General features: G+C 36.5%; 14 protein-coding genes, 2 long non-coding RNA genes and 2 pseudogenes across 40 annotated transcripts; 11 read left to right on the forward strand and 7 right to left on the reverse strand.

Moving 5' to 3' along the window:
- Positions 1-5165: 5165 nt before the first annotated feature.
- LOC137252474 (uncharacterized protein C16orf52 homolog A) lies at positions 5166-6402 on the forward strand. The gene is made up of 2 exons (XM_067788232.1): positions 5166-5389; positions 5459-6402. The coding sequence occupies exons 1-2, from the start codon at positions 5287-5289 to the stop codon at positions 5857-5859; spliced, it is 504 nt and encodes a 167-aa protein (XP_067644333.1). The 5' UTR covers positions 5166-5286; the 3' UTR covers positions 5860-6402.
- A 4463-nt stretch (positions 6403-10865) lies between these two features.
- Positions 10866-89962, reverse strand: Ac76E (adenylate cyclase type 2 Ac76E). Of its 5 annotated transcripts, XM_067788228.1 has the most exons (23): positions 89782-89962; positions 89558-89643; positions 77526-77783; positions 59474-59607; positions 57339-57536; positions 55430-55552; positions 51285-51479; positions 47022-47249; positions 43909-44036; positions 41335-41493; positions 38699-38831; positions 37828-38443; positions 37664-37762; positions 37296-37414; positions 24567-24793; positions 20776-20983; positions 20378-20712; positions 20148-20310; positions 18561-18773; positions 17425-17529; positions 17119-17136; positions 12590-12832; positions 10866-12408 (listed from the first exon to the last, which is right to left on the reverse strand). In XM_067788228.1, the coding sequence occupies exons 3-23, from the start codon at positions 77704-77706 to the stop codon at positions 12277-12279; spliced, it is 3957 nt and encodes a 1318-aa protein (XP_067644329.1). In that variant the 5' UTR covers positions 77707-77783; positions 89558-89643; positions 89782-89962; the 3' UTR covers positions 10866-12276. The 5 variants fall into 5 exon arrangements, with proteins under 5 accessions (XP_067644329.1, XP_067644328.1, XP_067644330.1 ...); XM_067788227.1 differs by having other exon boundaries at positions 89558-89962; XM_067788229.1 differs by lacking the exons at positions 89558-89643; positions 89782-89962 and adding an exon at positions 87290-87450.
- On the forward strand, positions 15419-41654 carry LOC137252476 (uncharacterized). The gene is made up of 3 exons (XR_010953568.1): positions 15419-15492; positions 39083-39222; positions 41339-41654. It is a non-coding gene; the product is annotated as an uncharacterized lncRNA (long non-coding RNA).
- Positions 89963-93188: 3226 nt separating the features above from the next.
- On the reverse strand, positions 93189-97529 carry RhoGDI (rho GDP-dissociation inhibitor). Of its 3 annotated transcripts, none has more exons than XM_067757070.1 (5): positions 97332-97529; positions 96050-96279; positions 95872-95981; positions 94964-95078; positions 93189-94560 (listed from the first exon to the last, which is right to left on the reverse strand). In XM_067757070.1, the coding sequence occupies exons 2-5, from the start codon at positions 96228-96230 to the stop codon at positions 94364-94366; spliced, it is 603 nt and encodes a 200-aa protein (XP_067613171.1). In that variant the 5' UTR covers positions 96231-96279; positions 97332-97529; the 3' UTR covers positions 93189-94363. The 3 variants fall into 3 exon arrangements, with proteins under 3 accessions (XP_067613171.1, XP_067613170.1, XP_067613173.1); XM_067757069.1 differs by having other exon boundaries at positions 97342-97528; XM_067757072.1 differs by lacking the exon at positions 97332-97529 and having other exon boundaries at positions 96050-96292.
- Positions 97530-100569: 3040 nt separating this feature from the next.
- Positions 100570-104810, forward strand: Liprin-beta (liprin-beta). The gene is made up of 4 exons (XM_067787251.1): positions 100570-101202; positions 101269-102305; positions 102371-103024; positions 103101-104810. The coding sequence occupies exons 1-4, from the start codon at positions 100918-100920 to the stop codon at positions 103441-103443; spliced, it is 2319 nt and encodes a 772-aa protein (XP_067643352.1). The 5' UTR covers positions 100570-100917; the 3' UTR covers positions 103444-104810.
- On the reverse strand, positions 104042-142649 carry LOC137252060 (uncharacterized). Of its 6 annotated transcripts, none has more exons than XM_067787244.1 (3): positions 138653-139256; positions 108247-108595; positions 104042-108135 (listed from the first exon to the last, which is right to left on the reverse strand). In XM_067787244.1, exons 2-3 carry the CDS (start codon positions 108254-108256, stop codon positions 104996-104998), a joined length of 3150 nt encoding a protein of 1049 aa, XP_067643345.1. In that variant the 5' UTR covers positions 108257-108595; positions 138653-139256; the 3' UTR covers positions 104042-104995. The 6 variants fall into 6 exon arrangements, with proteins under 6 accessions (XP_067643345.1, XP_067643342.1, XP_067643344.1 ...); XM_067787241.1 differs by lacking the exons at positions 108247-108595; positions 138653-139256 and adding exons at positions 111864-112353; positions 112519-112696; XM_067787243.1 differs by lacking the exon at positions 138653-139256 and adding an exon at positions 112563-112695.
- A 795-nt stretch (positions 142650-143444) lies between these two features.
- EMC4 (ER membrane protein complex subunit 4) lies at positions 143445-145499 on the forward strand. The gene is made up of 3 exons (XM_067756664.1): positions 143445-143600; positions 143651-143780; positions 143838-145499. The coding sequence occupies exons 1-3, from the start codon at positions 143545-143547 to the stop codon at positions 144150-144152; spliced, it is 501 nt and encodes a 166-aa protein (XP_067612765.1). The 5' UTR covers positions 143445-143544; the 3' UTR covers positions 144153-145499.
- A 60-nt stretch (positions 145500-145559) lies between these two features.
- LOC137233570 (uncharacterized) lies at positions 145560-147841 on the reverse strand. Of its 2 annotated transcripts, none has more exons than XM_067756666.1 (4): positions 147803-147841; positions 147414-147519; positions 145901-145954; positions 145560-145838 (listed from the first exon to the last, which is right to left on the reverse strand). In XM_067756666.1, the coding sequence occupies exons 2-4, from the start codon at positions 147426-147428 to the stop codon at positions 145764-145766; spliced, it is 144 nt and encodes a 47-aa protein (XP_067612767.1). In that variant the 5' UTR covers positions 147429-147519; positions 147803-147841; the 3' UTR covers positions 145560-145763. The 2 variants fall into 2 exon arrangements, 1 of the variants encoding a protein (XP_067612767.1); XR_010947511.1 differs by lacking the exon at positions 147803-147841 and adding an exon at positions 147597-147611 and having other exon boundaries at positions 145756-145838; positions 147414-147538.
- Positions 147842-149639: 1798 nt separating this feature from the next.
- On the forward strand, positions 149640-165679 carry LOC137252066 (uncharacterized). Its single transcript, XM_067787260.1, has 3 exons — positions 149640-149701; positions 164015-165136; positions 165350-165679. Exons 2-3 carry the CDS (start codon positions 164015-164017, stop codon positions 165443-165445), a joined length of 1218 nt encoding a protein of 405 aa, XP_067643361.1. The 5' UTR covers positions 149640-149701; the 3' UTR covers positions 165446-165679.
- LOC137252075 (uncharacterized) lies at positions 149725-150164 on the reverse strand. Its single transcript, XR_010953442.1, has 2 exons — positions 150033-150164; positions 149725-149972 (listed from the first exon to the last, which is right to left on the reverse strand). It is a non-coding gene; the product is annotated as an uncharacterized lncRNA (long non-coding RNA).
- Positions 164043-182967, reverse strand: LOC137252067 (protein O-mannosyltransferase 1-like). 2 transcript variants are annotated; one of them, XM_067787262.1, is made up of 4 exons: positions 182944-182967; positions 167286-167472; positions 166165-166361; positions 164043-166059 (listed from the first exon to the last, which is right to left on the reverse strand). In XM_067787262.1, the coding sequence occupies exons 1-4, from the start codon at positions 182959-182961 to the stop codon at positions 166015-166017; spliced, it is 447 nt and encodes a 148-aa protein (XP_067643363.1). In that variant the 5' UTR covers positions 182962-182967; the 3' UTR covers positions 164043-166014. The 2 variants fall into 2 exon arrangements, with proteins under 2 accessions (XP_067643363.1, XP_067643362.1); XM_067787261.1 differs by having other exon boundaries at positions 164043-166361.
- On the forward strand, positions 176479-179764 carry LOC137233760 (uncharacterized; annotated as a pseudogene).
- A 2198-nt stretch (positions 182968-185165) lies between the features above and the next one.
- On the forward strand, positions 185166-194308 carry LOC137252065 (uncharacterized). Of its 4 annotated transcripts, none has more exons than XM_067787258.1 (4): positions 185210-185298; positions 190585-190667; positions 192359-193480; positions 193685-193877. In XM_067787258.1, exons 2-4 carry the CDS (start codon positions 190665-190667, stop codon positions 193778-193780), a joined length of 1221 nt encoding a protein of 406 aa, XP_067643359.1. In that variant the 5' UTR covers positions 185210-185298; positions 190585-190664; the 3' UTR covers positions 193781-193877. The 4 variants fall into 4 exon arrangements, with proteins under 4 accessions (XP_067643360.1, XP_067643359.1, XP_067643358.1 ...); XM_067787257.1 differs by having other exon boundaries at positions 185215-185298; positions 190001-190667; positions 193707-194308; XM_067787256.1 differs by having other exon boundaries at positions 185280-185298; positions 190001-190667; positions 193685-194308.
- Positions 193705-203084, reverse strand: rt (Protein O-mannosyltransferase rt). Of its 3 annotated transcripts, none has more exons than XM_067787248.1 (6): positions 203058-203084; positions 201412-202619; positions 199884-200449; positions 199226-199815; positions 195754-195940; positions 193705-194718 (listed from the first exon to the last, which is right to left on the reverse strand). In XM_067787248.1, the coding sequence occupies exons 2-6, from the start codon at positions 202299-202301 to the stop codon at positions 193973-193975; spliced, it is 2979 nt and encodes a 992-aa protein (XP_067643349.1). In that variant the 5' UTR covers positions 202302-202619; positions 203058-203084; the 3' UTR covers positions 193705-193972. The 3 variants fall into 3 exon arrangements, with proteins under 3 accessions (XP_067643349.1, XP_067643351.1, XP_067643348.1); XM_067787250.1 differs by having other exon boundaries at positions 193705-194298; positions 194536-194718; positions 201412-203078; XM_067787247.1 differs by having other exon boundaries at positions 201412-203078.
- An 11202-nt stretch (positions 203085-214286) lies between these two features.
- On the forward strand, positions 214287-217331 carry LOC137252188 (uncharacterized). Its single transcript, XM_067787561.1, has 2 exons — positions 214287-214504; positions 214973-217331. Exon 2 carries the CDS (start codon positions 215302-215304, stop codon positions 216619-216621), a length of 1320 nt encoding a protein of 439 aa, XP_067643662.1. The 5' UTR covers positions 214287-214504; positions 214973-215301; the 3' UTR covers positions 216622-217331.
- Positions 217332-229948: 12617 nt separating this feature from the next.
- LOC137252064 (uncharacterized) lies at positions 229949-267139 on the forward strand. 4 transcript variants are annotated; one of them, XM_067787253.1, is made up of 4 exons: positions 229949-229965; positions 260827-261630; positions 263795-263943; positions 264057-267139. In XM_067787253.1, the coding sequence occupies exons 2-4, from the start codon at positions 260955-260957 to the stop codon at positions 265038-265040; spliced, it is 1809 nt and encodes a 602-aa protein (XP_067643354.1). In that variant the 5' UTR covers positions 229949-229965; positions 260827-260954; the 3' UTR covers positions 265041-267139. The 4 variants fall into 4 exon arrangements, with proteins under 4 accessions (XP_067643354.1, XP_067643355.1, XP_067643356.1 ...); XM_067787254.1 differs by lacking the exon at positions 229949-229965 and adding an exon at positions 256179-257328 and having other exon boundaries at positions 264066-267139; XM_067787255.1 differs by lacking the exon at positions 229949-229965 and adding an exon at positions 256180-257328 and having other exon boundaries at positions 260827-261612.
- A 4019-nt stretch (positions 267140-271158) lies between these two features.
- Positions 271159-277974, forward strand: Duba (Deubiquitinating enzyme A). 4 transcript variants are annotated; one of them, XM_067791406.1, is made up of 10 exons: positions 271159-271592; positions 271683-271737; positions 271987-272399; positions 274111-274175; positions 274238-274802; positions 274859-275015; positions 275082-275284; positions 275385-275980; positions 276053-276360; positions 276433-277974. In XM_067791406.1, the coding sequence occupies exons 3-10, from the start codon at positions 272214-272216 to the stop codon at positions 276534-276536; spliced, it is 2184 nt and encodes a 727-aa protein (XP_067647507.1). In that variant the 5' UTR covers positions 271159-271592; positions 271683-271737; positions 271987-272213; the 3' UTR covers positions 276537-277974. The 4 variants fall into 4 exon arrangements, with proteins under 4 accessions (XP_067647507.1, XP_067647505.1, XP_067647508.1 ...); XM_067791404.1 differs by lacking the exon at positions 271683-271737; XM_067791407.1 differs by lacking the exon at positions 271683-271737 and having other exon boundaries at positions 271998-272399.
- Positions 277975-283278: 5304 nt separating this feature from the next.
- LOC137253295 (uncharacterized) lies at positions 283279-285210 on the forward strand (annotated as a pseudogene).
- The last annotated feature ends 3148 nt before the right edge of the window (positions 285211-288358 follow it).

Below are 288358 nucleotides of genomic sequence, written 5' to 3' on the forward strand. Positions count from 1 at the left end.
CTAAAAAATATATGTAACTATTTATGTTAGCGCAGCGGCGATATACGCCTATGGATATACACACATATATACCAGTCTCTAAAACAAAGTTATTTGCATGTGAAAATAGAAGTATCTAGCAAAAAGGAAAAAATAATAATTTAACTATTATTTTTCAAGCAAATACAAATTTCATAAGCGTTATTTGCAGTCCCTGGTTAAAGGCAACATATCAGTTGCGATACGCTCAATGAATTTTTTTATGTGTACATTGTACATATATTAGTCTGCAATAAAACAAAAAAGTAATTCGGAAATGGACTCGCTTACTATGAATAGAGTTTTCTCGTCATGGGCCGCATTCAAACTCAAATATATACATACATACGTACTACTATGAAAGGACACGTCAGTTAAATGCCACCTAATTTTTACAACCACGCAAAGGTAGGTGGAAGCAACATATGTACATGGGGTATTCCATCCCATTTCGACCAATTTTGAACCCGACCCCTTTAGAATTGGCTGAAAGTTTTTCTTGTTGTTGTTGTTGTTGTAGCGATTAGGTTACTCCCCGAAGGCTTTGGGGAGTGTTATCGATGTGATGGTCCTTTGTCGGATACAGATCCGATACGCTCCGGTAACACAGCACCATTAAGGTGCTGGCCCGACCATCTCGGGAACGATTTATATGGCCACATTGAACCTTCAGGCCATCCCTCCCTCCCCACCCCCAAGTTCCATGAGGAGCTTGGGGTCGCCAGAGCCTCGTCTGTTAGTGAAACGGGATTCGCCGCTCGAAGGTGAGGTTGACAATTGGGTTGGAGAAGCTATATATTGCGCTACACAACCCCTTGAATCCCGAAAGTTTTTCTTCTTTTTCTAGCTTACGAAAGACGTTTTTCAGAATTTTTTCAAATTTTTTCATCCAACTCAAAAAAAGTTATGAATTTAAAAAAAACACCGTTTTTGTTTTCAAAATGCTATATCTTTTCAAAAAAAAGAAAACCGTTTTGGATCTTTTTTTTTTTTAATTTGTTTTTAAATGTACTTTTCGGAAAAAAAAAACAAAAAATTTTTAAAGTTTTTTTTTGTAATACTATTGGATTTTTTGCGACCTGTGTTCTTGCAACTATTTGGCGATTCTGCTGGCTCAAGGTCTCTTTAAATAAAACACATAGGTTTTTTTTCTTTCCGATATATTTCGGTTACACTACGGTAACCGTCCTTAGGGAACTACAAACGTACAAAAATTTTTTTATTAATAAATAAAACCAAAAACTTTACACTCACTGTGCAGCTAGCGGCCATATACCGAGCTTCGAGAGCGCGAGCATTCTACAACAAGAGCAACACTACAATAAGCGATTTACATTGGAAATGCTACATATCGTAAACACTCCAGAACACATTAGACTGAACTATAAAACTGACATTGACCATTCCGCTCACAACTATAAATATTTACTAACAAACAAACGACCAGTACCAAACTCCACGTCACGGCGGAAGGACGTGTAAAATAATGTATGTGATATTTTTAATCAATTTTAGTGTAAAGTTTTTGGTTTTATTTATTAATAAAAAATTTTTTGTACGTTTGTAGTTCCCTGAGGACGGTTACCGTAGTGTAACCGAAATATATCGGAAAGAAAAAAACCTATGTGTTTTATTTAAAGAGACCTTGAGCCAGCAGAATCGCCAAATAGTTTTTTTTTGTAATTTTTCAGTTTATCGAGATTTTTCGAATTTCGCATTTTTTTTTTTTTTCATAAAAAACTTCAATCAATTCTGCAATCATCCCACTAATCCCGGAGTGGGCCGATTATTATTATTATTTTTTTTTTATTTAATTGAAAAAAAAAACTTTAAAATTTTTTTGTATTTTTTCCGAAAAGTACATTTAAAAACAAATTTAAAAAAAAATAAAAGATCCCAAACGGTCAATTTTTGAAAAAGTTATAGCATTTTGAAAAAAACATCGTTTTTTTTTTTAAATTCATAACCTTTTTTGAGTTGGACACCGTTTTTGTTTTCAAAATGCTATAACTTTTTCAAAAATTGACCGTTTGGGATTTTTTTTTTTAATTTGTTTTTAAATGTACTTTTTGGAAAAAACAAAAAAATTTTTAAAGTTTTTTTTTCAATTAAATAAAAAAGAAAAAAATAATAATCGGCCCACTCCGGGATTAGTGGGGATGATTGCAGAATTGATTGAAGTTTTTTATGAGAAAAAAAAAAAAAATGGCGAAATTCGAAAAATCTGGAAAAACTGAAAAATTACAAAAAAAAAAACTTTAAATATTTTTTTGTATTTTTCCGAAAAGTACATTTAAAAACAAATTAAAAAAAAAAGATCCAAAACGGTAAATTTTTGAAAAAGTTATAGCATTTTTAAAACAAAAACGGTGTTTTTTTTTAAATTCATAACTTTTTTTGAGTTGGATGAAAAAATTTTAAAAAATTCTGAAAAACGTCTTTCGTAAACTAGAAAAAGAAGAAAAACTTTCAGCCAATTCTAAAGGGGTTGGGTTCAAAATTGGTCGAAATGGGATGGAACACCCCACATACATACGTTTATTGACATATGTATATGTATACGATTTTTAACACAGGTTACTAAAATTAGAAATCAAATCGGAAAATGTTTGCTTTCATAATTTGTATTTACACATTAATTTACAAAGAGTGCGTAATAAATACATACATACATAACTGTGCCTATAGTCCCAAATCCGACCAGGCAACGACCTTCACCCACCTTTTATGCATTGCAATTCGGGATATAAATAAATAAGTCAGGCAACTCAACGTTTTCATATTCCATAGGCTTTATGCTTTCAATTGATGCGAAATTTAAATAAGATTGACTTTTAAAAACTTAATTAGATAATAACCCTGCTTGGATATTTCCAGACATATACAGAATTTCATATTTTCATTTTATGTTTTACAAAAAAATTATTAATAGAAAAAGGCCGCCCTTTGGTGGTGGTAGCGTGCTCTGCATACCACACCGAAGGTCCTGGGCCCAAGTTCCAGGCAAAGTAACATAAACAATTTATTTCGAGTCGAAAATAACTGATTCGTCTTGTTTTATTGATTTTCAATAACACCAATGCACTAGCCCTACTATCGAGGAAACGACTTGATATGACTATGTTGAACCTTTTAAGTCATCCAACTCCCTCATTCCGTGAGCAACTTGAGGCCGCCAAAACTTTACCTGCTAAATAATTAGGATTCCCCACGGGTAGATGAGGTTGACTATTTGGTTGGCGAAGCTATAAATTGCGCTTGAAAGGGTGGCGCTACAACAACCGCTGAATTCCTTGGGAAGTTGATCGTAGACACTTATTCCAATATACATCACAGATAACTGTTAAATACCTCAAACGATTTGAAATAGTTGTCAGTTCAAACATAACGAACTCATCTCCTTCGTTCTTAACTCCTAATCGGTAATTAAATAACTAGATTTCCCAAATGAATTTTCCCTAATTTAATTTTTTAGATTACGACTTGTTTTCATAGACCTAGATCTGTTGCATGCTTTTCTGTGCACTTGATACTGGTTTAGATATTTAACCTAAAAATCGTGAAATTTTCATAAAAAAGGAGAAAAAAATTACAAACATTGTAGGGTTATATTTATATTCAACTTTAAATGTACCTACTTTAAATAAATTGAATTTTTTTTTTCTTGTTAATTTTTATTTTTCAATTGTAAAATATTGTCTTTCAAAAATTTTCATTCGGTTGAAATATTTAAAAACGTTTTGTAACATACTTTTAGGAGCGGTTAAATAAAAATATTTTATAAAAATAAATAGTGCTTATTATTAAATAGTGATTTATATATTAAATACCACATTGGGGAGTATTGTAGGGTTATATTTATATTCAACTTTAAATGTACCTACTTTAAATAAATTGAATTTTTTTGTTTTTGTTAATTTTTTTTTCAATTGTAAAATATTGTCTTTCAAAAATTTTCATTCGGTTGAAATATTTAAAAACGTTTTGTAACATACTTTTAGGAGAGGTTAAATAAAAATATTTTATAAAAATAAATAGTGCTTGTTATTAAGTAGTGATTTATATATTAAATACCACAAACATATACCACAAAAAATTAGTCTCTTAGTCAAAACGTCAAAACGTCAAAAAATTACAAACATATACCACAAAAAATAAGTCTTTTAGTCAAAACGTATCAAAACAATAAAATCTAGAAAAAGCTATTAATTCTTCAACTCAAATATATTTAGGTTATGGATATGGCGAAAAAACAAAAACCAGTTTTAGTTTAATGACAACAAACAATGTCTAAATTCCTATTTTAGCTTCAATGTTTAAATATCAATGTAAGTGAATGGTTTTAAATTTATTGGTGTATGAAATAAATATAATGTTTTTCTCGTGATTATTTTAAATCATTACTGTTGTTTGGTATGTTTTATTGTTAAAAATATAGATCCGCCCCTGAAGATGCCAAGGAAAGTTGGCGAAACGTTGGGCCGTAAGGTGAAATAACTCGTTTTATTTGCACTCAACCCATTTAGATCGAACTAGCTTAAAAATACAAAAAAAAAAAACCAAATGGTTGGCTATGGTATGGTTATGGCTAGGACGTTATATTATGGCACCATTGACCAATTACATTGACTTCCATAAAGTTGTTTGGGCCAGCTGTTTTATATGGATATGGATACGGCAAGTCTAAAGGGCTAATTAAACTTCCTTAACGCCATAGTCATAACCATACCCATATACATAACCATCTCCAATGTGTTCGATTAATGGTACCTTAACTTAAAAATCGTGAAAATTTCATAAAAATGGAGATAACGCAATAAATTACATATTCCAAAAAAAATAAGTCTCTTATGAATAAAATTTACAAAAAGTTTTTAAATTCACCCACTCATATATTTTTGGGTTATGGATATGGCGAGAAACCAAAAACCAATTTGTTGGCTATGGTATGGTTATGGCGTTAGCGTTATGGTATGGCAGCATTAATCGATTACATTGATTTCCATAAGGTAGTTTCTATCAGCTGTTTTATCTGGTTATGGTTATAAGTCCCCATTAATTGGCCTTTAAACTGCCCTTAAGTCAGAGCTAGTTATGCTTTTTGGTGGGGAGAATGTATCGATTAAAAATCGTCTTATATGTGAAAAGTATCGATGGCGGAAGGAAATGCGTATATCTACGCTCATTTATAAATAAACAAAATTAAGGTAGAAAGTTGTATCGTACAATACGATAATAACACATTTGTGCCCCAAAAGTATGTAGATAATGGACAAATTAACAACAATAAGCGCAACGTTGTTTCTTGCTGCTGATGTATTTGCCATAGTCAGTTTAGCAATGCCTGATTGGATTGTAACAGAGGAAGCTGGTAAGTGAGCTGTGGAATTAGGTACAAATATTAGCAACACAACAATTAAAATTGTTTGTTTACCTGTAGGCGATATTCGTCTTGGTTTAATGTGGACTTGCATGACATTATATAATCGTTCCCAAGTGTGCTACACACCCGAGCTGCAGCCGGAGTGGTTGGTAGCACTTGTATGCATATTTATTGGGTGTATTTGCATTACTACGACTGTTATACTTTTGGCTTCGAGCAGTTGGGACCGAAATGTGATTCCTTATGCCCGTTGGGTAGGTTTTACAGCAATGGTTTTATTCTGTTTAGCTGCAGTGGTTCTACCTCTGGGCTTCCACATTGAAGAGATTGGAGGACAAGCGTACCAGCTGCCAAATACATATAAAATTGGCATTTCATACATAATGTTTGTTTTAGCTCTGTGGATAACCGTGGTATCAGAGTTGTTTGCTGGAAAGGTCTGTTTGCCACATTTTTAGTCCAAAACTGAAGGCACTTATTTTGTCGTAGTGTTGTATATTATTTTTGTGATATTTTGGTTTTAACTTTATAAGGACATACGAACAAAAATTTATATCATTCCTAAAGTTTTCAATAACTCTCTTCTCGATTTCAAAAGTATAAAATAAATTGGGTACAACTCCAATTCAATGAAACTCAAATCATATATCATGTAATAATAAGCCTTTTTTAATGAAATCTTGAAAATTCTTATGTTTTTTTACTACATACCTTTATTTCGTGTAAAGTTTGATCAAATGTTACAAACTAGATTTAAAATTGGTTTAAAAATATGCAGTAGACAGATGCAAAAGAGTTTACTAAAATAACAGATAAAGTTTTAACTTACATACATAAATTGATAATTGTGTTGACGATGTGAGAATGGACAAGATTCCGAGCGCCATATTAAAAGTTTGGTGATAGGTTCCACATGATCAGCTCTCAATATTCAGGTAATACCTTATTACTAAATGTTATAATCGTTTGTACATTATTGAATATGTACATATATTATTAAATATGTTTTCCGAATAGATATTGTTCCCAGTAACATTCAATTACACTTACACTCTTTTTCTTTTTATTATTTTTGTACCGATAATATGAGTCCCTGAAGGTTTTAGAGAGTTTTACCGATGTTGATGGTCCCTTCCTGGATATTAATCCGGTACGTTGCGGTTCATAGCATAATTACCCGGGCGATCTTCAGAACAATTTCATTTGAACATGTTCAACCTTCTAAATTATAGAAACCCTTCTACTGTAAGGAACTTGGGTCGCTAGATCCTCGCCTGCTAAATAAGCGGAATTCGCCAAGGGTTGGAGAAATTGTAAATTGCGATCACAACGGCTTACACCCAGCGGGTTAGGGGGCTTAGAATATACCCGCAGCAAACGACTAAAATACCGAATGGATTCAAGGGGTTGTGTAGCGCAACCCTTTCAAGGGATTGACAGCGCAATATATAGCTTCTCCAACCCATTTGTCAATCTCACCTACCCGTGGCGAATTCTTTCTTTAACACCCGAGGTTCTGGCGACCCCAAGTTCCTCATGGATCTAGGGTGTGGGTGGGCCCTGGAAGGTTTCATGTGGTCATACCAAATCGTTCCCGAGATGGTCGGGCTAGTACCTTAATGGTACTTGTTACCGGAACGTACCGGATCTGCATCCGGCAAGGGACCTTCACACATTGATAACACTAACCAGGGACATCGGAGTGTCCTTATCGCTACAACAACAACAACACGACAACGGCTTGAGGGGGGTTGGTGTCATGTGGGGACACATTACAAGCAGGATATACATTTTGTATATCGGGGTTGATTCTGGATAGGTAGGAGTTTAACCTGTTACAGTACCCAGATCGAAGTTGAGCTATAGTGATAGGCGTCTCCCTAGGGAGAGTGCGTTCCTCCTCTGCTGGTTCCGGGTATTTTTCTTTGAGTACAGGATTTGCTGGGCAATTCCTGGCATAGAGGTCCGACGCCTGTTTGTGAATATCACTGAGGACCTGCTTGTGCTTTTTTGCTTTATACGGCTGTGTTCTCAGGTGCCGTATTTCCTCATAATGCTTACGGAGATGACCCCTTAAGCCCCTGGGCGGTGTATTATTAACCCCATTTAATATTATCCTCCTGTTGTTGTTGTAGCGATAAGGTTGCTCCGCGAAGGCTTTGGGGAGTGTTATCGACGTGATGGTCCTTTGCCGGATACAAATCCGGTACGCTCCGGTACCATAGCACCATTAAGGTGCTAGCCCGACCATCTCGGGAACGATTTATGTGGCCACATTAAACCTTCAGGCCATTCCCCCCTCTCCACCCCCAAGTTCCATGAGGAGCTTGTGGTCGCCAGAGCCTCGTCTGTTAGTGAAACAGGATTCGCCGCGGATAGGTGAGGTTGACAATTGGGTTCGGAGAAGCTATATATTGCGCTGGAAACCTGAAGGGTTGCGTTACACAACCCCTTGAATCTGGTATTTTAGTCGCCTCTTACGACAGGCAGGTTGTTGTTGTTGTAGCAATGCTCGCCCCACCTAATAGCCGCGACCGATCACAAATTGTCATCAATATCCTCTAACGGGAGTCCAAGGAAACTTGCCGTTTCAGCAGGGGTGGACCATAAGGAAAGGGGTGTTAGAGGCGTTGGTTCCACATTACAATTGAAGAGATGGTTGGTGTCATGTGGGAACACATTGCAAGCGGGGCATGCATTTTGTATGTCGGGGTTGATTCTGGATAGGTAAGAGTTTAACCTGTTACAGTATCCAGAACGAAGTTGAGCAAGAGTGACACGCGTTTCCCTGGGGAGTATGCGTTCCTCTTCCGCAAGTTTTGGATAATTTTCGTTAAGTACTGGATTCACCGGGCAATTCCCGGCATAAAGGTCCGACGCCTGTTTATGGAGTTCACCAAGGACCTGCTTGTGTTTTTTCACTTCATACGGCTGGGTTCTCAGGTGCCGTATTTCCTCAAAATGCTTACAGAGATGACTCCTTAAGCCCCTAGGCGGTGCTGGTTCATCAATCAGATGTCTGTTGGGATGCCCAGGTTTCTTGGTATTTAACAGGAACTGTTTGGTCAGCATCTCATTTCTCTCCCTGATGGGGAGTATTCTCGCCTCATTATGCAGATGGTGTTCTGGGGACATAAGAAGACAGCCCGTGGCGATTCTGAGAGCAGTATTTTGGCAGGCCTGTAGTTTCTTCCAGTGGGTGATTTTTAGGCGACCATATGGGTGACGCGTAGCACGTAATCGGCTGGCTAATTGCTTTGTATGTAGTCATGAGCGTTTCTTTATATTTCCCCAAGTACCGCCAGCGAGGGATTTGAGGATTTTGTTACGACTCTGAATTCTCGGAACAATTGCGGCTGCGTGCTCACCAAAATGTAGATCTGATCAAACGTCACACCCAAGATTTTGGGGTGTAGGACAGTCGGTAGCGTAGTGCCATCGACGTGGATGTTCAAAATGGTCGACATTTGGGGCGTCCATGTTGTAAATAAGGTCGCGGAAGATTTAGTCGGTGATAATGCCAGGTTTCGCGAGGCGAAAAAACTGGAGAGATCAGGGAGGTAGCCGTTTATTTTATTGCATAACGCATCGATCTTTGGGCCTGGGCCTGTGGCCATTATTGTGCAGTCATCGGCGTAGGAAACGATTGTGACTCCTTCCGGTGGTGAAGGTAGCTTAGATATGTAGAAATTAAACAAAAGTGGGGATAGGACACCACCCTGTGGCACCCCTTGTTTAATTCTCCTTGGTTTTGATGTTTCGTTTCTAAATTGCACCGATGCCTGCCGAACACCCAGATAATTTGCGGTCCACCTTTTAAGACATGGGGGAAGGGTGGACCCTTCCAGGTCCTGCAGTAACGAGTGAGTATTGATTTAAACCGCAATTTATCTGGGTGCTAATGGCATTTAGCGCGGTGGTAGTGCTATGGAGTTTTCTGAAGCCATGCTGATAAGGGGCTAGCTGCAAATTTGCTTGGAAATAAGGGAGCAAAATGGCTTCAAGCGTCTTTGCCACTGGCGATAGGAGAGATATCGGACGATACGACTCACCTATGTTAGCTGGTTTCCCAGGCTTTAGTAGCGGGACCACCTTGGCCATTTTCCATTTCTCAGGTATGACAAAGGTGGAAAGAGACAGATTGAAGACATGCGCTAAATATTTGAAACCCTCTTTCCCTAGGCTTTTAAGCATCGGCATGGCTATGCCGTCTGGGCCCACTGCTTTGGATGGTTTAGCACGACCAATGGCGTCCTCAACCTCTTTAGTGGTGATGGTGATTGGTGACGCGCTGAATTTGTGTTTATGTGCGTGTCTATTGGCTCTCCGTCTATCTTTGTCGACCGTAGGATGCATTATATATTGTCGGCAGAAAGCGCTCGCGCATTTTTTCGCGTCCGACAGCACTTTGTCGCCGAAGGCGATGGAAACTTTGTCTTTGTGCTTAGTCGGATTCGATAGGGACTACGGTGGACCAAAGTTTACCCACACCGGTAGAGAGGTTACAACCTCTTAGGTGCTCCTCCCATTTCCCCGCTTTTGTTCATCCACAAGCAATCTGATGCGTTGGTTTATATCCCTTATTTGGGGGTCGCCTGGATCAAGCTGTCTTATAAGGTCACGTTCTCTCGCTAAGTTTGCGGCCTCCGCCGGGAAGTGGGCCGGATTTCGGGAATTCTCCCGGCGGGAATGAAATGTGCCGAGGCGGATTTAATGACCTTACGGAAGGCACGCTCCCCTTGGCGGGCATCAGTCGGGATAGGGAGGGCAGCAAAGCGGCTGTCTGTAAAGGATTTATATTCTTCCCACTTTCCTTTTTTGAAGTTTATGAAAGTGCGTTTTTCAGTGACGATGAAGTCGGCGGTACGCTCAAGCGAAATAAGTATGGGCAGGTGGTCGGATGCCAATGTTACCATCGGCTGCCAGTTGACGCAGTTTATGAGTTCTGCGCTCACGAATGAGATATCTGGCGAGCTGTGACAGCTTCCTACCATACGTGTGGGGGCGTCTCCGTTTATTGTGCAGAACGTCGTTTCTTCTATTTGATCCGCCAACATCTCACCCCTACTGTCCTAACCATCCTCTTAGAGGCTAGTCTTAAAGTTTAAACCGTCTGCAAATAAACCACAGCTGGGGCTTTTATTTAACTCCAAGATACGAGATATGCGCTTTCGCATTTCCGTCACCACAGAACTTCTATGAGAGCCCCAACTTTCTAGCAAGAAAAAGTCAGCTTTCCCGCTTTTCAAGGAGTAGATGGGTTCTCATACGAGGGAGTCGTGTAAGGAACTTGACGGCACATGGGTCGAAAAAGAAATAGCTATCTTCACATATATTACAATCAATCAAGCGGCTATAAAGGCTCTGTTGCCTGCAATTGTGCAGGCAAGGTTGGCAGTCGAACTAAACGCGCAATTCCAAGATGTGAATATCTTTGTTTTTTATACCTCGACAGTAAAACTAATTTTGGTATATAATATTAAACAAAAATCTCAAGATTTATTAATGATTTATAATTATTTCATAAAAATTAGATTAATTAAATTAATTAGCTTAATTAATTAATTACATAAAAAGCTATTGAAATACATATGTTATGAGACAAATAAAATAAAAAAAAACTTTCAGAATTTTTATAAAAACATTTTACGCATACAATATTTATACAATGGTTACTGCGCATATGTGTATGTATTAGAGCGGGTCAAATTGTAGGGAAAAAAACTTCACGTGCGCATCCAGTTACTGAATCTATGGGTTATACTGAGTAACATTGTCCACGGGGCCATAGGTCTGAAATGAATTTCGAGCCTCCCTAATCAAGTGAGAAAATTTTGATATAAAATAACAAAATTAGGGAGGCTCGAAATTCATTTCAGACCTATGGTCCCATGGGCAATATTACTTAGTATGACCCATAGATTCAGAAACTGGATGTACCTTTTCAACAATAAATTTAACCCACCCTAGTATGTATGTATATATGCGCAAATATTTCCAGCCTAGCAATATGTCCCTAGTTGATCATGGTTTCCAATTTTTTCACCTTTAGATATAATAATATCTTGTATGGTGGGTATAAAAATGTTAAGCATTTTACAAACAAGTACGTAAAATATATACATAAATATACCCTTTCAGTTCAGTAAAAAAAAACTTAAGCTAAAATAACTAATTGAATATTTTCTAAAGCTTAATGAAAGAATTCGATTACAAGCGAACACATTACATTTCTACTTCAATATAAATAGCAATTGAATCGAACCTTAGTTATTGTTATACATATCGACAGAGCATAAGCAATGCCCTATAACTGCAAATTCCTAAAATTTGTTTAAACAACGTCCTATATTAGAACTTTCTCGAATTTTTTTCCTAATTCAATACATTTTCAGTTATGATAGGGCGTTTGAAATGAGTTCTGAGATAGGAGGTTTTTGGGAAAATTTTTGAGATGCGACGCTTTTTTTAAGTATTCTGAAATAGGACATTTAATACAGCCGAGATAGTACGATTTTTTCCACTCAGCCGTCCGTATATCTGATCCTATGTATGTATGTATGTACGTCTAATATCAAAACGGTAAGATAGTGTATGGATTACATACTAATGGATGTGTATGTAAGTATGTACGTACAGTTAAGTAAAACAGTTAAATTAAAACTGTATGCAATAAATAAACATGTAAATGTATGAATATATGCACTTATTGCCCTTTTTTCTGATCGAATTGAATTGTATAAGTGGATCAATATCTGATATGTAGGTATATACAAACAAATAGTTTTTGTTAAATTTACAACTTATATATGTTAAAGTATTTGCGACTATTGCATCCTCGATTACTTGGTAGCATTGGTTTTTGGCTTCGCTGTTCATAATTTTCCATCGTATTGTGTCTTTACAAAATATGTGACTAGATTGCCTTTGCCTTTGACAAAGGTGAGACCACGACATTCGCATTCATAACCGGCAGCCATTAATATTTTTGCCGTATTTTCTGTCGTCTTTAAGTCAGATAGAAAAAAAAGAACCCAAGTTATTAACCATTTCATATATACAATATGTGTGTGTAAGCATTGAAATGTTAGGCAAAAGAACAGAGGATCAAGGTTAAGTCAAACTTCAAAAACAGTATCAAACTGCGCAAAAAAAAAATGGATGTTAGAGTATCAATTAAATACTAACTTGCAGTCTTCCCATGACTCCGCATGAGTCCATACGCGATGCCACATTCACTGTATTGCTCCAAATGTCGTATTGTGGCTTTTGCGCACCAATAACACCCGCAATTACTGGGCCATGATTAAGACCAATGCGCAAGCGAAAGCGTTGAAAAGATTCACGATTAATTGAGTCCAATATTGACATGAGTGCAATGGCGAACTCGACCAAAATTGTTACATTGTGCTCCTCAGTACGTTTCTCATCCTACAAAGAATTTCATTTACTTTGATAATGCCATACAGCATAATCATTTTGGACATTGGACCAAAACAATTTTTTTAAAGAGATTGAGCCATAAGCAAAAACAAATGTATCTCCCCTTTTTTCAAGCTACATGTTTATTTACTTAATTAATACAAGGACCGATAACCTCCCAAGAGATTTTAGGCCGAACTTCTCTTCCAATTTGCGTTGTTCTCCCTTTCAATTTTTCCTCCAAACTGGCAGGACGGGACCTGCATGCAGATGCGTTTTCACTGAGAAGCTTCGCATAGCAGAAATATTTGCTGCCAAATCACTGCCGAAGGGCGACTCCGCTTAGAAAAACTTTCGTGTAATTGAGAAAACTTGTTGCTAAATTTTTAATGTTGGTTTGCCCGGAACCCAGGATCTTCTGCTTGGTAGTCGGACCACGCTATTCCAACACCAGGGCTGCAAGTAGGTAACAATATATCATTAACTGTTAAGCCGCTACGTGGGTCAATTGGTTTATCGAAAACTACTGTGGAACTGTGTAAATCTCTAGAACCAAGCCAAAGAAGCCAAACGATAAAGTTTTTGTTTTTTTGCAATATATGGGTACCCACTTGTAGATTTATCCACATTTTGATACAAAGTTCCATCATTAAACCTTCAAGTCAAACATATATATGACCATGCGCCGTTCCAGTGCGGGGAGGGGGGGTGGAATTGTATTTTGTGTTGAATGTAATGAAATTACAATACTAATCTACTTTTCTTGCTTTTTTACGTTATAACTATATATATTTAAAAAAATGTTTTCTCCCCCTTTTTCAGGTATAGTTTAGACAGTTCATTACATTTGAACTTCAACTGTAATTTTCAAATCTTCAACTGGAATGTCTTAACTTCAATGTCAACTTTCTGAACTACAACTGAAAAACTTAAATTTAAATTTTGGGGTATTTAATAGCGTTTTCCTTTCTGCCAAAAGTGTTATCCTCATGTTGCACACTCAAATTCTAACTTTTGAACTAGTCACCTACCGCTATGCAAAATGTCTCTATTTCTTCTTCACTGAAAATATTTTGTGAAATGAACAAAAAAACTCACGAAGAGCAGGGAAAAACCAACAGGGCGACACTATTTTCAGAAAAGAAAACGCCATAAGTCAGCTCATTATCTACTTATTTATTATCATATTTATATATATTTATACTTTGAAATACAGAAAAACGCTTTTTTGTTTATGGCTCGATCTTTTCAAAGAAGTTATTTTAGTCCAATACCCAGCCCGGTGCTGTAAAGTGTAATTAATCATAACATACTTACGTATGAGCATACTTATTCTATTAGAAACAATATATTGAAACGATATTAGGAAGGTGAATCTGATCGTTTTCAAAAACAATCTTTTACTATTTCAGTAGAAATATCAATAAATTAAGATAACCTGTTCCAGTAAGACTGTCTTAAAGTATTTACGTTCATCCTACGTTAACGATAGGCATTCATTTTTTATGTATATTCCACATTTTGGTTGGTACAGAACCAATCGTACAAATTCCTAAAGAACTAACTTTTAGCAATCAAATCGAGCACCCCCCACCATCGCTAGTGGAACATTTGTATGCTGCATTGCACCTTTGTTTAGGCATTTTGAGAAGGTTTTTTGATTTTAATAGACAGGTTGACAAAGTTCACATTAAATTCAGCACTATACAACAACATTTTTGAAGAGATTGATCCATAATCAAAAACAAGTAAAGGTGTCTAAGTTCGGGTGTAACCGAACATTATATACTCAACGTGAGCTTCAATTGTACATTTCATTTCAGATAAATTACTTTTCTACATAACACGTGGCACCGCCCGTTTAAAAGAAAAATGTCTCCCATTTCCTCTTACAATAAAATTTGATAAGTGAAATATCATTGGTTCAAAACTATTTTTTGCTAAGTTATAGCTTATTATTCTAGTCTACGACCCTTTTAAACTTGTTTTATATCTAAGTTGGCGTGGTCTTTAACCGATTTCGTCCATTTTTTCTAGAACTATTTTTTGCTACAGGGAAAATTTGTGTACCCAATTTTATTAAGATCCGTTAATTTTTCTTCGATTTATGGCTCCCGAAACATAGAAAATTGCTTAGTCATAAACGGGGCGGTGTCACGCCCATTTTTTCTAAATTTGAATTTTTTCCTATTTATTGTTATAAATCCACATAGGAAATGAAATACCATTGATATAAAGCTCTTTTTTGCAAAGATATAGCTTATTTTATTTGTCCACGACCCTTTTAAAAATCTTTTATATAAAAGTGGGCGTGGTCGTTAACCGATTTCGTAAATTTTTCTTCAAAGCATTCCTTATAGTAAAGGCAACCTCTCTGCCGAATTTTATTACGATACGTTCAACGATTTTTGACACATGATTAATAATATTTGTAAAATGGATTTTATCACAAGTGGGCGGTACCACGCCGATTTTAAAAATTTTTTTCAAATTTTTATCAAGATCAATATCAATATTATCAATCCACATGTCAAATTTTAACATTCTAGGTGTATTATTTACTAAATAATCACGTTTTTTGTGTTTTCCAGAATGGTATATATATAAAAAGTGGGCGTGGTTATCATCCGAATTCGCTCGTTTTCAATACCAATCTATTCTGGGTCCAGGTAAGCTCGTGTACCAAATTTGGTGAAGATATCTTTCATATTTACTCAAGTTATCGTGTTAACGAACAGAAGGACGGACGGACATGGCTAAATCAAATTTTTTTTCGATACTGATGATTTTGATATATGGAAGTCTATATCTATCTCGATTCCTTTATACCTATACAACCAACCGTTATCCAATCAAAGTCAATATACTCTGTGTGCAAAGCACGCTGAGTATAAAGAGAGCATCGATATTGGCATTCGAACATCACAATCTAGCTAATTCTAATATATTTTATGCGTAGTCTCTCTTCTTTTCTTATTTGCATTCTCTTTCAAGCTTATTAAGGATTGAGCGCTTATTCGAAAAAATAAGCTGATGTAATGCGACATAAGGAATCCTATGCACCTTGATATCAGAATTGGTCCAGCGATTTTCAGCTCGAACATAACCGTAAAATACACTAAAGCGCCAGTGATTTTTTTCGAGTTTTCAGGATAGGACCGAACCAAGACCCATTTTGTCAGATCCGCAAACCTTTTATTTTTGCGTAGTTGTGTTACTTATCGCTTTTAATTTGTTTCGAAGATCTGCAATCCAAATAGGAAAATAAGGCCAGCATTTCAATTTTTTTAAGTTTTCATACACAATAAATAACCAACAATTATTAGCGTGAAACCACATCTGAACTTCGAGACACATTATCTATTGTAACGAATTTAGTGAAACTCCACTCACTAACGTTCGTATCGCTAAATTGCTGAATAAATAACACCAATATTCAATTATGCAAAATGGTCTTTATTAGACTACTTTCACAATAACACTTCTACTTCTCAACAGATAGCGTGCTTAAATCAAACTGATTACTGCTTACTCAGCTTTAACTCCTTTTATACTCTGTAATGTCTCGTCCGCATACTTCTAGGCGTTTCTGTTTCTAGAATTTACTACTCGTTTACCAGCTATAAATTTCTCAGCTATAACTACAGAAGCTTCTCGCATAGCCCATGCGCGTGTATATGTGAGTGATACTTCCACAGATGATTGCCTAGTTTTGGGAGTATCTCAGATATATACATGTGTTGGTGCGTTGCTCTCCGCTGCTTGTATGGACATATGTATAGACATAATGATTGATTTGTTGATGTGCATACAAGTCACTGCTTAGTATTGGCTTAGAGATGATAGTATCCCTTAGTGTTGCTAATATTCGTCACACTATGTTTTGGGAGCTAACTTCAAAAAACTGGGAAGTTACTTTTTTGCTTATGGATCAATTTATATAAAAACTTGGTCTGGCCCAATACCCAGACGAGTGTAGTACAGTGTGATTAACATTTTTCTCATATCTCAAACACAAGTTCGCAAAACAAACGTTGATAGCGCACTCTACTAAAATGTCAATTTTACTTATGTGATTTCGCGAATTTTCAAAATTGAAATATTTCAAAACCTCAAAGCCATCTAAAGCAGTATCAGAATAAAATGGAATCAAAATGTCCTCTTCAAATGTGTTTCAATTCGTAAAAAATTGAAAATAATTGTTTGAGCAAGCGATATCGCAATTTTTGCGAACTATTTTCAGTTATTTATAAAAAAAAAAGTGTATTTTTTTATGCGCACGACACAGCACTTACCGCAAAGTTACGCAAACGCTGCATTAAAAGCAATAAAAGAGAATAAATTGTGAGTGGTTATTAGGCCTCCAAGTTGTATTAATGATTTTTTTGTTTTTAAGAATTAAAGCAATGAAAGATTTTATTTAATTGAAGATTATTTATTTTGCATAAATTCCCGCCTCGTTTTAAACAACAAAAAATTATTAACGTTGACAAAAATACTTACGCCTCATTAAAATGAACTGCTTCAACTTGTAAACTACTTCAAATTACATTTTCATATTTTTTTTTAAATTTAAAAATGCCATAGTTTTTTTCACTTACCATAGCGCCATCCTCTTTGCCTGGCCGCAGTCCGGATGCACACATGTACGTACTAGCAATGGTTTTAATTTTTTCGATACCACTAAACTTGGGTTTTAAAAGCAACTGAAAATTTGTAAAATAAATTGATACATATATATATACTATATGAATCTTTTAAAGACATCCGTTAAAAGGGGAATAAGTAGGTTTAAGTTTTTTTTTCGTGTATCGCCTTTATATGAATACGTTTGTAGATTTCAGGTTTATTCACGCCTACATATGTATGTAAATATAATTTTTCTGTTTGAGATATTTGTAAATTTCATATATGTAATACACTCCTATATTGCTGCTACCAGCTAGGTACACTCAAAAACATCAGAGTACCGATATGTTGCTATTAAAATGTTTTTGTTTTTGTATTCAATAATTGAATGTACCTAAAAATAAATTTTTTTTGTCACACCTATGCTGCTACAATTACAAACATTTTGTAGGCTCTCTTGTTTTGATTTCGAATTCAAAACTCATTGCAAGCATTTTCTATTAGCAATATAGGAGTATTGTGCCAATTTCACACAGATGCTTAATGAAATAATTATTCAAGTTTTCTACATTAAAGCCCCAATCGAACTCAATCTTCCATACAAAATACAAATTCTTAATTATCTCATTATTGCTTTATTGAATGCCTAATCGAGTGAAAGATCCAGTCGGCTTTGCTTGGTGCTTCGATTTCTATTGTCAATGTAACAAATAACAATCAAAAATAAATTATTTTCAATAATTTACATTTGCTGCAAAAGATAATATGACTTTTTCGAAAATAGGCACATATTTGGTTAGGTGCAAATCTATGGATAGTTCCGCATGCATTTTATTTTGATTGTATTTATAGTTAAGAAGGAAATGGCTGCTTTCCATTTTAGCTATTTTTTGTAAAAACGAAATATTTTTTTTTTGGGCAGCTGACAGATGTTCGCTTAATGAAGCGAAAGGTCCTGTCTAAAAAGGTAAACTTCTTTACTTCATTAAATAGAATTGTAATTCGATTAAGTTTCTGTGTGAAAACCGTATTACATACTATTAAATACTTTTTTATTTTTATGCAGTAATTTTTATAGAAAAATTGATTTTAATAGCCAATCGCTTACCTTATCAAAATCACAAATAATCTCATTTAACAGTCGTAAGCATTCAAGGCCTTGTTTATTGACATCGGTCTCATCATAAAATTCCTTGTAATTTGGTATTGAAGCAAACATCACAGCAACGCACGAATAGCTCTCGTGATACAATTCAGTCGAACGTTCTTGATAAAGAAAATGCGTGGCCACATGAGCTGGCAAAATGTTTTCTAAAAGAATCTAAATTTGTGTATAAAATTAAATATGAACATTCCACGGATGCATCTTAAAGCTGCTTTACACGAGTCGATGCTCTGGATCACCTTTTATTGTTCAGCTATCAAATACCCCGCCATTTGGTCAAGAAATCAAAAACAGCCTTTTTTATTGTTTACTTATTTTTAGGGCCATTATTTCTTAGTCCTGCTTGAAAATACCGTGTGTTAGATTTTCTTTCTTATAAAAAATAAAACTATGCGCCTTTCGCTTGGAAAAAAACCCAAAACTCTCTTCTTGAAAAAAATTGTCAAAAATAAATCACGGTGTGCCTGAACCAACATTAAATTCGAAGCCATAGCACATTAAATTTTTTTTTGTTTATTTGAATCCGAACATTACTTGCAGTAGTGTTTGGTTCTTTTTGTTTTGAATTTCTGTTGAATAAAAGAAAAATATCACATGAAGAGGTCATCAATTCTCTCCATATGAAAACATTTTTATATTATTTAGACTGCCTTATGCCCAGTTTCTACGTCACTCAAACTGCCGTCAAGCAGCCCGAAAATCACCCGAGTTTGGGAACACAACAGCCAAGGTATATCTAGCGAATTTTAGCTTCGTTAACAGAAGCTCTCGACATATACATTACCCGAGTCCGGGTAAGTGCAATGGAAGGAAATGAGATAGATGATAAGTTGTCTGAGGAGCTGGCACGTATGTGATCGGCGGAATCGGTGTGCTACTCTCATCATAGTCTCGCCATTTGGATTTTCATACGGCACTGCCCGCGGTATTCTTCCACTTTTTCTGAGGTTTTTTCACGTTGAAATTTTGAGTTCCCCCATGGCTGCGTCTAGGGGTATGCCTACTTTGACGCTGGCTATGCCCTTCACTCTTCTGCTGCAACCCATGATATCGAACCCCGTTAATGTAAATTTCTATACTTTCTGTTATCGCAGCTAAAAGACGCTTGCATGGCCCTACTAGCTTTGGGCTGGTGTACGACGTAGCTAGCTCTTTTATTGTTGCGTAGCTGCTAGGGAAGATAGATAGACCTTGCCAGTTATGTTCCCAACTTCAGGTGATTTTCAAAAATTGCCAAATCTTGGGGATGCCTGCTTGAAGCACACTACAATGTGAAGAAAGCGGTCAAACTGCATTATTAAAAAAAGTTCTAGAATTTTTTAGAAATTTTTGAAAACGTTTTTGAGATTTCTTTTTGTTAATACTTTTAGTTAAACAATTCATGGAAATCCTTTCATCAATAATCGAAAATAAAAAAAGAATAATTGATGAACTTTTAAATTACCACTGCTATTTTCGTGTTCGCAGCTGTACCTAAGTATGTGTTTGTATTTCTATGCATGTATTGTATATCAAATTTAGTATATTTACCTTATTGATTCCACGCATTGTTTCCACTTCCTCTTGTTCCACTTTTAATTTCGCCTTCCATAAAAAATCTGTACGAGCTACATATTCACCCTGACGATCCAATGTGTGTAACACCGCTACTACCAATAATAACAGCAGGAATCCCTTAAACTCTATTGGAAAACTTAAACAAATATACATGAAAATTCAAAGTGAACATACATACATACATAAATATGCAATTAACTTACTTGCTTTGCTGATATAGATTATAAACTATATAGAGGTCACTAAAGCCCAGCACAATTATTTGACAAACGAGTGCTATAATCATGGCGAGCAGTTTAAGAATGAATCCAGATCGCAGAAAAGCGGAAATTGCTGCCAAACTTATAGCACAGCAGTAGAGATAAATTGGTGCGTTCTCAATTTGATCTAAATTATATAAAGGAACTTGTAAATCAGTAAAAATGACATCGGGCACAAATGACGCATTTGATGTAGATGCGGAGGATGAGTTTGTTAAGTTACTTTCAGATTTTATTGACTCAATTAAATCGATATTCACATCGGTTGCGAAATTTATCTAAGTAAAAAATATTTGGTTAATAATTAATTATTTACTATGTGAATTGAAGAAAAGAATTACCACACTGAAAACGGCACATGCTGATATTAATATATTCACTATAATGAATATAGCAAGTCGAAGATATCGACTACTGGCCACTACCTGTCCGGGTCCATTACGATCTGTGCTTGAAGTATTCATTTCAGGAACTTGTATATTGCTTAGGTATAGAAATAGGCCAAGTGAAATTAAGGTGGCTGCTAGTGAACCAACTAATGCAATATTTCTGAAAATATTGTGACGAATATTAGTGACACTAAGTGATACTCGCATCACTAGTCTGATGCTAAGTAAATGAAGCCACAACAACAATAAAGCAGGCAGTCACTTGCATCTACATAAACGAATCAATCATTATGTCTACACATATGTACGTAAACGCAGCGGAGAAGAGACGCACAAACACATGCATATATCTGAGATACTCCTGAAAGTATGCAATCATTTGTGCAAGTATCACTCACATATACACGCGCATGGGCTTTGCGAGAAGCTATAAAATCTGTAGTTATAGCTGGTGAACGAGTAAATTCTAGAAATAGAAGCGCCTAGAAGTATGGAACGAGGAAATCGAACAGTATAAAAAGCAGCAACAGTTGAGGCACATTAATCAGTTTGATTTAAGCAAGCTATCAGTTGCGAAGTATACGTGTTATTGTGAAGTTTTTTAATAAAGGCCATTTTGCATTATTGAATAGCTGAGTTATTTATTCAACATTTTAGTGATTGCACTAGATTCGTTACAATTGGTGTGAGAAGAGGAATTGTTGAATGAATTCCGAAGATTGCGAATACAACTTGGACGTGGCAAAGTTGAGTGAATTGAGGATCCAGCAACTGAAGAAGGGGTTGGAAAGCCGTGGACTGAATGCAACCGGCAATAAGATCGAACTTCATGGACGGCTACGAGAGGTATTGGAGTTGGAAGGAATTAATGTTGACGAGTATGTCTTTTATCCTGATGTGGAAGAATCAACAACAAAAATTGATGAGAAAATCGAAAAATCGCAGACAGTTACCAGCACAGACTTGAACATGATATTGGCTGCAATATCTGATCAAACATTGACAATGGCATCCCAACTGGAATCCCAAGAGATACGCATAACATCCAAGATGGAAACTCAACTGGAAGAACAAAAGACAAATATAACATCTCAACTGACAGAACAGAAGACAAGTATAGCACCCCAACTGGAATCACAGGAGACACGTATAACATCCAAGATGGAAGCACAAGGAACGTGTATTTCAGAAATGTCGACACAGATTACATCTAAGATTGAAGCACAAGAGGCACGAATATCCGAAATGTCGGCGCAAATTTCAGCACAGATATCATCGCAGATCTCTGCTCAACTGGAAGAGCAAGAAGGACGTATTTCCTCGAAGTTGGAGGCGCTAGATACAAAAATTTTACAACTCGAAGACAAAATTGATACCAAGATTGAAACATTGAGAGGTCGTATACAGGAGTTGCAACTAAATCGTCCAGCAGTTTCAGCGAGTAATCCAAAGGTAAAGACACCATCCTTTGACGGTTCTGTTCCTTTCCAGGTCTTTAAGCTTCAATTTGAGAAAACGTCAGCAGTGAACAACTGGAATGCGGAAGATAAAATTGCTGCACTGTTCATGGCATTGAAAGGGCCTGCAGCTGAGATTTTACAGAGGGCGAACGGTACTGAGCATAGGAGACAGATATACCAAATGCAGTTACTGAACCGCTTCCAGAGGCCTGGTGAAACATTGCAAGAGTTTGCGTCGGATGTTGAAAGCCTGGCACATTTAGAGAATGCGGATGCACCCGTGGAATACACCGAAAGGATAAAAATCCAGAGCTTTATAAATGGCATACGGGACGTGGAAACGAAGCGAGCGACATACGCAAACCCAAAACCTACATTCACAGAAACGGTATCACATGCTCTGATTCAGGAAACAGATCGCTTCTGTGTAAGCCAGCGTTCAGAGCACGCCGTGTGGAGGTAGAAAGGCCAGACTGGGTGAACACAATGTTGGAGGCGCTGAAAGGATCGCAAAAGCGGAGTAAAAGAGTTATCAAATGCGGGAAGCCCGGTCACATTGCACGTAATTGCGACCTTGATCCTAGTGGTTTCAACAGCATGGGTGTCTTAATAACAAAGCTGGAGGGGATGAGCAAGAGCGAGTAACATGTAGAAATCGAGAGCTAGCTCCAGCTATTGAATGCCCTTTGATATCTGTGTCGCAAATTGGAAGAAAATCAAGCAGTCTTTCCTTATCAGTCATTCCTTAATCCGATCTGACTTGTTCAACAGGAGAGTGAAACCGTTACCTGGAGCAAGGTTGCGTACGGTCACTGGCGAGTACAACCAAGTCCAGGGAGAAGTGATATGTGAAGTCTTAATTGGAAAGCTCACAGTTCTACACAACTTCGTTGTGGCGGAGATCGTTGATGAAGTCATATTGGGTGTGGACTTCTTGGTTGACCATGACATCAAGATCGATATGCAGAGAAGGGTGATGCGGTATGAGAACGAGGATGTGCCACTTAACTTCAGTTTGGAAAAAGGGCTCAGCAGTAACCAAGTGCTGGTGAAAGAGATTCGACAAAAACCACAAAAGTCAAAGGCAGCAGATCGGGCAAGGGTTGATGGAACGAATGGGCCAAATAAATCAAAACCGCAGGTACCTGCGAGAAAAATACTGGCATTGACAAACCCTAATGGCCGCACTAAAACGACTGAAAGAATTTTCCAGAAAGAATGCAAGGGTGGTTTCAAGCCAGTGCGCACTACTGTTGTGAAACGTCAAGACGATACTGATGATGCAAAGCCAATCCGTCAAGCGCAAGCTCTATGAAGTAGTTTATTGGCCAAATAACAGAGTGTGAGGGAACGGCCCAGGGTAATGAGTAGATAGATGAAACACAGGTACGACAAGAAAAATAATTCGGAAGGTTTCCGGGACGGAGATTTGGCACTGCTATACAACCCTCACCGGCGGAAAGGTGTTCCATACAAATTTTGGTGCAGTTGGGAAGGCCCGTGCAGAGTTGTGAAGAGGATCAGTGATGTCATCTACCGCATACAAACAATGGGGAAACCACGAAATGGAAGGGTGGTTCATTTGGAGAGGCTAGCAGCGGTTAGATCGAGAGATTTGTCTGATCGGGACGATCAGACTTAGGTGGAGGGCAGTGTGACGAATATTAGTGACACTAAGTGATACTCACATCACTAGTCTGATGCTATGTAAATGAAGCCACAACAACAATAAAACAGGCAGTCACTTGTATCTACATAAACAAATCAATCATTATGTCTACACATATGTACGTACACGCAGCGGAGAAGAGACCCACAAGCACATGCATATATCTGAGATACTCCCGAAATTATGCAATCATTTGTGCAAGTATCACTCACATACACGCGCATGGGCTTTGCGAGAAGCTATAAAATCGTGCATCTGTAGTTATAGCTGGTGAACGAGTAAACTCTAGAAATAGAAGCGCCTAGAAGTATGGAAAAAGGAAATCGAACAGTATAAAAAGCAGCAACAGTTGAGGCAGAATAATCAGTTTGATTTTTAAGCAAGCTATCAGTTGCGAAGTATAAGTGTTATTGTGAAGTACTTTAATAAAGACCATTTTGCATTATTGAATTGTGGAGTTATTTATTCAACAGTTTAGTGATTCGAACGTTAGTAGAAGGTTGCAAATAAGAGGAATTGCACTAAATTCGTTACAATATGTATAAACCATCATACATATTTAGGTACGTCTTTAATGCTGTAAAGAAGTTTTTTTTTTACTGAATCCAACTTACTTTTCAATAACTACTAGTTGAATGATGGCAATGGAAAGGAAAAGCACAAACGCACATATCAAATCGAAACGGAAATGCGTATCTGGTTGGGCGCGGTACATGGTTTCGCGCGGCGTATTGCGATACCACATTGTGAACGGCTTCAACTCTGTGGGTGGTCCCAAGAAATTGAAATTGAAACATTTACGCTCCGGTGGTAGTAGATTGGATTCAATCATAGCGATGCTCTGCAAAATGAAAATGCAATAAAAAAATTATCAAGCAAATGTTGAGATATAAATATGTTTGTACATTAGGGTGGTTACAAGGTATATGGTGCATTTTAATTTTTGTTCTATCTTTCGGGGCACCCTCCTTAAATATGCTAATAGATCAGAAAATGATTATTGCAAAGTTTCAGGCCAATCCGATAATGTTAACACGTGCCTCATTGAGGTCAAAGTTAGGAAAAATAGCGATTTTTCAGAAATAATTTTAGTGTTTAGGGATATCCACTATGACCTGATATGATAAATGCTAAATACTGCTAAAATAACCGTTTTATAAAATATTATTCAGATCAAAATCAATAAAAATAAAATTACCTATCGAATGGTGTACGAGTCAAGTTCCTGGCATAAATGGTTTCACTTTTACTGACGAAATACAACAAATTTTTTCTGAAAAATCGCTGTTTTTCCTAACTTTGACCTCAATGAGGCACATGTTAACATTATCGGATTGGCCTGAAACTTTGCAATAATTATTTTCTGATCTATTAGCATATTTATGGAGGGTGCCCCAGCGGAAAATCTAAAATTGATTTCTTGTGGCCACCCTAGTGTACATATATGTAGGCACATAGGAGAAGAACAGACTATCAGGTCAATTTCGATTGCCATTCCGATAAAAATAACATCGGGATGATGTGGAAGCAAAGAGGATAAATATAATAAGAGTCGTCACTCGTTATTTTTTAGGCATTTACTCGATGTAAACTATGAGGTAGTCGCTACTTTTTTTTTTTTGGCGAGATGTTTATAAATGTCTTCTATACATTTTCATGGGGTATTTGTGTTTATTTTTCCGACTGTATTTAATTAATTATTTAATTCTCTTTCCAAAAAACACGTTTGCATAAAGTGACAACACCACATGGATAAATGGAAGGCAATTCAAAAATGTCCCTCATAAAACAAAAGTAGCGACTACCTCACAGTTTACATCGAGTAAATGCCTAAAAAATAACGAGTAACGGCTCTTATTATATTTATCCTCTTTGGTGGAAGCAGATAAAATATGTTTTCTTGATGACGCTGTCGCACTTTATTAGCTATTTAGGGCCAAACTATGTATAATACGTTTTAAAAAGGTACTTTTTCTCCTTTGAAACAAAGTTCGTATATTATCGGAGTAGTAACTAACTTCAGTGACTCTGGCAGCAGGTTTAACGTTTAGACTCTGCTTTTAAAACCTGTTAATGAACTGGAGCGTTTCCGTAAGAGTTGAGAGTGATGCGAACCGAAAAACACCCACCGGCTGACGGCTAACAAAAATGTTTGTTTTAAAAAATGGCGATAACGCCAACAGTAATAATAAGCAGTCGTTTTCTATTTAATGTATGACGCCATGCCACTTTGCATCGCAGTCACTCGCATTCACAGTCACCACCATATAATACCAAAAAATTCATTAAGGCATTCGTGTTTACAGTCACTCACTGAATTATCTTATATGATATGAATTTTCGTTCACACGAGAAAAAATAACTCGCTGCGTTGTACATAGTTCGCCCCTAAATTTCAAAAGTGTAAAATTTAAAGCAGATAGCTGCACTTAACATTTTGCAGGAAGATGAATTTGAGAATGGTAAGAAAATTGATAAATGTAAATGGGGGGCTGCTGCCGTGGTGGGGTGGCAGCCTGCTCCGCCTACCACAGCGAAGATCCTGGGCTCAAGCCCCGGGCAGAGGAACATCGAAAATTTAAAAAAAAATTGTTTATAAATGGGTGAGCAGTAGTAAAAGAGAGAAGAAAGTTACACGACCACACCTATTTCGGGTACGATACGTCTTTGAAGGCTGGGGTAGACATAGCAGCTATATCTCATGCTATCCGGGGTGTTCTTGTACGGTATACATAGTAACTTTGATTTGAACGATTTTTATACAGTACCATGTACATACATATATGTATATGTATGTGCATCTATATACATGTAAATTGAAGAAGTTGATGTTCGAAGCAAAAAAATACAAACATACTAGCACAAGATTACCCATTGTACATATATGTATGTATGTATGTACATTGGAGTGGCCCTTATTTGAAAGGTGTTCGAAACCTTGGTGGAGAAATATGATAATAGTTCTAACATTGACCTCGAAGCATGCCATTGATACCACCACCGCCGAGATAAATTTTTGTATTTTCTGCAATATTAAACATCTCAAATGAACAATATTGAAAAAAAGAAATTCAACGGCTTCTGATTTACGGCTTGAAAATCATTTTAAGTTTTCTTCTCCTAAATTTTTATTCTTAGTTATGGAGTTAAAAACCCACAAAGTTTCATCTATTTGCCATTGATAAATGACTCCACCTCTCTGCATTTTTTAAATATAGCTAAAGCTAAGAGTAAACACATCGTCAACTCAAAAACATTAAACAGAAATAAAAATCTTTGGGAATTTCTTCACCACTCCTCTCATTTAATTCTAAACAATGTTCGAAAAAGGGAAAACCAGTTAAGGGTGAAAAGTAGGTATTATAAATTTGAATAAAAGCGAGTTTTCACTGCCATTTCCAAGTAATTTTTTCACTTGATAAATTAAAATGTTTACGAAAAAAAAACATTCACTTGTAAAAATGTCTGCTAGAATACATTAACATTCTACCATAATACTCTTTATTTTAAGTCAAACGGTATATAAATAAGCAAAACATAGGTCCCTTAGTAAATTTGATTCAAAACCATCTGTTGTGTTTAATACTTCGTTAAGACTGTTTATTTGATGCTCTGATGATATTATATATACATGTTTTACTTTACAGAGTAACGGAATGTATACTTATGAGTAATTGATAAGGGGAAATAATAGATAACTGAGAATCTCTTATACAAATATGAGAACACAGAGATGTGTGTATGTACATATGCATGAAGAATATGTAAAGAATGTAACAACATATCATCACTCTCTCCCCTCAAAATTTACTGATTCTTGTTCTGCTTTTTTTTTTTTTGTTTGCTATGTATCATTATTTCAGTGCTCTTAAAATTAAATGTGAAACATTATGAAAATGAAGAAAATGAAGAGTTTAATATTTGTGTACATGATGTAAATGAAATGATTTAAGAAATAAATATTTGTATTGTTCTGTTTTTTCATAAACGCTCTGGTTTTTTGCGCTGTCGCTGCGAACGTCGCAACTGAGGGTTTTGCTCTGCGTCAGTGGCTGGTGTCTGCTGAACTTCGGCCACATCTTTATTGGCCGATGTTGTTGCCAATCCTTTCGGCTCCGTGGTTTCTTTAGCATTTGAAATATGAGATGAGTTGTCGCATTGGTGTGCTAATGTTGGTTGGTTTTCGAGTAGTGTATTTTCATTTGACGTTACTGTTTTGCTTGTTATCTGTCTTTCGTCTGAAGTTGTTGCTTGCTCTCTGAGCCCTACTCCCGATTTTCTCACCTGATCTGTATGCCTTGTCCAAACGCGACCATCGTCAAGTCTCACGTTGTAGTGCGCATCGCCTTTGCACGATTCGATTACTCCGAACTGCCACTTGTTTTTTGAGAGGTAATCTCGTACTGCAACTCTATCACCATTCGACATTCTCTTTTGTGTCGACCTCATAACTTTATGGTATTTCTGGGGTTATTATGCGGTAATAGTAAGTCTAATCTCGATTGAATTTGTCTCCCTAGCCTCATCATCGACGGTGATTTGCTCGTTACTGGATGACTGGTACGCCTATAAGCTAGTAATATTTTTGATAATTCCGCCTTGAGTGAATGTGCAGTGCATTTCGCTGCAATGAGCTTGTTTTTGATTGTCTGCACATAACGTTCAGCTTGACCATTTGTAGCTGGGTGGTATGGTGCACCTTGTTTGTGGATAATTCCATTTTCCTTCAAAAAATTTTGGAACTCGTTAGAATTAAATTGCCGCCCGTGGTCACTCACCAGAATTTTCGGAATTCCGAATTGCGAAAATATTTCACGACATTTTTCTATCGTAGTTTCTGTGGTCATATTGGGAGTCACATGTACCTCTGACCACTTGCTGTAGGCGTCGATTAGTACGAATAAATATTTACCCATTATTGGACCGGCATAATCTACATGGACCCGCTCGAATGCTTTAGTAGGCGTTTTCCAACTGTGTGAGTTTGGCTCCTTTTTGGGGTTAGGTCTTGTAATTTGACACGATACACATTTCTGTACTAGCTCCTCGATATCTTTGTCTAATTGGTTCCACCAAACATAAGCTCTGGCTAGACTTTTCATTCGAACTATGCCGAAATGTGCTGTATGCAATTCATCAAGTACCCTTTGTCTAAGGCTCTTAGGAATATAGACACGCATTCCACGTAATAAACATCCATTATGTAGTGTAAATTCGTGCTGGTCGATACCAAAACGATCTTTAGGTTCACAGACTCGGCCATACTTCAAAACTTCTACTAACGATTTAATTGCTTTGTCCAACTTTGTTTCTTGTTGCAGGTCAGTAACTGTTATTGGTAATTCCTGTAACAATTCTTCTTCAACCATATAAACCTCCTCTATGGAATTGCGCTCATCCATAATTGGCAAGCTTGACAGTGCATCCGCGTTACCATTGTCTTTTGAGCGCTTGCACTTAATGACATAATCATACTGTTCGAGAAATAATGCGTAATGTTGCATGCGAGTTGCTGAGTGGATAGGTATCCCTTTACTTGGTGAAAATATTTGAGAGATTGCCCTGTTATCTGTAACGAGAATAAACTTTCTACCGTACAGGTATTGGTAAAACTTACGTATGCCAAATATTATTGCGTAGGCCTCTTTGTCCAGCTGTGAGTAGCGTTGTTGTACCTTGCTTAAAGTCTGTGAAGCAAACTGAATCGGCCTCTCAGAACCATCATCATATACGTGACTTAGTAATGCACCGACTCCAATGGGGCTAGCATCAACTGCTAAGGTTACAGGTAACTTTGAGTCATAGTGTGTTAGTATAACATCCGATTGCATATGTTTCTTTATAGCATTAAACGCTCTTAAGCACTTGCTATCGAAAACGAATTTCACATTGTTTTGCAGTAGCTGGTTAATCGGGTACACTATGTCGCTCAAATTTTTCACAAATCTGCCGTAATAGTTAACGAGGCCCATAAAAGCTCTGACCTCCTCTCGATTCGTAGGCACTTTCATGCTTTGAATCGCCTGAATCTTACTTTTCATTCTCCGAATGCCCTCTTTACTTATTATATATCCACAGTATTCTATGCTCTCCTTGAAGAACTCAGACTTTTCAAGATTAACCCGCATGTTGCAGCGATCCAGTCTACTTAGTACTTCTTCAACGCGCTGTATGTGCGTACCATCATCGGGTGCCGTAATTTTAATATCATCTAAAAATACGGATACACCGGGTATATCGCCTAGTAGTTGTTCCATCAGTCGCTGCCATTTTGCAGGAGCGCTAGCAATTCCGTACATCATTCTCGTTGGTTCATATAACCCCTTGTGCGTGCTCAATGTTAATAGATGCCGATCTTCCGGATGAATTTCCAATTGTAAATATGCTGTGGACAAGTCGATTTTCGAAAACTTTTTGCCTCCAGCCATCTTGCTAAATAGTTCCTCAACTGTCGGTAATGGATGTTCGTCAACGAAGAGTACTGGATTGAGGGTTACCTTATAATCCCCGCATATTCGAATGTTGCCGCCTTTCTTACGTACAACGACAATAGGTGTAGCCCATTCGCTGGTTTCCACTTTCTTCAGCAGCCCTTCGGCGACTTGCTCGTCTAATTGTCGCTCTACTGCTTCGAGTAAAGGAAAAGGTACTCATCGATGTTTAACAAATTTTGGTATAGTATTGAGTTTTACATATAATCGAGCTTGCAAGTCACGTATTTTCCCCGTAGTTTTGGAAAACAAGTTCGGATATCTCTTAATAAAATTATCTATCTTGCACAAGTTCTTGTTGTCTTCAATTTGATTAACACGCGACATGCTGTGTGATTCACTACCCAGAATCTCATTCCAATCGAATTTTATTTCACGGAGCCATTCCCTGCCCAAAAGTGGCTTGCGATTTGATCGCACTATATACAATTTCAGTGTTTTCTCATTCATCTTATTCGCAACACTTACCCAGAGATAACCCAAGCATTCCAATGGTGTGCCACAATAGCTCACCAGCTGTATTTTAGTCTCTTTCACCTGCGATTTTGCGAAATGCCTTTTGGCATCTTCCAAATTGATACTCGAAACTGTGGACCCCGTGTCCACTTCAAATAATATTGGTACATTGTTCACTGACAATTTGCATTCGATTTTTCTTGCTATGCTATGGACTTCACCGTGCATATCTACTTGAAATAGTTCTTCGACCAACTGTACGTTGTCTTCCTCATCAATTTGGTTCACGCGCTTTTTCTGTGATTTCTGTTTTAAGCACATTTTCTTTACGTGACCCTTTTTGTTGCAAAACTGACAGGTGAACTCTTTGTATTTGCATTTGTCTGCGAGATGTGTGGAATTGCTACACCGAAAACATTTTTTATTATCACCCTTCTGTTTCTCTTTCTTTTCTTTCTTCTCTATTTTGTTCTTATAACCTACTTTATTCACACTTTCTCTGTCATTTCCACCTTGCAATTCTACACCCCCTTTTTCTGCCAATTCGTATGCTGTAGCCATAGTGATCGCTTCACTAACGCTTAACGACTTCTTTTTTAGTAAATTACTCTGAATGTTCTTGTCTAGCAAACCAAATACGAATTGATTTCGCAAAGCCTTTTCTAGGTGCAATCCAAAGTTACAGCTTACCGCCAATCGTCGTAGTGACACAGCAAATTCGGAACATGTTTCGCCTGCTTTCTGCTTGCGCATGTTAAACCGAAAATTTTCCAAGATCTCATTTGGAGTGGGGTCGAAGTGCTCGTGCAATGCGGCTGCTATTCGCTCGTATGTCATCTCCTCCGGCCTCAACGGCATGACTTTATTGCACAATAAATTGTATGTAGCTGATCCCATAAAATGAAGGAGCAGTTTTGCATGTTTCTCCGTCTCGCAATCGTATAAATCCAATGCGGTTTTGAAACGTTCAGCCCAACGTGACCATGATGTTTTATTTGCATCGAAAGGCTCGAAATTAAAAGATGGAGCAGCAGCCATTGCCTTTAGTTACGTGAGTCGTTTTAGCTCTCGTCGCCAATATGTTGTGTTTAATACTTCGTTAAGACTGTTTATTTGATGCTCTGATGATATTATATATACATGTTTTACTTTACAGAGTAACGGAATGTATACTTATGAGTAATTGATAAGGGGAAATAATAGATAACTGAGAATCTCTTATACAAATATGAGAACACAGAGATGTGTGTATGTACATATGCATGAAGAATATGTAAAGAATGTAACAACATATCATCACTCTCTCCCCTCAAAATTTACTGATTCTTGTTCTGCTTTTTTTTTTTTTTGTTTGCTATGTATCATTATTTCAGTGCTCTTAAAATTAAATGTGAAACATTATGAAAATGAAGAAAATGAAGAGTTTAATATTTGTGTACATGATGTAAATGAAATGATTTAAGAAATAAATATTTGTATTGTTCTGTTTTTTCATAAACGCTCTGGTTTTTTGCGCTGTCGCTGCGAACGTCGCAACTGAGGGTTTTGCTCTGCGTCAGTGGCTGGTGTCTGCTGAACTTCGGCCACATCTTTATTGGCCGATGTTGTTGCCAATCCTTTCGGCTCCGTGGTTTCTTTAGCATTTGAAATATGAGATGAGTTGTCGCATTGGTGTGCTAATGTTGGTTGGTTTTCGAGTAGTGTATTTTCATTTGACGTTACTGTTTTGCTTGTTATCTGTCTTTCGTCTGAAGTTGTTGCTTGCTCTCTGAGCCCTACTCCCGATTTTCTCACCTGATCTGTATGCCTTGTCCAAACGCGACCATCGTCAAGTCTCACGTTGTAGTGCGCATCGCCTTTGCACGATTCGATTACTCCGAACTGCCACTTGTTTTTTGAGAGGTAATCTCGTACTGCAACTCTATCACCATTCGACATTCTCTTTTGTGTCGACCTCATAACTTTATGGTATTTCTGGGGTTATTATGCGGTAATAGTAAGTCTAATCTCGATTGAATTTGTCTCCCTAGCCTCATCATCGACGGTGATTTGCTCGTTACTGGATGACTGGTACGCCTATAAGCTAGTAATATTTTTGATAATTCCGCCTTGAGTGAATGTGCAGTGCATTTCGCTGCAATGAGCTTGTTTTTGATTGTCTGCACATAACGTTCAGCTTGACCATTTGTAGCTGGGTGGTATGGTGCACCTTGTTTGTGGATAATTCCATTTTCCTTCAAAAAATTTTGGAACTCGTTGGAATTAAATTGCCGCCCGTGGTCACTCACCAGAATTTTCGGAATTCCGAATTGCGAAAATATTTCACGACATTTTTCTATCGTAGTTTCTGTGGTCATATTGGGAGTCACATGTACCTCTGGCCACTTGCTGTAGGCGTCGATTAGTACGAATAAATATTTACCCATTATTGGACCGGCATAATCTACATGGACCCGCTCAAATGCTTTAGTAGGCGTTTTCCAACTGTGTGAGTTTGGCTCCTTTTTGGGGTTAGGTCTTGTAATTTGACACGATACACATTTCTGTACTAGCTCCTCGATATCTTTGTCTAATTGGTTCCACCAAACATAAGCTCTGGCTAGACTTTTCATTCGAACTATGCCGAAATGTGCTGTATGCAATTCATCAAGTACCCTTTGTCTAAGGCTCTTAGGAATATAGACACGCATTCCACGTAATAAACATCCATTATGTAGTGTAAATTCGTGCTGGTCGATACCAAAACGATCTTTAGGTTCACAGACTCGGCCATACTTCAAACCTTCTACTAACGATTTAATTGCTTTGTACAACTTTGTTTCTTGTTGCAGGTCAGTAACTGTTATTGGTAATTCCTGTAACAATTCTTCTTCAACCATATAAACCTCCTCTATGGAATTGCGCTCATCCATAATTGGCAAGCTTGACAGTGCATCCGCGTTACCATTGTCTTTTGAGCGCTTGCACTTAATGACATAATCATACTGTTCGAGAAATAATGCGTAATGTTGCATGCGAGTTGCTGAGTGGATAGGTATCCCTTTACTTGGTGAAAATATTTGAGAGATTGCCCTGTTATCTGTAACGAGAATAAACTTTCTACCGTACAGGAATTGGTAAAACTTACGTATGCCAAATATTATTGCGTAGGCCTCTTTGTCCAGCTGTGAGTAGCGTTGTTGTACCTTGCTTAAAGTCTGTGAAGCAAACTGAATCGGCCTCTCAGAACCATCATCATATACGTGACTTAGTAATGCACCGACTCCAATGGGGCTAGCATCAACTGCTAAGGTTACAGGTAACTTTGAGTCATAGTGTGTTAGTATAACATCCGATTGCATATGTTTCTTTATAGCATTAAACGCTCTTAAGCACTTGCTATCGAAAACGAATTTCACATTGTTTTGCAGTAGCTGGTTAATCGGGTACACTATGTCGCTCAAATTTTTCACAAATCTGCCGTAATAGTTAACGAGGCCCATAAAAGCTCTGACCTCCTCTCGATTCGTAGGCACTTTCATGTTTTGAATCGCCTGAATCTTACTTTTCATTCTCCGAATGCCCTCTTTACTTATTATATATCCACAGTATTCTATGCTCTCCTTGAAGAACTCAGACTTTTCAAGATTAACCCGCATGTTGCAGCGATCCAGTCTACTTAGTACTTCTTCAACGCGCTGTATGTGCGTACCATCATCGGGTGCCGTAATTTTAATATCATCTAAAAATACGGATACACCGGATATATCGCCTAGTAGTTGTTCCATCAGTCGCTGCCATTTTGCAGGAGCGCTAGCAATTCCGTACATCATTCTCGTTGGTTCATATAACCCCTTGTGCGTGCTCAATGTTAATAGATGCCGATCTTCCGGATGAATTTCCAATTGTAAATATGCTGTGGACAAGTCGATTTTCGAAAACTTTTTGCCTCCAGCCATCTTGCTAAATAGTTCCTCAACTGTCGGTAATGGATGTTCGTCAACGAGGAGTACTGGATTGAGGGTTACCTTATAATCCCCGCATATTCGAATGTTGCCGCCTTTCTTACGTACAACGACAATAGGTGTAGCCCATTCGCTGGTTTCCACTTTCTTCAGCAGCCCTTCGGCGACTTGCTCGTCTAATTGTCGCTCTACTGCTTCGAGTAAAGGAAAAGGTACTCATCGATGTTTAACAAATTTTGGTATAGTATTGGGTTTTACATATAATCGAGCTTGCAAGTCACGTATTTTCCCCGTAGTTTTGGCAAACAAGTTCGGATATCTCTTAATAAAATTATCTATCTTGCACAAGTTCTTGTTGTCTTCAATTTGATTAACACGCGACATGCTGTGTGATTCACTACCCAGAATCTCATTCCAATCGAATTTTATTTCACGGAGCCATTCCCTGCCCAAAAGTGGCTTGCGATTTGATCGCACTATATACAATTTCAGTGTTTTCTCATTCATCTTATTCGCAACACTTACCCAGAGATAACCCAAGCATTCCAATGGTGTGCCACAATAGCTCACCAGCTGTATTTTAGTCTCTTTCACCTGCGATTTTGCGAAATGCCTTTTGGCATCTTCCAAATTGATACTCGAAACTGTGGACCCCGTGTCCACTTCAAATAATATTGGTACATTGTTCACTGACAATTTGCATTCGATTTTTCTTGCTATGCTATGGACTTCACCGTGCATATCTACTTGAAATAGTTCTTCGACCAACTGTACGTTGTCTTCCTCATCAATTTGGTTCACGCGCTTTTTCTGTGATTTCTGTTTTAAGCACATTTTCTTTACGTGACCCTTTTTGTTGCAAAAATGACAGGTGAACTCTTTGTATTTGCATTTGTCTGCGAGATGTGTGGAATTGCCACACCGAAAACATTTTTTATTATCACCCTTCTGTTTCTCTTTCTTTTCTTTCTTCTCTATTTTGTTTTTATAACCTACTTTATTCACACTTTCTCTGTCATTTCCACCTTGCAATTCTACACCCCCTTTTTCTGCCAATTCGTATGCTGTAGCCATAGTGATCGCTTCACTAACGCTTAACGACTTCTTTTTTAGTAAATTACTCTGAATGTTCTTGTCTAGCAAACCAAATACGAATTGATTTCGCAAAGCCTTTTCTAGGTGCAATCCAAAGTTACAGCTTACCGCCAATCGTCGTAGTGACACAGCAAATTCGGAACATGTTTCGCCTGCTTTCTGCTTGCGCATGTTAAACCGAAAATTTTCCAAGATCTCATTTGGAGTGGGGTCGAAGTGCTCGTGCAATGCGGCTGCTATTCGCTCGTATGTCATCTCCTCCGGCCTCAACGGCATGACTTTATTGCACAATAAATTGTATGTAGCTGATCCCATAAAATGAAGGAGCAGTTTTGCATGTTTCTCCGTCTCGCAATCGTATAAATCCAATGCGGTTTTGAAACGTTCAGCCCAACGTGACCATGATGTTTTATTTGCATCGAAAGGCTCGAAATTAAAAAATGGAGCAGCAGCCATTGCCTTTAGTTACGTGAGTCGTTTTAGCTCTCGTCGCCAATATGTTGTGTTTAATACTTCGTTAAGACTGTTTATTTGATGCTCTGATGATATTATATATTCATGTTTTACTTTACAGAGTAACGGAATGTATACTTATGAGTAATTGATAAGGGGAAATAATAGATAACTGAGAATCTCTTATACAAATATGAGAACACAGAGATGTGTGTATGTACATATGCATGAAGAATATGTAAAGAATGTAACAACATATCACCATCCAAAAATGGCGAAAAGAAGAAAGCTCAGACAGATTTTGGCGTATGACGAAAGAAGAGTTGTAGGCACTCGAACTGCCGCCAGAAAAATGCTTTGCTGAATAGAAGAAGACACCTCCAGCGGATTTGTGTTATCGCACAGCCATCCTCTTATGCTCCTCTATTGATGTTGCTGTGGCATTTATTTATTACTTAATTTCTCAATTTTAAACAAATTTGTCACAATTATCAAACTTTTAAACTTCTTTTATAAAAATAAAATTGCGTAACAAAATGTTATTTGGCAAAACAGCTGACTTCGAAAATTCGAAATTGCTATTTCTCAACTATTTTTCTCCCTCAAAAGAATTAAGAAGAAAATTCCGAGAGATTATTTAGAATTGAGCTGATTAATTTTGCTCCACACTGCAGAGTGGGACTCTAATGTACAAGAACATTCTGACTTCTTGAGTGACTCCCATGCTGAGCTAGAGTTTGAGTGAAATTCAATTACTTGCCAATTAAAGTTGGAAACTTCACTGCAAGTAAATTTGATTTGTGATAGTGATACTTAATTATATAGTTACATACATATGCACGTATGTATATGTGTATTATTGGCGTGTGTGTAGTTTCAAAAAGTTGACCAAAATACCACTTACCGCCAAACCAATGTTTTTTACCAATTTCGATTCTGCTATGTTCGCAAATGGTTTATCAGCACCCCAGCATTCTACGTATTTTGTCATTTTAGACGATGGACGATTGCGGGTAACATGGCCTGAAATAAAAGTTTTGTAGCAGTGAATGTAAAAGGAAATATTTAAACACACTTTTTTCCAAAACTAAAATGTTCTTGAGTGCTGTGAATTTTATTAAAATTACTATGCTTAAAGTTATATATGAAACTTAATAAACATAAAAACGTTTTCACAGAAGTTGTAAGCTTTTAAAATATATTACTTTAGAAGAGCTTTAGAAAAGCAGACAGATTTTGGTGTATTGTAACATTTTTCGTTCTATTACTCACCAGCATGACTGCGAAAACTCTCACCGCTGTGAATGGACAGTTTGCGAGCGTCCGTGAAGGCTCCAGAGGATCGCCTTCTGTCCGCAAATGAAATAATACCTGTTAAAGCAGACATCATTGTATTGACTTCAAACAAATTCAATTGATAATATAATTTTAGCTACCTTGAACCGAAAGTTTACGTTTTATTTTTTCTGGCCCCTCACTGACAGATAAATTGTTAATTGTTGACGGCATCAATGCCATTGAATTCGTTGACGCTATGCTATTTAAGTTCTCGGCACCAATTGAATTGTTATTGCATCCTGAATTACCAGCAGTGCCACCATTACAAATACTTGCATTCATTACATCCTCATTTGGCAATGGCAACGACTTACGGCGCACTTCCTCGACTGTGTTAGAATCAGCGCTTTCACGATGCTTATTTATTAGTAATAAATTATGCGTTGGTGGTATTTTATCGTCTTCATCCTCTTCCGATAGCTCTTTGATAGAATCAGTTATCACAGGATCTTGACTGTTGTTGGACGATGGTGATAACTTTCCGCGATCAAGTGAGAACACTCCTCCGCTTATACCACTTAAGGCACCAGTAGAGAGGGCATCTTCTTGGTTTGGTGTCTTCTGTCCATTAGTCAATGATGTATTAATGTTTGAGATACTGGTCGGCGTTGGGTTGGGTAAAAGGCGTTCGGTAACATCACAATCGTTTGACGGGGTCTCTGAAGAAGTTGTGGTCTCGATAACTTGTGGCACAGCGTGTGGGTAGGTTGTTTTCTGTCAGACATGGAAAAAGTCAGAAAAGCATAATACAAATATTTGCGATGAACACAAATGATACGATGGTTATTTTATTTCGAAGGTTAAAAGGAACGCGCTATCACTGAATTTTTTCGAAAACGCTCTATTCGTGGAATTCAGTTTAAAATTGGACTTTCTTCGGGCCAATTCCGATCAACCACTCACATAGCGAAGTAGAAGGTGGCGTTTATACCTATACAGTTTATGTTATACATGCTCATGCTTACATACCTTTGGAGGTACAATTAGATATGTTTCGACTTTGTGGTCTGCTAAATAATTGTCTCGGCTGGCACCATCTCCCTCTTCCACTTCAAATTTCTCACCGAGGAATTGCAGAGTTTGCTTAGTGATGTGAACACGACTGTAAGAAATCATATATAACGATTTGCTTTGAATACCTCAATGGAATAAATTTCACATTCAGAAATGCATTTAATTGCAGTTTTAGATTCAAGCATATCACAAACTTAGATTTTCTTGTATGTTTAAAGGCATTAAGCAAAAAAAAAAAACAATAATTTTTACTCTTTTGTGTAATTTTCACCAAATGACTGAAAGATTCGTGGGAATGGTTTTGATGTGGCCTAAATTTTGACTTTCTTGCCGTTTCAGGAGATATCAAGAAAACACGAGTTCTTTATTTGACATACTAATTTTTGAATAGGAACATAGGCGAAACTACAAACTGCCGGAACCACGCCTCCAGTACAAGATTAAGTTTCAGTTCGTCCTAGCTCCAAATTCTGGCTAAGGTAAATGAAATATGATAGTATATATTTTTCCTTTATCAATCTTTTCATGTACAATTGTAAAAAAGTGAGCGGTGTGAATCTGTAAGATAGTGGGAAGAGGAGAGTGTAGGTAGGTAGAGGAAAATAAGAGCAATGGACAGAGAGGCTGCCTGAGGTAGAGGAAGAGAAGAGGAAAAGAATAGGAAGCGTAACGGGGAAATGAAAAGGATGAGTGATGGAGTGAGAGGGAGGAAAGAAAGATGAGTGTGAGAGGAAGGTTACTTTTTCAACTATAAGATATAATTTTCGGACAACGAGTTCTAGGTCTGGCAGTACATATGTATTTATTTATTTATTTATTAGTCTACAATTTAAAAATTTATACAGACTAAAATATTAAATTTACTTAAAATATGTAGTATATACGATATAAATAACATATTTATTCTACAAATTTATAAGAAGGATAGATTGTTGTGCATCAATTCTTATACGTATGCCCACGCAGGCAGCCGTCGTGAGGATCTCTGAAGGACGAGAATTGCTCAGAAAGGAGCTGTGTGCCCATTAGGGAGCCGACGTGAAGCGCTCATAAAGAAGGCAATGCGAAATGCTCATGAGGGAGCTGTTTGCCCAGTAGGGGGCTCTCGTGAGATGTAATGTATGTTGTAGATGTCGCAGTGACCAGTACGGTTTTTGAAATATATTTATTAGGCGTATGATCTTATCACACTTTTATGTGCTTTGATTTGCCTGTGCTTGCATTAGATAAGCATTTTCTAATTTAGGTTAAATAGTATACTTTTCTTTATTAAGAAAGGCGAAATTGATATAGTGCTTGTTGAAATCCAGACACAAAGAACGAAAAGCTTCGTGCATTTCAAAATTAGATCTGCATGTACTCAGGAAGAGTGGTTGAAAATGTCTTGATGGCCTGACATAAGTAAATTCTTCCTTTTCAAATACATCCTATGATATGGATGGATGGAGTATTACGTAAAATGTTGCTCTTACGCTTAGTAGTACCTCTAAATAAAAACATCGAACAATATGAGTATGTATGTATATGAAGATTCGCGCCGTGCTTTAGTACATATAAATACGGATATATGTACATGTGTACAATGCATTTATTAGTTGCAAGTATTCAAAAATAGTCCTGAATATTTTATTCCTAAATACATACATATTTATGAATTGGTGCTTATACATATATATTTACTCGTTAGTCTATATTAAAAAACGTACTTTCGGATATTTTTGCAGTAAAAGAAAACCTAAAACTGTTTAATAAGGCTTCGTGACGCGTGATAGATGCATGTGAATTAGGGCATTCCAGCATTATTCGACTACATCTCTTGCAGGATAGACCAATATGCGCCAGCTTTTGCTCCTGTTGCCACATTCACCATGCATATTCCATGAAGAATGAAAATGGAGTGGGCTTTAATAGGCCACAAGAGGCTGGATGGGAGTGTTGGGGGTGAAGTATTTCGCCACGAGTTCAGCGAAATTTGGGTAAATGGGATGCTATCCGACGCTGAAACTATAAAGAATTTAATACGAACTCAGATAGTCAGGCGGTTATCAAAGCGCTAAGCTCTGCCACTGTAAAGTCGTGGGCTGCGAGAGATTACTTAATTTCACTGGCGGTGGCATTTAACGACTATTTGATAAAAAAAAATATCTGGGTGCCAGGAAATTAGAAAAAGCTTAGGCCTCTTACTCATCTAAAATTAAGACTGCATATGTTTATTTGGGTTATTACCGTCAGCTGCTTAGAAGATATTTGGGGTATGGATATTGATCATAGAAGCTGTAATTGCATACTCGAAACAACGGAAAGGAGCTAAAATATAGCATTATATTGATAAGTCTCGAAGCGTGGCCTAGTGAAAATGTTTGGGCGATAGTAAAACAAAAATTCATAGCAAATAAAATTTGGTGGGTCAACTTGAATTGGTCAAATACTACAATCGTAATATCACAAAATACTTGCATGTTTACGTGCCGTTATCAGCTTACGTTGTTTTTGTTGTATATTTTACATAAAGCCGAATTTCTATAAGCACCCACGTACATACAAACATACATAGAAGTAAGGATATGTATGTTTTTTATTACTTAACTTACCCAGCAACACCGCCGCTTTCCATATGATTTGCCAGTGTAACATCATCACTCCAAACATCAAATTGCCACTTACGTAATCCAAGGACACCACAAAGAACATTGCCCGTATGAATGCCAATACGCATATCAACATTAATTCCAGTTGCCTCACGCACATGCCTGCAATGATTATAAAAGTGCCCGTTAGCCAATGGGATTACCATAGCCGCTTAATTAATTAATGTGTTTGGAGTTATAAATCAAATTTTCATATTAAAAATATGGCTGGTAATACCCATTATCGATAAATATATTTCTATAACTCTTAAAACAAATAAAAATGTGTGTTTTTATAAAAAATATAAACCAAGGAATGTATAAAAAGGAATAGCTAAAAATGGCAATTTGAGGAAGTTACACTACTGACTCTAAAAGCAATCATACATATACATATATGAATGAAAGAAGAAGGCGTTAACTTTATGTCAATGTCGATAATAGCTGTGTTTTTTTTTTACATCCATAAAATATGCCAATAGATTAGAAAATTATACATACAAAGTTTCAGGCCAATCCGATAATGTTAACACGTGCCTCATTGAGGTCAAAGTTAGGAAAACAGCGATTTTTCAGAAAAAAATTTAGTGTTTCGTCAGTAAAAGTGAAACCATTTATGCCCCGAAAGATAGAACAAAAATTAAAATTCACCATATACCTTGTAACCACCCTAATGTGTCTATGTTTCACCCTCTACACTAATTCTATGTATTCTATGCGTGTCCACTATTCATCGTAACTGATTCAGCTATATGTTATACATTACGGCCACCAGAGGTTTGCGTCTCCGATTTTAGGTACACCCTGTTCTGTAGCTAGTTCTTTAACCACTGCCGCTAGAAACGTAAACGTATACCGTGTAAAAAAAACACGGCTAATAATTCAAGAACAAGAAAAAACTATGAACTATAGTTGAGCTTTATACGCCATAATAGATGAAGAGCTGGGGTGGAAAATGTGAAAGATTTTAACAAAGACCCATTTTTTCAGACTGGGTTCTACTATAGTTATGGAAACTATTGTTAGTCACCGCTCTCAGTACCTTGAAAATTAGCTCGATGAAGCCCACGAAGTTGCAAAATTAGTGGCAAAATGAAACTGTTTCAGAAAAGCTGAGCATTGGCACAAGCTGCAGAAATATAACATAAAACAGGAACTTCATGGTCAATAAGTAGCGGGACGAGTACAAGAGGCCATATTAAAAATGTTAAAAAGTTTGTCTGAAAACTCTTTCTTCCACACAAGGCTGAGTTTCAGTAATAGAAGGTACGAGTATGTATGGAGACCGTGGGTACTGCTACAGCTCGCGGTGCAAGAAGAAATATCCTTTTGGACCATAAATAGGTGCTGACCGCGAATGTCCCGCTATTTTACCGTCGGACCATGAAATTCTTTTTTTTATATTATATCTCCTCGGCTTGTGCCAATGCTCATAAATAAAAAATAAATAAAAAACGTCATGCTCCAGTGTATTGTATACTCAGAATTGAGCCAATACTTTTATAAAGGCCGTCGGCATACTTAATCTACATAGGTATGTATATAAACTTGGTTCTGGTTTTCGAGATATTTTTTACCTGAAAGTGCTAAGAACACATTTTCCGCTTTATTCATTACGCTTCGTCAGGAAAACTTCTTTTTATTACAAATCAAATAGAAGGCTACCTTTGCGATTTGAAATATTGTTTTTTAAACTGTATTAAGTTTGTAACATTTTCTTCATACAAAATTTATTTTACAAATTTAAGGTCTGCTTTTAATAACAGCAGATAGGCGGCCTCAGCAAACCTTGCACGTTCGAAATTAAATTATGATAAACTAATAAAACCAAACATTTAATATAAAAGGAAATTTATCGACTATTCCATCTGCTACACAACTCCAAACTCATTATAAAAAAGTGTACCCCCAGCGATCAAGGACGTAAAGTACTTAGGATTTACTCTAGCTCTCTTATTTCTTAAGTATGACCGGAATGGCAAGGGGATCGAAAAGTTGTTTTCAAATTTCTATCTACTTCTATTTAGAAAAAAACAAATTTACAAACATAAGCGAAACTGCAAAAAATGAGAACTAACATTATCCCAAATCCCAAGGAAATTTCTTGTTCTGTTATCCATTGGGTAGGTACTATATGTTTACATACAGCATATGGGCTGAATAGAATATGACATTGAAGAAGCCGCAGCAGCACTAAATTCAATTTTTTTCTTCGAAATTTCCAAACAAATGCACCGTAAATTAAGAAAGTTATGCATAAATAGATATATGTACATATGTATGTGTGTATACATATTTCAATGGGCATAACTTAAAGCGGATATACTCGTACATAGAACGCTTTGCCGAGAGCTCCGACTTTGACAATGTCAAAAATATCTCAAACTTTTTCTTTGGGATATGTTCTGTGTGTCAAGGTCATATTTAAATCATACACTTAAGTCATTTATCAAAGGCAAAGGATTCTTTGTATATTCGGCATTACATTCATTAAGAAAGAAAGATTGATGTATACATGCATTGGAGCTAGGAGCTTACCTAATGGCATCAATCATCTGTAGACCCATATTTACACAATTGGCAGCATGTTGTGGCCTCGAAATGGGCAGTCCTGACACACAATAATAACAGTCACCAAGAATTTTAATGCGCAAACATTGGTTTTCCTGTGAATGGACAAAAAATATAAAATTAGCATTGAAACCCATAATCTAAGTATTAGCAAATGCATATTAGAGCGGACCGCTTTGTAGGGGACCAAAAAAAGGAATACTGCAGTCTTTGGCCGATTTAAACCCAGCGAATACCCAATTTTGTACGGAAAGCTTAAGGAACTACCTGACTTATGAGTGTGATGATACAAAAAGTAATTTAGTTTTTTGAAACTTTTGTTATATTGCGTTTGCTTCCATATTTGTAAATTAATTGCCAAAAAGCTGAAGATTGCAAGCTTTACGCTGTAACTTCATTTATGTAAACATTAAGCTGGGTTGATTTGCATGGACGAAAGTTAACCCATATCGCGCCATCGATTTTTCGATAGGTTTTGGGCTCAGGAAAAAAAGTTCCACTAAGCATACCCAAAAAAATAATTTTCGAGCCTGCAAAATTTGAGTTTTTTGACTTTTTTTCTTTGATTTATAAGGTTTTTTTCATGACCTACTTAAAAAATTTTCATTTGATTTTAAATTTTTCATGTATAGCCTGTCCGACTCAGAAATTGTCCGTTAAAAACTTTGGCAATAACAGTTTTTTGAAAAAAAAAAAAAAAAAAAAATGGGGTTTTGAGGAGTGTTTTGGTGAAAAAATTAATTTTTTCGCCATTTTTTTAAGGGTTTCTTCAGAAACGTGCAAAAGTGTTGCCGATGAAAACGAATTTGTCTCATAGTTCCTATCCCACTTAAAATTATGCGATAAAAACGTTGGCATTAACAGTTTTAAAAACAAATTTTTTTTTGGTTTTTGGGACTTGTTTTGGTCGAAATCAATTTTTTTCATTTTCAAGGCTCCAAATCATTTTTTATGTATATGTTTCCGTTAGACCCACCAATAAGTATACCAAAATGATCAGGGGACGAGCTGAGTTGATTTAGCCATGTCCGTCTGTGCGCCCGTCTGTCCGTTTGTTTGAACGCAAACTAGTCCCTCAATTTTTGAGATATTTTGATGAAAACCAAAAAAAAAAATTTTTTTAAAACTGTTAATGCCAACGTTTTTATCGCATAATTTTATGTGTGATAGGAACTATGAGACAAATTCGTTTTCATCGGCAACACTTTTGCACGTTTCTGAAGAAACCCTTAAAAAAAATGGCGAAAAAATTAATTTTTTCACCAAAACACTCCTCAAAACCTAAAAAATATTTTTTTTTTTTTCAAAAAACTGTTATCGCCAAAGTTTTCAGCGGACAATTTCTGAGTCGGACAGGGTATACATGAAAATTTTAAAATCAAATGAAAATTTTTTAAGTAGGTCATGAAAAAACCTTAAAAATCAAAGAAAAAAGGAAAAAAACTCAAATTTTGCAGGCTCGAAAATTATTTTTTTTGGGGTATGCTTAGTGGAACTTTTTTTCCTGAGCCCAAACCTATCGAAAAATCGATATTTTTTTATTTCTAATTATTTGGAATCCAAATCTATAAATAAAGTTTTAGTTGTAAAGATGGAGCTTCGGGCTATTAGCGAGCTTTGGGGAATTTTGGTCGTAGTGCTTTTGTTTAGCTATATTTTATTAAAATAATTTGCTAAAATAAACGATTGTGAGCACAAAAATAAATCTATTTGTACTATGGCACCATGATACAAAAAAGAAGGTAGTTCCACTCAAAATTTTTTGACGTATTTGGAGATTTTTGAACAATGTTTATTGTTTTACCAGAAGCGTTGCCATACCGTTACTTTTTAAGGCAAAATTGTGGTTTTTCGGGATGGAAATTTCCTTTAGGATGAAAACGCAATGGTCATCTGAGACAATAATAATATGCTTTAGCACGATTTATGTGCATACATATCGTTTGAGAGTACAGTAAAACTTGCAATGTTATTGAAAAATAATGGATAATGACTCATATCTTTATGGCAGTTTGATCCCTACCCAGAAAAAAATACACGAAAAATCCTGTTGTTCCAGCATGACGCTATTATCATGCCCCTACAGTGGATATTTCTCAAGGCATGTTGAGAAAAAGTGTACCTCCGAAGTCTGCACATCTATGTCAATCCTAAAAGGGCACAGAGTGCGTATAGGCGGGGCTGCCCCACGGTGACCCCTGGTAAAACGGGCAAAAACACTCTCATAACTAGTGGCTAGCCTGCAAAGCTGCAGGGTAATGTTCTCCATAAAAAATGGCTTAACAATTCCCACCAAAAGCGCAACGCTTGAATCATACAATAAATAAAAGAAAAAAAATTGCGGTGTCGGTTTATAAGGACCTCCTTTGAGCAAACAATTGACAAATATGCATGTTTTGTCAAAATGTTCTGAGCAAACGTACGGACACTTAAGAGGACTGTATTCCCTTGCATTGCATTCTTCCATCCATGTTTCTTTCACCACAACAATTTTCGGGAGCTCGAAAAACTTATTAAAAACCTTCTTTTCTAGGCTAATATTTCGCAAAGGCTATTTTTTTTTTCTTTTTTATTTAAAATAACTATGAAAGTAATTTAGTCGTATTGTTAATATGAAATCCATCAAAATTAGAAAAATTCTTATAATTTTTCCATATGGTAGCTTGTTTTTGGTGAAATTGTCATTGTCCCCGCAAAAGTCAAGTGGCTAACGTCACACTAAATGGAACTACCTCCATTTTTTGTATCATGCTATGGCACTATTGTGAATATTTGCACTGCAATACCGGCAGTTGCTCTCATACGCCATATGGCACCCTGTAAGTTTTAATTGATTGATAGAACAGCTGATTTATGTTGATATTTGATAAGAGACTTTTAGATTGGTTGCGCAAGATGCGCACGGGTACGGTTCGTGTATATGAAATGACAAGCATGGTGAAGATAATTATTAGTTTGATAACAACTGTTCTTTCAAAAAAGCAGCTCAAGTAGTACTGCCTTGTGTTGAAAAAAAGGAAATGTATGTATGTAAGTTGATTCAGATAAGTTTTTTATTTTATTATAATTATTATACCTACCCCGGCAATTTGATCGAAACGTCCAAAGAGATCATTTAAAGTCTTCACTAAATCACTCGCTGAAAGCTGCTCCGACAGTGGAGTAAAGTTGACAATGTCCGCATATAAAATTGAAACATTATTGTGGCGTTGCACGTGGAGCTCGTGAAAACGTGTGGCTGATGTAGTGGCCTGACCACCGGCTCGTTGACAGGCATCAGCCATTTTTAGCATTATGCTACGCTTCACCTATAGTTAAGGATGATACAATAAAATATTTTCATACATATGTATGTGTAATATACTTAATAGACTGTTTCTTCCATAAAAAACTTTCTCTTAATAAAGCAGATCTGGAAATAGATGTCTTGATAACAAAACCACGGTATTCACAAAAAAAGTTATAAATCTGCCAAAAAGAACTTTTCTCTATGATTTCTGTATCTTATTTTCGATTTTTATACTCAGTTGAGCAGAGCTCACAGAGTATATTAAGTTTGATTGGATAACGGTTGGTTGTACATATATAAAGGAATCGAGATAGATATAGACTTCCATATATCAAAATAATCAGAATCGAAAAAAAATTTGATTGAGCCATGTCCGTCCGTCCGTCCGTCCGTTAACACGATAACTTGAGTAAATTTTGAGGTATCTTGATGAAATTTGGTATGTAGGTTCCTGAGCACTCATCTCAGATCACTATTTAAAATGAACGATATCGGACTATAACCACGACCACTTTTTCGATATCGAAAATTGAGAAAAACCGAAAAAGTGCGATAATTCATTACAAAAGACAGATAAAGCGACGAAACTTGGTAGATGGGTTGAACTTATGACGCAGAGTAGAAAATTAGTAAAATTTTGGACAATGGGCGTGGCACCGCCCACTTTTAAAAGAAGGTTATTTAAAACTTTTTCAAGCAGTAATTTGGCAGTCGTTGAAGATATCATGATGAAATTTGGCAGGAACGTTACTCCTATTACTGTATGTACGCTTAATAAAAATTAGCAAAATCGGAGAAGGACCACGCCCACTTAAAAAAAAAAAATTTTTTAGAGTAAAATTTTAACAAAAAATTTAATATCTTTACAGTATATAAGTAAATTATGTCAACATTCAACTCCAGTAATGACATGGTGCAACAAAATACAAAAATAAAAGAAAATTTCAAAATGGGCGTGGCTCCGCCCTTTTTCATTTAATTTGTCTAGGATACTTTTAACGCCATAAGTCGAACAAAAATTAACAAATCCTTTTGAAATTTGGTGGGTGCATAGATTTTATGACGCTAACTGTTTTCTGTGAAAATGGGCGAAATCGGTTGATGCCACGCCCAGTTTTTATACACAGTCGTTCGTATGTCCTTCCGCATGGCCGTTAAACGATAACTTGAGCAAAAATCGACATATCTTTAATGAACTTAGTTCACGTGCTTACTTGAACTCACTTTATCTTGGTATGAAAAATGAACGAAATCCGACTATGACCACGCCCACTTTTTCGATATCGAAAATTACGAAAAATGAAAAAAATGCCATAATTCTATACCAAATACGAAAAAAGGAATGAAACATGGTAAGGTAATTGGATTGTTTTATATACGCGAAATATAACTTTAGAAAAAACTTTATAAAATGGTTGTAACACCTACCATATTAAGTAGAAGAAAATGAAAAAGTTCTGCAGGGCGAAATAAAAACCCTTAAAATCTTGGCAGATATTAAATATATAAATAAATTAGCGGTATCCAACAGATGATGTTCTGGGTCACCCTGGTCCACATTTTGGTCGATATCTGGAAAACGCCTTCACATATACAACTACCACCACTCCCTTTTAAAACTCTCATTAATACCTTTAATTTGATACCCATATCGTACAAACAAAGTCTAGAGTCACCCCTGGCCCACCTTTATTGCGATACCTCGAAAAGGCGTCCACCTATAGAACTAAGGCCCTCTCCCTTTTAAAATACTCATTAACTCCTTTCGTTTGATACCCATATTGCACAAACAAATTCTAGAGTCACCCCTGGTCCACCTTTATGGCGATATCTCGAAAAGGCGTCCACCTATAGAACTAAGCCCCACGCCCTTTTAAAATACTCATTAACACCTTTCATTTGATACCCATATCGTACAAACATATTCTAAAGTCACCCCTGGTCCAACTTTATGGCGATATCTCGAAAAGGCGAACACCTATAGAACGAAGGCCCACTCCCTTTTAAAAATACTCATTAGCACCTTTCATTTGATACCCATATCGTACAAACAAAGTCTAGAGTCACCCCTGGTCCACCTTTATTGCGATACCTCGAAAAGGCGTCCACCTATAGAACTAAGGATTACTCCCTTTTAAAATACTCATTAACACCTTTCGTTTGATACCCATATTGTACAAACAAATTCTAGGGTCACCCCTGGTCCACCTTTATGGCGATATCTCGAAACGGCGTCCACCTATGGAACTAATGATTACTCCCTTTTAGAATACTTATTAACACCTTTCATTTGAGGCCCATATCGTACAAACACATTCTAGAGTCACCCCTGGTCCACCTTTATGGCGATATTTCGAAACGGCATCCACCTATAGAACTAAGGCCCACTCCCTTTTAAAATACTCATTAACACCATTCGTTTGATGCCCATATTGTACAAACAAATTCTAGGGTCACCCCTGGTCCACCTTTGTGGCAATATCTCGAAACGGCGTCCACCTATGGAACTAAGGATTACTCCCTTTTAAAATACTCATTAACACCTTTCATTTGATACCCATATCGTACAAACGCATTCTAGAGTCAACCCTGATCCACCTTTATGGCTATATCCCTAAATGGCGTCCACCTATAGAACTATGGCCCACTCCCTCATAAAATACTCATTAGTGCCTTTCATTTGATACACATGTCATATAAACACATTCCAGGGTTTCCCTCGGTTCATTTTCCTACATGGTTATTTTCCCTTATGTTGTCACCATTAGCTCTCAACTGAGTATGTAAGGTTCGGTTACACCCGAACTTAACCTTCCTTACTTGTTATGTTTGCAATGTGTAAGGACACCAGAGTGATGTTTGAAACTATTCTTATTCTATTGAAAGGCAGTTTGAATAAAGGTGTCAGCCGCAGAAAAATGCTGATAAAGGCTAAGTTTGGCTAATTCTTCGGACTGAAAGTACTCTAATTAAATATGTTTACAACAAAAAATCATTAATTGCAAGCAAAGTTGGGGATAGTGCACTAAATGTTAATTGTATTAAACTTTCATTAGCATTGGCTTTAAGCAGTAATTTTATTATCTATACGAAGTGATGGCGAAGCGAATGCAGAAGACTCTGAAGTCAAAAAAGTTCTTATTGCTTTCGATTAACTGACATTTTGTTGGACAAGGCGTTGTATGGAAAATAATCAATAAGAAGCAATCAGCTGTTGGGATAGCAACACCTGGTACTGAATTCGCCATGCACTCAGCTCAGTGAAAGTAAATAAAATCATAGGACGTTTTCTATGGTCCACTAAAATGAGTGCAGAAAAATTATTGCGCACTAAGTTCAAGCAAAAAAAAATATTTTTTTTCCTTTTTTTCAATTTTAATGAAACATTTTTCAGCTTCACTAACACAACAGTTGACTGAGGCTGGGCCCGTGTGGTGTTATACGATCACGGTTGAAAAACCAATTTCACTCAAATGATAAATATAAATCCGCCAAACTAACTGTAAAAATTATTGCAAATTATGGATCTAATGAGTATGCGTAGCCACTAGTTTCCAAAGGTCCTTAATACGATTCACCATTTCAGAGCTATTGTGATTTAAAAAACCAAGGCACAATATACAACCTCTGAAGGGAATTTATGTCGAGCTTCTCTTCCAATTAGCTTCGTTATTTCGAATTGCTGGAATGGGATCAACATGTTTTACGCCGACCCCGAACGGCATTTGCAAGGCAGATGAATTTTTACTGTGAAGCACGGCAGAAATACACTCGGTATGTTTGCCACATCACTGCCGAGGGGCGAACCCGCTTAGAAAAACTTGTTTCTAATTGAAAAAAAAAACTTGTTTTTATTTTGTTGATGTTGCTTTGCCCGGGAATTGAACCCAAGACCCCAGCACGCTACCACCACACCACGGTGGTCGCGGTATACAAGTCTTAGGAAAAATTTCAAGACATTTTTTATATCCTCTAAAAAATATGTTTTGAGCATTTCTTTATCGTCTGGATGCCGTGTTTAAGGAGCATTCATATTTACGTTAATTTGACTTACCTCTGCTGCGATGTAGGCTGGAATGACGCTTAACAACAATTGTTCTTGCTGCTCTCGTTCACATTCCAGCTTAACGCGCTGCTCGATGCCTGTACGTGTGCCGTCCACCGTTCGATTGTGTGCCGCATCTGACATGATGCGATAATAAAGCCCCGAAACGGACGCCGAGGCCAACATAATAATTTCGCCAAATAGCTACATATAACAAATAATAGATATAAGTCGAAACCAATACAAAATAGTTAAAATGGGTCAATCTGCATAAATCTGTTTTATTTTAGAAAGTAAATACTTATAAAGCTAAAGTTAAAAAAAAAAAACTATTCGTCCGAATTTTTTTCATCCCGAATAAACAATGAAAACAAAAAAATAAATAGCTAAAATTAATAGTCCGGAATTTACTGTTATATGCTTATACCAATCTCACACCGAGAGTTAATGAAATAATTAGTGAAGATGTACATTAGGCTCTAATTGAACTCAATTCCCTTTACAAAATAAAAATTCTTAGTTATTTCATTATTTCTTTATTTTTCCGGATTTTATTGTCAAAGTTATAATTGACAATCAAAAATAAATTATATTCTATAATTATTGAAAAAAAAGAGAAAAGCACAGAAATGCAAAATAGTATTTCTCCAGAGCTTGCAGCATATGATATTTTTATTTTTTAATATACAAAATTTTTCTTAAAAACGTAATATTTTTTAGGACTGCTGACGGATGTCCGTTAATCAAATAAGTGGCTCTGTGGGAAAATTTTAAATTTATTATTTCATTGAAATAAATAAAGATTCGATGAAGCCTTAAGATTTAAATTTTCCCTAAACATTTCTATAAAGATAATACATTTTTTTAAAAATCTGTTTAAAGCTATCGGTGAAATTCGGTTCTGAAAAAATAGCGTTCGATAAACAGCTTCCATGTTAGGCAGCTGGAATAGGAACTGGTTAATAATACCTTTCAATTGCTATGCAATACCACAACTTTTAATATCTGAGTTTTTGTTGTTGTTGTTTTTTTTGTAGTAAACTTGCAGTGTGCATTACCGAATATCTACAGTACTCAAAAATCATTTTTTAGGTGTTTTTTATGACCAGATTTAGGAACCAATTATTAGGATTTAAAGTAGAATAAAGAAAAAATGCCACCTGCAAATGAAACACCCTATTGTACAGCGTAGTTCATATAAGTAGTAAATATGTATGCATATCGGTAAAAGTATTGTAAAAATTCGAAAAAGGGCAAATGCAGCTGTATTTATTCGGGTGGGTGTAACTTGTGTGAAGTACTTATGGTAAAGTTCAATTGAAATTCACTTTTAGACCACACGTCCACACGTACAGCTTCTGCATGTGCAATGTAAATATGTATATAAAATGTATTATGCATGGCTGTTATTCAGTGCCACGCAACATTGAGCGCTGCTTTTATCCACATGACAGAAGTTCAATGAATGTTTTTTTATTTAAAATTTGAGTCAGTTGTGAATGTTTCATGATGATTGCATCTTCAGTTTTGCCCATTGTTTTGCCACTTAGTGTTGGTGTTCGAATAGTTCTCGTAAATTAATTAAATAAAATCCAATTATAATGAAATGAGCTTGTTTTGTTTAAACAATGCATAGGTGTGTAAGCATTCGGGTGTCAATGATTTCCGAACAGGGTATTTAAACTGATTACTTTGGTACATGTTTTAATTCAAGCCGGAAATCGGTTGAACACTTTTTGGACGTGACGAAAGATTAGGTTTTGACTGGCCGGTCTTTAAAGACCTCACTAGAATTAGTTCGTCCATTGTACTCGCAATACAAGATAAAGATTGAAGATAAAATGAACTTTGGGATACTTGGGATTAAAATTGAATAAATTCGTCCAAAACGGAAAGTATGTTAGAAAAACATTGAAAAAAAGAAGAAATAAAAAATACAAATAATATACCGGAAATTTTCGTTCTGAAATTTCCAGACGCATAGCGACAACCTTAAAACATACCTACATATAATGGGTATATTAGGGTGTGTCGATTTGTATTGACGAAAGTTAACCGATATCGCGCCATCGATTTTTCCGATAGGATTTGGGCTCAGGAAAAAAAGTTCCACTACGTATACCCAAAAAAATTATTTTCGAGCCTGCGAAATTTAATTTTTTTGACTTTTTTTCGACTTTGATTTTTAATGTTTTTTCATGACCTACTAAAAAAATGTTGATATGTTTTTTTTCAAAAAACTGTTATCGCCAACGTTTTTAGCAGACATTTTTGGGTCGGACAGGGTATACATAAAAATTTTACAATGCGTAGTGGAATTTTTTTCCTGGGCACAAATCCTATCGAAAAAGCGATGGCGCGATATCGGTTAATAAATCGACCCAGTCTAATATACATATATAGATAGCTTGTCGTAAAGGTCAATGTGAATGCAGCAGATGTTAACAATCACAGGCGAGTTAGTTTCGTATGTCAGGATATGTTTACTCCAGTATATAGTCCTAAGTTATTTTTTATTTTAATTCCAATTCACACACGTTTTGTTTATCCAGTAAGTAAAGGACAATAAGTCGTTATATAAAAAATAATAAATACCTCAGAAGAGAATTTAGGCCGAGCTTCTTTTTCAATTCGCGGCGTGCCCTTTTTCATTTTCCCTACCTTTTTTACGCAGACTCCGAACGGCAGATGAGAAGCTCTTCATTGCAGAAATACATACATTCAGAAAGTTTGCTAAATCACTGCCGAGGGGCGACCCCGCTTAGAAAAACTTTTTTCTAATTGAAAAAAAAAATTTTTTTTTTTCTAAATTCTTGATGTTGCTATGCCCAGGACATGAACCCAGGATCTTCGATGTGGTAGGCGGAGCACGCTACCACCCCACCACGGCGGCTGTCTATCGTCCTAAATATCGGCATATGTAATAACAATTTCAGGGGAAATCAACATCCAACACTTACGCCAATCGAAAATGGGTCGATTCTTTTTTGTTATTCTCATTTTTATATATAAAAGGCAATTACGTATACGCCATGTATGTGTCACAAATGTCTTCTTTGTTTGGATCTTTGTCTATTTGATTGATTACTATGTAGATATTGACATCTTGAAATACGATTGGTAAACATTAGTTAGTGAAACAGGATTCGCCGCTTATAGGTGAGGTTGACAACTGGGTTTGGAGAAGCTATAAGCTGAAGGGTTGCGCTACACAGCCCCTTGAATCTGGTATTTTAGTCGCCTCTTACGACAGGCATACCTACCGCGGGAATATTCTGACCCCCTAACCCGCTGGGGTTATTTGTGATATTTGTGGTCATCTCAAATATCTTTAGCTTTAGAAATAAAGGTCCATACTTTTCCCCTTGCCTCATCAGATCTTTCTACGATGAAAGTACGCTCCAAATAGAACGCGATGTTACGACTGATAAACGGATTGAACAACGATTTATCGAAAAAGTTATATGAAACTCAAAAAAATGTAACTCATATTTTTGTTTGTCTTGGCTTCAGGAATACGTGAGCACAGTATTTAAATGTAATTTTGGATTACTCTATGCATAGCACATTGGATTCAATTTAAATTCCCCTGAAACACATTTGAGTGAGTGACCAGAAACTAAATATGGAAGTGGCAGTTTTAATAGTCAGTAACACAAAACCAATTCCTTTTGTTTTAGAGACATGTCAACGTTAGTTTCGTGATTACTTTCAGAGTATTTCTCGATAATTTCGGTGATTTTACGCGATTTTTGTTTGTGATTTTTCGATATTACTTACTAAGGTTGAATTGGCCGGACAATAAAGATAGCATATAGACTGACTTTTTTTTTTTTATAGACTGAATATGTCCACAGTGTCATTGTATTTTGTATTACGCATTCCATATGAATTCTAACCCTTCATTTAGATGTTCTTAATCGTTTTGACATAGTTTAGCTATGTATATTTCAACATTCGAATAATCGAATAGCAGTCGTCGACAGCGTGCAATTATTCGAATAATCGACTATGTTCGAATCAAATAATCGAACTTTTAAAATGGAATATTAGAGCATTTGAAAACCCGTTTAATAGAAAATCACAAGCTCTAAAATGTATATATGAACTTAAACAATAAGACTAGAAAAAGGTAAATCATTTAATCTACTTACCAAAGGCAAATTGGGTGTATAATTTTCGCTCGTTGCGACGCGATATATAACATGAACAGCCGTCATAAAAACTGCCAGAACCACAGATACTGGCCAGGATATAGGCAGCATTGTGTGTATGCCCTATACAAAACAAAGTCAACTATTTAAAAAAAATCTATTTTAGAATGCGTCACAGACATTTTTTGTATATTGTGGTTGCCTATGCACAAGTAATTACTTATTAAAACCCTTAATTCTACTGGCAATATTATAACCGCCATATAACGTTACCGAAAATCCCATTGCCATATTTTGTTCAAATACGTAACAGAATAAAATTAAAAATGAATCCTTCGGGAAGACAATTTTAGGGATCTTTTGAACGCGAATATCTGAAAACGCCCACAAGCAATTTATTGTGATTTAATGCCGCCATTACAATGCCAAAAAAAAGGCGTATGCAAGTTTTCAAAGTTAAATTTTAATATGACTGGACTTGGAACATTCACTGAGTTTAATGCACACAAACTTAGGTCCAGTTTTCCAATGCGCGTTAAAACTCCAGTTTAAGTTGAGTACAGTTTGGTCATTTGTCACTTTTCTCGTTTACATACAATTTTATTGCTCTCATCAGTTTAAGCGGCAAAAGTGACAGGGTTAAACTCTAATTAAGTTAAGCTGCAGCTTATTCTTACGTAAACGTAAAAATTATACGAATTTTTTCAAAATGGCAGTGTTTGCAATTTATGAAAACTTATTTGTTTTCAGTCATTTTCGATTAAAATATATATATGTGGATATAAAAAAAAAAGAAATAAAAATATTCAAAAGAGTGCCCCGAGTGTGTACAACAATTAGAAATGCATAGCCAAGTGTAATTGCAGATTGAGCAAGGGAAGTTGTATTCGTGATCCCTATACGGTCCAGTCTATTTTCATAATTGAGGGGATATTTGGAATAATGGTATAAGTCGAGTTACACCGTTTTTGCATAAATCAACTAAATAAAAAGAGCACGATCACATACATATACCATATTAATCTTAGAAAATAATAGTGATATTTAAACAAAGATATTAGCTTCATTTATGGAAAAACGGTATAACTCTCTAATAAAATTTTGCAGTAGTGAAGCATCTAAATGGTATGAAAATATATTCAATGTCGTAGACCAGAAAGAACTGAAAAATAAAAGAATTGAAGTGGTTTCAAAAACGACTAAGCAGACAGAGAATTCCATTGTTAAAATAAAAAAAAGGTTAAAAATGATAAAAGTAATAAAAAAAAGATTGCTAAAAATAACAAAAAGAAATAACAAATAGTTATAAGCATTTCTAAATAATAGAATATAATGTATTTAACAATGGTTATTAATGTATCTACTATTTTGTTTTATAAAGTATCTCAATCAAAATATTTGATATTCGATCTATGGAATAATGGTATAACTAAAAAAAAAAAGAAATCATCCATTTTCTAATAAAATTACGTATATATAAAATTTATTACTTTTTCTTATCAAAGAATTATACGATCTAAAATCTTACCAAGTAGGATTATTATAAATTTATTTTTACCTGTATTGTTAAGTTTTTTCACTTTTCTCAAAAGGTTGATTTTTGAGTTATACCGTTATTCCAGACATCCCCTCAATTGTGAGCGGAGCAGTCACGTCCTATACTATATTATACTAATTGTGTGCATATCAAACTTGGACGAGTATAAAACTGGTATATTTGTGATCAAAAGCTAACATTTTCCATCTTGCCGTACATCCACAACCTGCGAGCACTTACCAGTTGCATTTACTTGATTAGATTCGCTTGCGATTTCTACTGCATGTGAGATTTTTTAGGGCTATTTGTTATGACAGTAGAGAGCATACATAGACACACACACACATATAAGTACACTAGTGTAATACTTACAAGGAAAACAGCAAATAGCGGTAATGGTGCCAATTTTTCACCCGTAATTGCTGCAATCGTTCCCAACGAGAAAGTAGTCACAATAGCAAATGCCAAAGCAGCAGCAGGTGAGCTCAAAACTGCAGGAAACTGAAGCGCCGTCAAAATGCACGCAGATATTATGGCAGCTAGCGCTAATAGACATGTCTGTAGTAAACTCTGTAAAATGACACGATACAATTTGTTAAGTATTGTGAGAGAATGTGTACCTACTCACACACAAATGAGCGAGAAAATTTTTTTAATCAGGGTAAGCAATTTTTAAAATACTTTATACTAAATGGAAAACCTCTCAATTTACTACTGTGTTTTTTAATTTTATTCAGTTTTAATTTACACCTGATTTGAACAATAAGTCTAAAATCTTAAGTTTGTTTAAAACCAAACAAAAGGTTTCAAGTAGAAACTTGTATACACGCAAGGTTTAAAAACGAGCCCCAGGAGATTAATCTTGAAGCCGAAAATTTAAAAATGAAAAATCTTTTGAGAAAAGTGCTGCTAGTAATAGATTCCTATTTATACCATTTCGTTATAGTATATATGGACTGTTATGATATGTTTTAGCCCACACTACTGATATCCGGAGCACGTCGATTCGAATCCATGATCAACTAGAAGACTTCTCTGGTCTAAAATTTATACGCATTTATGCGCACCTATTTTCAGGAAGACTGATATAATCTTAGCTTTCGAGGGTCATAAAAATACATACATATATAGTACAAAAAAGTTTCACATATTGGCTAAAAATTTTAAACGTGTACATGATATTTCTTTTAAATGGTATGTTAAATCATTTAAACATCGACCTATCCTAATAAAAATATCGTAAATTAAAAGTTTTGTTAACAGGACGTATCTCAGACATTCTGTTAATATTCTGTCCGTATCTCAACGAAGTCGTTAATAAAGACGTACTAATACAGTTTTCAAATAAATTGCTTCGCTGCCAAAAATTCGATTAGTCTAGGATAAATTTGGGATGAGTCGTAAAGGAGTATACGACTAATGCCAGTTTTGATTTCTTAGTATGCGTTGAACTGACCTTTTTTGTTTGAGCATGTTCATTTATACCCGAACGAGAACGATAATTGATTCCCTTTGTACCCATATGGGAACACGTAGCCTCTTTTCCTATCAAAAAGTGTTAAATACATCTAAGTAAACAAATTATTAAATCGCCAACTCATTCCGAGAGATATGGGTCGACGAAAATGCAACATATGGTCCAAGTCATTTAGGTTCGGTATAGGGCTCCGCATTTTTTTTAATAATACGAATCAATCACCTATAATCTTTTCTATATTACTCATTTTACATTTTCCGTTTTTTAATAGCTTTTAAAATGGGCTACATAAATAAATAAAAATAAATGTAAGGCGCGATAACCTCCGAAGAGATCTAAGGCCGAGCTTCTCTTCCAATTTGCGTCGTGCTCCTCTTGATTTTTCCCTACAAATTGGCCGGACGGGACCTACATGTTTTATGCCGACTCCGAACGGCATCTGCAAGGCAGATGAGTTTTCACTGAGAGCTTTTCATGGCAGAAATACAATCGGAGCGCTTGCCAGACACTGCCGAGGGGCGACCCCGCTTAGAAAAATTTCTTCTAATTGAAAAATCGTATTTCTAAAATTTTGATGTTGCTTTGCCCGGGAGTTGAACCCAGGGCATACGGTGTGATAGGCGGAGCACGCTACCATCACACCACGGTGGCCGCCAAATGGGCTACATACATTATTGAATAATCGCAACTGTACGCAAAAGGGTGCCCCAATGTAGTAAAAACAGATCAGTCGGAGACTACTCTCTTTAGGGATTAATCTAACGATTTTTTGCAGGGTTAGTTATAGTTACACACATATGTACATACATATATATGTATGCATGAATACACCAATACTAAAAACAGAGTAAAATTCATTTTGCGAAAATCTAATTCAAAAGAAGCGGGTGCCAGCAACTTAATTTTGAACGATGATTGTTGGTAATCCCGACAATAAATCGACAAAGTGTAGTGATTTGCTTTGTATGTACGTATACATGTATGCATTGATAAAAATATGTATGTACATACATACACATGTGAGACTTACTTGGTCGTAAATGACACCAATAATTATAGAGACTATACACGCCACCAATGATATCAGTAGGCCGGATTTAAAAAGAGACTTTCGCAGTCGTTGACGATACCGGGTGTACAAATCGTCCAAATGAATGTTCTCAGCTGCAATGAGATAAGAAAAAAGGACAACTCGTTAGCCTCCATACATTAGTATATAAACTTTTCATATTTACATATGTAAGTAAATATATTTAGTTGTTAGGGTGTATAATAAAATGGAATAAATTAAAGAAAACTTTAGTGGCTTACAGTACCCTTTTTATATAATAGCGCAATAGATTAAGATTTTTCTCTTTCGTTTGCTTTCTGTGGAACAGCTTTATTTGGCTTAAAACTGTAGGCTATGCCAATGCCGTCATGCCAGTGACTGATTAGGGTTGCAAATTTTAAGGTAAGGCCGCTCTAGGACAAAGTCCGGCGAGAATATAAAAATAAATTTGCGCTTCCAAATATACAACATATTTTTTTAATCATCCTCGTATTTACCTTTTGTTTCCTCGTTAATTATTAAATGTACACTAACCTAACAAAATTCGTTTGTACCGAAAATGGAAATTAAATAAAAGGCCCTTGTTTTCTATCGCCTTTAAGATTTTTGCTTGCTTGGATAAAACTTTCAAATTAAAAACAAAAAAAAAAAAAACTAGCGAACAGAAAAAAATTCAAAGCGATAGGAAAAAAAGCATTTTTATTGCATACTTCATTTATTTTTCTTTCTATGTAGTCTTCCTCCTTGTTAATGCCAAGATTTTCTTTTAGAGCATCCCTAATGAAACTTTGAGGAAAATAAATTTGTAGAACATTTTAAGCCTCTAGCTACCTCTTGAATGCTGTTTTATTTCAAGTTTCTAAAAACAGGAGCCAATATTAGCCTATCATGAGAGAGATAACCGGTGAAAATGTTCTACAAAATTATATCTCGTAAAATGTTAGTTTTTATACCACAACTGTGTATTTCGAGCCAATATGCCCATTCGCCGTCTTTCCATTTATTTGAAAACAACTCTGAAAAAATATTGCAAATTTCAGAAAAATAGAACAAAGAAATTCCTCCAATGAAATTTCACCAATTTCATCAGCCGGAAAAGCCGGCATACCTTAATTTTCTAATGAGGAATACAAAGACCTCTTTATGATGAGTTACCGTTACACATTTTTTTTTTTTTCGTATGCAAGATGTATGTTTTGGTTTTATTAAGTAACAAATTTGAGCTTGAACTTTTCTCCAAAATTAAATCCCTTTCAACGGACACTCTAATGCAAATATGAAACCACGCATCGCATGTAAACAATAATGTTTGTTATTGATTTTCATTTTAGTCATTTACTAAAATAAGCATAGGCCTGGTAGGCAGCACGTGCTTAAAGTACATTTCATATACCAACGGTTTTGCAATTTTAATATTTTATTAATATCGATTGTCCGATGTATCGTTAACATTGTTTAAAGGACTTAAAATGCGAATATAAATATGTACATGCATACATATATATCATGTGTTCCTTCTTCAGGGCTGATTTTAATGTGTATTTTACAAAAAAAAGCTTTACGAGCGCCGAATCCAACGAAAATCGATAAAAGGTCATTACTATTTTTTGTTGGGTAAGGTTCTTTTTTATAGGTCATAATTTTCGATTAACTGCCGAAAAAATTTAAAAGAATAAGAGTAGATACATACATGTGAGTATGTGTAATAGAGTTTCATCAATATTTAAAAAAAACGGGTAATGAAAGGAAATGTCGTTTTGTTCTTTATCAAGATTCACACTCATAGTTACGTATACGCCCTGTCATTCATTTATATTCTTACAAGAGTGGTGACTGATATAGAATAAGGCGCGCAGTTCTTGAAATATACAGACTACGGGCCTGAATCCAGAACTATATAAGTAACAGATAGATGCAGAAAGCTTAAGCATAAGGAAGAAGACGAACGAACTAAAAATTGTAGCATACATACAAAATTTGAGGCAACGACATGGCTTTGAACAATAAATATCATAATTGTACGGTTTCATTACAGTATTTGTAATCTTTTGACATTATTGCACACTAAAATAAAAGAATACAAAACAATGTGTGGCTATTCGCAGCATAAAAATTCCCTTTATCTGCAATGTCATTCACAATACTCATCATTTTCACGTTTTACAGCAGCAAATTTTTATTCTTCGGCGCCAGCGTTTTCAAAATTTAATTTGTTATTGTTGTTTTTCTGCAATTATTTTATGTGTGATACTTTTGTTTTTGACATCTGTTGTTAGCTGTAACATTACATCTTTTATTAGTGGCGTGTGAATTCTTTAAAAATGGAAAGAGTTGCGGACATTTTATTTTTCATATTTAGAATTTATATGATTAACATACATACTTATATGATTAACGGAGTATGGACCTATGCAGTAATAATATTGTAGCGAATTTAGGGAAACTGCGCTTATTTTACACCTTCTACTAACGTTCGTATCGCTAAACTGTTGAATAAATAACTCTAATATTCAATAGTACAAAATGGCCTTTATTAAACAACTTCACAATAACATTCATACTTCACAACCAATAGCTTGCTTAAATCATACTGATTGGTCGTGCCTCAGCTGGTGCTGCTTTTATAGTCTTAGGTTTCCTCGTTGGCATATTTCTAGGCGTTTCTGTTTCTAGAATTTACTACCTGTTTATCAGCTATAACTACAGATGTACGATTACAGCTTCTCGCATAGCCATATGCGCGTGTATATGTGAGTGATACTTCCACCGATGATTGCCTACTTTTGGGAGTATCTCAGATATATGCATGTGTTTGTGCGTTTCCGCTGCTTGTATGGATATATGTGTAGACATAATGATTGATTTGTTTATGTGCATGCAAGTCACTGCTTAGTATAGGCTTAGAGATGATGGTATCCCTTAGTGGTGCTAATATTCGTCATAATATATTTATAATTAGAATAACGACTTTTATAAAACTTGTTTATAGCAACTCAACTTTTTACACCTCAGTCCCAAAACGATGGTGGTGTTTCTAAACGATATATAAGAAGTTTTCAATCCGATGTTACGCCCATTTTTGCTCGTTTTATCCCGTTGTTTAAAACACCATACAAATAATTCGCATTTAGTAACAAGCACATTGCTGACTTTTGCCACATAAGGACAAAATCAATCACTTCACTTCCGTGTTAATCTAATAAAATGCTCCATCTTGATCATCCTTTGCCAATTATGTTTATCTTGTCATTCTCGTAAGAAAAATTTAAAACTAAAACATTGTTGTTGAAAACCCGATTATGAAACCTAAATTAGAAGATAATTGAGTTATATGTTCGTGTATATATGTATATATGTTAGTACATCCATATGTACGTATGTATGTATAGTTAAAAGAAGAAACACACTTTTGTTGTAGGTTGCTAAATATAATTGGGTATTGCAGGCATGCTTAACCAACGAAACGATATCATTTCGTTATTAACGTTAAGATCGTCAAATTAACGAAATGATTTCGTTTCGTTTTCTGCCATATCAAAACGAAATCAAATCGTTTATGTTGATTATTAATTTCAAACTATGCTGGCAAAGCTGATTGATGGCGGAGTCATTAAAGGTGAAAGCATTATCCAAGCTGATTGCAACTTTTCTCATGAATTTTGACAGTACGAACATTTCTCAGAGTATTTTTGACATTACCACCAACGAATTACACAAACAAATTACATAGAGTTTGTGTGTGTATGTGCGCTCGTTGTTGCCACCTTACGGCTTCACCATGGCTATAGCATTGCCAGCACAATTCAAACATAAAGTATCACGTTTTCGTTAACGTTTTTAACGTTAACGAAAGCTTTTCGTTTCGGTTAAAAACGAGATACAATTTATCTTGATAATTTCTTTATCGATAATATTTCGAAGTGTTTCAACGGAAACGGTGGAAATTTTTTGATAAACGATTAGCTTAACGTTAAGGTGCATCCCTGTGGTATTGTGTTTAATGGGATGGATCTGGTAGGCCAGCAAAGCTGAAGTTTTTAATTAAAAACTATTTTTGCGAAAATGGATATAAGATCATATCTACATGTGCACACACATACATACATATATACATACACATGCATATGTATGTTTACTTGCATGCACTTAAGCTGAACTCTCGTGGAGACTTCAACATACTTTAGATGTGTCGCATTGAATCTTTAAGTTTTGTTGTTTTTAAGCCCACGGCTGCATTCCAAGTGCTTTCTATTGGCAGTCAAAGCAAAACTGCAGCATACCCCGCAAGAAAAAAAATTAACAATCGCTCAAAATACAAAGTTACAACAAGCTGAAAACCAGTAAAACTGCTTAAAATATAATTATAAATAAAATCTTGAAACTTCTCACCATTCCTGTGCATGGAACTTGCGATTTCCAGCAAAAACGGTATGTTTTATCATAAAAATATATGTATAAACAAAAATTATAGATCATAAGTTTTTTTTTCGACAGATTCGAAATCATTTTAAGGCATTTAAAATTTATTTAAAAAATGTAACGAAAAAATACACACATCGTTCTCTTGGCATAAATAGGTTCAAACATCGTGAATTCATACAAGTGGCGAATGTTTGATAAAAACGTTCACAATAGTAAACAGCCTGTTTAATCCCTGTTCGATTACTTAAAACATTTGCTCAATAGTATTTTTCAAACATTTTTGTAGACGACTGGTTTATTGCATTATTTACATATTTTAAAATGTTTGCTTAACTGGCTGCTCAAATTTAATCTATAAACTAGGTCTTAGAAATGAATATTAATATGTAGTCTGATTTTCTGTATACAAATTTAAAAGAAAAGCTGATTTGAAACACAAATGGGCAATTCAATTTAATAACCGCGAGCAAAAAACGAATCTTTCTTCCATTATCTGGCCATTCGCGACAGCCCTTCTCCCTGTCAGTTATTATTTGACAGGTAGGCATGGCAATGGAGGAATAGAAAGATTTTTCACTTATATGAATTCACAATGGGTTTAAAGAAAAATCAAAAACTGAAAATGGGGTATGGTCATGAATTTTCCATCATACTTTATTTTTGATAAAATGGGGTTAAAACCCCGAAATTATAAGAATTTGAGCATATCTCCACAGTTAAAAGTGCATCTCTACAAATTGATTTCCAGCTTTCTTAGCGGCCAAGATTTGAGCAATGTTTTTCGATATAAAATACTAGCAGAGCACCCGACGTAGTTCGGGTATAAATAAAAGCAGTACTATATAGACTATAATATATTAGACTAATCCCAACCCTCATTTGTATGGGAGATGCCACGTACGTTTTTCGTTATACCCAGTGTTTCTGAAGGGGGTAGGGATTGGTCTTATATAACCACTCACCTATTTTCAGTCGTCTAGCCTTAATACTTTCAGATATATTGACTACGAAAAATTCCAGTTGTATGGGAGGTGCCTATAGTGTTAACTACTTTGTACTCTTTACTTTAATTTTTAAAATAATTTTAATTGAGTTTTCGTGTTAACTTAAAATTTTGAATAACTTCAAAAAAAAGAAAATTCTAATTAGTATTAAAATATCTAAACTCAAAAATAAACAAAAATAAATTTTTAAAAATAAAATAAATATTTGGTTTATTACCAAATATATTGGCGATCCCACCAACGAACTTTATATGTTTATGTGATGTGCAAAAACAATACCAAAAAATTTAAGGATGTATTGCAAAAATCTTAAAAGTTAATGAACGAAAAGGATTTAAGCACACTACAGCAGAGAAATATAAAAGCCTGTAGAATTTTTTCAACACATTTTCATTACAAAAAAAAAAAAAAAAAAAACAGTGGAATTTGCAGTGTTTTCTGTTCCAACGGCAGTGACTATACATGCTTGCCACTAACGGAATACGGAGTAAATTTTAAAATCACTAATGTACTACGAAAAACTGAACATGATTTAAGACATTTACAAGATATTTTAAGTTATTATTTATGTACAATAAACCTAATTAACAACAACATCATAAAAGAAATAAATAAAAATATTAAATCCAAATACAGATTACGACAAATTAATTAATAATAATCCGAAAATGGAACCCAAATTTTACCAGATTTATGAACAAAAATTGAAAATAATCAAAAGCAATTAACTTTTCTACATTCACTTATTCGTATGTGTATGTATACACATTTATTTATTTATGTAATATTCTGTGCGTACGACATTTATTCCACGCACATATCATCGAAACGAAAATTTATAAAAGTTGACCAAGTATTTTCTCTTATAACAAAGAGATTTTTGTGTGAACTTTGTGTATAATAAATTATTTAATTGAGTATACACTACGTCAACTTTTCAGCGAACAAATCATATTGTATGCCATTTTTTGGAATCATTCGTAACCTGTCCTCTTCACTAATTACAAAGCCATTTCATAACAAAGCCATTGCATAACAAAACCATTGCATAAACATCAACAACGATGTATTTAATGATTATCACGTCAAAAAAACGCAATTAATTCGCTTAAAATCTTTACAATCATCAATCAACTATTTATTAATTTTAATATTTTTTTATTAAATTTAATTTTATGTAAGTACAATTTTTATTTTAATATTAAATTAAAAATTTTGCAAATATAATATAAATTAAAATTTTATAATTTTAAACCTTTTAGATTTTCAAATTTATTTTAAGATTATTTTTATATTTTAACAATTTTATATAAATTATTTAAATCTACTTTTTTTTATATAAAAATAAATATTTTATTTAAATTGTTAACTCCCTTTCCAAAAAAATTCTTAAATATTTTCTAATTTTCAAATTTTTCATTTAATTTTTTTTTTTTCATATGGTTCTACGTTCACCAATACGAACCCGTAATTTTACAAATTCGGAAAATCAAAATAACAACCATACAAATAACATCATGACTCACAATACAACTCAAAATTCTAACATTAATACAACACAAAACAACATCTCTAATATAACACAAGATACTTCAACACAAGATAACTTTACAAATTTTCCTTCTACTAAATCTATTAAATTACCACAATTTTGGCAAGATTGTCCTGATGCCTGGTTTTTGCTTGTTGAAGGACAATTTGAAATTAACAATATCAATGATGATAATTTAAAATTTCAAAATGTTCTAATTACTCTTCAACGAGATACTATATCTAAAATTTTAGATGTTATTAACCCTCCTCCTCTTTTTAATAAATATGATACAATCAAAAAAATTCTATGTGAAAGATTTTCTCTTAGCGAAGAAAAACGATTAGAACAATTATTTTCAAAAACTGAACTTGGTGATCGTTCACCATCTGAATTATTCAGATTTATGAAATCACTTATAGGTTCTGACTTCATAGTTAGTCAAGAATTACTCTTTAAATTGTGGATTCGTAAATTACCACAGGAAATACAAATTCATTTGACTTCCAACAATAATCAAAACAGAGATGAAATTATTATTTTAGCTGACAAACTTTTTGATTTAATCAATAAACCTCATTCTTCCAAATCTCCTGTAGTATAAATAACAATATTTTAGAACAATGCGTTAAAAATTTAACTGAATTAACCACGGCTATTTTTCAAAATTTAAATAAAATTTCTAATGATATTAATCAATTACAAATCCGTTCAAGATCTAAAGATAGAAATAGATCTAAATCTCGAAATTTTTCAGGATCAAGAAATTTTTCAAACAATCGTAATTTTACTTCACAAACAAATATTTGTTGGTATCACAAAAAATTTAAGAATAACGCTCTTAAATGTATACCCCCATGCAAGTTTAATCAAAATCACAATTCAAATTCCGAACAAAATTTAAACTGAAACGATCCATTATGACGGTGACGGATAATGGAACTATTATTAAACCTACTCGTCGCCTATTCATATTTGATAAATTCAATAAACTTAATTTTCTTATCGATACAGGTGCAGTTGTATCAGTTATTCCTTTTTCTAAATTTAAAATTTATAAAAGAAATTCGGATCTTACTTTGACTGCAGCAAACGGTTCTTCAATTGAAACTTTCGGTACAAAACTACTTAAAATTGATTTAGGTTTAAGAAGAGATTTTGAATTTCCATTCATTATTGCGAATATTGATACACCAAATTTAGGAGCAAACTTTTTAGAAAAATTCAGAATTATTGTCAATATTAAAAATAAAGAAATAATGGATTCTACTACAAAAATTAAAGTTACTGGATCTTCTGGATTTTCTGATATTTTCTCACTCAAAATTCCTATTGTCGAAAATAAGTTTTCAAAATTACTTAATGAATTTCCATCTATTACCTGTGAACCAGATTATACTAAAAAAGTTAAACACCATACGGTTCACAGGATAGAAACAAAAGGTATTTTACCATTTTCGAAACCCAGACGTCTTGATCCAATCAAACTTAAAATTGCTAAAGCTGAATTTGAATTTTTAGTTAAAACTGGTATATGCAGACCCTCAAATTCTCCTATTGCATCTCCACTTCATCTCGTTCCTAAAAAAGAACCAAATGATTGGAGACCTTGCGGAGACTATCGAAGACTTAATTTTATTACTACACCAGATCGGTATCCTTTACCACATATTCACGATTTAACAATTGATTTAAAAAACAAACAATTTTTTTCCAAAATTGATCTTGTGCGTGCCTACCACCAAATTCCAATGGCAGAAGAAGACATTCATAAAACTGCAATAACTACCCCTTTTGGAATGTTTGAATTCGTAAGAATGCCTTTCGGTTTACGAAACAGTGCTCAAACTTTCCAACGCTTTATTAATGAAGTATTTTCTGATTTCGATTTTGTATTTACATACATTGATGACATTCTTATTGCCAGTGATAATGAAGATCAACATATAAATCATTTAAAATCAGTTTTCAAAAGACTTGAAGAATATAATTTAAATATCAAACCTTCAAAATGTACTCTCGGTGTAAATAAATTAAATTTTTTAAGTTACGAAATTTCAGGCGAAGGTATTAAACCATCTTTAGATAGAATTGAAATCATAACAAATTTTGAAAAACCAATTTCTATAAATAAATTACAAAAATTTTTAGGTATGATAAATTACTATCACAGATATATTAAAATGTTAGCAACAGAACTTAGTCCTCTGCATGAAATGTTAACACATGTAATTAAAAACAAACTCAAACAATTAAATTGGACAAATGAAACCACAACAGCTTTCGAAAATGTTAAAAAACTTTTTGCTAAAAATACTTTACTTACACATTTCGACAAAAATGGTACTTTATCATTAGCAGTAGATGCATCAAATGTTGCTATTGGAGCAGTTCTTCAACAAACTAGCAATAATATACTAGAACCTTTAGCTTATTTTTCAAGAAAATTAACTACAACAGAAACTAAATATTCAACATTTGATCGTGAACTTTTGGCTATTTATAATTCAATTAAACATTTTAAACATTTTCTTGAAGGTAGAACTTTTACTATTTATACTGATCATAAACCTTTAATTCATGTTCTAAATTCTAAAGTAGATAGATCTCCTCGTCAACTACGTCATCTTGAATATATTGCTCAATTTACAAATGATATTCAATATATACGTGGAAAAGACAATATAGTTGCCGACACACTTTCCCGTATTCCAGAAATAAATGCAATTTCAACTCAAGATATAAATTTAGAAACTTTATATAAAGAGCAACAAACTGATACATTTTTACAAAAAACCATTTCTGATCAAAATTCTATAAATAATTTAAAGGAAATTCATATTCCAGTTATTAATTTAAATATATGGTGTGATGTTTCTCTACAACCTTTTCGACCTTATGTTCCACATTCTATGAGAAGAATTATATTTGACAAAATTCACTCATTATCTCATCCAAGTATAAGAACAACTAGAAAATTAATTCAAAATAAATATTATTGGCCTAACATGCGTAAAGAGATTAACGATTGGACTTCATCTTGCATCAATTGTCAAAAATTCACCTCAAAATTTTTTACGGAATTAACTAAACTTTTAGGTTCTTATAAAATTCATACATCTCCTTACCATCCCCAAGCAAATGGCATGATAGAGAGATTTCATCGAACTTTAAAAGCAGCAATTATAGCATCAAACGACTCGGTTCATTGGTCTGACATTTTACCATTCATTCTACTTGGTTTACGAACTTCTATTAAAGAAGATTTAAAATGTTCGTCTGCTGAACTTGTTTATGGCCAAACACTTAGAATACCTGGTGAATTAATTATTTCAAATAGTAATAAAGAACATGATTTTTCTAATGACGCTCTTCATAAAATAAGAGAATATTTTTCGCTTGTTCGTTCTAAAGTTTTTCATCATAACAAAGAAAATGTTTTCGTTCCTAAACAATTAGAAAATTGTGAGTATGTTTTTGTTAAAGTTCTTCGTAAATCTAATTTAGAATCACCTTATGAAGGACCTTTTAAAGTTATCTCTAAGAAAAATAAAACATTTACAATTCAATACAAAAATACTATTAAAAATATTTCAATTGATTTACTTAAACCAGCAAACATACTTATTAACACTAATTTAAATACAAATACATTAAACAACAAAAAACAAAAAAAGGTTACTTTTAATATTAATTAATAATTTGTTTGTTTCAAATTTTCTTGGAGGGGGAGTAAATATAGTGTTAACTACTTTGTACTCTTTACTTTAATTTTTAAAATAATTTTAATTGAGTTTTCGTGTTAACTTAAAATTTTGAATAACTTCAAAAAAAAGAAAATTCTAATTAGTATTAAAATATCTAAACTCAAAAACAAACAAAAATAAATTTTTAAAAATAAAATAAATATTTGGTTTATTACCAAAGTGCCACGCCCCCTTTTTCGTTACACCCAGTTTTTCTGGAGGAGGTAGGGATTGGTCTCATATAACCACTCACCTAATTTCAGTCGTCTAGCCTGAATACTTTCAGATATATTGACTATGAAAAATTCCAGTTGTATGGGAGGTGCCACGCCCCCTTGTCGAAAACTTTTTGTATATAGTCTACCATAGATTGACGCACTAAGGGTATGTCATGGCAAAATTTCGTTCGATTCCATTCTGCGGTTTAGGCTGCAAGTCCAAACATACATACAGACATACTTTCACAAATATATAGTAGATTAATGTAAGATGTCTCTAATACTCTGTATAATATAATTTTCTGAAAATTTGTGTTTTGAGAAGTGCCCAATCTCTCGCATAACAAAAATGCAATGCGCGATATTCTTCCAAAGAGATTTAAGCCTTGCTGCTCTCCCAGCATCGTACTACTTTTTATTTTTTCTTATAAACCTCCTATATATTTTATTCCGCCTTCGCATGGCATCTGCAAGGCATACGTTTTTTCGCTAAAAAGCTTTTCGTTGCAAAAATTCACTTGAAGTGGTTGCTAAGCTTTTACCGAGAGGCGAACGCGCTTTGCTCATTTTTTTTTTTATTAAAAAAAAAAAAAAACAAAAAAAAAATAATGGTTTTTTAAGATTTTGATGTGGATTTTCCCGGGCCTTGAATTCAGGACCCTGTATATGGTAGGCGAGCACTCCACAACCACTCCACGGCTGTAACACTACATTCAACACAATTACACTTAACTGTTAAACTTCCCCTCTGACTTTTTTCCGACATTCTTATGCCTACTGGGTAGACAAAACAAATGCACACATACACACATACATACATGTGCACTCATAGGTCGTAATCAAAAACCCAGGTAAGGTTAAATGAGCGCTGTTGCGTTGGTGTGCATTTTAGTTTAAACATCCGCGCTTCGCCTAGAAAACACCCAACGGTAACTAGTAGACCCATACACAATCGAAATAGTTATAGTCCAATATTTATCAAAATGCTCAGCTTGAAACAAGGCATCACTTAAGCTATGCCCGTTGGTGTACACTCACGACAATTTGAGCAATAGAAATCGGATGTTTACCACGCCTACTCTTTATGCATCTAAAGCTTCAAAAAAAAACACCAAAAAACACGATTTTTCAATATATAATATAATAATATACATATCGGATTTTTGCAGGGTCGTCCCCAAACTTTATTTAATACAAATTTCATTTTTTATTGAACATTAAACAAAGTTTTCAAGCATCCTTTTTCGGGTCCCTTTCTGGTACTAGGATTCGATACCATGTACCAACATGATAGCCATTGTGCCTGTACTTATTCGGCTAGCATGTCTGTGCTGAAGTTTCTGATTTAATCTTAGTGCCCCTCTTTACTATTTCCTTTTATTCACTGGATCTGATGAAGGATCAACGGGTCACGAAAAATGTAATTCACGCATTGCTAGGTTTCAATAAAAGTCTGTAATTCAAAAATCTAATTTGTAATATGCCCTGAAACTAAAGCGTAAAATCGGGTTAGAACCACGCCCTTTTTAACACGCTTATTTGAGCCTCACTTGTATATGTATTTGTAATTATGTGTGTATGTAATGTATGTATGAAACTCTTTTAAAAGCGTTACGTATCACACATATGGTACGGATATGTGAGCGAGTAATGGGATTGGTTTTCAATAAAACAATGTGCCTATTATATTTATAAATAAAACATCTTAAGGCGGCCTGCGAGAAATCCATAATATAAAAATAAGTCGGGTTTTCCTTCCCGACGCTATAACTCCAGAACGCACGAGCCGATTTCCACGGTTTTGCATTCGTTGGAAAGGTCTCGGGCTCCGTGAGGTTTATAACAAATTCAGGATCGACGAACAGGGTCTCGAGATATAGGCCAAAACGTGGATCAGGGTAACACTAGGATGTGTGTATATTATGGATATCAAATGAAAGCTGTTGCTGAGAGCTTTAAAGGAATTCTCATTGTGATATTCGATTTAGTCGCATCAACCTGGCAAAACTGATAAATATGCATGCGAAGCCGAAATAAATACATGAATTAATAATACCCACATACATATTTACATACATCCTATTCGATTTGCCTGAAATTTGGTATATAAATTTGCCTGTATTTACGATGCTTTTTTCCGGGAAGTAGACCAGAGACGGACTGGGACTGGGATTAGGACTAGGACTGGGACTGAGACTGAGACTCGGAGTGGGACTGGGGCTGAGACTCGGAATGGGACTGGAACAAAATACATACCACCCTCTAGGACTGGCAATAAGATATAAAGAAAAATGAGAAAAACTTGAGAGAAGAGAAAAGAAAGGAGAAGTAGATTGACAAAAAGATAGAATGAGACGAAGATGGAGATAGATGAAGCGAAAAAGACGGAGGGTGGAGTGAATAAAAGGATTAGGAAAAAGTGAAGATGGGGGAGGGCAGAGTTAGACGGAGAAAAGTTTATTAAAATGTATGCAGATAGACCAAATATAGGGCAGAACAACGTCTGCTGGGTCTGCTAGTCTTTATGTAAATAGCAATAATATTTTATTTACAAAGTGTCATTGCAAAAGAAGATATATCAAAAAGTGTAAATTCTCTCTTAAGCAACAGCTCATGCAGAATTAAAGATATTGTGACGAATGTTAGCATCACTAAGCCGATACTAAGCAGACACTCGTATGTACGCAAACAAATCAATCATCATTTACACACATACATACAAGGTAGCGGAGAGATACTTACAAACGCATGCCATCATCAGCCGACGTAGTACTCACATATACACACGCATATAGCTACAAAGTGCAAATATACATGTATACGGTTGGTAACCAAGCATGAAGTTCACGAAATTACTACACCTTAGGACAAATGGGTGAACGAGGAAACCGAGAGTATAAAAGCAGCGCGAGCGAAGGCATGCCTAATCAGTTTTGATTTAAGCACGCTATTGGTTGTGAAGTTAAGTGTTATTGTGAAGTACTCTCAAATTAGTCTAATAATATTGGAGTTATTTATTCAACAGTTTAGCGATTCGAACGTTAGCAGAAGGTTTGGAATAAGTGGAATTTCACTAAATTCGTTACAATATGATGCTGTAGCTTTCTCTTAGTGTTGTTCTCTGAAACATAAATTCCAATCCTTTACCGAGATACCGAGCTGGGTATAATAAGTATGTGTATCGGAAAGAAAATTAATGAATTGTGTAATAGAAACTATACAAAACAATCTCAAATACGTTTTCTACAAATTTCACAAGCACAAGAGATCTGCTTGAAAATTGTTTAGGACTTGCAGAACTTTTTCAGGTATGCAGCTTTGTCGTCCATTAAATTTTAGTCCGACAAAGTACAATTTATAAGCCCCTGAAAATTCGCATTGATTTTTGACAACTTTATTTTTCTGACGGGTATTTCAGATTGTTTTGCATGCGAAGGGCGCATTGTTTTATTTTTTATACTTCTCGGATTTTCAAAGTTTTTTCGAAAACGTTTGCAAGATTGGTTTGAATTTATTTTTTAACTGTCCAAAATAAAGAAAAGAAAAGAAAAAATAATTGATAGTTTTGTAACAATTTTGAGGCTACTTTCGTGGATAAAACAACACTCACACGGAGTGTGACTTGGTATTGAGTGCAAAAGATTTTGCAGGATGAAATTAGTGTTTGGGAGAACAGCAAAATAATCTTAATATATATATCTCTTCTGTACATGTGTTTGTGACTGAAATCCTCCTCAACGACTCCACGAAATTTTGTGTGTGTGTTCAAGGGGATTTGAGAATGCTTTAAATTTACAATTTTGTCAGTTTTCTTTCTTATTTTCCGGGAAGTGAATCAGGGGTCAACCTATTTTAAAAAATTGTATGTATGGTGCGATTTGCACGATTTGCCTCCTTATTATTTGAAAAACTTTTATTTTCGGAAAGTGGGCCAAGACCGACCTATCCCACAAAAACTAATTTATAAAGCGATTTGCTTCGCACATACCTCTTTGACCAAGGAAATATGTGAGAAACCTTTCTTCCCGGGAGTTAGAGTCGGAGCGGTAGTTGGAGTGTAAGAGAAAGGGATTGAGACTGTACAGGGAAAGCGAGGCTCAGTTTTGAAATGTAGGCAAGCCAGTTTTCGGGCAGAACAAAGTCTGGTAGGTATATCTAGTATAGTTAATATATAAAATGACGTTATTGGTTAGCAATGAATGAACTTGCTTGCTCATATGCGTTTAACCCACCAAACCAAACCCCGTCTGATCAGCAGTTGAAGTTATCAGTTAAAGCTTTGAGCTGTTCGTGTGCGCTATGTAAGATGTTGTATAAGAGACTGATATTGAGTTGATGTTTATTTAAGATTTTTAGCATCTTGTCTTGAAGCTTTCTTAAGTAACAAAAATTTAAAATTTAATAGTTAGTTAGTTAATCAGCAGCATGACTTTCTGATAAGTTCGGTAATATTTCGGGATAACTTGTGGTTAAAGCATTTAATATTTTTTATCATTTTAGAATTTTGAAACTTTAGATTTAAAAAAAATGCAGTTGTTTATGTGCATATGTATGTAAATGAATTTAACATACAAACGAATAATTAACAGATAACAATACGAAGAATACTTGGGTTAGCAGCCATAAAATGGAGCTGCTTGAAAGGCTAACATCTACTTGTATGTATGTAGATAACATCTAAACATGTGTACGTATGTACATATTTAGATGCAGATGTCATCGACAAGCTCTTTTCATGCAAAAAGGCTTGATAAAGCGTGCATAGAGAAATTGAAAAAACGAATCACAATCAAAATAAATCATATAAAAGCATTGATATGAAATACGCAAGGATCTCATTAAAAGTCCTGCAGCGAAACGCACTAGTTCCGAACTAGCACAGAACTATATAATTAAGAGAAGGTATTACTTCTAATTCTATCCTCTCGAAGTGCTTTCAAATGATACTTTCATTACTGGTTCAGATGTAGGTCGTTCCGAAATAGTCGCTGCCTTTGCGTAATTAATTTCAATACATATAACATGTCGGTACAAGTGTGGCTACCAACTGTACCGCTCTGCATCCGATTAGTACCAGTTCGGAGGTAGCATTTAACCTGTAGTGCGAAACTAGTGCTTTGCGTGTCTGTCTCCCATTTTCACTGCAAGTAGGATGGTGATGGGCTAAACGGAAGTTAGTTTTCTAAATATAAAATTTAATATGTATTCCCATATGTTTTAAGATTTCACACCAAAATATTTTTTGGATAAATTTTAAACGGGGTATTCTCTCTGTCCAGAAACAACAAAATGCGTCTGTGAATGTTTTTCAAGGTTTCTACATTTTGTATACTCAAACCCATACAATTCGAATAGAAAATTTATAAATGTAACAAAAATGTTGAAACTGATTTTCAATTCCAAAGTATATTGAAATTTTGGCGCTAGATGGATAATCAGATGAAAACAATATTACTAGTGCAAGTGGTGCGTTCTCTGATTGATCATATTTGGTCTAGAAAACGTTAAATATTTTCTACTTTAACTATGCTTCTTAGACTGAGAGAATTGCCCTAATATTAAGAGAAGTTTGAAGTTTCACAGTCACTTTGCATGATAGAAAAGCTAAAACCCAAAATAGAGCTGAAAAATTATACATGCAGCGCTGCTAGTTGTGCTGCTTAGAATTTGTTTTTCTAGAAGTAGACGTTTTTAAACTGAATTCGAGATATTTTATCATTAATCTTATCTTGAATTAACGTTAATTTGTTTTGAGCTGCTAAAGACTTTGAATGCCACGAATATGGTTGCTGTTTTGTCATCGTCATCACATATGATAAAATTTATAGATAAGCCTTAAAACTTAATTAAATTGCGTTTATGCAAATGTATCTCTGTATGAAATGAAAATTGTATGCTGGAAGCGCAACCGCCCATTATTGACGACAGTTGTGCTCTCAAAATATTGTTGCCCTTTGGCCTAGTGATTGTGTTGATGTGTTTGCTGTTAAATATTCAGTGACGCCTCCAGCATTGGACCTGTTGATTGTATTTACAGATGAGTTACTTTTTTTCTGGCTTTGTGTTTGTGTAGGTTAATCGTATGCGCATTATTGTATTACAAATACAAGCAAACTTCAAGCGAAATGTGTAGGTATCCGCATTGTCAACCTCAGGAAGGTTAGGTCAGGTGAAAAGGGCGTGCGTGGGGAATTTATCACACTTCCACTAGGACACATTTTTGACCATTGTGAGTGCCCTCAGTGAATCCCAGGTAGCGGCACATTGAATCACCAGATTACTTTAACGAACCACTTGCTTTCTCTGACGGACTTAGTTATGAGTGAAAAATTCACCTTCTCAACCTCTGCCAGACTGTCGGAAACCCGTACGCCGAGAAGTCCTGAAAATCGGCAAGAAAGTAATGAATACATTCCTCTTCCTCCTGATTCTGATAGATTCTGCAGAGGAAGCATGTTGGTATGCGCCACCGTCGGAGCATTGGTTCAATAGCGAAATGACCTGTGATAACACCTGTAAGTACTCTCACGGCAGATTTGGGAAGCTAGTTACTTTCCTATCCAAACATGGCCATAAGGACATTGAGGCCTCGAAATCATCACGGTTGATTCACAGCGAGTTCGTGCCCTATTCCCATATTCGTAAATTTTCTTCAGGATATAACCCAGCTATTTTCCGCCTTGCTTATGCCCATTTCAGAACCTTTCCTGGCCATCTCATATGCAAATTCTTTCCTTTCAATATCGTTGTGCACCGGCACCCAGTAAAGAAGGATATTTAGGTGCCTTATGAAGACCAGGCTGGATTCTAATGTCGTTAAAGCGGCCTGGCTGTAAACAAAGATCGTTATAGGAAAGTAGCAGTATTTTTAGTTACGAACTGAGTATGGCTTATATCAACTTGACCTAAAAAAAATTTCTTGACCAATTTTGAGCGTTTTTTATATGAGATTTTGTTTATCCTTGGGAGGTGAGTTTAGGACGCAGGCGTGAGATGTTTTGGGATTTTTTAAAAGTACAACTGAGTCCGAAACAGAAATCGAAATCAGCATTTTTTACATTCCTCAACTTTTATTTATAAGAAATAAAAATAAAAAGCACATTTACTTACCAGTAGCGCCATCTTCACCGTCCACCATTGACATCAGTTGAGCCTTATTTGGTGTACGTGACGGTGATGGCGATGGTGTTGGCGCAGTGGAATCACTTAGTATTCTACGACCATCTCTAACCAAAGCAGCAGTAGCGCCATTTTCCATTTTTAAAGTTTCTGCATTAAAATTGACCATCATTTACTCAGGGTTCTTTCAAGTCTTTGGTAGTTTTAACCATTCGGTAATAGAGAATACAATTTTATTAAACATTTTATCTGAAAACAAAAAAAGATATTATTGAATATAATGTACATAAACTTTGAGAACATATGTAAATAGTGTTGAAGGAAATTTACCAAATACTTAATGTTTCCATATAAATTAAACCCTAATACTTTCATAGTCCATATGTACTATGTTTTATTCTATGTGATCAGGGCGTCATTGGTAAACTCACAATAAGGATTGAGCCGGATATCCCGTAGATATCCGGAATCCGGTCGTTTTTGAACTATCGGATTGTTCCGGGACTTCAGACATTTAATAAAAAGTATGTCATTCAATATATTTCAGCTTATTTTTCGTATTTTTTTAAAATATTTTTTTATTATTTCATATTTTATAGGGATGTGCTATTAATCAAAATTTAATAATTTAATTAATCACAAATAAATCTTTTTTAATTAATCAGATTGAGCAGTTTCCGGACTGCTCTCAGTTAGTCAAAACATAATTAGTTTCATCAATTCCAAATGCATACAGATAAGCCGAATTAGTGGTGGTATTCCTACTTCCATCTGTTGATGAGTTATGGCGGACATTGACTGGTATTTCTAAAAGATTTTAATCTTTCGAGTCCATAAATGATTGCACCGAAGGTTAGGTTAGGTTAGGTTGAACTGGCCGGTCCATGAGGACCTCACATAGACTGAATAAATCCGTAGTGTTACCAGAAGTTTGTTTTAACGACCAAACTGAATAACCCTATCAAAAACCAGGACCTATGTTATAAAATAACTCCCTCCCCTTGGCAAATACTAGAAGCTTCCTAGGATTTAAGCGACTTGCTGCTTCTAGATCTGACAGCTGTATCATTCCTAATAGCTGAAGTCTTAGCCTGGCAAGCGCAGGGCAAGAGCACAGAACGTGCTCGATCGTCTCCTCCCCCAGCCCGCACTTCATACATCTGCTATCACTGACCAAGCCTAATTTAAAGGCATGTGCCGCTAGAAATCAGTGTCCATAATAGAAGCAACTTTGTTAGTCTAAGGTTGTAAGACCTGCACACAATCTTCAACACTTTACAGCCCCGCGCTTGAACCCACGCTTTCCCTGCTTGGTCAATCATGTGGACCTCTCGCCTTCGCTTAATTTCGCCCAGTTTAATTGGGACGTCTACGGAGCAAGCTTCAAGGGATGCGCCCTTTTTAGCTAGTTCATCCGCTTTTTCATTCCCATCTATTCCCATATGCCCTGGGACACAATATAGATGTATGCTTCTCCCTGTCCCGATTCTCTCCAGAGAATCTGTACTATGCGAGATTATTGCCTTAATTGCTGCTTGACTGTCAATATAAAAGTTAACACGATTGCAGCTCGGGCTATTTTCTTCCAGGGTTTCTACTGCTTTGGTAACGGCTACTATTTCCGCTTGGAAAACGCTACAGTAATCCGGCAGCCTGTAGGATCTGTTTATTTCCGGATCAGCACAGTATACCGCAGACCCTACTTCCACTACTTTGGAACCATCTGTGTACACATGTATAGCCTCGTCCGCCATTTGAGCACCCTTGCGCCAACCGTCCACCTCTATTGTGGAGCTGCATAGAAAAATTTTTTAGTACGTCGTGGGTTAAGTTTCTGGCTCAAGCACCAACGATCATGGGTTGGAAATAGTCTACAGATACTTAAGGTACAAAAGTTTATTAGGATTTTAATGGTTTTTTCATTTTTACTTGTTAGTAAATTTTAGTGAGTCTTAGATGTTTTGTAATAATTCTTAACTCTAGGACCACAAATTCTTAAAAACCGAAATGCAAAGATTTCTAATGAGTAGGTCTTGGCTAGGCCGAAACAGTTATAAAATAACTTAGTATGTGATAAGTTCCTGTCAGCCGTAGTGCTCGATTGAAGCCCACTGTGAATTGCTTCAGACCTGGCTAATCTACCATCGACTAGGTTTTTACTATACGCTAAATCTGCTATCACTGACTAAGCCTAATTTAAAGGCATGTGACGCCAGAAGGCAGTGTCCAGTCAGAATACCCGTCATGAGTCTACAGTCCTTTCTTTTTAATGATAGAAACAACTTTGTTAGTCTAAGGTTGTAAGACCTGCACATAATCTTCGACACTTTACAGCCCTGCGCTTGAACTCACACCTTTTCTGCTTGGTCGATCATGTGGACCTCTCGCCTTCGCTTAATTTCGCCCAGTCTAATTGGGACGTCTGCGGAGCAAGCTTCAAGGGATGCACCTTTTTAGCTAGTTCATACACTTTTTCATTCCCATCTGGAATAGATGCCCTGGGACCCAATATAGATGTATGTTTCTCCCTGTCCCGATTCTCTCCAAAAACTGCTCACATTCTAACATGCATTTAGATGCTGTGCTATGCGAGAGAATTAACATACATCACCTCTTCGTCGTTCGTTGAAGCCGCCTTCGACAGTACGAAGAGGAGCTGCCTATGTGCCGACATGTCTGACTTTGGCCTCCCCGCAAAACTATTACGGCTGTGCAAAATAATATTGAGCAACACCATCAACTCAACCAGTATTAAAAAGGACCTCTCCGAGCTGCTAACACAACAACAACCTCTCCCAGCCATTCGAAACTAGCACACCCTAAGACACGAGGGGCGCATCCGCAAAAGATCTCGTTTATTTGGCAACATGCATTAAAACAAACAACAACACCAGCTTTGAAATCTAGCAAAGAATAAATGCTACTTTGGACTAGGAAGGCAATTGAAAAGTAAAGTCCTCTCTTGGCAAACGAAAATTACGTTCTACAAGGCCTTTATCGTACCCGTCCTGCTATATGGTGCAGATGCATAATGCCATGACTACATCAGACGAGGCGGTTCTGTGATTATTCGAGAGAAAAGTTCTCGCTATAACAATTATATGTACAAAGAAGTTGATTTAAATTTATTAAAAAACCATTAATAATTGCTAATATATTGTAACGAACTTAGTGAAATTCCACTTATTCCAAACTTTCTGCTAACGTTCGAATCGCTAAACTGTTGAATAAATAACTCCAATATTCAATAATGCAAAATGGTCTTTATTAAATTACTTTGAGAGTACTTCACAATAACACTTAACTTCACAACCAATAGCGTGCTTAAATCAAAACTGATTACTGGCTACTCAGCTACGCTGCTTTTATACTCTCTGTTGCCTTGTCCGCATATTTCTCTAATGTCTAGACGTTTTTCTTTCTAGAATCTCATGCTTGGTTACCAGCTATATGCATGTGTATTTGTAGTTTATAGCCTCTCGCAATAGCCATATGCGTGTGTATATGTGAGTACTACTTCGACTGATGATTACATATGTTTATGAATATCTCTCCGTTGCCTTGTATGTATGTGTGTAGATGATGATTGATTTGTTTACGTACATACGAGTGGCTGCTTAGTATCGGCTTAGTGATGATAGTATCGCTTAGTGATACTAATATTCGTCACAATATAAAATATTTGCTCGCAATCGCTCATCCGTTACTAACGGCCAGCCTTTGGTATGAATTTTTACCTTGGACATAGTCAACACGGATATGCTAGGAAATTACAGGTCCGGAAATGTCAAAAAAACCGCAACTCTCACCAACAAATCGAAAAGGTATTCATTTTATTTTGTTGGTTGTTGGTGAGGGTATAATGCCACGATTTTTCGTCATCGCTTGCGCATTGGACAATCGCTCCAATATAACTACATAAGCAGGTATCTAACAAATGGGAGGACAGAATAAAATTCGGGTAATTATATATTTACTAATAAACTGTTATTTTCAATCGATCTGTACTATACGGAATTTTCGGCTCCAATAATTACGTATGCCACAATTTTATCAAACTTGTTTGCAAATATAAATATTTGAGTGAAATTTCGTTTAAGTTAATTAATATTGTGTGCTGACGTATGTATTTATGTGTATATATGTATGTATGTATGTAATTTATTCACGTAAACAGACCCAAAAGCTTTGCGCCTTTATTATACAGAAATGCGCATAGGCCAGGAAAATGCTATTAAATATCCCAACATGCTGAACAGGGCAGGGCAGGGCGTATGCGTGACCACACATACAATATTTTTCATTATTTTTCATATAGCCAACTGGTAAAACTTACAAATGTAAATTAAAAGTTGGTAATTTATTATTTACATTGCTAGAATAGTTTTGTCTAATAACGAATTTATATATCCAAATGCCATTGATTTTAATAATAATTAAAACTGATCTCTGCACAGAGATGCCGTACATCAATACTGTAAAAATAAGACAATTTATGAGTGAATAAATAATGTGCCAAAAAAATATACAATCAAAAGAATCTATTCATAAATGAAGCAATAATATATAAGCATTTATGAGTATATATACATATATGTGTGTACATTAGGGTAGCCCTTGGCGATTTCATTGTACACCAGCAACTGGCTGGGAAGGGATCCAAAATTAAATTTTGTCGAAAATTTAAATTTCGGAAAAATATTTTGCTAGATAAAAAAGCAGAAGAAATATAGAGAAAAGTCGAAAGTGCCAAAAAAAATGTTTTTCAATATTTTTATTTTTCGGTTTTCTACATTTTTTTAAACGGTTTTATTTAGGTTGACTTGACAGGCTGCACGGCCGTTGTGAACGAATCTTGTAATTAAAATTTTAGTAACTTCCCGATAATCTACAAGCTTGAAACTTGGAATACAGTTCAGAAACCATGACAGTGCAATAATGAGAAAAAAATCGTCGCTAGTGGCGCAAGGATCGAGATATTCACAAAAATCGTATTTGGGGTCCGATTTGGCTCATATTTGGAACACATAATACATTCAAGAATAGAAAGCGACCTATGAAAAAATCGCCGCTAGGTGGCGCAAGTATCGAGATATTCACAAAAATCGTATTTGTGGTCCGATTTGGCTCATATTTGGAACACATAATACGTACATGAATAGAAAGCGACCTATGATGCCCGATTTGGTTCATATTTGAAACAAATATTACATACAGTCCGGTAGAAGTGACATCAAAATATTTTGGAGTTGGAGGAGGGACAAGCATACATGGCGCAGAGTCGAGTAAAGTCTTTGGAAGGATTATGTATTGAGGACTTAGATTGTAACAAATTATCAGGAAAGAGTCCTAGTAATAATGAGTCACTAAATGAACTAAATATAATGAGAAATAATAGGCAATTAAATAAAGACTAAAACCTTGAAAATAAAATAATTAAAAAAAAATTTTTTTAGTTAAACGGTTTTTTGAAAACAATATTTACATGAAGTATTAATAATACTAAAAGCTAGAAAATAATTAGGTAGGCCTAGGTACTAGTCATCACACTCCACATCAATCTAGGGCGTTGATCAGACAATTAAATAAAAGCGTTGGACGCGTCATATTCCTATTGATAGTCATAAGTAAAACCAACTAAACCTTAATCAAGTTATGCTACGCCTCACATTTTTAGAAATTTTACGCGCCCAACGCTTTTATTTAATCGTCTGATTAACGCCCTAGATTGATGTGGAGTGTGATGACTAGTACCTAGGACCTACCTAATTATTTTCTAGCTTTTAGTATTATTAATACTTCATGTAAATATTGTTTTAAATAAAACCGTTTAACTTGAAATTTTTTTTAAATTATTTATTTCTACATTTACATTTCGAATAGTACTGGGTTTTTCCTTCCTTCTTTTAATCATGAACTAGTTTAAATAAGCAAGGAAATAAAATGCAAACTCGTCAAAATAAAATGTGCACTTTGTTATTGGTATTAGAGGAAATTTGCAAAGTTTACAAACGGTGATGGTTACTAAGGCATGTTTATGAATTTGACTTCTCCATCAGCCAGCTAATTATATATGTGACCCGGTCTATGAAAAGGTGGCTTATGACTTTTTTGCGAGAAACAGCTGTTAATAGCTGTTTTTTTTAGTCATAAGCCACCTTTTCATAGACCGGGTCACATATATTATTTCTAATTGCTGTTCTTATGTACGGGTCCCTTTTTCGCTATTATTTGGAATCCAAATCTATAAATAAAGTTTTGGTTGTTTGGTTTGGTGCTTTTGTTTAGCTATATTTTATTAAACTAATTTGTTAAAAATAAACGATTGTGAGCACACAAAGAAATCTATTTGTACTATGTCACTATTGTAAATATTTGCACTGCATTACCGGCAGTTGCTATTGTACGCTAGATGGTAGCACTGATTTCTCTTGATATTTGATAAGAGACTTTTATATTGGTTGCGCAAGATGCGCACGGATTAGGCGCGTATTGATATAATAGTGAACAGCGGAAGTACTGCTAATAAAAGCAATACAATAAAAATACAATATTACTAAGCTCTTAAGCTCACCTATAAATATTCCACACAATTAGGATTAAAAAACCTAAATGGTTAATAAAGGAATAGCAACAAAAAGGCAATACTTAGAGACCATTTGCAAAGCGAGCAGCTGGGCATTCATATGGCTGAGTAGTTAAAGGCATCTGCCTTTACACTAGTATAAAGTATGAATGCTGGAAATTTCGAGTTCAATACTCAGCTCCCGAAAAGCTAGCTGATGAAGAAGTGTAATTCAGAAAAATGCCCTAATAACCAACGCCGTTTGTAAACTTTGCAACTTTTTTCTAATATCAATAACAAAAACAATTGTATAAAGCAATATGAACATGTCTCGCTAATTAAAAACAGATTTGCACTTTCTTTTCGGAACATTTCTTATTATAATAAGATAACCGCAAAATATATCAGCTTATCCTAATGTACATATTTAAACGCATTCATATTTATGCTCACATCTACAATATGAACCCAACTGGTTATTAACTACTTAATGAAATTGTTTTTTTTTTTTTGTTTTTTCTAGTTGAAATAATTAAGTTTGAGCTCTAATTAAGTAACGCCATTTATTCTAACAGTAAGTAATTTTTTAATTAGTTTTTCTGAAATTGAATTGTTTATTAAACCGTACACACGTGTCGTAAAGTAAATTAGCTAAACCACATTTTGTATAGGTCTGATTATGTATGTATGTATGTATGTTGTTGTATATTCGTCTAATTCTAGTACAGGTTCACCGGGTTGCTGACAAAACTTGCTACTTATCGGGGTTTTAACGCCAAATGCAGAACGTAAACATATATGCATACATACATACATTTACAAACACAATCACATAAATATAGGCAATTAATGCATAAATACTCGATATAATTTTGTGATTGTGAAAACTGCAGCCACATTGCATTTTATCTAAAATAATTCAGTTTATATTCCGCAGATTCTCATCATTTTGAACTCATTTTCAATGACTTTTATAATTTTTTTTTTTAACAATACAAAATTGGTAAATTTCTGCCCGAAGCCAAAACCGCTGGTAATGCAAATTCTCATGCGACGATTCATCCGTGTAGGCCAAAGAGTACGACAAATTAATCGTAATTTATGTAGCAAATGAAGTTCAATTAACATTGCGACGGCCTGGGCATAAATTTTAACTCTACGTGTGGATGAGATTAATGTCCCATTTTAAAAACTCATTTCGAATCAAAAAGAAATTTGGTTCTAACCCCAAAAGGAAGCAAATATGGAGAAGCAGTCTATAAGTGCCCCGATATCACAAATTCACATACGCATGGTCCGTAAGTTTTTGCGTATGTGCATATATATTTATAGTGTATATGTTGTTGTTGTAGCAGTGGTTTATAGTGTGAATGTAGTATATCTATAGATTGTAAGCGATCGCATGAAGTGGCAGTCTAAAGTTTACAAATTCTAAAAGCCAAAAAAAAATTTATAAAAATTAGAAAAAAAAATTTTTAAAAGCAGAAAATGCCAATGCAATAAAATCAACAGAAGAAAGAAGATAGTAAATAAGCAAGTACATACACAAATATAGTCTAAATACAGAATAACGCAAAGCAACCAATAAATTTTCACTAAAATGACTAGAGCGAACTTGTATATATACAAAGCCGAAAATACAAAAACAGCAACAACAACTGCTGCTCGTTTTAGTTAATTCTCACAGAATTATGGAAGTCATATGCATATCTCATGCCCCTTCGCTTTTACAGCATCCTTGGTGACGCTTTCAAACATTGGGGGTTGATCATTCGCAATGATAGATCATTGTTATTTAGATGATTTTTTTTTTATTTTTGTCACAACAAGTCGTTACTCAATAGATAGAATGGAAGGTCTACAACGTTTATTAGAATAAAAGATTTTGATAAAGCCATGCGAGAGATTACAGAAGGCATTGTTTGTCATGGAGGAAAACACGGAGTGGATAAATTTCTAGGCGTTCTACGAAGGGACTATATTCACTTCTAAGGAAACCCCCGGAACATCTCGTTCATCTATTTGAGTGTTGGAGATGGAAAATTAATATTGATAAAAAAATAAACTTTAATTTTTATCAACTACAATATTTTTGACATAATTTGGATCTTTATGGTATTTTTCTCCGGAAATTTGAACTCAAGAATTAAAAACTTTACGAACAGACAAGGCAATGACTCAAAATACAACAAAGTAAGTGTTAATTTGAATTAATTATTAATTTAATTTTAATTAAATTTTTCCTTATATAGGCATAATGACTTTCTCCCAGTGTCACTTCCGCTCTTCCACGTTGCTATGCGAAGTGATTGATTACGAAAAAGGCGTGGTGTACATCGTCTATGAGCCCATAATATAGGCAGTTAGAATTTTCAACTTTGCCCATTTTGTTAACATATTCGCAGAAGTAGCCGTGGCCTGTTATAAACTGTCAGGTAGAAGTGGAATTATCCATGTGTATGTTCCAACTCGTTTTTTGCAAGCGCTTCAGCTCCACTGCTCGCAGCAACATCTAGTATAATTCTGCGTGGAGGTGGTAAACAGATTTGCTTTTCTCTATATCGTTCCTGCAAAGACAAGGACGGTATCTGTGGAAACCGTACAGTAAGCTGAGGCGATTGCTTTTGCCGCTCTGCATTGGTAGTAGCTGCTCGATACTTCATTGCATACGTCCAGATTTCTGCACCGTACAAAAGTATAGAATATGAAGCTTTCTTTTACATGGCTTTGCCCTGCATACATTGCAAATTGCAATCACTGACTTCTACCTGCCAACGAATCACACACGGCCATAAATCAAATTACATGAACTGACTGCCAGCCATACACACAAGACGTACCTAAACGAACAGTTCAACACAATAAAAGATTACAAAAGCTTTCACCTAAACACGATCGCGCAAGAATGAAATTAAACACTGAGGATGTCACAATGCCGACACCGGTTTGCTTCCAAAAGAAAACTGACAAGATTTGCCGGAACATAGTTCCAAAATAATTCTACCACTTTTTCTGTCGGAAACCAACAAGAAAGGATACCCCTTAGGCTTCTATCTAGCCTCACCCCAAGGCGTTTCGTGGAGCTGCGGGTTTCTACTTGTTGTTGCACGGCCATAATATTGATGATGGTGGTAAGGAACACGATTTCCGTCTTCGCGTGTATGGATGTACTTATAAAAATTTAATTTACCATCAAATTAATTAAAATAATGTATTATATCACTTAAGCAATGTTGCTTCGCTTTGCACTAGAATTGCCGGTGTGCTTTCTATTTTGTATGCTTTATTAGGTGCGTCATTGTGACTTTCTTGTCTTGATTAAAATTAAAAATAACTGAAACTTCCGCAGGCACGCACATGACTAGCCAACACCCACCACCAGAACCAAAAAACATGGCGCTGAATTCTGCTATATTAATAAAAAATTAAAAAAGGTTTAAATTAATATAACAATTTATATAAGATGACAATCTAAAAATACAAACTTTCATTGAGAGTGTTCGCCCATTAGCATCAGAGCATACAAACTACAGCACACACACACAAATACGAAAACACAAAATAGCCAGAATAAACGCTTTATCATCAAATATTAGCTTAGAATCTTTATTTGTTTTAAAAAAATCAACACACAAATACAAACGCATACATATGTATATACATACATATGTATATACATATATGGAGCATTCCACGATTGATACGGGATAAATCGTACGCATTTTTACATCTTTCATCCTTAAGAGCAGCACGTGCTTTTATCTACATCTTTACTGTTTGATGGATCATATGCAACTCCTGTTTCCTCTTCATTTCTCCTAAACGAATTGAGACGTCTACCGTCAATTCATCGAGTGCTGCGCCCCCCACCCCCCTTTGTCAACACATCCGCATTTTTGCAACTTTTTATGCCTATGTGACCGGGAATACGGTATATATATGTATGTTCCAGCCTGAGCGAAGTCTCTACAATGTCTTTTTGCATTCCAGTAACTTCTTGATAAAGTACTTGTAAGATTCCGAACTATTGTGACTGCAAGATCTCTTTCGAGGCTCAAGCCAAGGTATAGTTTTTGTACTATACTTTTCTTGTGGGGTTACCCCTCCAAAGCTTGGACCTAATCCAATTAGGGGCCTCATATTTCCTATTAAATTTTTGACGCGTCAGTGTTTGACCCGATTGCAGATGCCTAGGCATTTACATGCCGAAGCACCTGATCCATCAGAGAGCTGATTGCCACATAAGATGACTGAAACGTCATCTTCATACGCAGCGAGTTTGACTTGGTTAACGAGCAGCATCCACAGTATTGGTGATAATTCAACACACCCTGCGGCGTTCCTCTGTTATTTTTGGCCTCGCATAGACCCCATTGCGACGGGATCATTCTGGAGCTTAACTTGAAGCTCATCCAATTTGTTAAGGTCGGATGTACTTCAATCGAGTTGAGACTGTCGATGATTCGTCGTCTCGGGACCTAGGACAGATTGCTGGTGTTCCAGGGCTGTCTTTATATTCATGACTGCCGCAATGCAGTATCAACTGACTTGCCATTGTCAAAGTAACAAATGACAATCAAAAATTAATTATTTTCAAAAGGAAAAACACCAAAGAAATGCAAATGCATTTTTATTTTGATGCAACATCTAAGAATTTTATTTTGCCTGTCTTTAAAGCTAAGGTGGAAACGGCTGCTATATATTTTAAGCATTTCAAATTTAGTGAATTCCACTGCAGCGGAGTAACTGGAAAATCGACCGAAAATAACAATTTTCCGTGGAATGCTCAAAAATGTACATATGTACATATGTATGTACATCCATTTTGCTTTTAGTCGCCGAATAAATGGTTTCAATTTTTTTTAGCGTAAATATGTTAATATTTCTGTACTATGTACATACATATGTAAAACTACATTAAATAATAAATAATTCTCATGTGTTCTGTATTGTGTGAGCTCGTCACTATTTTTCTAATCGTACTTAGGCTCTACTTTAAAAACATTCATTCACATATTAAGTAAATTAAATCTGCCGTTTTTTAGCTACTGTTACTATATAATTTTTTTTTTTTTTGATGATTCAAACGTATCCATTAGCGGAGCGCGTTCCAATGCTATTAGTAGAATTGTAATTTTGCTTTCATTGTTGTTGTTGCCAGAGGCATCGTTCACGTCAAAGCCAACGGCAGTTTGAGATCCCTCGCTAGTGTCGTCGGACCTTTACGTTTACTGCCCAAGTATCTTTAGATACAATTAACACGCAACACAAAGTGAAACTCTAATTGGTTTGTCACACTTCCGAACTCATATACACACACACAAACATGCATTCATGCTTGCATATGGAAATATTGTATACGGGTTGATAAGCGCGAAATTATTTATTTAATTTTTTTTAACTAAATATATTTTTATATAATGTATGTAGATATGTAAATAGCCAAGTAGAGACGTACATAATTCACATGAAAACTCGTGCACCTCTTGAGTTTAGGAAACCCATCAATTTTTTCATTGCCATTTGCATTTGCGCGTGTGACAGCTGCAAGACAATTGAATTCATTCAAAATATTTAGAAATTTAATCACAATTCATATAAATCACTAAAGCTTCAGCGATGCTGTGTTCATTTAAATTCAGTGTAGCGTTGATGCGTGAAAATGCAATGAATTGACTCTACCCGCCAAATCGTTTTCTCTTAGTTGTCACTTCAATTAAGCGCCCGCATATACAGACGCTCGATAATCCGAACTACCGAAATATTTGCCGACTGTTTTTTTCACGACATCCAATTACGGCAAACAATTCACAGAGCAACACCGATCTGTACCGGAGGACGTCGCCGGCCAAACTGTTTTCAACTTTGTGCGCGCCGGTTTTGTTTTTCCCACCCAACACAGCAAACTAATATACATAAATATAAAGAACGTATGTATGTGTGTATGTAAGTACAAACATAGAACGAATCACTTAGAAAAAAAATAGACAACGTGCTCGCGGCCCACAGGCGTCACCCCGAAATACCGTTGGTTTTTGTTGCATTCATAGACATGTATATATACATTCATATGTACATATGTTTTATGATGCACTGTTTCATTGTTGTTAAGAAACTCGCATCATACTTATATACATATTTGTAGCCTGTTGCTCGGTTTCAAGAATTAGAGTTCGTGTAAGCTACGCAATAGACTTGTAGACACTCAGCAACATGTTGCTAAATCTCATATGTATGTATGTGTTGTAGTTTTGCAACAAAACCAAATAAAATTGCATAGGTCATGTGTAGTGTGTAGTTTTAGAAAACATTCATTTTACGGAATGGAGGGGCGTATGAGTAATAATAATTTGTTGACAGTCTTGCGTGCTTCTTCTTACGTGTGCGCTAGGCATGTTACGAATGTTTTATGTTTTTAAGTAGAGAATTTTAAATTCGATTGAAACCAAACATTATGTTACATATGTACCTGGCTGGGATATACTAAATAACATTTTATTTATTTATATTTATAAGAAAAATCTTAGCATAACAGAGCAAATGTTAATGAAACGAATATTGATTGAACGATTAATGAAATTGAAAATTAATAAATGAAAGTTAAAAAAATTCAAAAATTAAAACAAAAAATTTATGAGAATTTATGAAAAAAATGAATTAATGAAAATTTATGAATAAACCATTAACAAAATGAAGAGTTTGTAATAGGCAATTCTAATAGAAGGTTTTGAGTCAAGGACGTACTGTCTAGCAGGCGCGAAAGTGTTGAGAAAGTACCTACTAAATACTGACAATGAATATATTCGAGAAATTTTATTTTTAGCTGTTTATATTTGAGCTAGGTTGTCAACCCATTTTGCACAAATGTACGCTAAAGTAAAATTACTCAGTGCGTTTACCAGTTTGTATCTAACAAAAAGTGGGCGGTGGGATCTAAATTTCACACGCAATACACTACGCATTCAAGGTGCGCTTCAAGTATAATTTGGCCTTGACACTTCCCGGCTAGAAAATGTTGCTCGATTTTGCCAAAGACGTGGATGGTTTCCTTTTTAATATTATGGGCCTTCCAGGGAAGGCTAGAGCATTGACCGTTTGCTACTGCTTTTTACATATGGCCCCAACTAGTTTCGTCTATCTTGGCACTGTCTAGTTTTTTGTAGGTTGGCGTCAATCAGGACAGTGTACCGTGTATTATATGGATGTAACAAACACGATAGTTGTATGTTTTTCTCAACAATTTTATGCGAGGAAATTGTTGCCGACAATTTTTCTATTCCATGCATTGCGGAACGATACAAGGTGGCAGCACGGGACAGCTGATTATAAACTTTTTTTATTTCATTTGATACATCAACTTCCTGCGCAGTACGATTTTGACATTTGTCCATCGAATTTACAAAAACAAAGTACAGGGAACTTTTGTCTATGTTTGTAGGTATGTCACCATGATGCCACCTTGTATCGTTCCGGCATGATTCCATGGATACCCAGAGAAAACTATAATACTTCAACATTTATTGTGGCAAAATTTGAAAGGAATGATATTCAGCTGTCCACAATTTTGAAAACCAACAGGTAAAATTTTGTCACTTTTTCGATAAAATTTTACGAGATATGACAATTTTTTTTTATAAAACAAAGCTTTTGAATTGTGTGCGACAAAGCGGCAAAGTTTTATTGTGACAAAATTGTTTCTATCAGTACTATGGATTAGGACCTATGTGTTCATTCATTATATCATCGCAACCTTGAAGGGCCCAGGTTATTCATGGATTTTCATTATTATTTTCTCTCCGGGTTTTATCGTAGTTCAGACATGAAAGAGTGAATTTGTCGCGAATTATGGTTTCGCTAATATTTACCAAAGGTATTAACATTGGAAACCTCGCAAATCCTCTTAAAAAATGCAGCGGGATGGCGTAGATTTAAGCATGGAGTTTTACGAATGTAAATACGTTTGCGAAAGTTAAAATTTATGCGAGTTCATATACGAATGCGAACATTCGCAACATGCCTATTGCGACATACGTATGTGTGTGCATGTACATATATATGCCTTTTGCAAATACATATATGTAGGTAAGGGCTTCAAAGAAATTTACCGAAATTTGAACATTTAATAATTAATATATCTACATATGCACATATGCACATACATATGTATGTATGTATATACGTTAGAAATTTGTCCACAATAATTTTCAATTCATTTTTCCTATCTGTTATATATTTTATCAAATTTTAGGTAGTAACCGCTACCCATTATTACCATAACCGAAAAGACAAAAATAAGTAGGATATATTCACATATCACCATTAATTGGCGCTTAACCGCCTAGGCGAATTCGATAAGTCTCGCCCGCCACCTCTGGTTGGTTTCAGCTGACACCAATTGGGAGCAGCCACAGAGGGCAAGTCGTCCTCCGTCTGCTCTTCCAACTCAGAGTAAGTCTGGCCTACAACTAATATTTGAAAGAAATCAGGGGCAGCCAATTTTTTTTTATTTAAAACCATATAATTTTGAGATAACTTCAGGAAGTATTTGTTTGGCGATTTCCGAAAAATTTCGGCGCTATTTGATTATGATTTCAATTCTTTTTTCATAAACTTTTGTAGATTAGTTGCAGATAGTTTCGAGACTTTTCCAGTATCAGATATTTTCAGAATGGTGACGTTCGGCACTATTACTGGATAATTTTAAGATAGCTTTGGAACCATTAGGTTAAGTCGATTAGGATTATTACTGGACTGTTTCAGCTGCATTCTGAGAGTGTCTAGAAATAGTCTAAGGAAATGCGGTTAAGTTTGTTTACTATCTTAATAAACAACTGAAATTTGGAGAATTGGATGATTAATAAAAAAACTCAGAAAAATCATTCGTTACGTAGTTACATATATTTCCAAAATGGCTTAGTCACGTTACAGTTTATATATTTTTACAAATATATAGTACAATCGTATTTCAAAGACAGTATATATTTATATCAATATAATATCGTCCATTGTTATCCATATTTTAATATTATTTAACCGTTTACCATTAACATTGCTTTTAAGTTGGAAATTATGTACTTTGCTATGCTAAATTTTTTTCTTTGAGTTTTTGATTACATTTATTGTTCTTTTTGGAAACCCTGTGTGATATTTGCTGTACCTAGCCATGTAGTATGTATGTATGTATGAAACGGAACTCTGGTATTTTATCTACCATAACCACATCCATGCATGCGTATTCATAATAAAATTTACTTGGGAATTATTACTTTTAATTAGTTTGGTTATAATGACGCATTTGGATATGAATAATAATTTAAAGAATTCTTTACAAATTAGGGATTAAGTCATTTGAAATATGAACTTTTAATGTTGGTTTTTAGAAATCAGAAAAACTGCGCATAATACATTTTCGTAAACGCCCAGATAAAAAAAGTTTACTTGAGAAATTAAGTGCATAAAACGGTACTGAATGGAATGTCATCTGTCTGACTTACTTTTTTATCAGAAATCTTGTGTGTTTAATTTCATATGAATTTAGAGTTTTTTTTAGATGATTCGTGAGTAAAATATTGAAACTATTCCACAAATAAAAATATTGATTTTTCAATAAGGCTTTTCTTTTCCCTATATGCCAAGCTATACCTCATAATTCAATACTCTTTTAAATACAAACGTAAAACTCGATTAAATTGTTTTCCATGAATGTGTGTTTTATCATACAAATATATTTATCGGTGAAAATGTGTCGGTTCTCAATGAAATGCATTATGGAAAATGCAATAATTTGATGATGGAAACATGCTTTTCTTTTGACTTTTTATTTTCATATTTTATTATTAAAGCATAATTTTAGACGTTAAACAAAACGGTATACATTAACATTTATTAAAATTTTGCAAAATATTTGCTTAAATACAGAATCTAGAATACTTTTCGTACTTTTTCTTTTTACTGTTTACTTACTATATTACAGAAAAATAGATAAATGTGTTGTAAACATACATAAGTAAATATGGTAATAGCTTTGAATTTAAGTTATTCCTTTAGAATATATGTAAAGGATACACTCTGAATTATTAAGGTCTTACACTTTTCAAACTATAAATATGACTTAACCTTAACCTTCAGGTCAGGGCCGCTCATTTAAAATCGTAAATGCACGTAAGCTTTACAATACCAGTAAATTTTAAAGGCATATGCTAGGTTTACGATGCTTTTACGACTTTTAATGGTATGCTCTATATTCTACGCCTGGAATTTACATTTATTCCCAATCTTTTTTGATTTCAAAGGTCCAATCCCATTTAAGGTGTATATGTTTGTCATCGTCCGTAAAGAGAGATGCAACTGAATAAGTACCCCGCGCCATTAACCCTGAAGGGGCTTCTTCTGCTGGTGTTAAATAGAATTGAATATCCTTTTTCGGTGGATATGAGCCAACCATATGCGTCATTTTGTCAACTAAAAAATAAAACCATATATATCGGTTTTTATTTACATGTTATGTATTGAAAAATAAAATCAAGTAATCGTACAAAACAGGTTGTCTTACCAACAACTATTTGGGAGGCATTTTGTAGTTACAGAAATATTTACAAACACAATCACAAATGGAGTTTTAGTAATACATTAATTACAACATTAAGCAATCCATTGGGAGCAGCGGGAATATTAATTTAAGGTTGGATTAGTTGTTGAAAGATAACTTAATAAATGCACAAAAATGATGAAATAGTTAAAAATTTATATGTCAGCGAATAGTGCGTGGGAAAAATATACAAATGAATGTTATAATGTAAAAGCAAAAACATAACATAACTGATAATCATCACAACATGAACGATAACAAGTTGTTACTATTTACCTGGGACACCCATTCGATAAGTCTTTTGTACGTATTTAAGGCCATGAACAATTTCTCTTTGAACAATAAAATCTATGCGAACTTTGTAGTGAACTCCCTCTTTAATGACGAATACCTGGACAATAAAATATATTTATTAGTTTGGAAAGTACATCGATAATTGAGTTTAAGATCGAGCTATAATTGCACGTCTTAATATAAACAAATACAAATGTTATCGAGAATTCAACTTTATTCGGAAAATACAATTTTATTTTTATATGCAGCTCCATTGTAAAAATGAGATATAAAGGCAGCTGTACCGGTTGTTCGTTTCGTTGTTGTTGTTATTGTTGTAGCGATAAGGTTGCTCCCCGAACGCTTTGGGGAGTGTTATCGATGTGATGGTCCTTTACCGGATACAAATCCGGTACGCTCCGGTACCATAGCACCATTAAGGTGCTAGCCCGACCATCTCGGGAACGATTTATGTGGCTACATAAAACCTCAGGCCATACCTCCCTCCTCACCCCCAAGTTCCATGAGGAGCTTGGGGTCGCCAGAGCCTCGTCTGTTAGTGAAACAGGATTCGCCGCGCATAGGTGAGGTTGACAATTGGGTTTGGTGAAGCAACCTGAAGGGTTGCGCTACATAGCCCCTTGAATATGGTATTTTAGTCGCCTCTTACGACAGGCATACTTACCGCGGGTATATTCTGATCCCCTAACCCTCTGGGGTGTCGAAGTACTCTGTATATATTAGAATAATATCACACGCCGGCTATTTTAAGGGTATCATAAAAAGATGAAAGCTTTTATTTCCAATTGTTTACATTAAAACGTACGATATAGTGAATGGCGGACTTGTCTCAATATGTTTCGTTTTCGAAACACATTCTGAGATATGTCGTTATTCATCTCAATTCATACCTGCTTTTTAAGTTGACTTAAATCGCCAGTTAAATCCAACTCCATATCATCGCGTCCTTCCACAACTAAAGCCAGTTTTTTGACGATTACTTTTCGCGGATCATTTGCGTCTGCAATTTGAAAATCAATAAAATAGCTAAAACATTCATATTCTATGTTTATTTCCATAACTCCATACCGACAATAATTTTCTCTGCCTGTGCAGGTCCTAACAAGGCTTCTTTATATCTTCGCAAACTTTCGTCTTCTTGATCTACAGCCATTAGTTCTTCAATCGTTTTTTCAGGTGGTGGCTGATAAGTACTATCATGAATATCCTCATCATGAATACCAACTTCAACATGGGACTCAGTCGACATTTTGTTTGAAGAGTTAATTAAAAAATCAGGAATGAGTGGTGACGTGTACCTGAAAACATGAACTCAAATTTAATTCTTTTTAAAGTTAAAGTAGAATATATGTACATCAAGATCTACACCCTTGGATAAGCCTAGTCTATAAAATTAGTACGTGTATGCCCAGTATTCGGATGGCTGGCGTACAGTTGCTTTGCTTTTTAGAAAGGTCTAATTCAAAGTTGTAGCTAGTCGGGAGCATTTTTCGGGTTTTCGTTAATATATTTTGAACGACTAAAAATTGTTTTTTAATATTATTTGAATTCGTGATCCTAGGATCAAAACGCGTCTTTTGACAACCCTCCCCCGATATTTTTGGTCGCGCATTAGCAGTCGATCGAATTTTTCCAAAGTTTTTTCCTATTATTCGCTTATTTTCTTGCAATAGAGAAATCAACGTTTCAAAACCTGTTTCAAAAGCGGAGTCTGATGTTCGCAACATACCTATCTACTTTTTTACCGGCGCACAATTTGAACGAATGGAACCCATTAAAAAAATCATAATCGTTAAAAAAATGGTAATAAGCATGAATCACACGTAAAACAAAAATTGCCGGCGGTATTTTCAATGAGGAATCTTTAGTACTTATATTATTATTGATGACAACTTGTGATCGGTCACACCTATTGGATGGAGCGAAGCACTGCTACAACAACAACAACAGTACTTATATTAATAGCACCTTAGCAACAACAAAACTATATAAATTATTGGCATTATTGGAGGACAAAAAATAGTCTCAATGGCAACAATTGGTAAGTCTAGTTGAGGGGTCGACTGCTAATACGCTACCAAAAATATCGAACACTGCTACAACAACAACAACAACAACAACAACGCGTATTGACCTCGACAACAATAATCCGAAGGCGGAAAAGGAAACCACCCTTTTTTCTGTATTTCAACATTGGATCAGCACACCCAAACAGCATCTACAATACAAAACGAAGTTCATTTTATTTCTCCAACGCATACCAACAACGTGCTTCTTAATTTAAATTAATATTATCAGCATTCACATCACTAATTAAAATAGCACACTAATCCTTAAAATTTGACCCCACCGCAGTCTACCTGTTTCCTGAAGTCGAGTGAATTGCTCTTAATTTTGTATTCTTGGAAATTGAAATAACTACAGAAATAATTTTAACTGAAAATGTAAATCGCAGAAAAAAAATTCAAAAAAGTTTAATAAATTTAGCAAGCGCTGATGAATATTTTAACAGACGTAAGGAAATAAATTTACTTTTTATCGACTCGTTATAAAAGCAAACTAGAAACGAGTAATAGTCACGTTTGCCAACCTTAAATTTTGAATACAAAAGCAATATCTGCAAAAGGTACCAATTTCGTTCAAAACTACTAATTTTTAAAATTACTCATCTTATTAAAAAATTCATAGTTTTTCAATACTCAACCTGAAATCCCAAGCCCAATACATATATTCTGGCCAATAATGTGTAGTTAAGCTAGTAGTTTCTAGCATTCAAATATCAAAACTCACACGTTTATTGTTTTTGTATGTCATTTTTGAATTTACTGACAGTAGTTTTGAAAAAGCAATCGAGATCAAGTTGATCACAAAATAGGTGAGATTGACACTTTATTGTTGATTTAAAAAAAAAAAAAATATTTGTCAGCGAACTTTTTCCAATATATATATAATCCAAAACTACAAAGAAGAACCGTTTTTTCATGTCCGATGATGCAAGTCGAATTGTTGGAAAATTTCACCACTTTCCGTAATATTGTACGCTTCTTGTTAACCATGGTCTCAAACGAGTATCAAAATTTCGCTGTAATGCGTTGGAGTAGCAGGGCTGCATGCGGTGCTACCCAACAAGAATTTTTAAAAGCCGGAACACATAAAAGCTCCATCCCATATGCAGTTTTTCATTTAAGCTGGAGACATTGGTGCTTTATCGGTAACCGTATTGGTATAGATTATTATATAGTTGAAGTCAAAGAAATTCAATGAATTGAAACAAATATGTAAACATTAAAAATACTTTGTACCTTATTAAATTATATATGTAGATCTTCAAGATCGTAAATAAATAAATAAATTAAATTAAATTAAAATTATAACATCGGATTCGACCAACCCTGTGCGAATCAATGCAATCGTTTATTGGTGCCGCTAAGGTCGTAACCGTATCGTAGCCATCCAATTGGGTTTTGGTTTACCGTCGTAACGATAAACAGCTGATTACGTTGGGGATACGGATACAGCGATACGACATACGGCACCAATGACTCCGGCTTAAGAAACGTTTAACGCTATCTGATAAGTAGATTGCACGTATTTTTATGGAGATTGTTGCAAGCAAAATACAAGAAGAAGAATTCGACATTTGCTTAGGCTAAGGGTGCTCTCACATTTTACAAGTGAAATTATTTTTTGGTTTTTCGCACTATAAATAATTGAGTTGCTTAATTTATTAACTTTTTGCATATATTATTTATTATTTTGGATACGTTTTGACTAAGAGATTTATAATATGCGGAACCTGTTTGTAATTTTTTGCGCTTTCTTCTTTTGCCAGGCCCTTTAATGTCATGCATAAAGGGCCAATTAATGGTGACTTATAACACAAATCACACACAAAAGATTGCGCATTCACGAGTTCTAAATTGCTTCGTTCCGCGCATCTACGTCACACTTGACTGCTTGAGCGAATGAAAGAAAGAGAAAAAACAAGAGCTAAAGGAAAATGACGTAAAAATTGCCCATAAAAACAGCTGATGTTTTGTTTACATGCGCAATGCGCAATCTTGTGTGTCTGTTTTGTGCCATATAACCATAACGAGATAAAACAGCTGATCGAACTTACCTTATGGAAATCAATGTAATCGATTAATGGTGCCATGCCATAACACTAACGCCATAACCATAACACAGGGAACCAATTGGTTTTTGGTTTCTCTCCATATCCATAACCTAAAAATAATTGAGTTGGTGAATTTAATAACTTTTTTTAGACTTTATGCATTGTTTTGGATATGTTATGACTAAAGGACCCATTACTGATACTTAGCATAGACTTGACGTGACTTGGAAACTTAGCCGCGATTATACTCCACTTAGCGCATACAATCTGGCATCATAATCAGCTGTCATTTTATTGTGAAATATTTGCTATAAAAATTGGTGGTTTTTAAACAAAGTTAATTTTGAGTGCTACAATTAATTTATGAGTTTAAAAATTAATAAAAAAATAAAAAGAACTGTCCATTTGTATGACAAAATGAAATGGAAACAAACAAGTGGCTTCTCAAAGGGTAAACGTCACTTAGAACTTACATAAAAAATCAAAATTCAACAGACTTCTAAGTCAAGTTAAGTGTTTCTAAGTTTAGAGTAATCAGTAACATTCAATGTTTATTTAACGTAACTGTAAGTGACAGTTCTCATGTCAAGTCAAGTCTATGATAAGTATGAGTAAAGGGCCCTTAAGATACTTATTTTTTGTGGAATATGTTTGTAATTTTTGCGTTTTCTTCATTTTTATGAAAATTTTACGATTTTTAAGTCAAAGCACCATTCATCGATCACATTGGAAATGGTTGTGGATATGGGTATGGTTACGACTATGGCGTTAGGGTTAAAGGGCCAATTAAACTTCCTTAACCCTAACGCCATAATCGTGAGCATATCCATAACCATCTCCATTGTGATCGATTATTGGTGCCATAACCTTAAACATCTGACATTTTCATAAAAATGAAGAAACCGCAAAAATTACAAACATATTCCACAAAAAAAGTCTCTTAGTCAAAGCGTATCCAAACTATAAATAAAATATACAAAAAGGAAATAAATCCACCAACTCAAATATTTTTATGTTATGGATATGGTGAAACCCCAAAAACCAATTGGTTGGCTATGATATGTTTATGGGTTTAGCGTTATGGTATGGCACCATTAATCGATTACATTGATTTGCATAAGGTTGGTTCTATCAGTTGTTTTATCTGGTTAAGAATAAGTCACCAAAAAAAGTCTTTTAGTCGAAACGTATCCAAAACAAGAAATAAAATATGCAAAAAGTAAATAAATCCACCAACTCAAATATTTGTATGTTATGGATATGGCGAAAACCCAAAAAACAATTGGTTGGCTATGATATGATTATGGCTTTAGAGTGTTAGTACGGCACCATTAATCGATTACATTGATTTCCATAAGGTTGGTTCGATCAGCTGTTGAACTTGTTATGGAAAAGTCAGCATTAATTGGCCCTTAAGGAAGATAATTTGCCCTTCATATTGCAATGAACGCATCTTTATATAAAAGTTTATTCTGACGCGGCCATTACTCGCATCTGGTGTTTTTTTTGCTTTCCTTTCTTACTTTGCTTCGAAACCATCTTCATTTTCTTTTATTTTTACAGTAAATTTAAAAAGAAAAGCGTAAATTATTAAAAAAATAGACTGAAGACAAAGTGTATTAATTAACAAAACTCGTCTCTTTACCTGAGCTAACACCCTGGGATTGTGATCAAAGGGAAAACGACACCCACTTTGAAAGTAGGCGGAAGTGAAAAGGGAATTGATATAAAAATAGAATAACAGCAATTTATTGAATAAAATTGACGAGATTATATTATTCGCTAATTAAAGTTAAAGGCCGATAGCTGAGAACCCGATATGTATGGGACCAAGACTCGACCAACATCAAGAGGAATGCCGCAACAAAAGGACATTGGGAACAATACAGCGGCATTGTCAGTTGAAGAATCATCCGATGCAAGTAAAATGTTAGAAGCAGCGCTGCAGCAAATGGACGGTATTATATCAGGAACAGCCAATGCTGCTGTTGATGGAGTAAATAGCCTGGTTACTACCAATGCAGGACTACTCACGGAGCGTAGCTCAATATCTGTCAATAATGTGCTTTCGACGGCTAAAACTTTAGCATTGGCTTTACAGCAGGTGAGTAGGTTTTTTTTGCGGACTTTATAAATATATACTAATACCCCATGTCTACGTAAATCTAAGGTGGGTTTGACTGCACCTGCTCCTGATCCAGATATAGCGGCCGGTATAAGTGATTGGTTAGAATCTCATATTCCACGCCAAGATGCTGATGAGCGGTTAATACGTTTACAACGGGACAAAGAGGTATTGGCAGCTCAATATCAGCTGTTAGTAGACCGGATTTCTGAGCAATCAAATAAAATTATTGAGTTGGAGAGGCAGCTGAACGAAAGAAACCAATTATTGAGTGAACAGGAAGAGCAATTACAACGGCAAATGCTTTCGAGGTCAACACTGGAAACACAAAAGTTAGAGCTGATGACAGCTCTCAGCGAATTAAAGCTACATCGCGCTGCATTGGAGCGTGAAAACGTAGAACTGCGTGGTCTTGAAGCCCAGTTCGAAAACATCAGCTCCACCAAACCTTCCTTTGTACGACCTCCCTTTGGCAGTATGGGAAATTTAAATCAAATCAACTATAATGGTTTCGGTAATGCTAGTTCACCCAAAACACCTCCTGCTTCATTGCGTCATCAAATACATCCACAATATCATAGCTTACCACGGGCTCATAATGCCAAACATGGCAATAATAATAATAAAAATATTAATTTAGGATCTAATCGAACCTTTGACGGTAACGCCAACATTCAGCGACAGCGTAATGTAGCATTTGCATCCAATGAAAAAGTGTTGATCGAGGATTCTAAAACTGACGCAAGAGAAGCGCGTGAAGATCCTATGTATGATAGTATTATTTCGAATACAAACTCAACGCCCTCACCCAATCTTCGCGAAAGATCTGCCAAAGGGTTAAGAGGAATTTTTGGTAAGTTAAGGCGCAGCAATAGCGGAACTTTAGAACTCCCATCAATAGAAAGTGCTGAAGCTGAATTCAAAAGAGGAGGTGTTACTCGCGCTACAGCAGGTGGGCGTATAGAATGGACGAGAGATTCAACACAGCTTTCAACATCTAAGGGCTACAAAGAATGGACAGCACAAGAAGTGTGCAATTGGCTTTGCGACCTTGGATTAGGTTGTTATGCTGATGATTGTAGGTAAGTAAATTTAAAAGTTTCTACTTTTTTAATCATACGATTATTTACATTAATTTTGCATTTAGAAAATGGTTAAAAGCTAATCCAGCTATATGTTTTTTCACCGCGTCTCCGGTTGACATTGAACGTGAGCTCAATCTGAAATCACTACTACACCGCAAAAAAATACAACTTGCGATCGATGAACTTACTGGAAGGGAAGAAGATCCCCTAGCAATCAAAGCTGCGCAGCTCGACGTAAGCTGGGTTATGCGTTGGTTGGATGATATTGGATTGCCACAATACAAAGATCCATTTCTTATGGCTAAAATCGATGGACGGATGTTACACCGTCTAACTATGGAAGATTTATCTCAACTGCATGTATGTTCGTGTTTGCATATTGCTTCACTTCGTTGTGGTATACAATGCATGCGCGAAATCGAATGGAATGCTGAATGTTTAATACGGCGGTCAACAAAATCAGCGCGACCCATTTCGGAAGTAGATGAACAGTCTTTAGATGAAGATAAGTCATTACAAGAAAACATTGAAAATATAGCCTTGTGGACTGCTCATCGAGTAATGGAGTGGCTACGTGTGGCAGATTTATCTGAGTATGCACCAAACCTGCGTGGCGCTGGTGTACATGGTGCATTAATGCTCTATGAGCAGCGTTTTACCGCTGACTTATTGGCCGATTTGTTGAGTATTCCACCCAGTAAAACACTGCTGCGAAGGTATGTACAGCTATTTTATATGGTCCATGAATATGAAATGCATAAACATGTTAATTATCCCACTTTTTTGCTTCAGGCATCTGGCTACCCATTTCAAAGAACTTCTTGGTCGTGATGTTATACAACATAAACGGGATGCTGAAACCACACCAGGATATCAACCTCTAACAATAACAGCTAAAATAAAACCACCTAAAAAAACACAGTTCTCATTGAAACGCAGGAAAAGTAATAAAGGCAGTGGTGACGTTGATTGGACTGATTACGTCTGTCCGATGATGTCTTCGTGTCTTACCAGCCATAACCAAGATAAATCAATACCCCATAGCAACTCGAGTAATTCTACTACAGGTATAGCTCCTAATAGCAATACAAACAGCCCGAAAGAAGCAAATTCGGTTAGAAAAATTCAGTCGTAAGTAAACATAGTTTCGAAATATCTATTCGGAAGGTAACATTTTTTTAGTTCCGAATTAAAAAAAATTAATAATAACACCATTTTAGTTTACATACATACACATGAAGGTAGTATGAAGTGCGATTTCAAAGTGTTTATTTGATTACAATTACGTAGCTATTACATTTAGTATATATATTTCCCCTAAATTTTTTATTCTTTTTTCTATTTGCGAGATCACATTGATTTTTTTATAGACATTTAAGCTCAAACAATCATAAGTAATTAAACCAATATATTGCAAATGAATATTATTCAGCAAACAGCGGGTAACCAAATTAATTTATTATATTTACTAAAGTTACTACTTCCAGTGCTTTATTTAATAGATTTAAGTATAACGACTAAACAATATTTGCTTTTTTCACTGCACTTTCCCAATCATAATTAAATATCCTTTATTGAGGCATTTAATATACACGAAGTGTCTTCCAAATAAATTTCGTAAAAAGTATTATATAACTTACGTGAATATGACAAAAACAAAATTTTTAAAAATGTAAACGGAGCCAAAATTGGTATTTATTAGCGTTTGATCTTTCAAAAAGATTCAAATAATCCTTTTGAAACATTGACTAATTTAAAAAAATAAATAACATAAATTGAAGAGTTACATATATATATTTACATACATATTTTACATAAATATTGTTTTGTTAAATAATTTAAATAAAATTTGTAAAATACCAATTCTTATTAGTATTAGTTTCTATTGAATTTTCCCACTGAGAGAATTTACATAAAGTAATTCAAAGTCATTTCTTGACCTACCTATTCCACAATTGCGTGGAAATTAAAAAAACTGCCCTTGAGCTTCATGCCGGGTGAATCTTTTGTCACAAACATGTTCTTAAGATCAAGTTCCATAAATCTTAAATCTACTATCAGCATCAAAGTTTTAAAATGTTTTTAGTTAGTAACGTGATGTTCAACTAATTATATATATAGTTAGATTAAGCATTAAGTTCTTTCTCCAACGGTAAAAACACTTCCCAAAAATGAAAGGGAATACGGCAGTCGGGGTAGTATCAAGTGTTGCTTGTACCGGAGCGTCCTCATAGGCAACACTTCACCGCCGCCGCGACGACAAAAAATGTAAAATTTGAAGTAGTCAAACACATTATAGAAAAACACTCGGAGTGCTTACCAAGTTATTTACGCTGGGACGAGAGCCTAGGGCTTTCCGTATGGTAGGCGAGTACATCACGTCCATAATGCGGCGCCTCTTATATCTCTGATCATAAAGCCTTGTCATGACTAGTTTAGTATGTATGTATATAATATGTATATTTGAGAATATATATACATATGTATATATATTTTTTTTTTTGTTAAATAAATATTAAAAAAAAATCATAAAATAAATTATTTTTAAATGATTTAAGTATACTTAAATTCTAATCATTCTTTGGCAGTGTTAATTTTTCAATTTAAATATCAATAACAAAAATTATTCATTCAGTCATTTTAAAAGTTGATGCCCACAACCATTGTAGTCATCCGCTCCATAACTACTACGTCTTCTCTATATTATCCATTGTTTGCTGATCGGTTATAAACTTCTCAGCAGTGCTACTGGTTGAACTCGGTCGGTTACTATTTTCAGCGCATACTCTACCAGTGGACAAAAATCCATGACGTTCTAATATGCTCTCAATCGTTAGCTGCTCATTATCCTCCGCTTTCGTAGCATCTTTGGCGTGCCTGTATTGATGTTGCTTTAGTGCCTCATCTTTATTTGTTTGATTTACTTCCTCTGGTAGGTAATCCTTCCAATTACGAAACAAATAACGTGTAAACTTTTTCAATTGTCGGAACTTACAATAAGTGGCACCTTCCGCTGATTCAAGTTGCTGAGTTTGTATAAGAAATCCTTTCTCTTTGAATGTTCGCTCAAGCTTTTCTCGTTGCGATGATCGTCGAGTTTTCTTTTTACGTTGTAAAAAATTATTTGAAGTGTTAGAATGTTCGGTTATTGAATTTAAGCTGGAAGCTGTACTTCGAGTCGCCATATCATTTTTACAATCTGAGCTTAATATAGTTTGAAGATTTTGCATGTTCTGTTGTGCTGATAGCGCTGGTGAGCCCGAATATGATGATCGCGTACCAGATATAGGCGATGGCGACGAATGATCTGGAAGCAATAATGCTCCACTTGGTGATTCGGGAATTTGTAGAAATTCATTACTGAGCTCTGCTGATGGCGGCGGTATATCATTTGGTGCACATTCTCGAGGATGATGCATATAATTAGGAGTACAGTTCACGCCCGGCAAAAAACCAGCTGAATTCTGTAGACTTTCGCGGGGAAAATATTCATAGCCACGAGTCGATTTATCACCTGTGCCACTATAATAACGATAATTACCACCCGAATCCACAGAGAGCATTTTTTTCTCTTGCAGCGTTGGTTTTGCTCCGCCAGTGAATTTGAATTTGCAAATGCTCACTTCGGTGGTGGGGTTCGTAGTATTTTCAGCCGGAATGGGTGGTATGAAGATTGCAGATCGTTTACGTTTCTGTGGCACCATTTGTTGATTTTGAGTTAATGGTGTGCTAACTGTCGTAGAACTCGTCGGTGTGCTTGTTGTACTCGACATTTCCGATTTAATAGAAGAAGGCGTAGATCGCAGATCGGGATAATCGACAACTTGATGATCAGCATTAAGAATCGGCGATACATTCTCTCTTTTCGGTATACGAAATAGACCATTAGGAATTGGTATTTTAAGTGTAAGTTGATTATCTTTTTCAATTGTTTCGACAGGCAGACCAAACGGTTGACTATTTTGGCTAACTAATGAACCTGAAAGTAATTTCTGATAATAAAGGCTGACTGGATGCATTAGCATGTCTTTTGAATTGACTTGAATAGTTTCATCGGCATTTTGCAAAGTGGACGTTGAATTTTTAAATGGTTCATCGGGTTCGACCTCAAGTTTGATTTCGGTTTCCTTATTGTTTGAAATTGGCAGTGATGGACTAAATTTTGATGCCATTGGAGTTTCCACCTCTTCAACGGCTGCGTTTATGATCGCGTTCAAGTTTTTGCTGTTTGAATTGTCGTCTGATGTTTCGCCAACGTTTTCTTCGCTCGACAGTGATAAATAATCAGATTGTTGGTCGCGCATGCAAAGATTTAACGGTAAATCGTTGAATGTTTGAAAACTCTCAACTCCGTGTTGGAGTTCTGTTCTCGCAGTCGTTGTGGCGGTGAGTGCATTTTCAGGTGTACCAGGAAATATCGTACCATAATTTTTGTATATAAGACGGCATATGTCGGCTTTTTTTGGTTTTCGACCTCTTCGTGGTTTTGTGTTGTCGAGCGTTATCTCACCCATATACGGCAGATCAGCATAATTGATGATACGTTTCAGTGGTGCTTGATTACCGTTATTAATTGCTGATGTACTCAATACATTTGGGTTGCGAGGATGCGATTGTTGAGCGCCAGAGTTTATTTCAAATTTATGAACGACTGATTTTATGGTATTCGATGTTATCGAATTACACGGCGGCATTGATGGGCCTCCCTTTGATTCCAACATGCGACAGATTTCGTAATTATTATTTTTATCATTTTGAATTGATTTTCTCTCATTGTCAGGGACCTCATCTTTACGTTGTCTGCTTTCTGTGTCTTGAGCTGATCGATGAATGGCTGCAATTTTTTTTAACCAGCTACGAACATTTTCGTGCGCACTTTTCGGAGGCGGTAATTTGGGTGTTTGAAAAACTTTCGAGGCATTCATTTCCGTTGATTTTGACTTTGTCTCCTTCACACGTTGCGCTGGTTGTGTTTGTTTAGCTTCATAGTGGCTGAGGTACTCCGATGGCAGGGCTTGATGGTGGAAACGCAATTTTATGACACCTTTCTTTTTAACATGTTTTGCATCGCTGTTTTTTTTATACTCATCAACCAACGGCGCAGTTTGTTGCACAGTTTTCCTGTGCTCTTTAGCTGCACGATTCTGAGCACTTATTAGACCGGCCTTAACTTTAAGTTGTTGCTTGGTTAGTGAGCTGCATCCTTTCTGTGGTACCTTTTTGGCCAGCTGTATGGACGTTGTTGTAGCGGATGTAGGCTTTTTATAATTCACATTTGATGAACCGCACGCTGTTTTAATTGTACTTTGATTTTTATGCATCTGATTATTTGAATTATTTTCTGTGGATTGTGAGGTGGATATTATCAGCGGATGATCATCGTCGACTGTTCCGACACTATTGGCACCACGACATATTAGCGGATCATCAGAGCTACGCAACAATAGTTTGCTAGTAATAAAGTTCAAACGATTCTGGTGTCGTTCATTTTGCCGGTTTTGGTTATGTTGTTGTTGTTCTTTCTGCAAACGATAATGTGCATGTTCCTGACTATTCATCGGATGTTGTTGCCATGTTGTGGGATGAGTTGGAAAGAGATCTGAGGTACTTGGGTGTACACCTTTTATATCGTTCACTAAATTTGAAGACGCTTCAGTCGCAGTATCATTAAAAGATAAGTGATTGTGATTTTGATCAACCGGCAAAACAGGTGAAGTATGGGGCGACATACGATTCACAGCTAAACACATGCCTTTTTCGTAAATGGAGTTTGTGCCATGTAATAAATCAAAGTCATCAGATACAACTTCTTGCATGCCATCAACAGCTGAAAAAAAAAAAACAAAGAAAAATACATTTGTAAACGTATATTTATTTTCTAATATTCATAAACGAAACTTATAACGAGGTTATGAGAATAATCCTATTCTATATTTACCACCGTCCATAAACCAGATCTAGAAACCTTCGAAATGAAATTGAAAATGCTGATAATGTTACTCATTCGCCACGTCTCCTGTTATGTTAGGTTAAACTGGCCGGTCAATAAAGACCTCACATAGACTGAATCTGTCCAGATATTGTTTGACGACCAAACGGAAGAACCCCAATCAGGTGTCACGACATACGTTATAGAATAACTCCGCTCTCTTGGCAAATACTAGCAGTTCTCCAGGACCCAGCTTAATTGTTGCTTTGAGATCTGGCAACTCTGCCGCCCCTAATAGCTGGAGCCTTGACCTGGCGAGCGCAGGACACGAACACAGAACGTGCTCAACCGTTTACGCCTCGTGTTAAAAAGTATACAAATTTGGATGTCCGTAAGAAATATTTTTTGATCGAAAAGAAGAATAACAGCAAAAAGAGTTTATGAAAAGAAGATTAAAATAAAATAACTAAAAAAAATTTTTAAGTTAAACGGCTTTATTGAAAACAATACTTACATTAAGTATTAATAATACTAAAAGCTAGAAAATAATTAGGTAGGTCCTAGGTACTAGTCATCACACTCCTCATCAATCTAGGGCGTTGATCAGACAATTAAATAAAAGCGTTGGACGCGTCAATTTTCTATTGATAGTCATAAGTAAGACCAACTGAACCTTAATCAGGTTATGCTACGCCTCACATTTTCAGAAATTTCACGCGACCAACACTTTTATTTAAATAGAATTTTTATACTGAAATTTCCCTAGCAAAATTTGAACTTATGTGCTCCAAAGTATTTTGATGTCACTTCTACCGGACTGTATATAATATTTGTTCAAAAAGCCAAATTGGACAGACAAGTACGAGTTTTTTGAATATCTCAATTTTTGCGACACCTGACGTGAATTTTTTTATTAAAGCGGTTTCTATTTCTGTATGTCAAATATGATTTCCAAATATGAGCCAAATCGGACCACAATTACGATTTTTGTGAATATCTCAATCCTTGCGCCACCTAGCGGCGATTTTTTCATAGGCCGCTTTCTATTCTTGTATATATTATGTGTTCCAAATATGAGCGAAATCGGATAACAAATACGATTTTTGTGAATATCTCGATCCTTGCGCCACCTAGCGGCGATTTTTTTCTTATTATTGCATTGTCATCGGGTTCTGAACTATATTCCAAGTTTCATGCTTGTACCTTATCGGGAAGTTACTTAAATTTTAATTACAAAATTCGTACTAGCCGGCCGGCCGTGCAGCCTGTCAAGTCAACCTAAATATAAGAAAAGTAAAAAATGTATGTAATTGGTGAATCTTTCGATTGTACGATTTATTAGCTTAAGTAGTGGGATTTGTTGCATGAGATCTATACTTGCTGTCAAAAAGTAGCAGAACTAGCGATATTCCTCATATCTGAACAATGTGGTTGGTGTTGCTTTTGTAGTTCTTTGCTAGATACTGTTTCGGGAACCACACCGAAGATCCGGGGTTCAAAGTTAGAAACAATTTTTTCTATTCGTTGTCGCCCCGCGTCAGTTGTTGGGCAAACACTCCGAGTGTATTTTTGACAAGAAAATATTTTCATCGAATCCTTGCAAATGCCATTTGGAGTCGGCAGAAGGCCCATTCGAAGGGAAAAAGTAAAAAAATCGCGACGCAAAATATAATTGAAACTTGGCATACATCTTCTCGGAGGTAAATCGCGCCAAGTTTTTGTTTTTTTATTTGCTCGGACTTCGGTAATTGGTGGCGATAGACATATACAGCTGCGAATTTTTTTTCGAAAACTTTTTTGGCGGACATTTTTGGGTCGGACAAGATATACATATGAACATTTTTTTAGGTCATGAAAAAAACTTTAAAAATCAAAGTCGAAAAAGGTAAAAAAAATGAAATTTCGCAGGGTCGAAAATTATTATTTTTGGCATGCGCAGTGGAACCTTTTTTCCTGAGCCCAAATCCTATTGAAAAATCGATGGCGCGATATCGGTTAACTTTCGTCCATACAAATGGACCCACCCTAATATGTACATATATTTTCTTCCAGACGAAAGACACATAGTTTAATTTTTTTATCGGAAGAAAATCTGAAACGCCCTTTGTAAAAAAAAATTCCAAAAATCAATACGAAATTCGAGAGACTTATAACGTTTTCGAAAAATTTTAAAACTCGTCAAGCCTGCATGAAAATTTCCAATTTTTAAATTAGTTTAAATTTTTAAATTAGTTTTTTTGACTATGATTATTGATGCAGTTTTGCGGCATAATCTTAAAAACTAGGTATATTAAAAGTTTTAAATTATCCAGAGGACATCTCGAGTTTTCGAAATTTTTCGAAAGCGTTTTGATATTGCTTTTCATAGAATCAGTTCACAATTCGTGAAATTTTTTGTAATCCTAAATTATCGAAATGAAAAAGTAATAAAAAAGTAAATATACCACTGCTATTTGTGAACTCACAACTGTGTGTGCTTATTATGTTAGAGCAGGGCGTATGAGTAACATTAATTGCGTTTTCATATAACAACTTGACCTAGACAAACCAAGCTTATGATGCTCTTCAAAATTATTTGTTTATTTGAGTATAACAGTAGAGCTATGCAATGTGATTTATCTATTTTAGATTTTGACATTTACTAATGCGATATTCATATTTATGTATGTATATTAGGGTGGTTACAAGGTATTTCGTGAATTTAAATTTTTGTTCTATCTTTCGGGGCACCCTCCTTAAATATGCTAATAGATCAGAAAATTATTATTGCAAAGTTTCAGGCCAATCCGATAATGCTAACACGTGCCTCATTGTGGTAAAAGTTAGGAAAAACAGCGATTTTTCAGAAAAAATTTTTGTGTTTCGTCAGTAAAAGTGAAACCATTTATGCCAGGAACTTGACTCGTATACCATTGAATATTGTAATGCCCATAGACGTTTGCATGGAAATTAAAAATTAGGGATATCCACTATGACCTGATCTGAGAAATCAAAATCAATACATATAAAATTACCTATCGAATGGTGTACGAGTCAAGTTCCTGGCATAAATGGTTTCACTTTTACTGACGAAACACTAAAATTTTTTCTGAAAAATCGCTGTTTTTCCTAACTTTTACCACAATGAGGCACGTGTTAACATTATCGGATTGGCCTGAAACTTTGTATGTATCATTTTCTAATCTATTGGCATACTTTATGGGGGTGCCCCAGCGGAAAATCTAAAATTGATTTCTTGTGGCCACCCTGATGTATATACATCGAATCCTAAATGGAATCTCATCCTATGAAAACACACGATCTCTGAATATTTTTTAAAAACGCTCAGATGTGGCGGTTTTTGAAAGTTTTCAGAAATAAAGTGTTTTCAAAAAGGCAGCTGAGATAGGGTGATATTCCACTCAGCAGTCGATATGTACATACCTACCATTAGAATATTAACAAAGCGAAAAAAGAAATAAGAAACAAAAAATAAAAGAGTGCTACGCCAATAGATTTCATTAATATTATTTCGAAGAAAAGCGAAAGTTAATAGATATAGTAGCTACATTCATACATACAATATGTACACATGTATGATAATATGAGAGCGCAAGCGGTATTTTTTGCTAAACATTTGTAATTACCGGTGAACAGGATGTCTGGTAACATTTTGATCAAATCTTCATCGACTTATCGCTTTCTCTTATCATATGGAGTAAGTATTTATTATAAATTCGATGTGTGTATGTATGTGTTTACATACATATGTATTAGGGGCCGGCTACTTGACGATGCTCTCGCATTTGCAACGATTTGCATTCGTAAGCATTTACAGTTGTTATTTACGCTCAGAGCACTGCTACAACACAAACAAATTTCTGATATTATTTTTATTTTTGGTATATTTCCTTTTTAGCTTTTTATTGGCAATATTTTGCGTTTCGCGCTCTTGTTTCATTTAAATTCTCTATTTTTCCGTGTATGCGCTCACTTTTCTTTGTGCGAGTTTTCACGAAAATTTTAAATGTTGTTTGTGTTTTTTGTATGAAATTTGATTCCCTTTATGCGAAAAATACCAAATACGGCATACAAAAAAGTATTTTTACACATTTAAACCCACAAGTCTTTTGTATACTGGGAACATACCAAATAAATTTTTTTTTAGTTATGCAAAATGGCTATTGCAATTTTTTGTGCTAGTTTATGTACATATGTATGTGGTTGTTAAGTAAATAACAATGCAATATACATATATAATTGCAATTTTGTTTTAAATTACACGTGCTAACACTTATTTACATGTATGTACGTGCATATGATATTTTTGTCTTTTTTCAAGTCACCTTTTACTTTGATCTTGCTTTTCCGTTTCGCTGCCGATCATTTCACGTGGTTTAACTGTGATTTTCACAAAATTTAAATATTTAAGCTACGCTGCTTATGGCACGACACGCACAATCATGGGGACATCCCAAACACAACTAGAACGAATGAAAAGAATTTTCCGAAAATCCACCTTAGATGGACGTCACAGCAATCATCTGCGTATTAATACACATCCAAGTTGAGACAAACATGCATATACATACATACATACATATGGGAGGCTTTTGCTGTCATTGCAAAGCAACTGAGTGTTTGAATGCTCTCCACATTTCGATCACAAAGCGCTCGCTTACTATTTCAACTTATTTGCTACATTTGTGCTTGCCCGCTAGAGCTTCTATTTCTTAGATATAAGATTTGGCGCTTAGGCAGCATTTTTCTTTTATCATTGGGAAACTAAATAAATGTGCGATGTTAAATTTAGAAAAGCCAACTTGTTGAGTATTGTTGCGATCGTTGTCCCCGCTATTGTTGTTATAATCTCGTTCCCTTCATAAGAACATTGCTTAGGGTGTGTAATGTTTTCGAGTTTTTTTTTTCAAATTGTAGCAGCTTTTAGAAAAATTTATTCTTCTTTCAAGCCACCCAGAAAATGCAGTTTATAACGTTAACGAAATATTTTTTTTGGCACATAGGATAATAGTAGAATCCACTAACTTTAAGAGTATTAGAGTTCGATGAACTCGAATTTTCTTGTTTTGGAATTATGAAATGAGGTATGAGGCTGATCCGTGCTATGTTTACATACAATAGTCAATGACACAATTTTAATTAGACAGAAGTCGATTAAATGAAGTTGCTCATGGATAGTCCATAAATTTTATGATAAATCTATTAATAAACGCTCACCAAAAGTGTAGGATAGTATTTAAGCTTATTTTAAAAAAGTGTATTTTTAATTATTTCATATTTCATATATTTATTAAGTCAAATGGTAACAACCTTACTGACTAGATTACAGGTTAACTTAGTACTAGTTTAACAATTTTAAAATGAGGTTTACTGAGATAAGTAATAAGACTCAATGCGCGCCTTAAACAGAGACCTTGGCATGACGCAGTCCAGATCAAGGCTTCTGAATAGGCGATTAAATTCTACAATACCTCTTAGAAGAGGTGCGAAACTGAAGTAATTCGAACGCAGCACTTCAACGCGGAATGTACTCTGTTAGGGCTCTGTTAGGGACATTGAAAGTCAACTGCCCAAGTAGTTCTGAACAGTCAATGGCACCGGATATTATGTCAAAGATAAACATTATGTTCTGAACAAAACGCCGTACTTCAAGTGGCAAGACATTGATAAGTATGCATTTAGCATTGTAGGATGGCAGGGGATTATCAAAGTGTAGAGGTTGAAGAGCAAATCGTATGAACTTGCGCTGAATTCTTTCAATTCTTAAAGAGTCTGAATAGTTTATCGGATTCCAGATGACTGAAGCATACTCTAGCTTTGAACGCACTAAGGCATTTTATAGAATTTTCCTGGTATATGGGTTGTTGTTGTTGTTGTAGCGATGAGGCAACTCCCCGAAAGTTCTGGGGAGTGTTATCGATGTTGATGGTCCTTCGCCGGATGCGGGTATATGGGTCCTTGAAATCCTTATCATATCGTCGCAGGAAAGCCAAGTTGGTATAAGCTTTTGGAATGAGAAAGTTTACATGATTACCAAAAGTAAAAGATGAGTCAAAAATTTCGCCAAGATTACGAAACTCACTAACTGACGCAAGAGTTACATTTGAAATCCAATACACGAAGGAAAACACACTCATAGATTTAGCATACGCTATGTGACAGCATTTACTAATCTTGAGTCGTAGATTATTTTGAATGGCCCAATTGTTAATAGCATTTAGATCTTCTTGCAGACGCAATGCATCAGAGATACAGGAGATCCTACGAAAGAGTTTTAAGTCGTCAGCATAAAGCAAATAATTCGAATTGTTTATGCATGAGCCAACAGCATTAATAAACATTAAGAACAAAATAGGACCCGGATGCTACCTTGTGGTACACCCGAAGTTGCTGAGAATTCATAAGACTTAGTTTTCTCGATTTCAACAAAAGAGATTCTATTCTCCAAATAGGACTTCAGCCACGACACAAAACCTGAGTGAAAGCACATGTTTTCAACAGATTTTTCAAAAATTTGTTTATTGAAGGTTAGCGCTTTTGTGAATTGAGGAAACGATATTTTGCACGTATACATTATAGGAAAGCACACATTGATTTTGATTAAATTTCTGTTATTGATCTTGGGAACTCGAGAATCAAAAAAAAAAAAAAAAAAACAACAAAAACATTTGAGCAAAAAGAGCAGGAAAACCTTTCTTAATTTGAATTTAAGCTACGGATTTTTTTTTATTCATTACATAAAATTACACGAAAAACAAAAGGATTTAGGCACATACATAAAATAAATCGACTTCTGAGTGAAACACCATCATCTCAGCTGCCAGTACGAACACGCCCCGCCTCAAAATTTGGTTAAAGAACATTCTATCTCAGAATTTATTTAATAAAAGCCATATCCCACGTCAAAATGTCTTAAATTTTGAAACATATACTAAGACAGAGCGATCTTAAAACCTATTTTGAAGTAAGGCATTTCTCAAAAGTTTTATGAGATAATGCGCTTTCGAAACAGCAGCCGAGCTAGAGTGTATTTCACGAACCAGTCAATATACTAAAATATTTTTTTTTCATGATGAAGCATGTTTTTGCTTTTAAATATTGCTAATCAAATAACTAGGCAGTACACAAAAAGCGACGACTATAGTGTTTATATGTTTCTCTCTAGATTTTCAGGTACGACTAAGCAAAATTACCTCGTAACACCGACGCACCCTAATATGTGTATATGTCAATGTAGATATATACAAGCGGCTAGAATTTTATATCAATACTGCACTTGCAACATCAAGAAAAAAGTTATGTTTATTAAAAAACGTATATGGGGAAAATCGCTAAATAAACACAATACCTTTTGAAAGCACTTCGGCAGCCCATCACATCCTTTTGCATGCATGCCGGTCAACGTAGAAACTGATAGCACTTGTAGACTAAGTTTTTTCTTGTCAGATGCTGGATCTGGCAATTGTATACAAAACAAGTGTGATATCTTATCCGTCAACAGCCTGATAGGATATTCAAGATGGCAACTTTTTAGCGTTTTGACAAGATTTTCAATGCGGACGCGCACTCGGCCGGCTATCTTCAGCGGGTGATACAAAGCGAAACAGGATGAAACCAATTTAAAAATCAGGTGTTTTTTTTATCGACAGGCGCAGTCGGTGTGAGACTTTAACCCCACTAAGATTCCTACCGTCAAAGTACCATTCCCCCGGTACTATCGGCAAGTATTCCGTCGAGAGGTGGGTTGAGCTCTACGCCCCTTGGGGTCACGTTGCAGTGCTTCCAAAGTCGCTCAACATTCAATAAAAAAAATAAAAAAAAAAAACATTCAATAAGCTCAGGCCAAAAATCAGGTGATCGGTTCTATTTGTAGTTTTGACGTCTATGCTGAAGATATTCCATTTCTCCGTGTGTTATGTTTTTACTTACAAATTACCGGAACGGAATCTACATGTTTTATGCCAATTCCGCACGGCAAATCCGACCCCGCTTAGAAAAATTGCTTCTACACTATTTTCATGTTGTTTTTTTCTTGGCTTGATTGCAGGACCTTAGATTTGATTTCCTTCAAACTTTCCAATAAGTGGATGCACGTGGTTAAGCGATTAGCTAGCAGCCCATTGATTTCAATTAAACTCAGCAGATTCGTAATATAAACTTTTATGGTGAAATAGGCAGTAGTGAATTATATTTCATAAATGTGTCACACTAACCAAAAAGTTGTCCCGAGTCACCATTTTTTCCGTTGTATCCGATAAAAATTTAAAAAGTAAATATCTGTAATAAATTCTCTCCCATGTTTAAAAATAGTTGCAAGTCTTTTTTCGGAATTCAGTTTATAAATATGAACGTGCATACAAACGCCCATAGCTATATATGTAATATGTACATATGTTTGTATGTCTATGAGTATAACAAAATAAGTTTTGGTGTTATTGGGTGATTTTTTGAGGTCGCTATAAATACCTGCTTCAAATTATGCTTTTCTGAGGATGTTTGTTGACTACAAGAAATTCGATATAGAGAGAGATATGCAACTGCAGACCACTCTTCTATATATGTATTGTTAAATATATTTAAGAGAATTTAGTACGCTATTCTGCTTCAAATAAACGATCTTACTCGAAAAGCCCGCATTATTATACTTTTTTATGTAATATTTCGATAGTGTTTTACTACCAAAACAAACTGGACGATCTATGCATCCACCAAGTCAATATTTTTCAAGCTTAGATCATTTGAAGTTTATTCAGATAAAATTGTTTTTTTAAGACGCTGTGTAAGCAGTAAATCAATTTATTTCTCTATAAGTTGTTTACGTAGTGTCTGCAAACTTCTCTTTTTACTTCCTTTATATAAGGTCGGTTGAATGTTTGTCCGCTTTTCATACAAATCTTGCAATCGATTTTTAAGTAACTTTTCATAGAGCTACAAACGTAAAACTTTACACATAGGTTAGAACATCGAGACAATGCAACAAAAGGAAAACAAATCTGTTAGGTGGCGCACGGATCGAAATATTTAGATAAGAATTTGGAAATTTGATGTTTTGAGAGCGATTTTAAAGTATCTTCTCATTGAGCTACAAACACGAAACCTCAAAGACAGGTTAAGACACCGTGACAAAGGAACAAAAGGAGAAAAAATTCCGTTAGGTGGCGCACGGTTCGAAAAAATTAGATAATAATTTGGAAATTTGATACCGGGTTTTAAGTAACTTCTCGATGAACTAGAGGCTAAAAATTTAGAGCTTAATTTAGAGGTCCATGACAGCCGATGACACAATACAAAAAGTTTTGCTAGGTGGCGCACGAACTGAGATATTTAGTAAAATCAAACGGAACGGAGGGAATTTTGGGATTGATTTTTATATAAATTCCCATTGAGCTATAAGCGTAAAACTTACAGATAGGTTAAGACCATGATGAAATAATAAAGGTGATGTCAACAACATAACCTTACTTTTTCGGCAGCTCTTTACTTGTACTACAAAAGTACTAAATTTTGATTACAAAAGTTTTCGTACAAATTTCCTCAAAAAAACAAGTTTTCTGCAAAATTTTGTCTATAATCTTTTGGGGAATACAAAATTACATTTATGTTTATGCCTAAAAAAAATCTGGTAGCTTCTTACATAGTTATTATATTTCTAAACGTATAGTAAAATCTACTCCGATAGTAGTAGAATTCAAAGGCAGTTATGTATGATAGACAACCCTCTAAATTATGCATGCCGAACTTGTCAGAATAAGGGAAAACGTCAACGGGATGAGAGCATGTCATCATGGGTTAAAACACCGAGAAAATGTAATAAAAGGAGAAAATAAAAATAAAATTTTAAGCCCTTACTTTATATAAATGGACAAAAATCAGCGAAAAATGTCTCCTTATATAAAGACATATTCTTGCTGAATTTTTATTTTAAAATTTTGACATAGAAATCGTAAAAATATTTATGAGAAGTAAAAATATAAATGGACTAATAATATCTCCTTTCCTACCAACTTTCCAATCCAAGTAATGTGCGCTCCACTTTTATATTTTTACTTCTCATAAATATTTTTGTAATTTCTATGTCAAAATTTAAAACTCAAAGTTTAGCAAGAATATGTCTTTATATAAGGAGATATTTTTCGCTGGTTTTTGTCCATTTATATAAAGGAAGTGCTTAAAATTTTTTTATTAAATTTTTATTCTTTGCAAGCTAATTTGTTGCTCATACGTCACGTCAAACATTGCCGTATTAAATCGATGTAAGGGTATCAAAATTAAAGCTTTAATTGTGGTGTTTATGTGGAGTACCTTCCAGTGGCTCATAACAAGTTCCCAGATATGTACGTAAATGAGAAAAAGTGCCCAGTCTGAAATGGCGGCACATTTTCAAACTACACTTATGATATAAGAGCAGTATGAAAGAACACGTAAGTAGCAAAAAAAATCACATTTATCGGGAAACTAGATTTGAAGTTAAGACAGATAGTTATTTGTAATTATTGCGTTTTAATATGAAAGATATGTTTTGGAATGTTCCAAAATAGTAAAATTTTCTGTTTTTACTTATACATATACATATAGATTATTACATATGTATGTAGGTTTTACAAAGTGGAGTTCAGTCCCATCCATATCTCAAAAAGTTAAGGGTGCACTTATTGCATTTCGGTTTGGAATTAATTCCTCATATGAAGCAAACTCGTCAAACATGGTTTTTACTTTGTTTGAGGTTACTGTTTTGCCTGGTTGGTGCTCCATCAAACTGCATCACATAGCAATATTTGGAAAAAATGGTACTTAGCAGGTTTACACTCAATGCCGACGATATGATAATAGAATTCTGTGAGTGCACACTTTCTTTTGTAAGACTTCCCATATTAGCAATATCCAGCGAATACCCGTGATGCAGATTTAGAGGTTAGGGATATACACATGTATATAAATTTGTCTTTGCATGGTATGTGACAGTTATGCAAAGTTAATCGGTACAGGAGATATACAATATAGGTGAGGTTGAACTGGACGGTCAATTCAGACCTCACATAGACTTAATGTGTCCATAGTGATACCAGAATTTGTTTGACGACCAAACGAAGAAACCCAATCTGATGCCAGAACTTATGTTTTAGAATAACTCTATTCTAGAAGTTTTCTAGGATCTAGCTTTACTGCTGCCTCGAAATCTGTCAACTCTACCGCTCCTAATAGCTGGAGCCTTGACTTGGCGAACGCAGGACACGAACACAGAACATACTCAGCCGTTTCTTCCCGCAGCTCGCTCTTCCTACATCTGCCATTACTGACGGCACCTAACTTATAAGCATGTTACGCCAGAAGGCAGTGCCCAGTTAGTATGCCCATCGTTCGCCTTAAGTATTCTCTCTTCAGAGATATAAGCCACTTTGTGAGTCTAATATCGTAGGCTTTGAACATGACCTTAGACATTTTTCAGCTCCACTCTTCTGTCCACGCCTTTCCTGCTTGAAGGATCAAATGCAACTCCTGTCTGCTTTTGATTTCTCCCAAACGGATTGGGACGTCTACTGTCAATTCAGCGAGTGCTGCACCCTACTTTGCCATCTCATCGGTCTTTCTGTCGTATGTATAAATGAGGGTGGCGTGATGCATTTATAAAACTTTTATCAAACGCAATTACTGTTTGGGATTAGCAAATGTTGACCATCATTCATGTATGCGTGTAACCAAGTCGTTGTGCGTTTATTTCAGTTAAGTCAACCATATATATGTATGTACATAAAAATATTTTATATATAAAGACTTCCAAAGCCAATTCATACTATCACAATTCATTCAAGACACCTTTCCAAGTCATTAATGCTAAATTTGTTTGTTTTTACGAATAAGATTTTGCGTAATTTGTTCCTACAAAATTACTATTCATTAAATTTGCTTAATAAGGCCGACACTTTGTCATTTTTAGCTAAAGTCTTCACCCATTTTGGTTTTCAATATTGTTGGAGTCTGCTCCTACGTGTTTGCCATTAATAAGTATTAAATATACATATGTATGTACATCGATAGAGGCACCAATGTAGGTATGTATAGATTTACATATGTAGGTAATTGCATGTGCATAGCAATCATGTAATATTTAGGTATATACATATGTACATAGGCATAACAAAGCGATTAATCTTGAATGTATTCGGGATGAGTCGCAAAGGAATAAACGACTATATTTGATGGGTTGGACGGATCCCTTTTCTTTAAGCCTGACCTATGGAGCGACCAATTGTTCTTGTTAATGCCTGAACGCGTAGTGTCGGACGGGTCCTTTTTATATAGTTCGGGCACTGTAGGACAGGTCCTCTTTGTACTCCCACGGGTATTGTCGAACCGGTGCTCTAATGTAACGCTACGGGTACTGTCGGACAGATTATCTTCCTACACCGACGGTGTCGGACAAGTTCTCTGTTTTACCTGTATGGGAATTCTTACCGATTTTATAATTTCTTTAAACTCTTTTACAAAATTTTTAATGTTTTCGTATTGTAAAAAAATTAAAAGCAAACAAATAACAAAGTAATGGAACATACATACTACGAGTATAAAATAATTCCATGCAATTACATATAATTTTTTTATTTTACTCATTTGTTGCCGTTGTTGTTGTTGTTGTAGCAGTGCTTCGCCCACCTAACAGCCGCGACCGATCACAAATTGTCATCAATATCCTCTAACGGGAGTCCAAGGAAACTTGCTGTTTCAACAGGGGGGACCATAATGAAAGGGGTGTTAGAGGCGTTGGTTCCACATTACAATTAAAGAGATGGTTTGGTGTCATGTGGGGACACATTGCAAGCGGGGCATACATTTTATATGTCGGGGTTGATTCTGGATAGGTAAGAGTTTAACCTGTTACAGTATCCAGAACGAAGTTGAGCAAGAGTTACACGCGTTTCCCTGGGGAGTATGCGTTCCTCTTCCACAAGTTTTAGGTACTTTTCTTTGAGTACTGGATTCACCGGGCAATTCCTGACATAAAGGTCCGACGCCTGTTTGTGGAGTTCACCAAGGACCTGCTTGTGTTTTTTTGCTTCATACGGCTGGGTTCTCAGGTGCCGTATTTCCTCAAAATACTTACGGAGATGACTCCTTAAGCCCCTAGGCGGTGCTGGCTCATCAATCAGATGTCTGTTTGGATGCCCACGTTTCTGGGTATTCAACAGGAACTGTTTGGTTAGCATCTCATTTCTCACCCTGATGGGGAGTATTCTCGCCTCATTATGTAGATGGTTTTCTGGGGACATAAGAAGGCAGACCGTGGTGATTCTGAGAGCAGTATTTTGGCAGGCCTGTAGCTTCTTCCAGTGGGTAATTTTTAGGCTTGGCGACCATATGAGTGACGCGTAGCAGGTAAACGGCTGGCCAATTGCTTTGTATGTAGTAATGAGCGTTTCTTTATCTTTTCCCCAGGTACTGCCAGCAAGGGATTTGAGGATTTTATTACGGCTCTGGATTTTCGGAACAATTGCGGCTGCGTGCTCACCAAAATGTATATCCTGATCAAACGTCCCACCCAAGATTTTGGGGTGTAGGACAGTCGGTAGCGTAGTGCCATCGACGTGGATGTTCAAAATGGTCGACATTTGGGACGTCCATGTTGTAAATAAGGTCGCGGAAGATTTAGTCGGTGATAATGCCAGGTTTCGCGTGGCGAAAAAACTGGAGAGATCAGGGGTGTAGCCGTTTATTCTGTTGCAGAGCTCATCGATCTGTGGGCCTGGGCCTGTGGCCATATTTGTTGCCATTTTTTGTTATTATTCCTTAAAATTGGCTAAAAAGAATTTCAAACTAACTAGGCCCAACTCTACCCAAAAGGGACTAGAGGCTATCAACTGTACGCCAATATAGACAAAAGAGTACACTTGCAAGCCACTCTTTTCAGGGATTAATCGCACGATTTTTGCAAGGATTTTTGTATAAACATAAATTTATATGTTTTATTTAATAATTTGGGAAAAATTTAAACAACGTGACATCAGGACGGACAAGGCGACAGCTGTTTCGATTATACCTTGTAAATCTCATCAAAGCCTTTTCTCCCGGGAGTGGGAGTCGAACTCGCACTCCTACGATAGTTGAAATGGTTATAAACGCATTCAGCTACGTCATGTCTGTTGTAAAGTTTTTCCCAATTGCCTTCTTTTTGCATATTTTAATCTTTTACACATTGCATACTTCGTATGCAATTATGTGTTAAAGCTATGCTTGGTGCGGCGGTTTTATATGGTTGTATGTGTGTCATTAATATCCAAAGATAAATGTAGGTACATAAACAACAAATATAAATTAATATGTAGATAAATAAAAATAATACTAAAGATAAAAGTAACAATAATATCCTTTTAACGATAAATACAGGGTGTTATTTAACTACGTTTCCAAACCCCAGGAAGTGATTTCAGTAATTTTAAGATGAATAGCTCCTAATTGTCGATTTTTCCTAAATATCTTGCCTTTTATTTTTTTATCTTGCAAACGAAGCGAGATATGAAAGAAACTCAGGAGATAAGGCGGGCTCCGATAAAAGTACTTGCTCAGCCGGAGCATCATATTTGATTCGCTCCGAGATTTTAATGTACGCCGATGATGTAAAGTTCTTTAGACCCATTCAAAGCCCAGGAGACAGACTACTTCTTCAGAACGATTTGGATAGCTTAGTTCAATGGTGCAAGGCCAATGAAATGGCCCTCAACCTAAACAAATGCAAATTCATGAGTTTTACTAGAAAATCATATCAGGTACATAATTATTCGATAGGTGACTACCAGCTTGAGCAAGTTATTAGCTTCATCAATCTCGGTGTCACAACGGGCCCCAAACTAGACAACGTGACAAGCTGGAATCGGTTCAAAATCAGTTCCGGCTTTTTGCGTTAAGTCACTTATCGTGGGATCCAACAAGGAATCTTCCATCCTATAATAGCCGGTTGAAGCTTATTAACCTCCCTTCCCTTGAGAGCCGCAGGGAAATGTTGGGTGTATTGTTCATGGTGAAATTGTTGGGATGGATTGTGAATAGCCCATTTTTACTTAGTGATATAAAGATTAATGTCCCTATGAGGCCATCAAGACATTTTCAACCACTCTACATGCAGATCTAATTTTGAAACGCACGAAGCTTTTCGTTGTTTGTGTCTGGATTTCAACAAGCACTGCATCAATTTCGATATTTCAGACTCGCCTTTAATAATAGAGAAAAGTATACTATTTAGCCTAAATTAGAAAATGCTTATCTAATGCAAGCACAGGCAAACCAAAACACATAAAAGTGTGATAAGATCATACGCCTAATAAATATATTACAAAAACGTACTGGTCACTGCGTCATCTACAACATACATTACATCTCACGAGAGCCCCCTACTGGGCAAACAGCTCCCTCATGAGCATTTCGCGTTGGTTCCTTTATGAGCGCTTCACGTCGGCTCCCTAATGGGCACACAGCTCCCGTCTGAGCAATTCTCGTCCTTCAGAGATCCTCACGACGGCTGCCTGCTTGGGCATACGTATAAGAATTGATACATAACAATCTATCCTTCTTATAAATTTGTAGAATAAATCGCATTTATATCGCATATACTACATATTTTAAGTAAATTGAACATTTTAGTCTGTATAAATTTTTAATTTGTAGACTAATAAATAAATAACTTAGCCTAGACAGCGTAGCCGCTGCGTTTCAATTCACTGGACTATGTTGATGTCTGCGTAAAGCTCGTACAGCTCATCATTATACCTTCTTCGGTACTTGCAGTCACCATTGAGTAGAGGTCCGTAAATCTTTTGAAGAACTTTTTTCTCACGATATAGCAGGACGGGTGCGACTTGTAGAGTATGATTTTCCTATGTCGAGAGAGGACTTTACTTTTCAATTGCCTACCTAGTCTAAAGTAGCATTTGTTAGCATTTATTAGGGCTTCAAAGCTGATGTTGATGTTGGTTCCCAAATTAGCCTCTTAATTTCTTAATATCACTGTGAAACTCGAAAAAATGTATTATTTAAAATTGATTAAGCTATTTAGGAAAAACAGATCTTTTTAGTTTTTTTTCCAGTTTGGCACCCTGTATCTTGAAAATTAAGTTTTACTCAAGGATAACCTTCTGGAGTTTGACCACATATATAAATAACATGCTGTATAAGTCATAATAAAAATAAATTAGGTTCTAAATTTATTTTTATGCAACAAAATTTAATACCAAATTTATTTATGATTATGCATTAATATGTATAGTAATGACTTGTTTAAACAAATGAGCTGGGCTCATATGTGTGTTTGTATTAAATATGAAGTTATGTGTGTGTCCTTGCTTTTCTAAAATTACTACAAACATGGTTGATATCATACAAGATGGTATACTAGAAATTTAATACTGTCACCTATGTATGTGTACTTCCTTAGTTTGGTGGCCGAAGACCACGCAGAGAGCAGCAATAACAAAACAGCATCGACTAGTTTGTATTAGCATTACGCGTGCGATGAAAACGTCGCCTGCTGATGCACTTAGTGTCTCAGTGGGGGAACACCCCTTCCCTATTCTAATAGAGAAAGAGACAATATTTGCTGCACTAGTACATCAAAAAATCTCTGAGCAAAAGAGCGAAAACATGACTGGGTATATGAAAGTAATAAGAAAATTCATAGGAACTCCCGTAATGCAACGATGTGATGCCATGGCCCCTAAGCTCAGAATGTCAAGTTATTTTGGAGGTGTACATTGTGGACACAACAGGAAACAGGAAAACGCATAAACCCAATAGAGGTTTTCTGTAAAAAGTGTCTACAAAGAGGCTTGTTCTCGAGGAGTATCCTCATGATTTCAGACAGCCAGCAGCCTTACGTGCTTTGCAGTCTCACACAATTACTTTTAAGCTACTGGATGAATGCACTGAAGTCCTAAATGATCTGGGGCCAAAAATGTTTTGTTAGGACTAAAATAAATGTCAAATTAAACAGTAGTCGATAGCATTTTGAAATGTGCACATCGTTAAAGTCAAATTGATTGAGCTACAAAGCCGTGTACTCTAAAAAATTCTAAAAATTCATTATAAGAAGTTGGACATTTGAATACCATATTTTTCAAACTGCTTCAATTGCTGTGAATTTTGTTATAATTGTGTGATATCTAGGTGATGGTAAGGGCTAATTTTTATAATTTTAAATTTGTTTAAAATCGAAATCTGAAGATATTATTGATAACAAGTAATAAATGGATTAGGGTGGACCAAGAAAAAGTAAAAAGACCGAGAACCGGAACACTAGGAATTACGGGCCACCCTAATGTGTATAAGAGAGTATGTATAGCCAAACAAGTGTAATCGTATGGGAAGTATATTTTCGTCCATATGTACCAATGTATGTATGCAGCTAATATGTATGTATTCCTACATGTTTAAAAAATAAAATAAAGTAAAAAAGAAAACATGCCCATAACCATACATATAAACCAAAAAAGACTTGTCAACCTGCCCAAAAGTCTAACTGCCGAACCATACCTACTGCTTTTCGCTCAGCAACCAGCAATAATCGCAATATATACCTATAATAAACATACATACATACACACTCGCATTTATAAAGCAACAATGAAATCCCAATTTTCCCCATTTTTAGCTCATTTGTTCGTCCATAAATGCAAAACTTCCTCCTATATTTGTAAACAAATATTGCAATTGAATTTTTGGTTATTGAATAATTGGGTTTGCGTTTTACGCTTCTTTTCGTAAATACATACATATGTACATACATACATACGCACGTAGTAGCAGCGAACTTTTCGAACGAAATTTACATCATTAATGGTGGCAGTGGCAATCATTAGCTTGCGTATTAACTTTACAAGACCCAGTTTTCACTGCTCACTTAAAATACACACCGTTAAATTTAATTTATTGTAGTAATTGTAAAAAAGAGGCTAGCGATTGTAGGCGATCATTTTTTTCGCTTACGATAGAGAATCGTCGATGGTAAACATTTTTCTAAAGCTGTAATAACGACCACATATTGGCGGAGGTACCCCTGCAGCGAATCGCACTAGTTCCGAACTAGTGCCGAAGTATCGCATTAAGACATTGTACTAGTACTAATTCTGTCCCTCACAGTGCTTTCAACTGACGCTTTTAACATTGTTGAGCACGCGTTCTAAACTGGATCAGTTTTAGGTACAAGTGCGGCTGTTAACTGCCCAGCTGTGCATTGATAAAGCACCAGTTAGTCACTAAGTCTGTAGTGCGAAACTGTCGCTTTGCGTAGCTGTCTCACCCTTTTCCTGCAGGGTCCAGCTCCAAAGCTTAGTATAACATAAACTTAACTAAATGATGTATATTGGAACTATTTCCGTCATCCCTTGTCAAATTTGGTTTCGAGACAAACCGGTTTCGGCGATGTGCCATCATCAGTGTCGATTTTAGTCCTTTCTTAAACTTTCATTTATTTAATAAAGCAGTAGAATTCGCTATTAGGTTATCTCCTTTTGAACAGTTGCTTCCTGTATTACGTCACATTAACTAGACACTTTGAAGCGGTCTATTGCACTTTTAAAAAGTAAAAACATGGGTTTGGTGCATATTTTAATAAACCAAATCATCTACAAATTGGGAGTCTACACTGAACGAAATTTTTTGGTTATTATGTGCATTTCACAACTAGTACCAGCATATTTCATGCAATATCAATGAAGGCGAAAAAAGCAGCCTACAAAAAGTGTGTGACTGTAGCAGCGTAAATGTGAAAAGAAAAACTTTAAATAAGGTACATTCGAATACTGAATACAAAAACAAAAAAACAAGTAAGGAAGGCCAAGTTCGGGTGTAACCGAACATTACATACTCAGCTGAGAGCTTTGGAGACAAAATAAGGGAAAATCACCATGTAGGAAATAAACCTAGGGTAACCCTGGAATGTGTTTATACGATATGGGTATCAAATGAAAAGTGTGAGTGAGCATTTTAAAAGGGAGTGGGCCATAGGTCTATGGTGGACGCCTTTTCGAGATATCGCCATAAAGGTGGACCAGAGGTGACTCTAGAATATGTTTGTACGATATGGGTATCAAATGAAAAGTGTGAGTGAGCATTTTAAAAGGGAGTGGGCCATAGGTCTATGGTGGACGCCTTTTCGAGATATCGCCATAAAGGTGGACCAGAGGTGACTCTAGAATATGTTTGTACGATATGGGTATCAAATGAAAAGTGTTAGTGAGCATTTTAAAAGGGAGTGGGCCATAAGTCTATAGGTTGACGCCTTTTCGAGATATCGCCATAAAAGTAGGCCAGGGGTGACTCTAGAATATGCTTGTACGATATGGGTATCAAATGAAAGACGTTAATGAGTATATTTAAAGGGAGTGGACCTTAGTTCTATAGGTGGACGCCTTTTCGAGATATCGCCATAAAGGTGGACCAGGGGTGACTCTAGAATGTGTTTGTACGATATGGGAATCAAATGAGAGGCCTTAGTTCTATAGGTGGACGCCTTTTCGGGATATCGCCATAAAGGTGGGCCAGGGGTGACTCTAGAATGTGTTTGTACGATATGGGTATCAAATTAAAGGTGTTAATGAGTATTTTAAAAGGGAGTGATCCTTAGTTCCATAGGTGGACGCTGTTTCGAGATATCGCCATACAAGTGGACCAGGGGTGACTCTAGAATGTGTTTGTACGATATGGGTATCAAATTAAAGGCACTAATTAGGGTTTTAAAAGGGAGTGGCCATTAGTTGTATATGTGAAGGCGTTTTCGAGATATCGACCAACATGTGGACCTGGGTGACCCAGGACATCATCTGTCGGGTACCGTTAATTTATTTATATATGCAATACCACGAACAGTATTCCTGCAAAGATTCCAAGGGCTTTTGATTTCGCCCTGCAGAACTTTTTCATTTTCTTCTACTTAATATGGTAGGTGTCACACCCATTTTACAAAGTTTTTCTAAAGTTATATTTTGCGTCAATAAACCAATCAAATTACCATGTTCCATCCCTTTTTTCGTATTTGGTATAGAATTATGGCATTTTTTTCATTTTTCGTAATTTTCGATATCGAAAAAGTGGTCGTGGTTATAGTCGGATTTCGGCCATTTTTTATACCAAGATAAAGTGAGTTCAGATAAGTACGTGAACTAAGTTTAGTAAAGATATATCGATTTTTGCTCAAGTTATCGTGTTAACGGCCGAGCGGAAGGACAGACGGTCGACTGTGTATAAAAACTGGGTGTGGCTTCAACCGATTTCGCCCATTTTCACAGAAAACAGTTAGCGTTATAGAATCTATGCCCCTACCAAATTTCAGAGGGATTGGTAAATTTTTGTTCGACTTATGGCATTAAAAGTATTCTAGACAAACTAAATGAAAAAGGGCGGAGCCACACCCGTTTTGAAATTTTCTTTTATTTTTGTATTTTGTTGCACCATATCATTACTGGAGTTAAATGTTGACATAATTTACTTATAAACAGTAAAGATATTAAATTTTTTGTTAAAATTTGACTTACAAACATTTTTTTTAAAAAGTGGGCGTGTTCTTCATCCGAATTTGCTAATTTTTATTTAGCACATATATAGTAATAGTAGTAACGTTTCTGCCAAATTTCATCATGATATCTTCAACGACTGCCAAATTACAGATTGCAAAACTTTTAAATTACCTTCTTTTAAAAGTGGGCGGTGCCACGCCCGTTGTCCAAAATTTTACTAATTTTCTCTTCTGCGTCATAAGGTCAACCCCCTACCAAGTTTCATCGCTTTATCCGTCTTTGGCAATGAATTATCGCATTTTTTCGGTTTTTCAAAATTAATAGTCCAATAATGTTCACTTTAAATAGCGATCTGAGATGATTGCCCAGAAACCTACATACCAGATTCCATCAAGATACCTTAAAATTTACTCAAGTTATCGTGTTAACGGGCAGACGAACGGACATGGCTCAATCAAATTTTTTTTCGATACTGATGATTTTGATATATGTAAGTCTATATCTATCTCCATTCTTTCATACCTGTACAACCAACCGTTATCCAATCAAAGTTAATATACTCTGTGAGCTCTGCTCAACTGAGTATAAACACATTTAAACAGCAATATATAGGAACCCTGATGTTTGTGAGTGTACCCAGCCTAAAGTAGCATTACATACATACGTATATCTATGGTTTCGAAAAAGTTTTGTCATGTTAAAAATTTTAAAATATCAAAAGGGAGTATAAGTGTCATATATAACTCATATAACCCTCATATAGTGCATGAAATTACGCTCATATCCATCGCAAGCAGGGGAATGCGTTTATTCCGGACTCCAAAATAAGCTCATATAGAGCGTAAACGCTACAATGAAGGATTTATTTCTGAATCTTTTACGACTCTGATTGTTTGCTGGGTATTTTCGTATTCACACCTGTATATGCATAAGTAATTTTTTCTATTTAAGACTAAATGGATACAGTACATAGATGAATTTAGTAGTTTCGTACAGTTTGAAGTAAAACAATGTGGTCATTCTAAAATCACTGCAATATTATTTACCTATACGGGGCGATCCATACCAACTTAACCTACCAATAGGATTTGTATGACAAATTTCGCTGAAAAAAGTTAATACGATTATTTTTCACAATTTTGCACAAAGTTGTTGAAATAAGATTTGTTTTTGTTTTATCGGCCTATTGATAAATGATTCAAGGTACGATTCGAGCTCAAGGCCATAACAATAATTTTTTTCTAATGATAGTTATTATTATACTCAGTTGAGCAGAGCTCACAGAGTATATTAACTTTGATTGCATAACGGTTGGTTGTACAGGTATAAAGGAATCGATATAGATATAGACTTCCATATATCAAAATCATCAGTATCGAAAAAAAATTCGATTGAGCCATGTCCGTCCGTCCGTCCGTCTGTCCGTTAACACGATAACTTGAGTAAATTTTGAGGTATCTTGATGAAATTTGGTATGTAGATTCCTGGGCACTCATCTCAGATCGCCATTTAAAAAGAACGATATCGGACAATAACCACGCCAACATTTTCGATATCGAAAATTTCGAAAAATCGAAAAAGTGCGATAATTCATTACCAAATACGCATTAAGCGATGAAACTTGGTAGGTGAGTTGAGCTTATGGCGCAGAATAGAAAACTAGTAAAATTTTGGACAATGGGCGTGGCACTGCCCACTTTTAAATGAAGGTAATTTAGAAGTTTTGCAAGCTGTAATTTAACAGTCGTTGAAGATATCATGATGAAATTTGGCAGGAGCGTTACTCTTATTACTTTATATCTGCTAAATAAAAATTAGCAAAATCGGAGAACGACCACGCCCACTTTTTAAAAAAAAAATTTTTTAAATTCAAATTTTAAAAGAAAAGTTAATATCTTTACAGCATATAAGTAAATTATGCCAACATTCAACTCCAATAATGATATGGTGCACAAAATACAAAAATAAAAGAAAATTTCGAAATGGGCGTGGCTCCGCCCTTTTTCATTTAATTTGTCTAGGATGCTTTTAATGCCATAAGTCGAACAAAAATTAACCAATCCTTGTGAAATTTAGTAGAGGCTTAGCTCCTAGGACGATAACTGTTTTCTGTGAAAAAGGGCGAAATCGGTTGAAGCCACGCCCAGTTTTTATACACAGTCGACCGTCTGTCCTTCCGCTCGGCCGTTAACACGATAACTTGAGCAAAAATCGATATATCTTTACTAAACTCAGTTCACGTACTTATCTGAACTCACTTTGTATTGGTGTAAAAAATGGCCGAAATCCGACTATGACCACGCCCACTTTTTCGATATCGAAAATTACGAAAAATGAAAAAAATGCCATAATTATATACCAAATACGAAAAAAGGAATGAAACATGGTAATTGTATTGGTCTATTGACGCAAAATATAACTTTAGAAAAAAACTTGGTAAAATGGGTGTGACACCTACTATATTAAGTAGAAGAAAATGAAAAAGTTTTGCAGGGCGAAATCAAAAGCCCTTGGAATCTTGGAAGGAATACTGTACGTGGTATTACATATATAAATAAATTAGCGGTACCCGACAGATGATGTTCTGGATCACCCTGGTCCACATTTTGGTAGATATCTCGAAAACGCCTTCACATATACAACTAAGGGCCACCCCCTTTTAAAACACTCATTAATACCTTTAATTTGATACCCATATCGTACAAACAAATTCTCGAGTCAGGCCTGGTCCACCTTTAAGGCGATATCCCTAAATGGCGTCCATCTATAGATCTATGGCCCACTTCCTCTTAAAATACTCTTTAATACCTTCCATTTGATACACATGTCATACAAACACATTCCAGGGTTACCCTAGGTTCCTTTTACAACATGGTGATTTCCCTTGCTTTGTCTCCACAGCTCTCAACTGAGTATGTAATGTTCGGTTACACTCGAACTTAGCCTTCCTTACTTGTTTTTGTTTTATTACGCAGCTATGGCAGGTTGTCTGAAAAATTTTCCACTTACTACTCCAAAAACAAAATACAATTTTGCAATTATTGAAAAATTAAAAAAAAAACACAATAATTATCATTAGAAAAAAAATTATTTTTCTGGCCTTGAGCTCGAATCGAACCTTGAATCATTGTTGAAATAAATAAAAGTTATTTAATTAATTTGAAAATTAAAAAAAAAACCCATCATTATGACTGCTTAAAATTTGTATTTTCCGAATTCGATATTTTGAGAATTGAAAAAAGAGACAATCATAGAATCAATTGGGGTATTCACGTCAGCCTGTCATCAACTCAACCGCTCAAAAGTTCTATCTCCAGCGATTTTTTTTTAAATAATGAACTATTTTTTGCACAATTTTTTAAGATAGTTCATCAAAAACTTCAACTTTTGTAAAATTTATATCTTTCTATTGGTAGGAATAAAAAATTATAGAAACTTTTCGAAGCGTACAATAAGCTGTCGCAATTTCAGCGAATCCAAAATCAATTTGTAGGTTGAGCTGATTTTGAAAGCCCCGTCTAGATAATTGTCATACGACATGCAAGCACAATTTGTACGAATCGAAAATCTAGGTGGTATGTATTTTATTTTATCTTTTTTTAGTTTGCTAAGAATTTAGCATTAACAAGTTTAAGGCCGAGCTTCTCGCCTATGTCTTAAAATGATACTTTAGATCTTCCGTCAGAAACTCTTAAATGTAGTTGGTCGAGTTTGCCTATAAAAAATGCCTTAACCAAAACATGTTTTTATGATACCTAATATAGAGTTAAAGGTGAAGACCTTTGGCAAGTCAGTCTAGCACACTACTCAGTATTTACGCCCGCAACTTCAAAGTATTTTTACATACAAAGTTAGATATGCAACATACAAGTATTTTGAAGAGTTATCCGTATTTGGACGTAATTACTTTTAGCGCCTCCGCATAGAATATTTTCCATATAACAACAACACAATAATTTAACCAAGTCAAAAAAAGTTAGCTAAAAACGTGTTTGTCCAATAATTTATTGCATGAAACGTATTTTGGTTGGACGCTTTACAAATCGCATTGCAATATGTAATTGAACTACAGACCGTAGGCGTTGCTAAAATTGTTAATCTGAAATACTAAAATGTAGGAATAAGAATCTTTTGAGAATCGAATGAAGATTTAAATATTTGAATGCGTTTTGGTTTTGAGCTCATGCGAGCTGCTTATAAATTTAAGGTCGCCCTGGGGAGTGGTCTATGTCCAAAATATTAATTGACCCATGTTTGAGCGACAACTCGCTAAAACTGACTGAACCTACTAAATGCTATATCGTATGTGTACTACAACTAGCCCGAGATCTTTATAAAATCAAAACTATTTGGAATCCCTATATTGCACAGTCTACTCATATTTTCCATTAAAGGTCTTTTCAAAGATCTTAGAAGTGTTTTAGCTAAAGCCGGACATTCACACAGAAATTAACCCTAAAGTTTCTTTGGTAGTCTTTACAACTTCTGCTGTGACAATTATGCGGAAACCCATCCATGTCGGCCCTAGTTCCATACAATGGGCTCCTTCTCCTTCTTTAATTGTAGTCTGGCCATTAAGCTCTTAATATTGCACACCTCGTGGTGTTCTTCCACTTTTGCTGAGATTTGTTCACGTAAAAATTTCGTTCCCCCCTATGCCTACTTGGACGCTGGTTATACTCCCATTTAATTCCCTGCGTGCCACCTCATCGGCCACCTCATTTCTTTCGATCCCACTATGACCCGAAACCTAGATAATGGGGTTTTTAGAGTGTATCAGCTAAAACTTGCTTGCATGCCCCTATTATATTTGATCTAGCATATGGTACAGCAAGCGTCTTAATTACTGTTTGGCTATCAGAAAGGATGGATACCTTGCCAGTTATGTTCCGGACCTCAAGTGATTTGTAGGCTTTCCGAATCGCGAGGACTTCTTCTTGAAACACACTACACTATGAAAGCAGTTTGGATGGCATAGATATCTCTGGGGAATACGAATATATTTCAGCCACCCCACCAGTGGCCATATTGGAACCGTCGGTGTAGATTTGCATGCCGCTAATATCTACAATCAATCAATCCTACTTAGAAGAACAGTATAAACGCTACCCTCAAAACGCATTTTGTGGAGATAATAATCTATTGCGGAACTAAAAGTTCTCACCGGAAGTAAACTAAGGACATTGCTATGTCCTATCTGAGTATCCTTTCAGCATCAAGACTGCCTGATTCTCAGTGCAGTTTGTGCCGACGTACATATTATGTGTATACCTATCGGAAGTAGGTTTAAGATGGGGTCTAAAGCCGCATTGCGTAGAACTTTCTGTAGTCTGGTGCGATTGTAGTCCTACCATACTATACAAAGATACGTCAGCACTGGTCGCACAAGTACCATCTTTGCCTGAGACCATATTTCTTATCGCACATCGACTTAAAGGCGTAGATAGCGATGTGGGCTTTCCTACATTTCCTCGATGCACGCTTTTCAATTAAGTTTAAAATCTATTGTTAGTCCTAGATGCTTGGTACTTTTTGATATGGTTAATTGCTGGCTGTTTAGCCTTGGTAATTAAAGGGTCGGCGTTTTGTATGTGCTCGTGAAGAGTAGCATATCCATCTTCTCCGTACGCAGCCTAAGTCAACATCCACCTGAATCCGAAATCAGTATCGCTACATAGTCAGCGTACGGCACAATCTTTACGCCGTTTGTGTCGAGCACCCCTTGTGTGCATCTATCAATTCTATCAATTAGCCTTGTAGAAAGGGGAATCCCATCAAGAATTGCCTTATGTGTATATAAATTATTCGCTTAATTGTTTTTAACACGAAAGATGTAAGACTTATTGACCTGAAATCTTTGTCCAGCTTAGGCAAAGTATAATAACTTGAAGGGAAATCAGTATCAGAATGGCAAAGGTTCCCAGATTTATGCCCATTTTGGAAAGGACCGGTTTTTCTATCACTTTTGACGATTTTCAACTGTGTCAGTGACTGCCGTCCTCTATTTATCGACCACCACCTTCACAATGCTTTCTCAGGTAACGGTTGACAAATATTAAGATGCTGTACCAAATCGGATAAAAAGGTAATTTTTACAGATCGATGGAATTGGTTGAAAAATGAGGGCGGTAGTGGACCTTTAGTATCGCAATGTTGGCTAACTGTGTTGGTACCAGGAACCGTATGCTGTTTAATGGAGTGAAATCAGATTGAGGCAGATGTTGATGTGTTTATTTAATTGGGCATGTGTAGAAGATATTACATACATCGGCACAAGTCAGCTGATAGGCGGCACAGATAAGATGCAACAATGGCCCTCATCCTAAGATTATATTCGAAATATATTATTATAGTTGTTTATAAGCTATAGGTTAGGTTAAGTTAGGTAGTAGTGGCTGCCCCATGGGCACACATAGGCCAGTATCAGTTGACCCGTTGTGGGACCACAGAAAGACACCATTAGCCCTCCTCTTCGAACCATTTCGAGGACTTGATAAAAGCTACCAAGTCCCTTATATCATGCTCCCAGACCTGGCGTAGATCGCTCAGGAAGGGAGCTCCCAGACAGCGTTGTCTGGAGCCACTTAACGCGAGGCAGTTTCAGATGAGGTGCATCACCGTTTCCTCTACCTCGTCTTCTTTACAATTTCTGCAGCATCGTCGGAAGGGCGCTCCTAGCCTTTCCGCATGCCTTCCGATGAGGCAGTGCCCAGTCAGAACTCCTACAAGTGAGGAGATTTTGTCCCTGCTTAGGCTATAGACGTGACGGGATCTCTTAGTATCCCATTTAGGCCAGGATTGCTTTGATATTCTACATCTCGGGGTTAGTAGCCATCTTTCGTTGGCTTGACTGTAGGTATACTCTTTTAGCATTAGCTTGCAAGTGGCAAAAGGCATACTTAGGCGTTCTTTGTCATGAATAATCTGTCTGGTCGTACCCTGCCTAGCAAGTTCGTCTGCAGCGCAGTTTCCCTCTATGTCCCTGTGTCCCGGGACTCCTGAAGAGATCGGCGACAGTTTAGTGTCAATTCGGAGTTGAATGAATAGGAACCAAGGGATTTTATTGCCGCTTGGCTATCGCTGAAAATAAAGATTTTCTTGCCGGTATTCTGTGTGCCTATTTGAGTCGCGGCTTCCATGATAGCTGCTACTTCTGCTTGGAAGACGCTGCAATGATCAGGTAGTCTGAAAGAAAGTTGGAGATCTGGGTCCTTTGAGAAGGCGCCCCTCCAACCCTACCGTCCAGCTTAGAACCGATTAAGCTATAAGTACATAATTTTTTTTTTAAATCCTACGCATTCGCATATTAATAACGCTTGTTTGAACTAAAAGCTACTTTATCCATTTTTGAGTTGAAAATAATTGCAAATATTAATTTGTGCTTTAAACAAAATGCATTCTAACATAAATGTATATAAAGACTTGTCCACCCTCAACGAATATCGTTTTAAATTGACAAAAATTCGCTTATTTTTCATTAATGTGCATTAATTTAGCATTCATTATTACCTTACGTACATATTTGTATGGGTATGTGGGTACACACATACACACACGTGCACAAAATATGTATATTATTGCATACCATTGATCTAAACACTTAGCAGACAATTCATTGTTTTTGTTTTTGTATGTTAGTGCTAAGCACTCCGCCCACAATTATTAATTCACTTCAAAAAAAAAAAAAAGGAGGAGGAACAATTGACTAAAACATTTTACAATGAATTTATATCACAACTGTTCAATTTTAATAAAACGAATTCCTATGGGCCTTTCCACCAAATCAGACTCCACTTATACCGGCCAAAAACTGACTTATCTTGTTTTGTTGATTTTCCGACAGGGTGGATAAATGATGTATATTGAAACGATTTTCCGTCATCCCTTGTCAAATTTGGTTTTGAGACAAACCGGTTTCGGCGTTGTGCCATCATCAGTGTCGATTTTCGTTCTTAAAAACTATTTCCTACGTTCACGTAAGGCTACTCCATTTTAATTTTACAATTTTTTGCATTTAGATATTGTGAGGAACTCATAAACTCTTTCAATTGGAAATCGTAGTTGCAATGACGAAGTTGCCCTTCTTTGACAAACATGAAATAGATTTACGTGCAATTGGGCATAATTTTTCAAAAAAAAAAAATTAAGATCCTTAGAAATATGTACGGCTTACTGTAAATATATAAACTTTATAATATTTTACGACAACATTGGTATCACAGAAAACGAGCTATTTCGATTATCAAGATAGGATGAAATTTAATTGTATACAACGACCGGTTGCGAGATGTCGTTACATTTTAAAATGCTAATAGATCAAAAAGTGTTGAAAGTAGTTTTTCTCTAAATGCAGTATCAATAGGAAAAATGTAAAATTTAAGTATAGTAAGACAGTTTTAGTGAGTGTAAAGGGGAAATTTTACAGTGTATCGTATAGAAATGAATTCCAAACAATTTATTAATTTAACAATGTCGCGCCCGTTACGCTCCTCCTTGACCTTGTCTGGGCAATACTAATTGAATTTTGTAATTGAAATTTATCTGACTACATATTTAATGTTTGCTGTATTTCTTGCATATAATAATCCAATCATTACTTGAACAGTTTTCTTTACAAAAAAAAAGCCATAGCCGTACGGCTCTAGACTTACGTAACAGACGCTCTTAGTTCGAGCCCTCCTTAGACGAACGAATATACTGCTTTGCTACTAGTTTTTAACACGAATTTTGTCTTTCTGAAAAAATGTTCTGACTAATGTTTTCTGAAAAAATATCTTTCTGAAATTTTGTTTTCTGAATTTCTGGGGGGGCACGGTTCATGGGGTTGAGTATGAAAAATGTAGAAAACGGAGACAATTTTTCACAAATGTATTTCGAATGCCCCTTAAGTGTCTAGAAAATGTGGAAATAAAATGTCAAATTTTTGCATGAAAAAATTGGCCGTGTGTAAACAGGACCCCCAACTACAAAAGAAAAGTTTCCGTTGAAAATTAAAATTTTAATAAGGTGATAAAGTTATTGTTAAAACTGGACTTTTTCAATAACAGTCATAAGGGCTAATTAAACTTCCTTAACCCTAACACCATAGTCGTAACCATACCCATATCCATCCAATGTGATCGATTAATGGTGCCTTGACCTAAAAATCGTGAAAATTTCATAAAAATGAAGAAAACGCAAAAAATTACAAATATATTCCACAAAACAATGAATAAAATCGACAAAAAGTTATTAAATTCATCAACTCAAATATTTTTAGGTTATGGATATGGCGAGAAACCAAAAACCAATTGGTTTGCTATGGTATGGTTATGGCGTTAGCGATATGGTATGGCACCATTAATCGATTACATTGATTTCAATAAGGTAGGTTCGATCAGCTGTTTTATCTGGTTATGGTTTTAGGCTTATAAGTCACCATTAATTGGCCCTATAGCTATTCGTTACGGTTCCTCTATTGTTGTCACTTTTTAATTGTAGATTAATTGATGTTGTTTTTATTTTTATTTTCGGCCTTTCAAAAGTTATATCAAGAAGAATTTCCGAGCTCTGGCACCTTGTCGACATGGTGCATTCACAAGTCCCTGAAGATGATTTCTAATTGATATCGAAATATCGACAAAATAAATAAATACAACATATATGGTATAATCAATTGCATTTTTATTACTAATATATATGTGTGGCCAGAGCTCGGAAATTCTTCTTGATATACATAATTGTAGATTAATTTTAATTTTCATTTTCATAAATAGTTATTAAAAAGTAAAAAAAAATATATATATAAGTTAATAAATGGATTATTGTAAAAAGCGATAATTAAGATGTTATCAGCAAATAAATAATAATATTAATTACATATGTATGTAAGTATTTGTTGTATTAAATCTTATCAAATTTTATTTTTATTTTATATTTACCATTTTATTTCCAATCGGTAATTTTTGTTTCTATTTAATTATGTATAAAAATGTAGAAATTTTACTTCAGCATTTATATGTTTTTGTTTTCTTTATTTTTATTTATTTCTATTTATTGAACACTTAATATATAATTTTCAGTTATTAACTCGATATCATGACAATTGCACTATAATTTTTATCTGTATAATCACAGCTCTGAAAATATATATGTATCTATATAAACACACAAAAATATAAATAAAAAAATGCTGTAAGTCACTGTTGCACAGCACAGCATACCAAAAAATCCACTGGCGACACAACGTCTAAGAAGTCGTTAAACTCAATTTCATTTCATTATCTTGCCAACGAATACAAAAAAGCTCTGCAAATCGTTTTAAATCTTTACTGATGCTACATAATTGTTTATATATGTATATATACACATATTCACGAGTATATGATCATCAAGTATGTCTCTAACATAAATTATTACGCGCGCGCGTCTTTTATTTAACCGGTGATTATGCGTTTAATGTCCGCAATATGATATATTAGATCGCGCGTGCTCATACAACTATTTACCCATGACTATTTACCTACAACTAATTTTAATTTTCCAAATATACTGTGAGCAGGGGCCGATTAACAAGTAGGCAAAATAGGCAGTTGCCTAGGGCCCCAATTTTAGGGGGCCCCCGAAAAATGCAAAAGACTTCTAAAATGTTCTTACAAACATAAAATTCTAGAGAGTGAAAGAAAAATATAATCAGAACTGAAAATACTTTTTACTCCAATAAATAAAACTCAATTGACCGCATTCAAAAGGCGACGACCGACCAACTAGACAAGGTTCCTAAAAGGGGCATTTGCGACTCATTTTATAAACTGTATTAGCGTGCAAAGAAGTGTATCGAAGTGTAAGAAGAGTATATTGAATAATAAAAAAGAACTGTCTCAAAATGTACACTGGTTGTTTTTATTTTGGAAAATTTTGGTTATTTTTGGAACAGAACTCTATTTTGACTGCTATGCGTTCAGTGAGTAAGTCGTTGCAAAGTGAAAACGCAGATTTGAAAATGTGTGTTTTTTTGTACGGATCGTTAGAAGAGAGTTTAGTTTCATTCCGTGAAAATTTCAATGATTTCGAGAAAAAAACAAAACAAATATTACCTGGTGTAGGTATACAGAAATGGTAAAACGTACTCGCCGTAGAAAAAAACAACCTAATGACGGAAATGCTCCAGAAGTAGAATTTTCGCCTCGCGATGATTTTAGGACAAAAGGTTTCCTCGAAATCATCGACAATCTTCACAGTGAAAGTATATGTAAATTTCAGAGAGATTTGCATTTCTCATCAACTTTCCTCTAAGTGATGGTGTCCTCCACGAAGCTATAAATATCTTAGTTATTTTTTATTCTAGAGAGAAGAATTTTTCATTGAAATGAAACAATTCCAAAGTTACGTGAACTCCAGATACACTGATGCACAAAAAACTCATAGTCATTTGTATAAGATTCTAATGGAATATATCATAGCACAGAAATAGCTCTTCGGGTTTTTTTACATTAATGATCACAAATTGTTCTGCCGAACGATCCTTCTCGAAATTAAAAAGAATCAAAGCTGTTGAAAGAGCTACAACGCGACAAGAGTGACTCGAGATGTTAGGTATACTTTGCATTGAGTCAGATTTATTGAACAAAATCGATATTGATGATATAATTGATGAATTTGCTGGAAACAAATGTAGAAAACGACATGTTTTAAATGTAGATAGTAATTTTATTGATATTATTACATTGTGGCAATAAAATTGTTATGAAAGATATAAGTTTGTATTCGAAAAAAGAAGGGAACGGACGTGAAAAAAGAGCGCCCAAATTGATGGTTGCCTAGGGCCCCGTTGGGGGTTAATGCGGTCCTGACTGTGAGCATGTCACTGAGTCGCTCATACATACCGAAATAAACAATAACAAATATTTAACTGAATTAGCTCTCATTTGAGAACCATTGTTCGAGAGCAACGATTTAACTGCTACTGCTACAACAACAACAGCAACGATTTAAAATATTGAGCATAGTTAGTGATATCAACAAAAATACAACAATCGATCTATTAATTATTAAATAGTACCTAATCCCAAATTATTTGAAGCTATAATTTTTGGCAAATCTTTTACAATTACTCCACGAACAATAGGTTAATGAAACTCGAAGTTACGAAACAATTAAATCATGAATTCCACTAATTTCATGATAAACAAAGCAACATTCGTAGGTATCAACACCCAATTTCGCAATTGTAACTGAACGGTGGGTAAAAGCCGCTGTATATTTTAGAGCAAGGGTCTGCACTCTATAGCACAATTGTGCTCTCATTGCGTATGCGAAAGGGCAATCACTTTCATTATTTGGAGGCCCAAGTTTTATAGTGAATAAAAGCAAAACTTATACATGTAAAAACGTGACTTGTCGTTTTTTTCTTATTCAATCTGGGACTCATCGTTTTTCCCATATGAAGAATACATACCAAATCATTCAATTAAAGATGGAAACATCATGACATTCAGTAAAGGGGTGGGTGGATTCGTGTGGAGCTAAGTAACACCTTTGTCCATGCGTGAGGCACTGACTTACTTTGATCAAATTTTGAAGGGGATGTAATTGTATCGTATAATTGTGGACCATCTTGGGACTGTTTAAGGCCTGTTTCGAGAACAACGGGTTTATTTCCGGGATCATGTCAATACTATTCAGGATCACTTCGGGATTATTTAAGGACATATACTAAATAATTTCGTGACTAATTCGAAACCATTTTAGGACCGCTAAACGATCACTTCGGGATTGTTTTTGGAATCATTTTGAAGCTATTACGGGATCAACTTGGAAATTTTTCACGGTCGCTTCAGGAAATGATACGTAAAATAATGCCGAAGAGATCCTGAAATAAAAATAGATCCCGATCTTTTGCTTTAAAATAGCCTACTTAGTCCAAAGTAGCACTTGTTGGCAAGAGTTATACTAGCTGAACTTACGGCGCCTTTGTTAAGGTGCGCTCTTAAAATGGATTATATCGTTGTGGGTTAGATCTGTATCTAGAAGGATTTTCTCTAGCATTAGGTTAAAGAAGTCACGCGATAGGGAGTAGCCTTGCCTGAAGCATCGTTTTCGAATGGCTGGGAGAGGTCCTCACCAATCCTCACGGGAGCTAGTAGTGTTGCTGTTGTTGTTGTATTCTTGATAAAGACACTCCTCGAAGGCTTGGGATTGTGTTATGGATGTTGAGGGTCCTTTGCCGGATATAGATCCGGTACGTTCCGTCAACAATCGTCGGGAACTATTAATATGACATTAACAACCTCATTCTGTTTGGCGAACGATACGCTCAACGAACGATACCTGCTTGGACGATATCGTGTGCTCATGGTATTCTGAATCTTACGTTGCCATTTATCGTGTAGCTTTACGTCGTTCGTCAACTACACGATATCAAGTATCAAACTTGCAACTCTGTGCACATAGGTTTTGTTTTTGTACACGTCCATAAAGTTTACAAAATAAGTGAAATATAAATAAAGTTGTTAGTGAAATAAATATAGTGATATAAATATAATAAAAATGTATCAAGCTATTGCTCTATTAGTGTCCCAAGAAGAAGAATTAAAAATACAAAGGGGGATACTGAGAGACCGCTCGAAAGTTCTTCACTTACCGGACGCTAATAATATCTAATCTAATATAAAATACAAGTTTTTTTATACAATAATAACTAATTAATTAACAATACTCACTTTTTTTGTTTTTGCCGCTCATTTTCAACCAAAACGATAAGTGAATACCTGTTGTTTGTTTTTGACACTTTTATTACGTTCCATTGGTGCGTGAACCAGATACGGATAGAAATTTAACATGCGAATGCAACAACAACGTTGTGATCCTCATATTTATCTGGTTCAATTTCTGATCCGTATAGCAGTTCTGTTCGTTTCGTTTTCTGTAGTAGATTTTTTGACAGCTAACCACTTTTGAGTTGGTAGCACTCATGGCTCAAATATATGGTTGGCTCATCTCTACAGCAACAACATACCTTTGATCACATTGCCAAAATTAGCGTGTTGGTGTTAGACGAATGGAATGGAATGAAAACATAAAACTTAGCATTTGTAAGTAGTAAGAAAATGTTGTAAATTCGTTGGTTTCATTTTAAGTTTGCCATCTTCTTCTGACAATCCGTACTCCAGTGAAATGAAAAAAAATAAAATCAGCTGGTGAGATGAGCCAACCATATAGTTGAACCATTGTAGCACTGAACTAAATACGTGTACATTTGCGTATACATAAAAGATTTCGCTATATTTAAAAACAAAAACACTGAAAGAGTAAACAACTTGAAGATAATGTAAAGAAAATAAATAGTTTGCTTACGTGCGAAACTATTTAAATGTTAATAATTCTATCAGTATCTTAAAATTGTGTGTACGTTTCTTCTTATTTTCAACAAAACAGATGTTTTATATTAGTGCTGCAAGCTCTCATAAAGTTAATCCAGATCGTTCCAATGAGATTTGAGCCAGAGCTAGATAAACCAATGGAACGGCCCTTTTGTTTTCGTATTGGTAGCACCTTTTCGTGATACAGAGCCTCGCCTGCTAAATAAGTGTATGATACATTCATATACGTAACAGGATTCCTTCAACGTACGTGAGGTTGACAATCGGGTAGCCGAAACATGTTGGCCTCGTATCAACAAGAATACGTTCGCTGAAAGCGGCTACTGTGATTGACACTAACCCATTGTGAATTTTTTATTCACAGTTGTTTGACAGATGGTATTTGCAGAATTGTTTTCTGTTTCCTAACATTTCCTACGATCTGTGCATTTATTTTAATTGAAATAGGGAAAATGGCTTCAAAGCAGACTGGAAAAAAGTTGAAATGGGCATTGGACTTCAACAATAGGTAGGTGAAACATGGTCAATGTTCAATGCTCTAATTTGGTTTGTCTCCAGTAAAAATTTAGACTTGCCTGCTCCTCCGGGATATAATCCATCTGTTCTAGTAAACCACACAGAAATAGTACGAGATCAACGACTTGTTATAAAAAAGTCATGGGATCTAGCGCTCGGCCCTTTAAAACAGGCAAAGAATTGCTTAATGTTTAAATTCATAGCCTAATATATATTTTATGAATTACAGATTCCCATGAACTTATTTATAATGTACATGTCAGGCAGTTCCATATCGATATTTCCTATAATGATGGTCGGCATGATGTTAATCAGACCACTTAAAGCAATGTTCTCAACGTCTGTTACCTCAAAAATGGCCGAAGGTGCACAAGGCAGTGGACAGAAGCTCGTATATTTTCTGGGAAATTTGGCAAATGTTGCTGTTGCGCTCTACAAGTGCCATAGTATGGGCTTATTGCCAACGCATGCATCCGACTGGTTAGCATTTGTAGAGCCGCAAACACGTCTTGAATATTATGGTGGCGGAGTTTCATTGGTTTAATGGAATTTACCAAAAATATAGCTATAGTCCAGAAATATTAGTTTTTGTTATAGGTATACATATGTACTTTATCTGCAATCAGTAAATCCAAATAAAAATTCTACAGAAAATATAATATGGTATCTGAGCTAATCAAAGACCTTCTTTGTGTCTCTCTTAACATCATAAATGAGCTGTTCGGCCACTGATCTGAAATAAAATTAACAAAAAAGACAAGAGCTTGAGTAATTTAAATGGTTACCAATAATGAGTGTAGAAAAATAATGCAAGTGGTGTTTTGAAAAGTGAATTGTAAAGCTTATCAAAGTAGGTTCTAGATAGGTCAGCAATTACCTGCAATCATTAAGGCCTTGGTAATGTAATAGCCTATAATTGATGGTAACATCTAATCTCAGCTATAGCTATGAGCCCCTTACACTACATAGCTTTTGCATTAACCCAGCGAAAACTGGCATAAGCGGTCTTCAGCAATAAGGAATACTGGTTTCACTCCTGACAGATAAATCTTAGAACAAGGTAAATAAAGTATATCACACGCATTATTTTAGGTTTATTCACGCTACAAATAAACCACACCTTAGGTAAATAAATAAAAAAAAAAACGTTGCCTAAACAAAAACGGGATACATGATAAATAGAACCTAACTATTGAAGATGAATTTTCGCAATATTTTCAAGAAAAATAGATTTCCTTTTTATTTGAAAAATTAGGACGCCGGTATCACTAGTAAGAGAATCTCATTTTCAAAAATTTATTTACTATATTATCTTTCTACAAATTGGCGAGCGGAGAGCTTTTCAGACAGACTCCAATTGGCTTCTGGCAAATAAATTTTTGAAGAAAATGATATACACTTCCTGGGCTGGCCGAACCACTAAAAATAATAATTCCTTAACTTTAGGCATGATAGCATACAAAGGTACACAAAAATTAAGAGAATTATGTGGAATACGCCATACAACTAATATTCCTTATAGAATCAAAGCTTGATGCCATAAGCCCTTCGGCCATATGAAGCTAGCAGGATGCCATGAAACTATACATATATACATACATATGGTTATGTACAAATACATCTATGTAATTATATTTACTATTTTTATAATTTATTGATTTGGCATATAAATTTCCAAACTGTTTTTTTGGTACATATTGATTAAAATCGGATTTTGTGAGCCAGTAATCTAATTCTTGTGCTGTCGGAAAAATTGAATTTGAAGATTTGAATGTTTTCAGTCGTATTTGATTGCTGATAATTATGTTGGTATGCTTATAAATATTACAGAGAAATTTTTTGGACCCGAAGATGGTTTTATTCAAAGTTGGACGAGTTGCGTTTATATAAATGTTTTCTTTTTTAGTGATTTGTCAATATTTCTTCCATTTTCGAGTGATATAAGACAAAATAAATTTTAATGCGTTGTTTTAATTTAATAAATATTAAAAAAAAATATTATTAAACAATATTTTTTGTATTTTATATAATAGTTTGTGGACTTTCTTGTCCTTATCTAGGTATGCATTGTATGTCCGGTATTTTATATGTAACGTCACGATCAGCGTTAACTAGAAAGTAATATTTAAACAAAATTAGTGTTACTATTAGTGCACTACTTTTTTCGGTGCTCATCCGCAAATTCCTTTATCTTATCGACAAGCTTGCCAGGCTCGTCAACTCGTGGAACCTGAAAAAAATCTAATCCTTATAGTATCCATGTCCAATACATGCAAGATATACAAATCTTACCTCATAATTTTGACTTATATATATACCGGTGTATATACCAGCACCGAATGTTAGCTGAAAAATATATTTATTAAAATCCATAAATTATTATGATAAAGCTGTTTAAATTAAATGTGACGAGTTCAGAACGAGGCTAACATTTGCGAACGAGCACCAAAAAAGTTATTTAGATGATAGCCAGGGTTTAAGGGTTCTGTGTAACTCTATTGACTCATTCAGGCTATGTAAGTTTCTCACGGACCGGCCAGTTCAACCTAAGGATTTCGGGTACGTTTATAATTAACTTTAATTATTGGTGGTAGTTATCAATAAAATTACTTAGAACATTTTCTTTTAAATGTATCACAATCATCGAAAAGTATATTCTAAAGTTTTATCTTCTGGGAATCTTAGAATTCCTCTTTAAAATTTCAGTAGTTCTATTCACTTATATTTTACATGTGAAATATCAAAATATTCTGCGCCGAAGGAGATCTTTTGGCAAACTATTCAAAAACTACATTGGATGTTGAGCGCACCGCAGAGGAAGTCCTAATGGAACATTGCGGTGGCTGGCTGCGAAGTGATTAATTCATATAATTAACATACTCGTATACATTTGAGGTAATAGTCTAGTTGAGGGGTCGACTGCTAATACGCTACCAAAAATATCGAGAGGAGTCAAAAGACGCGTATTAATCTCGAGAACAATAATCCGAAGGCGGAAAAGAAAAATGTTATCTCTGTCCGAAGATATTTGTAGTTGAAGTTGGCGATTTGCATGTGGTTGTTGTTGTGTTTTTACCCCCAAAAAAAATTGTGCATCACCGTGGCGGTAGCCACGGTTATACCACACACCCGGACTTGGCATGGCGTAGCCCATGGTTATTTTTTATAAGCGCGTCCGAAGGCCGCCAACGCAGAAAGGTTTTCTGCGCAAAAATACTATGGATCCCACCCCCGGTTTCGGAGGTACCCGTGGGTCTTTTTTCGGGTTTTCGTTAATATCTTTTGAAAGATTTAAAATTTTTCTTTTCCTCCTTCGGATTATTGTTCTCGAGATTAATACGCTTCTTTTGACACCTCTCTCGATATTTTTTGACGCGTATTAGCAGTCGACCCCTCAACTAGACTATTACCACATTTGATTGCCTTTTATGTTTCTTCTGAACAGGCACTCAAGTTGTTTGAATCAATCGGATCTTCATGTAACAGTCAGTACTTTGCCGCATCCAACAATAACTTTTAAAAAAGTCTATAAAAATGATTTGCGATGATTATATAAGACTGCAATTAGTTATCATTATGTAGAGAACAATGGGTTTATTTATATGTAAATGCCAGAATTGCATTGATAAACATTTATTCATTCCAAACAAACAAAGGTGTTCAGACACGAAAACATTTCCCCGCTATAGACCCTCGCTCGCTTCTAATATTTAACGTAACTTTTGCAAATCACCATTGCTGTAGTCGTTTAACAAGTACTCATTATCAAACAAAGTATAACAATAAATTATGAATAAAAACTTACCAAAAATTTCAACATGTCTGAAATATTAACGCCGTTTTCTTAAAAACTGAGCACAAAGCGAAACGAAAGCGAAGTTCAAAAGCAACACCAAGTCGTTTTCTTTCTATTGCATAAACATAGTGTACCTATACCAAGTGTGTTCACTAAGCGATAAACGTCAAAACTACAAACAGCCTCGCTCACCTGATGGAAATCTCAGGTCTAGAGTCGCATTTTTGGGCTCAACGACATCATTTTTGTCTACCAATCGTCTCGACTTTTTCAATTTTTCCATCATTCGGAGCATTCGGTAATGGTATCCATTTTGAATTCGCTGTCATTCCGAATCCAGCGAGTGCCTGTCAGAATGCTTGACAGATAAGTCAACACACTTGTACTTGTACACTATGTTGCATAAACTAAGAAAATGGGTGTTGGGGAGACGTGTAACCATTGTGAATTCATACAAGTGGCGAATGAATTGTGAATTCAACCAAGTCAAGGCGAATTCAGTACCAGTTGTTGTTATCCCAACATCTGATTGCTTCTTCTTGATAATTTTCCATACAACGCCTAGTACTGCAACATGTCAGTTAATCGAAATCAATGAAAATTTTCTTTTGACTTTACATTCTTCTGCACGGTGAATTGGTTGAATTCGCTTTGCCACCACCTAGTATAGATTCGCCTTGATCCAAGTGTAAAATCTTTCTATTCCTCCCAAGGCGAATTCCTAACAGGTGGTGTTATCCCATCAGCTGATTGCTTCTTCTTGATAATTTTCCATACAAAGCCTTGTACAACAAAATGTCAGTTTATCGAAATCTATGAAAATGCCACCACCTGGTATAGATTCGCCTTGGAAAATAACTTAGTTCCCAGGGATGGAACATATGTTAAGGCCCAATTAATGGTGACTTATACCCATAAAACCATAACCAGATAAAACAGTTGATGGAACCTACCTTATGGAAATCAATGTAATCGATTAATGGTGCCATACTATAACGTTAACGCCATAACCATATCATAGCCAACCAATTGGTTTTTAATTTCTCGCTATATCCATAACCTAAAAATATTTGAGTTGGTAAATTTAATAACTTTTTGTAGATTTTTTCATTGTTTTGGATACTTTATGACTAAGAGACTTATTTTTTTTGGAATATGTTTGTAATTTTTGCGTTTTCTTCATTTTTATGAAATTTTCACGATTTTTAGGTTAAGGCACCATTAATTGATCACATTGGAGATGATTGTGGATATGGGTATGGTTACGACTATGGCCTTAGGGTTAGGGAAGTTTAATTAGCCCTTTAGAATATCGCATGGCGAAACTATAAAGGGTGGCAGCACTGTGAAAGCTGATTCGTACCTTTTAATTTGACTTGATATATCAATTTCCGGCGCAGCACGATTGGGACATTAAAAGAGTAAATAAATGTAAGGCGCGATAACCTCCGAAGAAATCTAAGGCCGAGCTTATCTCCAATTTGCGTCTTGCTCCTCTTGATTTTCCCTACAAATTGGCCGGACGGGACCTACATGTTTTATGCCGACTCCGAACGGCATCTGCAAGGCGGATGAGTTTTCACTGAGAGCTTTTCATGGCAGAAATACACTGGGAGCGCTTACCAAACACTGCCGAGGGGCAACCCCACTTAGAAAAATTTTCTTCTAATTGAAACACCTTATTTCTAAAATTTTGATGATGCTTTGCCGGGTGTGTTAACCCAGAACATACGGTGTGATAGGCGGAGCACGCTACCATCACACCACGGTGGCCGCCATTTGACATTAGTTCATCGATTTACAAAACAAAGTACATGCAACTTTTATTTATGTAATATAAATAATAGTTTGACAAAACTATCACAATGGACCCTTTCAGAGCACTATTTTTGTTGAAAGGTTGCAAACATATCAGCTATATGTTGTTTATGAATAGCGAGTTGAGCAAATTGCCAAATGAAATAAGTATCCCTAAATTTTAAGGAAAGGGATTTCTTAAATCATTTTTTAACTTTTACATAATATTCAGAGGAAACAATGTTATTCATAACAAGACAGCCGAATAAACACATTCAGCAAATGTAGCGAAGAATATTTCTGCCTAGGAATTTGACGTCAAATTCCAACCGTTGAGTAGATCGTAACAGAGCGCTCATAGAGTTATCACTCAACTCTGCTCCACGTATGTTTTTGCTGAAATCGCCAATCGCAGAGACAAAATCGCCGGAAGTGTTATATCAAGCATCACTATTTCGCGGCAAAGATACTATTGTGAACTCACAAAATCAACTCAAAAGGTAAATAAATATTCTCCTATAGAATGCAACTAAATAAATAAATTAAATAATGTAAAAGAGTTACGAGAAATACCTGTTTCATCAAATAGCATTGTTCCATACAAAGAAGATCCATTAAATTTAATGTGTAGTCTACCATATCTGCGTTAAGTGAGGTTACTCAATTTTGCGGGTGAAAGTAATGTGCCGAATTGCCTATTTGATTCATGGTGTTTCGTTGCTTGCACTTTTCAGTTGTTGCATAAAGAAGTATGTATAAACAAATTAATTTCTGTGTAAAGCATATAAAACAGTTTTACTCGAATAAAATAGAAACGATTCACAAGCCTACATTGACAATATAATGGATCAGCTAAATGGCGATTGTTTGTTGAGTATTTTTAAGTATGCCTCAGAGTTACAAGACCAAGTGCAGATCGCGCGAACTTGTCGACGGTTCGATGCTATATACCGTCGCATTTGGCTACAACAGCAACGATAAAAAACATTAAATTTAGAAATATGGCGCGGTTGGCTTCCTCATATAAACGATCTGATATATTTCTTTGTTATAATAAAGGGGGCTCTGCTGTCGATTGTGGTCGGTGAAGAGACGCTAGTACATGATATACAGGATCTTTTGAACAACGAAGAATGACACGAATAATGAAAGTTTGGAAAATGTACAAAATTTTTTTGACGAAGAAAAATCTTTAGATACAATGATTACCGATGAGCAAATGAAATCGCTGGTCAAAATCTTCCCAAATCTTTTAACGCTTCATATAAAAGAGCCACTGAGTGGCAGACATATTTCCACAAACCATGAAGCCTCTAACATTGCTAAAGCGATACGCAAAGCAGCAAACCACTGTATCCCTCAAGCATCACCCTGCGGAAGAACCCACGTGGAATAAAGAACTCATGACACTAAGGAGAGAAAAAAAATCAAGCTTGGCATGAATTTAAAAGAAACCCCATACACGCCAACCTTATAAACTTCAAAAAATTAAATGCCAAATTCCGGGAAGAAATGAAAATCCAAAAAAAGTGCAGCTTCCAAAAATTTACTGAGTCCATTTCTCCCAACTCCTCCGTGCCCGAAATCTGGAATAAAATTAACAAATTATGCCATAGAAATCCACACTCACCTTTAGTTGCAATTAAAACCAACAACTGCATATCCTCTGACCCGTCCGCAATATCCAACGAGTTCGGTACAGTGTGGTCAAACCTCTCATCTGACGCAAACTTTTCAAATCACTACAGGGAATCAAAAAGTCATATCTTGAGCCAGGTGTCTCCTCTCACTATAACACATCCAAAAGCTGATTTAATCGAAAAATCAATCACACCAATCGAACTGCTAACTTGCATCGGTAAAGCAAAGGGCAAAACCCCCGGCTATGACCGGATATCTTATAAAATGATTAGTGAAATGCCGGAAACTGGTATATCCCGACTGTTGCAGCTTTATAACAATATCTTGGATACCAGTATCATCCCCCATAATTGGAAAATTGACACCATTATTCCAATACCAAAGCCAAATAAGAACTCTCTTTCAACCGATGGGTACCTCCCCATTTCACTTCTCTCATGTCTTTCCAAAGTTATGGAAAAGATAGTGGCAAACCGAATCGCATGGTTCATTGAAACACAACACATCGAACCCAATCAAGTTGCTTTTCGACCCAACAGGGGCTGCACTGACGCTCTCCTCCACATTGATTTTTTTGTTACAAATCCCTCTCATCCCGTAACCATGTATCCATTCTTTCGCTAGATTTCGATCGAATTGGCCCTCATGTAATCCTAAACCGCCTCCGCTCATGGGGAGTAGGCCCAAAAATATTTTACTTCGTTAAATCCTACCTAACTAATCGAAAGTTTCGAGTAAAAATTAGAAATGTATACCCACTGGAAAATGGTATCCCCCAGGGCTCACCATTATCGGTGATCCTGTTCAGCATAGCATTCAATGAAATAAGCAACATAATACAATCTAATAGTGCTGTAGACCATTGCCTTGCAGACAATGTCTATATACTCTGCAAAAGAAGCAACAACATAGAAACCAAGTTAATCTTCAAAAACTTAATAAAGGATATCATGGACTAGGGTGATTACTCCGGTGCCATGATATCCTTAGAAAAAACTAAAAACTTTCACATATGTAGAAAACACTCATGTGATTTTCATAGCCATATTTTGACAATAAATAACGTAGAGATCGAAAATGTAAAGATACTAAAAATTTTAGGTATCACATTCTCGCATAATTATAAGTGGATAAGTCACTTTACTAATTTAAAAAAAGTATTAGCTGCCAGAATTAACATTATTACGTACCTTGCTAGTAAAAAATGTCATGTACACATTAATACTCTTATATACTTAACAAAAACGTTAGTGCTAAGCAAAATTGACTACGGGCTCTCCCTCTTCTGGAACTCTCCTAAATCAACCATCAATATTATAAAGCCAACATACCACCAAGCAGCACGAGCAAGCGTCTACGCATTTCGTACAACGCCCACAAAAAACATCTTAGCTGAAGTCGGCTTACCAACTTTCGAAGAAAGAATATACCAAGTCCATGCAAGACTCGTACCCAAACTCCTCATTCCAACCAACTCGATTGTCGATTGTGACATACAAAATATTCTCTGCTGGAAAGGACATCAAAGATTTCCTTCTACCATGCATCATATACTTGAAATCGCCATAAAGCTGGAGTTACCAAACCCAGTGGAGAACTATCAAGCACAAAACCCAACATCGCAAATCAAAAAACATCATGTGACCTTTCTCTATCTAAATTTAAAAAAAGTTGTACGACACCAGAAGTTTTCCACACTATGTTCCAAGAGCGTAAAGAATACTACGAAGCACAAAACTGGACCTTGTGGTTCACAGACGGTTCAAAATTAGACCAACTACCGGCGAGTTTCGCAGTAGTAGACACAAATGGTGACCCTTAGGGTGCAAACCCTACTGGACTGCGCATCTGTTTTCACTGCAGAAGCAGTCGCAATCAGCTGCGCAATATCTATGGCGTCAGAAACCAACTATAAAACCCTCATATGCACCGACAGAAGGTGTGTCTTACAAGCTGTTCAAAACCCACTATCAGACTACGACGATAAGCAGAATTAGAGATGCACTCATCGACAAAGAGGCAACAATACGCCTACTTTGGATACCAGGCCACATCAATATACATGGAAACGAAATGGCAGACAGAGCAGCAAAACTAGCTTCAAAAGCCCCAGTAACAAAAAACGACACATGCGAAAGAAAAGACATGCGCACCACAATTAAACGACACCTACACGCTAAAATAAAACGAGAATGGCAAGACTACACGCACCATCATTACACTGCCATAAACAGAGAATTTACAACTCCAAAATACCCGACCGGCACAAAACTTTTTTCACGCCTACGCCTTGGCCATACTGTGGACACCCATTCACATCTCCTTACCGGTGATCCAGCGCCAGTCTGCGCACACTGCGGCGATACCATGTCATCAAAACACATATTCATAGACTGCCCTGCTTTAATAGATGTCAGAAACCAATACCTCAAAAAAAAACTGGACTGAGCTCCTAAAAAATGCAACCATTGAGAATATTAACTCTATCTACGACTTCATCAAACACATCAGAGCCCGAGTTTGAGTGATCTAAAAGTTTATTTTTACATTAATGTATATACGTATATACTATTTTTACTTATATATTATATATCTTCACCTAGCTTTTTTATATAATGTGTAGTGTCAAATTGGGTTACTGCTTTTAAGTCTGGCAACTCCCCCTCTAATAAATAAAAAGATGCAACACTCATATTAACACTTGGCATCACTTAAAATGTTAGAGTGGAATGACGCGGAGATTCAACCCCATTGGCTGAATCTCCCGTTACTAGCTATATCATCATACGATTTTTCCGTTATGCACTTTTGCATACCGGCAAAGCTGCTTTTGAAGCGTCAGCAGTTTTTGAGTATTGAGTGGAGTTTGAAGTAAACCGGCCGCCGCGCTAGACGCGCAAATTAGAAAAAGCTAAATAAAATTAAAGTGAAACAACCTAAAAAGACAAAAACTAGATTGATAAAATAAGAACTTAAAACCACGTTTTAATTGTATAAATAAACCAAAATCTGTGTTTTAAATAAAAGAAACTAAAAGGTTAAAATAGTGTTTTGTTGTGTGGGTGTGCGTTTGGCTGCGAGCCCAAAAATAAGTGGCATCGAAATGCCACTTTACATGGCGACCGTGACATGCGTTCACGAACGAAGAAATTTAATTGCGAGAAAAATGTGATCATGTTAAAGGTTGTTTTAAACTCGGAACGCATATAAAAGGTTTTTAAAATTTTCTACGCTTTGCCAAAAACGCAGTCTTCCCAAACTAGCGTTAGTAACGGTGCCAAGAATACACAAAGTGGTATACTAACGCAGTACAGTCCCATATAATGGACTTTAATACAAAAAAATAGTCGCGGAAAACTGCATAGTGATTGCAAATCTTAGAAGAAAAGAAAAGTTTTCCAAATACAATATTTTTCATTAAAAATATATGGAACTGTTTTTTCTAAATCTCAAATTATTAAAGTGATCGTTTTTCACCGAATAAAAACGAAGATGGCGGAAGTTTGCTGCGTTATTCGTGGAAAAATGAAGGTCCATTTCTCAAGTTGCGACGCCGATGAAAATTTCTCAAAAAAGGAAAAATATGATTTATGACGCAACATACATATAAACATAGTTTTTAAACAATTTCAAGCGTGAAAAAGAAAATCAAAAAAAAAAAAAAAAAAACCTAAAAATTCCACAAAAATATGGTTTAATCAACAAAATCTATGAATTAAAATAAAACTACAAAAATATAAATTAAAAAAAGGTACATATGTAAAATTTAAAAATTACAAAAATTTAAAAACTGGAAACAATACAAAAAATTCAGAATTATATGAACTAAGTAACTAAGTAAATTAATTTGAAACAAAAAAATGTTATTAAACACTTATAAAACAAATCTACGAAACACATACATGGAATTCTAAAATTTTTCAAAAAGAAAAAATATCAACATCAACAAAAATCACCACTTGTAATAATACCGACGCGGTTGCGTTCTCAATTCCTTGTAGTCATATGAAATACATACGATGGCATGAAAATTACATTTAAAAATATCATCACACTACGCATCAGATATGATACAATCAAAGGCAAGGTAATGGTGAACATATGAATTTGGAGATGAACCACGAGGAATTAGGATAAGGAGCTTTCCAGACCAGATCTATCAACGGAATTTTTAACCAGCACTCAGCAATCTTATACCAACACAACTGGCGAAGTGAAGTTAATGCAAAGTATGTATTCTATTTTAAAAACATGTCTTATTTTAATCGTAAGCGAAAAAAATTTTTCTAAAATAAAGATTTTTTTATACATATTTTTCGCATGCTTTTCAAAGCGATAAACTTTTCTATTTGAATATTTACCCTCAATACAAAATGCTTTTGGAAAAAATCAAAATATATTAAAAATTTAATATTGAATTTCTCGTTCTCTTTGAAATTTTTTTGCTAAAATAAAGCTTTTCCTACAGTTTTATGCAAATATTTTTCTAATGCTTTATAAATAATGAATTTTTGTATTTAATTGAATTATTGCCATTTCCAAATTTTAGAAATTTCCAAGTCAGAAAAAGTTAGAAATTTTCATAATTTTTGTAAACATTTACAATTTACAATGCACAGCTTAAATACTTATAAACATTTAAATTAAAATGTATTAAAATTGAATTTACTGCATTTATCGTTTATCACAGCGAATTACTTCTGGAATGTAACATATTTTGTAAACACGAAAAAAATAAATAAAAATTTAAGTAATTAAAATTACATTAGGGCAGTTCTGAGTTTTGAGCAGTTGCGGTTTTGATGTTGCTAATGCATAGCCATATAAATTTTTCGCGTTTCGTGTAACAGTACTACACGAGTTTGTAACCACAATGACCATTTGCACAAAATCCTGAGCTCCCCTAATATTCTGATATGCCATTAAATGAAATTTTTGCCTTTATATATATATATAAAATAAGTGAATTTGATATGGAAAATTAAAATATTTTCTCGGTTGCTAGAAACAGTTTTGAAATTGTATTAAAAGTCCGTGATATAATAGAAGATTTTTTGATATAAAGCGGTGCGTCCATGAGACAAAATACCTTTTCTGTAATTCCGATATAAAGCGGTGTGGCCGTAAACACTTCCGTATATTCAAACAAAAAATACTCAACGCTACAAACCGGATCTACAAATAACACTCGCACTTACAAAATATTTACCTGATTTACAAATTTTTTTCTTTTAAAATAATAATTTTCAATAAAATTACCCTGTTTCAAACACATGGCCGATTCTGAGGGCAATTCCAGCGATAAATCAAGCTCTAAAGGAAGGTGTTCACTAGTTCGTCAAGAAGATTTTTTAGGATTTAATGACTCAGATATCGCAGAAAATATTAATTCAAATTTTCAGTCAGTAACTAATATTATAAACACTCAGCCTTCAGCAAATTCGTCTAATAATTCAGACAACCTACTAACTAGCACTTCCAATTTTCAGTCAGGAGCTGACTCTTCCAATTCTCACTCTACTTCAAATTCTTCTACTTTGCCTTCAACAAATAATTCTTCAGATTTACAATCGAATAACAATATTTCAATCATGGCAACCTCAGAACAGAAAAAGGTGTTCATTACCAGTTGCGCCTCAATTATTAGGGACAACTACAGCGGCGATCCACTGGCATTAGAATCTTTTATCGACAAAATAAAATTAATTGAAGTCTTCTCAGATGAAAATTTAAATAGCAGTTTTATTGCATTTTTGAAATCCAAACTTGAGGGAAAAGCACGCGAAGCATTACCAACTGTAATAAATTCAGTCGATGACATAAAGACTGCCTTGAGAAATAGAATAAAACCGGACAACTCGAAAGTTATTTCTGGTAAAATCGCGTCCTTACATGTCATCAATAATAACTACTCGGACTTTGCTAAGCGCGTTGAAGAACTATCCGACGCATTGGAACGTTCTTTGATTATTGAAGGTATGACACAGGCCAAGGCACATGAAATGGCCGTAGAGCAAACAGTGAATGTGTGCAGGTTGAACACTCGTTCAGAGTTGGTCAAATCCATCCTGGCTTCAACTACCTTCAGTGATTCAAAAGACGTAGTTGCAAAAATGATAGTCGAACGTAATAACGAGGTAAAAGAACGACAAGTACTAGCATTTCGTTCTCGTGGTAATTGGCAGAATAGTTTTCGAGAAAATTATAGAGGTAATAATTTCAATAATAGGTACAACAATCCAAATGCAAGATTCAACAATAACAATAGAAATAACTACAACAATAATAATTACGGGTACAATAATTCTAATAGAGGTAATAATGACAGATATAGCACTAATAGAAACAATCAGCCTAGTAGTAGTAACAATAATGCTAATAATAATAATAGACGTTCAAATTCGCGAAATAATGCCAATGTACGCGCTTTAAGCGCGAACGACCCTCAGGAGCGAACACTGGGGGATCAGGATCACGATTTAGACAATTAACCGAATCTTCTTCAAAAATATTAAAATCCATCTACTGCTTGAACCTTAATTATTCAGATTTTATTGAACTTCAATGTAGCGATTCCTACAAACCATGTACTTTTCTAGTAGATTCTCAAGCAGATATTTCTTTAATCAGAATTTCAAGTTTATCTCAAAATTGTAACTTTAACAGTAACGAAATAGCCAACATAACAGGCGTAACACCTGAAACAATTTCAACTTTAGGACCCTTAAAAACCAACTTAATTGCATATAAATTTTTAATACCGCATACCTTACATGTAGTTAACGACGATTTCAATATACCTTCAGACGGAATACTCGGCAAAGACTTTTTAAAATTAAATAAATGCATTATTAATTATGCAAGCGACAGCATAACTATTAATACCGGCTTAAAACCACTAAATATTCCAATTTTGTACGGCACAAGTACCGATTCTTTAGTTATTCCTCCGAGATGTGAAGTTTATCGGTTATTTAAATTACCAAAAGGCGATAATCCTGTTTTTGTAGACTCGCAAGAAATCTGTAGTGGTGCTTTTACGGCAAAGTGCATTGTTGACACAAATAATCCAGTTCTAAAAATTTTAAATATTTCTGACGAAGTAAAACATGTCAACAATTGCAATATCGTAACGGAAGATATCACCAACTACAATGTCTACAAAATCAATGAAACTTCAAAAGATCAAAAACACTTACAGGAATTAACGAAAATTTTGAAAAATCAAATGCCGGGTTATGCTCAAAAACAATTACTAGATTTATGCTTAAAATATGCCGATGTATTCGCTTTAAAAACTGATCGTATGACCTTAAATAATTTTTACGAACAAAAGCCACGTTTAACTGATAAAAATCCATTGTATATAAAAAATTATCGTTTACCATATACACAACGTGAAGAAATTAATAAACAAGTCGAAAATTTAATGCGAAATGATTTAATAGAACCCAGCTTTTCTACTTATAACAGTCCTTTAATTTTGGTACCGAAAAAAAGATCCTTCAGGCCAAAAGTCTTATCGTATGTGCGTTGATTTCAGAGCAGTCAACAAAAAGCTTATCGCAGACAAATTTCCGTTGGCACGCGGACACGACATACTCGACAATCTTGGCAGAGCCAAATACTTTTCAACTTTAGATCTTTTTTCTGGTTTTCACCAAATACCACTTCATGTCAATTCTAGAGACGTTACATCTTTCAGTACAGATCGAGGAGCTTTTCGTTGGAAAGTTTTACCTTTCGGTTTAAATATAGCACCAAACTCTTTTTCACGTATGATGTCATTAGCATTTTCAGGCATTTCGCCAAATCAAGCTTTTATGTACATTGACGATGTTATCGTCATCGGATGTAGCGAGACACATCACCTCAAAAATTTAGAAAAAGTTTTCGAAACATGTAGGAAATTCAATTTAAAATTAAACCCCAACAAATGCAATTTCCTTCGTTCTGAAGTAACTTTTTTAGGCCATAAATGCACCTCAAAAGGCCTACTGCCAGATGACTCAAAAATAGACGCAATTAAAAAATACAATAAGCCAAAAGACAAAGACGCTGTTAGGCGATTCGTTGCATTTGCAAATTATTATAAGCGTTTTATACCTAACTTTGCGTCACTGGGAGCCCCTTTAAATCGTCTGAATCGGAAAAAAGTTGAATTTGTTTGGAATGATGCTTGCGAAAATGCTTTCGAAAAATTAAGATTATCATTAATGTCTCCTCAACTATTACAATACATTGATTTTTCAAAAGAATTTATTATCACTGTAGATGCATCTAAGAGTGGTTGTGGGGCTATATTAAGCCAAAAGCATGGAGATAATGATTTACCGATTTGCTTTGCATCAAAATCTTTCAATAAAGCCGAACAAAAAAAGGCAATCATAGAATTAGAACTTTTAGCAATACATTTTGCTATAAAACATTTTCGGCCGTATAATTACGGTACACATTTCACTGTAAAATCAGACCACAGACCATTAGTTTATCTATTTAATATGAAAGATCCTTCGTCGAAACTCTCTAGAATCAGATTAGATTTATCAGAATACAATTTTACAATTGAATATATTAAAGGAAAGTCGAATGTCGTGGCTGATGCTCTTTCGCGTATAAGTATAGACGAGATTAAAGATTCGACAAAACACGTTTTAGCCGTTAAAACGCGTTCACAAACTAAACAAGAATTACAAAACGAAAAAATAAGTTTAAATGATACGACTTCTAACGATAATAAAGTACAAGTTTATGATAAATTTTCATACGATTTTTCAAAAAAGATACCTCGAGTAAAATCAACAATACAATATAATAAAAATAAGGAGATCTGCAATTTACAAATTTATGCGCATTTAAAGCATAAAAAATATAATTTACTTAATATCGTGACTGTTAACGAAATAACGAATTTAGATGAGTTACTTTCGAGGCTGGAAAAAGCAGCCGACAATCACAATATTAAACAATTAGAATGGCCAAAAAATGACATCTTTTTCAATAATTTTTCAATTACTAATTTTAAAATCCGCGGAAATGAAATTTTAAAATCATTACAAATAATATTGACGGACCCTGTAGAGACCGTAACAGCAATGAACAGAAACAAAAACTTATGACAATTTATCACGAAGATCCAGTGTTAGGAGGTCATTGCGGAACAAAAAGGTTATATGCCAAATTAAGAACTAAATATTACTGGAAAAACATGACACGTGATATAGCAAAATTTGTGAAAAATTGCAATAAATGTCTTTTAAATAAAGTGAGACCAAAAACAAAAGAAAATCTTGTCCTTACTCCAACACCCTGTAAACCATTTGACATAGTGATTATCGACACAATAGGTCCACTTCCAGAATCAAACTATGGTAACAAGTTCGCTGTTACTATGATTTGTGACTTTTCTAAATACCTGGTAACAGTAGCTGTACCAGATAAATCAGCAAAAACTATCGCATGTGCTATTTTTGAAACCTTTATATTAACATATGGTACAATGAAAGCCATTAGATCCGATTTAGGGACGGAATACAAAAATGAATTATTCTCGGAATTAACAAAACTTTTAAAAATTAATCATGATTTCTCAACAGCTTATCACCACGAAACTGTTGGTATTGTTGAAAGAAACCATAGAGTCTTTAACGAATATTTACGTGCATATCTACATGAAACGTATTCAGATTGGGATACGTATTTGAAGTATTTTACATTTTTACATAATACTACAAGTAGTTCGGTTTTCGATAATAAATTTACTCCGTTCGAATTAATATTTGGCAGGAAATCTACAATGTCACATGAATTACAAAAGGAACAAATCGATCCGATATATAATGTAGAAAATTATACAAAAGAGCTAAAATATAGAATGCAAAAATCTCATAAAATGGCAACAAATTTGATTAATAAACATAAAATTAGAACTAAAGAATTATATGATAAAACGGCTAAGCCTTTAGAAATTAAAATTAATGATAGGGTTTTAGTAGAAACAGAACCGAGAAATAAACATAGAAATATATATCAAGGCCCCTACATAATAAAGAATATAGATGGACCAAATGTAAAAATTTTTGATGAAATTAATAAAATTGAAAAAACTGTACACAAAAATCGTATACAAAAAATTAATTATATTGATAGCCGAAAATAATCTTTAAATATAAACCTACTTTAAGAACATGCCAATGAAGGCCAAACTAAACAAACTATTAATGTTATTTTTTAATACGGCCTAATGTACAAAATTTAGATGTTAAATTGAAATACTTAATAAATATATATATTTTACTCAATTTAATAATAAGCATACATTTTAAAAAATAGTAACGGCTTACTTCAAACTAAAAACATTATTTTTTACATATTTCATTTTCTTATAAATTTAAATCTTAATCCTAGTAAAGCCTAAAGAAGAATGTGGCAAGACTGATCACCTTGCCAAATTCTTCTTTTCTAAAGGGGGATGATGTAGTGTCAAATAGGGTTACTGCTTTTAAGTCTGGCAACTCCCCCTCTAATAAATAAAAAGATGCAACACTCATATTAACACTTGGCATCACTTAAAATGTTAGAGTGGAATGACGCGGAGATTCAACCCCATTGGCTGAATCTCCCGTTACTAGCTATAGCATCATACGATTTTCCCGTTATGCACTTTTGCATACCGGCAAAGCTGCTTTTGAAGCGTCAGCAGTTTTTGAGTATTGAGTGGAGTTTGAAGTAAACCGGCCGCCGCGCTAGACGCGCAAATTAGAAAAAGCTAAATAAAATTAAAGTGAAACAACCTTAAAAGACAAAAACTAGATTGATAAAATAAGAATTTAAAACCACGTTTTAATTGTATAAATAAACCAAAATCTGTGTTTTAAATAAAAGAAACTAAAAGGTTAAAATAGTGTTTTGTTGTGTGGGTGTGCGTGTGGCTGCGAGCCCAAAAATAAGTGGCATCGAAATGCCACTTTACAAATGCAACCTAGTAAACTTTACATATAATATTTCTCAAAGAGCTGATAGCCCTGGCAGCTAATTCTCCTTTAATGTTAACATGTTAATTTAGTTAATTTGTTAATAAATAATAATAATAATATAAACTTGTTTTCTGAAAAACCTTTTGAGATTCATAATGCTCATTTTGAGGAAATGTGTCAGCACTTAAAAAACCTACGGGTATTAGATGTGCGACATGATGGCAAAAGCCAACTAAATTTAAATTCAGTATCAAAATGTACCAACTTAGCCTTACTCAAAGTGAATTTAAATCCTCTGGGCGTCTGCCCAAATTAGTTTGCCTACAAGTTATATTGGACTTTGATATTGATATATCAAGCATACAAAATGTAGATACCCACGACTATAAAATATATGAAACAGTTGAATTTTATAAAATTTTGAATACGCAAAGCGAGCGTATAATTGGGTTATCAGTAGATCTGTACTATTTCCCTTTGCCAGAGAACTGGCATCTTCACTTAAAACTGTGGCAAAAAGGAAGAAAGTATAACAAATTTTCCTTATGCAACTGCGAATATTCAGCTGCCCCCTTGATAGTTTACGCAGAGGCAATGAATTCTCTGGAGGTTTTGAGTTGTCGTCATTGGAAATATTTAACGAATGATCATGTGCTGCATTTTGTTAAACATTGTCCGCAACTGCAACATTTGGATATCAGCTACTACTATAATATTGACGGAAATTTGCGCTATAAAATGTTAGATATTCTTAAAAAAGCAGGATAGAGAACAACCCTTACACGTTTATACTTGCTGAGTGGCTTGGATAGTGAGGTCAAGAAGATGGTGAGTAATAATGATAAGTAGATCCAGACATATGTGACTATGAGGCGGTACATATCAAAACTGTTTTAATCATTTTATAAGACAACTTTTTCAAACCCTAGAAATCAATCGCAAAATTAAATTTTCTCTAATGGCAAAATTTTAATTGCGTTTTCCAAAAAAAAAACCTAAAATTTTGAGTTACAGCCGTACAGGGCTTGATTGGTTTTAATATATGTATGCTGTAAAAGATAATTAATATAAAGATGTCATCAATAATAGAGTAGAATTTTATATGCGGACTTAATCAGTTTTGAAATCGTCGCAATCAAATAAGCACATACATATAAATTTATGTCTTACCTTACTCCACACCAGTAAGCTCTTTTTCATTGCGTTTAGAACCAAACATTTTGGCAAAAGCAACGTTTAATTGTACTTTCGGCCGGATTTCCCGTTGACTCTGAAGAGGGATTGAGCTCTGTATATCGAGGTTACGAGTTTAATTTTACTAATTTAATTTGAAATTACATATATACTCACTAAGAGCATACATACGTAAGTTTTTTCAAGACAAACAAAATAAATATGTGTATGCATATAAAAATACTAGGCTTCACCGGCGACTCCATCCACACGAAGAAAATAGAACATAAAATTTCGTTGCATTGGAAGTTTTATTTTATTTATAGGTTGTACATTGCTCATATTTTCGACGTGTGAGTTGAATGAACTAAAATTTGTGACGAGGTCCTGCGATAATCTTGAAAACCATCCCAAAATTATCACGAAGCGATCCCCAAATTATCGAAAACAGGTCCCGAAGACAATACCTTACAGGGATAGTTGGAGACTACGAAGTTAATGATTGTGATTATTACCTTAAAGAAAACAAGCCTATAAAAAAGGTCTACATGATGTTTTGCGTAAGATAAATCATTTCAAAAGAAATTAAGCCTCAAATTAAACCAATACTGTTAAATTGGAAATAATGCACACAATTTCCTTTTTCAATGGTTGTAGTTATTTTCAAGTTATAGCATTTGTTTCAAGGTTCGATGTTTTTGAAACAGGGCCCATATTATGTTATATGATCAAATCCAAATAGCTCTTAACTGGTGAATCGGATTGATGGCATATGTGATCTAGTGCAAGGATGCTCAACAAACAAAACGGTAACATTTCGCCTCGTTAAAATCATGATGTATTGTAATTGTCATACATGGTTTGACAGTTTCATATAACACGATATGGGCCCAGCTCGGAATTAGCATATTTCCGTTTTAGATAAAATCGTTTTCATTTAATGGGTCTATGTAATTTTTGTATGTGAACAATGTTGATGCAATTATTGAGTATTACGCACTTAATACCTATTACAATTTCTAGATGCTGAACTTTCTTGATTTGAACGACGATTGCCTTTGCTACATTTGTGTATTCCTAGAATTTGATGATTTGTTGGCTATAAAACATGTGAGCAGGCGTTTGGATATGATCGTTAAATTATTCTGGCGTCATCAATATAGGGCTATCGCAATAAATTTTCAACAAATGCCTGAACTTAAAAGAAATAAAAATGATTTTATTGATCTATTGACTAGTGCATGTGATATTGTGGAGACGCTTACCATTGATAATATAGAAAGTTCCCTACTCAAATGTATTTGCCACTTAAAATTACCCAAACTAAATATTTTAGAATGTAACATTTCAGAGCGCTACTATACAAATAATGACGAAGATATAATTGTCCTAACAAAACTATGCCCTTCCATCACCCGGCTGGTTTTAAGGAGTAGTACAACTGGAAAATATATAAAAAATATGAGTTTGTTAAATGACTTAGATTTGAATTTTTGTAACAAACTGGATACCGAACACTTGGCCGAAATTTTCAAAACACTTAAATTGCGAAAATTTTCACTTCTTTATTTTGGCTATAAAACTGTTTTGGATAAGGGATTGTCTGAGATCACTGATTGCGTAACATTAGAGGAGCTACAGATTGACGATCGTCATTTAATGTTATTCATTGATAAACTGTTATATATGACGAATTTGCGCAAGATAATTTGTTACACAAGTCATTATGATGTAGTTTTAATGGAGAAATTAACCCGAATGCACGGTATACGTATGCATACATTGATTTTTAATAGCGTTCTTTGGTCGAATGATCGCCATATTGCCAGTGTTCGCTTAATGGCGAATTTAAAATGCTTGATATTAGTATATGATGATATTGAGGATGAACAATTAAAAGTTTTGGCACAAGACTTGAAGCAGCTGCGAGAATTTCATATCGAAAGTAGTCGCTTAGAGAGTGATTACGGTATTTTGGAAATTGTTCGACACTGCAAAAGCTTAGAAATACTAAATGTAACCAATTCCAGTATTAGTAAAGATTTCTTGAAGAGGCTGATGAACGTCTTATGCGAAATGAGAAGAGATGTTGCATTAAAATTGTATTGCCGAGGAACAGCCATAAAGCGTGATGTTTTTGTAGAGGTAAAAATATTATATCGTCACCCTCTTGCCAACAGCATTTATGTATGTCCTACTACACCTATTTCTTAGTTATCTTTTGAACGTGTCTTCCTAACATTTTTTTTCATTTTTACATATAGTACATACATGTTTTGGGCATAACGATTACAATTTGTATAATTTCTCTAAAACTTTATTTTAATTTTTTTTTCTTTCTGACTTCAATTAACTTAGAACAACGAGATACATATTTCAGCGGATGAACCACATTTAGACCTGCCATATTCTCGGTGCTTCCAATGCGAGTGGCACACGTTTGCTGTACAATGATTTCAAATTGATTCTAATGACGGATATCTTTATGCAACTAATTTAGAAAAGAACTTCAACTTATTTAAATGTACCTATGTATATATAAAAATTAAATTAACTACATACATAAATGCGTAAGTATTTGTTTTCTGAGTATTTTTATAAAAATCAATATCATCAAAGTATTTAATACAACAACTATGTAATTATTAACCAATATTGGGTCTACTCAAATAAATATTTGAGACTATCTTCACGTTGTAATATTAAATCCCAAGTGTCTTTCCAGCGCAAATTCATAACTTCTTGCGAGGACAACTTTTTAAGTCCGTACGTGATTGGCAGAAATTGAATAAATACCCAAATAACTGATATAAGCCAAAATAAAACTCCCAATCTATATAAACGTACTACCCAAATTCGTTGCGATTTTTTGCTAACATAACAGTAAAGTCGTAAAAGATAATCAATATGCTCAAAAACGTAGCACAATAATAAAATTTTGAATAAATATGCCGGAAGATAATGATGCAGAAATAGTGTCCGATCCGCCATAAAATACGGTATATAATGTAAGAGGTACGCAATTAGGAACAAATCGCCAATATCACGGAAACGTTTCCATTCCTTTTCTGGTAAATCAAAGTGAAGGCGACGTCGACGCAATAAATAAAATATATTAAATGTGATATAAAGTAAAATTCCAATTGTGCCAGAATACTGGTTTTGGGATTTACCCAGTAGGCGATATCTTTGTCCAATAACGGCCATTCAAGCGGTGTCGAACTATACATGTGATCATCCATTTGTTTTGTATACAACAACATTTTTGTTTGCAATTCAAAGAATTTCTCTATAAATGTTAGCTGTATTACTTTTGTTGGAATCATTTGGGCATTTAAGAGTTCACGCTCGCGGTCTTTATGCCTTTGATCTGTATGGAGGGGAAGAAAAGGGTGAAACAAATATTAATTCAACGAATATGAAAACAAAAATTTTCTATATATATTAAAATTAATATTTGTGTGTAGGTATTTAAAAATTTGCCAAACTGTTCATCGGACTGCAATAAAACTTCGTCAATTACCCGAGCTCTTTATGGGATAACCTTTTTCTGCGAATTGGACCTATTCTAGAAGTTTTTATCTATATGCGCGATTTGCTTGAAAATTTTGTCCGTCGGTACCGAGTTACAGGCCTATTTTAAATTATATTACTAATGATGCAATTCTTTTGAAATTGGTTACTTAATTCGCCCTTTCCTTAGGTTAATTTTTGAATACATTTTTTGACGTATGTGTTCAAAAGATCACGTTTATCGTTCGAAAGGGAAAGCGAAAGGGGAAGATGTACAGTCAGGACGGCGATAGAGCGCCAGTTCTTCTCTCTGGGTAAGGCAAAGGGGGAATGAGAAGGACAGGGAGAACGAAGTTGAAGTTGTGGTAGACAGAAGGAAGAATGGAAGAGGGGGAAAAGCAGAAAGGAGTAGAGGAAGGCGAGAAGAGGACAGAGATAGGATAAGGGAGAGGGCGATAGAGAGGCAGAGAATGAAACACGGGAATAGGGATACATTGAGAAAAGGGAAACATAGAGGAAGAGGTGAAAAATGTATGAGAATCATAGATAATTTGCACAGTGCTGTGAAATGTTAATGTCGTCAGCTACGCCGTTCTGCAGCTGGGCAATAGGCGATGTCGCAAAGACAGGAGCGCACGTAGGTGTTTTTCATGATCAAAAGTCAAACCTCGTGCTTTAAAATAGGTATGTACATACATGTATATTGTACGTAATTATGCCGTTGTAGACCTCCGTCCTATGACGTGGGATATATTTTCAACCTTTTTGGACACTTTCTTACTTTTTGTGTAACGATGTTCCTCCACATTCCAAATAGCATCCTTGCTGTCTATTTTTCGATCGGCCACTACCTCATGTTGATTGAAACCCCATTGCGGCAGTTGATTACCGCTAAAACGTAATGCTGCGCCTGTTGTATGATGTATGAGACGTACTTGAGATTTAATGGCATGCCAAATTTGACCTTCCTGCAAGGATAGTTCGTATGAGTTTGTATATATTAAAAAGGAGTTTATGTTTGATGATCCCTCTTTCAGTAATTAGACTGACAACACCCTCCTTCCACTTCTTCGTATCTCTTAGACCAACATCGTAACGCAGGCACGAAATCAGGTAGTCCGTCTGTCTAACTCAACTGAGTTCTTTTCTATTTGTAGTTTAGGGTTAAAGAGTTCGCAAGAGATCTTTAAACAACCCCTACTAAAGTTTGAATGGTTTTAGCTTTAGCTCCCATAGATATATTGGGCCTTATACATAAGTAAACAACCAGTCCCTACATTAACCTGGGTCGATTTGTATGGACGAAAGTTAACCGATATCGCGCCATCGATATGTCGATAGGATTTGGGCTCAGGAAAAAAAGTTCCACTATGCACACCCAAAAAAATAATTTTTGAGCCTGCGAAAAAATGGCGAAAGTAAATTTTTCGACCAAAACACTCCCCAAAACCCAAAAATATATTTTTTTTTTCAAGAAACTGTTGTAAAAACATTGGCGATAACATTTAAAAAAAAAAACAATATTTGATTTGTGCTTTAGTACAGAGTAAGTTTTACACCGCTGGGTGACTAGGGTCTCGAGATATAGGCCAAAACATGGACCAGGATACCCCTACAATGTGTGTGTATTATGGATATCAAATGAAAGCTGTTGCTGAGAGCTTTAAAGTAATTTTCATTGTGATATTCGATTTAGTCGCATCAACCTGGCAAAACTGATAAATATGCATGCGAAGCCGAAATAATTTACGATGATTTTTTCCGAGAAGTAGACCAGAGACGGACTGGGACTGTGATTAGGACTAGGACTGGGACTGAGGCTGAGACTGAGACTCGGAGTGGGACTGCGACTGAGACTCGGAATGGGACTGGAACAAAATACATACCACCAAGAATGAGAAAAACTTGAGAGAAGAGAAAAGAGAGAAGGAAAAGACTGAGAAAGAGATAGAATGAGACGAAGATGGTAATAGATGAAGCGAAAAATACGGAGGGAGGAGTGAATACATAGATTAGGAAAAAGTGTAGAGGTGCGAGGGCAGAGTTAGACGGAAAAAGCTTATTAAAATGTATGCAGATAGACCAAAAATTTAGGGCAGAACAACGTCTGCCGGTTCTGACCAACAACGGTTTATGACCAACAAACACGACTTTAGAGGGTCAGGGGGTTAGAATATACCCGCGGTAGGTATGCCTGTCGTAAGAGGCGACTAAAATCCCAGATTCAAAGGGTTGTGTAGCGCAACATTTTCAGGTTGCCAGCGCAATATATAGCTTCTCCAAACCCAATTGTCAACCTCACCTATCCGTGGCGAATCCTGTTTCATTAACAGCCGAGGCTCTGGCGACCCCAAGCTCATGGAAGTTGGGGGTGGGGAGGGAAGGATGGCCCGAAGGTTTAATGTGGCCATATAAATCGTTCCCGAGATGGTCGGGCTAGTACCTTAATGGTGCTGTGTTACCGGAGTGTACCGGATCTGTATCCGGCAAAGGACCATCACATCGAGAACACTCCCCAAAGCCTTCGGGGAGCAACCTTATCGCTACAACAACAACATTTTGGAGGTGTCCGGGGAAAATCTTGTATGCAGTCGCTTTTAGATCTTCAAGTTCTACTAGAAAGTGGCATCACTTCCCAGGTACTATTTTGTGTCGCATAAGGTTATTCTACGTTTTTATATTTATTTAAAATTTTATTTGCTGAATGATAGAGGGCTGACGTGAAGTGATGTGCAGTCGGAAAAATACCTCTACTTCCTTTGAAAGATTAGGCGCGTTTTTTACGCTCTTATGCCTCTTTGTTTTCGAATAAAAAACACGGTTGTTGTTGTTGTTGTTGTAGCAATGCTTCGCCCCACCTAACAGCCGCGACCGATCACAAATTGTCATCAATATCCTCTAACGGGAGTCCAAGGAAACTTACCGTTTCAACAGGGGTGGACCATAAGGAAAGGGGTGTTAGAGGCGTATGTTCCACATTACAATTAAAGAGATGGTTGGTGTCATGTGGGGACACATTGCAAGCGGGGCATACATTTTGTATGTCGGGGTTGATTCTGGATAGGTAAGAGTTTAACCTGTTACAGTATCCAGAACGAAGTTGAGCAAGAGTGACACGCGTTTCCCTGGGAAGTATGCGTTCCTTTTCCGCGAGTTTTGGATGTTTTTCTTTAAGTACTGGATTCACCGGGCAATTCCCGGCATAAAGGTCCGACGCCTGTTTATGGAGTTCATCAAGGACCTGCTTGTGTTTTTTCGCTTCATACGGCTGGGTTCTCAGGTGCCGTATTTCCTCAAAATGCTTACGGAGATGACTCCTTAGGCCCCTAGGCGGTGCTGGTTCATCCATCAGATGTCTGTTGGGATGCTCAGGTTTCTGGGTATTCAACAGGAACTGTTTGGTCAGCATCTCATTTCTCTCCCTGATGGGGAGTATTCTCGCCTCATTATGCAGATGGTGTTCTGGGGACATAAGAAGACAGCCCGTGGCAATTCTGAGAGCAGTATTTTGGCAGGCCTGTAGCTTCTTCCAGTGGGTAATTTTTAGGCTTGGCGACCATATGGGTGACGCATAGCACGTAATCGGCTGGCTAATTGCTTTGAATGTAGTCATGAGCGTTTCTTTATCTTTTCCCCATGTACTGCCAGCGAGGGATTTGGGGATTTTGTTACGGCTCTGAATTCTCGGAACAATTGCGGCTGCGTGCTCACCAAATTGTAGATCCTGATTAAACGTCACACCCAAGATTTTGGGGTGTAGGACAGTCGGTAGCGTAGTGCCATCGACGTGGATGTTCAAAATGGTCGACGTTTGGGACGTCCATGTTGTAAATAAGGTCGCGGAAGATTTAGTCGGTGATAATACCAGGTTTCGCGTGGCGAAAAAACTGGAGAGATCAGGGAGGTAGCCGTTTATTTTATTGCATAGCTCATCGATCTTTGGGCCTGGGCCTGTGGCCATTTTTGTGCAGTCATATTATATATATATTATAGGAAACGGTTGTGACTCCTTTCGGTGGTGAAGGTAGCTTAGATATGTAGAAATTAAACAAAAGTGGGGATAGGACACCACCCTGTGGCACCCCTTGTTTAATTCTCCTTGGTTTTGATGTTTCGTTTCTAAATTGCACCGATGCCTGCCGACCACCCAGATAATTTGCGGTCCACCTTTTAAGACATGGGGGAAGGGTAGACCCTTCCAGGTCTTGCAGTAACGAACCATGGTTGACCGTATCAAAAGCTTTTGATAGGTCTAGCGCTACGAGTACTGTTCTATGGTGGGGGTATTGATTTAAACCGCAATTTATCTGGGTGCTAATGGCATTTAGCGCGGTGGTAGTGCTATGGAGTTTTCTGAAGCCAATCTGATGAGAGGCTAGCTGCAAATTTGCTTGGAAATAAGGGAGCAAAATGGCTTCAAGCGTCTTTGCTACTGGCGATAGGAGAGATATCGGACGATACGACTCTCCTATGTTAGCTGGTTTCCCAGGCTTTAGTAGCGGGACCACCTTGGCCATTTTCCATTTATCGGGTATGACAAAGGTGGAAAGAGACAGGTTGAAGACATGCGCTAAATATTTGAAACCCTCTTTCCCTAGGCTTTTAAGCATCGGCATGGCTATGCCGTCTGGGCCCACTGCTTTGGATGGTTTAGCGCGACCAATGGCGTCCTCAACCTCTTTAGCGGTGATGGTGATTGGTGACGCGCTGAATTTGTGTTTATGTTCGTGTCTATTGGCTCTCCGTCTATCTTTGTCGACCGTCGGATGCATTATATATTGTCGGCAGAAAGCGCTCGCGCATTTTTTCGCATCCGACAGCACTTTGTCGCCAAAGGCGATGGAAACTTTGTCTTTGTGCTTAGTCGGATTCGATAGGGACTTTACGGTCTTAGGTGCTTGTGCATAGCAGTGGTTTTATGTATTATTCATTAGTAGTGAAATAGCGGGAGGCAAACCGTATTGTTGTTGTTGTTGCAGCGATAAGGTTGCTCCCCGAAGGCTTTGGGGAGTTTTATCGATATGATGGTCCTTTGCCGGATACAAATCCGGTACGCTCCGGTACCATAGCACCATTAAGGTGCTAGCCCGACCATCTCGGGAACGATTTATGTGGCCACATTAAACCTTCAGGCCATTCCCTCCCTCCCTACCCCCAAGTTCCATGAGGAGCTTGGGGTCGCCAGAGCCTCGTCTGTTAGTGAAACAGGATTCGCCGCGGATAGGTGAGGTTGACAATTGGGTTTGGAGAAGCTATATATTGCGCTGGCAAACTGAAAAGTTTCGCTACACAGCCCCTTGAATCTGGTATTTTAGTCGCCTCTTACAACAGGCATACCTACCGCGAGTATATGATCCCCTAACCCGCTGGGGTAGGCAAACCGTATCACCTGTAGTGGTGAATCAAAGGCATACACCACTTAGTGTTGTTGTATAACGCATACTCGCATTTCAATTGCAGTTGATTATAATGCGTTAGTAATACTACCTTTATTATTCAACTATTTTAAAAGAGCAGATAGAAGAGCCCTAATACTAATGGGGCTGGGCCCACATCGGGAATTCGTTGATTTACCTGTGTCTAGTCAGCTGTAAGCGTAGTAAGATGTATGTATTGTATATTCTTTATTTTCTTATAAATACGTACAATTTTCCAAGTAGTACAATATAAAAAGTAACAAATTCAAATAAGAAAATAGTTAATGACATTAAATGCTAATTATAAAAGCAGTGGAAATGTCATTTCCTTTAAATATAATTATAAATGCTTGTGGGGCGCATAATAATCACAAGATATAATTGCTACAATCTCTAGTTAAAGTAATGACCAGAGAATAACTATTTTAAATAAAAACAAGTAAGGAAGGTTAAGTTCGGGTGTAACCGAACATTACATACTCAGTTGAGAGCTATGGTGACAACATAAGGGAAAATAACCATGTAGGAAAATGAACCGAGGGAAACCCTGGAATGTGTTTGTATGACATGTGTATCAAATGAAAGGCATTAAAGAGTATTTTATGAGGGAGTGCACCATAGTTCTATAGGTGGACGCCATTTAGGGATATAGCCATAAAGGTGGATCAGGGTTGACTCTAGAATGCGTTTGTACGATATGGGTATCAAATGAAAGGTATTAATGAGTATTTTAAAATGGCGTGGACCTAAGTTCTATAGATGGACGCCTTTTCGAGATATCGCCGTAAAGATGGACCAGGGGTGACTCTAGAATGCGTTTGCACAATATGGGCATCAAACGAAAGGTGTTAATGAGTATTTTAAAAGGGAGTGGGCCGTAGTTCTATAGGTGGACGCCGTTTCGAGATATCGTCATAAAGGTGGACCAGGGGTGACTCTAGAATGCGTTTGTATGATATGGGTATCAAATGAAAGGTGTTAATGAGTATTTTAAAAGGGAGTAATCCTTATTTCCATAGGTGGACGCCGTTTCGAGATATCGCCATAAAGGTGGACCAGGGGTGACCCTAGAATTTGTTTGTACAATATGGGTATCAAAAGAAAGGTGTTAATGAGTATTTTAAAAGGGAGTGGGCCTTAGTTCTATAGGTGGATGCCGTTTCGAAATATCGCCATAAAAGTGGACCAGGGGTGACTCTAGAATGTGTTTGTACGATATGGATATCAAATTAAAGGTATTAATGAGAATTTTAAAAGGGAGTGGTGGTTGTTGTATAGGTGGTCGCCTTTTCGAAATATCGCCATAAAGGTGGACCAGGGGTGACTCTAGAATGCGTTTGTACGATATGGATATCAAATTAAAGGTATTAATGAGTATTTTAAAAGGGAGTAATCCTTAGTTCCATAGGTGGACGCCGTTTCGAGATATCGCCATAAAGGTGGACCAGGGGTGACCCTAGAATTTGTTTGTACAATATGGGTATCAAAAGAAAGGTGTTAATGAGTATTTTAAAAGGGAGTAATCCTTAGTTCCATAGGTGGACGCCGTTTCGAGATATCGCCATAAAGGTGGACCAGGGGTGACCCTAGAATTTGTTTGTACAATATGGGTATCAAAAGAAAGGTGTTAATGAGTATTTTAAAAGGGTGTGGGGCTTAGTTCTATAGGTGGACACCTTTTCGGAATATCGCCACAAAGGTGGACCAGGGGTGACTCTAGAATGTGTTTGTACGATATGGGTATCAAATTAAAGGTATTAATGAGGGTTTTTAAAGGGAGTGGTGGTTGTTGTATAGGTGGTCGCATTTTCGAGATATCGTCATAAAGGTGGACCAGGGGTGACCCTAGAATTTGTTTGTACAATATGGGCATCAAAAGAAAGGTGATAATGAGTATTTTAAAAGGGAGTATTCCTTAGTTCCATAGGTGGACGCCGTTTCGAGATATCGCCATAAAGGTGGAGCAGGGGTGACCCTAGAATTTGTTTGTACAATATGGGTATCAAAAGAAAGGTGTTAATGAGTATTTTAAAAGGGTGTAGGGCATAGTTCTATAGGTGGACGCCTTTTCGAGATATCGCCATAAAGGTGGACCAGGGGTGACTCTAGAATGAGTTTGTACGATATGGGTATCAAATAAAGGTATTAATGAGAGTTTTAAAAGGGAGTGGTGGTAGTTGTATATGTGAAGGCGTTTTCCAGATATCGACCAAAATGTGGACTAGGGTGACCCAGAACATTATCGGTTGGATACCGCTAATTTATTTATATATATAATACCTGGCAAGATTTTAAGGGTGTTTTATTTCGCCCTGCAGAACTTTTTCATTTTCTTCTACTTAATATGGTAGGTGTCACAACCATTTTATAAAGTTTTTTCTAAAGTTATATTTCGCGTCAATAAAACAATCCAATTACCTTACCATGTTTCACCCCTTTTTTCGTATTTGGTATAGAATTATGGCATTTTTTTCATTTTTCGCAATTTTCGATATCGAAAAAGTGGGCGTGGTCATAGTCCGATATCGTTCATTTTTCATACCAAGGTAAAGTGGGTTCAGATAAGTACGTTAACTGAGTTTAGTAAAGATATATCGATTTTTGCTCAAGTTATCGTGTTAACGGCCATGCGGAAGGACAGACGGACGACTGTGTATAAAAACTGGGCGTGGCATCAACCGATTTCGCCCATTTTCACAGAAAACAGTTAAAGCCATAAAATCTATGCCCCTACCAAATTTCAAAAGGATTGGTTAATTTTTGTTCGATTTATGGCATTAAAAGTATCCTAGACAAATTAAATGAAAAAGGGCGGAGCCACGCCCATTTTTAAATTTTCTTTTATTTTTGTATTTTGTTGCACCATATCATTACTGGAGTTGAATCTTGACATAATTTACTTATATACTGTAAAGATATTAAATTTTTTGTTAAAATTTTACTTTAAAAAAATTTTTTTTTAAAAGTGGGCGTGGTCCTTCTCCGATTTTGCTAATTAATAAGCGTACATACAGTAATAAGGGTAACGTTCCTGCCAAATTACATCATGATATCTTCAACGACTGCCAAATTACAGCTTGCAAAAGTTTTAAATTACCTTCTTTAAAAAGTGGGCGGTGCCACGCCCATTGTCCAAAATTTTACTAATTTTATATTTTGCGTCATAAGTTCAACTCATCTACCAAGTTTCGTCGCTTTATCTGTCTTTTGTAATGAATTATCGCACTTTTTCGATTTTTCGAAATTTTCGATATCGAAAAAGTGGGCGTGGTTATAGTCCGATATCGTTCATTTTAAATAGCGATCTGAGATGAGTGCTCAGGAACCTACATACCAAATTTCATCAAGATACCTCAAAATTTACTCAAGTTATCGTGTTAACGGACGGACGGACGGACGGACGGACGGACGGACGGACATGGCTCAATCAAATTTTTTTTTGATCCTGATTATTTTGATATATGGAAGTCTATATCTATCTCGATTCCTTTATATATGTACAACCAACCATTATCCAATCAAACTTAATATACTCTGTGAGCTCTGCTCAACTGAGTATAAAAATACTATATTAAATAAAAATAAATACTATAAATAACAAAGTACTTACATATAAAGCTAAAAACTTCATAAATATTACATAGCGGAATTTATACGATGGGTCGCAACAGAATTTCTACACCCTCATGATTGAAACCAAGTAGCCACCGTTTCACTTCCCTCATAAACTTAGAAAGTTTTCTAATGAGTTGTATTACAGCAGGTAATTTATTATACAGTTTACATGACACGATTGTGTAAAAGTTACGGAAAAGTGTGGTCCGAAAACGAGGAATTTTTACACTTGATAACGGTCTACTTCTTAGGCTGTAAGGGTTATATATCGGGCTTTGTGAATACCCACTCCTTATAAAAAAAATTTTCAAAACTTTGTAATAGTACAAGTGTCGAATGGGAAGTATGTTTAATTTTTTGAAAAGGTCCATAGAGTGGGATAAACGGTCTGCGTTACACATTTGTCGGATAAAGCACTTCTGTAGTATTAAAAGCGCATTTAGCTTACTATCAAACGCTCCACCCCAGCAACTGATTCCATATTGTAATTTTGAGTGGACTAACCCATGATATATTAATGCTAACATTCGATTTGAACACAGCCTTTTTAGGTAAAAGAATGAACGAACCGCTGACAACATGTACGATTTCAAAGCAAAAATATGTGATGACCAACTTAGGCTTTGGTCGAATATAACTCCTAAATATTTAAAATTAGGGACCACATCAATTTTAAAGCAATTACTGTCACAACTTATTGTCTCGTCAAAGGTGTTGACAGAGTTTTGATGATTACAGTTACTTGAACACATACGAAATCGCATAAAGTTCGAGCCGTGAAAGAAAATATCGTTTCTAGGTAACTCCTTTCCGCATTGATTAAAGTACATCAACTTTGTCTTGTTGCTTACCACGAGTTTGTGGCTAGCAAACCAAGACCTCAGCATAAAAACGTGATTGATATCAGCAAAAAGATTAAATTCATTTGTAGATCCATATGCAATGGCAAGGTCATCTGCAAATGCCGTTACTTTACCAACAAATGGCAACGAGAATAGTGAGCTAATGTATATTAGAAACAAGATAGGTCCAAGAACCGAGCCCTGTGGCACCCCTAAGGTAATAGGTCTGGGTTCACTTTGAATATTTACAACTTTAACTTTCTGAATTCTATTCGTTAAGTATGACTTAAACCAACTAAAAACGTTGCCACGAAAACCAGCGGAGCTAAGCTTACTCAGTAGAATATTATGGTCCACCATATCAAATGCTTTAGTAATATCTACAAACAGACTAGCGCAACACATTTTTTCGTCAATCGCCTTATGTATAAAATAAGAAAAGTCTAAAAGAGCATCTTCAGTTGAGAGATCTGACATAAAACCAAATTGCTAGGGACTAAAAAATTGTATTTTGTTGAGATAAGTTAACACCCTAGCCTTAATTGCCTTTTCAAAGATTTTGGAGATTGAGGATAGCAAGGATATAGGCCTGTAATTATTCTTGTCTTTTTTATCTCCCTTTTTGAACAGCGGTATCACGGTAGCACATTTTAAATCTTCTGGAAAAACTCCGGACGTTATACTCAAATTAAATATATGCTTTAAAATATCAACGATATTAAAAGCTATGCTTTTTAAGGTCCTTTTTGAAATGTTGTCACTGCCACTTGAATCAGACTTGCTCAAAGTTTCAATTATTTTAAGAATTTCTGAACCTGTAATTGGATCAAAGAAAAAACTATTACTGGGAGTTCTGAATTCTGTGATGTTTCGATTTTTACGGCACATGCAGATATTTGGATTCCTCATTGTATTAGAAGCTGCTCCTACATTTACAAAAAAATTATTAAGTTCATTAGCTACTACCAGAGTCTCCGATGTATCCACGCCATCCACATTTAACACAATCGAGTCGGACCTTTTCTTATAGTTTCGGTTCATATTCTATTTACAGCTGCCCATTCCTTTTTCGTGTTACCTTGCGCTGATAGAAAGAGATTTTGATAATATTTTTCCCGAGTTGAACTTATTTCTTTATTAAGATTATATGTCTTAAATGTGTCAATAGATTGTTTTCACCACAGAAGTGGGATGGGTTCCCAGTCGCAGTTACGTTCGTAAGAATAGCACTACTGAGAATATTGTTAGGATATCCATTTACCGAATTGAACCTGCCGAAGAAAATCGATTTCTCTTTCTACATGCAAGTCTTAGCTTGGGCATAGAATTGGCTAAGTGTCATAGAAACAAGGTAAATTTCACGTCTGTATGCCAGCAAACCTAACTGCCTTTCTCTGCTCAGCCTACGGTGTTCTTGTTGATGAAGTTTTGCGATATATTAAAGAAGAATAAAGCCGAACGCAGTTTGCCTACAAACCAAATTTGACAAGAGATAACTGCAAACCCTTCCGTACCAGGTCATGGTAACGTGTCTAAGTTAATTTAAGCTTTATTTTTAGTTAAAACATAATAACAATAATTTTATTAAAAAAAAAAAAAAGTATTTAAGATGTGGACATGATAACAAAATCGCTGACGAATATTGAAACCGACAAACCGTGAAATCGTATTTGCCTATTTCAGACTGTAGTACAGATTTTAATAACGATAATTTTTCCAATTGCTTATTTGTTTAGTTCTACAAAATACCTCATGGCAATCACTAACAGGCACAACAGTAGCTGATTACCTCTAACATCTTCCGGCGAATACGCTGCCATTATCACTTCATCCATTTCTCAAATATTCAGCGGAGACGATAAAAAGAAAATCAGGGCGTAGTAAGTAGATAATATGCGAATTATGTATGTATGTATGCATGTATGTATGTGTGTATATATGGGCATATGCAGCCAATACGTACCAGTTTTTGATAAAGCAAAACTATTCTTGGGCCAACATGTTTTACAGGTACAAACTGGACCTCCTATTGGGATAAATACAATTGGTGGGACAACAACCATTACAATACCTCAACAACAAACGACGGCACAAATACAACAACAACAAGCACAACAGTCACAGCAAACGCAACAACAACAAGGAGAAACAACGGTACATCTGCAAACCAATGCGCCAATTAGTGGCCCAATTGTAATAGCCTCAACGTCGTCTGCGGCAGCCAGCGCAATAACAACATCGAAAAAGAAGAAACGCAAAAAGCGTCCAAAAGATCGTAAACCAAAATTGCGGCCTGGAGAAATTCGACTTACAACCGCATTAGATGGCAGTTCATTATATTTGTGTCCTGAATGTCAGGTCGCATATCCTGAGCCCGATTTACTCGAAATCCATTTAGTAGGGCACAATCTTGAGCGCCGCTACATTTGCGATATTCGTCAGGCGGCCTTGAAGCGCAAGGATCATCTGACGCGTCATAAGCAATCGCACAATCCAGAGAGACCGTATATCTGTACAGTTTGTCTAAAAGCGTTCAAACGGAAAGAGCAATTAAGTCTGCACTTTGTGATACACTCAGGTGAAAAACGGCATTTGTGTCAAGAATGTGGCAAAGGATTCTATCGCAAGGATCATCTACGCAAGCATACACGTTCTCATATAGCTCGACGCGTCAAAGCTGAGCTTAGTATGCAGAATGAAAGTGAACATGTCACGAGTATGTTGCAGCCGGTCACTGTGACAACAATTGCTGAGGTCCAACAGCAGCAACAGCAACAGCATCAGCAACAACAAGCGACTAGTTCAGTGCAGCAACAAGCGACGAGTTCGATACAGCAGCAACATCAGAACACTGCGCAGCAACAGACCACTACTCAGCAACAGCAACATCAACAACAACAACAGCTTCAGCAACAAATGCATACACAGCAAATGCAACATGTCGTTGTTACACAGCAACAACAGCAAATTCTCAATTAGCGCAGTGGCGGCAATGATTTTTGTAAAGTCAGTTAAAATTCAAAATTTATTAAAACTGTTTGGAGAATATAAATTTAGAGCCACCCCATGGTTCAACTATATGGTTGGCTCATCTCTACAGCAACAACATAGCTTTGTTCCCATTGTCAAAATCTGCGTGTTGGTGTTAAGAGAATGGAATGGAGAGCAAATATTGTAAAACTTTGCAATTCTTGTGTGTTGTGAGAATAATGCGCTAAATTAGATACATTTACTGAAAAAATAACTTAAAGCAAGGCGAATCCATACCAGTGGTGGCAAAGCGAACCAATTCGCCGCGCAGAAGAATGGCCAGTCAAAAGAAATTGTTCAATGATTTCGATTAGCTGACATATTGTTGTACAAGGCTTTGTATGGAAAATAATCAAGAAGAAGCAATCAGCTGTTGGGATAACAACACCTGGTACCAAGGCGAATTCAGTACCAGGTGTTGTTATCCCAATAGCTGATTGCTTCTTCTTGATAATATTCCATACAACGCCTTGTACGATAATATGTCTGTTAATTGAAATCAATGAAAAATTTCTATTGATTTAACATCCTTCTGCACTGCGAATTGGTTGAATTCGCTTTTCCACCACCTTGTATAGATTCGCCTTGCCTGGTACTGAATTCGCCTTGACTCAAAGTGATGTGAAACTATTTTAATTTTTAATTTACTACCACGGCAGTAAATTGTTATCAATATGTTGGTTACATTTTACGTTTGCCATCTGCTTTTGACAATCCCTATACCAATAAAATGAAAAAATAAAATCAGCTGATAAGATGAGCCAACCATATACATAATTGAGCAATGAGCCACCCGGATATTATTTTCAAAATTTGAGAACTCAAAATCAGCGAAAAAAAACAATTCTACTTTGTTAAGCGTATTGGCCTTTAGACAGATACCATATGTAAAATTACACTTACAATTTTAGAAAATTTTAGGCCATAAATGACTTATGCAAATGAAAATGAACGCCGCCGAAAAATGATATAAAACATATGATAATGACACCCGATTGCAAAGACGCAGTAATTTCAGTTCTAGTACGAATGCAGATTGACGGAAATGTATTATACATGTGTTGTACATAAATAGTTTGGAAATATGTACATAATATAACTTTTTTGTCCTACCGCATCATGATGAAATAATAAAGGTGATGTCAACAACATAACGTCACTTTTTCGGCAGCTCTATTTCCTAGTATTTACTTCTACTACAAAAGTACTAAATTTTTATTGCTAAATTTTTTCTACAAATTTCCTCAAAAAATAAAGTTTTCTGCAAAATGTTGTCTATAATCTTTTGGGGAATACAAAGTTATGTTTATATTTATGTCTAAAAAATTCTGGTAGCGGCTTACATGGTTATTATATTTCTAAACATATAGTAAAATCTACTCCGATCGTAGTAGAATTCAAAGGCAGTTATGTATGATAGACAACCCTCTAAATTATGCATGCCGAACTTGTCAGAATAAGGGAAAACGTCAAAGGGATGAGAACACCTGAATATTAATTTCATCACGTACCGCATAGTCCAAGTCAAAATAAAATAGGTTTTGGGCAAAGCTTTCTGTATTCAAGTGCGCCTGACATTGTACTGTAATGTAACTTTGGGCCTGATTTTTCAGCACGTGGTTGGAATTTAAACCTGTGACTTTGGGCACTTAAACAGAGAGGAGTGATATTTTATGTAAACTGCCAAAGGAGCAAGGTTAAACTGAGATCAACTTTAACTGCAGTTTAAACTCCCACTGAAGGCGTTGAAACAGATAACTCCATACCCAGGCAAACGTTTAAAATGTAACAGAATTCATTAGAGCAAACAAATTTTGAATATAAAATAAAATGGAATAAAATTATTATAACGAATTAGTACTATTTGTATGTAAAGTTCATGGTATAAAAACTATTAATTGTAAATCGGTTTTAATTAAGAAAATATGCATATAAGTTAGTATAAAGGAAATGTGAGAAACGTATTTTTGTATGTGTACTGTGAAATATACACCAAATAATATTTGTAAATTATAGTAAAAATGAAGTTTATTCTATTCAATAGCGGCACCAATAATCGATTGCATTGATTCCCATAATGTTGGTCGAATCAGTTGTTATAAGGTTACCGATAAAGCACCAATGTCTGCAGCCAAGGCGAATTCATTACAGGTGGTGTTATCCCATCAGCTGATTGCTTCTTCTTGATAATTTTCCATACAAAGCCTTGTACTACAACATGTCAGTTAATCGAAATCAATGATTTATAATGTTGGTCGAATCAGCTGTTATAAGGTTACCGATAAAGCACCAATGTCTGCAGCCAAGGCGAATTCATTACAGGTGGTGTTATCCCATCAGCTGATTGCTTCTTCTTGATAATTTTCCATACAAAGCCTTGTACTACAACATGTCAGTTAATCGAAATCAATGAAAATTTTCTTTTGACTTGACATTCTTCCGTACGGCGAATTGGTTGAATTCGCTTTGCCACTACCTAGTATAGATTCGCCTTGTCTGCAGCTTAAAGCTGGAGTCATTGGTGCCGTATGTCGTATCGCTGTATCCGTAGCCCTAACGTAATCAGCTGTTTATCGCTACGACGGTAACCAAAAACCCATTGGTTGGCTACGATACGGTTACGACCTAAGCGGCACCAATAATCATAAGGTTGGTCGAATCAGATATTAAAAGGTTACCAATAAAGCACCAATGTCTCCAGCTTAAAGCCGGAGTCATTGGTGCCGTATGTCGTATCGCTGTATCCGTATCCCTAACGTAATCAGCTGTTTATCGTTACGACCGTACCGTGAACCAAAACCCAATTGGTTGGCTACGATACGGTTACGACCTTAGCGGCACCAATAATCGATTGCACTGATTCTCATAAGGTTGGTCGAATCAGCTGTTGAAAGGTTACCGATAAAGCACCAATGTCTCCAGCTTAACTCATACGGCGAAAGGCTAAGCGGCAACATCTATTTTTGAAAAAGTATGTTTATTAAGGCAGCGTTGCCAAACTAAAAAGAAGTTATTAACAAATTATCTGGCTCACAAATTGAACCAGACTTCTATCTGGATTTATCTGGCTCAAATCGTTGTTGTTGCATTTACATGCAAAATTATTTATTTGGCTCAGGATTTTGCCACCGGATGATGGCAAGATAGAATGGCTGTCGCGAATGGAAGAAAGGTTTGTTTTTTGCTCGCGGTTATTAAATTGAAGTGCCATGAATTACTCATTTGTGTTTCAAATCAGATTTTCTTTAAAATGTGTATACAGAAAATCAGACTTCATATTAATATTCATTTGCAAAATCTAGTTAATAAAGTTTGAGCAGCCAGTTAAGCAAACATGGCAGCGATCTAGTTTAGCACCCCCCCGAGTTCGGGGTTTAACTTGGCATCAAATGAAAGAGGGAGTTCTCCCGATCACAAATATATATATTTTAAAGTGCGCAAACTTATAATTTAAAAGTTATTTGTTGTTAAATTTTGCAAATTTCTATACAACTTTTATATGTGTACACGTATATATATTTTATGCACTGATGACCTGATACGAAACTTTCATTCTCGATCAATTTGTTTACAGGAAAGGGGCTTGAAATCAGCTGTCTGTTCATTCAATTGTAAACAAAAGTTCATTCGTTGTAAAAAAAGTTCATTCGTTTCCAAGAATGGTGTCTGAAGTCAGATGGCTATAGAGTTGCCTAAAATGCGCAAAAAAAACATCCCAAGAAATCCGTTCGGTTTCATTATTTTTAAATAAATCAGCAAGCTGATAAAAACTTATTAAAATTTATAAAAAAGGTAAAGTTTTGTAGAAATATTTTGTGGTAGATAAGTGAAAAAATATGAAATAATATATTTCAATTGCGTTGCTTTGCTTTGTTGCTCTGGCACCGCCATAAGATAACAATAAGCGGCTAGTCCCTTTTTTCACTTTGATGCGACCAAAACGTTTATGTACATACATATGTATATCCACATACAATAAAAAACGCAAAAAATGTATAAGAAATTACGAAATTATATCACTTGGTGAAGTATCTGCGTTGTCGTCCGCAAAAGGCTGTTAATTAAACATGTTGCGTTAACCTATACGTATACCTGCAATTTATCTCAGCTGTCAAAAATGGAATGTCGAAACGCTCCTCAAAAAAATGGCCTTTATGTATCCATTTACATCAATGCGAAGACTAAGAAGCTGACTTTCACCAATCGAAAGTTGCTACCAAAACCCGTTTCGTGTGCAGCCCTTCGCTGAAAGGTGTTGTCACTGATAAATTTTCCACGGGTGAAAAAGAGTTATTTTTTTCTTCGGATTTGTAATACTGACAAAAATTCGAGTTTTTGATATCCCATTTGACAAGTTTCAGTAAATTTTCGGTGAAATTCATAAATTAAACCTTTACCATGTAAAAAACCCCAAAGTTATTCTAAAATGTCCAAATTCGATTTTGAGTATGATGGCATCTATGGCCAATGTTATAAAAAAATGCACATTTTTACGCGCTCTCAGAGAGCGAGAAGTTTCATATCAGGTCATCAATGATTTTATGACATTACAAATTTGTGCTGCCACATCTAAAAAACGGAACAAGTGCTGAATCGAAAAATAACTCATAAAAATACCTTTCATCTGATGTATATATAACTTCAACTTTTCTAGTCGTTATTTACCAAAAATTTGAAAAAGCTCTTTTTTGCGTTCGTGAACGAGCTGATATTACCTTATAACTCTTATGTTTTTTGTTATGTTAGCCGATCCAACACCGGCTGCGCCATGCACAGTAACTATGCGTAGAACACCTTTCTGCATAGGCGGCCTTCGGCCGCGCTTATAAATAATAACCCTGGGCTACGCCATACCAAGTCCGGGCAGAAGGGTGTACTACGCAGAAGGAAATAACCATGGCGGTAACCACGGTTATACTACACACCCGGACTTGGCATGGCGTAGCCCGGGGTTATTTTTTATAAGCGCGGCCGAAGGCCGCCTACGCGGAAAGGTGTTTCAACTTTTCAAAATGAGTGGTAAAAATATATACAGCCCAATTCTAAACGAAAATTCCATGCGAGTTTTTTCCCTTCTCCCATTCCTCGTATTCTAAATAAAAATTCTTCTAATTGAAACACCTTATTCCTAAAATTTTGATGTTGCTTTGCCCGGTGTGTTAACCCAGGGCATATGGTGTGGTAGGCGGAGTACGCTACCATCACACCACGGTGGCCGCCATCTGACATTAGTTCATCGATTTACAAAACAAAGTACATGCAACTTTTATTTATGTAATAATCATGCACAGGTATCGCACAACTGCAGATAGTTTGACAAAACTATCACAATGGGCGCTTTCAACGGACATTATTTTTGTTGAAAGGTTGAAAACATATCAGTTATATGTTGTTTTATGAATGGCGAGTTGAGCAAATTGCCAAATGAAATAACTACCTCTAAATTTTAAGGAAAATAACTTTTTAAATTATTTTTTAACTATTACATAATATTCAGAGGAAACAATGTTATTCACAACAAGACAGCCGAATAAACACATTCAGCAAATGTAGCGAACAATATTTCTGCCTAGGAATTTGACGTCAAATTCCAAGCGTTGAGTGGATCGTAACAGAGCGCTCAGAGAGTTATCACTCAACTCTGCTCAACGTATGTTTTTGCTGAAATCGCCAATCGCAGAGACAAAATCGCTGGAAGTGATATAACAAGCATCACTATTTCGCGGCAAAGATACTATTGTGAACTCACAAAATTAACTCAAGAGGTAAATAAATATTCTCCTATAGAATGCAACCAAATTAATTAATTAAATAATGTAAAAGATTTACGAGAAATACCTGTTTCATCAAGTAGCATTGTTCCATACAAAATACGTCGATTAAATTTAAGGTAATAGTCTAGTTGAGGGGTCGACTGCTAATACGCTACCAAAAATATCGAGAGAGGTGTCAAACGACGTGTCTTGACATCAGTATTAATAATCCGATGGCGGAAAACAAAAATTTTAACGCGTTCAAAAGATATTAACGAAAAACCGAAAAAAGACCCACTGGTACCTCCGAAACCAGGGGTCGGATCCATAGTATTTTTGCGCAGAACATCTTTCTGCGTTGGCGGCCTTCGGCCGCGCTTATAAAAAAGGTAATAGTCTAGTTGAGGGGTCGACTGCTAATACGCTACCAAAAATATCGAGGGAGGTGTCAAACGACGCGTATTAATCTCGAGAACAATAATCCGATGGCGGAAAAGAAAAATTTTATCTCTGTCCGGAGATATTTGCTATTGAAGTTGGCGATTTCCATGTGGTTGTTGTTGTGTGGTACCCCCAAAAAAAATTGTGCATCACCGTGGCGGTAGCCACGGTTATATCACACACCCGGACTTGGCATGGCGTAGCCCAGGGTTATTTTTTATAATCGCGGCCGAAGGCCGCCAACGCAGACAGGTGTTCTGCGCATAAATACTATGGATCCGACCCCCGGTTTCGGAGGTACCCGCGGGTCTTTTTTCGGTTTTTCGTTAATATCTTTTGAACGCGTTAAAATTTTTATTTTCCGCCTTCGGATTATTAATACTGATGTCAAGACGCGTTGTTGTTGTTGTTGTAGCAATGCTCGCGTACTGGATTCACCGGGCCATTCCCGACATAAAGGTCCGACGCCTGTCTATGGAGTTCACCAAGGACCTGCTTGTGTTTTTCGCTTCATACGGCTGGGTTCTCAGGTGCCGTATTTCCTCAAAATGCTTACGGAGATGACTCCTTAGGCCCCTAGGCGGTGCTGGTTCGTCAATCAGATGTCTGTTGGGATGCCCAGGTTTCTGGGTATTCAACAGAAACTGTTTGGTCAGCATCTCATTTCTCTCCCTAATTGGGAGTATTCTCGCCTCATTATGCAGATGGTGTTCTGGGGACATAAGAAGACAGCCTGTGGCGATTCTGAGAGCAGTATTTTGGCAGGCCTGTAGTTTCTTCCAGTGGGCAGTTTTTAGGCTTGGCGACCATAAGGGTGACGCGTAGCACGTAATCGGCTGGCTAATTGCTTTGTATGTGGTCATGAGCGTTTATTTATCTTTTCCCCAGGTACTGCCAGCAAGGGATTTGAGGACTTTATTACGGCTCTGAATTCTCGGAACAATTGCAGTTGCGTGCGCACCAAAATGTAGATCCTGATCAAACGTCCCACCCAAGATTTTGGGGTGTAGGACAGTCGGTAGCGTAGTGCCATCGACGTGGATGTTCAATATGGTCGACATTTGGGGCGTCCATGTTGTAAATAAGGTCGCGGAAGATTTAGTCGGTGACAATGCCAGGTTTCGCGAGGCGAAAAAACTGGAGAGATCAGGGAGATAGCCGTTTATTTTATTGCATAGCTCATCGATCTCTGGGCCTGGGCCTGTGGCCATTATTGTGCAGTCATCGGCGTAGGAAACGATTGTGACTCCTTCCGGTGGTGAAGGTAGCTTAGATATGTAGAAATTAAACAAAAGTGGGGATAGGACACCACCCTGTGGCACCCCTTGTTTAATTCTTTTTGGTTTTGATGTTTCGTTTCTGAACTGCACCGATGCCTGCCGACCACCCAGATAATTTGCGGTCCACCTTTTAAGACATGGGGGAAGGGTAGACCCTTCCAGGTCTTGCAGTAATGAGCCATGGTTGACCGTATCAAAGGCTTTTGATAGGTCTAGCGCTACGAGTACTGTTCTATGGTGGGGGTATTGATTCAAACCGCAATTTATCTGGGTGCTAATGACATTTAGCGCAGAGGTAGTGCTATAGAGTTTTCTGAAGCCATGCTGATGAGGGGCTAGCTGCAAATGTGCTTGGAAATAAGGGAGCAGAATGGCTTCAAGCGTCTTTGCCACTGGCGATAGGAGAGATATCGGACGATATGACTCACCTACGTTAGCTGGTTTCCCAGGCTTTAGTAGCGGGACCACCTTGGCCATTTTCCATTTCTCGGGTATGGCAAAGGTGGAGAGAGACAGGTTGAAGACATGCGCTAAATATGTGAAACCCTCTTTCCCTAGGTTTTTAAGCATCGGCATGGCTATGCCGTCTGGGCCCACTGTTTTGGATGGTTTAGCGCGACCAATGGCGTCCTCAACCTCTCTAACGGTGATGGTGACTGGTGACGCGCTGAATTTGTGTTTATGTGCGTGTCTTTTGGCTCTCCGTCTATCTTTGTCGACCGTAGGATGCATTATATATTGTCGGCAGAAAGCGCTCGCGCATTTTTCCGCATCCGACAGCACCTTATCGCCAAAGGCGATGGAAACTTTGTCTTTGTGCTTAGTCGGATTCGATAGGGACTTTACGGTGGACCAAAGTTTACCTACACCGGTAGAGAGGTTACAACCTCTTAGGTGCTCTTCCCATTTCGCCCGCTTGTGTTCGTCCACAAGCAATCTGATGCGTTGGTTTATATCCCTTATTTGGGGGTCGCCTGGATCAAGATGTCTTATAAGGTCGCGTTCCCTCGCTAAGCTCGCGGCCTCCGCCGGGAAGTGGGCCGGATTTCGTGAATTCTCCCGGCGGGAATGAAATGTGCCGAGGCGGATTCAATGACCTTACGGAAGGCACGCTCCCCTTGGCGGGCATCAGTCAGGATAGGAAGAGCAGCAAAGCTGCTGTCTGTTGCAGATTTATATTCTTCCCACTTTCCTTTTTTGAAGTTTATGAAAGTGCGTTTTTCGGTGACGATGAAGTCGGCTGTACGCTCAAACGAAATAAGTATGGGCAGGTGGTCGTATGCCAATGTTACCATCGGCTGCCAGTTGATGCAGTTTACGAGTTCTGCGCTCACGATTGAGATATCTGGCGAGCTATGACAGCTTCCTACCATACGTGTGGGGGCGTCTCCGTTTATTGTGCAGAACGTCGTTTCTTCTATTTGATCCGCCAACATCTCACCCCTACTGTCCGCCCGCAAGTTTGAATTCCATAGGTCGTGATGGGCATTGAAATCGCCTAAGATAATGCGATTGTTGCCAGTGAATAAGGCCTCGATTTTAGGGCGGTATCCACTGGGGCAACAGGTGACAGGAGGGATGTAAATGTTGATGATTTCTAGATTTGCATCGCCTCACCGGACAGATAGGCCTTGACGTTCTAAGACATTGTCCCTGCGGTCGATGCCAGGATCAAATATATGATATTGCACAGAGTGGTGTATAATAAACGCGAGGCCGCCTCCATTTCCGCTCTCGCGGTCCTTCATGTGGACATTATACCCAGAGCAGGTCTGCAATGCAGATCTTGCTGTGAGTTTAGTCTCTTGAATCGCAGCAATGCGGATGTTGTGCCGCTTCATGAAATCGACTATCTCCGTAATCTTCCCAGTTAGTCCATTACAGTTTAACTGCAGAATTCTGAAGTGCATGAGGGGTGACGCCGCCACTCTAGGGGTAAGTGACGGGTGACTACGCCTAGGTTGTGGAAGGCCAGGACGCAATTGCTGTTGTGGCCTTGGGACTGTGCGCCCTTGGGCAAGCATTGGGGTACCCGGATGATTTGGGTTTGCGACCTGGCAACATGGCGCGATGAAACCCGTCGAGGGGTTGCCGTCGCGGAGACCAGAACATCTAGGAAAGTGGCACCACCCAAGGCAGGAGCTGAATTGAGCGGATGTCGCAAACCTATATATTCTGTGCTGGCAGACGGTGCAAACGGAGGTATGGATTAAGAGTCTGTTTCCCTGACCTGCACGATTGCTGCCAGAAAAGAGGGGGGGAGAAGAAGACGGGGGCAGGGGCTGATGCTCAGCATTGCTACCAGCTCTACTACGAAGGTAGTAGTTATGATTGGTATCAGCTGTTTGAGTTGTTGGCGCCGTGGGGCGCGAGCAGCAGCGGGTACTTGTTGTGGCTTGCTGAGCAGCGAGGCTGCTGGAAGGTAGTGGAGAGGCGCTTAGGCGTAGACTACGGGACGCCCTTGGGCGTGAGCAGCAAGGAGCCACAAAAGATTTATAAAAGTTACGTGGACGTCGGGTTTTGGGATCAAGCCCAGAACAACCTGTCCGATGCAACCTTCCCTTGCACGAGACACACTGAACAGAGTATGACCGTCCTGAAAAGATTATTTTCTGGCAAATGCAGCAAAACCATTTCTCAGGACCGGGGTCAGGAGACGGACCCGGATTGGGTTCGATACCTTCCCGGAGTAAGAGAATATGTAGCAGTCCTGCTGCAAGGAGCTGCTGGGAGGATGACAATTTGTGGGAGGGACGAAACAAATTAAATGGAGTCACACTGAAATGACAGTCCTTGGTCGGGAAAAATCCCGAGTCGCTCCGGTACATAGAACCGACTGCCTTGGGAAGCGTCGTTTGACACCTCTCTCGATATTTTTGGTAGCGTATTAGCAGTCGACCCCTCAACTAGACTATTACCATCTTTAGATACAATGATTACCGATGATCAAATGAAATCGCTGGTCAAAATCTTCCCAAATCTTTTAACGCTTCATATAAAAGAGCCACTGAGTGGCAGACATATTTGCAATTTTTATAAACTTGTGGAGCTATACCTTTATGTGCTTTCTGAAAAACCTTTTGAGATTAATAATGCTCATTTTGATGAAATGTGTCAGCACTTAAAAAACCTACGGGTATTAGATGTGCGACATGATGGCAAAAGCCAACTAAATTTAAATTCAGTATCAAAATGTACCAACTTAGCCGTACTCAAAGTGAATTTAAATCCTCTCAAAAAGTGCCTGCAAGAAGTATTGCGTCTGCCCAAATTAGTTTGCTTACAAGTTATGTTGGACTCTGATATTGATATTACAAGCATACAAAATGTAGATACCCACGACTATAAAATATACGAAACAGTTGAATTTTATGAAATTTTGAATACGCAAAGCGTGCGTATAATTGGGTTATCAATAGATCTGTACTATTTCCCTTTGTCAGAGAACTGGCATCTACACTTAAAACTGTGGCAGAAAGGAAGAAAGTAGAACAAAATTTCCTTATGCAACTGCGAATATTCAGCTGCCCCTGATAGATTACGCAGAGGCAATGAATTCTCTGGAGGTTTTGAGTTTTCGTCATTGGAAATATTTAACGAATGATCATGTGCTGCATTTTGTTAAACATTGTCCGCAATTGCAACATTTGGATATCAGCTACTGCTCTAATATTGACGGAAATTTGCTTTTTAAAATGTTAGATATTCTTAAAAAACAGGATAGAGAACAACCCTTACACGTTTATTACTTGCTGAGTGGCTTGGAGAGAGAAGTCAAGAAGATGGTGAGTAATAATGATAAGTAGATCCAGACATATGTGCATATGAGACGGTACATATCAAAACTGTTTTAATCTTTTTATAAGACAAATTTTTCAGTACCATAGAAATTAATAGCAGAATTCAATTTTCTCAAATGACAAAACTTTCATTGTGTTTTCCAAAAAAAAAAAAAAACAAAACCTAAAATTTACAGTTACGTCATGATTCAATCACATATGTATGTTGTAAAAGGTAATTAATATAAAGATGTCATCAATATTAGAGTAGAATTTTATATGCGGACTTAATCAGTTTTGAAATCATCGCAATCAAATAAGCACATACATATGTATAAATTTATGTCTTACCTTACTCCACACCAATAAGCTCTTTATCTTTGCGTTCAGAACCAAACATTTTGGCAAAAGCAACGTTTAATTGTACTATCAGCCGGATTTCCCGTTGACACTGAAGAGGGATTGAGCTCTGTATATCGAGGTTACGAGTTTAATTTTACTAATTTGATTTGAAATTACATATGTATATACTCACTGAGAGCATACATACGTAAGCTTTTTCAAGCCAAACAAAATAAATATGTGCATGCATATAAAAAATACTAGCCTTCACCGGCGACTGCATCCGCACGAAGAAAATAAAACAAAATTTCGTTGCATTGGAAGTTTAATTTTATTTATAGGTTGTACATTGCTCACATTCTCGACGTGTGAGTTGAATGAACTAAAATTTGCGACGAGGTCCTGCGATAATCTTGAAAACCATCATAAATTATGACGAAACGATCCCTGATTATCGAAAAGGGTCCGAAAACAATACCCTACAGGGATAGTTGGAGACTACGAAGTTAATGATTGTGATTATTATCTTAAAGAAAACAAGCCTATAAAAAGGTCTACATGATATTTTGCGTAAGATAAATCATTTCAAAAGAATTTAATCCTCAAATTAAACCAATACTGTTAAATTGGAAATAATGCACACGATTTCCCTTTTCAATGGATTTAGTTATTTTCAATTAGAAGAAAATTTTTCTAAGCGGGATCCACCCTCGGCAGTGTTTGGCAAGCGCTCCGGTTGTGTTTCTACCATGAAAAGCTCTCAGGAAAACTCATCTGCCTTGCAGATGCCGTTCGGAGTCGGCATAAAACATGTAGGTCCCGTCCGGCCAATTTGTAGGGAAAATCAAGAGGAGCACGACGCAAATTGAAAGAGAACCTCGGCCTTAGATCTCTTCGGAGGTTACAGCGTTCGGAGGATGGTCCTTTGTCGGATATAGATCCGGTACGCTCCGGTAACACAGCTCCATTAAGGTGCTAGCCCGACCATCTCGGGAACGATTTATATGGTCACATTAAACCTTCAGGCCATCCCTTCCTCCCCACCCCCAAGTTCCATGAGGAGCTTGGGGTCGCCAGAGCCTCGTCTGTTAGTGAAACAGGATTCGCCGCGGATAGGTGAGGTTGACAATTGGGTTTGGAGAAGCTATATATTGCGCTGGCAACCTGAAGGGTTGCGCTACACAGCCCCTTGAATTTGGTATTTTAGTCGCCTCTTACGGCATACCTACCGTGGGTATATTCTGGCCCCCTACCCCGCTGGGGGTTCATTTAATGGATCTATGTAATTTTTGTATGTGAACAATGTTGATGCAATTATTGAGTGTTAAGCATTTAATACCTATTACAATTTCTAGATGCTGAACTTTCTTGATTTGAACGACGATTGCCTTTGTTACATTTGTTTATTCCTAAAATTTGATGACTTGTTGGCAATAAAACATGTGAGCAGGCGTATGGATATGATCGTTAAATTATTCTGGCGTCATCAATCTAGGGCTATCGCAATAAATTTGCAACAAATGGAAGCATTTAAAAGAAATAAAAACGATTTTATTGATCTATTTACTAGTGCATGTGAAATTGTGGAAACGCTTACCATTGATGATATAGAAAGTTCCCTACTCAAATGTATTTGCCACTTAAAATTTCCCAAACTAAATATTTTAGAATGTAATATTTCACATCGCGACAATACAAATAATGACGAAGATATAATTTTACTAACAAAACTATGCCCTTCCATCACCCGGCTGGCTTTAACGAGTAGTACAACTGGAAAATATATAAAAAATATGAGTTTGCTAAATGATTTAGATTTGAGTTGCTGTGAGTACTTGGATACCGAACACTTGGCCGAAATTTTCAAAACACTTAAATTACGAAAATTTTCACTTCTTTATTTTGGCTATAATACTGTTTTGGATAATGGATTGTCTGCGATCACTGATTGCGTAACATTGGAGGAGCTAAAGATTGACGATCATCATTTGTTGTTATTCATTGATAAACTGTTATATATGACGCATTTGCGCAAGATAATTTGTTACACACGGGATTATGAAGTATTTTTAATGGAGAAATTAACTCGAATGCACGGTATACGTATGCATACATTGATTTTTAATAGCGTCCTTTGGTCGAATGATCGCCATATTGCCAATGTTTGTTTAATGGCGAATTTAAAATGTCTTGTATTAGTAGATGATGATATTGAGGATGAACAATTAGAAGTTTTGGCACAAAACTTGAAACAGCTGCGAGAATTTCATATCGAAAGTAGTCGCTTAGAGAGTGATTACGGTATTTTGGAAATGGTTCGACAATGCAAAAGCTTAGAAATACTAAATGTAACCAATTCCAGTATTAGTAAAGATTTCTTGAAGAAGCTGATGAACGTCTTATGCGAAATGACAAGAGATGTTGCATTAAAATTGTATTGCCGAGGAACCGCTATAGAGCGTGATATTTTTGTAGAGGTAAAAATATTATATCGTCACCCTCTTGCCAACAGCATTTATGTCCTATTACACCTAGTTCTTAGTTATCTTTTGAATGTGTCTTCCTAACATTTTCATTTTTACATATAGTACATACATGTTTTTGGCATAACGATTACAATTTGTATAATCTCTCTAACACTTTATTTAAAATTTTTTTCTGTTTTATTTCAATTAACTTAGAATAACGAGTTACATATTTCAGCGGATGAACCACATTTAGACCTGCCATATTCCCGTTGCTTCCAATGCGAGTGGCACACGTTTGCTGTACAATGATTTCAAAATGATTCTAATTACGGAACTAATTTAGAAAAGAACTTCAGCTTATTTAAATATACCTACATATAAAAATTAAATTAACTACATACATAAATGCGTGAGTATTTGTTTTCTGAGTATTTTTATAAAAATTAATATCATCAAAGTATTTAATTCAACAACTTTTGTAATTACTAACGAATGTTGGGTCTACTCAAACAAATATTTGAGACTATCTTCACGTTGTAATATGAAATCCCAAGTGTCCTTCCAGCGCAAATTCATAACCTCTTGCGAGGACAACTTTTTAAGTCCGTACGTGATTGGCAGAAATTTAATAAATACCCAAATAACTGATATAAGCCAAAATAAAACTCCCAATCTATATAAACGTACTACCCAAATTCGTTGCGATTTTTTGCTAACATAACAGTAAAGTCGTAAGAGATAATCAATATGCTCAAAAACGTAACACAATAATAAAATTTTGAATAAATATGCCGGAAGATAATGATGCAGAAATAACGTCCGATCCGCTATAAAATAGGGTATATAATGTAAAAGGTACGCAATTAGGAACAAATCGCCAATATCACGGAAACGTTTCCATTCGTTTTCTGGTAAATCAAAGTGAAGGCGCCGTCGACGCAATAAATAAAATATATTAAATGTGATATAAAGTAAAATTCCAATTGTGCCAGAATACCAAATGACTACATTGCCGAGCAGATGAATTTGGCTGTTGGTTTTGGGATTTACCCAGTAGGCGATACCTTTGTCCAATAATGGCCATTCAAGCGGTGTCGAACTATACATGTGATCATCCATTTGTTTTGTATACAACAACATTTTTGTTTGCAATTCAAAGAATTTCTCTATAAATGTTAGTTTTATTACTTTTGTTGGAATCATTTGGGCATTTAAGAGTTCACGCTCGCGGTCTTTATGCCTTTGATCTGTATGGAGCGGAAATAAAGGGTGAAACAAATATTAATTCAACAAATATGAAAAACAAAATTTTCTATATACATATATTAAAATTAATATTTGTGTGTAGGTATTTAAAAATTTGCCAAACTGTTCATCGGACTGGAATGAAATTTCGTCAATTACACGAGCTCTTTATGGGATTACCTTTTTTCTGCGAATTGGACCTATTCTAGAAGTTTTTATGTATATGCGCGATTTGCTTGAAAATTTGGTCCGTCGGTACCGGGAGTGTATAAGTTACAGGCCTATATTAAATTATATTACCAATGATGCAATTCTTTTGAAATTGGTTACTTAATTCGCCCTTTCCTTAAGTTAATTTTTGAATACATTTTTCGACGTTTGTGTTCAAAAGATCACGTTTATCGTTCGAAAAGGAAAGCGAAAGGGGAAGATATACAGTCAGGACGGCGATAGAGCACCAGTTCTTCTCTCTGGGTAAGGCAAAGGGGGAATGAGAAGGACAGGGAGAACGAAGTTGAAGTTGTGGTAGACAGGAGGAAGAATGGAAGAGGGGGAAAAAGCAGAAAGGAGTAGAGAAAGGCGAGAAGAGGACAGAGATAGGATAAGGGAGAGGGCGATAGAGAGGCAGAGGACGAAGGACAGGAATAGGGATACATTTGTGAAAAGGGAAAAAAAGAGGAAGAGGTAAAAAATGTATAAGAAGCATAGATAATTTGCACAGTGCTGTGAAATGTTAATGTCGTCAGCTACGCCGTTCTGCAGCTGGGCAATAGGCGATGTCGCAAAGACAGGAGCGCACGTAGGCGTTTTTCATGATCAAAAGTCAAACCTCGTGCTTTAAAATAGGTATGTACATTGACCTGGGTCGATTTGTATGGACGAAAGTTAAGCGATACCGCGCCATCAATGGCGCGATATCGGTTAATAAATCGACCCAGTCTAATGTACATACATGTATATTGTACGTAATTATGCCGTTGCAAACCTCCGTCCTATGACGTGGGATATATTTTCAACCTTTTTGGACACTTTCTTACTTTTTGTGTAACGATGTTCCTCCACATTCCAAATAGCATCCTTGCTGTCTATGTTTCGATCGGCCACTACCTCATGTTGATTGAAACCCCATTCCGGCAGTTGATTACCGCTAAAACGTAATGCTGCGCCTGTTGTATGATGTATGAGACGTACTTGAGATTTAATGGCATGCCAAATTTGACCTTCCTGCAAGAACAGTTCGTATGAGTTTGTATATATTGCGACGAATATTAGCATCACTAAGCTGATTCTAAATAAATAATCACGCAACAATAAAAAACATGAAGAAGCCAGTCGTATATACATGAGCACATCAATCATCATTTACACACATATATAAAAGGCAACGAAGAGATAACTCACACACAGATGAAGCCATCAGCCGAAGTTGTTACTCACACATACACACGCATATATGTAGCTCAATTACCAAGCAGGAGATACAGCTGTTCTAGAAGGCGAAACGTCTAGACTTTAGTAGATTTATGCGAATGAAGCAACGGAGAGTATAAAAGCAGCGCAAGCTGAGTAGTCAGTAATCAGTTTGATCTGAACACGCTATCAGTTCCGAAGTGAATTATAAATGTGAAGTATAATTGTACTAGTCCCAAAGTACTCAAATAAAGACCATTTTGCAATACAGAATATTGGAGTGATTTATTCAACAGTTTAGCGATTCGAACGTTAGCAGAAGGTTTCAAATAAGCGGAGTATCCCGAAATACGTTATAATATTAAAATGGAGTTTATGTTTGATGATCCCTGTAATTAGTAATTAGACTGACAACACCCTCCTTTTACCTCTTCTTCGTATCTCTTAGACCAACATCGTAACGCAGGCATGAAATCAGGTAGTCCGTCTGTCTAACTCAACTGAGTTCTTTTCTATTTGTAGTTTAGGGTTAAAGAGTTTGCAAAAGATCTTTAAACCACCCCCACTAAAGTTTGAATGGTTTTAGCTTTAGCTCCCATAGATATATTGGTCCTTATACATAAGTAAACAACCAGTCCCTACATTAACCTGGGTACCCCAGCGGGTTAGGGGACCAGAATATACCCGCGGTAGGAATGCCTGTCGTAAGAGGCGACTAAAATACCAGATTCAAGGGGCTGTGTAGCGCAACCTTTCAGGTTGCCAGCGCAATATATAGCTTCTCCAAACCCAATTGTCAACCTCACCTATCCGCGGCGAATCCTGTTTCACTAACAGACGAGGCTCTGGCGACCCCAAGCTCCTCATGGAACTTGGAATGGCCTGAAGGTTTAATGTGGCCACATAAATCGTTCCCGAGATGGTCGGGCTAGCACCCTTATGGTGCTATGGTACCGGAGCGTGCCGGATTTATATCCGGCAAAGGACCATCACATCGATAACACTCCCCAAAGCCTTCGGGGAGCAACCTTATCACTACAACAACAACAACAACATTAACCTGGGTCGATTTGTATGGACTAAAGTTAACCGATATCGCGCCATCGATTTTTCGATAGGATTTGGGCTCAGGAAAAAAGTTCCACTACGCATACCCAAAAAAAGTAATTTTCGAGCCTGCGAAAAAAAATGGCGAGAGTAAATTTTTCGACTAAAACACTCCTCAAAACCCAAAAATATTTTTTTTTTTTCAAAAAACTGTTGTAAAAGCGTGCAATTACTGGAATATGCTGATGACATTGATATCATCGGCCTAAACACCCGCGCTGTTAGTTCTGCTTACTCCAAACTGGAAAAAGAAGCGGTAAAGATGGGTTTGATGGTGAATGAGGACAAAACGAAGTACCTACTGTCATCCAGCAAAGAGTCAGCGCATACGCGCCTTGGCAACCACGCTACTGTTGGCAGCCATAATTTCGAAATAGTAAAAGACTTCGTTTATTTGGGAACCAGCATGAACACTAGCAACAACATCAGCACTGAAATTCAGCGAAGAATCAATCTTGCAAATAAATGCTAGTTTGGACTAGGTAGGCAATTGAAAAGTAAAGTCCTCTCTCGGCGAACGAAAATCATACTCTACAAGTCACTTATCGTACCCGTCCTGCTATATGGGGCAGAAGCATGGACCATGACAACAGCAGATGAAGCGGCTTTGGGAGTGTTCGAGAGAAAAGTTCTTCGAAAGATTTATGGACCTCTACGCGTTGGCGATGGCGAGTACCGAAGAAGATTTAATGATGAGCTGTACGAGCTATACGCAGACATCAACATAGTCCAGCGAATTAAAATGCAGCGGCTGCGCTGGCTAGGCCATGTTATGCGAATGAATGACGATGCTCCGGCCAAGAAAGTGTTTCTATCGGAACCCGCCTATGGAAGCAGAGGTAGAGGGCGGCCCCCACTTCGTTGGAAGGAACAAGTGGAAAACGATTTAAACTCCCTTGGTGTGACCAATTGGCGCCGGTTGGCGGAGCGAAGGAGCGACTGGCGCGCCTTGTTGGACAGCCATAACCGTTTAGACGGTTAAGCGCCAATTAAGTAAGTAAGTAAGTTGTAAACACTTTGACGATAACAGGTTTTTGAAAAAAATATATATTTTGGGTTTTGGGGAGTGTTTTGGTCGAAAAATTTACCCCTTCACCCTTTATTTTTCGCAGGCTCGAAAATTATTTTTTTGGGTATGCGTAGTGAAAAACCCCTTTCAATTCTCTAATTTTGAAGTGGAAATAAGAAATGGCTCAGACGTACTGAACTATAAATATGTGTGTATGCGCCGTTTTATGAAAAATACCGTGGCTACTCTGTTGCAAGAAAAAGTTATAGTTTTGTTGCACTGCTCTTTTTTGATTTGCATATTGTAGTCACAGAAATATTTGATTCAACGATCGTTTGGCTATATCTTTGCGCGACATTATATAAAACGAGTTAAGTATTTACCCCAAATTGTCCACCGAGGCATCTGGAAAAAAATTGCGTGTGCCTCCATGGTTAAAAATTGTTTTCTACATAAAATCAAAGCTTTGGTGGATTTGACCAAACACATATCAGTCACTAAAGGGGAAAGATGTCTAAAAAGCTTGTACAACAACACACAAAAGACGCGGATCTCTTCATGCGGCACATGTATTCCATTGCGTTTTGATGCGCTGAATTCGGGACCATCATCAGAATTGGCTTCACGGGTCGTGGTTCGGTCCTTACTTCCAAAAACGAAACAAAAATTGCTGGCAATGGAGCATTTCTTGAATAATAAATTCGCTTTATTTTGAGCAGCGACATCGGCAACATTTGAAAAGTTGCAAAAAATCGATACAAACATGTTCAATGTTTTTTTGTATTTTTTCTTTAAGTACGGAAAAAAATACTACAGAATCATCTTAACATTTTTTTTCCACGTATAAAATTGTTAGGCTTAATATTAAACGAAAACAATCCAAGGAAGACAGAAAAGAATATGTGACATTACAACCCGTTCATATTTCATTTTCCAGATTTAATGTATCCCATATGTATATTCACCTACATCTAATTACTTACCCTGTCCCGATTTAAAATTTCCACTCGCCACAACAGCTCACCAGCCATATTAATATCATAATCGATGTAGCACGACACCTCTTGACATTGTGGCGTCATAGGTGCAGCGACGTCATGCGAATTCAAGCCACGACTTGTTATGCCATGTACCAGTTGAATGATATCGCCATGCTTTATAACGTCCAATTCATCATCGACCACTAAATCTTCGCGATCTGGCCGTTTTACAATCCACCAATTATATACATCTTTAAAGGAATAGCACGTGACCTGCTGCTGATGTGACGATCCACGCTCATCCGGATATCGGATTGGATAGAGATGAGGATGTGAATGCAACCAACAAGTACGGCCATGAGTATGACGCAACGTTATCTGTGAGCCATGAACAACTTTAATCGGTTGACCCTTCGTGATAGAGGCAAGTCCTCCCTGAAGCGAAGCTTGGAATGCACTAGTCATGGCGTTATCATGTGGACCGGCACGATACAATGTTTGCAAATGAATATAGAATATGCCTATATACAAAGCAGTTGGTACAACGGTGAATATAATTAGGCGGCAAAATGTCTCCAGAGTTATATAAAGATCTGTAAAGTGTAAACGAAAAGAACAACATTAACTTTAAATAAAATAAAAGCTTAGAAGAGACACTTGCTTGACAGTGTTGTATCATAAAGTTGATCCCACAGATAACTCCAGCAAAGATATGCCGTCAACCCAAAAGTTATAAAGCCAGCATATTTTACGCTTGCCGCGAAGGTTAAACACGACGCTGCCGCTAAACCAAACATCAGCCACACAATACTGCCGAAACGACTATTTTGAAATCGTATAAAGTAGAAGAGACCAGAAGCAGAAAAAAACAAAAGCATAGATTCCATCAAAATAAAACGCGATTGAGTTAATAAAGCATTATCGAATATTATAAGGAGGCCACCCAATAAAGCAAACCATGCTGAAAGACGTGCTGCCAGTAATAACTTGTACACAATTGGCGCTAAGGCGCTGCCACACAAAGCCGGAACAAAACGCAACCAAAATATCGGCACATTATCATTATATTCAGCGCCAATAAATGGGAAAGTGTAATTGCCATTGTAACCGCTAGCGAGATGAGCTACAGCAGCAATGAGTTGCTTACCCAACGGCGGATGTTGATCGAAGAAGAAAATATTTCGCATGTAACATGAAACGGATTTGCCATAATGAATTTCGTCAAAGCTGCAAAGTGTAAGAAAACTATATGTAGAACGATTAAGAGTGTCTAAGTTTGGGTGTACCCGAACATTGTCAAAAGTGGGTGTTTTTTTAAATCGATTTTGATGAAGTTTTTACAAGTTTTTTCGCGATAGGTCAATTCCTACTCCACTAATGACTCCGGAAACGTAGAAAAATGATTAGTCAAAAAAATAAATAAATACACCTTAGAAGTAAAATATCATTGATATAAGGTTGTTTCATTCGCCCAAGATCTCTACAAAAACCTTTTATATAAAAGTGGGCGGCTCCACGCCCCTTTTTCAAAAAAAAAAACTAAACCTATACATGAAATTTGGTTATTGTAGCTGCAGTATTTAAAAAATGGGCGTGTTTATACTCGCATTTCGGTAACTTTGAATTGCGATGAGAGATGAGTCTATATTTATCTCGATAAGTAGGTAAGGACCTCAAGTAGACTGAATCCATAGTGTTACCAGTAGTATGATTAAAGACCAAACTGAAAAACCACACCAAAAAACCAGGATCAATGTTATGAAATAACTCCGTGATCTTGGCAAACACAAGATGCTTTCTAAGATATATGCTATTTGGTGCTACTAGATCTGACAGCTGTACCACTCCTAATAGCTGGAGTCATAGCCTGGCAAGCGCAGGGCACTCCTAAATCTGCTATCACTGACGAAGCCTAATTTAAAACCATGTGACGTCATGAGTCTTAAGGCCTCTCCTTTTAATGTTAGGATTAACTTTGTTAGTCTAAGGTTGTAAGACCTACACATGAACGTCCACACTTTAAAGCCGTGCAATTGGATCCACGCATTTCCCACTTGTGGTCGATCATGTGCAACTCGTTCATGTCGTTACAAGCTACCGTTATGTCAACAAAGCTTATATACTCTGGGAGCTTTGTTAAGCTGAGTATAAAAAGAATTTGTATGGGGAAAACAGCCGACGAAACTTACATAACATTACGCGGCATAGAGAGCTTATAAAATCGCGTACAAGCTGCTAAAGTAAAAAGTAACCACGTGCTAATGTCCAACTGCAGGTCTATAGTGAAACGGCGGTCTGGAGCCGATAGCTCTACATCCGTTGCAGCGAAATCGGCTATGGCAGTGCGGAGTTTTTCCGTTTCGGCAACGCTATTGGTAACCAAATCAGGTGAATTGTCGCATAATGCGGTTTCATCGGAAGCGACTAACGTTGTTATATCTGTGGTTTCTTGGCGTTCTTCTTGTTTACAGCTGGTGGTTGTAGAACTGAGACTACGTCGACTACTGGGCGAGTGTGATGAGCGTGACGATGTCGACACATTGGATGCAAATGATGATCTTTGTACAGTCTGTTGTTGTTGTTGTTGCTGCTGCTGTTGTATGATTGTACTTAACGAACCGTTGAGCGTATTAAGGCTACAATTTACATCATGACAACAAACAATGCTGCCATTGCACAATGTCGATGTTGGGGTGGGACGCAGTACAAATGTGGCAGAATGTGTATTGTTGTTGTTTATTGTTTTTGTATATATATTTTTATCGTTAGTTGTATAGCTAACACCACTACTGCTGCTATTAATTTGTTTAATTGTTGTTGGCGTTGGTGTTGTTGTTGCTCTGTGCATCATACCAGCAAGTATGTCGTTTAACGAATAGCGTTGAAGTCTTTCGTTTGCCATAGTGGGCGCCAAGCCATTTGATGAATTAGCTAATGAACCGTTTGTTATAAAATCGATTGTTTTTGTTGTATTAATTGTAGACGTAGTCGCTTCTGCTTCGATTGCGGTGTGTTTTGATTTAGATTTTCTTCTTGTTGTTTTGCGGCGTCGCATGTTGTTGTTGGCAAGATTTGACATGGCGAGCAATTTTTATATTACTTTTAAATTTGGCTTCTAGCCGTAAACTAAGTGAACAAAGGCGAAACCTTTTTTTTCACAATTCACATTTTCATCTTTAATTTGAGCGCTGGCACATACTTAAGCCAATGGTGTTTATATATGTATGTATGTATGTATGTATGTATGTACATATGTACACGCGTATGCTGTGCTTTTTTGAACTTTCTTATTTCTCTGCACAAGATCTTCACACGCCTTTGTCTTTAATTTTGATTGTGGTTGTTAATATATTTTCACTTAAATTCAACTTTCTCTCACACACTGTGCCACCTTGAGCTATCGCGTATTCAAACCAGATAATAAAAATTTAATTTTTAATGCAAATTCTATTGCATTTATGTGTGTATGTGCGCATGCGCAAATCTTTGCAAATTTAGCAAAGCTTTAAGCTGCGTAGCTAAGTATTTTTTGGTCTATTTTAATTATTGTTTATAAACATTTATGTTTCTCAACAATGCAATTCGACGTATGAATGTATGGATGTGTGTATATTTATGTATGTTATGTTATGTTATGTCTTATTTAAACAAATTTTCGATCGTACAGCCGAAACTTGCATGTGAATAAATCTTATTTAACACAATCAATACTTTGCACACAATAAATACAAAAATTTTTTAGGCAGTCGCGCATGCGCAACCAGCCATTGGACTGTTGTAAGTTTTTCTCTGTCAAAGCGTAGCTTTTTTTTATTAAATAATTTTATGAAATTACCGCAGACCCAGCGCGCACAACCGTCGCCACGTATTCTGATTCAACAACTAAAGAGAAGATTGGTTCAACTTGTTGTATTGGCTGTTCAAAGAGACAAAGTGGCCAATGTTTTCTGTACTCAATAAGCCAAATCAAGTTTTGAGATTCTCAGTGACTCTGTAAGCTGACCACAGTGGAAAAAATGCTTGTGGGCGGTAAAAATATAGCTTAAGAGTATATAAAATTAGTTAGAATAACCCGAAATTAATGGCAGACAGTTTTTGTGGGTCTTGGAGTTAATCATTGTCTGCGCTGTAGGGCTCATTTATAAAATCACTGCTCACGTTCAAAAGGATGATTGTTTTCACAAATTTCAAATATACTTTGAGCACGCAGAACGCTGTGGTTCTAACTATTTTAGTTGGCTCATGCAAGGAAGATATTGCCCAAAATTCAGGCCTAGATAGCCCTGAAATATCTATGTCTATCTCAGAAAATGTTAATGCAAGAATGGAGATATGGAGACAGGGAGATATGGAGATAGGGAGCTCAAAATATTACTTTCAGAAGACATAGCATTTATCACTTTTTCAATCCAAATCATTTCTACATCCCACACAAAAAATGATAACAAAATAAAATGATTAAATGCGCTGTTCTTTATAAAAACTTGGGAGTACATAAAAACTGAAAGCCATTCATATTAAGTTCACTAACTTACACACATACGCAGGGCCGTACCCAGACTGGTGCAAGCGGTGCGGTGCACCAGCGCCCCCAGCTCCGAGGGGCCCCCAAACCCCCGAGTCGCAAAAGTTTCACCGAAAAATGTATACACTAAATTGGGGGAAAAATTTTATTTTTTATTTATTTTATTCAAATTCTAATCCAAAAGAAGATAGCGGGATGGACGTCTAGGATAGAAATTGAGTAAAATACCGTATTCTACTAAACGTCGATTTAGACCATCCACTAAAATGCTTTCTCAGAAGTCACCAACATTCGTCATTCTTTTAACGAATTGGTTTTCGAAGCTTCTGAATTATGTGCGAAATTAAGTATCAGTAACAAGTTTGAGGAAAAAAGAAAAAGAAAAATCAAAAAATATTTTGATGAGCTCTGCGAAGATGAAAGACTCACTGATCCTGAAAAATTGTTCAAGGTTTCAATTTTCTATCCAATGGTTGATACGATTTGCTCACAGTTAAAACACATATTTGAAGGAATGACTATGGTTCTGGATATGTATAGCGTTTTACAACCTCAATTCATTGCTATTTCAAGTGAATCCGAAATAAGAGTAGAGAAAAATTCGTTCAAAAGATTTCAGATTACATATCCCCATTGTTTCCTGCACAGTTGATGTCAATGAAAGCTGCGTTCAATTAAAAAATAAGTCAAATGAAAGCAATCAAAGAGCTGGCAGATTTTCTTGTAATTGAAAACAGTTCATTGATATCAAATTTTTCATATGTTCATACTGCGTACATAATGTTTTTGACCATCCCAGCAACAAATGCCACCGGTGAACGATCGTTTTCAAAATTAAACTAGATCAAAAATTATTTGCGAAGTTCGATGGGTAATGAACGATTAAGTGGACTGGCAGTCCTATCTATTGAAAATGAAAGAGCTCGGACAATTGATTTTTCAAAACAATCGATGATTTTGCGAGTATGAAAAGTAGAAAAACACTTTTCTAGAATTAGAGACACAAGAAACTCACAATATTTGCGAGAAAATGGAAGTTATAATGTTTCTGAGATTTTACATTGAGTATTAGTCATTAATTTACTAGTCAAATGTAGTGATATAAGAATATTGTAACGAATTTAGGGAAACTCCGCTTATTTTACAGCTTCTGCAAACGTTCGAATCGCTAAATTGTCGAATAAATAACGCCACTAATCAGTAATGCAACATGGTCTTTATTAGATTACTTTGGGAGTAGTACAAATTTACTTCACTTCGCAACTGATAGCGTGTTTAAATCAAACTGCTTACTGACTACTCAGGTTTCGCTGCTTTTATACTCTCTGTTGCCTCGTCCACCCATTTCTCCTAAGGTCTAGCAACTTCGCGAACTTCATGCTTGGTTACCAGCCATATATGTACATGTACATATGTTTTTAGTCTATAGTATCTCGCATAGCCATATGCGTGTGTATATGTGAGTACTACTTCGGCTGATGGTAAGTATCTCTCTGCTGCCTTGTATGTACATGTGTAAATGATGATTGATTTGTTTACGTACATACGAGTGGCTGCTTAGTATCGGATTAGGGATGCTAGTATCACTTAGTGATGTGAATATTCGTCACAATATTTATTTTTTTGTAACGCTAATCACACAAGGGCCCCACGACCTCCGGTACGGCTCTGCACATACGCACACGTCTATCTGTTCTAAAGCTAAAGAATTAAGCAAGTTTTGGAAGCTTTAGTCATTTCATTAAAATTTGTTTAAGAATTTTGATTTTAAATGACACCGGTTATAAAATCAACTTCACTCAAACATTTTGCTCCCATTTCATGACTTCTTACATTCGTTTTTTTTCCTCTCTGTGGTTCGATTGCTCCACACTGCTAAAAAATAGATACAAATAGGAATATATCAAGTTTCAAACCACCTAACAATTTTCTGACAAATCATCCACACTTACCTCAAAAAATCAATTGCAAATTTTTTTCTTTATTTGTTGCGCTTAAAATTATTGCTGTGCTTAGTAAGATCATGTAATTTTTGCTTCTGGTGTAATGCGAAGCGGCGAATGAATTATATAATAAATATTTCATTATCTGTGCAGGGGGGGACTAAAACTGCACGTCTGAGTTTCCGATTAACACGTCTCTAGGAAAACACTGGCGGGTGTCATGGCAAATGATAAAGCGTTCTTCAGCTGTCGTCATTTTGTAGAAAAAATAGATGTATAAGACGATTGATTAGTTATGCCCTTTACTATGAAAGTGGTCTAAGTCTTTTCCAAAAAGAAAGCGATTCTCCAACCCAACTGTCAACCTGGCCTGCCCGTTACAAATCCTGTTTCTTTAGCAGGCGAGACTCAGGCGACCAAAAGTTCCTTATGGAACAAGTGGGTGGGGCGAGATGGCCTATAATTTTCAATGCGGTCATATTAAATCGTTCCCGAGATGGTCGGGCTTGTACCCTATAGCGTTCATTGACGGAACGTACCGAATCTATATTCGGTAAAGAATCATCAACATTAGAAACTCTTTCCAAAAATTCCGGGAAATATCTTTATCGCTACAACAAACAACAACAACAACGGCAGAGTGAAATCTAGCTGAAACGATTGGAAAATGCTTAAGCATCGACGCCGTGGTAAAAGGTACTAACTCCACTTTTACTCAAAACGTCTTTCTGAGACTAATTAAATGGGGGACGATTTCTGCAAATGTTTGTAAAAGAAACACGTGTGTTTAAAGTCCACAATCGCTAAAAATTACTAAATCTAAAAGCTGCCAAATCCAAGTATCGAAGTCGACGATATACGACTATTTGTTTCAAAAATACCATAAATCGGCTAAAATTATAATAGATTTGGATTTGGAGTAATAATCAATTGAACAAAATTTGAGGTAGGTGTTTTCAGGCGAGTCCGGATTAAAGCGGTTTTCAAACGAATACAAACGTTTGTAGGGAAAGGCCATTTTAGAATAGCAATCAGGAAAATAACGCTCTCCCATTCAGTCGTAGATAGGATGAAAAACTTCATTTGACGATTAGAAAGTTCCCTGCAGCGAACCGCACTGGTTCCGAACAAGCGCAGAATTATCCCATTAAGAGACTGTACTCGTTCTAATTCTGTCCCCTCTCAGTGCTTTCAACTGACACCTTTAACATTGTGATGTCCTAGGATATAGCAATTGCCCTACTTTGTAAAGCTTTCGAACGCATTCTTAACTAGTTCAGTTTTAGGTGGTTTCGTAATAGTCGCTGCCTTTGAATAATTAATTTTACCTCATGCTCAAAAGCTGTTGGTACAAGTGTGGCTACCAACTGTCTCGCAACGCCTTGTGTGTTGTGACGTGTTGTGCTCTTGCCCTGCGCTCGCTTGGCCGACTCCAGCTATTAGAAGTGACATAGCTATCAGATCTAGAAGCAGGGAATAGTATAAAGTTGTGAAATAGAACATTATTTAAGCAGAATCCGAGATAGGGCTTTTGAAAAAAAAATCTGAGATATGGCGTTATTCAGAACAGCAGCCAAGGTAGGGCGGTATACCTGAACCTTCTAAGTTGATTTGGCAACTTCAAGATTTGGCGTATTACGCAATCATATTGAAAGTACAACTACCTATTTGAGACGAGTTTTACTATTTCGCAGAATATGCTCGATTCTATTAAACGCACTGATCCCGCGGTAATTTCCCTGATTTTCAGTTTCGCTTTTCCTATAAATTGGACAGACCATGCTTTGTAACTCGCACGGTTAATTTGAAATGAACAGAAAGTGAAAATCGCATGGTGAGATAGAACTGAAAACACTGAAATGCAATCAGTCAAGAAATCATCATTCAATTACTTTCAATTACAACCAAACAATGTCATATATGTAGATAGAGGTCTATGTATGTAAGTATATGCCCTTTATTTCCAACGTCAAATCGTTTTTAACATTCACATTCGAACATTGCACAGGCCACATCAACACATAAACATCACCTAATTAAATATTACAAATTAACAAAATATCTACAACTTCAATATCTTGTAACAGATTTTGTAGACTCATTCATGACAGCCATATTCAGCCTTCATATATAAGTACAGATGCACTTGGTTTGTAGTGCAAATAACCGATAGGTTCAACAACCTACTTAGACATTCATTTATTTCATATTCTCAAAATTAGGTTTAAATACATATATGCATGCATATATACACATCCATATGCATTTATAATAAGTATATAAATGAACATATAATTAGCTCATTGTATAGCCAAAGATATAACTACATACGCATGTAAAGTGTGCATAAATTGCAAGTGCGGTGTATGTAAATACCTATACTCAGAAATACTACATACAAACATAAACATACATACATATGTATGTACATGTGAATGTATGAGTTTACACTTTTTGATCTACTTACGCATTAAAGGTGGAAAATGAGCATGATTATGACTGCAATGAGCCGTCACGGAAAAGCGATGGCTTAATGAGAGGCATACATACGTATACCACATACATACATACATATGCATGTTTTGGTGTATGTTATTGCAATAGCCTGACTACCTACACAGCAACTTGCATTCGTCCTTTCTCATAATAAGGCAAATGGAAAGCTTTGGACGCGCGCTAGGCAATCGAGTATGAGGGAATATATGAAATGGTCGAGTTCGTTGACTGCGTCAGATACATACATACACACATATGTACATGCTTGTAGTGGTGAAACGACAAAATTATTATCAATCAACAACCATCGCGTAAAAGCTTCAGCAAGCAACACAATCGCATAAATCGTACATCTTATTACATCTTTTTTTGACAATCCTTGCGTCATGCCTCATTTTGATTGGGGTGGCCTTTACAGTTTGCAGCAAATTAATGTCATTAGGTGGTTTGTTAGTTTAACCAATTGGTTGTAGCTACCTCCGTCTAAGCAGATATATCCGTGTGTGTGTGTGTGTTGGAATGCATCTACTCCAATGCTGTGCATATTTAATGAAGATATGAAATTGTAGGTTTGTTTGTATGTAAGTAAATTGGTAGCTCTGTAAGAAATATAGGTCGTTATGACTGTGACCGTGGCAATGAAAAGGAATTAACGGTTGGCATTCATATACTAGACGTTGCAATGATTATGTTAATGATTATGCATATTTGATATGTATGTATGTGTGTGTTTGTACGAATATGAGTATATAGGTCAAAGATTTCATTAAGAGGAGAGTAGCTCAAGGTCGGTTGATATCTTATAATTAGGAATATTTTGAGATATTGTTTGTAAGTATATACATATATAAAATATTAGGAATTATAAATATGCTTTTTTATATGCAGGCATGTATCGTCTTAGTATGTATGCAAATATAGGTGACTTAATAGCTTTACTTGGCTTTTTCAATTGATATGCGTAGGTACATTAATACTAAATATTTTTAAGATCTTTTTTGAGCGATTTTTTATATGCTGGCACAATAATCGTTACGGATACCATTTATGAAATAGATTTCATTCATTCAAGTCCAGTGGATATTCCATCATTCACATTACATTGCCTCCTATTTTTGTTATTGCTGTAAAGTCAGTGCATTTTAAGTATTATCTTGAGGTCTGCAACTTATTTGTTATGAAGGAGAGCCTCGTCTTTCTACGGGAGAGACTATATTCTTGAACTCAAACTAAGCTCCAGCTAAAGTCTCGAAAAATTTCTCATAGTTTTAGCTCGTATTATTCAACCCAAGGAAAACTGTAAAGATGAGCTTCTGTTGTTGAATATGTTCTATTCACCAACCACAAATTGATCTTCTTTTTATGTTTGGTTAGAAATACTCATAATATAAGAATGAAAAATGCCAAACCTAAATTGATTAGGGGTACTAGAAGGCCTTGCCAATGTACATCAGCTTTCTACCCTGTTGGAAAGTCAATAAAGCAAAACGAATTACACACCTTGCCTCGTGATTAAAAGCTCCTATATTTAATAGTAACAGGGTTTCCGGCCTCGCTCTGCATGAATGTATACTCTCCATTATATCCTTATATTACCCTCCATACTTTTCTACTCACTCCCTCCTTGGATTCACAACCATCTCTTTTCATCCCTGTTTCCTTCCTTTTTACTTTCCACTTGCCGCTTTGCCTCTATCATTTCCAGTTAAAATATTTTTTTCACCCCCTCTTTTGATCCATCTTATTCTCTCCTTGTCTTTTCTCGCTCCTTTTCTCCGCATATCACATTTTCTTTTTCGCTTCCTCGCTTTATCACTATCTTTACCTTTCACTTATTTTTTTCTTTTGCTTCCTCTCAAATAAAGCATCGAGTTTAGGCAATCCCGAATCTCGGGACTCCCGAGCCATTTTGCAATCCCGAAATCTTGGTATTTTCTCGGGATCTCATATTATACATTTAAAAAACCTCTAGCTGATCATGCCTGTGCCCCTGTTTTTATTTTTGTAAGTTAAAGTTTTAAGTTACAGAAAAACCCTGTGCAGTAGATGAGGCCGAAAGTTATTTAGAAATAAATTTGCGTGTGTTTAAGTCCTGGTAAAGAACAGCCAACATTACGAATCTCAATCATCTGATAACAATTTTCCCCAATAGTGTGGAGTCTGAAAGACGTTTCTCAACTGTCGGTAAAATAGCCTTACAGATGAAATTTCCACTGCTATAATATAAATAGCATATTTGAGTTCGCTGAGTTTTTTTTTTGTTTGCTTTTTTGTTTGAAATGAAACTAATTTTTTCTTTGTTTATGATATTTTAATTGAATTATTTTTAAAACATTGGACCCGCATACATGTTTTTTGTTAAATTACTCATATGTGGCTAACAGTCTCTGGTGAGTAGCGAAAAATCCCGGAACTGCAATTTTCAAATTCCGAAATCTCGGGATTGCAAAAGATTTTCGGAACTCGATGCCTTACGCTCAATTATTCGAATTTGACTTTTTGTGTAAGGATTTACTTGAATAAATACTAGCGTTTTATTCATTCCCGCATTTGAAATTGTATTGATTTAAGTTTTCATTTCAATATTTTTTGATATGACTGTGGTGGCTTTATTTAATTAATCGCGTAAGCTGAATAATCGATTAGTCAATTATACGTTTAACTGGTTAATAGAAAATTTTGATTAATTAATATCGAGTATTACTTGAGTAATTTTAAAAATTATAAGTCAAAAAATAATTACAAATACAACTGTTCCTGTGCATTTCTTTACCATCTTTTGACATTTCATTAAGAGAGGAGAAGAGAACAAAAATGCCGCCAACAGATATAATTAAACATTAGAAAACAAATATAGAATAAATGCGGTAATTGCATAAATTATTCGCGAATTCCAACCATCTGCATTTTAGGAGTATTCAATCTAATGTTTTGAAACTTTGACAGATGCTAATCGGAATTTTCAAACTACTAAATAGTGAGAAATTATTTGGTTTTTTTTTTCAACTCTTTAGAAAGGAATCAGTTGGCTGCTGTTGTCGGGCTGACGCAATCGCCATGACAAATAATGCAATGATAAAGTTTGTGCAACAAAGCAGCACAGCCGAGCTTCGAAGAATGTAGTAAGAGATATTTCATGTTAGTCATTGTACACCCTTTTTGTACATCTACATACATATTTATAACTTTGCTTGAACATACATATGTTTGCATGTAGACGTGAATATGTTTGATTTTTGGCGCTGTTGCATGCAATGCATTTAGGCCTGAATGCAAGTAGATGCACCATGCATAGTTATTGTTGTTGACTTTGTATGTGTTTGGTAGGCGGATGTTAGTTCGAATATTTACATAAACACATATGGATGTAGATACCCACGCAAAAATCTGCAACAAATATCGATATGTGTGGGACATTTAAACGAGTAATATGAGGAATAGAATTTGGAAGGAGTTTAGTTTTATGCGACAGTCTTACACTGAAAGACAACTTTATGTATTACCAAACCTAAAAAAGCGCTTTATAGCCAGATATTTTTTCAAAAGGTATGGGAAAACATGCGTCGCATCGCCAGTTCCAGTTTTTTTTTTTTTGGGTGTGATGTGTAATGTTGTACATTTTCGCAGATCTCACCAATGATCCCTTCAAAGAAGAAAAAAACGCATACATTGAACATTAAAAGTCCAATCCCGAAATGTGTCTATATGTCTTGGAGGCTAACTTCGAACACGTGGAAATCTCTCATTTGTTTATGTATCAATATCTCAAAAACATTCGTTAGATCCACTAACCAGCCGTATGCAGTACCGTGCTATTACCCGGGCCTCGAAATAAAAAAAATGGTCTGTACATTTTACGCGGATAATGTACCAAGTACTTATATGTATTTCGACGTTCTATGTACGAATTCTCGGTCCGTTAAGCTTCAAAGTTTTTCGCAATTTACTCGAGTGGTGTTGTCGTTGCAAAATGACTTAAAACGTATGACTGGGTACATTTGCCAATATATGTGCCTACTGGGTTTGCCTGCCTTTTTATGTTTTTTATGTTTGCCTCTTTTTTTATGTTTCTTTTATTGTACTGCCTGTATATATAGTATAAGCTGTGCTGTTCTTTTCCAAGATCGCATAGCGAGACTTTAAAAATCACCTAATCAACTTTGATTTAAATAGGCAGAATTTGACGGAGACAATTATTCTCGTACATTAGCAATTATGCAACGTTGGAGGCTGCAAGGACACACATTAGTGAACACGCCACTATGTCAAAGCAGTGAAATAATTATTGACTTGTATAATTTAAATGAAATAAATTAAATGTCATAAATTTAACTCAGTTTTGTTCTAATTTTATTTTGCCATTAATGTAAAGTACTGCCGTCGCCGTCGACATAAAGTTAAAGTTTCACTAATGTCCTTGTGCTCCAGCCATCATCAACCATAGAATTGTCGTCGTCAAAGTCTAAGAGCATCACATCATTATTAACACGGTATCGCCAACTATTTGTTTTTTGTTATATCGTTACTGTGGCCGTTTTTTTGTCAGGCATCCCTCTGGTGTGTACACATATGCGTTTAATGTGAAATTGCCAAGCGATTATATAAAACAAATCTTCGAGAGACAATTTTCAAGCGCCTTCCAGCCACAAGTTTCAGCAGCATCAATATGAAACACTGGCTTCGTTAGTAGCAAGTATTGCATCGCTTCGAGACTGTGTGCGAGAGCTTAGTAACGAAACACGCCGTAGCCAAGTTGAGCTGCAGCAACTGCGAGAACGGATTGAAACAGATGCCAATACTACCGCGCCTACTAGTTTAGCACCAATCTTGGGTGCGCCTGCTCCATCATCACAAGCAGCGCCACCACCAGCACAACTACAACCATCGTCAGCAGCAAATGCAATGCTACTAATGGAAGGACATGCCACCAAACTGTACCCGCTACCTACGTTCGATGGAAACCCGGAGGATTGGCCGTTATTTCTGGCGAATTTCGTGGACACCACTGCTGAATTTTCATACAATAATAGGCAGAATCTCATGCGCCTTCAGAAAGCGCTCCAAGGCAATGCAAAGCGCGCAGTGACATCAATGCTGATCTACCCAGACGACGTGCCAAAAATAATAAAAGAATTGGAGTTCAATTTCAGCCGACAAGATTTACTCATACGATCCCAACTGCAGAAGGTGCAACATTTTCCCATAATACACGACAATCGCCTCGACCAAGTACTTGAATTTGCAAACCGTGTGCGAAACGTCTCAGCGTATTTGAAATCAGCCAAGTGTGAACACCACCTCATGAACCCCACTTTACTGGACCAGCTGATAACGAAACTTCCAGCATCAAAGCAATTCGAGTGGAGTAAGTATGCTTCTAATATTTCTCCATTCCCAACTGTGGTTACCTTTTCAGACTGGCTAAGCGATCTTGCGAAAGTTATAGCAATTATGCCTGGAGTCAATGAGAGCTCTCTGCGTTACAGCCAGCAAATATTGCCACCGCCGCGCTACAGTACGAATGCTAATCGTCAGCATGGTCTAAGTGGGGGTTCAGTTCGCCGAGTTTTGCGTACAGCGAGTGTAGGTTTTACGTGAGTGCCTGTCTTCGAAGACCTAACCTCACGCATGTACCAAGTACACAGGTCAAAGCGGGTCTGACCAGCCCCCAAGGCTCGCTTACCTTGGTACCAATCGATAATGTGAGTGGACACATCATCACCTTGGTGGGGTTGGAGGCCTATCTAACACCTCTTCCATTCTATGGGTCATGGCACCCGGTTGCAATGCAACTCCACATTCGAGCTGACCAACTCTTACCGCATTCGGATATCAACCACAGCCACCACGATGCTCCCAAAGGGGCCAACCGCAAATGAACAGAAACGGAGCAAGCTCCGCGGGCTATCTGTTCCCCGTGGTACCACTTTAAAGTCTTGGTCTGACTTTCGCAGCCGAAGCCACTTCCGGTTGAGTATCCACCTACTCCGGACCGGCCGCCTAGGGGTGAGGTGGGGTTAGAACCCGCCATTTCTAACTCATGTTCTTTAAATTCCTCTTTACTTAAAGGTCCTGAACAAGCACAGCCATTAATAGCCATTATCCACAAATTTCGTCAAGGTATCGTAGCAGTAGCCGGAGACATTGAAGAGATGTTTTCACAGGTGAGAATCAGGGAGGCAGATCAAGATTCTCAAAGGTTTTTGTGGAGAGACGGTAAACCAGATAAGCCGATCCAGACGTATTTAATGTCCTCGATGATATTCGGAGCAATTTGTTCGCCGTGTTGCGCTGAGCACATAAAAAATGTTAACGCCCGTAAGTATGAACCCATAATGCCCAGGTGTAGTCATGCTGTGATTGCCAGTACGTACGTTGACGACTTGGTAGTAAGTTTAAACAGCGCCGACGAAGCACTGATAGTAACTGGCGAAGCCATCAAGATCAATGCCGCTGCCGGATTCAAGCTAAGAAATTTTATGTAACAACAAAGATGTACAAAATGAACTGAACGGTAAAAATATAGTAACCAATTCGCAAATTGTCACAATGGATCGCCAAACAACAACGGAAAAGGTCCTCGGTATGTATTGGAATACTACGAATGATGTGCTCGAATTTCATTTTCAGTTCCACAAGATTGCCCGTTATGTTTTGAACGGCTTACGAATGCCAACTAAGCGAGAGTTATTGGGTATATCCATGTCAATTTATGACCCATTTGGTCTTTTAGCAAAGGTCACTAGATATTTGAAAATATTATTGCAGTCATTATGGCGCTTACAGGTGCAATGGGACGAAACGGTACCACACGACTTGGCAGAACAATGGAAATTGTGGTGGAGTAGTTTTCAGTCCGTAAAAGATTTTTCGGTGCCACGTTGTAATTCCACGATTTTATCGGTTGCTGACGATATACAATTGCATGTTTTTGTTGACGCAAGCGAATCTGCATATGCTGCCGTTGCCTATCTACGAATTAAAAAGATGAGTAAAATCGATGTAACTTTAATATGTGCCAAGTCTAGATGTACACCGCTTAAGGGTATGACAATACCGCGTTTGGAACTGCAAGCTGCTGTACTGGGCTGCCGTCTGAAGGAGTCGATGGAACGATGCCACGATTTCCACATACACAAACTGTAATTTCTTGGATTCGCCCGATTAACAGAAACTTTAAACAATTCGTCGCATGTCGTATATCAGAGATTTTGAGCATAACAACCGTGAACCAATGGCGGTGGATACCATCATCACTGAACGTGGCAGACGAAGCAACGAGAGCTCGTACAAAATTTGAATATATTTTATTGTCAAGGTGGTTGCAGGGACCATCGTTTTTGTATAAGGACAAAGAACTGTGGCCACAAAAAGAACCACAACTGACATCGGAACACTGCATATCAGAAGAGATCACAAAGAGGGTCATGCTGTCAAGCAAAGGCGAGTATCTAATTAACTTTTCTAAATTTTCGTCATATTCAAAGGTCATCAGAATTTTCGCCTGGATTTTGCGTTTTGTACACAACACTAAGTCAGGTATACGTCATAGAGGTGAGCTGAATGCCATAGAAGTTGGAAACGCCGAAACAACTATCCTTCATAGAGTTCAAGCAGAGTCATTCGCTGCCGAAATCGAAGCGCTGAAAATGGGAAAATGCGTACCAAAATCATCATGTTTACACCAACTAACTCCGTTCTTAGACGACGATGATTTGATAAAAGTCAACGGAAGAATCGACGCTGCATACTGCTTGCCGATAACTGCACGACGTCCAATAATTCTACCTTACAATCACTATATAACGTGTTTGATCGTCCAACAATATCACCGTAAGCTGCATCATCAAAACGATAACTTAACAATAAACGAAATGCGCCAAAAGTTCTGGGTACCTCGCATACGTACCTTGTTAAAGTCGGTAAAAAGAGAGTGCGCAGTTTGCATCGCTAATCCTGTAGTGCCACTAATGGGTCAATTACCACAAGATCGCCTTACGCCATATGTCAGGCCATTTTCATATACCGGGGTTGACTATTGTGGTCCATTTTTTGTTGCTATCGGTAGAAGACGAGAGAAACGGTGGGTAGCACTGTTCACATGCCTGACAACTCGAGCAGTTCACTTAGAAATTGCCACAGATTTATCAACTGACGCCTTTATCATCTGCTTTCGGAATTTCGTCAATCGTCGTGGAGTGCCAATTAAGATTCGAAGCGATAATGGTACCAATTTCGTAGGAGCGCAAAAGGAGCTTAACAAGGAAAACCGATTATTCGACTTTGACCTCATCGACCAAGAGATGTGCAGCCGAAATATCCAGTGGGTCTTCAACTGTCCTGCGAATCCATCAGCTATAAATGAAGAAAAAGTATGCCTAAGGAAACAATGGCGTATATCGCAAAACCTCAAAGACCGACTATGGAAAAGATAGACACATGAATATTTGCCTCAACTCCTCCGACGATCAAAATGGAGAGAAAAGGCAACGCCTTTGAAACCTGAACAGTTGGTTATTGTCTGCGATCCTGCAAGACCTCGAAATCAATGGGAACGAGGCCTAGTGACCGAGGTGTTTACCGCAAAAGATGGCCAGGTTAGGACTGCCAAAGTTCGCACACCATCCGGGACAATACGTAGACCAGCCAGTAAGCTAGCCGCTTTAATGATTAGTGAATCCTCTTGCGGATCCACCGGGGGGTGGGATGTCGTTACAAAATGACTTACAAACGTATGACTGGGTACATTTGCCAATATATGTGCCTACTGGGTTTGCCTGCCTTTTTATGTTTTTTATGTTTGCCTGTTTTTTTATGTTTCTTTTATTGTACTGCCTGTATGTATAGTATAAGCTGTGCTGTTCTTTTCCAACATCGCATAGCGGAACTTTAAAAATCACCTAATCAACTTTGATTTAAATAGGCAGACTTTGACGGAGAAAATTATTCTCGTACATTCGTTCGCAACGTTGGAGGCTGCAAGGACACACATTAGTGAACACGCCACTATGTCAAAGCAGTGAAATAATTATTGACTTGTATAATTTAAATGAAATAAATTAAATGTCATAAATTAAACTCAGTTTTGTTCTAATTTTATTTTGCCATTAATGTAAAGTACTGCCGTCGCCGTCGGCAGGTGTCGTATTCATAATATTTCCATAATGGCATGCACTATATTTTGGTGGGTACTGTATGTGTGTATGTACTGATGTATTTATATCTGTATTTTGGCTTTATTTGTGAATTTGGTTATGCGCATTAGTGCAATTTTATTTAAATATAGATGCAAGTTTGGTGTGTAGATGTGTTTGCTATGATTCTTTGCATAAACACAAATATATACACATATGTTACATTCATATACACACGCACACACACTTATGCATCCATATGGCTATGCACATTCAGTTGCAGCAGACTCATGTTGAACAACGCACACAAATGTATGCAGATATATATATTTTACATATATTATTTTATACCATTTTATTTTATTTTATTTAACATTAGCTTATATGTATGTACATATGTATGTATGTATGTAAGTATTAAAAGTAAATGGTTTTTATGCTCCTTGTTTTTGATTTGCCATTTGGATAGTAACAGCTACACAAACAACAATAACACAAACGACCTGGCAATTAATACAATAAATTTTGCGTACAGTCTAGACAAAACGCAAACAACAACAATATTAACAACAAAAAATATAACATCAATTTACTTTCATGTTTGTGTGTATGTATATATGTACGTTTAGAGTTTGGGTTAAGTAACAAACATCGCCACAAAAACTGCATTTTATGCAATTTTAGTGCCAATGTACAGTCATCACAAAATGCGATTAAACAAAACGCAAAGAAATATACAAAATTTGAACTCATTTACACGCATGTACCTGTAAATATATGTACTTACTGTGCATCTTTATACAAAAGTTTTATATACGTATCTATGTATGTAAGTACTAAGATTGTACATATACAGGTGTGCTATCTATTTAATATTCAAATATGTATATAAGTATGCGCTTTCATATATGTATGTATGTCTGTACTAAGATTTTGGCCAACAATACTTGAAAGTTCACATGCTCCACATTGCTTCGTCACTTCACCATTGTTAATATATGTGCAAATAACTTTACGAAAACAAAAAAAAAAAACTTTAATTATGCAACGAACATCCAAATACAAACTTGAGATTACTTTTTTGAATAAGTGCTTTCAATTAAAACTCGAATCAGGGGCAGACTCTTTCCCATTTGGTATTTGCAAGGTCATGAAGGCTTCAACAGCTCCTAACCCGTCCACAGGAAATAGCAAAAGAAGCATTTTTGTGCCTTTCAATAACACGATCCAGTGAACCAAGGCATTCAACTGTAATATTCATGGCCTGTTGTTGTTTCTGGGTTTAACTTCACAACATACAGACTACGTACAGTTCATGGTAATCTTGATGTGCTCCTTTTTATATATTTTAACCAGAAGAAAAAAAATGATAAATGTATGGGCAATAACGAATGAAGCGTCACAATGTCAATGAGGTCAGGTGCCCGTTTCCTAACAAATTTGTTTCGAAAGCCTGATAAACGATCCTAGCAGGAAGTTTGCATGCATTTTCGTCAGCTGAAATCGAGCTGATGACCGAATGAGAAAGTGCTGGGATATTTCTTCATTGCCCATCTTTGCTAAGCACTCCTGTGTGACACACCGAACAGAGTCAACGCTTGCACTGAATGAAGCGTAGGTACTCCCTAAAAGAAACATGAGATTTGCCACCCACGTCTCCAACAAAGAGCCCAACGGCTGATCCAAAGATATTTTGAATCCGCCAGTATTGATTTTAGACTTTGGACTTGGTATGGGCCAATTAATTCATTAGGTCAATATTGAGTCTCACGGAACTCAACGACAAAGAACTTTCGAGGGAAGAAAGTTACTGAAGATAGCAAAAGAAAATGTTACCGACTCAAAGTAAGGTTTTTTGTTGCGATAAAATTAAACAGGTAGGTATGCTGTAATTCCCCTAGTCCACAATAATGTAGCTGACTATAATCAAAGCTTTCAGTTTGACATATTCCAAGCTTTTAGAAGGGCGACCGTGTTCAGTTCCATAGAAGGATATCGGCTTCACTACTCAATCATACTCTCAGCTTACAAGTGTACGGATATAGGCGCCAGCTTTTGCCGCTTTTCTCTCTGCTTTTATATAATTGCGAGGTACATTCGGTTTCGTGGCTACTTAAAAAAAAATGTAAGGCGCGATAACCTCCGAAGAGATCTAAGGCCAAGCTTCTCTTCCAATTTGCATCGTGCTCCTCTTGATTTTCTCTACAAATTGGCCGGACGGGACCTACATGTTTTATGCCGACTCCGAACGGCATCTGCAAGGCAGATGTGTTTTCGCTGAGAGCTTTTCATGGCAGAAAGAAGTACAATCGGAGCGCTTGCCAGACACTGCCGAGGGGCGACTACGCTTAGAAAAATTGTCTTCTAATTAAAAAACCTTATTTCTAAAAATTTGATGTTGCTTTGCCAGGGGTGTGAACCCAGGACATACGGTGTGGTAGGCGGAGCACGCTACCATCACACCACGGTGGCCGCCGGCTACTTGTCTGGTATTATTCCAAGATATTTCACGCTATAACACAGTACGAGCTTCATTACCAAGCAGGCGTGTTATGTCTTCTTGACAGCCAGCCCACATTGCTATGCGAGCAGCAATTTTGAATGTCATGTATTTTACAAGCTTGAAACGTTTCTGGCACTGTGATAGATTTTAAAATTTGCTATAAGAAATCATTTTCATAGCTTTCTATCTTTATGTTATAGGCTTGACCAGCTGTTTACACATTATATGCCCATTTAACATTGGCATGTCATTGGAGGTGGCGTTCTGCAACGCGTAGCAAACTGAAGACGTTGAGAAATATCACACCCTTGCCCTTACAGCAAGGGCGCCCCATAGTGTGATATATCATCAACCTAGCTGATATAAAGTCACTATTGGAATAAATAATTAATTTTTCTAGCTCTACTCACCAACTAACGCTTTTACATAAAAATAAATATATTATTTGTAAATATTTATTATTATTTCACCACTTTTTAAGGTTTTATTGAGCTAAATAAATTTAAATTAAGAAAGGTTATATCAAAATTAAGAAAATGCATTAGAAAAAACGAATTATCGTGAAGAAAAGCATATTTTTGTATGTAGAATAAGTAGTTGCAATAAACTTAAATAATTGTAATCAAAATCAAAAAAATCTAATTCGGTAACGTTATGTTAATCGCTGAAACTTGAGTCGAACTCTTCATCTAGGTCTGAGATGTCGGAGCCTTGATGAAAATTTGCTTCTGGGTTTGAAAATAGTTTAAGTACTTCTTTGTCGAACTTATCTTATATTCCTTCGAGTACTTTTCTGAAATTGAGTATATTAGGGGAACGACGACAAAAAACAAATATTGAATAAATCTTCCATTGTATATTTACGAGATATCTTTGTTATGATGTTTTGCCTGTAGCTCATAAAATCTTTATTTCTATTATCCAGTGCTTGCTCTGAGAGCTTTCCTGTTGGAAGTAATGCTTTATTAATAATGTCTGCCCCATGAATCAAAATTTTGTGAATGCTCGATGGCATGCAATACCATGGGTACAAATCTACAAACATGTTTGTGGTCAACGGCGAATCCACATGACATAGTTTGAAGTATGACAGCAAATCGCTTAATTAGATTTTCATCAACTCCCGTTATTTCCGCAGCATTTGAAGGGCATTGGAAAAACGTCTGGCTGTGTTGCCATCATTGGTCGTTGTTGTTGTTGTAGCAATGCTCGCCCCACCTAATAGCCGCGCCCGATCACAAATTGTCATCAATATCCTCTAACGGGAGTCCAAGGAAACTTGCCGTTTCAACAGGGGTGGACCATAAGGAAAGGGGTGTTAGAGGCGTTGGTTCCACATTACAATTAAAGAGATGGTTGGTGTCATGTGGGGACACATTGCAAGCGGGGCATACATTTTGTATGTCGGGGTTGATTCTGGATAGGTAAGAGTTTAAACTGTTACAGTATCCAGAACGAAGTTGAGCAAGAGTGACACGCGTTTCCCTGGGGAGTATGCGTTCCTCTTCCGCGAGTTTTGCATAATTTTCTTTAAGTACTGGAATCACCGGGCAATTCCCGGCATAAAGGTCCGACGCCTGTTTATGGAGTTCACCAAGGACCTGCTTGTGTTTTTTCACTTCATACGGCTGGGTTCTCAGGTGCCGTATTTCCTCAAAATGCTTACGGATATGACTCCTTAAGCCCCTAGGCGGTGCTGGTTCATCAATCAGATGTCTGTTGGGATGCCCAGGTTTCTGGATATTCAACAGGAACTGTTTGGTCAGCATCTCATTTCTCTCCCTGATGAGGAGTATTCTCGCCTCATTATGCAGATGGTGTTCTGAGCACATAAGAAGACAGCCCGTGGCGATTCTGAGAGCAGTATTTTGGCAGGCCTGTAGTTTCTTCCAGTGGGTAACTTTTAGGCTTGGCGACCATATGGGTGACGCGTAGCACGTAATCGGCTGGCTAATTGCTTTGTATGTAGTCATGAGCGTTTCTTTATCTTTTCCCCAGGTACTGCCAGCGAGGGATTTGAGGATTTTGTTACGGCTCTGAATTCTCGGAACAATTGCGGCTGCGTGCTCACCAAAATGTAGATCCTGATCAAACGTCACACCCAAGATTTTGGGGTGTAGGACAGTCGGTAGCGTAGTGCCATCGACGTGGATGTTCAAAATGGTCGACGTTTGGGACGTCCATGTTGTAAATAAGGTCGCGGAAGATTTAGTCGGTGATAATACCAGGTTTCGCGTGGCGAAAAAACTGGAGAGATCAGGGAGGTAGTTTATTATTTTATTGCATAGCGCATCGATCTTTGGGACTGGGCCTGTGGCCATTATTGTGCAGTCATCGGCGTAGGAAACGATTGTGATTCCTTCCGGTGGTGAAGGTAGCTTAGATATGTAGAAATTAAACAAAAGTGGGATAGGACACCACCCTGTGGCACCCCTTGTTTAATTCTCCTTGGTTTTGATGTTTCGTTTCTAAATTGCACCGATGCCTGCCGACCACCCAGATAATTTGCGGTCTACCTTTTAAGACATGGGGGAAGGGTAGACCCTTCCAGGTCTTGCAGTAACGAGCCATGGTTGACCGTATCAAAAGCTTTTGATAGGTCTAGCGCTACGAGTACTGTTCTATGGTCGGGGTATTGATTTAAACCGCAATTTATCTGGGTGCTAATGGCATTTAGCGCGGTGGTAGTGCTATGGAGTTTTCTGAAGCCATGCTGATGGGGGGCTAGCTGCAAATTTGCTTGGAAATAAGGGAGCAAAATGGATTCAAGCGTCTTTGCCACTGGCGATAGGAGAGATATCGGACGATACGACTCACTTATGTTAGCTGGTTTCCCAGGCTTTAGTAGCGGGACCACCTTGGCCATTTTTCATTTCTCGGGTATGACAAAGGTGGAAAAAGACAGGTTGAAGGCATGCGCTAAATATTTGAAACCCTCTTTCCCTAGGCTTTTAAGCATCGGCATGGCTATGCCGTCTGGGCCCACTGCTTTGTATGGTTTAGCACGACAAATGGCGTCCTCAACCTCTTTAGCGGTGATGGTGATTGGTGACGCGGGAATGAAACGTACCGAGGCGGATTCAATGACCTTACGGAAGGCACGCTCCCCTTGGCGGGCATCAGTCGGGATAGGGAGGGCAGCAAAGCGGTTGTCTGTAAAGGATTTATATTCTTCCCACTTTCCTTTTTTGAAGTTTATGAAAGTGCGTTTTTCAGTGACGATGAAGTCGGTGGTACGCTCGAGCGAAATAAGTATGGGCAGGTGGTCGGATGCCAATATTACCATCGGCTGCCAGTTGACGCAGCTTACGAGTTCTGCGCTCACGATTGAGATATCTGGCGAGCTGTGACAGCTTCCTACCATACGTGTGGGGGCTTCTCCATTTATTGTGCAGAACGTCGTTTCTTCTATTTAATCCGCCAACAACTCACCCCTACTGTCCGCCCGCAAGTTTGAATGCTATAGATCATGATGGGCATTGAAATCGCCTAAGATAATGCGATTGTTGCCAGTGAGTAAGGCCCTGATATTAGGGCGGTATCCACTGGGGCAACAGGTGGCAGGAGGGATGTAGATGTTGATGATTTCTAGGTTTGCATCGCCTGACCGGACAGATAGGCCTTGACGTTCTAAGACATTGTCCCTGCGGTCGATGCCAGGATCAAATATATAATATTGCACAGAGTGGTGTATGATAAACGCGAGGCTGCCTCCATTTCCGCTCTCGCGTCTTTCCTGTGGACATTATACCCAGAGCAGGTCTGCAATGCAGATCTTGCTGTGAGTTTAGTCTCTTGAATCGCAGCAATGCGGATGTTGTGCCGCTTCATGAAATCGACTATCTCCGTAATCTTCCCAGAGAAGTCGCAGGGACTGATGCTCAGCATTGCTACCAACTCTACTACGAAGGTAGTAGTTATGAGTGGTATCAGCTGTTTGAGTTGTTGGTCGTCCCAAAGCCTTGTTTTGGAAAATCTACTAATAACCCTATGTCTTCTTTAAATCTTTTTTTCTCTCTTCAACAATCTTTTTTCCGTTCCTTCAAGAGTTTTTTCCCCAGCGCTTGCAGGTGGACTTCCGCTGACAGATCAGTTATAAGAATGGATTCTTTTGGAGGATAACATGCAATTTTTTCTTTTCTTAGGAATTCATATGCTGGGTAAATGTCAGCATAACTGTATTTGGCTCAAGATCGTATTTCCGAATACGTTTTAAGTGTAAACTTTTGATTTATGTATAGAGCTACTGCCTCTTCGGGAATATATTGTAACGAATTTGCTGCAAAACCTCTTATTTCAAATTCTCTGCTAAGTTCGAATCACTAAACTGTTGAATAAATTACTCCAATATGTAATAATGCAAAATGGCCTTTATTAAAGTACTTCACAATAACGCTCAAACTGTGCAACGAATAGCTTGCTTAATAACCAAACTGATTGATAGCTCAAATGAAACTTTACTATTCAAAATAATACTGTTCTTGCTCGTTAGATAGCGTCTTAATTGAAATCTCAAATCAAACTGAATTCCAGCGCCTCTACAATTGCCGCCTTTTATACTCTCGGATTTCAACGTTCGCATCTTCTAGGCGCTTCCAGAATCTACTAGTCCAGCAGCTCTCAAACTTCTCAGCTGTAACTACAATTGCATGATTTCATAGTTTTTCTCATTGCATACTTTCAGGAGTATCTCATATATATGCATGTGTTTGTGCATTGACTCTCCGCTGCTCGTATACGTACATGGTACATATGTGTAGACGCAATTATTCATCCCTATCATGCATTTCGACTTGGATTGAAATTTTCTCCGTTTGGCAACTTTGGTATCATGCGTTCCGTTTCCGTTCAGTTCAACTTCGAAATTTACAATTCTGCCTATCATGCACTTCGATCGTAGCTCCGTTTTTCTAAGTTGCAATTTTGTTGGCGGAGAACTTTTTGTTTTTTTATTTAGCTGTACAAATTTTATTAATTTGCGTGATTTTTTTTTAATTTTCTTAAAATGTAAATAAAACTTTTATTTAAGAGTTGTAAAATTCACGATATTTCCAGTTTTTGCGCTCGAATGATGTTTTTTGATATGCTTTCAGGTCAAAAACAACAACACCAGAGGAATATGGAAAATTGGCAGATATGATGGAGAGTAAGCCTGATATAGCCAACGGTTTCCACCAGCGTCCGAAGGAAGATGTGCAGGCTCCAAATTGTAAGAAAATTGTCTACTTTCACGTGCAATTACTTACAGCCCATCGATCATCTGGAAGGGATCGCACATATCTCGCAATCTTCTCCTTTCAATTCTCAGCACAGCATTCTGAGATGCGCTGCTCTCCTCCTCAACCAGTAATATCGCCGCGGATAAGGATTCCATACTTACGTTTAATAAAAATAATAACAATATAAAAATTTTACTTTTATTTATTTTCTATGAACAGCACTAATTTGTGTATTTTTGCTTTGTTATGTTCCAGTTTCACATATTTCAAGCCAAACAGCTGATTTCGAAAGAGTTATAGCTCTTCCTCTCCTTCTTTCAATCCAATTGCAACGCATGATACCTTCTTTCGACTCCGGCGGAGCGTAGAGCGGGAACGTAATCGAAATGCATGATAGGGGTGATTGTTTCGTTTATGTAGATACATAATGATTCATCTATGGATGTGAATTCACGTCACGGCTTAGCATCGGCTTAGAGACGATAGCAACGCTCAGTGCTGCTAACATTCGTTACAATATTTAACTATCACTGATCTTGGACGAGTAAGGGCATGTTATATTTTAGTTCCGTCTGCATTTTTGGTGATGACTTCTAACATTAATGCTGCATCACGCTGACCTGATAACCTCAAGCTAGAAACAGTTTTTTTGAATAGTTTCTTATCAAATGTGATAACTTTTTCCTTTTCGACTGATGACTAGCCCCCGAAAAAAATATCACTGTTCATGCCTTCATCCTTAAAATATGTCGGCAACTTTTCCACTCACAAATTTTGAAACAGCTTTTTTTATTGGAGTCAACTTTGAGCTGTAATTTTTTTCTTTTGTGTTATTTTGCTTATACCGAATCTCGAAAAGGCCTTTTGAAATTGCCATATTTCCTGAAAACAAAATATTACACGAGAACCTACATTTTCCTGCAGCTAAAGTTGTACTATTTTAGTTATACGAATAGTAGCAAACAAGTTTAGATAAAAATTAAAGCGGATAAACGCGGATAACGAGATTGCTGGTCTTATGTATTCAAAACATTTAAAAAATTTTACTTAATTTAACATTATCCCACTATAACATGAAAAATTAATTCCTGTTCAAATAAAATCACAAAAATGTATATTTACTAAAATTAGCATACCTCAGAAAATAAACACAATATTATATTTTAGCAATTGAAGTATAACTCACAGCAGGCCAGCAATTTAAACTTTCACATTCAATGGCAAAAATTCGAGTTAAAACCTTTTCTCAATTGATATGCTTCCAAATAAAGCTCCGTTAGTCGATTCAACTTAGTTCAAATTTCCTAGTTTTTTACTTTTTCGCTTAATTACGTATTTCTAAATAGAATTTCAGAAGAATTTTTGAAATTCAAAGATATACTTTTTTTAGTTAATATTTTCTAGAACATCAAAGTAATACACTGTGCGTCCTGCCATATCCCCCACATTTTTAGCCAAATGCCTTTAAAAATATCCACAAAAGAGATTACATAATGGGCATGGTAGTTGGGCCATGAGGAAGTGCCTTTCGAATTGGGTTTATTGCCACTGCTAAAACAACAGGGAAGCGATAGAAAAAAGGTCCAACTATTTTCTAATTCAATAAGCTTAGCTCCAAATCAGGTATACTAAATAAGTTTGTGTTTGAGCTGTCCGCCAATTTTTTTTTTTTTCGATATGATCCAATAATACATAACAGTTATGGGTGAGTTGCAATTTCAACCTCTTTTTTCGCTTGTAGCCTTTGTAGTCGGTAATATAATAGGAGATGACCGCGAATGTTGCATTCCAAGTTCAGCCCAACACAATTTTTAGTTTAGTGCAAACGAGTACAACGTCTGCATGTTGGTGTATACATACATACATACAAGTGCATACATAAACTTTAAATTCGAACATTTTTTCCTCTCCTGCATTAGTTCTCACTGGGCCGATTGCATCATCGACAAAGAAGCATAACCCCAACCATTGGAGCTTGATGGTGTTGCACACTTTTTAGGATTTTGAACCAAATGCCGCTACCTACCGTTGTACAAACCAACCAATCTGGCTAACTACACCCACACAGAATGAGTTTAATATTTTTTTTTGGGGGGGGGGGGGGGGGGGGGAGGGTCTGTTAGCGTGCCTAAAGTGGTTTTCACACTTTCACAACACAAGTAACAAATATATTGAAATATTGCTTTGATGTTGTTGTTGTATTAGTTGCAGTTTGTGCATTGGTTTTGTTTAGAATTTTAGATTTTGGCGTTAAGCGTTGCATTTTATGAATGAAAGTTTTTCAAAAATTCTACAACAGAGGCTCGCATGAATGAAAGGTAGATTAGGTAATGTATGAATTGTTGAGTTTGAGTATTCATTTGTGCTTCTGGTTAGAAAAACTATCGCTTTTTTGAATAGGAATGTGGATATAGTATATATGTATGTATGTATATGAAAATATTGGCTTAGAATTTAGTTTGGTATTTTTGGATTTTTTAGGTTATTCAAACATATGAAATAAAATGCCAATACAGGCAGGCGCATAAATATGTATGCTACGTATTCTATGTTGGTATATAAAGGCATGCATGTATGTATGTACATATGTATATAAAAAAGATATGTATGCAACTGCGAAACGCATCATGGTCTGAAACAGGGAAGGCGAAGAGGAGAGGTATGTGCCAACAACTTATGGAAATGGCAGTTAGAATTCGTTTTTAAAATAAAAACAATATTTGAATATAAATTCATACTTATTGGTTTGCGTGGTGTATATACATACATATGTACATAAATATGTATGCGCAAATTTTTGTTGTTATTGTTTTTACGTTTTTTTTTACTACAAATAGTTTAGTTTACATACATATTTAGTAGTATTCGAAGTTAGATTGGATTTTTACAAGTATGTGTAAATATGTATGTACGTTTGTATGAAGTTTTATTATTGCTGTAATCGCGTTATTGGTCTCCATCCTATCCCAGTACCTACACATATTAGAACCTCATGCATGTTCAGCTGCTCTCAGTCCCTCTATTGAAAGTGAATTTTATTTAGATTTTTGTTGATTAGAAATTCCTACTGGAATTTAGTGTGTCTGCTGTGTGAGTGTGTGTAGATGCACTTATGTTTGAATATGTTTCTGCTGCCTTTGGGTCAACGTGTCATGGAGCTTTTAGATTACAAAGAAAAGTCTCACTTGCGTAGTAATTTTGAAAGAATTTGTATGTTATGCCTTGAATATAATTTGGAACATGACAGAAAGTACCGGCTAATTCGGTCATAGGCTGGACTTATATTTTTTCAACACAGTGTTTTCTTATTACCATGCCAGCATTTTTTAAAATTTTGATCAAAAAATATTTAAATATCATACCCCAAGATGATTAAAAACGTTCAAATTTAAAAGCATTTTCTGTTCGAAAATTAACGTATCGTCGGGAGAAAAATGTACCATAAATGTGATTATTATTGAATAATCATTTATGATTCATATTTCGAAACGCTTTTTGTTCATATCTAATATCATTGTAAAATTGGGCTTTAATTGTTTTAGAGTAATATTTGAATGCTTTTCACAGTCATTTTCTGATCATATTCGTGAACATATTTCAATCATTTTGGTTGAGATTTTTGAATCATTTTTGAATGCGATTACCATACATTTATTCTTCATATATCATACAAAATAAGATACTACATGCTAATTTTATTTCATCAGGGGAAGAAAGCATGCGTAAGTGAGCTATTTGAACCACAGGTCACTCGCAACACCTGCGACTACAACATCCAACATCAGTTATGATCGTCAATATCTTAAAAAACGATAAGATACGGGATGTTGAAGCCGTATTCAGGTATGTCAAGAGAGTTTCACTTACCTGGGGTTCAAATAGCTCACAAACTTTGTATTGACCAACCATTATGTATTTTCTTGGAAGCCGAAGGTGGAGAAATGATTGGGGACATCTTCGGTTACGAACAACATTTACAATATATTTTGTATAAATAAACAAAATTTTATATATTTTTTCTAACTTCATGATTGAAAAAATGTGTGCACGTGAAAAAATAAGATTTTCAATGAAAAGTAAAATTTTAACAAGTATAAAATTTATTGTTCAGTCAACAAAGATAGTCGGAAAAGATTCAGAAAGCTGATTGAAAAATTATTAAAAATTTTTGATCACCTAAACTAAACACATTTGATTCAGATATGATTCCAAAATGTGACTGAAAAACAATATTCAGTTTTCGATCATTAAAAGTATTCATATTTGATTATTCTCTTTGTTGATTTTTATGAAATATTAAAATCTAATCATCAAAGGACTACAAAAATGATTCCAAACAGTGATCGAAAAATGATTTTCAGTTTTTGATCATCAAAAGTATTCATATCTGCTTATTTCTTTTGTTCACTTGTATGATAACTCATTATTTAGTCAGAAAGATTAATCAAATTGTACGGATATGTAGGAAAATTCAAAATTGAATCACCTAAATGCTGAGTGGGTAGCTTCTCTTATATGTTTTTATGTATGTAAATGTTTTATACTAAATAATAAAAGTTGTTACGTATACGCACCGGTGTACGTATTTTCAGTTGTTACGGATATATTCGCGGGCAATTCAGGAGCTGCGTGCAAAAAGGGATCTCTAAAAGTAACGTTTTGACATTTTCGTGTTTTAAACATTTGAATTGATATAGCATTTCTGTTGTTGTAGTTTTTGTAACATTCACATATGATCTTTCCAATGTATATGGTGCCAAAAATGTGGAAAAAGATTGGGGATAGATGTTACCTTTTTGCATATAACATGGAAGCAACAGTGGTACGTCACTGAAATTGTTGTGGGTCCTATGTAAAAAAGGGTAGGTATAAAATTTCGGCGAAATCGGGAGACGTTTACATAGCTTATATGGGGAGGCACATGTGAGTGTGAACAACATAATTTTATTTTCAAGAACAGAAAATTGCACAGACCTTTTCATTTTGTGATGTCACGAAATCAGTTTCAGAGATATAAAAAAATATTTGTTGTTGAATTAACGGGTACAATTTTGTTACAACAAAGTTTTGTTGCTTTCTCAGAGACAATTCAAAAGTACGTGTGTATATTAGAAAGATTTTCCGTTATCCCTTGCCAAATTTGGTTTGCAGACGAATCGGACTCGGCGTTGTACCATCTTCAGTGTCATTTCAGAGTAATAAAAAATGACACTGAAGTTGGCATAACGCCGAAACCGATGTGTTTCCAATTCAAATTTTGACAAGATATGACGGAAAACCGTTCCAATATACATACATTTTCTACTCTGTCGAAAAATCAACAAAATAAAATTTAACAATTTAAAAGCTTTTTGGTAAACTTTTTTCACAGAAAAATTTGACAGGGCTCATTTAAAAAGTGAAAAATATTTCTCAACAGAGTTTTAAAATTTTCGCTGACAGAATGTTTGCACTGGCAAATATCAATGAAAATATAACCGGCACGTTCCGGTTACAAGCACCATCAAGGTTTAAGCCCGACCATCTCGGGAACGATTTCATTGAACTTTTCGGGCCATACCGACTCCTACCCTCTAGTTCCATTACAAACTTGGGGTCGGCAGAGCCTGGGCTGCTATGGAAACAGGATTCGCCACGGTTAGGTGAGGTTGACAATTGGGTTGGAGAAGCTATGAATTGCGCTGGCATCCCCTTGAAAGGGTTGCGCTACACAACCCCTTGAATCATTCGGGTATTTTAGTCGCTTCTTACGACGGGCATACCTACCTCGGGTGTATTCTAAGCCCCCTAACGCCTAAAAACATGCACAGTTTATACTATGTAATATTGAAAAATTGGCTCAGTGGCGCATAAGTAATTTTATTAGGAGGAATCAAATTTTGGACACTGATGAAGAACGATTTTGGGCAGTTTGAAAAAATCTAGTCTATCTGGAAAAATTTATCGGCAACACCCTTTTCCATGCACTTACATTTTTTGTATGCAATCTAGATCCTGAAAAAAAACTAAAATGTACGAAAATTTATGCGTTCAAGTTTTATCGTCCACAATATGCAAAAAATTATTGTACTTTTGTGTCGTTTCTATGTTATTCACATTAAAGTTGGTCAATATGCACTCCGGGCACACTGTTCTGCTGGTATAAATAGATTCAAAAAAAAAAAAAAAAACACTAGAAACGGTAAAAACGATAGATCCGCGCTCGTTCAAAGTGTCAAAATCTGATGCCTGGCGATAATATTTCATTATTTCATTTTTTTTCGAAAGATTTTCATGTTATTATTTTCCCGCGCATCGATCGTAGTTACAACTTAATTAAAACACTATCTTATATTATTGGTCGGATAAAAAATTGCATTAATTAATATGCGTTTAAATACGGTTGTCAATACAAAGAATACTGTAAGTATAATAAAAGACAAATTTTGGTATGGAAAAAGACGCTCAACTAATTAGCCATGAAAAACTGCACTTACCTAAAAAATAATAATAATAACTGAAGGCTTTTAAGGAATCTAAAATTTGATTTTTCCAAACTTCAAAAGCCTTAAAATGTAGCCACATTAACATTAGGGGGACTCATGTAACCGTATAAATGCCTTATTAAGTGTGTAAACGTATAAATTTATCTAGTGCGTAAACGAACTGTCAAATTTTGTATGAAAAATCATTTAGACAATTTGTATAAATTTACGCACACATTTCATTGTGTAAATGCGGTAAACTCAAAGGAATGCAACCTTGCAGACATTACAGCAGTCATTTTCATTCATTCATTTCAGAAATCTCCAACATTAACTAGTCATTTACAAGAATATCTTAGTAAAGACGTTTTAGTTTTGATTTTTCACTTAATCCTGGCATTTTTTGATTTGTATAACAATCTAAAAATTTTTGTTTGGCAATAATACATCTGATAAACAATCAAGTTTATCAAGAGTATTACTAGGTGCGTTCATATAACTGCGTGTGTAAATGGATATAATTTTACACCTTATAAGTTTATATGCTTTCATGAGTCCCCCTATTATCTTTAAACGATGTGAAAATGCTGATAATTACGTATACGTCATGTACGTCGTACATATATGTACATATATTTATGTTATTTAGTTAGATGCCTTTGCAATGCAGAGCCAGGCTATCGAGAGAGAGATGCCTTTCAGTTAGGCTCCTAAAATTTGTGAGAGTAATAGACGCATAAAATATGCAGGTTTGCTGAAAATGAAATGAAAGTGATGAAAATTAAAATTTGTTCGTTGATACGAATAGAAGCGATTTTGAGAGTGCAAAAAGCAAATAACAAAATATGCTCATATACATATATATGTATGTATGCATGTGTGTACATAGTATATACATATGAAGAATGACGAAAATGAAGTATAATTTGCCGAAGTGAATTGTTGTGCAAAAGCAAAGTAGCGGCGATTTGAAAACTTCAAGGATGAGTGCATGGACATCTCATATGAAGGCACACGTAGACATGTATGTATGTATGTATGTATATGTGTAGATATTTGAATAGATGTCGGCATGATTGTACAATTAGCCACGGTCCACTAGACGAGTTCGGGTTATAACAGGCGAATGAGATATTTGCTAACTGTACTGCAACGTATAGTGAGGAGCAGAGCATTTGTATCGTGCAGACACTTGCGGCGTGGGAAATTGTGTGTGCCCAAATGTGCACACATATATGTACATATATGTACATGCATGTCCGCATGTATGACCACATAGATGTAGTATGTGAAATGTATTTATAAACCCGAACTAGTTGAAAAAATACTAGTTTACAACTAAAACTTTCTATGCTATGGCAGGTTGTCTGAAAAATTTTCTACATAGTATTCCAAAAGCAAAATACAAATTTTCAATTATAGAAAAATAAAAAAAACAGTAATTATCATTAAAACAAATTATTGTTCTGGCCTTGAGCTCGAATCGAACCTTGAATAAAAATAGGTTAAAGCAAGCTAAATACCAAAATAAACCATTTTAGAAATAAAATATAAAAAAAAAAAATTTTAAAAATTAAAGGTTCGATTCGAGCTCAAGGCCAGACCAATAATTTTTTTCTAATGATAATTATTGTAGTAGTACGAATAAGGTTAATGTAATATCAAGATGTAATAGATTAACGTTGGCATTGCCAACAGTACAAAATGATATGTCAAGTATAACACTAAGCACTGTTTGTTTTTCACGACGACACCATTTTGAGAAAATAAAGACGGCATTCGTTGGAAACTGCTAAAAGCGACCGGTTGCATTTCTTTAATTGGTGCGTGCTTACGTTTGTTCGCCTTAAATATACTATCTTTTTCTGCTTGCTTATTGCATTATTGTTATTTTTTTTTTTATTTTTCTAAATTTGAAAAATTGTATTTTGTTTTTGAAATAGTAAGTAGAAAATTTTTCAGACAACCTGCTATAGCTGCGCAGATAGATCCATTTCATCAGTACGCTTTAGGCACGCTGCGCTAACCATTTAGCTATACAGCGGTGGTTTGTTTGACTGACAAATTGCTACTTCTATTCCTTCTTACCAACTATATTTATTGATTGTTGCTCCATCTGTTGCAAATCACTGATAATGCTGGATTTGTTTGTTGTCAATTACTTTGTTTGACATTCCCAAGTGCTCATGGTTTATTAACAATTGTCAAGGCCTTGAGCTCGAATCGTACCTTGAATCATTTATCAATAGGCCGATAAAAAGAACATCATTTAAAAAAATTACTAAAAAGTTTTTCAAACGGATTCAAAACCACATATAAAAACCAGACATCTTTTGTTATTATGACCATATTAACTTAGGTTTTAGAAATTAATCGAGTTAAAATGTACAAAACAAAATATACGAAAAAAAATTCCAACTAAACAAGAATTAACGAGCCAGATGTGAATACCGCTTATTTTCAACCGTCAGTTAAAAGACTAAGAAAATTCTCTCGAAAGTTATGCTAGCTGTGGGAGACGACTAAAATCTACTGGAGAGTTCCAAAGGTTTTAAAAATGCGTTTCTGAAACAATTAGGTTAGTAATACATTGCTGTGGCAAAAGATCGAAGTCCAAAAGGCCAATTGACATTATGACCACTTCAAATAGCCATAAGTTCATTTGGGCTTATGATCTTTTAAAATGACGACTCGTTGTTCTGATTCCGGGCGCCTTTGCTGCACAAATTTTAATAGATAAATATTATGGTATGAATACTCGATACTAGCGAGGTAGTCTGGACTACTTGCTTTGGCTACAGGGTCTATCGAGAATTCCATGGAAAATTGTACATTTTCGCCAATTTTCAAATTAATCTCATGATTAATTTTCAATGGCAATTTATTTTAATATTCGTATATATGTATCATACCACAGCGTATCGAAAAAAAATTTATTTAAGAATAAAAAGATGATAATTATTGTTATTTTTTAATTTTTCTAAATTTGAAAAATTGTATTTTGTTTTTGAAATAGTAAGTAGAAAATTTTTCAGACAACCTGCCATAGCTGCGCAGATAGATCCATTTCGAAGGGTGCTAAGCCTTCATCATCAGTACGCTTTACAATTGATAAAAAGATGATAAAAAAATTTTAAGGACTACCATTATATAAATGGACAAAAAAATAGAAGGTAATTTTTCCCTTAATACAGACATAGTCTTGTTGAATTTTGACTAAAAAACTTTAACAATAGCTTTTGTAAAAGAATTTTGGGATTTAAAACTATAAAGGTGGAACGCAATCTTTCTATTTAAGGCAAAACATGTACTTGGGATTAACTAATTGATTATTTAAAATTTAAGCACGCGCTTTACCTTTATAATTTTAAATCACAAAATTCTTTTACAAGAGCTATTGTTAAAGTTTTTTTAGTCAAAATTCAACAAGACTATGTCTGTATTAAGGGAAAAATTGCCTTCTATTTTTTGGTCCATTTATATAAAGGTAGTCCTTAAAATTTTTTTTATCATCTTTTTGTTTTCACTTTTTTAGTGCTGCCTGCAATTTGGAATTTTGGGTTCTGACTCACGGCCCATGCTTTAAGTCTCTAGCTCACCGGGAATTTACTTAAAAATCGATTGCAGGATTCCCTCGTTTTTCAAAGATTTGCAGTTATCTTGACTAGCGCGCCACCTAGCGGAAATTTGTTTTCTATAAGTTGTATTGTCACTAGGCCTCTAACTAAGTGCCAAGTTTCAAGTCTTTGGGTTACCGGGAAGTTAGTTAAAAATGAATTAAAAGATTCCCAAATCAAAATTAATTTTCTTAATATCTCGATCCATGCGCCACCTAGCGAATTTTTTTTTGATCAAATATTGCATTGTCACCGGGTTTCTGAGTCACGGCCCAAGTTTCAGGTCTCTAGCTCACCGGGAAGTTACTTAAAAATCGATCGCAAGATTCCCTGCGTTTTTGTAAGGGATTTGCAGGGAGTTTCGTTTATCTCGATTCGTCTGCCACCTGGCGGCATTTTGTTTTCCACGGATTGTAGTGCCGTCGACTCGCAAACTATGTGCTAAGTTTCAAGTCTCTGGATCACAGAGAAGTTAGTTAAAAGTCTATCGCAAAATTTCCATTTCAAAATTAATTTTCTGTATATCTCGATCCGTGCGCCACCTAGCGGATTTTTTCACTTGCATTGTAATGTCTCCCATATCTGAACTCTGCTCTAAGTTTCAAGTGTCTAGCTCAACGGGAACTAAACTAAGAACATGAAAAATACAAATTTTGCGTAATATAAGCAAACGGGAGTTAATTTACATGTATAAACAATGTCCCGTACAAACATCTTAATTTTTACATCATGATTTTTTTGCTGTAATAATCACATTTTAGTTTTTTCTTATTTCATTAACTACCAAAGGTGATTTTTTTGTTTCCAAAATTATTTTCGCTGAAATTACACACGATTCACTATAACACAAAATTCCTTGAATATTTCCTGTCCAGTACAAACGCAGTATATGACACTACTTTATTTTGTCTTGCATTCCAAGCTGGAAAAACCGACGAAACTTTATCGGAACTTCAAAATACAAAAACAATTTCTAGCATGAGCAAGCGAGACCACTTTTCCCCCAAAATTAATGAGTTTGACATGTTTTTGTTTAGGTTTTAAATTAAACTTTTTCATTAACATTTTCAACAATAAAAACAATGCAAATAACACGGGAAAATTATTTCGGTCTCTGATTCACGTTCTTTACAAGATCGTGAACTTTAGTTGTGTTTTTATGCTTCAAACTAAAAATAAAATTTTCATTTGTCAGAAAAAATAAAGGAAAAACGGCCGAAACCTATCGAAATATAAACTGCATCGTTTGATTTTAATTATCTAGGTAGTATTTAGTTAGTTTTTGGAAATATAGTTTTCACACTTACACCAGTACTAAAACCGGGAGGGCGACAAAAAATATAAGAGAAAATACAGGAAAAATACAGCGAAAATAAAGTAGTGTCATATAGTATTATTTTTTATACACAAATATTTGGAAAGAAAATTTCTATTTTTATCTAGAAATGAACCACACAATATTAATGGACTAAATTTTCTTCTTTTTTTTTTTTTTTAATTTGGTTATAGCTTGTCTTTAGTTCAGCTCAAAAACTGTAAAAAAATGAGTACGATTTGCCGCATACCAATGCTGTGGAATGCTCCGTATACACAGGGTACATATGTATTTTTGTGCATATGAACGAATATTTTAAGTTGTTGTTATTGCTAGTGTTTTTATACCTTTCATGAACATGAAATGTTACATTAACTTTGGTCCGATGTTTGTAACGCTGAGAAATATACAAGATAGACTCACCACTAAGTATACCGAATTGATCAGGGCGACGAACTGAGTTGATATAGCAATGTTCGTCTGTCCGTCCGTCCGTCTCTCTGTTTGAACGCAAACTAGTCCCTCAAATTTTGAGATATCTCAATGAAATTTGGCACACGGATGTATTTTTGTATTATATTAGATATTTGTCGGATACGGTAGGATCGGACCACTATAACATATGTATATCTCCCATACAACCGATCGTTCAGATAAGACGATTTTGGTCATTCCTGCTGCAATTTAGAAAGTATGCACGTGAAACTCGGTGATGTACATATATTCTAATATATCATAGAAGATATCCTAAAAAAATCACATTGATCGGAGCTATATATAGTTATATCCCATACAACCGATCGTTCAGATAGAAAGATTTTTGGCCATTTGTCCCTTAATTTAGAAAGTATAAACGTGAAACTCGGTGATATTTATTCTAATATATCATAGAAGATTTCCTGTAAAAATCATTTCGATCGGAGCTATATATAATATATATCCCATACAACCGATCGTTCAGATAGAAAGATTTTTAGCCATTTCTCCCCTAATTTCCAATATAAAAACGTTAAACGTGGTGATATTTATTCTAATATATCATAGAAGATTTCCTGTAAAAATCATTTCGATCGGAGCTATATATAATATATATCCCATACAACCGATCGTTCAGATGAGGGGTTTTTTTGGCATTTTTTATTTTATATTTATCTTAAAAATCGTTTAGGTATGTACATCTGTTCACTATATATTTCTTATCTTATACATCCGATTATTTGGAGATTACGAACGGGATAAGATTATTGTTCAGCCCTATTCATGAAAGGTATGAAGTCTTCGGCACAGCCGAAGACAGTCCCGTCCTTACTTGTTTCATTTGCATTAACTCCTACATTTTGTTGTTGCCTCTGCCATGCTTTCTTTTATTGTTATTATTATAGTGATTTTCGTTATGGTTGTTGCTGTTGTTGCTGTATAGCGTTGTCTGGCACACACAAATTTTGCTTTTATATGCAATTTGGATTTGTTGTTTTTCTATCCGCTCTTTTTGTTTGTCCATAAATACATATGTACAAACTATACCTATTTGTTTTTTTGCTTGTTTATGTATGTGTGTGTGTGTGTTTATGTATGTGTGTCTGTTAGGCGCCATGGGCATTTGCTTGCATTTTGAAATCATCGGTTTTTGTTATTTTATATCGTTGTCGGCGTCATCGTCATCAAAGCAAAGTTTTGCCGCACATTATTGACACCGTCCAAGCATTGCCAGCCAGCCACTGTAGTATCCCAATAGTAGTTGTAGTAGTTGTAAACTTCAAGTCACCGCATTCGCATACGCATATATTAGCGGTATTGTTGCTGTCGCTCCATCAATAATGACGACAAACTAATTCTAAACTTTTAAGTTAATTTGTTTGTAAGTGTATATATCACATATTACAAGTATATGCAAATTAGCGTCGCGCTTTATAATGTCGCAGCCGCAGTTATCGTCATAAATAAAGTCCGAGTTGCTTCTTTAAATGTGAATGTATTTGCCCCTAAAAGTGTGCTACAGTTGTAAGTAGAGTAGTTGAAATGTTACATATTATTCGTACTTATGTGTGCAAATGTGCGTGGAAGACTCTTCGAGGCAGTGCTTGCCTGTGTGCATAACTTTTTATCGCGGCTGATGAAGAGTTTACTAAGCCATAAGGCGATTTGAACAGTCAGCAAACGCGATTGGGCGAAGCGAAAAGTCACGACAGTTGGCGTATGCGCCAAGTTGCTTTTTTTAATTGCAATATCTTCGTCGTACTATGACAGGATGTGGAAAATTTTACGCAAACATTTCCTTTTGACTTTTTGTTATAAGCTAACTTTTTTGCCGTAAGTTCACGAGTTTGGGCCCGCTGCGAAATAAAAAAGTTGCAAAAAACCCGCATTTAAATTTGAAACTTATGCTAAGTGAGTCCCAATATTTTTTTTAAATTTCTTGTTACTTATTTGAAAGGCGTTTTTAAAAATGATATGTCGATTTTTTTAATTCTGCGGTCGTTATTATGCGTGGTTTTTGATAATTTGATGAAACGAGAAGTATACTTTAAGGAGCAAAAGCCAGCTATATGAAAAAGATAACAAAAAAGCAAATATAAAGCTTTTCGAGGCCGAAATTATGACATAAATTTTCAAAAATACGATTTTAAGTAAATAAATTATGAATTTTTGCATGCACAATAATTTTAACTACGAATGAAAGATACGGACGCATGTAGTCAAACCTCGAAACCATTGTGTATTCTTTGGTAACATTTCTTTGATGTGGCCGTTTAAAAATTACAATACTTTACATGACTAAAAAAATGAAAAAAAGCAAAATTCATATATGAAATTTGACATGGAATTATTTATAGAAAATTTTTACTCATTACCGCTCTCGCGAAGTCTTTGTTTTTTTTTTCTCCGGTTTAAGAAACTTTAAATAAGAAGGCATTTATGAGGGAGCTAGAAATGTCAAAAAACATTGTCAGAAAATTAAACTGTGCGTAATCCTTAGAGAAAACTTTGCTACAAACGTGAAAGGCCGCCGAGAAAAGAAATCAAATTTCCACGTTGAAGTATGCAATAATTTTGTATGCTTTATTTAATTAGCATTTTTATTATCTTCAGCGTTTTTTTCTGTGGTTTAACTTTCTGTACTTAAATTTAATAATAACACAAGTAGACAACTTTTTATACGCAGAAATTGTTTTAAAGTCCTTCGGTACGCTGAATCTAAATTCTTTGTTAACATTTTTTTATTGGTTCCGGTTTTTGAGATATTTGAACAGGAAAGTTCTAAAAGCAAATTTTTTCTGCTATATTAACTAAGCTTTTTCTTCAGGAAAACTTCCTCTTATTACAAAACCACATATCAAATTTGAAGGTGCGACTATTTTCCTTAAAATTTTTGTTTAGTTTATTTAAGGCCACTTTTGCGATTTGACATGTTGTTCTTAGCTGTACTAGGTTTGCGGTATTTTCTTTATAAAATGTTTTTCTTAAATCCGAAATCTTCTTTTAGGCGCGTTAGTTGGTGGTAGGTGGGTTTGGAAACCATGCATGTTTGATATAAAATTATATTAACCCAGATATGCCGACGGACCTCCTGTGTGCGGTATTAACTCTGATGCTCGTTGTATTGAGCAGATGTGAACAGCAAGATGCTGTGGTGTGGTGGCAGCGTGATCCACCTTTCACACCGAACATCCTGGGCTCAGGTGCCGACAGGCGCAACACCAAATTTTTTTTATTCTATTTTTTCAAATTTTTTCGCGGCGAAATTACTACTTACTTACTTAATTGGCGCTTAACCGTCTAAACGGTTATTGCCGTCCAACAAGGCGCGCCAGTCGCTCCTTCGCTCCGCCAACCGGCGCCAATTGGGCACACAAAGGGAGTTTAAATCGTTTTCCACCTGGTCCTTCCAACGGAGTGGGGGCCGCCCTCTACCTCTGCTTCCATAGGCGGGTTGCGATAGAAACACTTTCTTGGCCGGAGCATCATCTTTCATTCGCACAACATGGCCTAGCCAGCGCAGCCGATGCGTTGTAATTCGCTGGACTATGTGATGTCTGCGTATACCTCGTACAGCTCATCATTAAATCTTCTTCGGTACTCGCTATCGCCAGCGCGTAGAGGTCCATAAATATTTCGAAGAACTTTTCTCTCGAACACTCCCAAAGCCGCTTCATCTGCTGTTGTCATGGTCCATGCTTCTGCCCCATATAGCAGGACGGGTACGATAAGTGACTTGTAGACTATGATTTTCGTTCGCCGAGAGAGGACTTTACTTTTCAATTGCCTACCTAGTCTAAAGTAGCATTTATTGGCAAGATTGACTTCGCTGGATTTCAGTGCTAATGTTGTTGCTAGTGTTGATGCTGGTTCCCAAATAAACGAAGTCTTTTACTGGAGGGTGGAGCCGTGTGTATAAGTCCACGAAAGTGGGGAAAGCTTCTGACCGCCATTCACCTGGGAATGGCCAGAGCGATTATTTTGCATGCGGTTCAAGCAGCTCACTACTACCGGTCGCTTGCGGCCAAGTATCCTCTGGGTAGCCGCTAAACATCCTTTTAGCAGCGAGCTAATGTGAGAAGGCGACAACCTAGCTAGGCCACTCTGACATAATCGGTTTAAGGGCTAGCCGGGGAGATCTCATCGGCAGCGTCTGTACACATCTAGGTGCGGCTGCAAGCGGGCGTCTGTCTTGGAGCAAGCGGCTCGCTATATAAACGTGCAAGTAATATTTTCACCCCCGCTGAGCGGGTTGTGCGCTGGGCTTGGGACCCGCCACGTAAAACCATACTCCAATGAAATATACCAACAAGCCTCGAATAAATACACTCGAGGCGAAATTACGCCGTGAAAAACGTAATTTTTGTACTTTTGCGTAAACATATATCGAAAACAGGAACCTCAATGAGAAATCTGACTCTATGTTCACGTTAAGCGAACCGAACATCTCTAGATAAGTTTTAGCCTACGTCTGGGTCTGAACTTTTTTTAAACTTTGTCGACCTTTATTTTCCATGAAATAAAACAAAAATTTCATAAACCTGAACCAAACATCAACTGCTGATTGGAATATCACCCTTTCTGGGCTGCCGTTTCGAAAAGGCTCTACCTCAGAACACACTGGAAAAAGGCATTATTTCAGAATGTTTATCAAAAACGCTCTAGCTGAGATTAATTCAATACATTATGACATTAGCTGGGAGTTTATGAAAAGATTTCGGCGATAGGACAGTCTTGAACCCAGCTCTGTGATAACCTGTGCTTGAAACTTATTACGAAATATGGCGTTTTTGAAAGCTATTCTTGGATATGGCATATTCGAAGTGGAAGCCGGGATAGGGTGATATTCCACTAAATCGTCGATATAAGAATGTTCGCCTTAAAATTTCCCTTATCCCCTTAGTGCAATAGTGTTCTTTTGCAAAAACAAGTCTTCGGAAATTCTACTATAAATGGTGCAAGATGGCCTTCGGATTTGCATTCGCCTTTCCTCTATGTAAATGTATTGCTCATACGCCACGTCTAACAACTTAATGTAAGCCAAAACTCAACTGAATTAAAGCAGGCATGCTTAACCAACGAACCGATATCATTTCGTTACGATAATTAACGTTAATAAACGAAACAAAGTCATTTCGTTTCGTTTATTAACGTTAAGAACGTCAAATTAACGAAGTGATTTTGCTTCGTTTTCTGCCATATCAAAACGAAATCAAATCGTTTATGTTGATTATTAATTTCAAACTATGCTGGCAAAGCTGATTGATGGCGGAGGCATTAAAGGTGAAGGCATTAGCCAAGCTGATTGCAACTTTTCTCATGAATTTTGACAGTACGAACATTTCTCAGAGTATTTTGACATTACCACCAACGAATTACACAAACAAATTACATGGAGTTCGTGTGTATGTCCGCTCGCTGTTAGCACCTTACTGGCTTCACCATGTCTATAGCATTGCCAGCACAATTCAAACTTTAAGTATCACGTTTTTGTTAACGTTTTTACCGTTAACGAAAGCTTTTCGTTTCGGTTAAAAACGAGATACAATTTATCTTGATAATTTCTTTATCGATAATATTTCGAAGTGTTTCAACGGAAACGGTGGAAATTTTTTGATAAACGATTAGCTTAACGTTAAGGTGCATCCCTGAATTAAAGGTAAATAATGAGTGCTGACTTATTCAGGAGCAACCTAAATTATAAAAAAAAATTTCAAAATTTTATACAGCGATGGTTGGAATGATATGCTTCAAAGCTAACAAATTTCGCAGGAGATCCCTTTTTTGTCATTTTTTTTAAACCCAAATTATTATATGCATCTACATAGATATCGCACTCAAATTAGATAATTTGAAAAAACTTTTATACAGTTTCTTTTAATTTCAAACATTTTTTAATAGAAATCATAAACAAACAAACAAAAATCCATTCTAATCATTTTAGAAGCGTCACAGAAGTTTCGAAATTATCTTTTTTCCCATTTATGCATATTTTAAATCTAGAAACCGAAAATGCGGCTTTACATTCAATTGATTGTTCGATTTTCCGTTAGCTAGGGCATGTTATGCGACTGAAAGATGATGCACCGTTTAATAAAATATTTTCTATCAGAACTCGCCTACAGAAGCAGCAAAATTCCCACTCCGCTGGAAGGACCAAGTAGATAACGACTTAAGTTCCCTTGGTGTTACCAATAATAATAATAATAAACCCAACGGATAAATACCCTCCAAAGCCCATCCAACCAACACCAGAGGCGCATCCGCATGACGCACGGATTTTGTTTTTGCCGAGTTGTTGATAGGCGGAGGTTTGTTAAGCGTTGAGATTTAAAACTGCTCAGCTACAGAATAAAAATCATCAGCTGAGTATTATACATAACGGTTGGAGATAACACATAACATACTACATTGTTAAATAAGTGAACATTTTATATAAAGATTTTGTTTTCCTTTTTTTTATAACGAGTTAAGATAGGATAGGACAGTTAGCGCCAGTTAGCGCAGCAAGCAGCTAGCGCGCCTTGTTGGACGGCCGTAAACTTTTAAACGGTCAAGCTCCAGTTAAGTAAGTAATTATCTCGTACTTTGTGACACTGAATTTAATTGGGCTTCAAAACTGCATACTCAAAATTATTCAGAAAACCTTACATAAAAAAATCGAAATTTCCTTAAAATTTTTCGACTTTAGCAATTTTTCCGAAAACTTTATTGTTTTGCATAGTTTCATAAGTTCATAAAATTATCGAAAATATACAAAAGAAGAATTTAGTTGACGATATTTGATTAAAATTCCCACTGTTGCTTTCATCCTCAACTGGATACCGAAAAACTGAATAAACTAAACGCCGAAACAGGGAAACAAGTACACTAAAGGGCTTGAACTTAACCCCGGCGCTGATGCAGGAAAACGAATCTGCGGAAAAGTTTGGTAACTTGGAAAAAAATGTAAATTCAACCATCGCTTTATAAATAATAATAAAGCAAGGATAGTAAGGAAAAGGAATTATCTGGGGCATGGGACCGGTTAACTTGTTCACGGCTGTACGGAAAGGTCGGGGGGGGGGGGGGGGGGGGGTGTCTTTTGTCAAGAGCTAAATGTAAGCCGCAAGTTTAAGTTGGCTGATCACTGCAGTGTATTCCAAGCGGAAGTTGCTGCGATTAAGGATGCGGTGGATGAAATGCTATCCAGTTGATAGCCAAGCGGCTATCAAGGCCTTGAGCTGAACTACAGTGCGATCGAGGGTGGTCTGGGAGTGCCTGACCCCGCTTGCGATTGCATCGAATTATTTTACAATTAAGATTATCTGGATCCCGGGCCATAGTTATTTCACGGGTAACTGTCAAGCGGATCTCTTAGCCCGCATCGGTACAACTCAACCGGATGAAGATGGCTGTAGAGATTTCGGGATTCCGCTGGTCACCTGTGGATTGCTCCTCCATAGCTGGGCCTCGAGTCAGCTCAGCAAGTTCTTTCTGGCCATAAGTGGATGGCAGTAGGTCTGCTGAAATAATTGGGTTCACTAAGGCTCACCTATCAATGGTCATTGGGGTTTTGACATGGCACTGTCACATGGGTATCCATGCAGTATGTCTCAATATACTGGAAACTGCATCCTGCTGCAGCTGTATGGAGGATGATGAGGTGGAATCACCAAATCACTTTATGCTTGATTGCCCAGCTTTTGTCAGAACTAGGCGAAAGTACTTCGGTCGCAACTCTCTTGGTTCTCCCGAAGATTTATCCAAAGTTCAGATCGGTATCATTCGGAGCTTTAACGTTGCTACCCAACGATTCTCTAAGTAGCTAGATCTAAGTCACCGTTATTTTTGTTGTCCAAGTGAGTTTTCCTTATCAGGGCAGCTACCACCTAACCTAACCTAAAGAAGATATTTACATAAATTAATTTTGTGTCGAAAATCAGAGCAAATCGAGGTAAAGCTAAATAATCACGAACGCCGTGTTTTTATACTCAGTTGAGCAGAGCTCACAGAGTATATTAAGTTTGATTGGATAACGGTTGGTTGTACATATATAAAGGAATCGAGATAGATATAGACTTCCATATATCAAAATAATCAGGATCGAAAAAAAATTTGATTGAGCCATGTCCGTCCGTCCGTCCGTCCGTCCGTCCGTCCGTTAACACGATAACTTGAGTAAATTTTGAGGTATCTTGATGAAATTTGGTATGTAGGTTCCTGAGCACTCATCTCAGATCGCTATTTAAAACGAACGATATCGGACTATAACCACGCCCACTTTTTCGATATCGAAAATTTCGAAAAACCGAAAAAGTGCGATAATTCATTACAAAAGATAGATAAAGCGACGAAACTTGGTAGATGGGTTGACGTTATGACGCAGAATAGAAAATTAGTAAGATTTTGGACAATGGGCGTGGCACCGCCCACTTTTACAAGAAGGTAATTTAAAAGTTTTGCAAGCTGTAATTTGGCAGTCGTTGAAGATATCATGATGAAATTTGGCAGGAACGTTACTACTATTACTCTATATGTGCTAAATAAAAATTACCAAATTGGATGAAGAACACGCCCACTTTTTAAAAAAAAAATTTTTTTAATTCAAATTTTAACAAAAAATTTAATATCTTTACTGTATAAAGGTAAATTAAGTCAAAATTCAACTCCAGTAATGATATGATGCAACAAAATACAAAAATAAAAGAAAATTTCAAAATGGGCGTGGCTCCGCCCATTTTCATTTAGTTTGTCTAGAATACTTTTATTGCCATAAGTCGAACAAAAATTTACCAATCCTTCTCAAATTTGGTAGGAGCATAGATTCTATGACGGTAACTGTTCTCTGTGAAAATGGGCGAAATCGGTGGAAGCCACGCCCAGTTTTTATACACAGTCCACCGTCTGTCCTTCCGCTCGGCCGTTAACACAATAACTTGAGCAAAATCCGATATATATTTACTAAACTTAGCCCACGTACTTACCTGAACTCACTTTTTCTTGGTATAAAAAATGGGCGAAATCTGGCCATAACCACGCCCACTTTATCGATATCGAAAATTACGAAAAATGAAAAAAATGCCATAATTCTATACCAAATACGAAAAAAGGGATGAAACATGGTAACTGGATTGGTTTATTGACGCAAAATATAACTTTAGAAAAAAACTTTGTAAAATGGGTGTGACACCTACCATATTAAGTAGAAGAAAATGAAAAAGTTCTACAAGGCGAAATCAACAGCCCTTGGAATCTTGGCAGGAATACTGTTAGTGGTATTGCATATATAAATAAATTAGCAGTACCCGACAGATGATTTTCTGGATCACCTGGTCCACATTTTGGTCGATATCGCGAGAACGCCTTCACATATACATCTAAGGGCCACTCGCTTTTAAAACCCTCATTAATACCTTTAATTGGATATCCATATCGTACAAAAAAATACCAGAGTCACCCCTGTCCCACCCTAATGGCGATATCTCGAAAAGGCGTCCACCTATAGACCTAATGCCCACTCCCTCTTAAAATGCTCAGTAACACCTTTCGTTTGATACCCATATCGTACAAACATTCTAGAGTCACCCCTGGCCCACCCTAATGGCGATATCTCGAAAAGGCGTCCACCTATAGACCTAGTGTCCACTCCCTCTTAAAATGCTCAGTAACACCTTTCGTTTGATACCCATATCGTACAAACATTCTAGAGTCACCCCTGGCCCACCCTAATGGCGATATCTCGAAAAGGCGTCCACCTATAGACCTAATGCCCACTCCCTCTTAAAATGCTCAGTAACACCTTTCGTTTGACACCCATATCGTACAAACATTCTAGAGTCACACCTGGCCCACCCTAATGGCGATATTTCGAAAAGGCGTCCACCTATAGAACTAAGGATTACTCCCTTTTAAAATACTCATTACCACCTTTCATTTGATACCCATATCATACAAACACATTCTAGAGTCACCCTGGCCCACCCTAATGGCGATATCTCGAAAAGGCGTCCACCTATAGACCTAATGTCCACTCCCTCTTAAAATGCTCAGTAACACCTTTCGTTTGATACCCATATCGTACAAACATTCTAGAGTCACCCCTGGCCCACCCTAATGGCGATATCTCGAAAAGGCGTCCACCTATAGACCTAATGTCCACTCCCTCTTAAAATGCTCAGTAACACCTTTCGTTTGATACCCATATCGTACAAACATTCTAGAGTCACCCCTGTCCCACCCTAATGGCGATATATCGAAAAGGCGTCCACCTATAGACCTAATGCCCACTCCCTCTTAAAATGCTCAGTAACACCTTTTGTTTGATACCCATATCGTACAAACATTCTAGAGTCACACCTGGCCCACCCTAATGGCGATATCTCGAAAAGGCGTCCACCTATAGAACTAAGGATTACTCCCTTTTAAAATACTCATTACCACCTTTCATTTGATACCCATATCGTACAAACACATTCTAGAGTCACCCTGGCCCACCCTAATGGCGATATCTCGAAAAGGCGTCCACCTATAGACCTAATGTCCACTCCCTCTTAAAATGCTCAGTAACACCTTTCGTTTGATACCCATACCGTACAAACATTCTAGAGTCACCCTTGGTCCACCTTTATGGCGATATCTCGAAAAGGCGTCCACCTATAGAACTAAGGATTACTCCCTTTTAAAATACTCATTACCACCTTTCATTTGATACCCATATCGTACAAACACATTCTAGAGTCACCCTGGCCCACCCTAATGGCGATATCTCGAAAAGGCGTCCACCTATAGACCTAATGCCCACTCCCTCTTAAAATGCTCAGTAACACCTTTAGTTTTATACCCATATCGTACAAACATTCTAGAGTCACCCCTGGCCCACCCTAATGGCGATATCTCGAAAGGGCGTCCACCTATAGACCTAATGCCCACTCCCTCTTAAAATGCTCAGTAACACCTTTCGTTTGATGCACATATCGTACAAACACATTCTAGAGTCACCCCTGGCCCACCCTAATGACGATATCTCGAAAAGGCGTCCACCTATAGACCTCATGCCCACTCCCTCTTAAAATGCTCAGTAACACCTTTCATTTGATTCCCATATCGTACAAACACATTCTAGAGTCACCATGGCCCACCCTAATGGCAATATCTCGAAAAGGCGTCCACCTATAGACCTAATGTCCACTCCCTCTTAAAATGCTCAGTAACACCTTTCGTTTGATACCCATACCGTACAAACATTCTAGAGTCACCCCTGGCCCACCCTAATGGCGATATCTCGAAAAGGCGTCCACCTATAGACCTAATGCCCACTCCCTCTTAAAATGCTCAGTAACACCTTTCATTTGATTCCCATATCGTACAAACACATTCTGGAGACACCCCTGGTCCACCTTTATGGCGATATCTCGAAACGGCGTCCACCTATGGAACTAAGGATCACTCCTTTTCAAAATACTCATTAACAGCTTTCATTTGATACCCATATCGTACAAACATATTCTAGAGTCACCCCTGGTCCACCTTTATGGCGATTTCTCGAAAAGGCGTTCACCTATAGAACTAAAGCCCATTCCCTTTTAAAATACTCATTACCACCTTTCATTTGATACCCATATCGTACAAACACATTATAGAATCACCCCTGGTCCACCTTAATGGGGACATCTCGAAAAGGCGTCCACCGATAGACCTAAGGCCCACTCCCTCTTAAAATGCTCAGTAACACCTTTCATTTGATACCCATATCGTACAAACAAATTCTAGAGTCAGCCCTGGTCCACCTTTATGGCGATATCCCTAAATGGCGTTCATCCATAGAACTACGGCCTACTCTCTCTTAAAATACTCTTTAATACCTTTCATTTGATACACATGTTATACAACCACATTCCAGGGTTACCCCAGATTGATTTTCCTTATTTTGTCTCCATAGCTCTCAACTGAGTATGTTATGTTCGGTTACACCCGAACTTAGCCTTCCTTACTTGTTATTTATTATTTTGCTTCCAAAAGATATTTTTTACTTAATCCTATTTCTCCTTTTGAAATTTAAAAATCTGAAATCTCGCAAGTGCGTTGGTATGAAAACAAACCTGACCTTGTTACATTTGCAGTATAAAAAGGCATTCACCCTTACGAAGCTCATCCACGCGAAGTGAATGCAGTGTACACCGAGAAGAACAAAGTAGCTCAAGGACACACGAAACAGCGAAATTCAGCAAAAGCAGCAAACCTAAAAAAAAAAATAACCCACTCGATATTTGGTCACTTGCACTAAAGTGCATAGCACCAGCTGCAGTAGCAGAAATATAACCAACAATGAAAATAAAAACAAAATGCACCACGATATCTGAGGCAGCATCGACGCCGACAACAAGGAGTAGGTCGCTCATCAACAAACAGCGAAATTTTCACGGCAACCCAATTTCGATTTCGATATGACATTGCTAGAAGGCAACAACACAACGAAAAGCTACAAGGTTGCAAGGACGAAAGTACATTGCACGCTGCAAGGATGCAAGGCCAACGACACGACGACGATGAATTCGACGGTGGCACTAAGGGTGGCGTGTGGCATACTCGAGGTGTGCGTAGAAAGGCCAGTCTTCGAAATGGAATGCGAGACATCATCAAAAATTGGCGAATGCTCCTAAGAGGCGTACATTTGGTGTGTCGTGGAGATTGTAACAGCTGAAATGCACCAACAGCAATATCCTAACCGCCTACATATATCGTTATATACGTATGTATGTATATACATATGTATGCATACATACATACGTATGAAAATCAAATCTGCATAAGCATTTATATGTACATACAAAGAGCATATGCATTCAACCCAACAACCTCCAAACAACATCCACCAAGTGAAGTTAGCCATTGAGAAGTTGCAGTCGCGTACGCGACCACCAAGGCCAATCTCTAACGAAAACATGCTACAACGTAAACGTGGCGATGATGACGACGACGACGACGTTGATGGTGTACAGATTGATATGAAAGCCGTCCACAATAGCTTCAGTAAACGACCAGTGCCCGTAAAAGAGGCCAGCGGTAATGCAAGTGTGAGCTTACATATATGCATACAGATGTACATACATAAAAAATATACACACATATCTGCATGCAAATGCATACGCACTAGAATGAGTATGAAGTCTAAGCTTGAATGGTAATGTGTTAACCACAGAGGTAAATGCACTCGTCGCGGCAAACTCGCCTCCAATGAAAGGATGCAACATGCAAAGGCGCGACTTATGCGCCTACAATAGAATGAGACTGGAGTTATGAAAATGGACCAATTTCAAAATACTCATCTTAATGTATTTGTGTGCATATGTACGTAAATCTATATGCCTGTATTCATGAACACACGCACGCACATATGTATGTATATCTGGCTACACTGAAGCTTGGTAAACTGCAATGTGCATAACATGAGAGCAAACTGTGTTTGGGTATTTACGATGGCTATGCAATAGAGACGATGACGCGATGAATTTAACGACAATTGGAATGGCGTCGTCGGCCAATATGACTACAAAAATAATCATGGCGAAAATATGTTTGCTTGTATTTGTGTTTTTGGTTGTTTATGGTTGAATATTCTTTGGGGCTGAAATGGCGATGATGCCTCCGATGCATCGCCGACGACAATATTAACAAGGCCGAGTTTGAAAACGAGTTTGAATAGGCAAACGAGAACTACGCAATGCTTACTCATACGTTTATCTCTAAATTTATGCGTATTTATGTATGTGTGTTTTCTCGTTTGTGTACATTATATACGGGTATTCATCTAAAGGGTCTTTTTTATGATTGATAGAATATTGCTTAAGCAACAGGCAAATCTAACAGACCAGTGACATTTTAGTTGGCAGCAATTGAGTCTAACTGTGAAACTGATTACGTATCCCATAAAAAACAGTACCACGTACGACGGACAACGCAAGCCATCAAGTCTTATCAATTTCAAGCCGCTGGCTCCTGTTTTCACTCTATAGTATGAAAAAGCATTTTGCTGAGTTCCTTGGTTTTATTATCGTTGTCAGCCTTTTACCGATTTTCGATAATTGCGACACTAAACTCAGAATAAAAAAAAAAACAAGCGTGAGCATATATGGAGTAAAATTCCGCAAGTGTACTATAATACCGATATTGTAGATACATATATGTAATTGGAAAGGCTTCCTTTTCAGCTAATAAAAAAAAATTTTAATTAATTTTTTTCGAAAAAACTAATTTTTTCCGACCATCATAAATGTAAAATTAATGGTATGGAAAAAATGCCACAGAAAGCACCATGCAATATAATAGAAAAAAGGGAAACCGTTGCTTCCGTTTCATAGTTACATATTGTCGTCTAATCGTTCGAAGTACTGAACTGTCGAATAAAAAGACTCGAGTGTTCTGTTTGCAAAACTCTCTTTATTTACAGAAAAACTATGGTAGTAGAACTGCACAGTTCAAAATATTCGCGAACTTCACTCACAGCGTGTTAAAATCAAACTAATCGATTATTTCCCAGACAGCGCTGCTTATATAGCACTCACGTGGCTTCGTCACACCTCTTCTCCCAGCTAAAAAAAAATTTAATTGCGTTTTTCAAAAAAAAAAAAAACAGTAAAAGCAAAAATATTTGAAATTTGTGGATGAAGAGGATAAAGAACATAGTAAGTATATTTATAAATACGATTTAGTATAATAAATCGATGACTATGTACGTACGAGAGATATATTAAATTGTAAAGTCCCAAGGTGAGATGTGCCATTGTACAAAAATTATACAAAGGTTCATCGATATTGGAGATATAAATAGCTCGTATATTTTACCCACAATAATTGAAAGTCCAACGCTTCTTATACTCCGTGCAGCATGATAATTTCATGACGGCTATCGTTTAGCAATGGCTTGAGGTTGTCATCAGGGCATCTACTTCACTTTTTTTAGTTCACTTAACTTACTATTAGACCTACATTCTAGATTTTCCCATAACGTTATCAAAGATTCTTACACATCAAAGAACACCCTTTATATATAAGTTAATATTCACGAATTCACTAACAGAAGCAGATTGCGTAATTGGAGTTGTGCGAGCGCATCTGCAACAGTGGACCATTTTGGCATGGAAAATTTGGTTGGAAGTATAGCGGCAGGGTGGTCAGAAAAAATGAGTAAAAAATGAACGGAAAGAAAACATAAGAAACAAAATAAAGAAAAGAAAGGAAAGAAAAGAAAAGAAAAAAAAGAAAATAAAATAAAAGAAAGGAAAGAAAAGAAAGGAAGGAAAGGAAAAGAGAGGAAAAAAGGAAAGAAGAGAAAAGAAAGGAAAAGAAAAAAGAAAAGAAAAGAAACGAAAAGGAAAGGAAAGGGAAGGGAAGGAAAGGAAAGGAGAGAAAAGAAATGAAAAAAAGAAAGGAAAGGAAAGAAAAATAACGGAAAGGGGAGAAAATGAAAGGAAGGGAAAGAAAGCAAAAGAAAGCAGATGTAGGGCGCCGCCTATAGTGGTTGAATTTCAACCACGGGGTGAACTCTAGTTTGGTTTATTTGAGTATTACAAAAACACTGTACAGTAATAACTTGCACTTATACTAAAAAACAACAACAACAATAATGGCACACTAAAATGCATTGTGAAACAACTTCATATGGTGAATGAATGCCTGTTGGTCTTCTCTCCAACTCCCATTCCTCTGCTCAACCTTCTTTTAGTATCTGACGTTCTGGAGGACATCACAGATAAACGAGGAGGAGCCCGTTTTGTGCCAACAATAAGAGTTTGGGCTATGCAGTTTGAGCCAAGTAAACTTCCCCCAGTTGTTCTCATACACCTATAAATACATACATACACATTGTACATATGGTTGTCCTTGACCGTGATGCTTAACATTTGGTGATGGCAATGGTAGCAGCCGATGTTGTTGTTTATTATGGTTGCGGTTGTGTCGACGCGGCGAACACGACAGGCGTATGCATTGGCGATGCTAATGTTAGAGCGTTTGTAGTTGTTGTTCACTTGTTATGCAAGTAATTTTACTCACCCTATAACGGTGTTGACATCCTTGAATACATCTATCCAAATCTAAAGGCTGCGAATGTTGCGAGGCTGCTGTTAGGTTGTTGGGTACGAAGGCATTGTCCTTAATAGGTATTGCAGCACATTGGCATACACGTAATACTTACTGTTGTTGTTGATATTGTTTGTTGCACTTCTGGAAATTCGTATTGAGGCCACGCGATTAAAGCATCCACGAGACGGCGAAAGTAAAATTACACTACAAAGCACGCTTTGTGCCAATTTCAATAATACATATACATATAAATATGAACAAACTTATACACGGATGTATATATAAATATATATGCATAGTAAATGAAGTAAATATGTATACTTAAAAATTCAAAATTGACCGAAAATAATAATTAGGAAGCCTCGACGGAATGAATGCCAATTCAAGTCTACGCAAATACATATATACATACTTACACACATCTCTACCATCTAGCAAGCTGATATCTCCGAAGACTTAGGGCGTTCTTCTTTTGCTGTTATACAACATCGCACGTTATGCGCGATTTCAACAAACCACGCGGAAAGCAAATAGTCCATACTAGTACTAGAAGTCTGCTTAACGACCAAACCTGAAAAAAACCAGGACCTAAGTTATAAAATAACTCCGTCCTCTTTGTAAATTCTAGAAGCTTTCTTTGACCTATTCTACTTTTTTTTCTGGCAATGATGGCTGTTTCACTCTTAATAGCTCGAGTCTGAGCCTGGAGCTAATTGTATATAATACAAGAGATTTAAGATCACCGGTTTCAAGCCCCTTTTTGCAGCAGAGCCAGCAGCAGTAGCCGAGGGCCTTACACTGGCTTTATAAGATAGCAGCCGCGCCGATTCTCCTTTATATGGTGCTGGACTGGCACAATGCATTGGACACGACGGGCATCAGCTAAACCTTCGGGGATTATCTTTACCGCTAAAACAACAACAACAGCATCAGCAAAACGTTAGTGTCAATACAAGGGTTGGTTGGTATTAGTACCGCTCTTAAAACGACACCTACTTTGGCACTGAATGTAATGCTTAATATACATCAGATGTATCTAGGCCAGGGTGCTGTGGCCACGTTGTTGATCAGACTTTCGAATATTCCAGAATTCTTACTAGCTTCCCATGCAGGGTATGCTATTGTGTGTTCTTCATGCAAGCTTCAACCCCAGCCACTCCCTAGCGAGAAAACTGTGGAAGGAGCCTCATCTAGCTAAGTGGTTTATGCAATAGTAAAAGTTGGACAGGAAGGTTGATGTGAGGGTTTTCCATCAAGAGTTCCAAGTTAGAAGCAAGTTTGAGCTGCCCGCTCACAGAAACGGAAGTTATCCCTATTAAGAATTCGGTAAACGGGAAGATATCCAGTTATACCCCGGTGAGAGAGTTTACAGTCCACTTGTTGTTGTTGTAGTTGACTTTAAACCCCAGGGCTCATCAGATACATCATATGAAATATATTAAAGGACGTAAACAACCTGTTCTGAGCACCAAGAATAATAATAAACCTGCATCACAATTAAGGGACTGTGATTACATCCTTGCCAACACATCATGATTGAAATGTCCGTTCCTTTGTAAGTAACTACTTCGACGTCATCTGTAAAAGATACATCTTCATTAATCACAGGTACTGACCACCTTTACACTAGATGAGATGCCATAGGTCATCATAGCCTAACGCAGTTTCAAACATTTCAAAAAGAAGAGTGAGCACAAACCCACTCTAACAATTACCAGTTGTTGTCCACAAACGATAGACATCTTCTTTATCTTGAATTTCCCAACAGGTTACACCAGTTTAAGCGAAGGTTAGAATAATCAAAGTCATTTTACCCTTGTGCGTGGACCAAGAGTAAAGAGATGTCAACTTCCAAAGAAGAAGACCGTATTGCTCCGTAGGGAATGCTGTATTGCCAACCCCAATGAAGAAGAGACGGCATAGTTTTGTTAAGTATGCTTTTTTGTCAACTTCCTCGAAAGTGAATTCATCGCATTAAGGAACAAGTCGAAGGTAAAAGCCAAGGAAAACCGAAGACTACCGCCAAAAACTGCCAAAATACGATATGAAACACAGATCCTGCGATTCATCCGAATCCTTAACGCAGGCATCTGCGATACATTGTATCAGCTCACAACTGGCTTGTCCTACTCCCCGCGGTACAGTTTTTAACGACAGTGATAGGGTCGATCAGGTGATACACCACGTCCACTCTTCTCGATGACGTCCATTTGCCACGTTTTAAGCTTCACTAGTAAGATGGCAGACATTTGCTACATGTTATTATGATCGCCTTTTACGATCGGTATATCTAACGCGGGCAAATTATTTTCCCCTAACCCGTAAGGGGGGCACGCCACAAATTGGAAGATGAGCTCAGCCTTGATTTCTCGTAGGTATAACGCGCCACACTTGTACTATTATTATCTACTATGCTCATGAAGCGACCGCTATAACTAGTATATATTACTCGAGATCCTCCTTCTTCTGGGAACACTGATTAAGCCCGCGTTAATTTATCAACTATTTATTTTCTATATTCCTTCTCCTCAGTCGATAATTTTGAGACTGTTAAGAATATTTCGATATAAATACACAAAATCAGACATTAGAATAAAAAAAAAATGGGATCGCAACGGACACCTTTTTTATTCAAATTATTGTAGCCTAACACTATGGACTCATTCAGTCTATGCGAGGCCCTCACGGACCGGCCAGTTCAAGCTATAGTCGCATAGCAGGTACAAATTAAATCTCCATGCATATACATTGAGGAGCCTGTATGCCCTGTAGAGATAAGTTTGTCTAGGACCCAGACAGACCTTGGCGAGGAAAACGTATATTTGAAAAAACTAGAGACTTCCTTGACAGCAATAAAATAAAATCCTTGCAACGCTTTCTTTTAGAGACCCATAATATTAGTTAAAAGGGGAACTCTAGGCAAGCTTTTTGCAAAACTGAGCTGCCGAGGAACCTACAGTTGTAGGTCGACACAATGCGACGTCTGCCATACTCAATATTTTATGCGAGTAACTAGTGCTACATCTCGTCTATTTTTACCCTTTTCATATGCAACATCTAAATATAAAAATATATAAATTTTGCATATGTACCAGTTCGAATACGTACCGTTTTTTCTCTGTTTGTTGTTTACTCTCTTCTTTTCTCAGCTTGAATTTGTTCGGAATATATTTTGACTTTCGGCCGAGTGATTTGCTGGGGTGGTTGATTGGTCGACTAGAAGTGCGATTCTAAGCGCATGCAACGAATGGAAACGGCAATACAATTTTCAGATGCCTCAAGCTTCCAGTTCCATATGTGCGCCGCATGTCGTTAGGTGTTTCTGCAACTGCTGCTTGTACAAGAAAGTCGTATGTGTGTGCACTATGTCTATGTAGAGGAGTGCGGGTGGTTTTTGTATTTTATTTTCTTTCCTTTTCTGAATACCACTTTTTGGCTTCCGTTTCGCGAAAACGAGGTTTGCTTTAAAAAAGGAAAATAACACAGTAAAGTGCGAAATGAAAATGAAAATCAGAAAAGAAGGCTCTAAGTCGCGATGGTGTGTCGAAATGCAACAGCGGTTGTATTTATTGTCGACGGCAACGGCAATGGGCCATACTGAAGCAATAAACTGACGGCAGCAGCGCTCCAATTTGTAGTTACAAATGCAGAATCTCGATGTTGGGCAGAAAGTAATACGCATACATGCTATGTAGAATGTATTGTATATATTTTTATGACAATCAAAAAGGGTCACATCAGCGGAATTCCATCACACTCCACCAACAACCATCCTTGTGTCATTTGCGCCGTTCATATCGATTTGGTAGACTTTGGGTGCACTTTGGTGCTGCTGGTCACATTCGATTATTGTTTCAAGAAGTGGCGTAATGGTGCTGGTTGTGCATGTATATGTGTGTGTGTGTGTGTGTACGTCTGTTTTGTGGTTTTACGTGCAGTTTTTCCTGCTTGCATTGACATTTCATATGAAGCCTTAAATCGTAGCTGGTGGATATTTATCAGCGTAAAAAATATTTAAACAAAATATTAATAATAATAACCATAAATAAAAATAAAAGAAACAATACAGTAAAAGGTTTTAAAAAAACCGTGTGTATGTATGTGTTGCGGTAGAATTAGCTTGTGAAATTAATTGAAGCAAAAAATAAATCGGGTACTAAGTGCAAAAAAATTAGATAACTAAAAGAAAAGAGTTATTAAAATGTTTATACATATTTACAAAATACACACAATGGAGGTTTGCCGTTATCGTGGCTCTGCGCTCGTAATCACATTTACGGGTCTGTGCAAAGATTTATCTTCAATAGCTTTCTCGCCTGGAGTTAGTGCGAACCTCAATAAGTTTGGTATGGTACGTTGAATATAAATTTTTTTGTTACGATCGTTAAACAGATTGGCTTTTTATTTTGGAAAAATCGATAGCTCCTTAGAATTAATAGCTTCAAATAACAAAATACAAACGTACATACGAATGCACTATATTAGAGTGGCCCTTATTTATATGCTGAAAAGTATAAAAAAAAACTACAAATCAACTAGAAAAATACTTTTTTTTTAGCAACAAAGAAACTAGTCCGGCTTGCAGTATGCAATAATTTTTATGCTTTATTAAAATTGCAACGTCTATCCAAACGAGCATTGCTGGATTCTATTCTGAAGAAAATCGAGGTAGATGAGATTAAGACAAAAAACTCGCTGTGAACCAATCGCGATGATTGCGAGGTCTCATAATCTTATTGCTATGTTTGGTTAGGAAGAGAACTACCTTCTGCAAGTCATTGCGCTGTTTTACCAATACACCGACGTCGTCGAGAAGCTGTAAGTATTAGAAGGTAGAGGCAGAGAGTCGATTCATCATTTTCTCTGCCAATATCCAGGACTGCAAGCAAGGCGTCTCAGATTTCTGCGGGCACGGCTTTTGACACTTATACATGGGTTTATTACAGAAAGCAAGTGGTTCATTAAGGACCCTTTAGTAGTAGTCTGGTTGGACGAATGTGCTGCCACCCGGCACTCACTGAGGACACTCACAATGGACAGAAATGTCTCCGAGTGGAAGTGTGGTAAATCTCCACGCACACCTTTTTAACTTAACCTAATATTGCTGGTATGGATCCTAGTCCAATCTTATCGGAATTACGCTATTGTAGGAAACAAAGGGCCATGCTTAAGAAATAAGGTGCATATTTGAAGGCGCAAATCGCCTTTTTATCCTCCCTATCTTTTTTCGTTCTTTCTACAAAATAAATACTTTTTTAAAACATTTCAACCTTAAACCAACCTTTGAAAAAACATTTTATTCGTTTAGTCCATGTTACATCAATATGCCTTTTAACCCTTTTTTCACTTATCCTTAAATCAACATAGCCAAACGTAGCTATTTTAACCCTAAAACGGCCGATGAGTCAACGGGGTGACTATTTAATTATTTTATAAAAAACATATTTTTAATAAATTTGGTAACTCATTTTCCGTAACATCGTAACTTAATAAATTTTAAATAGAAAAAATACAAAAGTAAGGTTTCATAATTTTAGTCATAGACAACTGTAACGGATTGAACACTTTTATTCTTTTTCTGGCAGTGACTGTGTCAGCCAAAATGTGTTGTAAAAATCGTCGGTCGTTTTAGAGTTAAAATAAAATTTGACCAAGGAGAGCAAAACGGGTACATACATACATACATTTTTATATGGTTACATTAATGCTGCTATTTCAATAATTTAACATTTTAATTATTCTTCCAACAACTCATTTATCTTTAAATTTCCTGCATAGCAAAAAAGTAAACTGATTTTTGCTCCCCACTCATTCGTTCGTTATATGCAATTGCTTTTTACCATCTAATTTACTCTCACCTTTTACTTGCGAAGATCTCAAACCATTCGTGTTGGACTACGCGCAAGAGCTGTGCTTCAACCCTATTTAAGCCTCTCTATTATTGCTCTCCCTTGGTTGATTTTTGTTTTTGTATATACAAATATAGTTCCTCTCTTGATTTGTGTTTTGTTTTAGCGCAGTTTTCACTTTTCGTACGTCGCAAGAAGGCTCCGTCATTTCACTATCACATGCACGCCAAATTAAATAAGCAATTCAAAATACTCTCTCGAAATATTTTTAAGTTTATCTGTGTTTAAGGCATGGGCCGCCAAATATTAAATGTGATTGCACGATTATGCTACGGAATGCGGACCCATGATGAAAAACATAACATAGCACATCCACAATTTCTACTTGCTTGCATTTAATTGTCATCTAATATCGAACAAACGGAATATATAGTCCCGTGTCTGAGCTTTGAAAGTGACCGGTTCATTTGCCGGAGTGTTGGTGCCAGAGTGCAGAGTTGCAGAACATAATATACACGTGTATACGGATGGTTCCAAATTAATGGAAGTGCTTGGGTCTGCTGTTTACTGTGTTGACCCAGAAATAAGTAGATCCTACAGGCTGCCAGATTGCTGCACCGTTTTCAAGCGGAAATTATAGCTGTGGAGAAAGCAGGCAATAAATCTCACACAGTACTCCATCAAGAGGTGTTCTGGAATGCAAAGAAGCATTGGAAAAACTTCGCTTAGGCCGGACCATACATCTTTACTGGTCATAAAGAAATAGAAGGTAAAGAAAAGGCCGATGAGTTGGCAAAGGAGGGTGCAACACTCGCTGAGTCGACAATAGGCGTCCCAATCCGTTTGGGAGATATCAATAGGAGACAGGGGTTGCATATGATCGATAAAGCAGGAGAGGTGATATTAGACGCACACAGTGGCTCAAATCTCTGAAGATAGAAGACTTAAGGCTCACGATAGGCATACTGACTGGACACTGCCTTCTGGCGTAACATGCTTATAAGTTAGGCTTCGTCAGTAACAGCAAGTGTAGGAAGTGCGAGCTGCAAAAAGAAACGGTTGAGCGCCTTCTGTGTTCGTGTCCTGCGCTCGCCAGGTCAAGTATCCAGCTATTACGGGCGGCAGAGTTGCCAGATATCGAGGCAGAAATTAAGCTGGATCCTAGAAAACTGCTAGTATTTGCCAAGAGGACGGAGTTATACTATAACATATTTTCTGGCACCTGATTGCGGTTCTTCCGTTTGGTCGTCAACAAATTCTGGACACATTCAGCCTATGAAAATGTACAAGAAAATCGAAATAATAGTCAAATAAATGTGACGTCTTCAATACCCAGATCTTATTTTATGCATCCCGAGTAAAAGTCATCTTAGGACAGGGTGTGACAGGGCGTATGATGAACATTAAATAATTAGTTTAAAATTTTAATTTTAAATTTTTCTCTTCGCTAAAACAAAGTGATCGCAATGCTAAATGAAATAAGAGTCCATTTACCTTAGGCCTTGTGACCTCTAAATGTCTAAAAAACAGATTTCCTAAGAGCATAGATCCTGTAAAATTTTTACCAAGCCTCATCTTGCTTCAGTTGGAATATTCCATTAAATTTGCGTCTTGCAACTTGTGTGGCTAAATTACACTAAATTCGCTATAAGGTTGAAATATTTACTTCAGTCATAATAAGTGACCGAGATGTCTTTCATGTTTAATTTTAAACTGCTTCCCACCTTTCGAAGCGATAATTTTTAAACTTTTCATATCATGGAGATGGAGTACCAATGTCAGCGCCACAACAGCCAATTGGTTGCAACTATGCCCATTTTCATACAAATTTTGTTTGAGGTTTGTCGCATTAAAAGTTCACTAAAACCTATGACTAAAATCGAAATCTGAATACGTAAATATGTACATACATATATGCATATTTCTTAGGTTTTTTGTTTTTGAATAAATAACTCAACTTAAGGTTAGTAAAATTTAAAAAAAAGAAATTTATTTTACAGAAACATCTTAAATTTGCTTTGCGGCCTTTATATCGAGGAATTGTTTGCTTGGAAGACCTATACATCACGCTGTATTGGCGTGTCTACTTTTCTGAATTAAAAAAAAATATCGGAATTTTAAAAGCGAAATGAATTTCACACCGTTCGGTAGTCCCTTCCCCGGTGCAACCACCATCCCTGGGTTGTCACAATTCACAACAACAACTGCGCCGTTAGTGTCGACGGTGACATCTGCAGCAGCGGTAGCAACTGTGACTGCTCAAGCAGGCTCCCAACAGCAAGACACTGCCTCCACAAGCGCTCGTTATCAACAACAACAACAGCAGCAACAACAGCAGCAGCAGCAACAACAACAACAAACAACCGGCAATGTTAGTATGACACATTTTAATCAGCCAACAATACCGATTGCTTCGGGCACGACTGTCACGGCCATACAAACAAAGTTTCGCACATCGGTCAATGATGCACAGGGCGATAAGTATAATGGACATTTGGTGACCATAGAGACAGCTGGATCAAGTGGTACACAACAACAGCAGCAAGCACAATATGCCAATATACAGACGTACAGTACACAGCAAACCGACGATAAACGGCTAATAACAGCGGCAATAGCCTATCCACAAAATACGATTACCGCAGTCACGCCGACAGCAGCAGCAGCAGTGGCTGGTGCGAGCACGTCGCAACAACAACAACAGCAATTACAAGCACAACAGCAGCAAGTGCCGGCGCCACAGGAATTGACGCAGGATCTTTGTAACGCAATATTACAACAACAAGGTGTGGATACAAAGCTTGGTGAGTCGAAACTGGGACGGAACTTAAAAAATTGGTTGAAGAAATTTTAATTAATTATAACACAGTGTTACAAAAAAGGCAAAAGTGAGAATACCTGAGAAGTAATGCCAGTTTTCTTTTAGATCTTGAAGATCTAAGAATGACTACCACAAAATCGTAAGTTACGGGTAAAAAGCCGTTTTTCGTACCTTTGAACACCTACACTGTTGCTTCGACATTTTAATAACTCAGTTGGTTTTAAACATTTATAAGAAAATAATAACTTATAATTAATTTCAAGTTTTGATGCAATTCAGGGTTGGTAGATTCTTCTTGTAAAATAGTGCCTATAGGTAGCACCAAAGTTGACCAAACTCAAAATAAAGTAAAGAAAATGTTTGTTCGTTGGGAAAATTGGCGCTATGCTCTCCTAGTTGATATATCGCACATCTAGATTAAAACAGGGATAAACTCAAAAAAACGCTGTTAAAAAGTCTTTTCTCGCTGATTACTGGAGGTATTAGTAAATCGAGTACGGTGTTCGGTAGGTGTTGAATTGGGATACCCGAAATTCCTTGTTTTTGAGTTAGCTCCCTATTTATCTAGGCTGCGATATATTTTATAACATCCGCAAAGCAACTGAAAATCGGTTTATGACCAACAAACACGATTTTAGAGGGTCAGGGGGTTAGAATATACCCGCGGTAGGTATGCCTGTCGTAAGAGGCGACTAAAATACCAGATTCAAGGGGTTGTGTAGCGCAACCTTTTTCAGGTTGCCAGCGCAATATATAGCTTCTCCAAATCCAATTGTCAACCTCACCTATCCGTGGCGAATCCTGTTTAATTAACAGCCGAGGCTCTGGCGACCCCAAGCTCATGGAACTTGGTGGTGGGGAGGGAAGGATGGCCTGAAGGTTTAATGTGGCCATATAAATCGTTCCCGAGATGGTCGGGCTAGTACCTTAATGGTGCTGTGTTACCGGAGCGTACCGGATCTGTATCCGGCAAAGGACCATCACATCGAGAACACTCCCCAAAGCCTTCGGGGAGCAACCTTATCGCAACAACAACAACATTTTAGAGGTGTCTGGGGAAATGTTGTATGCAGTCGCTTTTAGATCTTCAAGTTCTACTAGAAAAATGGCATAGTCACATAATGTTATTCTTATTTAAAACTTTATTTGCTGAATGATAGACGGCTGAGGTGAAGGGATGTGCAGTCGGAAAAATACCTCTATTTCCTTTGAAAGATTAGGCGCGTTTTTTACGCTCTTATGCCTCTTTGTTTTCGAAAAAAAAACGCGGTCTTAGGTGCTTGTGCATAGCAGTGGTTTTATGTATTATTCATTAGTAGGTAAATAGCGGGACGCAAACCGTATCACCTGTAGTGGTGAATCATAGGCATACACCACTTAGTGTTGTTGTATAACGCATACTCGCATTTCAGTTGCAGTTGATTATAATGCGTTAGTAATACTACCTTTATTATTCAACTATTTTAAAAGAGCAGATAGAAGAGCCCTAATACTAATGGGGCTGGGCCCACATCGGGAATTCGTTGATTTACCTGTGTCTAGTTAGCCGTAAGCGTAGTAAGATATCTTAAATGTGTCAATAGATTGTTTTCACCACGGAAGTGGGATGGGTTCCCAGTCACAGTTGCATTCGTAAGAATAGCACTACTGAGAATATAGTTAGGATATCCATTTACCGAATTGAACCTGCCGAAGAAAATCGATTTCTCTTTCTACATGCAAGTCTTAGCTTGGGCATAGAATTGGCTAAGTGTCATAGAAACAAGGTAGATTTCACGTCTGTATGCCAGCAGACCTAACTGCCTTTCTCTGCTCAGCCTACGGTGTTCTTGTTGATGAAGTTTTGCGATATATTAAAGAAGAATAAAGCCGACCGCAGTTTGCCTACAAACCAAATTTGACAAGAGATAACTGCAAACCCTTCCGTACCAGGTCATGGTAACGTGTCTAAGTTAATTTAAGCTTTGTTTTTTGTTAAAACATAATAACAATAATTTTATTTAAAAAAAAAGTATTTAAGATGTGGACATGATAACAAAATCGCTGACGAATATTGAAACCAACAAACCGTGAAATCGTATTTGCCTATTTCAGACTGTAGTACAGATTTTGATAACGATAATTTTTCCAATTGCTTATTTGTTTAGTTCTACAAAATACCTCATGGCAGTCACTAACACCAGGCACAACAGTAGCTGATTACCTCTCACATCTTCCGGCGAATACGCTGCCATTATCACTTCATCATTTTCTCAAATATTCAGCGGAGACGATAAAAAAAGAAAATCAGGGCGTAGTAAGTAAATAATATGCGAATTATGTATGTATGTATGTATGTGTGTATATATGAGCATATGCACCCAATACGTACCAGTTTTTGATAAAGCAAAACTTTTCTTGGGCCAACATGTTTTACAGGTACAAACTGGACCTCCTATTGGGATAAATACAATTGGTGGGACAACAACCATTACAATACCTCAACAACAAACGACGGCACAAATACAACAACAACAAGCACAACAGTCACTGCAAACGCAACAACAACAAGGAGAAACAACGGTACATCTGCAAACCAATGCGCCAATTAGTGGCCCAATTGTAATAGCCTCAACCTCGTCTGCGGCAGCCAGCGCAATAACAACATCGAAAAAGAAGAAACGCAAAAAGCGTCCAAAAGATCGTAAACCAAAATTGCGGCCTGGAGAAATTCGACTTACAACCGCATTAGATGGCAGTCCATTATATTTGTGTCCTGAATGTCAGGTCGCATATCCTGAGCCCGATTTACTCGAAATCCATTTAGTAGGGCATAATCTTGAGCGCCGCTACATTTGCGATATTTGTCAAGCGGCCTTGAAGCGCAAGGATCATCTGACGCGTCATAAGCAATCGCACAATCCAGAGAGACCGTATATCTGTACAGTTTGTCTAAAAGCGTTCAAACGGAAAGAGCAATTAAGTCTGCACTTTGTGATACACTCAGGTGAAAAACGGCATTTGTGTCAAGAATGTGGCAAAGGATTCTATCGCAAGGATCATCTGCGCAAGCATACACGTTCTCATATAGCTCGACGCGTCAAAGCTGAGCTTAGTATGCAGAATGAAAGTGAACATGGCACGAGTATGTTGCAGCCGGTCACTGTGACAACAATTGCTGAGGTCCAACAGCAGCAACAGCAACAGCAACAGCATCTACAACAACAAGCGACTAGTTCAGTGCAGCAACAAGCGACGAGTTCGATACAGCAGCAACATCAGAACACTGCGCAGCAACAGACCACTACTCAGCAACTGCAACAGCAACAACAACAACAGCTTCAGCAACAAATGCATACACAGCAAATGCAACATGTTGTTGTTACACAGCAACAACAGCAAATTCTCAATTAGCCCAGTGGCGGCAATGATTTTTGTAAAGTCAGTTAAAATTCAAAATTGAGTAAAACTGTTTGGAGAATATAAATTTAGAGCCACCACATGGTTCAACTATATGGTTGGCTCATCTCTACAGCAACAACATAGCTTTGTTCCCATTGTCAAAATCTGCGTGTTGGTGTTAGGAGAATGGAATGGAGAGCAAATATAAAACTTTGCAATTCTTGTGTGTTGTGAGAATAATGCGCTAAATTAGGTACATTTACTGAAAAAATAACTGAAAGCAAGGCGAATCCATACCAGGTGGCGGCCAATTCGCCGCGCAGAAGAATGTCAAGTCAAAAAAAATGTTCAATGATTTCGATTAGCTGACATATTGTTGTACAAGGCTTTGTATGAAAAATAATAAAGAAGAAGCAATCAGCTGTTGGGATAACAACACCTGATACCAAGGCGAATTCAGTACCAGGTGATGTTATCCCAACAGCTGATTGCTTCTTCTTGATAATATTCCATACAACGCCTTGTACGATAATATGTCTTAATTAAAATCAATGAAAATTTTTATTGACTTGACATTCTTCTGCACTGCGAATTGGTTGAATTCGCTTTGCCACCACCTATTTTTTTTTTTTTTAATTTACCACCACGGTAGTAAATTGTTATCAATGTGTTGGTTACATTTTACGTTTGCCATCTGCTTTTGACAATCCATATACCAATGAAATGAAAAAAATAAAATCAGCTGATGAGATGAGCCAACCATATACATAATTGAGCAATGAGCCACCCGGATATTATTTTCAAAATTTGAGAACTCAAAATCAGCGAAAAAAAGCAATTCTATTTTGTTAAGCGTATTGGCGTATTGGACAGATACCATATGTAAAATTACACTTACAATTTTAGAAAATTTTAGGCCATGAATGACTTGTGCAAATGAAAATGAACGCCGCCGAAAAATGATATAAAACATATGATAATGAGACCCGATTGCAAAGACGCAGTAATTTCAGTTCTAGTACGAATGCAGATTGACGGAAATGTATTATACATGTGTTGTACATAAATAGTTTAGAAATATGTACATAATATAACTTTTTTTGTCCTACCGCATCATAATGAAATAATAAAGGTGATGTTAACAACATATCCTCACTTTTTCGGCAGCTCTATTTCCTAGTATTTACTTCTACTACAAAAGTACTAAATTTTTATTGCTAAATTTTTTCTACAGATTTCCTCAAAAAATAAAGTTTTCTGCAAAATTTTGTCTATAATCTTTTGGGGAATACAAAGTTATGTTTATGTTTAAACGTGTAGTAAAATCTCCTCCGATCGTAGTAGAATTCAAAGGCAGTTATGTATGATAAACAACCGTCTAAATTATGCATGCCGAACTTGTCAGAATAAGGGAAAACGTCAACGGGATGAGAACACCTGAATATTAATTTCATCATGTACCGCATAGTCCAAGTCAAAATAAAATAGGTTTTGGGCAAAGCTTTCTGTATTCAAGTGCGCCTGACATTGTACTGTAATGTAACTTTGGGCCTGATTTTTCAGCGCTTGGTTGGAATTTAAACCTGTGACTTTGGGCACTTAAACAGAGAGGAGTGAAATTTTATGTAAACTGCTAAAGGAGCAAGGTTAAACTGAGATCAATTTTAACTGCAGTTTAAACTCGCACGGAAGGCTTTGAACAGACGTTTAAAATGCAACAAAATTCATTAGAGCGAACAAATTTTGAATATAAAATAAAATGGAATAAAATTATTATAACGAATTAGTACTATTTGTATGTAAAGTTCATGGTATAAAAACTATTAATTGTAAATCGGTTTTAATTAAGAAAATATGCATATAAGTTTATAGTATAAAGGAAATGTGAGAAACGTATTTTTGTATGTGTACTGTGAAATATACACCAAATAATATTTGTAAATTATAGTAAAAATGAAGTTTATTCTATTCAATAATATATATTTTTGTTAATTGTTTATTTTTGACCATGCCGAGATACACACACACACACACACCGGTATGTATGTATTGTTTTGAAACGGCGCGCTTAATTTAACTAAACGAATAAATTTGTCATCTGTGTTCATGAAATATTCAACGGAAAAATTTGAGCGGCATTTCCAACTTGCTTGTTAATTTTCGGTAAGTAAGTAGTTTCTTATAAGTATGTACATACATATGTATATTGCATTAAAATAAAAAATTACACATAAAATACCTTATAACTACCGACTAACAAATCAATACGTACGAGGAGAGTTAGGCCTTATTTCCAGATCTATTTAAATTTTACTTCTTTTAATTTGTTCCTACAAAAACCTTTTTTCGCTGACTCCAAACGGCATCTTCTAAAACAAAGACATTCAGTACTGGTAATAATATTTGAAGCATTAGAAAACCAACGCCTAATATAAAGTATGTTGTATGTTGTTTTTACCAAGTTTATTTGGATTATCCTAACATATATTTCACATATATTAGCTGTGTTTTTTTCACATCTATATACGTTTACGCTTAAACTTAATATGGACTGCTAAGCGACAAACTTTAAATACACCTCTGAAATTGCTACGCATAAAATTAGTAATACTAAATTTCAATACGCATTATACTCAGATGTAACTGAAATATGTGTATATGTTTCACCCTCTGCACTAATTCTATGTATTATATGCGCGTCCACTATTTAGCACAACTGATTCAGCGATATGTTATACACAGAAATGCAACAGATGGTTGTGTCTTCGCTTTTCGGTACATCCTGCGCTGTAGCTAGTTGTTTAACCACAGCCGCTAGATGCGTCTCCTAAGCATTATCTAAGCGAGGATAAGCGTTTTTTTCACGCGCAAACGAAACGTATACGTGTAAAAAAAAACGCCCTGCAAAAATTGTTGGATTACGTGTTCCATTTCCTTCATGTTGGAGTACTCTAACAATACTCCTTTGCAATGCGTTTGCGGACCACCATCAGCCGATCATTGCTCGTTTTTAACGACCGTGATCGCGACACGATGACGATCGAACAGATTTGCCAAAAGTAAAAGATTGCATACAAATAACTGATAATAAAATTTTACTATGGCAACTTTGAAAAATGCAACAGCGCGCTGGTTTTATGTATTCATACTATTGTATGTATAGAGAAATATTAGTTTCTTTATTCACGCAAATGCTAAATAACATAAGAATATTCGTAGTATAAAATATAAAAGTTGTATTGCTCCTCTTCATTTACTTTCATTTTAAATTAAATTCACTCCGATAATTCTTTCCGACACAATTCCTCTTTAGTACTTTGGCATATGATCCTCTGTGGGTGATCCATGGAGTACTACAGTGAAAGTACTTTGGAAAGTACTCTCACGTATGTACTCTATGGAATACTCACAAACAAAGCGAGAGTGGGATCACTTACTCCTCTCCTAGGACAACGCAATGTTAATTGGAGCACATTTTTTGTATGAATACAGATTAGTTTTCGAACACTCCTATACTCCTAAAGGAGTATTCTTTACACTATTTATGGAGTACTCGCGTTTTTTGAAAGCCGGCTATTACTGGGCGCACACAATAGCCACCATCCCGTCGCAAAGATCATGAGCCAGATAAATTATTTTGCATGTAAATGCAACAATAACGATTTCAGGCAGATAAATCCAGGTGGAAGTTTGGTTCAACTTGTGAGCCAGAAAGTACTTAATTTCTTGTCTTTAGTTGGGCAACGCTGCTTTGAATAAAACTACTTACTCAAAAATAAATGTCGCTGCTTGTTCTTTAGTCGTATCAAAGAGGATTTAATATAATAAGAGCCGTCACTCGTTATTTTTTAGGCATTTACTCGATGTAAACTGTGCGGTAGTCGCTACTTTTTTTATGAGGAAAATTTTTGAATTGCCTCCCATTTATCCATGCGGTGTTGTCACTTTATGCAAACGTGATTTTTGGAAAAAAATTAAATAATTAATTAAATACATTCGCAAAAATAAACACAAATACCCCATGAAAATGTATAGAAAACATTTATAAACATCTCGCTCTTATTATATTTATCCTCTTTGGTCGTATGTGTTAAACGAAGCATAACTGCGACATCTGCCTATCACAACACATTTGTAAAAAGTGTTACGATATCTGCTTACCAAGTCTCCCAATGATCCAGGGCATTCCCATGAGAATTGAGCGAGATGCGGACCTAGAAAACTCACTGGGTGATGGATAATGAAATTTCAAATTTATTTCCATTCATATAGCTACCGGGTGTAGATTGATCCACAATTAGATTCAAGATTCCATCAATCACGCTTAAAGTGCAAATTAAACTTCCTTTACCCTAACGCCATAGTCGTAACCATATACATAACCAAGTTATCGATTAATGGTGCCTTAACCTAAAAATCGTTAAAATTTCATTAAAATAAAATCGCAAAAAATTACAAACATATTAAACAAAAGATAAGTCTCTTAGTCATAACGTATTCAAAACAATGAATAAAACATACAAAAAGTTATTAAATTCACCAACTCAAATATTTTTAGGTTGGCTATGGTATGGTTATGGTGTTAGCGTTATGGTATGGCACCATAAATCGATTGCATTGATTTCCATAAGGTATGTTCGTCAGCTCTTTTACCTGGTTATGGTTATAAGTCACCATTAATTACACCTTAAGGCGGTGCCTCGGTTAATCGGTTTATCGATAACTACGGTCAATTTGTGTATATATCTTGAACCAAGCTACATGGAACCCTAGGTCAAATCTAAAAATAGGTACCTATATAATGCAAATAAGAGTTTAGAAAATCTTGCTTGGTCAATTTAGGTGCTGGGTCATTTGTGTACCGATAACTCCCATTTTGCCCTGAATGGCTAATGATAGAAGTTTTGTCACATTGTTGATTAATCCACAAGGAGTACCTATATCAAGGCGAATTCAGTACCAGGTGGTGGCAAAAGGAATTCAAGCAATTCGCCGTGCAGCAGTATATCAAGTCAAAGTAAAATTTCCTTATATTTCGATTAACTGACAAATTGTTGTACTGGACGTTGTATGGAAAATTATCAAGAATAAGCAATCAGCTGTTAGGATAACAACAACTGGTACTGAATTCGCCTTGGCCTTGTACGACAATATGTCAGTTAATCGAAATAAATGAAAATTTTCTTTTGACTTGACATTCTTCGGCATGGTCAACTTTTTGAATTCGCTAAGTCACCACCTGGTATGGTGACCTTTATACATGATGGAATTATTTATTTTATTTATGATTTTAACTCGTGAATGCACAATCTTATGTGTGTGAATTTGTGACCTTTATATTGCAAAAACAAAAACTGTACAATTGAAAAGCGAATTCAACACAATTCGCCGTGCAGACGAATGTCATGTCAAAAACAATGTGCATTGCAAATTATCAAGAATAAGCAATCGGATGATCAGATAAAAGGTGAATTCAGTACCAGGTGTTGTTAACAGCTGGGATTCAAGGGGTTGTGTAGCGCAACATATAGCTTCTCCAACCCAATTGTCAACCTCACCTTCGAGCGGCGAATCCCGTTTCACTAACAGACGAGGCTCTGGCTACCCCAAGCTCCGCATGGAACTTGGTGGTGGGGAGGGAGGGATGGCCTGAAGGTTCAATGTGGCCATATAAATCGTTCCCGAGATGGTCGGGCCAGCACCTTAATGGTGCTGTGTTACCGGAGCGTATCGGATCTGTATCCGACAAAGGACCATCACATCGATAACACTCCCCAAAGCCTTCGGGGAGTAACCTAATCGCTACAACAACAACAACATCCAAACAGCTGTTTGCTTCTTCTCGATTATTTTTATTTTCCATACAACGCCTTGCACTCCAATATGCCAGTTAATCGAAATCAATGAAAATTTTCCTTTGACTTTACATTCTTCTGGCCGGCGAATTGATTGAATTCGCTTTGTCACCACCTGATATGGATTCGCCTTGATCTGAAAACACCACCTTGTATTAAATTCGCCTTGCGAAAATATATATTTTTAACAGGCTGGAAGCGCTGATCAGTCATATGCGTAGGAATGTACAAGCAAAACAAAAGTTATTGCCTCTGATAAACTGAGAACCTGAAATCACACAAGACCCCCAAATACCGTTCATTGCCGTACATAGAGCTCTGCTTCTGGGCAACTGTGGGCAACCACTTGTGCCTTCGTTCAGAGAACGGAACAGTCCTACTTATACACATATGACGAAAGAAAGAAAAGGAAAACCCAACAAAACTAAGCAAGTCGCGATAAAATTTTATTTTCCATAATATTCTATTAAAAGTGTTATTTAAAGCTCAAAGATATTCACTCGTACTCCCAGTGCGTTTGAAGGACAAAATAATCTGATTTGTGAAATTGTATAGGATTGAAATTGTGTTAAACCCAGTGTGTGTGACGCACTGCCCACTAAAACAGTGACGCAGTGTGAATCAGAGAAACTTGAATTGCTTTGATGAGAAGTCTCATTTCGTAGCACCTGTGAACAAAAAAATCGAAGGAGTGTTTTGTCTGAAAAAGGTACTCAAATTAACTATAATAAATCAGCATATACTCTCAAATATTTTCAACCAATAATAGATTTGGTTAATATTTTTTTATGAAACGTAGACGGAGCCAAAGAGGATTGATATAATAAGAGATCAGTTCGATTTTCATTTGTAATGTACGTGATTGGCGGGTATTAGAAATTACCTTCTACACATTTTTAAGAAGTTTATATTAATATATATTGTAATCGTTGGAAAGAGGATGAATTGTTTAATTAATATAATCCCTTAAAACAATCAAAAATACCTCATGAAAATCTGCAGAAGCAATTTAAAATTACCCTTCAAATGGGACTTTACAAATAAATTTCACAAAAAGTATGAAGTGACGTCGTCTCTTATTATATCAATCCTCTTTGACGTAGCTTCGGGTTAGGTGTGAAATAGAAAGATTGAAATACAAACAAAGAGACATATACCTAACAGAATTGTGAACCAACGGAAGTACTAAAGTGCATTGATCGCGACTACAATAACAAAAACATCGGCACTATTACGTAGTCAACATCAAAACTTGCTGAAACTGAAAAAGTGTGGAAACTGGGAAAAGCCTCTGTTTAAATATAGATTGATTGTATAATATTTCGAAACTATGACTATCAAACCGGTGATTGCACCAGCACAGAAACGTATAAGTTCGGACGACAAAAAGGAATCCCATAATCATCCTCATGGTCACGTACTTGTCCATGGCCACAATGTGGGAGACCAGGCAAGTGCTCACGGCCAAACCAGTGGACGCACAACTGGTTCACATGTCTTAGCCAGAGGTGGGCAAGTAAGTATCAAACAAAAAATACAATAGGGTAGTTCAGACTCTTGGTTTTGCCAGTATTGCAAATTTATGGTAAGTAACTTTCCAACACAATTGATAAATTTATTTAGCGGTTTTTTAAGTTTTATAATCTTTTTTTTTGTGGCAAAAGTATCCAGGAAAGATTTTCAATAGTGTAGGCTGAATAAAGCTTTCTAACGAAGATCTTCACCCTTTAGTCACTCCTTGCCGAATATGAAAACGGAAAACAGTCGCCTAGCTACTGATATGGGGATACCAGCAAACCATGAGTCTATATATCTTGGTCAATATCTCTTAACCTCTAATTAGGGGTACGTATTTGGACAACAGATAAACAAGGTGAGACGACTCAAAGGTCCTAAAGTTGCTTGCATTATTGTTGTTTTATTGGAGGTGGTACACTCACGAATTGTCATTGATATCCTTTACCGGGAGCTAAGAAAACAAAAACGCCCTATGTCAGAATTCGGTGGAAGAACGCCCATCTTAGAATTGGTTTCATAAACACACCAGCTAATGTCAAAATGAATTTGATTCTGAGATAGGGTGTTTTTGAATCAAAATCTGAAATAGGGCGTTATTCGAAAGTTTCCTTAGATGGGCGTTTTGGAAAGAGCAGTCGCTATGCTGTGAGCTTTGAATTTGAATTCAAGGCTACACAATTTTTGTGATTATGTAGCAGTATAGGTGGGGCAAGAAAAATTTAAATTTAGAAACATTCCCTTATCTAAAACAAACACATTCGAACATCAATATGAACCCCCAGCGGGTTAGGGGGTAGAATATACCCGCGGTAGGTATGCCTGTCATAAGAAGCGACTAAAATACCAGATTGAAGGGGTTGTGTAGCGCGACCTTTTCAGGTTGCCAGCGCAATATATAGCTTCTCCAAACCCAATTGTCAACCTCACCTTCGAGCGGCGAATCCCGTTTCACTAACAGACGAGGCTTTTGCGACCCCAAGCTCCTCATGGAACTTGGGGGTGGAGAGGGAGGGATGGCCTGAAGGTTTAATGTGACCATATAAATCGTTCCCGAGATGGTCGGGCTAGCACCTTAATGGAGCTGTGTTACCGGAGCGTTCCGGATCTATATCCGACAAAGGACCATCACATCGATAACACTCCCCAAAGCCTTCGAGGAGTAACCTTATCGCTACAACAACAACAACAAATACGCCGGCACTCTGATGTTTATTAGTCTATCCAGCCTGTCGTAGCAATATGGAAGTATTACAAATGCTTGTGTCGGCGAAAGGTAAGCGGTTCTGTAGTTTAGATGCAATTGTGGTACATGGCACGTATGAATGCCATCAAACGTCACATCCAATAAATTGGGTATCTGCTAGCTAATAGCCATCCAGTGTCCAATAGTTCTGACATCTGCTGTCCAAAAATGCTGTAATCTGCCCCGTCCTTGTCGTGAAAAAGATCGCTAAAATGGCCATTGCAATTGGCTGCTTACGCCAGCTGTAAATTAAAGAGAAATTAAACAAGTATGCCAGAGGTTGGTATCCATTCTCCACTTCTGTTTAAGCTAAGTATATTTAAATTTTGTTCCCCACCAGAATCAGCAAAAACAAAAAATCTGAAAAATACGCTTCACCAAAATGCAAAACCGGAGACAATATTCTGAATATCCGTAATATGTATTTATTTTGTAGGCCAGCATAAATTTTTATCAATATTCACAGAGTCCCCAACGTCGAGTTGATGGCTTCGAAGAGTTAACGCGTCATCGCCGTAGTCCACATAAAAGGTAGCCTGAATTTCATCTTAATTTTCTTTGTTTTGATTTTTTTTTTTTCTGGATGAAAATAGCTCGCGATCTAAACGTCGCGATCATCATGATCACCATAAACGTGATCGCACTGAACGAGAAAAACGTGTAACTGGAATTATTCCAACTGGCACAATTTCCAATAAATGTAATAGCCCACTGGCACATTGTGGTGTACCTGCAGCCACAGCTTTAACCAATAATGTTATTAGCAGTCCTAGTAGCGGCAAGAGTCCAGTACATGTTAGTGGCTCAGGCGGCAACTCACCTGATCATCTGAGTGGTATACCTGTTGTACTAGGTTGTCAGAGCCCAAAGTCATCATCGTCGGTGGCACAAGTTGCCGCTAATTTACTTAAAGCAGTCGAAGAAGCTTATTCTGGTTACAATAGTGGCGATGAGCATTTGTATCCAAAAGAAGCCGCAATTACCGCTGATGAGTGGCGGCAACGCGATGCACAATTTGAAAAATGTATGGCTCAGCGTGGATATGAATTACGACCAGTTGAAGAAGATGGCGCATGCCTATTTCGTTCAATTTCCTTGCAAATATATGGCGATGAAGAAATGCATGATATTGTGCGGCAGCACACGATGGATTACCTGGTAAGGCATTGTTAAAACTATTAGTTCGTGCTGTACAATAACTTGCCTTTTTTCAGTACAAAAATCGTGACTACTTTTCACAATTTGTCACTGAAGACATTAACAGTTATATTAAGCGAAAAAGACGAAAGGATGCACATGGAAATCATATTGAAATTCAAGCCATTTCAGAAATATATAATCGTCCTGTAGAGGTTTATTCATACAAACCAAGTGCGTGTTATTTTTGTAAACTCATTGTGTCGCATTTACATCTCAAATGTTAATTTTTACATATAGCTCCCATCAATATATTTAATTCCGAACAAATGAACAAAGGATATGCACCTTTACGTTTATCATACCAACATGGCTCACATTATAATGCCATTATTGATCCATATGAACCAACAGTTGGAGTGGGTTTGGGTTTAGCTGGATATAAACCCGAATTGCCAACTAAGGAAGCTATGGTTTTGAGTGAGCAAATGGAAATTGAGCAGGTGATATTTTGATAGTTTTTCTCTTTAAAACGCAATATAGAGTTTTCATTTGGGTTTATATATTATTTAATTTAATTATGAGTTCCTAATATAATTACAGACAATGTTTGAGGATAAATTGAAAACGACGGATTGGGAAGCTACAAATGAAGCTATAGAAGAACAAATTGCACGCGAGTCCTATTTACAATGGTGCCGGGAAAATTTACAGAAAAAACGTGCTACTGCAGCAACCTCTTCGGCGACTGTGACATCGGCTGAAGTTGCCTCAGATAGCGAGGCTTCGCCCTCTAAATATTCTTGTGGAGGTATCAACGTAACACAACCCGATGTAGGCGGTAGTTCAACACATACTGCAACAACGTCGAACAACATCTATGACCACAATCTAAGTGGTGAAGCAGGTACCGCTGAACTTTTTAACAAAAATGCCAGTACATCATCTGCTATGATTGGTTTGTCACCAAAGTCCCTGAGTGGTTTTGCACATAATCTAAGGAAAAACAACACACCACCCCATTCGAGTGCTGATTGGGAGCATGACAGTGATGATACGGATATGAGCAGTACCAGCTCAACAGGAGCAAATAATGGTAATAACAGCATTGGCAGTTTAAAATCGAAAAAGCGTAATACGAACGTAAGAACTTCTGGAAAAAAACGGCGCCGTGAACCCAAATTAGGTGAAGCTAAAAGGTAAAGATTTTTATGTATATAAACATAAACAAATTAAGTATAATAACTCAATTATTGAAAATTTTTTTGTAGCGATGTGCAAAATATTGCAAAAAGTCCAAAATATGAAGGTGGATCACCTTTGTTGCGTTCAAAATCTAGACCGCATACTCCAGAAGGCGATCAACAACCTTGCACTTCCAAGAAATCAAATACTTCATCACCTGAAGAAAATTTGGGGAAGATGGCCGATAACTTTGTAGACACACTGTCAGCTTCTACATCGAAGCGTAATTTGCCATCGTTATTGTCGTCACCAGAAAAACCCACTTCATCTATAAACAAGGTAGAAACATCAAACTTTTATCAAGATCTCTTGGAAGCTTCATATGCCGCAGATGGTAAGTAAAACTTCTGACTTTATTAGTTTATGAGTTTGTGGTAATTTTCGAACTAAACCAATGTTCATATAGGTTTTGGCCAATTAAGTGAATCCGAAATGCTTCAACGCGCTATACAATTGTCTACTCAAGATTATATTGAAGACCAAAAGAGAAAGTATTTGTTTGGGCCATAAATTTATGCTGTAGAGCAGTGCCGTTCCAAGTTGACGTTAACAGTTATTTCAACAGAGAAAAAGCAACAACATATATTAATAATAAATACTTAGATAAAAATTAGAGTGTGCACCAGAAAATAAAAGTTATATTTGGTGGACAATTAAATTCGAACGCTAAAAACTAAAAGAAAGCATATAAAATCCGATAAAGGAATTATTTGCTATTGTAACTATTCCTAAGCAATGTATTTATTTCGAAATAAATGTTATGACATTTTCATACACACAGCTACGAAACTGAAACGATTTGATTAAATATTACTTTTTTGTTAAAATAATACATATAATATTTGTTTAGTAGATAAGTGAAGGCATTTTAGCGCCGCCCTCTTGACAAATGCATGAATGTAAATTTTCTCGTTGTTAAGCTATTATGTTCACTGGTTTAACTATTGAATGCTCTTTATAATCTGAATAATATGCTAAAGAGGAAGCTACACTTATTTCAAACTTATTTTCATTATTTAGGAAAATGTAGCGATTTTTCCACAACAGACAACATTCATGCTCCAGGCAATAGGGCGACGATATAAAATGATGGCAGTAAAGCAGGCATATTAATTGAATCGTAGAAAGATGCTTACCAAAAAAGACATCAAAAAGTAGAAAACTCATTAATAAATAATATGAACTATCTTTTATAACATATAAATTGTTGTCTTTCCTCGACTGAAAAAAATTGTCTGCCTCTTACTACTAGCCTTTTATATAACGTTTGGGGTATTCTCGCCCGTTGGTTATCAATTTTTTTGGCTAAAAAAAATATTTCACTAGTTTATTTTCTTTGCAAACTGTGTGAAAAATATGAGCCCATAGGCAGATAGGCTGATAAACAGGCTCACGTAAATACCGCAATTAAAGTTTGAATTTTTATTGGAAAGTGCAAAATCTTATTTTGAATTAGATACATTTGAAGAAACATTTCGAGTGAATTTTTTTTATGCAGTAAATAATTTATAAATCTATACTTTTTCAAATAAGCATAGTGTGTAATCTTATGGGAAAAGAATTGTGAAACTTACAACTTAATGCATGTCCAAAAATGGCCTGGATTACATATGTATTTCCAGCCAAAACCTTTCTAACATCTTGCTGGTATCCATGAATTTTTTACAAAGGATTGCTTCATTCACGGCATTTGCAAAATTTACAAGGTGTATCATAAGAATTAATATATATATATACTTGCATACGTTCATACGTGATACGTTTTTTCTAATATATAACCTAACCTATATTTTTTTATTTACTTGAATAATTTATAGTTTTAAGTATTAAAGCTTAAAAATTTGTATGAAATCATTGAAATGCGTTCGTCAGTTATTCGTTATTAAAGACAAGAAAATTATTATTAAGGCTTTATTGAAATAAAAATGTTTCAGAATTCGTAAGCAAATATTTTTTACTAAATTAGTTCTTTGTCCTAGAGGGTTCGAAGTTTGTTAATATGACAACATAGCTTGTCTGTCGTGTACCTGTTGTTTTTGCTATTGTTTTAACGAGAAAGATACTTCCCGAAGTTTTGGAGAGTGTTATAAATGTTGACGGTCCTTAGCTGGATATAGATCCCATACGTTGCGACCATCTCGGGAACGATTTAGTATGGCCACATTCAACCTTCTAGGCCAACGCGCTACCTAGTTCCATGAGGAATTTAGGGTCGGCAGAGCCTCGCCTGCTAAAGAAACAGGATATCTCACGGGTTGGTGAGGTTGACAATTGGGTTGGAGAAGGTATAAATTGCGGTGGCATGCGCTACACAACACATTAAATCATCTGGATATTCTAGTCGCCTCTTACAACACGCTTACCTGCCACGGTTATTCATAGCCCTCTAACCGGCTAAGGTCCGTCGTGACTTCTTCAGGTAGCTTCCGAATACATACACCCAAAATCATATTAACAACAACGACCTTTTCTATATATCGCAATGAGGAGGCTCACCAAATGGAGGTAACTGATGGTATTTCTGAACGAGTTAGTTCCTCTACTCAAACTATCTCGTTATAAATATATTGAGTATCCGTTAGTGTTTATGCAAAAATACTCAACTCATACAAATTTCTGCTGAGTATCAATTTGAGGTGCATTTCAGTACAAATACCATTCTTCAATTTCAAGCGTTAGCTCTTGAACATAGTATCTTAAATAACCGTTGTTAGCGTTCTTAAACTATAAGTCATCTTAACAAACGAAAGCATTTCAATGCTTGATTCTCCCTGCTTCCCAAATTGACAAATTTCATTTTCTCTAAGTCTTCTCCAACATGACCGGCACGAAATGGAATCGAAAAAGAGAGGGGTCAATATACCTACACAGGCTGAAAATTATCTTTTGAGAAAATTTTGAGCGTCAAATGATAAAAAACACCGAAAATCAGTTCTCAACACTTTCTCCAACAATTGAAAGTTTTCGTTCTGTTGTTTTTTTGGGAATATATACTAACCTTTTTTCTTAAACTCTTCTCAAAAGTTAATTTTCAAGTTGATATCCATTTGAGAACTTGCCATAATTGAATTAACATTTTGTTGGGAACATCGGCCGTTTTTAATCAACGCCAATGAAAAACGTAAAGCTCGAGTAATTGAAATAACAATTTCCATAGATAAGATAGCTTAAATATACAATACGTCTTTGTACTAACATATTGATGTAAATAACAATACACACCAATCATCTATCTATCTAAACAGACTACAATTTTGACTTGGATCCAATTATGAATGAATTTATTCGTACCTTAGCTTAGCTACCCTGCAGTCGAACCAACAACGTGCAAACTGCTTCACAACATAGATGAAGGCTAATACCAACTAAAAATCATTTTTCCGTGCAAATAACTGATATTTTTAGCATGGCGATGTCCTACGACCCCTCAACCTGTCTCTTTCCACCTTTGTTATTCCCAAAAAATGGAAAATGGCCAAGGTGGTCCTGGGAAACCAGCTAACATAGGAGAATCGTATCGCCCGATATCTCTCCTATCGCCAGTAGCCAATACGCTTGAAGCCATTTTGCTCCCCTACTTACTTCAAAGCAAATTTGCAGCTAGCCTGTCATCAGCATGGCTTCAGAAAACTCCATAGCACCACCACCGCGCTAAATGCCATTAGCACCCAGATAAATTGCGGTTTAAATCAAAACCCCCACCATAGAACAGTACTCGTTGCGCTAGACCTATCAAAAGCTTTCGATACGGTCAACCATGGCACGTCACTGCAAGACCTGGAAGGGTCTACCCCTCCCCCATGTCTTAAAAGGTGGACCGCAAATTATCTGGGTGGTCGGCAGGCATCGGTGCAATTTAGAAACGAAACATCAAAACCAAGAAGAATTAAACAAGGGGTGCCACAGGGTGGTGTCCTATGCTCACTTTTGTTTAATTTCTACATGTCTAAGCTACCTTCGCCATCAGAAGGAGTTACTATCGTTTCCTACGCCGACGACTGCACAATAATGGCCACAGGCCTAGGCCCACAGATCGATGAGCTTTGTAACAGAATAAACGGCTACCTCCCTGATCTCTCCAGTTTTTTCGCCTCGCGAAACCTGGCATTATCACCGACTAAATCCTCCGCGACCTTATTTACAACACGACGTCCCAAGTGTCGACCATTTTGAACATCCACGTCGATGGCACTACGTTACAGACTGTCCTAAACCCCAAAATCTTGGGTGTGACGTTTGATCAGGATCTACATTTTGGTGAGCATGCAGCCGCAATTGTACCGAAAATCCAGAGCCGTAATAAAATCCTCAAATCTCTTGCTGGCAGTACTTGGGGAAAAGACATTACCACTTACAAAGCAATTGGCCAGCCGATTGCATGCTACGCGTCCCCTATATGGGGGATTGCCCGTCCCCGATTAAACCATACAGATTCCGGTATAGTTTTCAGTCAGGCATTGAGCGAATTGTGTTATATATTTTAACGAACAGATAAGAGCTGCAGATGATGCCCAAGATGCTTTAAAGTGCGCTCGGAACTTGTTTCTATTAGTGTTTACATTTGAGCTCATTAGCAGCATTTGTAGTCAACGCGATCACAAAAGTTCAGAAAAAAGCAATTTATGAAAGTCATAATGGTGGTAGTGATGATGGGCGCCTTTAACCGAAGATCGAATGGGCTCGCTGGCCGAGCTTATATGAAGGCCTAAATAAAATTGTTTAAAAAAAATCTGAAATTGCCAATTCTACTCTTGACTCCAATCAGCGCCAGAGAGAATAAACCAATAAACAATATTGTAATAGGATTGACGTATATTCAGAAGCCCCTGTGGAGTCGCATTCGGCTTTATACATCCCAACATGTTTGAGCTCTTCGAAGATACTTTTTCAAGAAACTTAAATCTGTTGCGATAGTGCGCTGGAATGTCGCAGAGTATGTGCCCCACTGTTTGACCCATCCGTATAGCATTACAGCTGCTATATGAAATATTGTGTTCGAATCCCATTCGCTTGGTACAAATCTCGTTCGCCCAGCAACAAAGGCGAATAATGACCACACGTTCTTATGAACTCTACAGGAGTGGAGTCGCTTTCACCTCAGTGTTGAAACATGCAACCCTTTATCAGTGCACGGAGCAACAGATGTTAAGAGCACATCCCCAATGCTTAGGCTATGATTAACCTCCCAAAAAGTAGCCTTAGAATTTTAAAACGTATACTCACAGGTCACTGTAGGCTAAAGAGCCATATGCATAAATTGGGCATATCGGCTAGTAGCCTCTGTCGATTCTGTGATGTCGAAGATGAGTCTGTAGAACACATCCTGAAGGAATGTGATGCAGTCGCGAGACGAAGACTTAGAATCCTAGGATCATCCAAATTAGAAAATAGTCACATAGACTCTCTGAAGCCGAGAACCATTCTGAATTTTCTCAGAGAACTCGGCTAGACCAATAGGCCGCAGTACTTAACCTCACAACATCTATCTATCTATCTATCTACTCCAAACTGGAAAAGGTAGCGGAAAAGATGGGTTTGATGTTGAATGAGGACAAAACGAAGTGCCTGCTAACATCAAGCAAAGAGTTAGAGCATTTGCGCTTGGCAACCATGCCACTATTGGCAGCAATTATATTTAAATAGTAAATTGCTTCGTTTATTAACACAAACAACACGCCCAGCTTTGAAATCCAGCGAAAAGTCACTCTTGCAAATAAATGCTACGTTGGCCTAGGTAGGCAATTGAAAGGTAAAGTCCTCTCTCGGCAAACGAAAATCATGCTCCATAAGTCACTTATCGAACCCGTCGTGGTATATAGTGCAGAAGCCTGGACCAAGACAACATCAGAAGAAGCGACTCTAAGAGCGTTCGAAAGAAAAGTTCACGCAGATATCAATATAGTCCAGCGAATTAAAATACAACGCCTACGCTGTCTAGAGCCCTTATGTGAATGGAAGATGATGTTCCGGCTAAGAACCCAACAAAGAAGCGACTGGAGCGCCTTGCCGGACAGCCGTAATCATTTAAACGGTTAAGCGATAATGAACTAAGTAAGTTCTTTTGAGTGAAATGCGAACACTAATGGGCATCTGCCAATGACAACTCACGTAACCGTTCATGTATCAAAATATCATCGATTCTCTTTTTGAAGTCGGTGAAAACACCACCAGTTTGAGCGTGATAGGGAGCTGGATGATGGCTGATATTATTTTTTTTATAAATGATTTGATACTCACACTGTAAAAGTGCCATTTATTTTCCAACACATTTCACATTTGTAGACTCAGGACGGGTATTCTGACTGGACACTGCCTTCTGGCGTTACATGCCTTTAAATTAGGCTTGGTCAGTGATAGCAGATGTAGGAAGTGCGGGTTGGAGGAGCAAATTATTGAGCACGTTTTGTTTTGCGCTTGCCAGGCTAAGACTCCAGTTATTATGAGTAATACAGCTGTCAGATCGAGAAGCAGCAAGTGGGTTAAGTCCTAGAAAGGTTCTAGTATTTGCCAAGAGGACGGAGTTATTTTATAACATAGGTCCTGGTTTTTGATAGGGTTTTTTAGTTTGGTCGTTAAAACAAACACTACGGACTCATTCAGTCTATGTGAGGTCCTCATGGACCGGCCAGTTCAAGCTCACTTAATCTCACATATTTCCAGAAGGCAACATAAAGTTGATACAAGCTGATGAAACATGTTGCTAAAGAATTACGCATCATGTTTAATTTTCGGATGAAAAAAGGCGAAAGGGCTAATGGTGGAGAGTGGAATTGTAGGTATGAGATATTAAGTTTTTCACAAGGAGGAAAATGACACCAAAGTTTAAACCCTTACAGTTTCAATACAACTTGACCAAAGAGCCCTTGCGATTCCCTAATATTTATGTGAAAACAAAGAAGAACTCATATGAGCTGAAGTAAAAGTATGGTCAGAAAAAATGGTCTGTACGAAGTCCGCTTTCTGTTCCACTTAAGATAGCCCTCTGCCTACGTCCATTGTGATATTATCATTTGCTTTTATTTTCGGAAACTTAGATTGTCAATTTGATAATGACCATGTTTCGGACAGTGTCATAGGGTTTGATAAGGGAATGTTAAAAAAGATAATAGCAGTTATTATTTACTTGTTAAAGTGGAATTCTATAAACGCTGCTTTAATTATGCACAGTTAAACATTTAACTCAGTATAAAAATGACGCAGGTTGCACACGATGCCACATTGCCGTTTCTTCGAGCGACTTGAGAAGCCACATTATAAAAGAAACCGTTAAAAAGGCATTTCGCATAAAATTTGTTCAGAGGTCTGATTTAGACTTCTTTAATTGCCAACCATCTTCACAAAATTATTGCAGTCGATTATGAATATAACCTCCATAGCTCTAATTATTCTGGCGCAAGCTGCATATGGGAAACTTGTGCTGGAACCACGCTGCACCAAAATGATGATCGGTGTAAGATTAGCGCATCGCGATGAGTGTGGAAATTTGTTATATGTTATATAAGTGTCTTTGGCGCGAATTCAAAACTGTCCAAATGGCTTATATTTTAATGCAGAGTATGAAACATGTGACTATCCTTTAAGATTGTGTTGTTTTAAAGAGAGATCTTTTACGAAAGTGAATTGCGAATGTGATTGTAGCGTGTGCTGCTCTGGTTTCTTACAGGAAAATTCCGTTCCAAGCCCAACACGCGAATCGCCTTCAGCTTCGACACCAAATTCTTGCTACAGTCCGACTACTTTAGTAACTGAGATTCCACCATCTTCTACACAGCCACAGACATCAAGTACTTCGAAGTCAACACCCGAATCGCCTTCAGCTTCGACACCAGCTGCTTGCCACACACCGTCTCTTTTAACGACCGAAACTACATGGTTTTCAACACAATCTCCGGCTTCAAGTACTTCGACGCCAATACCCGAATTGCCCTCAGCTTCGACACCAACTGCTTGCTGTAAACCAACTCCTATTGTCACCGACACTCCACCTTCTTCTACACAGTCACCGACAACAAGTACTTCGAAATTTACACCTGAATCGCCTGCAGCTTCGACACCAACTGCTTGCTACACACCAACTCCGATAACGACCGAAAATTTTTCGTCTTCAACACAATCCCCAAGCATAAGTACTGCGAACTCAACACCCAACGAAATTCCAATTGTGACCGAAACTCTCACGACTACAAGGCAATCGCCAATATGTTCAGAGTCTTGCTCGACTGTGTCTGCAGAAAACTCGACCAGAAATAGTTTTCCAACAACAACTTCAATCGATGATACCCAATCATCCTCTACAACAAGTTCAGATGACTTACCAACACCCACAGGCGATTTCTCCACTCCTGGAGACAATTTCCCAACGACAACTTCATTTGACAACAACCAATCATCCTCCACAATATCAGATGGTTTCCCCACTCCTGGAGGAAACCTTCCAACGGCAACAACTTTAATCGATGATGACCAATCATCCTCCACAATAAGTTCAGATGACTTTCCAACTCTCACAGGAGATTTCTCCACCACTGGAGAAAGTTTCCCAACAACAACTTCAATCGATGATGAGCAATCATCCTCCACAACGAGTTCAGATGACTTGTCAACACCCACAGGCGATTTCCCCTCTACTGGAGAAAACTCCACAGCTAGAAGTTCTCCAAATCCTACAGATCGCACGCCACCATCTATCTCTACCACACGATTTCCTACAATACCAGGACCTACCGAAGTAACATCCACTTGCGACCCAATATGTTGCAATCAAACTGAAGGTTTTACCACTATTGTTAATGGAAATTGTCGGAAATTCATAGTTTGCGTTGACGGCAGGAATAATATATTCACTTGTTCTAATAATCTGCAGTACAATACGGCGACCGGTGCCTGTGATTATCCCGAAAATGTAGATTGTCCGTGGCCTCAAACGCCGCCAAGTGGTCCTTCGGCTGGCCCGTCTGGAATTTACTGTGAAAAAGGTGGACGTTGCGTTGGTCAAAGGGATGGTATTTCTTTCGCAATAGAAAATGCTGCCTCTAGCCAAGACTATATTATATGTCAATGTGAATGCGAAGTGAAGCAAAGCTGCCCGTCACCATTAGAATTTAATGTTGGATTGGGCGTCTGTGATTGGCCTCAAAACTTAGGTTGCTAATATTTTATTTAAAACTTTGCCATAACTTTTCAAATTGTGGGAAAACAATTAAAATAATATCGTAAAAGTTACATATTTCAACAAAATGAGAATTTTTTCTTGCATCAAAATGTTCTTGGTATTTATAAAAGCGTACATATATCCTTTTGGCTGAGTAAAGTTATGGACCAGCGCGTCTGAATTCTTTTATATATTTATATTTGCCCCAAAAGGTTAGAGGAGCACAAGGGGTCTTTGGTCAAGCTGTGTAAAATCTCGATGAGTTACACTTAAGGGTTCGTCCAAGACTCCTTATAAAAAGCTTAACATTTCCTCCTTAGCAACATGTGGATCTTTAGCAGCATGTTGCAGCAACACATAGCACAAAAGCTCTCCAGGACTCTGCACACATCGCTCAAGCACGATTAGCCTTTAAATGGCAATTAAAAAGAAATTAGACGAGCTCGACTAATAGTTTGATCGCAAGAAATTATATGTTCGACTCCATATTAGGGAAAAATTCTTCAGGGATACATAAAGTACCAAGAGAAGGCGGAAAGAGAGGTGGGAAGGGCAAACAATTTTTTCCATGGAGACAAAGTCATTATCGAGCAATACGACGTTCGATGGATATGCGCGTACATGATAAGTATGTAAATGTAAAACTATTTGTTGTTGTTGTTGTAGCGATAAGAAAACTCCCGAAGGACTTGGGGAGTGTTATCGATATTGATGGTCCTTTGCCGGATGCAGATCCGATACGTACCGGTACCAAGCCCATCTCCGGAACGATTTGTTATTACCACATGCGACCTTCATGACCATCACGCCCTCCCAGCCTCTAGATACAAGAGGAGTTCGGGGTCGCCAGAGCCTCGGCTGTTAATGAAACAGGATTCGCCATTCGGATAGGTGAGGTTGACAATTGGGTTTGGAGAAGCTATATATTGCGCTACACAACCCCTTGAATCTGGTATTGTAGTCGCCCCTTACGACAGACATTTGTGGTTTAGGTTGGGTTGTTTGTTTGTTTAAACCATGTGAACTCAAAAAACCGTTAGATATTTGATTTTCATAAATATTGCTAGAGTGTAGACTCTAATGGAGGAGTTTTGGATGATTTACTTTTCGATGTTCCTACCATATCCGGAGATAAAAAAATACTTGACGCGATTTTCCCCCTAGGAGACTTTGGCCGAGCTTCTCTTCCAATTGGCATCGTGTTCTCTTTTAATTTTTCCTACAATTTGGCCGGACAGGGCTTATTTGTATTAGGCATATTCCGATCGGCAGCTGTAAGCCAGTTAAATTTTCACTGAGAAGCTTTTCATGGCAGATATACACTCGGAGAGTTTGCCATATTGAAATAATTTTCGAATAACTTTGATGAATAAATTTTAAGATTTTATAAAAATGAACATAGAGAATAATAAAACTTGTTTGCTTTTGATGATCAATAACTGAGAACAATTTTTCAATCACAATTTGGAATCATTTTTGAATTTAATTTCTTTAACTTCGGTGATCAAAAATTTAAAATCATTTTTCAATCAACTTTCTTAATATTTGCAGACTACCTTTCTTGAATAAATGATGAATTTCTTACTTGTTAAAACTATACTTCTCATTGAATATTTGATTTTTCTTCATTAGCTCACAATTTTTCAATCATACAATCCAAAAAAATTACAAATATACAACACATATTCAAGACTAAACGTAATATAAATGCTGCTGCTAACCTAAGATGTCTTCTAGCATTTCTCTAGATGCGGCTTCCCAGAAAAGACATACTGGATGGAACCGATGTACGGAAGTTGTAAGCTGTTTAACCGCTGGTAAGTTAAGCTTGATCGACACGCCTGGACCCGGCTTCAACATCCTCCATGAGCTATGATTGTCGAAAACATCTAGTTATATTTAAAGAATAATATGAGACATAGTAAAATCGTGATTTTTAAAGTGACATCGTTACCATGATCTAAGATGATGATCATAGATGATGTTGGATGTTGTAGTCGTGTGTGTGTACAACGGTCAAGTTAATTACTACCTGCGGTTCAAAAAGCTTACTTCTGAGCTTCCAGATGCGTTCACCCCCTGATGAAATATAATCTTTATATAGTATTTAGTTATGTATTAAATATGATGGAAAAATGAATCACAATCTTATTCACAAATGATTCCAAACCATCATATAATATGATTGAAAATTGTTCTTAAATGTGATCAAAAAATGACTGTGAACAGTAATAAAATGTTATTACAAAAGAAGTAAAGTACAATCTTCCAGTAATATCAAGTATGATAAAAAGATGAATACAAAGTGTTTCGAAATAGGAATCATAAATGATTATTCAAGAATAATCACATTTATGGTACATTTTTCTCCCGACGATACGTTAATTTTCGAACAGAAAATGCTTTTAAATTTGAACGTTTTTAATCATCTTGGGGTATGATATTTGAATATATTTTTATCAAAATTTTCAAAAAATGCTGGCTGGGAAAGAGTTACGACAAAATAAAGCCATATAAAAACCAAATTTCGTTTGCCTATTGATTTGGCATATACATAGATGTAGAAAACGCTCTACATTTCTCCAACTATTATTAATTTAAAAAGTGATTTTAAGTGTGTTCAGTGCAAGAAAACATAGTTAAAAAAGATTTTTTCCATAATTTCATCATATGCATCAAAATGCCACCAACAAGACGATCAACTATAGGTCGACGTACGCGTAATTCTACCTATAGATTTAATCAAAGGAGAGCGCAAAGTGTGGAGGAACACTCACAACAAATCCAAGTACAACAATTACGAAACGCACGTCGTCATAGATCGACAGATCGAAATCTATTAAATCCAGCATCGAGACGAACGACACGACTTTCACGTCGTGCTGTGCAAGAGATGGAATACGCTGCTTTCGCTTACAATAGCGAAAATTCTCAAGTTGGAACGTCAAAAAATTTGTTTATCTTTGCACCGAACGAAAAAACCAAAAATACTGTGTAGCCACTTGCATTACAATAAGATACAATAATAAAATGTTTTAAGCGAAAATTTCACCAAATATGTGTACAAAATTCAATTCAATTTAGAGAACAATAAACTAAATTGTCAACAAACAAAACAGAAAAAATAACGCAACATTCAATCGATCTCGGGCGTTACAACGTACGCCCGGTAAAGCTAGTA

The sequence above is a fragment of the Eurosta solidaginis genome, chromosome 5 (assembly GCF_040869045.1).
Source record: "Eurosta solidaginis isolate ZX-2024a chromosome 5, ASM4086904v1, whole genome shotgun sequence".
In the NCBI taxonomy this organism is placed as follows: domain Eukaryota; kingdom Metazoa; phylum Arthropoda; class Insecta; order Diptera; family Tephritidae; genus Eurosta; species Eurosta solidaginis.

Bases quoted from the DNA above. Each gene is read 5' to 3' on its own strand.
- LOC137252474 (XM_067788232.1), top strand. From the start codon at position 5,287: ATGGACAAATTAACAACAATAAGCGCAACGTTGTTTCTTGCTGCTGAT. The intron at 5,390-5,458 runs GTAAGTGAGCTG...GTTTACCTGTAG, and splicing joins GATTGTAACAGAGGAAGCTG to GCGATATTCGTCTTGGTTTA.
- Ac76E (XM_067788228.1), bottom strand. From the start codon at position 77,706: ATGATGGTCAATTTTAATGCAGAAACTTTAAAAATGGAAAATGGCGCT. The intron at 55,553-57,338 runs GTAAGTATTACA...TGTTTTGTATAG, and splicing joins CGCTATTTGCTGTTTTCCTT to GGCATACACACAATGCTGCC. The intron at 41,494-43,908 runs GTAAGCTCCTAG...TAATCATTGCAG, and splicing joins CAGATGATTGATGCCATTAG to GCATGTGCGTGAGGCAACTG.
- RhoGDI (XM_067757070.1), bottom strand. From the start codon at position 96,230: ATGTCGACTGAGTCCCATGTTGAAGTTGGTATTCATGATGAGGATATT. The intron at 95,079-95,871 runs GTATGAATTGAG...TTTATTGTCCAG, and splicing joins TAAGTCAACTTAAAAAGCAG to GTATTCGTCATTAAAGAGGG. The intron at 94,561-94,963 runs GTAAATAGTAAC...TTTATTTTTTAG, and splicing joins TTATCGAATGGGTGTCCCAG to TTGACAAAATGACGCATATG.
- Liprin-beta (XM_067787251.1), top strand. From the start codon at position 100,918: ATGTATGGGACCAAGACTCGACCAACATCAAGAGGAATGCCGCAACAA. The intron at 102,306-102,370 runs GTAAGTAAATTT...TTTTGCATTTAG, and splicing joins TGTTATGCTGATGATTGTAG to AAAATGGTTAAAAGCTAATC. The intron at 103,025-103,100 runs GTATGTACAGCT...TTTTTGCTTCAG, and splicing joins AGTAAAACACTGCTGCGAAG to GCATCTGGCTACCCATTTCA.
- LOC137252060 (XM_067787241.1), bottom strand. From the start codon at position 111,888: ATGTTACCAGACATCCTGTTCACCG. The intron at 108,136-111,863 runs GTAATTACAAAT...TTTTTTTTTCAG, and splicing joins ACCAGACATCCTGTTCACCG to CTGTTGATGGCATGCAAGAA.
- EMC4 (XM_067756664.1), top strand. From the start codon at position 143,545: ATGGCTTCAAAGCAGACTGGAAAAAAGTTGAAATGGGCATTGGACTTC. The intron at 143,601-143,650 runs GTAGGTGAAACA...GTTTGTCTCCAG, and splicing joins GCATTGGACTTCAACAATAG to TAAAAATTTAGACTTGCCTG. The intron at 143,781-143,837 runs GCAAAGAATTGC...TATGAATTACAG, and splicing joins CGCTCGGCCCTTTAAAACAG to ATTCCCATGAACTTATTTAT.
- LOC137233570 (XM_067756666.1), bottom strand. The intron at 145,839-145,900 runs GTAAGATTTGTA...GATTTTTTTCAG, and splicing joins ATATAAGTCAAAATTATGAG to GTTCCACGAGTTGACGAGCC.
- LOC137252066 (XM_067787260.1), top strand. From the start codon at position 164,015: ATGCTGAACTTTCTTGATTTGAACGACGATTGCCTTTGCTACATTTGT. The intron at 165,137-165,349 runs GTAAAAATATTA...CAATTAACTTAG, and splicing joins AGCGTGATGTTTTTGTAGAG to AACAACGAGATACATATTTC.
- LOC137252067 (XM_067787261.1), bottom strand. The intron at 166,362-167,285 runs GTAAGAAAGTGT...CCCTCCATACAG, and splicing joins GGAACATCGTTACACAAAAA to ATCAAAGGCATAAAGACCGC.
- LOC137252065 (XM_067787256.1), top strand. From the start codon at position 190,434: ATGAATTCTCTGGAGGTTTTGAGTTTTCGTCATTGGAAATATTTAACG. The intron at 190,668-192,358 runs GTGAGTAATAAT...TACAATTTCTAG, and splicing joins AGAGAGAAGTCAAGAAGATG to ATGCTGAACTTTCTTGATTT. The intron at 193,481-193,684 runs GTAAAAATATTA...CAATTAACTTAG, and splicing joins AGCGTGATATTTTTGTAGAG to AATAACGAGTTACATATTTC.
- rt (XM_067787248.1), bottom strand. From the start codon at position 202,301: ATGTCAAATCTTGCCAACAACAACATGCGACGCCGCAAAACAACAAGA. The intron at 199,816-199,883 runs GCAAGTGTCTCT...TACACTTTACAG, and splicing joins TTATGATACAACACTGTCAA to ATCTTTATATAACTCTGGAG. The intron at 195,941-199,225 runs GTAAGTAATTAG...CTGTTCTTGCAG, and splicing joins AAATTTTAAATCGGGACAGG to GAAGGTCAAATTTGGCATGC.
- LOC137252188 (XM_067787561.1), top strand. From the start codon at position 215,302: ATGCCACGATTTCCACATACACAAACTGTAATTTCTTGGATTCGCCCG.
- LOC137252064 (XM_067787253.1), top strand. From the start codon at position 260,955: ATGAATTTCACACCGTTCGGTAGTCCCTTCCCCGGTGCAACCACCATC. The intron at 261,631-263,794 runs GTGAGTCGAAAC...TTATTTGTTTAG, and splicing joins AGGTGTGGATACAAAGCTTG to TTCTACAAAATACCTCATGG. The intron at 263,944-264,056 runs GTAAGTAAATAA...TTGGGCCAACAT, and splicing joins AAAAAGAAAATCAGGGCGTA to GTTTTACAGGTACAAACTGG.
- Duba (XM_067791406.1), top strand. From the start codon at position 272,214: ATGACTATCAAACCGGTGATTGCACCAGCACAGAAACGTATAAGTTCG. The intron at 274,176-274,237 runs GTAGCCTGAATT...GGATGAAAATAG, and splicing joins CGCCGTAGTCCACATAAAAG to CTCGCGATCTAAACGTCGCG. The intron at 274,803-274,858 runs GTAAGGCATTGT...GCCTTTTTTCAG, and splicing joins AGCACACGATGGATTACCTG to TACAAAAATCGTGACTACTT.